The sequence below is a fragment of the Myodes glareolus genome, chromosome 26 (assembly GCF_982192425.1).
Source record: "Myodes glareolus chromosome 26, mMyoGla1.1, whole genome shotgun sequence".
NCBI lineage: Eukaryota > Metazoa > Chordata > Mammalia > Rodentia > Cricetidae > Myodes > Myodes glareolus.
The window spans coordinates 29,827,454-30,115,811 of NC_142051.1; the positions used below are offsets into that span (position 1 = coordinate 29,827,454).

At 38.0% G+C, this 288,358-nt stretch overlaps 4 protein-coding genes across 11 annotated transcripts; 2 read left to right on the forward strand and 2 right to left on the reverse strand.

Annotated features, from left to right (window-relative positions):
* Positions 1-63,420: 63,420 nt before the first annotated feature.
* On the reverse strand, positions 63,421-88,587 carry Zc3h11d (zinc finger CCCH-type containing 11D). 4 transcript variants are annotated; one of them, XM_048418858.3, is made up of 13 exons: positions 87,328-88,587; positions 84,740-84,859; positions 84,304-84,424; positions 77,734-77,898; positions 76,708-76,785; positions 76,513-76,626; positions 74,061-74,171; positions 71,608-71,712; positions 70,338-70,457; positions 68,842-68,946; positions 68,400-68,603; positions 66,564-66,656; positions 63,421-63,735 (listed from the first exon to the last, which is right to left on the reverse strand). In XM_048418858.3, exons 2-13 carry the CDS (start codon positions 84,749-84,751, stop codon positions 63,710-63,712), a joined length of 1,254 nt encoding a protein of 417 aa, XP_048274815.2. In that variant the 5' UTR covers positions 84,752-84,859; positions 87,328-88,587; the 3' UTR covers positions 63,421-63,709. The 4 variants fall into 4 exon arrangements, with proteins under 4 accessions (XP_048274815.2, XP_085539547.2, XP_048274813.2 ...); XM_085683421.2 differs by lacking the exon at positions 87,328-88,587 and adding an exon at positions 86,865-86,928 and having other exon boundaries at positions 68,400-68,600; XM_048418856.2 differs by lacking the exon at positions 87,328-88,587 and adding an exon at positions 86,865-86,928.
* A 1,437-nt stretch (positions 88,588-90,024) lies between these two features.
* Rlig1 (RNA 5'-phosphate and 3'-OH ligase 1) lies at positions 90,025-103,281 on the forward strand. Its single transcript, XM_048418861.3, has 7 exons — positions 90,025-90,231; positions 94,351-94,468; positions 96,473-96,568; positions 97,375-97,491; positions 98,237-98,434; positions 100,081-100,250; positions 101,801-103,281. The coding sequence occupies exons 1-7, from the start codon at positions 90,142-90,144 to the stop codon at positions 101,987-101,989; spliced, it is 978 nt and encodes a 325-aa protein (XP_048274818.3). The 5' UTR covers positions 90,025-90,141; the 3' UTR covers positions 101,990-103,281.
* On the reverse strand, positions 100,272-181,771 carry Cep290 (centrosomal protein 290). Of its 4 annotated transcripts, none has more exons than XM_087902067.1 (55): positions 181,604-181,771; positions 180,951-181,080; positions 180,720-180,797; positions 179,769-179,838; positions 178,467-178,513; positions 175,871-176,014; positions 172,737-172,790; positions 171,538-171,690; positions 170,636-170,818; positions 169,633-169,722; positions 167,474-167,596; positions 166,306-166,429; positions 164,090-164,262; positions 162,009-162,171; positions 160,064-160,164; positions 159,906-159,993; positions 155,695-155,807; positions 154,787-155,527; positions 154,496-154,588; positions 154,145-154,229; positions 153,337-153,479; positions 152,603-152,767; positions 151,376-151,525; positions 149,842-149,957; positions 148,346-148,448; positions 148,034-148,264; positions 144,785-144,958; positions 140,678-140,789; positions 138,722-138,927; positions 137,692-137,843; positions 135,782-135,893; positions 134,393-134,848; positions 133,035-133,199; positions 131,988-132,095; positions 131,651-131,785; positions 130,273-130,539; positions 129,568-129,675; positions 128,753-128,952; positions 126,654-126,867; positions 125,522-125,659; positions 123,449-123,670; positions 122,919-123,041; positions 120,192-120,337; positions 119,723-119,878; positions 117,874-117,997; positions 115,663-115,797; positions 114,281-114,358; positions 112,318-112,482; positions 111,539-111,661; positions 109,906-110,078; positions 108,546-108,687; positions 107,440-107,513; positions 106,620-106,714; positions 103,487-103,566; positions 100,272-102,705 (listed from the first exon to the last, which is right to left on the reverse strand). In XM_087902067.1, the coding sequence occupies exons 2-55, from the start codon at positions 181,050-181,052 to the stop codon at positions 102,478-102,480; spliced, it is 8,244 nt and encodes a 2,747-aa protein (XP_087758193.1). In that variant the 5' UTR covers positions 181,053-181,080; positions 181,604-181,771; the 3' UTR covers positions 100,272-102,477. The 4 variants fall into 4 exon arrangements, with proteins under 4 accessions (XP_087758193.1, XP_087758194.1, XP_087758192.1 ...); XM_087902066.1 differs by having other exon boundaries at positions 102,460-102,705; positions 114,272-114,358; XM_087902068.1 differs by lacking the exon at positions 114,281-114,358.
* A 248-nt stretch (positions 181,772-182,019) lies between these two features.
* Positions 182,020-225,398, forward strand: Tmtc3 (transmembrane O-mannosyltransferase targeting cadherins 3). Of its 2 annotated transcripts, none has more exons than XM_048418273.3 (14): positions 182,020-182,197; positions 190,130-190,351; positions 191,418-191,636; positions 193,006-193,105; positions 196,735-196,850; positions 197,249-197,421; positions 201,647-201,899; positions 207,166-207,314; positions 209,066-209,186; positions 211,647-211,758; positions 216,534-216,637; positions 217,882-218,051; positions 219,248-219,474; positions 221,387-225,398. In XM_048418273.3, the coding sequence occupies exons 2-14, from the start codon at positions 190,148-190,150 to the stop codon at positions 222,199-222,201; spliced, it is 2,763 nt and encodes a 920-aa protein (XP_048274230.3). In that variant the 5' UTR covers positions 182,020-182,197; positions 190,130-190,147; the 3' UTR covers positions 222,202-225,398. The 2 variants fall into 2 exon arrangements, with proteins under 2 accessions (XP_048274230.3, XP_048274229.3); XM_048418272.3 differs by having other exon boundaries at positions 182,021-182,322.
* Positions 225,399-288,358: the final 62,960 nt, after the last annotated feature.

A 288,358-nucleotide genomic window follows, 5' to 3' on the forward strand; every position in this document is an offset into this window, starting at 1 on the left:
AGAATGTTCAAAATGAAAATTTTTCCCACATAACAGTAATTTTTAAATTATTTGAATTATTAAATTATTTTAAAGTTATTTGAAAAGAGGCTGACAGGATAGTTCAGCTGGTAGAGGCACTTGAATGGAGGCTGGACAACTTGTGTTTGATCCCCAGATGTCACAGGGTAGCAGGAGATAGATGCGAACACTAAACTATCAATCAAAGGAAATTTAGCTTTTTGAAAAGTAGGGATCTTTATCTCAGTTCTATACAGATAAAATTATAATCTTAGTATCCCTACAGAATTCTACAAGAAATAAAAGTGACTTTGTAAATATATGCAAATATTATATGCTGGTTTTATATTAAACACTGAATAAATTATGGAAGATAATTGTCAGTGATACTACCTTCAGCAACATAAAACCAGACCTCACTAATAGAATTTAGAGAAATAAGTAGGAGGAAAATGGTGTAACTACCTTATTGTACGTAGGTGGGTAAAACACGGTCCAAAATCAAAGAGCAAGGAGTATGCCCTTTAATGAGGTACTAAATACAAGACATAGCTAGTTGGAAAATAAAAATAATAATCATCACAATCAGGTGAACAAAGACTAAACATACTATAGGTACTATAGGTAGAAGGATATAGGGTAAATTTCCATAATTGCTAGAGTAAAATTGATAAGTTGTTTGTAAAATATTGCAAACATAGTGTTGATATTGACAAAGGCAGATATCAGAAGAGCCAAATATAAATTATTCTGATAGTTTGCCTTTGAGAAATGGAGCTAGAGAGAAAGGAAGGGACCGATTATTTTCCTACCAATTCCATTATATAATGCACTCATGTGAATGTACATACCATTTCCTTATTTTTTAAAGAATGCTAACAAAATTAATAAGTGGAAGCTGATTGTGTAAAAAACATGACAATATAAAGCTTATCTGAGGAAAAGTGAAAGATTGAAGGAACACTCACTTTTGTAACAGATCATTATGGAGTATAAATCACAAAGTAGTGAAGTTGAACAATTAATTTGTAAGCTGCTAAAATCAAATGGTGCTCAATAATTTTGAGAAAATTAGAGATTACCAGTCCACATCTGGCTAATATTTATGGCATTCACAAGTCATAAGTCTGAGGCAATACAGCAAGTCCGGTGTGAAAGATTCCAGTATTCTGTCAGATATTTTTTCACTGGGTTCTTTCTCCAGCTCTGATCATGTGCTTCTTAAATTATTTCACTTTGGCTTTCTACAAACAGAAATTCAATCTCTTTGGAGACTACGAATTGGAGGTCAGGCAGCAATCAGATCAATTTACTTCCAACTTTGAAGTACAAAAAAGAATTTTCTGGAAATTTAGAGGTAAAGTAATTTCTTCTGCTGGATCTTATGATGTTCAATTGTCTTATGAACTTTAGAAGAGTCTATGATCTTATTGTCTCCCTCCTAAAAATTTCTCTCTGACTTTACATTTAAGTGAAAGAACTTATATCCCCAAATTCTGCCAAGCTATGAATCTATTCAGTTGTTCTACAGAAAAAAAAATCAAAGTCTTTGAAAAAAATCACAGTAATTTTATTGAAATGAGGTAGAAAGAGGAAATGAATATAAAGAGAGAGGAGAGAAAAATTGTATTATCTCTAACTAGTCCAAAGACATGATTTGATATTAAACCAATGCACCACTAATTGCAAAATGGCATTCAAGAGTGGATCCTGGAACATGAACCAAAGTTTGGGGGGAAGGGGTGACTATTGAAGTAAGAATCTGAGTTAATAAAAGTGTACCAATGTCAACTTCTTAATTTTGAAAATTGCACCATGCCTATAGGAAATGCTAACATCAGGGGAAGTGATGTGAAGAGTAAATGGAAGTTGAGGTGTCTCTTCCAATACCTGAGGTGCAAGGAGTAGAGCTGTAACTAAGTACTGACATGATTCCCTAAAGAGAATGGTTAATACACTGGCAAGGGGCTAACCTACCAAATCAACAGAAAGAAACAAGCAAAGCTTCTCGGTTTACCCAAGCTGTACTCCTATCTCCTTACCGTGTACAAATGGAACCAAGAAAAACAAATTATCTTATGTAGAAATGTTCATTTCTCACCACCATGCATCTACACAAATTGTTCTGTACTATAACTTTGATATGGATAACATAACAGGCATTTGGAAATATTCAATTCACTTTGTGACAAATAAGAAAATAAAATAACTTCTTTTGCATGTTTTTTTTCCATTTGATTCTTTTTTCTTAGCTATTTGAGATAAGGTCTCACTCTGTAGCCAAGGCTATCCTGGAACTTGAGGTGCCTCAGCCTCCAAAGTGTGGTGATTACAGGTATCAGCTACCAAACCTAGCTAAATTAAATAAATTTTTTGTTAACTATTGCCTTTGTGTTTGTGGTATGTCAAAAAAAAAACTGTTGTATATTGCAATTACTAAGGGTGACCTTCCTAAATGGAGTTGGCTGGTTCCGACTCATATGGTCATACTATTTTTTATTTATTACAATACTGAATTATTGTGAGTCTCTATCTACATTGGGTTGTCAGGGATCACAATCAGCCTTGCCGCAGGTGTAAATTTCTCTATAGTTCTTCAATTGCTTCCTGCCTGCACAGTTGGTAGCAAGAACAGCCTCTTTGGCTCCGATGTTAAATGTCCCCAAAAACACATTTGCTAAAGATAGGATATAGAACCTTTAAGAAATGGAATCCAGCTGTCTGTCTTCAGAAAGCTGGACAGTATTCCCTTGAAGGAGGTTGTTGGTTCTCAGCCCCTACCTACATGTGCTTTCTGGCCACTAGAAGAATCTCTTCCACAATCTGCTCTCCCACATTCCACCGTTCACCTCCCCAGAAACCTGAAAGCAATATTCCTGCTCCATCATGGAATGCACAGGGGCCTGTTTAAATTCAAATGTACGACAGAACATTCTTTCTTTGTAAGATGGTTTCCAATCTTCCATATTTGGTTAGAATGATGTCAAACTAACACAGAGTGTACATGACTTTAAAATAAAATCTCCCTGTAAAAATAAAGGAATAAAGAGTTTTTAATTATGAAAAGATTTAGTTTTGTACTATACTAATATTTTATTAATTTAGCCTGGATATTAACACATCTCTGAAAAATATGTATTCTTGCCATTCCCAAAATTAATATATCTGTCACTTGATTACTTTTGCTAGAAAACCAACTTTGGATTCTAGAGAATAATTTTTTCTTATTTTTAGACATTCACATGATTAAACATGCAATATTTAATTTAATATATCCCTCTACAAAAAATATAAATATGTAGTTTTGCAATCTTTCTAACAGTTTAATTATTCAGATCTTTTTAAACAATAGAATGTATTTCAGTGAGAGGAAGATTATTAAATATTTTAAAGGAGTCATTCATTTGGAAGAGAGACTTTCATCTTATAATTAATTTTCCAGTTACCAAAATGTTAAATTAATAAAATGCTCATATCTTTGACATGTAATTAATCATGTAACTGATTTCACAAAGCTTGGCATTTAATTCATTTATTTTTGCATGATTTACTTTCTGATTGTATCATAAATTTGTGATTATGTATGAGAAATTAAAACCATACATTTCTCACTTAAGAGTGAGGATCTCTCCTGAATTATGGGGTTTTCTTGTAGCAAATCTTTTGTTATAGCATTTATAGCCACTTTTTGTTTCGCCTTATTTCTTTCTTAGAAGTGATGCTTCAAGTTATCTGAATGAACGTGCTGCTGTTATTGGATACGTCCAACCTTTGAAACAAAAATATAGCCAGCACACAAAGGTTTTAACACATTTTTATAAACATATCTTTTTCTGACTAAAATGATATCTTTTTCACATTCAAGTTCTTCATCTCATAAAACACTTTGAGGCTGTCACTTAAATGTCACTGTTTTTGCTATCAGTTTAGTTCCTATTGAATAACTAATTTGGTCTTTGTCCATGTCTCTACCCACTAAAAACAATACTGTACAATCAATTTCTAGTCTTTCATAAGTATGCTACCGTAGAATACCCATACCCTCAGTCCCTAGGTAGTATACTGGTATGCAGTACAGTTCAAAATGTAGAAACCACTCCAGAGGGCTTCACACTCCAGAAATCTGAAAGTGTGTAATATGCGCCCTACAGGCATATACTGATTTCAATGGAGAAAAAAAAAATGAGTGAGTCTAGATTGCCTAAGGAGTTAAATGACTTCAGCACTGATAAAAGGCAATCTGCATAATCAAATGCAGGTTGCTTCCCCAAATAAGATTGTGCTCCTTCTTTCAAATAAGAAGCTGAAATATAAATACCAAATGCAGAATATTTCTGAGGTATCTTGGAGAGCACAAGGAAGATAATTTTGTAAGCATGACCCTGTATTAATTTGCTAGGGTTGCCCTAAAAACAATGACAAGCTGTAAGCCATTAAAAAGCAGAAGTTTATTGTCATAGTTCTAGAAGTTAGAATTCTAAAATTAATATATCTTCAGTCCAGATTACCTCAAAGGCCATTGGGAAGATTAGTTCTTTGCATTGCCTCCATTTCTGGTTGTTGTCAGCTACATGGGGTTTCATTCATCCAATTTTCTTCCATCTGTCTTATGACCTTCTCCCTTCAAAGGGTATTTAGCTATCTATATCTCCGTGTCACTATTAAAAGACTATTAACTGTGATACTGGACTTCATACTAACCCAGTAACAACCCATCCCAATATCTATTGACAATTTTATTTGAAAACACCCTATTTCCAAACAATAGCATACTGACAGAGTTAAGACTTAAATATATCTCCTTAGATGCTTCAAAGGAAAGCAGTATCATGGAACAGTTTCTTACATAAATTATAACTTTAAAAAATGGAAATCAACCTAACTATGAGAGTCATCCTCTTGGGAAGATTCTCTAATCATTCTGTTCACTATCAAAGGAAGAACTGCAAATAGTTGTTGAGCTACAGACCTCCACACTGCCCTGCAGCCAGGAGCCACCATTTAGAAGATTTTCACCACAAGTAACTCCTGAATGGCAGCAGACAAAGCCTGTGTCTCAATTTATTTTGTAGATGGGAGGGGACTAATATAAGACAATTATCCAAGCCAGTGATAAGATAGCAATGACTGTACTAGAGACTGAAAGACACTACAGTGACTTGTCCAAAAGGACAGTGTTATTCAATTCCATTCTACTGATGTGCTGTAGAAATACAGACCTAGTGTTACTAAGCAACCTGGGCAACTTTTTTTTTAAGAGAAGAATGTGCTCTGATTTTGATGAACAATGCCCAATTATTTCAATAATAAAAATGTAAATTTTTAAACTTCGGGACTGCTCCAGGTGTTCAGGCCTTAGTCATCTCTCATTTGGGCCCAAATGATTCAAGTGCATCTCCCCCGCATTATGTGAAACAACTTCTAATGCTAAGAATTCTGACCTTCAAAGAGGAGAATTGGGAAAGCTGTAGCCCAAATGATAGCATAAACTATGCACCTTCTGCGTAAGTATACACTAGTGGTTCTCTTTAAATTTCACTGTGAAAATGGAAGTAATCAGAAGAGAATTCCTCTAGTGTTTACCACAAAACCACCATCTGTCCCTATTTCCCTGTTTCTCCCTCCTTCCAGACTATTGCCGTGGATGAATGATTCATGTTCCTCTCTAAGGCCAACCCTTCCACCTGTGCTATGAATCAGATCTTTCTTTTATTACTTATTACTCAAAACCTCTGCCATGGCAGCAGAGAATTCTCTCTCTCTCTCTCTCTCTCTCTCTCTCTCTCTCTCTCTCTCTCTCCCTCTGCAAAAATTCCTTAAAGGTACTATTCTTGTTAGTCTTCTTGTCCTTTCCCTCCATTTTACTTGAAAGAGGATTGTATTTCCAAAGCTCACTGAAAATGCAGATTTTTTAAAGCCAGAAAAGACCTCAACTATTTCAAGTTGACGAATTGCTTGGCTTCATTTTCTTCAATATCCATCCTTATCCAGGTAACTTGACTATGAAGGACCGTTGTCATAGTTACAGTCCTATCAATCTACTTCCAATGATGAAGTCTGGTGAAATGGCAGAGACTGCAAAGCATGGGATGGAATGCAGAAGGAAAGGCATGATTCAGCAATAATGTGAACCACTGACCAAAGCACTCCTACACCAGGCCCTGAACACACAGTGAGGAAAAGTAAGCTTTGGTGTAAAGAGATGGCATGTGCCCAGAAGCATATTGGGAACTAATCTGCACATTAGGAACCGCTCTAAATAAACTAGGACAATCCAAGAGACAAAAGATCAAAAGGCCATGAAAGGAAAGGGTTAGAAGAGGATGGCCAGAGCAAAAGAATGATAGACTCACTATGATGGCAGAGAAAACGACACCTAGGTCTGGAGCACGAAAGCTGGATAGGTAGACAATAGTAGAAAAAATGGCAGAGCAGAATATACAGCTATGACTCTACCATAGAACTTCAACTAAGGGCTCTGAGGGACAGCAGAGAACTCTTCATATCAGCAAAAATAACACACACACACACACACACACACACACACGCACACACACACACACACACACACACGCACACAAACCTCCCTACACAATAGACAACATCAAAATGCAAAAGAAACCATGGGTACCATCTGTCCAAGCAATTCCAGGTTGATATGAATATATGCCCCAGAAAATCTCAGCATACGACTTATTAACCTTGTCATATGTGTGAGGTGTCCCCAGACTTCATATCAAAACACATTGTGGTCAGAGGATTGATCATACGCCTACCATAAACAAACACAAAACAGCAATATTATGATAATATTTACGCAAAATCCATAAAATGTTGTATCTACAAATAATTAACAGAAGAAAGTGGGGGGAAGCATAGTAGGTGGAAGAAGACAGAACATAAGTGCCCATTTCTAGACTCTGTCTTCCACTTCTCAGGGATATCATATGAAGTTGCACCTCAATAATATTAAGTAATAACTAAATGCCTACAGAGGTTTCCAGCAAGCCCTTTTAAAGATTTAAATATCCTTCAAGATTTTACAGGATATTTACATCTGAAAACCACCAATGCTCATGAGACGTGACCTGTCGTGACATGAGCACCCAATAATGCTGCTGTCCTGCCTTGAGAAGCACATTTCCCTTTTGTCTCCATCATGAACTCACCCAACAGATGCTATTCAACACGAAGGACTGTGACTTTTGAGCCTGCTCCCAGACACTGCGTGTACATCCATCGTCAATACTTGCCATCTGACAGTTGTTGCAGAGAACTTGCCTCTACGGAGGATAGAGCAAGACGGAAAAACAAGCAAATTTGATTAAGGCCTCTGCCTTGCAGAAGAGAAAATCCACTGAAAGATCCTTGGGGAACATTGATTTGCATGCTAAAGGAAGAGGAAAAGAGAAAAAAGGAAATAAGGGGAAAGAAATGTTAAACCTAAAAACACACGTGGGACTTTGTTCGCACATTAAAAAAAAAAACAAACAAACAAAAAGCAAACAAACAAAAACTTGTTTATCATCAGAAAACCAACATTAAGTTTAAATGTTACCAGCAATGTGAATCCTTGGTCTTATAAACCAAGAGTCCATCTTTCTCCTCATAATGAGTTACATTCTAAACATTATTGGTTATTTTAAAGTTAAAATATGTTTTTGATACCTAATTGCACATGTGTTTAAAACATTAAAAAATTCTTAATAGCAAGCAAGTAAATTTCACTCTTCCATCTCTGGAACTGAATACGGATTTGGTGAAGTATCTACTCTAGGCAAAACAACCTAAGAAATCAATTAATAATAGTCAAGTAATGAGGTATCTTTGGGGCTAGGACACCACAGTGCACACTGTATGGTAGAATAAAGGGAATGAACAAAACAATTATCTTTCCCAGTCTCTAATTTTTACTCTACATTCTAGTACAGTTCTAAAAACAACAGAACCTTCCAAAGGTATCAGCCATTTCACTGATACCAAAACGTTAAAATGTTCATAATATTTTACTTCAGAAGTAGCAGGTTCTCTGGTACATTCATTATGTCAGTTCTAAAACCTGTATGTATCTGTCCCATATAATGCTTTCATGGAACAAGAAAGTATTCCTTTCTGAGTGTGCTCGAAGAATACTCAGAAGCTAATGTTTTACTACTGATAGGAAAGTGCCTACATCAATGTTCTGAAAACAAACAAGATCTTAATAATAACACAAATTGTGCAAGAGAATGATGACAAGTGATGGCTAAGACAGTGAATTGTATAAATGTTGTTCCTCCCGAGAAGCCCTCGAAAGGCTCCTGTACCATGTTGTATGCATGTGGCTATTAGAATATCTTCTAGAAAGCTCTCTGGACATTTTTCTCACTAAAAGAGGACTTTATAAAAGCTTTGGAGGAACTATGGAAAGGATTTTTCAGCTTGGTTTTTCTTTACCAAGCTTAGCATATGACTCTTCATAACTGCATCAGCAAAACTAAGTGGTGGTTGTAGGAATTAAGGAAACCATCTGCAGACCTTTAATACATGAATAAGACTAGACGACTCCTCAGTGTGTTTGGATAAACTGTGATGAGAGTCAAAAGTTGGCTATAATTTTCATCCAAAAACCAAAGACAATGACAGAATCATTGGGAATCTTCACAGCAATGACCTGTTTCCCAGAGTTAAAGTCTTCTTGGCTGCAGAAGTTTATTTCTCGTTTTTTTTTTCCCCCACTAACCACAGTAGCAAGATCAATCAACCTTTTTGAAATTCAAAAGTAGCAGAATAGATAATTAAACATGTTAGAGGCTGTGGACCCCCAGACCCTGAATTACTTGTAAACAACGTGTTATGCTTGCAGCTGCTCTGAGCAGGAGACCCTCGGGAGTTGCTGATGGCAGGGGAGTGGTTTCTGGTGAGCTTGCCTGGGGTGTGGCTTTCTTATATCAGCTGCGCTGGAATACAATAAAGGGGGTATTCTTGGTTTAAGAATGACCCATGTCCCCACGTCTCTCTGTCTCTCTGCCTTTGTGTGTTTAAATCTCCAGGCCCTTACCCAAGTCTTGCAAACAGTCCCGTAGGGCAGGCAGTACACTACAGGTATAGTACCTTAGTATATGTACTACAGGTACTTCAGGACGGTGAGCGATCACCCACTGGGGTGGTGAGACTGGGTTGAAGATGGGTGTATAGTGTGTATGCATTTCAGTTCCAAGGCTCTTGCCTGAAAACAGCTCCAGGTGGTGAGGAGGGCCCTGTAGAGATCAGAAACTAGAGACTCTCTCTCTGAGGGACACCCTCCCGGAAAGCTGGCCAGCAGGACAGTGAATTGAAGCCTCAAAAAGAATGGAAGAAAAAGAGTAAGTTTTGAAAGAGGCAGAGTATAGACCGTCAGATTAAAAGGAGCAGAGAAATAATAAGCCATGAAATTGTGGAATATGCACAGAGCAAAAGAGTAAGGTTTTAAAGAGACAGAGTATAAAGTATAGACAGATTAAAAGGAGTAAAAAAATAATAAGTCACGTAAAGACGGAAAGTGCACAGAGAATTTGGATTATGTACATTGTGTTTCCTTTTGGTTTTTCGACGGGAGAGAGACATTTGATTCTGGGAACTGCTAAGTTCCGGTGCAGGCGGCAAGCTTGGGCCCTTTCCACGATTCTCATGCACGAGCCTACAAGTCTGCTTTCCAGAGTCCGCTGTGAGTGGAGAGGCTGGAGCAGAGCTTCCTTTGCGAGAATGGCAGCTGACTGCAATGAGTGCTCGCATGAGCAGTGCATCACCCTGGCTCAGTCAGTACCCTGCCCAGTGGAGCCGCTCTGGCCAAGAGAGACTTCAGATCACCACAACTGTAGTGGCTGCTCCAGGGGTTGCCTTCAGCCAGATGGCTGATGTGACTATCTTGTTGCCAGAGCCAGCACTGACTATCATTCATGTAGACCATAGAATGGGCATGTTCACTGGGGCATTTTCCACCTTATTGCTACCATATTTGTGCTTTGCCCATGCCAGTCCAGAACCTTAGGTCTAATTATATAGAAAAAGGGGAGCTGTTGAGGGCTGTGGACCTCCAGACCCTGACTTTCAACTTGTTTACCTATGCTTGCAGCTGCTCTGAGCACGAGTCTCTCAGAAGTTCCTGATGTCAGGGGAGTGGTTTCTGGTGGGTTTGGTTGAGGCATGGCTATCAATCAAGGATCCCTATATAAGCTGAACGGGACATTCTTGGTTCAAGAATGACCCATGTCTTTGTCTCTGTTTCTGTGTGTATGTGTTTAAATCTCCAGCCTCTTTCCCAGCTCGCGAACTATCCCATACTGCAGTGCTACATAAATAGAATGGATAAACTAGAGCCCAGGGTTATTTCATAGCCCCCCAAAAGTCACACTTTGGCTATTGCTGCTGAAGTTTTTTGTTGGGATATACGTATGTGCTGATGACACTCTCAGAACTTTTTTGCCTTGGCTCCTTCCTGGCATGTTCTAGAAGTGGGGGAAAAAAACCAATAAAATGAACTCCAAATCTTATTCTAGGTTGGTAAATAAGCAACTATTGCAAATACAGATACAGCTATTAGAAACTATTAATCGTCTCCATGAATCTGTCAAAGTAAATGTGAATACTTCTGTAAGATGTTGAAAGAATTTCTGCATTCATGGTCTCCTGTACTTCTTTCTTACCGCTCAGTTCTAGAAATCCTAGCGGCTACCTCACAACCCTGTTACGCTTTAATTAGCTGACTTAGCTTAGACTCTTCATGAAAATGATGAGCACTGTTGTATTTTTCTATTAGATGGGCAAACTTCAGTTAAAGAGATGACCAACATGCACAAACTTTAACTGGAGAGGAAACAATAGGGAAGTAGGAAGAAGCAACTTAGTAGAGGAAGAAGAAAGGAAGAATCAAGGGTCACAAAACAAAGGAATTCAAAGTGAAGAATAAATATATCACACATTGATATCAATGAAAGGGAAAGAAACAGGTTCAGAAATCTTTAGGGAATCAACTTTAGCTAAAACTTACCTGAAAAATGCAACAGAACTTAGAGGACTCCTACATTCGAGCTAATAGCAAAGAGAGTATTCAATGACTATTGAGTAGAAGCAGATGGTGTAGCATAGAAGTGGGTAAGAGGAGAGCTTCATTAATTTATGATAAGGTTCCTCATGAAGAGGTAGCTTTTTCGTGAGAACTGACTAATGCAGCTGTAAAAAGAGCCTAACTCAGAAAAAGTTGACATAAATTAGTTCTTAAAAGATTAGCACAGTTACAATTCACAGCTTGTTCAGAGGCCTCTGTAAGAAATTTATTGTCTAACTTAAGAGTTCCATGATAAAAAAACAAACAAATGCAGCAACGAAAACCCAGTGATTGAGGGTTTACATAAATGTAACAGTTTGATCCAAAAGATTAACCAAATGTATGCCCTGGCAATGCTGAAGCATGCATGGGCAGCCAGTATATGACAGTTTTGTTGAACTTGTCCATATTGGGTTTCATGATTTAAACTGATGAGGACGACTGACCAGGTCTCTTCCTCAAGAGAGCACCAGATCTCATTACAGATGATTGAGAGCCACCATGTAGTTGCTGGGAACTGAACTCAGGACCTTTGAAAGACCGGGCAGTGCTCTTATCCACTGAGCCATAAAGTAAAGGGCACAAGTTACTAGTCAGTAATGGTCCCTCACATATCTTACTACTTCTAATTAATCAGATTTAAATCACCCACTTTCATTATATAATAAAAAGTTTACAGTTCTTTATTAGAAGTGTTTAAAAAATTGTCATGTAATTTTAAAATCAATTGGCACCAAGAATTTATTGATTGATTGATTGATTTGGAAAGAAGAGTTCTGTCTTACAGTTACTTAGGGATGGGGAATGCATGACACCACACAGGGAAGGTGTGTGATTTTTGACTATATCCTCAATCATAGTCTATTGAGAAAGGCTAAAATAGGAAATCATGGTGGGCAGGAACCAAGAGACAGGAGCTGATACAAAAGCCATGAGGACTGTTTACTGACTCATGGTTTGCTCAGCCTGCTTCCTTATAGGACTCTAAATCATCATTCCCTTTTTAAGTCACAATATGTAGTAGTAGATGTTTTTTTTCACATAATGTGGGAAAGACATACTTGAATCATTTGGGCCCAAATGACTGAACACCTGGAATAATCCCACATTTTAAACATGTACGTTTTTATTCTTCATCAAAATCAAGGCACCCACTTCCCTTAAATTATAGTAAGTTTCCTAGGAACACTAAGTCTGTTTTTCTACAGGACATCAGTAGGATGGAACTGAATAACACTGTACCTTGAGTCAAGTCACTGTGATATTTTTCAGAGTCGTGAACGCTAAGCAACATCAGCATCATAATTGTGTGCTAGTGTGGACGAAGAGACAAAAGGAAGAATTATGGAAGTCATCTGTGGGAAGACACAAAATCTACTTCTAAGCAATGGACAAGACACCAAAACTAGCATCATATATCCTAGCAACAGTGGTCATTAATGTGGCTTGATTTACATGTCTGTCTACTTGTAGGCAAATTGCAGCATGTAGTATTCGGTCATTTGTAGTAATATTTTTTTTACTATTGAAAGTTAAGTGGACAATGAATCTAGCCAGGTAAAGGGCAGGAGATGATCTATGGGGGTATTTTTAAGATGTCAAGTATAAGCAAAGTGGCCAGTCAACGGTAGAAGAGACACATGGAACCATAGTGAGTCATGTTCAGGAGGTACATAGACTCACTAAGAAGATTTAAGCAACAAACTGATGTGATCATATTTGTGTTAGAGAAGGAGTTGTAACTAGAAGGAATAAAATGAATTTGGGCAGAGAGGTGAGTTAGAATATAAGACAGCTATTCAGACTTACTGATGGACACCTATTACTTTAACTTGCTTCCGCTGTATGTGACACTATCGCCACAATTCTAGAGGATTTAAATACCACACACACATTTTGTTCCTGTTGATGACTTAGTCACTTAGCCAAGGCACTCTTGACTCCCCCAAAACTATCAAATTACTTAGCAAATTAACGATTTCTAGGTCAGCTGTGCAAATTTTAATGCAATAAATATCACTATATAGTTCCTATATGCTTAGAAATAGAGGAGAGAAGAAAATTCTACCCTTGAGAATACCGAGTGGGAAGACATTATTTTTTAAATTACCAAAAAGAGATAATCAAAGAATGACCTCATTTCCCAGCAGCAATAACAGCATGACTTAGTCACAGTCCTGGCACATGAGACACACTAGAGCCCCGGAACTTCACGTGCAAGTTGTTAAAAGCAAGCCCATCATTTCAGCGTGTCACAGCTACTTGACATTTCGGGAAACAGATCACCAATTAGTTTAAACAATCTAGCCAAAACCTGACAAAGTTCTTCCACATTATCTCCACCTTGCCACATTGGTGTGTGTCCCAAGTTTCTACTTTTCCCAGGTATTTCCCAAGTGTGTTATTAATCAGGGAGATCAAAAAGTCTCTACAAGTCATTCACGGACTGCGTCTCAGCTCTTGCAGTATCCTGGGAGTTAATATGAATAAATTGGGAATCAGTCATTATTTTTTACAGTGCTCAAAGTTCAAATTCTCAAGTGTTGAACCAACAATAGATTGTAACATTTTCCTCGATGGTCACTCGAGTCAAGTATCATTTTTAAATGGTTTGCCAGGTGATGGCTAATGTATAATAATACAAATGGTTATTTCGTTGTCATAATTATTTCTTGAGGACGGAAATTTGAATTTTAAATGTATACTTGATCCCAAATGTGTTACATCAGGCATGCAAACCAAATTGGCCCACATGAACACCACCCAGCAGGTGAGTTCAATCTGGAGACAGAATGCTGCCTACCAGTGTGTTGGCACTACACACAACAGCTGCCAAACAGCTTCCTGCTCTCTTTCCTTATTAGAGCTGTTATTTTCTCCAGCTTGCTGCTCCTTCAGGCAAGACACATGGGCCAGAAAAACAAGTACTGCTTTTAGTCAACAGTACACACTTGGCTACAAAAAAAATAATGGAGGCACTTAACAATATATAACAATGGCTTCTATCACTAATTATAGTGTTAATAAGCATAATAATAGAACTACGAAGACATATATATAAAAATAGCTATTTTCTAGAACATTGTGGGTAAGTTGGGGTTTGGGACAATTATCTGTTACCTTTGTTTTTCTCATCTTCATTTTACAAAGGAAACTAGGGCTCAGAAATATTCCAATGCTTTATCCAAAGTTTCCCACTTATAATGTTCAGAAGTAGAAGATATTTTCTTTGAAGTGGTTAAAGGTACGTTGGTGGTCAATTTCATCCTCAAGATATTTTTAAAATGTCAAAATAACAATTTGAATAAACTGCTTGAAACAAAGAAGAAAGCCTTTGAAGAGACTTTTTGTTTCAGACTCAGTTGCTAACATCTTTTTATATTGTCATAGACAGATGGCAAGGAAAATTGCACTCATAACGTAGCTTCGACACCTCATCATGGAACACTAGAGAAATGGATGGTGTGCTTTGTAGCTAACTGGTCTACCTAGCCTTTTATCTTCCCACAGTGCATTAATTCTGTTAAATATTTGAGATGAATTCTGTTTCTCAACGTTTAGAATAATTTTGATCTATTTACTTTATAACTGTCTATTTAATATTTATATATATAAATATTTTACGTATATTTACAATCTTGCATTGTTGCCTCCTCCATGTCACCTAAATGAAGAACACTTGACAATGAAATTGGTGATTGGCGGGCCCTTTGTCTCCTGAGTCCTGGGAAGACCAGCTAGCCCTGTTGCCCTGCTGAGCAGTTCTTCCCAGAGAGGTGAGTGGGTGCTAGCCTGGGCAGCCTGCCTGCCTGTCTGGGAAGGGAGCACAGCCCTCCCCCCCCTCAGCTTCTGCGGCAGGGTCTTCGGTGTTCCAAGGGACCCCTCCCCTCCCCCCACTGCTGCGGGCCCTTTGTCTCCTGAGTCCTGGGAAGACCAGCTAGCCCTGTTGCCCTGCTGAGCAGTTCTTCCCAGAGAGGTGAGTGGGTGCTCACCACTGCCCAGGAAGAGAGCACAGCCCCCCCCCCAGCATCTGCAGCAGGGTCTTTGGTGTTCCAAGGGACCCCTCCCCTCCCCCCACTGCTGCGGGCCCTTTGTCTCCTGAGTCCTGGGAAGACCAGCTAGCCCTGTTGCCCTGCTGAGCAGTTCTTCCCAGAGAGGGCTGAGGAGCTCTATCCAGAGAGTGCTGTGAAGTCCTACCCAGAGAGTGCTGAGGAGTTCTATCCAGAAAGTGCTGAGGAGTTTCATCCAGAGTGGAAGAGATGGGCAGGCGCCAATGCAAGAATTCCTCCAACAACCTGAAAGGCAACATGACACCGCCAGAATCCAGGGAGCTCGAAACTAGAAGAATTGAACACCCTACGCCAGAAGAAATAGAAGAAATTGACTCTAAGCGCTTCTTTATGAAAATAATAGAGGAAATTAAACAGGAGGTGAAAATCTGCCGTAAAGAAATGGAAGATAAATATACCAAAAAGTTTGAAGAAATGAGTAAATCCGTAAATGAAATTCTGGGAAACCAAGAAAAAACAATCAAACAGGTAATAGAAACAGTTCAAGATTTGAAAACTGAAATGGAGTCAATGAAGAAATCACAAACCGAGGGCCGGCTGGCTATGGAAAATCTGGGTAAACGAACAGAGACTTCAGAAACAAGCTTAACCAATAGAATACAAGAGATAGAAGAAAGAATCTCAGACTCTGAGGACACCATAGAGAAATTAAACACTCTGTCCAAAGAAAACAGCAAATCCAACAAATTCTCATCACAAAACATTCAGGAACTGTGGGACACAATAAAAAACCAAATCTAAGGATAATAGGAGTAGAAGAAGGAGAAGAATTGCATTTCAAGGGTCCAGAAAATATACTCAACAAAATTATAGAAGAAAACTTTCCCATCCTAAAGAACGATATTCCTATGAAGGTTCAAGAAGCATACAGAACACCGAATAGACTGGATCAGAAAAAAACATCCCCTCGTCATATAGTAATCAAAACACAAAGCATTCAGACTAAAGAAAGGATATTGAAAGCTGCAAAGGAAAAAGGTCAAGTAACTTATAAAGGTAAACCTATCAGACTTACACCAGACTTCTCTATGGAAACCATGAAAGCCAGAAGGTCCTGGACAGAGGTACTGCAGAAACTAAGAGACAATGGATGCAAACCCAGACTACTTTACCCAGCCAAGCTATTGTTCACTATCAACGGAGAAAACAAAATATTCCAGGATAAAAACAAATTTAAACAATACGTAGCTACTAATCCAGCCTTACAGAGAATACTAGAAGGAAAATCACAACCCAAGGAATCCAACATTCCCAACACTGCCTACATTAACTCAGACATTTAGCGACCCTCCACAAGCACAACTCAAAGAAGGAAAACACATACACGCTACTACCCAAAAAAATGACCGGAGTCATCGATCACTGGTCATTAATATCACTTAATATCAATGGTCTCAACTCACCTATAAAGAGGCACAGACTTAGAGATTGGATACGAAAACAGGATCCAACATTCTGCTGTCTACAAGAAACACACCTCAACCACAAAGACAGACACCTACTCAGAGTAAAGGGTTGGGAAAAGGTTTTCCAAGCAAATGGACCTAAGAAACAAGCGGGTGTGGCCATTCTAATATCTAACAAAATCGACTTCAAACTAAAATCAATCAGAAGAGATGGAGATGGACATTTCATACTCATAACAGGAACAATTCATCAGGAAGAAGTCTCAATCTTGAATATCTATGCCCCTAATATAAAGGCACCCACATATGTAAAAGAAACTCTTCTAGAACTCAAGGCAGTCATCAAACCACACACACTAATAGTAGGAGACTTCAACACTCCTCTCTCACCAATGGACAGGTCAATCAGACAGAAATCTAACAGAGAAATAAGAGATTTACTGGAGGTACTGAATCAAATGGACTTAACAGACATCTATAGCACACTCCACCCAAATAGGAAAGAGTATACCTTCTTCTCTGCAGCTCATGGAACCTTCTCGAAAATTGACCACATACTTGGTAACAAAGCAAACTTCCACAGATACAAAAAAATATTAGTGACCACCTGTGTCTTGTCAGATCACCATGGATTAAAATTAGAATTCAACAACAATGGTACCCCCATGAAGCCAACAAACTCATGGAAGTTGAACAGTCAACTACTAAATCACCCCTGGGTCAAGGAAGAAATAAAGAAAGAAATTAAAGTCTTCCTTGAATATAATGAAAACAAAGACACAACGTATTCAAACCTATGGGACACAATGAAAGCAGTGCTAAGAGGAAAGTTCATAGCACTAAGTGCCCACCTAAAGAAAACAGAGAAAGCACACATTGGAGACTTAACAACACACTTGAAAGCTCTAGAAAAAAAAGAAGCTGATTTACCCAGGAGGAGTAGAAGACTGGAAATAATCAAACTGAGGGCTGAAATCAACAAAATAGAAACACAGAAAACAATTCAAAGAATCAATGAAGCAAAAAGCTGGTTCTTGGAGAAAATTAACAAGATTGACAAACCCCTATCCAAACTAATCAAACGGCAGAGAGAGAACTTGCAAATTAATAGGATCAGAAATGAAAAGGGGGACATAACCACAGACACAGAGGAAATACAGAGAATCATTAGATCTTACTACGAAAGTTTATATGCCACAAAGTTGGAAAATGTAAAAGAAATGGACATTTTTTTAGATAAGTACCATATACCAAAGTTGAACCAAGACCAGGTGAACAATCTAAATAGACCTGTTAGTCGTGAAGAACTAGAAGCTGTTATCAAAAATCTCCCTACCAAAAAAAGCCCAGGCCCAGATGGTTTCAATGCAGAATTCTACCAGAACTTCCAGGAAGAGCTAATACCTATACTCCTTAATGTATTCCACAATATAGAAAAAGAAAAGTCACTGCCAAACTCCTTTTATGAAGCTACAGTCACCCTAATACCAAAACCACACAAAGACACAACCAAGAAAGAGAATTACAGGCCAATCTCACTCATGAACATCGATGCGAAAATTCTCAATAAAATACTGGCAAACCGAATCCAAGAACACATTAGAAAAATCATCCATTATGATCAAGTAGGCTTCATCCCAGAGATGCAGGGATGGTTCAACATACGCAAATCTATCAATGTAATCCATCATATAAATAAACGGAAAGAAAAAAATCATATGATCATTTCATTGGATGCTGAAAAAGCGTTTGACAAAATTCAACACCCTTTTATGATAAAGGTGTTGGAGAGACTGGGGATACAAGGATCATACCTAAATATAATAAAAGCAATATACAGCAAGCCGACAGCTAACATCAAATTGAATGGAGAGAAACTCAAAGCCTTTCCACTAAAATCAGGAACACGACAAGGCTGTCCACTCTCTCCATACCTCTTCAATATAGTGCTTGAAGTTCTAGCAATAGCAATAAGACAACATAAGGGGATCAAGGGGATTCGAATTGGAAAGGATGAAGTAAAACTTTCGTTATTTGCAGACGATATGATAGTGTACATAAGTGACCCCAAAAACTCTACCAAAGAACTCCTACAGCTGATAAACACCTTTAGTAACGTGGCAGGATACAAGATCAACTCCAAAAAATCAGTGGCACTCCTATACACAAAGGATAAAGAAACGGAGAGGGAAATCAGAGAAACATCACCTTTCACGATAGCCACAAACACCATAAAATATCTTGGGGTTACTCTAACCAAGGATGTGAAAGACCTATTTGACAAGAACTTTAAGCCTTTGAAAAGAGAAATTGAGGAGGATACCAGAAAATGGAAAGCCCTCCCCTGCTCTTGGATTGGGAGAATCAACATAGTAAAAATGGCAATTCTACCAAAAGCAATCTACAGATTCAATGCAATCCCCATCAAAATCCCATCAAACTTCTTCACAGACCTTGAGAGAACAATAATTAAGTTTATATGGAAAAACAAAAAACCCAGGATAGCCAAAACAATCTTATACAATAAAGGAACTTCTGGAGGCATTACTATCCCTGACTTCAAACTCTATTACAGAGCTACAGTATTGAAAACAGCTTGGTATTGGCATAAGAACAGAGAAGTCGACCTATGGAATCGAATAGAAGACCCAGATACTAACCCTCAAACCTACGAACACCTAATTTTTGACAAGGGAGCTAAAGGTATACAATGGAAGAAGGAAAGCGTCTTTAACAAATGGTGCTGGCATAACTGGATGTCAACCTGTAGAAGAATGAAAATAGATCCATATCTATCACCTTGCACAAAACTCAAGTCCAAATGGATTAAAGACATCAACATCAATCTGTCCACTTTGAACCTGATAGAAGAGAAAGTGGGAAGTAGTCTACAAGATATAGGCACAGGAGGCCACTTCCTAAGTAGGACCCCAGCAGCACAGACAATAAGAGAAACAATGAATAAATGGGACCTGCTGAAACTGAGAAGGTTCTGTAAAGCAAAGGACACTGTCAGTAAGACAAAAAGGCTGCCTTCTGACTGGGAGAAGATCTTCACCAACCCCTCATCAGACAAAGGTCTGATCTCCAGAATATACAAAGAACTCAAGAAACTAGACACTAAAACTCTAATTAACCCAATTAAAAAATGGGGTACTGATCTGAACAGAGAATTCACAACAGATGAACTTCGAATGGCCAGAAGACACTTAAGGTCATGCTCAACCTCCTTAGCGATCAGGGAAATGCAAATCAAAACCACTTTGAGATACCATCTTACACCTGTCAGAATAGCTAAAGTTAAAAACACCAATGATAACCTATGCTGGAGGGGATGTGGAATGAGGGGAACACTCATCCATTGTTGGTGGGAATGCAAACTTGTGCAGCCACTTTGGAAATCAGTGTGGAGGTTTCTCAGGAAACTGGGAGTCAACCTCCCTCAGGACCCAGCAATTCCTCTCTTGGGAATATACCCTAGAGATGCCCAAACATACTACAAAAGCGTTTGTTCAACTATGTTCATAGCAGCACTATTTGTAATAGCCAGAACCTGGAAACAGCCTAGGTGCCCCTCAATAGAAGAATGGTTAAAAAAGGTGTGGAACATATACACATTAGAGTTTTACTCAGCGGTAAAAAATAATGACATCTTGAATTTTGCATGCAAATGGATGGACATAGAAAACGCTTTACTGAGTGAGGTAAGCCAGACCCAAAAAGAGGAACACGGTATGTATTCACTCATAAGTGGATTCTAACCATAATTAAAGGTCTTTGAGCCTATTATTCGTGATCCTAGAGAAGCTAAATAAGAAGACGAACCTGATGAAGATTATTTACCTATCCGCCAGGAGGTAGGAAATAGTCAAGAGTCCCAGGTAACCTTGGGTGCATGGGGGGGGGTGGGAGGGTTGATGGAAGGGGAGAGGGTTAGAGAGAAGGGAGTAGGGGAGGAATGGAGAAAGCTCGGTTGACCGGGATGGGGGGAAGGGAGGAAGGATGAATGTGGGATCAGGGAAGAATATATTTCAACTAAGGGAGTCATATTAGAGTTTACAGGAAACTTGATTATATATGGGATCCCAGGTCCAAGGAGAGATCCCCAGATTGTTCTCTGGACAGAGGAGGGGGTGCCTGAACCGGCCTTGGCCCGTGACCATACTGATGAATATTTTGCTTATCACCATAGATCCCTCATCTGGCGTTGGATGACGATACAGATGGAGGCCCGCGTTGGAGCACCGAACTGAGCCCCCCAAGATCCAAACGAGGAGCAAAAGGAGGAAGAAAATGACGAAGGACTGCGAGGGATACTATCACCCACTGATACAAGGGGTCGGATCTAATGAGAGTTTACCAAGGCCACATGGACCGTGACTGAACGAGCATGTGATCCAACCAGATTCTCTGAATGTGGCCGGATTTTCTGAATGTGGCTGGCCTGCAGTCTTTCCGAGAAGCCATTGACAATGACACTGGGACTGGTTTCCTCTGCATATACTGGATTTTTGGGATCCAGTCTGTTTGGATGCTCACCTTCCTGGAGTGAGGGGGGAGGAACTTGGACTTCCCACAGGGCAGGAGACCCTGACTTCCCTAGGGGACAAAGAGGGAGGAGGAGAGGGAGGGGGGGAGTGGGAGGGCGTTGGGAGGAGGGGCGTAAATGGAAACTTTTTATAATTTAATAAAATTACAAAAAAAAAAAAAAAAAGAAAAGAAATTGGTGATTCCTGTTGCAATAGCTCCCCTCCCCCTTCTCTCCTCTTCCTTATCTTGAATTCTGGACACATAATCATGCCATTACAAATATTGCCTGTGGGAAATGAGAAAAGCAAGCCATTTGTGTGCTACACCAACTGACGCTCCAGATGACAGCCAACTGCATAACATTTAGGCCGGTACAATAAACAGAAACCACATTGAGGCTTTCATGCCTGGAGAAGAACTGCAAGCATATGTTCACTATTCCTTTCTTAATCAAAGGTGCTTAGCTTATTTTATGTATTTTTATGTAACACCTTCTACCCAGAGGATTGCAGCACTCTGAAGCACAAGATAAACAGAGAATGAGAAATGGGCACGTTGCTGTGTAAAACTATTGCAAGTTTAATTTTTTTATATTCATTATTTAGTCTAAAGCACACTTAAGTAACCTGCAATAATACAGACTATTCCTGAAGACGTGGTCGACCACATGTCTATAGAGCCCTGCTATATAGGGCTCTCCTTTAGTCACTCTTGGTTAGACAAAGACAAGCTCTTAGTTAGACAAAAGATCCAGAGAACACTTGGAAAGTATTTCACATTTCTTTGTAGTTATAATTTCAATACCATCCCTGAAACTTAACAGAACTTTGTGGGGGAAATGATTATGCTTTATGCTGCTTATTAAGTGATTGCTCCTTTTCTCCAAACCAGTCGGACTCAACTCTGATTTTTTATGAGGCTTTGAAGACCAATAGACATAAACTGGCCATGTTACAATTTTGATAATATGGAAGACTAAAAGCTAGGGGGTTAAACTGGTGTGAGCACAAAGGAGCATCTAGCTCTTGCCTGTCCCTCTCTGGCTTTTCATGAGTTTCTCAACTATTGGGAGCATCATGTCAATCAACTGGCTTCTTCATCCCAGCATAGGCAGCTTCTTCCCATTTGACAAGAAGAGACTGAGAAGTTAGAGAGACCAAAGAAAGCGGACTCAAGTCTTCCTATGTACTGCTTCCGAGATGGCTGTTTGTCTTACTCTCTTGATCAGTCCATAACGCTCTCAGTTCCCAAAGAAGTAAGTTAACTGTGTCCTTGTCTCAGTTTTGCTAGCGCTCTCAGATTTAACTTCATTGAGAATAACACCATCTGTCCCCTAAAGGCTTCCATGTGTTATGGAATTGGTCTCCTCATCTTCCAGCCTCTGTCACAGAGTTGCAAGATGTGCATTTAAAAGGAGAGGTCTCTTAGGCATGTGTGTGTGTGTGTGTGTGTAAAATTTTAAGGCATATATTATAAGTAATTTAATATATATATGCCTTACATATATAATAAGTATAATTAGAAATATGTATACAAATTGTAAGTAATATTATACATATATATACATGTATAACAAATATAAATTGCAAATAATTATATATGCATATATAAATATATAAAATATGTATATATTACTTATATATACATACATTATTAAATAATACATTATTTGAATTTATATAAAATATAAATACGTATATTGCAAATAATTATATGTACATACATATAATGGTGGTATGCTCTTGAAGGGAATACAGGGACTCCAGCATCTTCTACTTTGTCTTTGCTTCCCAGCCACCATGAGGTGAGCAGCTTTCTCAACTGTGTTCTTACCATAATGTTCACACCGGTTAAAACCCAAGACACAGACTTTCCCGGAAAGTCGACTTCACAGTGAAATTTCCAAAGCTATGAGCCCAAACAAACCTTCTCTAAGTTGATTATCCCAGGTGTTTGTTATGAGGAGACAGCTAACACTCTTCTTCAGAACTATGGCTGCAGCCCCAACTCTGAGCTCTGTGCTGCCATCTTTGAGGAAAAAACTATCTTCAGAGAGGTACAACATGATGGATATTATCTTCAGCAGGTTCATGAGGAACGTGAATAACAAACCACAAGATTCCAAGACTTACAAAGAGCTTTTCAGTTTCTGTGAACTACAGTCTGAGACCAGACTAGAGCAAAGGAGAGGTACAAGTCATGGCTGTAAAGCTGGAGAAATCCTTTTTCATATAATCTTAATTTTATCATTTCAGACCCCATCATTAGAGCCTATTCCATTCCTGCCTCACCACTCAACTAGTTTTAACATCTTTGATTTTTCTGTAGAGCTAACATGTCTTCAAAGACTAATATCATAAGCTTGTCCAGAGTGGGATGCTTCTGGTTTAGACAGAACTCAAAATGTTTGAATTGAGGACAGAGGAATTGTTGGACTTTTGCGTGTTACAGCCAACAGATTGCAGAACAGTCTCCTCCTGCAGTGTGCAAAAATAAGATTATCCAAAAGGAAAAGAATGGTGATTAAATAACAACCTTAATTCAAGGTGTCAGCCAGGGAAAAAATGTAAGTAAGAATGGGAACGGTAAATCAAACTTCTATAGAGGGAAAGGGGAAAAAGATCTAAACAAACAAAAACCTTAAGAAACTTGGGAGAGTTATAAGGAGATTACGGCAGCATGGCCTTCTAAAACAGCGTTCTCCAGAGCTTGCTGATCACCATCATTAATATCCTAGGCTAGGAGCAGATGCTGGGAAGCCCTGGGAAGCCAGCAAAGGGCGAGGGGAACTGAAGGGTTGAGTAATACAATAAAAGTTCAGAAGTGCTAGACTCATGAGGCTGTTTATTCTGCAGCAATTTCATCACATAGCAAGCTGATCGCTTTTCTAATGCCTTAAATCAAGTGGCGGGTGGGTACCCACAGCCTCAGAATAAGAAATAGTTAGCAGTCACCAACCTACAGACTTGAAACATTGCAGACTCGGGGGTGGAAGATTTCTCAGGGTGATTTCTTTCCCAGTGTTTGCTCTGTCTACTTTTATAACCAAAAAACTGACAGAAGTCAGAATTCTGGGTTCTATTGTGTCCTGTTGTGGATTTCACTGCCTTCCTTCTGGCAGAAAAAAATCAAGCCAGCTTTTATATTCTTAGTGTGCATTTAAGTCAAAACAAATGGAAGGACTTTGGTAGCATTTACATTCTTTAAACTCTTATTTATCATTTTATTTTTATGAATAGAAGAATAAAATAGAGATTCAAGGTAAAAACTAACAAAGATTTTGGTCCCCTTATTTCTCTTGATGAATAGTAAATTTTAAGTGTTGTTGGCATTGCTGCAGGAGAAGTTTCCAGAAGAAAGTGCCCTGAACTCCAGATTTACACAGTCATAAAAATTTCAGTATGAGAAAGAAGTAGAAAGGTCACCTCAACAAAGAGACAGAAAATATCCTCCTATAAAGAAGCAGGTAGCAAATACTGTTGGCTTTAAGAGCCATCATCTGAGTCTCACTGTTAGCTCCACCTGGGAAGTTTGAAAGAGCTGTATGTGATATGGAAATATAACTGTTTTCCAAAGCATTTTTACTTATAACTGTAGGCAACAGAATAGATTAGAAACATGGGCTACAATTTGGGGCAAAGTTTGATTCATTCTCTCCAGTCACGGTGGTAAAAATAAATGTAAAAAAGCACTCATAAGCTGGGCACTAAAAGAGTTTGTTATTATTATGATAAAAAATATAGAGGCTCCTTAAAAATTTCAAAGGAAGAAAAACGCTAAAAGATCCTTTCTTCCAACAACCTGTTAAACACCCAAAGTACATGAAACCAGTATGCCAAAGTGATGTGTTCCATGTGATTGTCAGCAGTACTCACAATAACCAAGATATGGAAGTAAGTGTCCAGTGATGGATGTATGGAAAAGAAATGTGACACAAGGGAGTACTACTCACCCAATAAAAGTGATAAAATCCTGTCATCTGTGATAATGCAATGATATTGGAAGATCCTTGCTCTGAAATAGAAAATTTCAAACATGTTTATTACAGCATTACTACTGTGGGACAATGGTCTTGTACCCTGTAAAGATTTGTCACTTGTATTGGTTTAATAAAATGCTGATTGGCCAGTAGCCAGGCAGGAAGTATAGGTGAGATGGCCAGAACATGAGAATTCTGGGAAGAGAAATGGCTCAGTCTGCAGGCACAAGCTAGATGCAGAGGAAACAAGATGAGAATGCCTCACTGATAAAGGTACCAACCCACATAGCTAACACAGACAAGAATTATGGGCTAATGTGTAAGATGTAAGAGTTAGTTAATAAAAAGCCTGAGATAATAGGCCAACCAGTTTATAATTAATGCAGGTCTCTGTGTATTTCTTTGGGACTGAACAGATGTGGGACCAGGCAGGACAGAAACCTCTGTCATGAAGCCACCAAAGGAGATAGATGCCCGGGAACCTTACCAGTAAATCATGAGACTCGTGGTAAAATACAAAATAATAAAATAGGTTAATTTAAGATGTAAGAGTAGGTTAATAAGAAGCCTGAGCTAATAGGCCAACCAGTGTTTTAGTTAATATAACTTTTGTGTGATTGTTTCTGGTCTGGGCAGTCAGGAAACAAACAAGCAGTCTCTGACTACATATTACAGAGTAATGAAATAAATATCCAATGTTATGGCAAATATTTCAAAGTGTGGTAGATTTTCTTGTATCTGCTGTATTTATTTATAACTCTGGTAACATGAGACTTGTTACAAGAATCCCCCTAACATAGTGTTAAGACATAGATTACCACCCATGTGAGATTTTTCTGCCTTACCTCACCTCATGTTCACTACCTCTCTGAAGAGCCATAGGACTTTATAAAGCAGAATTGTTGGGAGCTGTGAACCCCCAGATCCTGAATTTCTTGTAAACAATGTTTTATGATTGCAACTGCTCTGAGCATGAGATTCTCAGGAGTTCCTGATGGCAGGGAGTGATTTCTGGTGGGTTTGGCTGGGGAGTGGCTATTACTTAAGGATCCCTGTATAAGCTGCCCCTGGATACAATAAAGGGGACATTCCTGTTTCAAGGATGACCAGTGTCTCTGTCTGTGCGTCTTTGTGTGTTTAAATCTCTAGGTCCTTGCCCGGCTCGCGAATGGTTCTGTAATGCAGGCGCCGCAATACAGGAGTAGTACCGCACTGTTGTGTAGTACAGGCTGACGGCACACAGAATAGCATGGAATCAGATGTCCTTTCATCCATAGTCTGGGAGATGACATAGTATCTTTTTGTCTATAGCTGCCATTATTGAGGTTTTGTCTCTCCATTACACTGTGTACAATGTTTGGTTCCAGCCTGGCTGGCTCATGCTTTTACCAGTCTGTCAGTATCTTCCTGAGCTGCCATACTCAGCTGACAACATCTCTTTCTACAGTTTAAGTTGCTCCATGCGTGAACCTTACATATGGTTCTAAAGCTTATTAATGCTAAGTGTTTGAGGCTTTCATACAATTATTTACTTCTTCAGAACTCCATCCTGGGAGGAGAATCAATATTCTAACAAAAGATTGGGTCTACTAGTGATAATGAACTTTGGGTTCAGGTAGTGCAGATTTGGTGGTTAGCCCTTTTATCTTGGAAAAGGTGTGACCTTGGAAAGACAGTTCTCTCTGTTTCTATTTTGTTGCATGCGCTAAATGCATCTGTAACAGTTTCTAACTTATTGGAAGTTACATTGGGATTAAATGAATTAGTGAATATAAGCATCTTAAAATAATGACTCGCAAATACTAAGCTGTATTACACTGATAGCCATTTATTTTGAAATGACAGGTCTTCCTGCCTGTCAGTGTCCTGGAAAAACCTCAGCATTATTATTCTGGTATACATAATAATAATACATAATTGGCCAGAGCCAGTTAAAGATTTTGAAACTAGGATGACACATGAATTATTAAAAGAAAAAACTAAATACAAAACTGAATATAATATTTTTAATTTCAGATACATATTTACATGCGTGGGGCACATACTGGAAGAAAAGATAGAATTGTGTTAACAGGCATCTCTGAAGTGAGAATGCGGTCCTTTTAATTTTGTCTTATACATAATCTTTAAATTTTAAATAAGCAAGGGTAACTTTAAATAATAGCTTTATGAAATCAGTTGGCGTGTAGCTTATTTAAAATAAGTAAGTTTATTTTAGTTTAAATGAGAATTCAAATGAGGAAAACAATTAGACTTGCATACTAAATATCAGAATTCAATTTATTTGATCAAAATATCTGTAATATCTTATTTGATAATATTCTCAAATACTCAAAGATTCATTTATACTCAAGACATCAGAGACAAACTAAACAAAATTTCTTTCTAAAAGAGCATCATAAGACCACTGGTTGGTTTGTACCTGTTAGTGAGAGAAAACCCATGAATGTAGACTGAGAGAGCTGAAAAGATTCCACTATCACAAAAGCTCATTGCATGTTATGATCCTGACACTGGATTAGGTATTAATAAAATAAGGGACATAAGACACATAATTATTCTAAAAACATTGTTTGAAAATATGAAGATTGTTTCAAGTGTATTTGTGTCTTGTTCCTTGTGCAATATCATCCTGATTATTGCCATTCTTGCTCTCCATGATTTTTTTAATTGACTGGAATGTTATGTTGCTAGGTAACTCCTTCAGATTCAGAGAGCACATGAACTCTTAAAGCCACCAGAAAACCATCCCTTGTTAGTCAGCTGGCTCCACAGGGAACGTGCCCTAATCATGCAGTCACAAGCCTTACTTCTTGGCTTTACAGGAACTGAAACCATATCCTGATTGATAGACTTCAATTAATAAGAACAGTCAGCATTAACTGGAACTACTGAAACCAGAAAGCAAAGCTAGTACTTTTAGGAATTTTCCCAGATCTATAGACTATGACAAACAAGCTCTCTGTTTTTGTTTTGGCAGGTGCTGTGGTCTACATCCTGAGCTTTTAGGTTAGAAGTCTTAGTCATGAAGGCTAAGGTCTGGAGGCCTATTATGACTGAACACATCTCTCTGTCTGTCTGTCTGTCTGTCTGTCTCTCTCTCTCTCTCTCTATCTATCTATCTATCTATCTATCTCTGTATGTGTATCTCTGTCTCTCTCTTACACACACACACAAACACACACACTATTATCTGTTAAAGTTGATAGGAAGATCATGAGACCTTGGCAGTATTCCATCAGTTCCCTCCTCAGGTTCAGGCTCTTAGGGTCTCCCTTATATTAAGCAATGAGGTGGTCAGTATGAAAAGGCATACACAGGGGTGTATTCACAAGAAACATAATGATGTTATTTACTAAGGTGTACACACCTTAAGTAGAATGACGTTATTGATTCCTGTTATAGTTTTCTAAACTCTTCAAAGAGCTTGTCTTTCTTGGGGCTTCTCAAGATCATTTTCCCCCAAGTCAGTTCTTGAGAACCTGACAGTGAGCTGTGCAGCTGAGAACTATGGGACAGATAACCAGCAGTTTCCTGTTTGTGTGACTAATTACCACGCTACCTTTCTTCAAACTCATACAACCAAAAATAAAAAAGCCAATGAATCTCAGAACAAGGTAGTTTAAGGGAGGCCAGAGGATCACACTTCACCGACTCCGGAAACAAATAAAGTTAGAGGACATAATTTATGTCACAGAAACACAAAGCCTAGGAGGGTCTTGATACGATCCAGTAGCCCCATTCATTTGCCTCTCTCACTTGCTTTGTGAACTCAGTCGTTTTAATTTGTCTCTAAACTACACACCCAAGCTCAAAATGGAGGATTTAATAAATACATCTTTATTGGAAAACATTTTTCTTTTAACTTTATCTCAAAGAATCTTTGTCAATATCTGAAGCATTAATCCTAATATTCCTTTTCAATAAGAATTCAAGAATCAGATATCAAGGTAAGAACCTGAAGTGTCAGAGAAGCAGAGAAGCCCCAAATCCTCTCCTTCCTGCTTCATTACTTCCTCCAAAAGGTGCAAGATCTCCGTCCCACCATATTATTTCCTCTCCTATCTGTCTACAGTCCTCCAAAACCGCTGTGGTTAATTTTGATCCGCTAGTGGCTAACTCTGCTCTCTGACTCCAAGCCAGCTTAATTTGTCAGAACATAATCAAATAACACACAAAAAAAATCAATAAAATACTATGCATCTCCAATGGAGTTGCCAAATTATACTGGAGAAGTTAAAGACATGGACAGGAAAGATGGACTGGAGGCTCATTCAAAGTGCTGGTTGCAAACACATGAACATCTGAGTTCAATCCCCAGCCAGAAGTAATGACACGGGTTTGCAGTCCCGGCCATCGAGGTGGAAACAGGAGATCCCTGGATCTTGTTGACAGCAGAGCCTAGCCAAATCTGTGAGCCCCAGGTCACAGCGAGAGACCTGGTCTCAAAGCAAACACAGAGAAAAGTAAAAATGGAATGACACCTGAGATTGACCCTGGCCTTGACACATGAATAAGTGTGCATACACCTCCTAACACAATATCTGCGTGGTTGGGCAGGGAATATATTCACTATCTTTATAAGCAAAGAGAAGAATAGCAAAGGATCTGAAACCCCAGGTAGTTTAAACCCAGTACCAGTGAAAAACTAAACAAAGGTTCTTCATAGATTCACAGAAGAGATTTTATCTCTGTAATATCCAGTACTTCATAAGTGTCTCTAACATCCCTAAACACAGATAGTCTACGACGATTGAGACCCAAGGTCTGAGAGGTATAGAGGCCTGAGGGATAGCAATCAAGTATGCTTGCTATGGATTGAAAATGCAAATGCATAATTTTAACCCCCATCAGTGTATGAGAAATCAGCATGCCACCCTTAAATGCCTCCTTTGCTCTGGACCAGTGAAGCATATCTGACTTTAGAGAAAGGGCTTTGAGAAATGTGCTGGAGATCCCTAACTCCTCTCTGTTTTGTCTGATTGTTCTGATAACCTCATTCTTGTGACCACATAGCAAACATATATATGAGGTGAGACCTCTGACTCCCATGAACCTACTCTTGTAATACATTCTTATATGTGAATGTGAGAATATTTCAGAATTAATATATTTTACACAAATTGTAGCAATACAAGGAGAGACACATGGATCTCCCTGGGAATGGGGCATTGCAGTAGCATAACGCTCTGGTGCACTGTAAAGATTTATTCACTCATATTGGTTTAATAAGCCTCTGATTGGCCAGTAGCCAGGCAGGACGTATTGGCAGGGCAACAAGACTAAGAGAATTCTGGGAAGAGAAAAGGCAGAGACGCAGTCATCAGCCAGTTGCAGAGAAAGCAAGATGAAAATGCCTTACTAGGAAAGCGTTTAGCCACGTGGCTAAATATAGATAAGAATTATAGGTTAGTTTAAGTTGTAAGAGCTAGTTAGTAATAAACCTGAGCTAACAGTTTATAATTAATATATGCTTCTGTATATTTCTTTGGGATTGAACAGCTGTGGGATCAGCCAGGACAGAAATTTAAGTCTAGAGGAAATAGAATAGATTTCTGAGTTAGAATGGGGCAGATGTGAATGGAAATACGAAGGATTAGGTGAAGGAGACCTGAAGAAACAGAGTTCTGAAAGAGATGACTGAAATTGGGGAGCAGTTCAGGAGCAAGGTAGAAACATAATACAATGGAAGTTCCCAGGAATCCTCAAAGGTGAGCCTATGAAAGAGGCCTAGTAATGAAAGATACAGAGTCTGAATTTGACATTTTATGCAACCAGACCAGTGTCTAACACAATTGTCACCAGAGAGGCTTCATTCAGCAACTGATGGAAGCATATGCAGGGACCCAAAGTCAAACATTAGGCGAAGCTCAGGAAATCCTGCAGAAGAGAGCAAGGAAGAATAATAGGAGTCATAGGGGTCAAGACACCACAAGAAAACAGCCCACAATCAACTAACCAGGGCCCAGAAGGGCTCACAGAGACTGAACTGACAATCAGGGAAACTGTGTGATTCTGACTTTCCGATCTCCATCCTCTGTGACTATGTTATGGTTGCATAGCTTGAGGTTCCTATACAAATAATGGGAGCACGGGCTATCTCTGACTCTGTTGCCTGCTTTTGGGACCCTTTTCCTCCTACTGGGTTGCCTTAATATGAATGAAGGTGCCTAGTTATATGACAACTTGATATGCCATGTTTGATTGATATCCCTAGAAAACCCACCCTTTCCTGAAGAGAAAGGAGGAGGAATGTGTGTGTGAGAGAGAAGGGATGTAGGCTGGGGGAGGTCAAGTGGAGGAGAGGAGTGGGGGAAATTGAGGTCCAAGATAAAATATATGAGTTTAAAAAGAAGAAATTACAGCAATGATAATCAAATTCTCTCATCTTTTCCTTCTGAAGAATACTCTGGATTGACAAATGTCTTGACAGTGTTTCATAATCATAACTGGGTCCTACTTACATGAGGCAGTGTCCTAATTAGTATAGTGGAGCTATAACAACAGGGAAAAAAACTCAAAATTTAGTGGTTGATGAATGAGAAATATATTTCTTTTTCTTGCAAGAATCCCCAAAAGTTGTCTGTTGGAATAAGATTGGGGAGCAAGTCCTACATAATTAATTAAGGACTCAGACTTACAAAGGCCTTGCCATGATCCAGGCACGTGCCTTCCATTTCATCTGGAGACTGAGATCCTGTAAGGCCATAAAAGAAAGAGAACCTGAAGGAGCAGCTTAGCATACTTTATGTGCCAGTCCTAGAAGAACATCCATCACTCTGGTGATAGCCTAGAGCTTGATCACATGGCCTCACCTAACTGCAAAGGAAGCTATTAAATGTAGTTTAGCTTTATGCTGGGGAAAAGGAGAGAATGGATTTCCAAGGGCAGCTAAAAGTCTTTGCCACAGGCCCTAAAGATGGATTGAACATTTTTCTAAAGTTATAAAACGAATAATGAAACCATTAGAGAGGTCAGGCAAGGGGCTTCGACGAGTTTCTTTTACTTCTGTACAAGATAGTATTTAAGGCACAGCCAAAAGCTCCCTTCACTGATACAGCTCTCTGCTGACTTAGCCTTCATTTGTTTAAGAGGCTGCTGGGGGTAAACACTCTGTAATCTCCACCTGTCTTTGGCAAAAAGATATACAGCAATGGTTATAGTCTACCCATTTTACATGGCAGCTGCTCACAGACTGGAAGTGTATTCTTTGTCCTCCTAATGTCCAGCTTAGTCTTTTGTAAATTGTCAAGTGGTGGTGGTAAGATCTAAGAAAAACATCTTTTTAATTCTCAGGACACTTACGGGCAATGAATTTTGTTGTTGTTGTTTCTGTTCTCTACAGGAAAAGACAGAAACCACCAAGTAGCAGACATAAATTCCAAATAGAGAAAGATGAGAAACTTAAAGAGAACATTTCTCATTACTATTTTCTCTCTGTGTCATAACATGTAAAAATTATTCCTTCAGTGGGAACAGGAGAACAGCAACCGCGACTCTCCTCTTTTCATTCCTGCTGCCGTGACAAATGTCCTGACAAAGAGGAGTAGTCTGGAAGAGAAAGAGTTTATTTGGCTTATAACTTCATTTCCATCACCGAGGAGAAGTCAAAGCAGGAACTCAAGCGGCTAGTCGCATCCCATCTACAGTTAAGAGTGGTGAAGAATGAATACGTACGTGCTGCGTGCGTCTCTTTTTGCTTCATGTAGCTTCCTCTTGCCCTCCCTAGTTCAGGGCAGAGCCCATGAACTGGTGCTGCACACAGGGGGTCAGCGCCTGGTGCTGCACACAGTGGGTCAGCTCTTCTACATCAGTTAACAACCAGGGAGATCCCCATGGACACACACAAGGGTAACTTGATGTAAATACTTCCTGAGCTGATGCTCTATTCCCAGGTTAATCCAAGTTGTAGCAAGTTGACGTTTAATTCTAATTAGCTCAGGGGACAAAGAGATGGCTCAGCGGTTCCGAGCACTTACTGTTCTTAAAGACCTTGGTTTGGTTGGCACCACCGTGTTTGATGGTTGACAGCCACGTGTAGCCCCTATTTTAAGAAATCTGATCCCTTCTTCTGGCCTCCATAGCCACTGCACCTGCGCACAAACCCTCACACAGACACACTGAGATGTATAAGTTTAAAGAAAGGGATCTTAAAATTTAATCAGTGCTCTTGACCATTTTTTTTAACGTTGAAAGTGGGTACAAAGAAAGGAATTATGAAAAGATAAAGTCTCAGAGCTTCTCCACGTTTGCGGAAATTTCCCACGGACGTTTTCATGTAACCTTTTCCTCCAAATTGAAGCCTCAAGACTCAGGACGTGAATGAAACTTAAATGCCGTAAGCCCCCGAGGCTCGAAGGGGTCTCAGAGCCTCTCCCAAAGAGATAAAGGCAGTGTTATCAGTTCAGTTTCTGTGGCCTGTGACAAAAATCCCACGATCCAGAACTAGTTACAGAAGAAAGACTATGTTGGGCTTGCAGTTCCAGAGGCTAAGCTGGGAGGCACAGCAGCAAACATGGCGACAGGAGCAGGAAGGTGAGAGCTCACATCTTGAACCTTCAGTGTGAAGCAGAGAGAAAGCAGCAACTGGAAGCTGTGCAAGGCTTTTAATCTCAGCGTCTACGCCTCTAGTGATGTGCTTCTTCAAGCAAGGCTGCACCATCTAAACCTCCCAAGCATCACCAGCAGTGATGCCTGTTACTATGGTGCTGGGGTCAGGGGACCATTTCTCATTTAAACTACTACAAGCAGTAAACAACTTTTGGGGAACAGAGACACTCCAACAGGTTGAATGTAGGGGAATCTCCAAGGGTACACCCATGATGCATTTTGGAGATGTGCCTATGTTTGGGTCATCAATGTTCCTTTTTCGTTGTTTGGTTTGGTTTGGTTTTTTGACAGAAGTTTTCTCTGTGGCTTTGGAGCCTGTCCTGGAATAACTCTTGTAGATCACGCTGACCTCGAACTCACAGAGATCGGCCTGCCTCTGCCTCCCGAGTACTGGGATTAAAGGCATGCGGCACCACCGCCAGCAAAGATCTTTCTGTAAGTAGCCACTCATTATGATTCTGTAAGTAATCCCAACAAACTCACTGATTTATTAAATCAGACTTAGGTGAACTCATTTCTTTTGTCTACTGTTAGTGTCCTATGTGAGATGAATAGATATCTGTTGATGTCTCTCCAGCAAAACTCACACTAACAGGCCTCTTGAGATACCCTGGGTCACATTCTGAACTATATGCTATAGCTCCCTTTATACTCTAATTTGTTAACAATAATCATGGTTATGTAACCTGTGGCTTTCACATGCCTCCAGAACTTGCAATGAGCAGAGACCAATTTGTTTTGACCTACTATTTTATTCCCAGTTCACAGAACTTGATTGTGTAAATGAAGGCCTAATAACATTTAGTAAGAAAATAGAAAGGAAAAAGAAATAATGAAATGTATATATTTTAATTGCACTAGTAATGGGACACGCCAGTGACTAGACACTGCACCTATAACCTCTCCTGACTACAGGGTGCCTGATAATAATGTCCTGATTTTCCTTTGAGACTCAACTCTGTGGATCTCCACATAGCAAGGGGAGTACAGGTGATTGTCAATGTCATTGCAATTGTTTTTTAATAAGTTTAGGAAAATTAAAAATAAGAGAGTTAAAACTTTATTACAAGCTGGTGTAACTCAGGCACTGGTGTGAGAGGTTCATGTAGAGATGGAAAGGTTAGAAGGGAGGAAAGGGAAGGGGAAATGGTGTAATTATATTATCAACTTCAAATACAAATAAAATAAAAGCACATTTACAGCCTTCTCTGTTCCGCTAAGAAAACGGGGCAGTGAGTTTTATGCACGATGAACCCATGTTGTGAACACCGTTTGTAAACACTGTTGTCAGAAAGTGTGTATTGGATTAATCTATTTACAGCCAACTGTTGTACAGAGAATGACATGGAACTGGATCATGCACAATAATCTCTCAGTCTCTCTGAGCCTCTTTCTTCCACAGACACCCTGTGTGCGTGCGTGTGTGCATGTGTGTGTGCATGTGTGTGCTTCTCTCTATTTGACTCTTTTTGACACACGCAAACACACACACAACACACACACACTTCTTCATTGACTTATCGTATCACAACACAATATGGACAGCTCCATTGAACAACATCCTTCAACTCAAAATTAAAAGTTTGCAGGCTCCTGGAAATTAATTTTATATTTTAATTTATTTTTATAAATAAAAACATTTTAATTTTTATAAATAATTTATATTTTCTAATAACAAAACATACTCCCAGTTGTGCCCAATTTTGCTCCCCTTTAATTCCTACTGTAGAATATAGATATTCCTTTTCCTGACATTTTCACACTTTTGTTATTTCCGTTTTCTTATTCTCTCTTCCTGTCCCTATTTCTTTTCTCATTTTGCTTTTTTCATCTTCCTCTGTCCCCTGATGGAAGGAAGGATCTCACCCCATCTCAAGCATTCATGACTTGCTGGTCTTTCCAGCAACGGCTGATTTTTGTAAGGCTAGGGGCGACAATGTCACCTTTTTTTGAAGAGGACCATACACCAAAGCCGCAGCCTCGCCTCGGAGAGGAATGCCAAATGTGAACTGGGACAACATAGGCTGCCCTCTTCTCTCACAAAATGCAAGTCGTTGCCGCTAGCATGAGCTCAGCCAAAGCATCAAGAGGAAACTATGCCTTGGTGCGTCCCCTCTCTACCCATCTTTCTGTTTTCATTTTCAAATAGTATAGAAGCCCCCAAGCTACGTTAGAACTCCTTCGAATCCTTATGAAAACAAACTATTTTTCTTTCTATAAAGTCTCTTCCATGATAAGGTTATGCTTTGTTTATTTTCAAATCTGAATACTCCTACTGCTACCATCGGTACGGTAGGAAAAAAAAAAATGTGTCCAAACAAAATGTCTTATTGGGAAGGCAGGCTAGATGTATGCTCCTTTTCTGTGGCAGTGCTGACCTCTAGCGTTCGGAACATGGATGTTTTCTTCAACTTCTGACAAATTAAAACCTGGGACTCTCCAAAGAATGGTGATGTTGATTTAGGAACAGCATTGCAACAGGAATGCATGCGTCGTGGTAAGCCATTGCTGCACTCAGAGGCAATGGGGAAAGTTTATAAGCAAAAATAAGAATCACACCAAATGTTCTGAAACAACAGTCCGTATCATGATGATTAAAGGCGTGGAAAAGCAGTCTCAGGTTGAGCAGATGGCTATGGGACAAATGTTCTTGTTCGCAGGCAGGTTGTGGCATAGAGACAGCATTGTGGAGTCCTCTGTGTAAATATATGAGTCTGAAAGAGTTCTTGTGGCTATTCCTGTCAGGAGGCCGTGTGTAAGAACACTTTCTACCTTTGTAATCTTTGTAACTGTTGGTCCCGCTGTAAGCAGTTCGGTTTGGATTCTGGTAGCTTTTAGCATTCATGTTTTCAATCCTACTGTTTTCAAGCTCTCCTTGTGGGTTTGTCTCTGTTGTTACTAGGATCTGCTTTTATAAGGTCTGTGTTCCAAAATGAATGATTATGCATTAAATAGTAAATAGCATAGTAAATGTTGGTAATTTTGTAAGAAGTGAATACATTTTTTGTATTCTTATAAGATATATTCACAAGAATTTCCAATTGTCATGAGACATTTTTTTTGCTCTGTCTCTGCCTCTCTCTCTCTCTCTCTGTCCCCTCCCTCTCTTCTTGCTCCTTTCCTCATCCCCTCACCTCCCAAACATCCTCCCTGCCCGTGTGTGTGTGTGTGTGTGTGTGTGTGTGAGAGAGAGAGAGAGAGAGAGAGAGAGAGAGAGAGAGAGCTCATGCATCAACTTCACATTTTTCCTTGGACACTATTCACCTTGTTTCTTGAGACAGGACCTTCTGTCTCCCCTGGAACTCACGGACTAGGCTACGCTAGCTGGCCAGTAAGCCTTAAGCATTCCCTTATCTCCAACCCACTGGGATTACAAGCATGTGCTACCACACCAAGGATTTTGTTGTTGTTGCTGTTGTTGTTGTTTTGCTTTGTTTTTGGCTTGTAACATTTCCGTGGGTTCAAACTCTGGCCCTACCTTTGCAAGGCAAGCACTGTACCTTCTAAACTGTCTCCTCCTCCCTACTTGGATCTACTTAAAACTGAAAACAACTGCAAACCAACTCTTCCCACAGTCTCAACTCCTCCCTTTGTTCAAACTAAAACCCTTTTAATTAACCTTCATGCCTTTCTTCTTCACTAATTCCATGAGAAAATCTCAAACTCGACTATTAAGTGCTGTGGATTATGCTCATTGTTAATTTTTAAAAAAAAAAAAAAAAACTGATTGGCCAAAAGTAGAGCAAGAAGAGATTGGGTCAGACGTCCTGAGGCAGAGAGAATGATGGGAAGAAGGACAGAGTCAGGAGAGTCAAGGGGAGACGCCAGCCAGCCCCAAAGCAAGCAGGACACGTAGAAAATGAGGTTACAAACCATGAGCCATGTGGTAAAACACAACTAGAAATATGGGTTAATTTAAATGTAAGAGTTAGCTATTGTCGGAGCATTTGTAGTTAATATAAGCCCCTGTGTGTTTGTTTGAGATCAGGTGGTCGGGACAGGAAAACTGCCTACAATTAAGCACACAAGAATTCATCAATTTCTCACTCATACCACCTTCCTGATCTTCATACCTGGTCTCTGGGTCATGGTGTTAAGTTTTATATGGTCTCCTGAAGTCACAGCTCCCTCCCACCTAGAATCCTTTAGCCTCAGTAATCACCATAGTCCCTCAGAAGCTGAAAGTGGATTGCGGCATTCCTTCTGTCAAACCTTTCCAATGCTTCCCCTCCTCTCTCAGAGAAAAGCTAACTTCTCGAACTGGCCCCCACATCCCCTGCTTATTTAATTCTATGTCACACCCCACTCACTTAGTGTGATCTCTGAGTGACTTCTCAAGCAAACATAATACCCCAGAAGGCCTTGAAATTCCCATGAGCACATCTAAACATTAAGCAGATTTGATCTAACTTTTGGCATCAAACCTCCATTTACTTAGAGCGTTTCCTTTGGAAAGCTTTTGATCAGAACAGCCAAAGAACTAGTTGGTGTCCATGATTATGCTGCTACCACAGGCCCTGTTGATATCATTGATCAATACTGCTGATGGAAACAATGTTGAGGTCAGTGGTCTGTGCCAGCACCAGGGATTGTGTTGACGTCCACGATTCCTGCTGCCGTGGGAGGCCATATGGAAGTCCATGACACATGTTGCCGTTGGCTGTTATAGGCAAGGAAGCATTTTTTGCAGTGATATAGATGACTTCAGACTCAAAATTGAGAATGAGAGATGTTGCAAGCTTCTCACACACACACACACCCCAAAAATAGTAAAAAGAACAAGGAAATAGTTCAGACAGGAAGCCATTTAAGAGAGTCCATAAAAATAGTGATAAAAATGCTAAATTATAGCTCTTGATTATTTGGAGTGGGGGTGGGAAGGAGAACTCAGTTTTCTTAAGGGGCTGGACACTGAGAGTTTGATCATGCTCTAATGAGTATATGAGCAAAACAAATTAGATTTTGTGTAGTTTGGGGATCACAAGGATGTACCTGGGAGGAATGGGAAGCAAGTGTAATTAAGGTACATTGTACAAAATTTCCACCTCAACAAAATATTTTGGTGGGGAAAAGAAAGAAAGCTTGTCTGAAAGGAAGCCGAGGAAGAATAGATCTGGGAAACAGGGGCGTCTTGGGGAGGATTGGGAGGAGTGGAGGAGGAAGCTGCAGTTGGGACGTGACGTATGGGAGTAGAATAAATGCTTCTCTGACCCCTTTCAATGTAAAAGCTACAGCACACTTCTCTGGGCTTCTCAAAGAGGGAACGCCTGACCTTCTCTTCCCTGTTGTAGCGCTGAGGTGGGGTGGATACACAATTCACACAATTCCCAGGAGCAGGGATCCAGTCCAGCAATCCCTTACCCTAGCTCTTCACATCTCCAGTCCTTTGTGAAGTCTAATTCAGCCTCTGCGTCATGTTACATATAGAGCATCACCCTCTCCTCTAACTTTGTCTACAGCCATTTTTCTTTGATAATGCATGTGTACTTGCTCTTTCCGTCTGTGTGTTTGAAGTTTTCTCTTTCTCCTTGGGTTTAACCCTGGATGTGCCTAAATACACTAGGAAGTGAATAAGTCAAAAAGCAAGCTTGCTTCCTTGGCAAGACTTTGTTCCAAGTTTCACTCTGCCAGTGAGTTTCCCCATCTAACAAAAACAGCAAACTGCCCCACCTACCCTATGGTTTCATCTTTCCCCACTAAACTGACCACTTTCTGAACTTACTATATATTCTTATCAGCCTGCTCCCTTGACCAAATCCCGCACCCGTTTTTTTGCTGTTGTCATTGTTGAGTGGCTTTTTGTTTTGTTTTATTTTGCTTTTGTAAAAAATTTTAACTTTTACATAAATATTTTTATATGAGCACACTGTATTTCTTATAATGTCTGCCAGTCTTTCTCTCAACTCTAATTCCCCTCATATCCCCTTAACAATTCCTCTACATTTCATGACTTCTTCTTCTATAATTATTATAATTATTTCTTACTGAGAGCAGTTAGTGTTGACCATTATGTATATGTGACTGATCATTTAGGATAAGGAAATCTATCAGGGATATGTCCCTGGAATAAAATGATTCTTCATCCCTTAGCAACTGTTGACTAAGTATAGTGTCTCTAGGGCTGGAGCCTTGGACGTGTCTTCCCCATCCTCATTGGCATATTGACCCATACGGTCTTGTAAAGGTTACCAAGTCATGGGGAGTTCATGAATGCAAAATCCCTGTCATGTCTGAAGGATACTACATTATAGTGGTCATCCTCAATTTCTGGCTCTAATAATCTTTCCATTTCCTCTTCCTTGATGTTCCCTGAGCTTTAGGTGTATTGGCGGCTTTATAGATGTCCAAAATGGGACTGGGAATCTTACAATCAATCGGATCTTCGCATTTGCATTTTGTCTAGTTATGAAAACTGCATTTATCTACAGATAGATGTAAGGATACCTGTCTAAGACATAGTGGGAGCCCATAATGACTTAGGAAAATGGTAGTTTTAGGATTTCTTCCATGGTCCATGACCTTTCTAGCCACAGGTTCTTTGCGAGGTTTACAGTACCAGACATAGTTTCCTGCTATTGACTCAACCTCAAGACCAATTAGCCAGTTAATGTCTATCCCCAAATATAAGTGGCACTACTGCACCATTGGGGATATCTTTTCATTGTTGGGGGTCATAGGCTTAATGCTCAGTAAGACTATTGATTATATCCTTGAAAGCTTGCATAACACCTTCAGGTACAATGAGAACTAGTTCTCAGGGAGAAGGCTTCCAGGTGAGTCCCGATTTGGTGACTACTAATCCCATGACCAAAGCATATGGTATCTTCAGCAGTAGGATCTTACCTTAACGTTCTGGGATGAAGAGACAACTGAAGAAAATGGCATTGTTTTGAAAGACATTTATTCCCCTGATTAACAACTCACAGAGAGGTGTTAATTCAGTGAAAGTCTTGTCAATTTTGTTTAATGTTTTCAAAAAATCATCTCTTAGATTCATTGAGTCTTTGTGCTATTTTTCTTCGTGTTTAATATCTGCCCTGGTTTTTATTAGTATTTTGTACCTACTGAATTTGGCTTGGTTTGTTCTTGTTTTTCCAAACTCCTGAGGTACAGCATGAAAATGTTTATTTGCTTTTTGTGATTTTTTTTAACATTAACATGTAGAGCTATAAGTTTCTCTTTCAGGATTGCTTTTCATCTGTCCCAGAGGATTTGGTGTGTTGTGTAATCTCCATGAATATTTCCTTCTTAATTTCTTCTTCGACTCGTTTATCATTCAGTACTATGCTATTTAGCGCCATGGGTTTGTGTAATTTCTAGAGATTCTTTACTTATTCATTTTTAGCTTCATTTCATTATGGTCTGGTAGAAGAGTTTTTTTTTTATTTTTTACATTTCTGGAGATTTGTTTTGGTTCCCAGTCTGTGACTGTCATTGAGAAAATTACATGGGTTACAAAATAGAATGGTGTTTAGATGGAATATCAGTAGATGTCATTAAATTTGTTTGATTATAGAGTCATTTAATTCTGAATTTTCTTATTTGTTTTGTCTGAATCACCTGTACATTGGGAAACATCCGAAGTACTGTTTCCACTGTTCTTTCTGGAACTGGTTTAGAGGGCATTAGATTTTTTAGGCTATTAATATCGTGAAAAGTTTACTTTCTCCTGCAATTATGACAAATTATTTTGATAGATAGTGTAGTCTTTTGTTTCTTAGAATTTGAAGCACATTGCCCCAAACTTGCTGGCTTTCAAAGTTTCCTTTAAAAACACAGATATTATTCTGATGAGTTTTCTTTTCTATAAGATTAGTGTTTTATCTCTTACAGTTTTCGATACCCTTTCTTTGTTCTGTATGTTTAGCTTTTATTCTGGTACCATCTTCAGACTCACCAAGAAAGCATGTGAATGAGTGGGACTCCTAGCCAGGCCTGGGCATGAGTGTGGCAAGGGTCTGAGGCAGCATCAATTGAGAGAACAAACGCATGGTTGTGACTGTTGGCTGGGTATTGGCTTAGTATAGATGTGGGACAATGATTTGTAGGAGACTCATTAGCAATGCACTCTAGAAACCAGAATAGGTAATTGGGTTTTATAAAGGATTTTGTCTGGGATTTAGAAATAAAGTGAAAGGAAAACAATCAGCCACATGTAGGAGCCTGCACCTCTAACCCCAGCACTTGGGAGCCAGAGACAAGAAGATCCTTGGCAAGTTCAAGGGCAGCCTAGTCTATGCTGAGAATTTCAGTTTACCAAGAGCTTCTTAGAATGTGAGCCCTTCCTTCCAAAGAAGTAAATAAAAATAAAGGCAATACTGATTATTCAGCTGAATCCCATAAATGACCAAATACTTACGTTGATCACCATCTATTGTTTCCCATGCATTTCTGATTCCGTCACTCTGCTGAAGAATTTCCTAAATGACATTTTAGAGGAATGACTAAGTAAAACATAGTTGCTATCATAAACTGTACTCTTCAAATAGAAAAGAAATGATTTCTAGTTAGAAATCAGAAAGTGAGGTGATTTAGCGTAACAATAGAAGTGAATGAAGAATTAACAAGGCTGATTTTCTCTCGAGAACTGGCCACTGGCTAGTTTGGGAGAAGGAACAATTTGAGGAGCAAATATTTTCTGTGCACTGTTTCAAAGATTCCTGCCTTGACCAGATTTTATTATGTTTCTTGGATGGTCTTCTGAGCTGGACCTGATCTTCAGCTTTAACTTTGTAATTCATCTTGCCATGATCAGAGTCAAGCCGAGCTTCTGTCCTCTCCTGAGAAGCCTTGACACAGTGGCCTAAATCCCTGGCTGAGACAACACGAGAGAGACAGAATTTATTTTGTTCACTATTTCAGAGATTTCTTTCCATTGGGAGATGCAAAGGCATGGGATAGCAGAACGCTTCATCTCATTACAACCAGAATACAGAGTGGAAAAAGGAAGGGCTAAAATAAAACAATGCCCTTCGGAGACGTACTCTTGAGTGACCCACATGACCCGCATGCCCCCTTCCACAGTTTCGTCACCTCCTAACTGTCTATTCATGATCGAGTCCATCTACAAAGAGTGTTTTCAATCTGATTGTCTCCGATAAAGTCCTCACTGGAATACCGAGAGGGACTCTTTCGAATCTTCAAGGACTTTCCCAACCCAGTCGTTGAAACCCATACACTGTACTATGGAACAACACAATATGGTTGCTGTGGAAACCTCTTCAGCTAATAGTCTTTAAGATACTGGCCCACTCTGGCCGTGGCCACATATATTATATGAACAGTTGTAAAAACATGAACAGCCTCTTGGCTGCTAGATTCGGTTCCTGTTCCCTGCTCGTGCAGAGGACTGTTGATCTGTGAGTCTACCCCTAAATAAAAAACCCTTTATTATACTCCATGAACTAGTGTGGGACTACTATATTGTTATTGTCTACGTCTGGCGCCCCACGTGGATCCCAACTCCACGTCTTCCAGGACCAGCCCAGAAGGTCTCTCACTAACAAGAATATTGAGTAAAAGAGTAACTACTTGTGAGCTATTATTTATAGACAATTTACATTGATATAGATTCTTTGATATAGATACAAATTCAAATTCTATTTATCATATTAAATATGCTCCTATTTCTGTTTACAATATTTGTATACTGATGCAAAGTTATTGTGTCATATTGAATGCATGCATGTTTTTACCTCTGCTTAAGACACTTTGTATATTGATACAAATTGATACAATTAGGATATATTTATCTTATTGCACTATACATTTCTACCTCTAATCACGATACTTATACATTTTTACATTTTGAGGTCATTGTCCTCATTTGCTGCACATTGTTTAAAGATTGTATAGTCAAGTCTCTTACAAACCCTAAAATGGCTCCCTTAATTAAGATATTTACTTCCTTGCTCCCATATCCACCCTTCCTCCATCCCACCCATCCCATTCCCCCAAGCTCTCCCGAATCCTCCCCTTCTCCCTTCTCTCTACGTATCATTCCTTACACCCACCCCCCACACCCCCATGCACCCAAGTTTTGCCTGGCAATCTTGTCTACTTCCAATATCCAGGAGGATAGCTATATGATTTTCTTTGAGTTCACCTTCTTATTTAGCTTCTCTAGGATCAAGAATTATAGGTTCAATGTCTTTTAATTATGGTTAGAATCCACTTATGAGTGAATACATACCATATTCCTCTTTTTGGGTCTGGCTTACCTCACTCAGTAAAGCGTTTTCTATTTCTATCCATTTGCATGCAAAATTCAAGATGTCATTGTTTTTGACTGCTGAGTAAAACTCTAATGTGTATATGTTCTACACCTGTTTTAACCATTCTTCTATTGAGGAGCACCTAGGTTGTTTCCAGGTTCTGGTTATTACAAATAGTGCTGCTATGAACATAGTTGAACAAATGCTTTTGTAGTATGATAGGGCATCTCTTGGGTATATTGCCAAGAGTGAAATTGCTGGGTCCTGAGGTAGGTTGACTCCCAGTTTCCTGAGAAGCCACCATACTGATTTCAAAAGTGGCTACACAAGTTTGCATTCCCACCAACAATGGATGAGTGTTCCCCTTACTCCACAACCTCTCCAGCATAGACTCTCATTGGTGTTTTTGATTTTAGCTATTCTGACAGGTGTAATATGGTATCTCAAAGTTGTTTTGATTTGCATTTTCTTGATCGCTAAGGAGGTTGGGCATGACCTTAAGTGTCTTTTGGCCATTCAAACTTCTTCTGTTGATAATTCTCTGCATGGACTGACTTTGTGGGAGCCTGGTTTGTTTGGATGCTCACCTTTATAGACCTGGATGGAGCGGGGAGGACCTTGGACTTCCCACGGGGCAAAAGATTGTATAATATTCTAATATGAATCCTTAGTTTTTAAGCTATATAGGTATTAGAAATTATAGGTCAGTAATCATCCATGTTTGTCATAGACAGACTAATCAGGTTCTTTAGCTACATAAAGATTGTATTCTGCATAGATAGGTAATTTTCAACCTCTTCAAAGAACTGTAGGATATGTCATTTAAACAACTTAGGGCTCTGTTTATGTGAGACATAATTACTACTGGCAACACCAATCTATTCCAAGAGAATATTGAGTACCAAACACAGTCCATTTAGAGCTTGTTTTCTTCGTGGCAAAGCTGGTCTTTGGACAAAGAACTGCCCATGTCTCGACCACTAACAAAATGTGCGGTGTGCAGACTAGACAAGCAGAATACAAAAGAAAAAGAAGGAAAGAAAGAAAAAGACTGCCATACCTTGCCAAGACATAGTAAGATGTTTTTTAAATTTTTTCCTGCCCTAAAAATGGTCGGTCAGTTACTTGAGGTTTTAGCCAAAGTTGGTTGCTCCAATGTTACAAATGAGACTTTGGGTGATTTCCCAGGTAGCCAGTTGTCTCTGTCGTTTATTGCGCATTTTGAAAGTTGCTTGATTGCACTTCTTGTTTACTTTTCCTGTTATTACTTTTCCTGTTATTATTTCCTTTCTCAGGTCTACAATGGGGTTAAAGACTAGATACTCATAGTTACTTCCTTCTCATGATTTAGCCAAACCATTTCTAAGATAAGACTTAGACTCCTTAGGATAGAATGATGATTAAAATATATATGTTTCTTGCTTAATATTACTTTTGCTGGTTGTAATTCTAATTTTTATACTTGATATTTGTTCTTATAGTATATAGTTTTGTATTAGGCTTAGAACTCTCTTACTAAGACAAAAGGGAGAGGTGCTGTGAGAACTAGTTCAGCCAATAGCCTTCAAGATACTGGCATACTCAGAGTGTGGCCACACGTACTATATAAACAGATGTAAAAACATGTGCAGTGAGTTACCTTTAAATAAAAAACTTTATTATACTCCATTCTGAGCTATTGTCTACACATGGTCAATAATCTACTATTTAGCTTCTAAAATGTTGAAATTTTATTCTTCCTTTCCTTCTGTTTCTTTAAAATTGCTTATAATGAAACTCTGAATCTGTTGAATGGTGGCTATGTGGCTGGTATAATCTCAACAGTTTTGCATGGGTAATCATGTTTACTCCTAGCAACTCTGTTAGGTCATAGTGTTAACATGGCCATTCCTTATCAAAATTCATATCAGCGCTTAGTGGTCGCAATGTAATAAGTTGCAAATATCATATCAAATGACTTCATAAATTACCACATACAGTTATACATTATCAAAAACCAACAATCAGTAACATATAAAAGATATAATTATGTGATTTTCTATGACAAGAAAACAAAATTTGGATTTATCTAAAAAGGAAAACATTACCAATGTTTGTCTACTAATAGCCATTGAGTAAATTTCTGAGAAGTTAAAATTAATGCTGGCTTATGACCCTTTTCTTTACAATTGCCAATAAACATAGTCATATCTTGAGAGCAACTCTGTAACTCTTTGCAGATAGCCTACTATCAAGAGCAGAGCATCTTATACTTTGAAAAACTATCTTAATTTCTAATCTTGTACATGCACATTGTAAATTATTTAAGTGACAGTATGAACTTTCTAGAACTGACACCATTCTGAAATGACAAAATTATAATCAGAAGACAGGTTGTAGATTAAGATCTAAGAATCTCAAATAAAAAAAGTCTAAAGATTTAAAGCAGATTTAAATCAGTTAGCACTGATTCGTTGCTAACTTCAACAGTTAGTGAAGGCCTTAGAACTGTGGTTAGCTCCTAAAATGGAGAGGTAAACTGGAACATAATTAAAGGTCATTATAAGAGTGAGATTTGGGAATAATATGCATCACTTAAGTTCTTCCCATTGCATAACACTCTAGATATTTACTATTACTGTTGACACTGGCAATCTTTGAGGGTCCACACTTAATAAGCAATATTTAAATCAAATACAACTGTTACTACAGGTAGAAATTGTTAGTGTTAGAATTATTGAATGTATTATAATTTAATAATAAGGTGTAGAAGCATGAAGGCTTGTTAATTTTATATATATATATATATATATATATATATATATATATTCTTCTCAAGAACCTCTAAACTTTAGTAATTTTCTAATGAGCTGTAATATACTAATTGTGGTTGAGTTTCCTGTCTATTTACTCTTTTAGTGTCTTGGGGCTTGAATGTACAGCATCACACATGCTGGACAACATCCACACCACTGAACTGTATCTCCAATCTTTGATTTTCCATTTGACTCAACAAGAATCAATAAGAACTAAAAATCAAAAAGGCCTTTTCCTTTAGAAAGCTGTTATTACAGTGTAAAAAAAATTGGTGATAAATAAATAAAAACATCAATAAAGTGCTGGAGAGAGGCCTCTAACATGTTGAACAAAAACTGGTTCATAATAGCCACTCCAAATGAATTATTTTTGTTTTTTTTAACCCATGCTCCAGCATTAAAGTTGTATGATTAAAACCCAGAAAAAAATAAGCAGAATATGCTAGAGCAGGCTCTTGCCAGCACATACATACACAAAAATCAGTGATGTGCATTTCTTCCTGACTTTGGGATCAGTGACTCTACTTTAATTGTTTTAAGTCAGTCATGTTGGGAGCACCTCCACTCCAGGAGTCAGCAGTGCTACACTCAAGGACTGTGTTTGCTGCAAATAAGTGAAGCATTTACCAGGAAACTACTGTGGTCTGGCAAATAACAAAATCTGAATCTTAAGCTATTATGGAAGGAATAAATAAATAATATAAACATTAGCATATTCTATATCTGCATGGTGCATTAATATAGCATATCAATATATTTTACAAAGCTAAGTTTATAATTGCATAGGGTTAGTTTGAAGATAATTCCAAAATGTACTATTATTTAAATAGAATTAGCTACTTCCAGTAGTGAGGAAAAATAACCCAGACCACCTACCAATAAATATTTTTGACTTAATTTAAAATAGACATCTTGGATAAAACCATTTTGTTCCTATTAAGAATTAATCAGTGTGGTGTTAAGACATTTTATATCCTTTAAATATATTAGCCAAGTATGCAACAGAGAGAGAAAAAGAATTTTTCTGGGTGTCAAGAGGAAGCAAATTTGAAATCATTTCCCCATGGAAAATCACATGAAAACCATTTACTTGGCTATATGCAGAGTTACAGTGCCCAGGGCTAGAATCCTCTAGGGCTGCATGCCTACAGAGTATAAATTATTAAATCAGAATTTTAAAAAGAAAAATGAAAATGCATTTGGAATTCTGCAGCACGTGTTTTATTGTTTAATGTCTAGAAGTACACCCCATCGAATTATTTTTCTCTTAGTATGCTTTAGAAATGTTTTTACTATAGTACTAGGGATAGATTTGTTTCTGGATAAAAACGCAAGAAAGCAAAACACACATTTGCAGTTAGCAGAGGATCTCACAGACAACAAGGAAAACAGTGTGAGACTTAACCATCTGTGGCCTAAAACCTTGAGGCTACTTCTAATCCATGCTCCAGCATGAATGCCCAGTTCTTACATTTAATTGCTGTTTAGTATCATGCAAATTAAATGCCAGGATAAATCTGAAAACTCACAGTCACACTAATCTACTATTAATCAGTGAGTGGTGACAATTGATCAGATATTTTTCATTAAAGGGTACTGTGTCAAAAACCACCAGGCACAACACTAAGAAAAAAAAAAAGGAAATAAGAGAGTTCATTTTGGAACTGGGAAGACAAATTTAGGTTACCCCAGATTCCACATTCCAATGTGGAAGCAATTTCATGAAGTTTTGCTTCACTTTTTTTTTAAATAGTAATACAATTAAGAAAGTAATAGATCAAGGCTCTTTTCAAATACATTTAGTGGAAACATTAATTGGTTACAGCAAAGCAGAGAAATCTCAGAGGCCTCCGATGCGCTCTGATGAATCTTATTTTGGCGGGTGAAACTGGGTTCTGTTAACGTCAACTTATTTAATTATAAATGCTCGTCCTTAGCTTAGGCTTGTCCTGCTAGCACTTTTAACTTGTTAGCCTGTTTCTAGTCATCTCTGTTTTGCCTTGGGGCTTTCTGCCTTTCTCTCATTCTCTATGTTCTACTTTTCTGCTTTCTCTGTGTCTGGCTGGCCTCTGCTGTCTCCCTGCCATCTCCCTTTCTCCCCCCCCCCCCACCCCAACTTCCTTCCTTGAGCCTAAATTCCTCCTCCTCCTTACTCTCCCTGCCTGGAAGTCCTGCCTGTACCTCCTGCCTAGTTATCGGCCATTTAGTTTTCTATTAGACCAATCAGGTGCCGTAGGCAGGAAAGGCTAACAAGTGTAGCACATCTTTACATAGTTAAACTAATATCCCACAACAGACAGATGTTAGGTCTGACAATGAAGCAGCAAGCAATGGTTATTTCCAGGGTGAAAGCTTGTCCAAGTAACTTGTCATTGCACTTGGGAGTTACCACCTCCCAAACTCCTCATATCACAGAAGTTCTGACCAAGCCAATCAGGCATCAGAGACACAACTTCCTTTCAAGAACTGGTATTCAATCCTTCTTCTCTCTCTCTTCAAAAGGAGGGTCAAGGTCATCACAAGGGAACGCACAGAAACAACTAACCAGGGCTCACAGGAGCTCACAGACTCTGAGCAACAGAGAGCCTGAATGGTACCTATGTCGGTCCTCTACATATGACAGTTGTATAACTTGATCTACTTGTGGAACTCGTAGTGGTGGAAACAGGGCCTGTCTCTAAGGCTTTTTCTAGCTTCCAGGAACCTATTCCTCATACTGGGTTGCCTTGCCCAGCCTTAATATAAAAGGAAGAGATTAGTCCTGCCTGGTGATATGCTGTGCTTTGCTGACACCCATGGGAGGCCTGCCCTCTCTGAACAAAAACAGGGGAGGAATGGATTTTTAGAGAGGAGAGAATGGGAGGAGAGAAGAGAGGGGAAAACTGTGGTTGGGATGTAAAATAAATGAACAAATTTAGGAATAAATAAATAATAAATAAAGAGCTGGCGTTCACATTTCCCGATGTCAACCATGTATCACCTTTTGTTCAGAGGGGGTGGGGTAGATATATTATTAAATATTACAATGCCCCACAGAACGAGGAAGGAGGAAACACAGGGTCTGATGTAGATGGGGCCAAGTAGTGGGCAGCACAGCTATCTCAGAAGAAAAAAACAGCTGACAAAGCCATTAAGAAAGAAAATCCGTCATGATCCAGATTTGACCTTTTAAAAATTTTATCCTCTGAATCTCACTAACATAAAATTTACATGTGAAAACAGTAGGACTATTATACTTAAAATTAAAATATTCAAGGACATCTGCAGCATGGAGAAATACACCAGGTAAAGGGCTTTGCATTTTCAGCAGCCAAAATGAACATTAAAAATTTAGATTTACTTTATGTTTCCTCCTGTATTTTGTATTCCATAAACTAATTTACTTATATTTGTGGTATTTAAACAAATTTATTATTTTTTTTCTTTTTTTTAAGTAAGTTTTATTAAATTATAAAAGTTTCCATTTCCGCCCCTCTTCCCAACACCCTCCCACCCCCCCACTCCCTCTCCTCCTCCCTCTTCATCCCTTAGGGCAGTAAGGGTTTCCTGCCCTGTGGGAAGTTCAAGTTCCTCCCCCCACCTCCAGGTCCAGGAAGGTGAGTGTCCAAACAGACTGGATCCCCAAAATCCAGAATATGTAGAGGAAACAGGTCCCAGTGTCATAGTCAATGGCTTTTCAGAAAGACTCCGGGCCAGTCACATTCAGAGAATCCGGTCAAATTCCGAGAATCTGGTTATATCACTTCCTCGTTCAGTCCCAGTCCAACTGGCCTTGGTAAACGCTCATTAGATCCGTTCCATTGTATCAGTGGGTGATAGCATCCCTCGCAGTACTGATTTCGTTTTTCATGTTCTTCCTCCTTCTGTTCCTCATTTGGACCTCGGGGGGCTCAGTCCGGTGCTCCAATGTGGGTTTCCGACTTTATCGCCGTCCTTCGCCAGATGAAGGATCTATGGTGACAAGCAAAATATACATCAGTATGGTTATGGGCCACGGCCGATTCAGGCACCCTCTCCTCTGTCCAGAGAACAATCTGGGGGATCTCTCCTTGGACCTGGGATCCCATATATAATCAAGTCTCCTGTAAACCCTAAAATGACTCCCTTAGTTGAAAAATATTCTTCCCTGATCCCATATTCATCCTCCCTCCCTCCCCCCCATCCCAGGCCAACGAGCTTTCCCCATTCCTCCCCTACTCCCTTCTCTCTAACCCTCTCCCCTTCCATCAACCCTCCCACGCCCCCATGCACCCGAGGTTACCTGGGACTCTTGTCTATTTCCTACCTCCTGGTGGATAGGTAAATAATCTTCATCAGGTTCATCTTCTTATTTAGCTTCTCTAGGATCACGAATAATAGGCTCAAAGACCTTTAATTATGGTTAGAATCCACTAATGAGTGAATACATACCGTGTTCCTCTTTTTGGGTCTGGCTCACCTCACTCAGTAAAGCGTTTTCTATTTCCATCCATTTGCATGCAAAATTCAAGATGTCATTATTTTTTACCGCTGAGTAAAACTCTAATGTGTATATGTTCCACACCTTTTTTAACCATTCTTCTATTGAGGGGCACCTAGGCTGTTTCCAGGTTCTGGCTATTACAAATAGTGCTGCTATGAACATAGTAGAACAAATGCTTTTGTAGTATGTTAGGGAATCTTTAGGGTATATTCCCAAGAGTGGAATTGCTGGGTCCTGAGGGAGGTTGACTCCCAGTTTCCTGAGAAACCGCCACACTGATTTCCACAGTGGCTGCACGAGTTTGCATTCCCACCAACAATGGATGAGTGTTCCCCTCACCCCACATCCTCTCCAGCATAGGTTATCGTTGGTGTTTTTGACTTTAGCTATTCTGACAGGTGTAAGTTGGTATCTCAAAGTGGTTTTGATTTGCATTTCCCTGATCGCTAAGGAGGTTGAGCATGACCTTAAGTGTCTTCTGGCCATTCGAAGTTCATCTGTTGTGAATTCTCTGTTAAGTTCAGTACCCCATTTTTTAATTGGGTTAATTAGAGATTTAGTGCCTAGTTTCTTGAGTTCTTTGTATATTTTGGAGATCAGTCCTTTGTCTGATGAGGGGTTGGTGAAGATCTTCTCCCAGTCAGAAGGCAGCCTTTTTGTCCTACTGACAGTGTCCTTTGCTTTACAGAAGCTTCTCAGTTTCAGTAGATCCCATTTATTCATTGTTTCTCTTATTGTCTGTGCTGCTGGGGTCCTACTTAGGAAGAGGGCTCCTGTGCCTATATCTTGTAGACTACTTCCCACTTTCTCTTCTATCAGGTTCAAAGTGGACGGATTAATGTTGATGTCTTTAATCCATTTGGACTTGATTTTTGTGCATGGTGATAGATATGGATCTACTTTCATTTTTTTACAGGTTGACATCCAGTTATGCCAGCACCATTTGTTAAAGATGCTTTCCTTCTTCCATTGTATACCTTTAGCTCCCTTGTCAAAAATTAGGTGCTCATAGGTTTGTGGGTTAATATCCGGGTCTTCTATTCGATTCCAAAGGTCGATTTCTCTGTTCTTATGCCAATACCAAGCTGTTTTCAATACTGTAGCTCTATAATAGAGTTTGAAGTCAGGGATGGTAATGCCTCCTGAAGTTCCTTTATTGTATAAGATTGTTTTGGCTATCCTGGGTTTTTTGTTTTTCCATATAAACTTGATTATTGTTCTCTCAAGGTCTGTGAAGAAGTTTGATGGGATTTTGATGGGGATTGCATTGAATCTATAGATTGCTTTTGGTAGAATTGCCATTTTTACTATGTTGATTCTCCCAATCCAAGAGCAGGGAAGGTCTTTCCATTTTCTGGTATCCTCCTCAATTTCTTTCTTCAAGGACTTAAAGTTTTTGTCAAATAGGTCTTTCACTTCCTTGGTTAGAGTAACCCCAAGATATTTTATGCTATTTGTGGCTATCATGAAAGGTGATGTTTCTCTGATTTCCCTCTCTGCTTCTTTATCCTTTGTGTATAGGAAGGCCACTGATTTTTTGGAGTTGATCCTGTATCCTGCCACGTCACTAAAGGTGTTTATCAGCTGCAGGAGTTCCTTGGTAGAGTTCCTGGGGTCACCTATGTAAACCATCATATCATCAGCAAATAACGAAAGTTTGACTTCATCCTTTCCAATACGAATCCCCTTGATCTCCTTATGTTGTCTTATTGCTATTGCTAGAACTTCAAGCACTATATTGAAGAGGTATGGAGAGAGTGGACAGCCTTGTCGCGTTCCTGATTTTAGTGGAAAGGCTTTGAGTTTCTCTCCATTCAGTTTGATGTTAGCTGTCGGCTTGCTGTATATTGCTTTTATTATATTTAGGTATGATCCTTGTATCCCCAGTCTCTCCAACACCTTTATCATAAATGGGTGTTGAATTTTGTCAAATGCTTTTTCAGCATCTAGTGAGATGATCATATGGTTTTTTTCTTTCAGTTTATTTATATGATGGATTACATTGATAGATTTGCGAATGTTGAACCAGCCCTGCATCTCTGGAATGAAGCCGACTTGATCATAATGGATAATTTTTCTAATGTGCTCTTGGATACGGTTTGCCAGTATTTTATTGAGAATTTTTGCGTCAATGTTCATGAGTGAGATTGGCCTGTAATTCTCTTTCTTGGTTGTGTCTTTGTGTGGTTTTGGTATTAGGGTAACTGTAGCTTCATAAAAGGAGTTAGGCAGTGACTCTTCTGTTTCTATATTGTGGAATACGTTAAGGAGTATAGGTATTAGCTCTTCCTGGAAGTTCTGGTAGAATTCTGCATTGAAACCATCTGGTCCTGGGCTTTTTTTGGTAGGGAGATTTTTGATAACTGCTTCTAATTCTTCGCGACTAACAGGTCTATTTAGATTGTTCACCTGTTCTTGGTTCAACTTTGGTATATGGTACTTATCTAAAAAAATGTCCATTTCTTTTACATTTTCCAACTTTGTGGCATATAAACTTTCGTAGTAAGATCTAATGATTCTCTGAATTTCCTCTGTGTCTGTGGTTATGTCCCCCTTTTCATTTCTGATCCTATTAATTTGCACGTTCTCTCTCTGCCGTTTGATTAGTTTGGATAGGGGTTTGTCAATCTTGTTGATTTTCTCCAAGAACCAGCTTTTTGATTCATTGATTCTTTGGATTGTTTTCTCTGTTTCTATTTTGTTGATTTCAGCCCTCAGTTTGATTATTTCCAGTCTTCTACTCCTCCTGGGTGAATCAGCTTCTTTTTTTTCTAGAGCTTTCAAGTGTGCTGTTAGGTCTCCAATGTGTGCTTTCTCCGTTTTCTTTATTTGGGCACCTATTGCTATGAACTTTCCTCTTAGCACTACTTTCATAGTGTCCCATAGGTTTGAGTATGTTGTGTCTTTGTTTTCATTAAATTCAAGGAAGTCTTTAATTTCTTTCTTAATTTCGTCCTTGACCCAGGGGTGATTTAGTAGTTGACTGTTCAACTTCCATGAGTTTGTTGACTTCCTGGGGGAAGCATTGTTGTTGAATTCTAATTTTAATCCATGGTGATCTGACAAGACACAGGTGGTTACTAATATTTTTTTGTATCTGTGGAAGTTTGCTTTGTTACCGAGTATGTGGTCAATCTTCGAGAAGGTTCCATGAACTGCAGAGAAGAAGGTATATTCTTTCCTATTTGGGTGGAGTGTTCTATAGATGTCTGTTAAGTCCATTTGATTCAATACCTCCAATAAATCTCTTAATTCTCTGTTTGGTTTCTGTCTGATTGACCTGTCCATTGGTGAGAGAGGAGTGTTGAAGTCTCCTACTATTAGCGTGTGTGGTTTGATGACTGCCTTGAGTTCTAGAAGAGTTTCTTTTACATAAGTGGGTGCCTTTATATTAGGGGCATAGATATTCAGGATTGAGACTTCTTCCTGATGAGTTGTTCCTGTTATGAGTATGAAATGTCCATCTCCATCTCTTCTGATTGATTTTAGTTTGAAGTTGATTTTGTTAGATATTAGGATGGCCACACCCGCTTGTTTCTTAGGTCCATTTGCTTGGAAAACCTTTTCCCAACCCTTTACTCTGAGTAGGTGTCTGTCTTTGTGGTTGAGGTGTGTTTCTTGTAAACAGCAGAATGTTGGATCCTGTTTTCGTATCCAATCTCTAAGTCTGTGCCTCTTTATAGGTGAATTGAGTCCATTGATATTAAGAGATATTAATGACCAGTGGTTGTTGACTCGAGTCATTTTTTTTGGGGGGGGTAGTAGAGTGTATGTGTTTTCCTTCTTTGAGTTGTGCTAGTGAAGGGTCGCTAGATGTCTGAGTTATTGTAGTCAGTGTTGGCAATGTTGGATTCCTTGGGATGTAATTTTCCTTCTAATATTCTCTGTAAGGCTGGATTAGTAGTTACGTATTGTTTAAATTTGTTTTTATCCTGGAATATTTTGTTTTCTCCGTTGATAGTGAATGAAAGCTTGGCTGGGTATATTAATCTGGGCTTGCATCCATGGTCCCTTAATTTCTGCAGTACCTCTATCCAGGACCTTCTGGTTTTCATGGTTTCTATAGAGAAGTCTGGTGTAAGTCTGATAGGTTTACCTTTATACGTTACTTGACCTTTTTCCTTTGCAGCTCTTAATATCCTTTCTTTAATCTGAATGCTTTGTGTTTTGATTATTATATGGCGAGGGGATGTTTTTTTCTGATCCAGTCTATTCGGTGTTCTGTATGCTTCTTGCACCTTCATAGGAATATCACTCTTTAGGATGGGAAAGTTTTCTTCTATAATTTTGTTGAATATATTTTCTGGACCTTTGGTCTGCAATTCTTCTCCTTCTTCTACTCCTATTATTCTTAGATTTGGTTTTTTTATTATGTCCCATATTTCCTGAATGTTTTGTGATGAGAATTTGTTGGATTTGCTGTTTTCTTTGGTCAGGGCATTTATTTTCTCTATGGTGTCTTCATAATCTGAGATTCGTTCTTCTATCTCTTGTATTCTATTGGTTATGCTTGTTCCTGAAGTCTCTGTTTGTTTACCTAGATTTTCCATATCCAGCCGGTCCTCGGTTTGTGTTTTCTTCACTGCCTCCATTTCAGTTTTCAATTCTTGAACTGATTCCATTACCTGTTTGATTGTTTTTTCTTGGTTTCCCAGGGTATCATTTACGAATTTACTTATTTCTTCAAACTTTTTGTTATATTTGTCTTCTATTTCTTTACTCATTTCTTCCATCTTTTTGTTATATTTTTCTTCTATTTCTTTAAGTGAGTTATTCATACCCTGTTTAAGAGACTCTATTGCTTTTATAATGACACTGTTTTCCACTTCTTCCGGTATAGGGTGTTCAAGTCCTTCTGTCATAAGATCGCTGGGATCTGGTGTTTTCGTGTTGTTTTTCAGATTGTTGGAGGAATTCTTGCCTTGGCGCCTGCCCATCTCTTCCTTCAGATGCTCTCCAATGGCTCTTCCCTCCGCTGGGTCTTTTGCTACTGGATTAATGCCCCTTGCTATCCAGGAATCACTTTGCCTGCAGCCTTAGGTTGCTGCAGGCAGACTATTAGAACAAAGGGATTTCCGTCCCTTTGCACTCACCGCCTGTACGTCCCGCGGTGCCCACCCCGGCTGAGATGGAGGAATTTAAGCCCCGAGAAAAGGAGAGGGGAGGGTATGGGTTCCAGGCAGAAAGCTGGGATGGCGTTGCAGGAGAGAGGGATTAGCTGGGAAAGCTGCCCCTTTGGAGTAGTCAGGGAGATAAGGGTGGCGGGGGTATTGTGTGTTCCCTAACCGGCCTTGTGTGGCGGTCAGGAACAATACACTTACCCCTCCACAGGATCAGAGCCCCTCGCTGGTCAGAGGTGCCCCTGCCTGCAGTCTTGGCTTGCTGCAGGCCGGCTTTGGAACAAAGGGACTCCAGTCCCTTTGCACTCACCGCCTAACCTGGCCCGCGGTGCCCACCCCGGCTGAGATGGAGGAATTTAAGCCCCGAAAAAAGGAGAGGGGAGGGTATGGGTTCCAGGCAGAAAGCTGGGATGGCGTTGCAGGAGAGAGGGATTAGCTGGGAAAGCTGCCCCTTTGGAGTAGTCAGGGAGATAAGGGTGGCGGGAGTATTGTGTGTTCCCTAACCGGCCTTGTGTGGCAGTCAGGAACAATACACTTACCCCTCCACAGGATCAGAGCCCCTCGCTGGTCAGAGGTGCCCCTGCCTGCAGTCTTGGCTTGCCAAATTTATTATTTTTAAACATCAATTTTTTGGGGTTTTTTTTTGGTTCAGTTCCGTCTCAGGTGAGGTGGCTCTAACCATAACTCCAGGAAGTGAGTGGGGGAAGATCCATCAGATATTTTTCATTAAAGGTTACCACTTACCAAAGAACACCAGGTACAACTCATGATATTTCACCTATTATTTCTAATGTGCAGCACATTCCTAACAGAAAATTATTATTGATAGTAAGAAAGTTAAAGTTTAGAATGATAAAATATTACCTCTAAGCTCAAACAGTTAGCAAATAGGAAACCCAGGAGCCTCAAGTAAGTCTTCCGGGCTGCAAGCTGTATGATATAATTGACATTATTGGCAATTACCTAAACAGCCTACTAAGCTCCCATAACTTGCTGTAAATTCATGCTTTCACTAGGGAGAAGAACATAGGTATAATTTCTGAAAAGAACTCAGTTATCTGAACAGAGAATTCACAACAGAAGAAGTTCGAATGGCCAAAAGACACTTAAGGTCATGCTCAACCTCCTTAGCGATCAGGGAAATGCAAATCAAAACAACTTTGAGATACCATCTTACACCTGTCAGAATAGCTAAAATCAAAAACACCAATGATAGCCTATGCTGGAGAGGATGTGGAGTGAGGGGAACACTCATCCATTGTTGGTGGGAATGCAAACTTGTGCAGCCACTGTGAAAATCTCTGTGGCAGTTTCTCAGGAAACTGGGAGTCAAGCTACCTCAGGACCCAGCAATTCCACTCTTGGGAATATACCCAAGAGATGCCCTATCATACTACAAAAGCATTTGTTCAACTATGTTCATAGCAGCACTATTTATAATAACCAGAACCTGGAAACAAACTAGGTGCCCCTCAATAGAAGAATGGTTAAAGAAGGTGTGGAACATACACACATTAGAGTTTTACTCAGCAGTAAAAAATAATGACATCTTGAATTTTGCATGCAAATGGATGGAAATAGAAAACGCTTTACTGAGTGAGGTAAGCCAGACCCAAAAAGAGGAATATGGTATGTATTCACTCATAAGTGGATTCTAGCCATAGTTAAATGTTTTTGAGCCTATAATTCTTGATCCTAGAGAAGCTAAATAAGAAGGTGAACCTGAAGAAAATCATATAGTTATCCTCCTGGATATTGGAAGTAGTCAAGATTGCAAGGCAAACATGGGTGCACAGGCGGGGGGGAGGGGGTGGAAATAAGGGGAGATGGTTAGAGAGAAGGGAGAGGGGGAGGATTGGGGATGGCGTGGGGGAATGAGATGGGGGAGGAAGGATGGATATGGGAGCAGGCAAGTATATATCTCAACTAAGGGAGCCATTTTAGGGTTTGCAAGAGACTTGATTCTGGAGGGGTTCCCAGGCCCAAGGAGAGGTCCCCAGATTGTTCCCTGGGCAGCAGAGGAGAGGGTGCCTGAACTGGCCTTGGCCCATAACCATACTGATGAATATTTTGCATATCACCATAGAACCTTCATCTGGTGATGGATGGAAATAGAGACAGAGACACATATTGGAACACTGGACTTAACTCCCTAGATCCAAATGAGAAGCAGAAGGAGGGAAAACGTGAGCAAGATAGGCAGGACCAGAGGGAACCTTCATCCGACGATGGATGGCGATAGGGATGGAGACTCACATTGGAGCACTGGACTGAGTCCCCCAAGGTCCAAATGAGGAGCAGAAGGAGGGAGAACATGAAAAAGGAAATCAGAACCGCGAGGGGTGCGTTCACCCACTGATACAAGGGGACTGATCGAATGAGAGCTCACCAAGGCCAGTTGGACTGGGACTGAACTAGCATGTGATCAAACCAGATTCTCTGAATGTGGCTGACATGGGGGCTGACTGAGAAGCCATTTACAAGGGCACTGGGTCTTGTTTCGTCTGCATGTACTGGCTGTTTGGGATCCTGGTCTGTTTGGATGCTCACCTTCCTAGACCTGGAGGGAGGGGGGAGGAACTTGGACTTCCCACAGGGCAGGAAACCCTGACTGCTCTTTGGACTGGAGAGGGAGGAGGAGAGGGAGTGGGGGGGGAGAGGAAGTGGGGGTTATGGAAGAGTATGGGGAGAAGGGGAGGAAGTGGAAATTTTTATAAACAAACTAATTAATTAATTAATTAATTAATTAAAAAACTCAGTTATCTGCACACACATACATACACACATACATGCACAATCACACACACGTACACATACATGTGTACATGCACACACACTGTGGAGAAAAAGCCACTCAAAGCAGATGGAACTGGAACACAGAGTTCTCCCGGCCTTCCTGGCATGGTCTGTTTTAATCGCCTCACAGATAGTACCAATTCTCTGTTTGCCTTTGTGGCGGGAGCAAACTAAATGCTATTTCTTTTATTTATTTTTTTTGCCTGGGCAATAGAAACACCAACTTGTGACCAAATAATTAGAAATCCAAAGAAACTGCACACCTGGAACTCGTATTTTCAGGTCAAATCATAGCTGGTGGCAAAAAAAAAATTATTTTCAGTGGGAAGGTTGTGTGTACTGAGCCTTTCTTGATGATAGCATCAATATACCCAAAAACTAGAACTGAAAACAAGTCAGCTGGGTCCCTTGAGTGAACACAAGAGAATTTAGGGGGAAAACAAACCCTGAAACAGGTTTTACTTTCCTTTTACTCAAATATTGGCAAGCATAACTGCAAACTTAAGTTCATCAAAATTTTGTTCAGGGGTCCATTTACAAACTTGTTCTGACTCAGATACACCTCCAACAAAGAACATTTATAAATTTCAGTTTTACTTGTTACATAAGTACTTGATTCATCTGAAAACCCATTTTTTTGTTGCGGTTTTTTTTTGTTGTTGTTGATGTTTAAGGATCCATTGTCTTCATTCCCCCACAATGAAGCAGCAAATTTTTCCATATTTAATTAACAATCGCTCCTTTCTGCTTTATTCACGATGCTTCCCCTGCTTTGTAACACCTTATACAGGCATGAAAGTTCATGTAAGGTGTTTTATATATTGTTCTTTAATGTCGTCTCAAATACTATAGCAGTGCCTACTCTATCCAGTAACAAATGAAAATTTAACTTTACTTTGAAGATCACTTTTGCACTTCAGAGCAAACCTGTATCTTAATCTAGCTTCTTTGTTATTAATTAACATATTCTGGACACTCAAGGATTTCATATGTACTGTAGAATAAGTTTTAAATTTAAATTTCTTGAGGGGAGAAAAAAGAAGATTTTGATGGGTATAATATTGAACAATTCAGTTGATAGACAATTAGCATCTTTGATAGACATAGTTTACAACTGCATATATTAAAGAACTAGAGTGTGATATTTCAATCAATGCAATGTTCACTAGTCTAATCACGAATGACTTGACAGTTCTATCCCTCAAGCATTTGGTCCCCTGAGTAAGAATTTAAGTCACAAGGCCTGGAGGCAAGAACCTTTACCTGATGAATTAACTAGCAAGCTTCCAGTTATTTCTTTACAATATTTCTTTACAAAGCAGCTTGTACTCTCATAACCTATGTAATTGTGAACCCTATCTGTCATCTTATGCTGCAGAGTACTAGAACCTATTCCTTCTATTTGAATTTTGGTGCCTTTGATCCAAAATTTCTTCACCCCTGCTCTCCCATTGCCAACTACTAACAGTTGCCATCCAAAATTGAGATCAGTGTCCCCACATGAAAGATAAAATGTGGTATCTGTGTTCTGTGTCTGGCTTATTTCATGTCACACAATGTTCTATAGATACATTTGTGATGCCACAAATGACAGTAATTAATCTTTTTTAGTAGCAGAATGCACTGTTTTGTAATCATTTACTTTTGCTCCTTAAATAGTTGTTGATTTTAAAAAAGTTATCAGTTTTCACCAGTGTTGCTTATTTTAAACATGTGTGCTAGTTTATAAAAATGCTATACCCATAAAGTCTTGCCAACATGATCACCCAAACATAACGTGAGGAGGATTGCACTAATGGACACATCAAACTGGATGGGGAAAATCCCATAAAGTCAGTCCTACACATAAAAACTACCAGCAACTGAGGAAAGCTAGGAGCAGAGGGGTGGTCTTCCTCAGGACATACTACACCAATTGATTATCTAGCACCAGATGGTCAACACTGAAAACATATATATATAACACTATATGGACTGAACAGTTTATATTTTGGAATATATGTGTGTATATGAATACATATGCGGTGTGCCATAACAATGAATAAAGAAGCCATGAATTTGAAGAAGAGTGTGTATGTGGGAGTGTTTGGGAGGGAAAAAGAAGAAAAATAGCATTATCAAATTAAGTTCTGAAAAATAAAAAACAGACAAACAAAAAATGGCAATTGGATTTTTATATCACTCTACTATGCAAAATTTATTAATCTCACATGATAAACCTGATAATTTTTAAATATTTTGGCATTTCTAGATAGAAAATAATATCACCTAAGAACAATGAAAACTTCCTCTTAATTTCAATTGTTAATGGGATTTTGTTCTCATCTTTCTCTATCCATTAAGAATACTATCAAGACAGCTGAGGCCATAACAGAGAACTCCTTTTTTATCTCCAAGTGGAGAACTCCTTATCGCTGACAATGAAGATATTTGTTGTAGAATTTTAGAGACTTATCATTAATTTAAGAGATTCCTTTTTTTCTGGGTTTATTGAGAGTTAGCTGCATTTCACTAATTTGCTAAGTAGAACTATTAATATCCATTACCAAACATAATAACAATTTTATTGTTTCATCTTTGACGTACGAGTTATTTAGAATGTTGGAGCCCACAATTTTGAATCCATTCCATCTTGACTAAAGGTCTAAGAGTTCAGGTTTATTCTTGCTCCTCAAATATGAACAACAAGATGTTTGATCAAAGGTGTGACTACTGGATGCCTTACTCTTCAAATGTCTGTCAACTTCGGGTGTGGTTACCAGGTGTTTTGAGATCTAAGGAGGTAATTATGCTAGGTTTGCTCTTTGTATCATGGGAGTCTTGTGCCCTCCCCTTTTATTTAGGGTATGTAAGGACTGACAGTAATAAGCTCAGAACTATTTTGATTTTTGCAAAAGTATTCACTGTAAATCCTCCTGACACTTTCTCTTGTCTATTTCCTTCCCCAATCTACACTCCCCTTCTCTAGAATGCATGGGTAAGACCCAACATTAGAAAATCATATTCTAATATTCATATATCAATAAGACCATATTTGGCCATTAGTTATTACTTATAACAAAATGAGTTTGCTATTTAAATGAGCATATGATGTCCTCTCATCAAGTTCCAACTAGGCAGCTTTACGGTTGAGCTGTTTTCATACACACTTCTCAAATCTGCCTCATCAACACATATATCTGCATCATCTTCATTTTTTATGCTCTGCTCGTTAGAACAAAAGAAATACACCCACTGTTATTGAAGTCAGCGCACTAGAGCAGAACTGGAATTTATCACTTTGCAAATGGGAGCTGTGTGATGTAAAATGTTTCAAGTAAAATACTTTCAAAAATAATGCTCTTGCCTACAACTATTAAGAGGCAACTCTTCATCAGAAAACTTGTGAAAATCTAAGATATCCTAGTATGGAAGTATAAATGCTAGAGTACTTTATTTTTTTTTAAAAAAAAAAAGCCTTATGTTGAGTTAATACTTATTCTTTAAGTTTTAAAACTAAACCTTCATGGTTTTGCTTTGGTCATATGGAAAATGGGTAATTGTGAGTAAAATTTCAAATATTGATTTAAAAGTTTATTATTAAAAATCTACAATCCTAGAATGGAAAGATAATAAAGGAGTTTCCAGATGAGGCCTCACTTGGTTTTGTTTTTGAGATTAGGTCTCACTGTGCGGCCCTGACACTTTGTAGACAAGATTGACCTTGAACTTAGAGACCAGCCTGCCTCTGCCTACTGGGTGTCTGATTGAAGGCTTGAACCACCACTTGCTTGGCATCTCCCTTGTGTCTGAATTTCTGGAGTCACTGAGGCCTTGGAACTTCTGAGAAATAAATTAGTTCACTATTCTTTTTAAAGGAACCTCCTTCGCTCCATTATGGTCATATAATTTTTGTCTTTGTGACAGGAAAATGTTCACTCTTCGGGTTTGAGTGTGGCACCTCTTAGCAGAGAAGTCTTGTAATTGCCAATTAAAAGACACTCTTTAGCAACTTCCCTGCATGATAGACCAACTTTCTCTCCTCCTTCTCCTCCTCCTCCTCCTCCTCCTCCTCCTCCTCCTCCTCCTTCTTCTTCTCTCTCTCTCTCTCTCTCTCTCTCTCTCTCTCTCTCTCTCTCTCTCTCTCTCTGATACATGAATGGATATTTAGATTAAAATTCCTCTGAAGTGTTTCTCGCCAACTGCCAACTAGGACATTGTTGAATTAATTCGTGTTTGCCTTATGAGTTACTCTTGAGAGCCCTGCTTCAAACCTAAGAAAAGGTCTGAATTGTTTGCCATGGAAACCATCACAAACAGCAGAGATCGAAACAGAGTTTACCCTTCGCTCTGTACAATCTAGCTTGCTTACGATTAAAGAATGATTTTAATGGTCAAACTTTGAAATTTTATTAAATGTTTGTGGCAATGTATTGAATGAATCCCAGACATACATACATAAACAGGCAGCTGTTTGCAATTTGCATTTTATCAGTTTTGAACAAGCACAATGTTCTTCCTGCATCTTATTTTCAGAATTTGCATTTTATCATCGTTGACTACCACTATATCCTATGGAGTACTTGAATATCTCATTCTTTGAATTTTCGTTTTTGCTTGTAAATCAGGTGATGGCTGGCACTTTTCTCTTTTCTCATTTTTCTCTTCTTTCAACCTCCAAGTTTACTTGCTCCCATTTCTTCTTGGCTCTAGTAACAAAATACACAAAATATTTCATTTCCTTTACATGTTTTGTTTCATGAATTCGTATTTCTGTTGTTAACTACCATGAAAGCGAAAGGGAAAATCAAAACCAAGCTTAGTGTTTTATTAAGTTTTCAAAATGTCATTCAGGCTTCCTAGATTTCTTTTTTGATGCTTTTCGAACATTGCATTTTAGATGGAGGGTTGGTGAGAGATTGACTTAATACTACATATAAATCTGCATTTAAAAGAGACACCAAGAATGAATGAAATGAACAGTTTATGATATGAAGACAGACACTTCCATGTTTGCCCTATCAGAATGAACATGTGGCCACAGGGAAGACTGGCACTGAGAGTGTCTCCAATGCCCCTAATCCTCCTATGCGACCAGCTCTTTCCTCTCTCCTCCCACTACACCCATACCATCCTGCAACATTTTCCCAAAAGACTTCTCGGGTCCATTTACATTTCCTCGGTCTTGGCTGCAGGAGCCTCAGAGGAACAGGCAAGTGGCAGCTCGTGCCTTCTGTTCCTTCCCTTCAGCATCCATCTGTCCACTGGGAAATGTCACAATGGCTGTTCTGCGCCCTAGCAAGAATATGTGTGGGAAGAAACACAAGCTAATCTTTCTCTTTTTCATTCGGGGGATGACAACAGCTACTGGAAAGACTGAATTTGGGGGTAACCAATTTCTCAATCAAAAACATGGAAGAGAACAAACTTGCGGCTTATAAAATACTACTCATTTTATGAAGCCTTTTACAGTATGTAAAATATTAGTCCTCATTTTTCCTGAAGTAATAGACCTTTGTACACAAATTCAGTTGAATTCACTTTGCCTTCACAATTCAGTCACATTTAAAGGGTTTTCTTGGGGTTTTGCTCCTCTACCCAGACTCTGTGCTGCTGGTCCTAATTCCTGGGATGGGTCAAGAAAAAAATGGGCAGCCATGTGGCTGCCAAAGCGAGAATACAAACTTTCAACAGACCGATGTAGCTGGTTCTTCAGCCACTTAATCTGCCTGGGGTTTCACGAACCTGGACGCTCACCCAAATCACCTGGCAGTGTTGGTAAGATGGCATCCGACCACAGCAGGTAGGAGGTAGCGACTCCACATTTCTAATGCGCTCTCGAGCATGGCACTGCGGCTGTCCCTCAGATCATACTTTGAGGAGCAAGGGTTTGCTCCCTGGATGCTGGGCCGGTATCTGCTTATGACTTGCTCAGAGGCCATCTGTTGAGGTCACAGCTAAGTGCCACTCTGACCCCAGCAGAACTCAACAAGAAGCAGATATTTTCCCAAAGTTCATCCCTTCACTTATAGCCAGACTACTTCATGCATTCACTCCGTGATCTTTCTCTCTCACACACAATGGCCGTCTTCCAGCGACGCCCCCCAGGGCTGTGAGATGCCCACCTATGTAACCTCGACAGAATTCTCAAGAACCTGTCTTCAGCCTTTCATGTGAGACAAGGCCTGCCTGTCCCCTATCCCCAGGACCCTGAGTCATTCTTTGTAGAGCTTTTATCCCTGCTCTTCACCTGAGGACAATAGAGCCCTGCACGGATGTGTAGATTCTATGCTACACATAGGTGGTACATACTTACATCCTGAAGTACTTTGACATGCCCCAAATATTTCCACTGCTGCTACCTAACTGTTTCATATGGGGAAGGGAGCCACTGGGTTGCAAAATCAACCATTTTCACAGGATTAGGGCAAAGAACACTCCTCAACATTCCAAATGCATTCCTCTCAGATGGAAAACATAGCAAGAAAAGCTGGAACTTAGAAATGCCAAATTCCTTCAAGGAGTTTCATTGTGTCTTCACTTTTGTTTTCTCTCTCCTCTCTTCCCTCTCAAATTATGTTTGATCACATGTAACAATTGAGCCAAAGTTAAGAGAAAATATAGTCAGTTAAACAATAATGTATCTACCTTCTCTTGCAGCATAATTTGGTTTGCAAAATGAGGGGAAGTTGAATTAAGTTCTGTCTCCAGTATATAATTGTACCGCTTCTGGGTGCTGACACACAGTTGAAGTCAAATGAGGTTTTTACAAGTCTCGTATGAGACACTTATTTTGGAGAAAACAAATTATCTAGTCTTCATATGGACCTTCTGGAAGATCCTGGTATAAAAACTTATGGAATCAGAATATCTTTAAATTACTAGGATATTTATTTGGATACAAGTTCCCTATCTGAATTATGTGTTCTGAAAGATTCAGTTATCTGAAAAATAATTCATATTCATTGCAACTCATTTCTAAGCAAAGAAAGACATCAACCTGCCCAGCAAAAGATTCATTTGTGGTCAGGACTCGTAGGAATATCTAACCAGAGATTTCCAATCTTCCTGTTCCCTCAGTGAGCACAGCGTATAACAAGGGGGAGAATACAGTCACTTGATGCCTCCTTGGAGATTTATGGACTGCTAGCCCAGACCAGCTTACATCTCTCTATGTAAGTACATCAAGAGAGTATATCTTACTTATACTAAATATGATTTTATACACTTTCACTCTATTATAACAAAGACTAGCTTAACATATGTAATTATTGCAATTGCTGTATTTGATCAACAGGAAAAAACAGCATCAAAATGTTTTCTGATAACACAAACAGGTAAAACTGAACACCATGAAACAAAATAATATTGACTTGTCACTGTACCAGGGGACTACTAATTCCCCAGATATTCTCTATAATTAAGTGATCTTGATTTTTTTTCATTTTAAGTGCTTTTAAATCTGTTTCTTGACTTAAGAATTTGTCATTTATTTCCACGACTACCCGACACATTGAAGTCACCAGTGAGTAATTACCTGGATATATCTTTTCCGTTTTTGAATATGTTTTTGTAAAAGGAATTCTTCTTCGCCAGGCTGAACCATTATATGTTGTTGACATATGTTTATCTGAGAAAACAAAAAAAGGAGACTGCTAGCAAATATTGCTGAATTCAGCAACTATATGCCGAGAGCATGGCAAAGCTATAAAAATCTCAGCAGTAAGAATTACCCTCCACGCGTTTTCTCTACCATTTGAAAGCTAAGGCAACAGGAATACCAGTGAGTTTATTAAATTCATTTACGTGACCAGCGAATAATCTCTTAATCTACTGTTCATTTCCTCAAATGAAGCTCTATCCTATGAGACTAATCTAGAAGAACAGTATCTACATATAGCATTTCACGATCTTTCGTCTGTGATTTAACACACTGTCTTACTCACATTTGGAGAGGTCATGAGTTTGAGAGAGAGCAAAGAGGAGCTTGCAGGAGGGGGTTTGGAGGGAGGAGAGGAGGGGAGAGATGATATAATTATATTATACAATCTCAAAAAATAAAAGAAAATTAAAGATTCAAACAATACATAACTGACTTTGTAAATATCTTTTAAACTTTATTTTAAAGACAACAAGGCACATGTGCTTCCAGGAATTGCCCTCTGTGAAAACAGTGGCCACTGAAATCACGAGCTGAGGGCCCCAGGAAACCAAAGCAGGTACACACACACACACACACACACACACACACACACACACACACACACAGAAGAAAGAGAGAGAAACAGAGAGAGAGAGAGAGAGAGAGAGACTAAGTCATCTATAAGGACTTGCTTTTCTCTGCTCCCTTGTTATCATCACATTTCTATAGTTCTCAGTGTGTGGTTCATATCAAGAATTTTCTTTTTATGTCATTTTGTGTGTTTATACTTGCATGAATGAGACACAACAGTGTCCAGTGTAGTGGCTAACACATTCAGTTCGTACAAATCTAGACTTTGGCAATACACGGCGCTAGTATACATTGAAGTTCTCATAGCCACAACAGTATTATGGCAAAAATAATAAATAGTATAATAATTGGCAATAACATTAAAACAAGTTCCTTCTGAGTGCATACTTCTTTGCTTATACAAATCCATACACCATTACAGTCTAACACAGTGACAATGAAATATCTACTTCAGTTGTTAAAGACAGATAGTCTTTGCCTACGCTTCCAAAAGTTCTTGACAATTGGAACTCACCAACTACATTATGAATACAAAGCTCCAACGTGAATTACAGAGAGCTGAATGACATTTTGTTAAGTCAAGAGAACTGAAACCCAACTTCCAAAGAGCAAAATTCATCTAAAGCCGGAAGAAAAAGAAATTCTCCCTTGTGGCTGTGTACTACCTGACATACACCATGCCTTTGCCTATTGCAAGATGAAATGATTTAGAAGGGCATGGTGGGAGAGAGGTTGTCAGAAATATTGCAGTTAACCCTCAAACTAACCCTTTCAAGAAAGTAATCATGATGTCCTCAGGAAAAGACAGGGTGGGAATCTGACAGACATAATTGAACCGTGCACTTAGTGGAACAAGAAAATGTCAACCACGTAAAAATAATCCTCCCGCGTGAAATGAAACTACCCAGGGTAAACAAAGAGCTGTGCAGGGAGGCAAGTCTCTAAGGAGATGCACTGCCAGTTCATCAGCATCCAAGCATGAGTATTGTTCCATGTCCTTTAAATCATGCGCCTGACTCCTCCTGGATGCGGTCCTCTGGTTAGTGTTGAGGACAGCAGTGAGGGGGAGGAGCAAAGATCAGCCATCCACACTAAGGCCAAGTGCAGTCAGGAGTGAACCACATCAGTAAAGACCCTCACCTGGGCAGAGGTTGAGTTTGGGTTCCTTGTTGACATCGGCTTTGTTGTAGGACCCAGTTGTGGGCCTGCTTCGGGGAGGGGCGTTCAGTGTGACAGTTCTTACTGAATCTCTTTGGACATGCATGTAGGAGGCGTTCTCAGCATTTCGGTTTTTATTCTGATGGTGGTAACTCATCTTATGTTTGGGATTTGGGGTGTGTACTGCTGTAAACCAAAAGAGTAGAGATGAGGGATGAGACAAGCCAGCTACACCTTCATAAAATATACTGCATATAAAGCATGGGGCAGCAAAATAGAAAAAAATCTAAGCTAAATCATGCCACGCAGAGAACTGGGGTAACTTTTAAATCATGGCCATGATTTTTCCTTAGCGTAGGAAATATTTGATATTTAATCTCTGTGAGAATTATAATTAGAAATACCAAACACTTGGATATTCTACCTCTCCGCATTCCAGAGCCAGGGAAGTTCTTTGGTTCATCATAAATCCATTTTCTTTTCTTCACACCTTTAAAATGAGGCTTCCTCACTGGCTGGACATCATTCGCTTGGAGAAGATACAAATTTTTTTACAGTTTTTCAGAGATGCTTTTATCTGAAAATTACTGAGGTGATAATTACATATCTGTGCATTCTCACATCAAGTAAAAGAATGCCGCTCTAAGACTAGCTATTGGAACAAAGAGTGACTGGTTTTTAAGTGTCAAAAAAAATCCCTCTTGGAAATACATTAATGAGAAAAAAAAAACCTTTGATAAGTTGCTTTCCTTTTAAAGTGTTTTATTGTTCTCCAAAGGAATGCGTGGGCTCCTTAAAATAACAGAAAAGTGCACTCCAATCACAATAACAAACCCCAGCATAACGCTATCTTAAGGTCATAATTGTTATCCTCAAAATAAATCTTGTTGTACTTTTTAAGCCCAAAACTACTATTTCTTAGTGAGTTTGGTTAATACATAAAACACGTTTACTAAATTAAAGCGCCTTATCCTTTTTAAAGTGTAACAAGGTTGAATACTCAGATAGTTTGGCACAGCAAGGCCGACTATGAGAAAGTATAAGCTTCCAGTCTTTTTCGTCTCCCATGCTATGTGAATATACTCATAGCAAAGTTTCTACATGCATTCTCAGTTTTTCAAGACTTTCCAATGGGATTCTTAAACCAGTTTTGTAGAGGCATTCTGCTGTTCGCACATGACTACAAGGGAAAACAATACCAGTGTTCGGATTACAGTAGCTTTCCATTAGTAGGACAATAAATCCGTGTTTGCCTTAGCCTTAAAGTTTCGCTTAAATTTTAAGCCCTAACATTTAAGCCCTAGACATTAAACGATAAAACATGTCTCCTCACCACACATCACTCCCAAACTCCCACATCTCAGATATAACATCCAAAGTTATAACGGGTACCAGTAACAAGAGTTTCCTAAGGGAAGTTATTGCGGTTCTCCTTCAGTGCCTGGGAACCAAGAATATTAACAGCAGTTCAGCAAACAAAACCAGAAACGGGGGAAGGAGAGAATGAACAAGGCAGATTCCATCAAAGCAGTGGCTCAAAGCACCAATGCCCAGGAAAACCAAATAATAAAAAAAAAAAAATGAACCATAACAATTGTGATTGCAAAGCTGCCGTTATGTTCCACAATGGGAGAAAGCCAACATGCTGGACTAATGACTTTTTGCATGGGCAGCTTACTATTACGTTAATATGTACCTCAACCTGGTGGATATAATTTGTTAAGGCCTATATCATAATCTGTACTCTGAATTTAAGAGGGAAATATTGTTTATTTACTACTTCAAATGGCAGACTTTTCAAACCACGCTTTTTCCTTTTCTTTCTTTTTTCCTTGTCAAATTCTCTTGCATATAAGAAAAACATATCCCTACAAAGACAACCAAATGCAAGGTCTAAAAGTGATGTGACCACGGCCTTACTTGAAGAGGGACTCTCTCTGCACTTCACGTTGATATTCTCTGTAGCATTTAGCACATGCGTTGTAGGGACTAGGCGAGTGGTTAGGGTATGCTTTGGGTGTAGGCTGTCCTTGCTTTCTTCTAAAGCAAATAAAGAAAAAAAATGTCAAAGTTAGTAAGAGAAACGCTTCCAATGGGCATACCTACTATGTATGTATGTCACTTTCGAGAATGCATGGTTAAAATTGTCTAATTGCCACACCGTACCTCAAGTACGGGTGAAAGTTTAAAAATGCTAAAACTATAGCTATCATTTTCATGCACAAGTGAGATTTCAGTGTTTTAACATCTCCTTGAAGATTTTAAGTACATTGTATTTTCTATAGGGAATGAGTCCATTTAAGTTCTCAAGACACTTTTAATGGGATCACATTCATTTGCTCTGTGCTTGGCAGAGGGACTATTCAATAAAACATCCACAATGTTTAGAATGAGCTTGTTCTAAATCTGCGCTGTTTCACATAACAGCCACTACCCACACGTATGTATTTACTACTTGGCGTTGGGGCTAGTGCAGTTGAAAAACTGAATTTAGAACTTTATTCATGACAATTAAATTTAGGCACTCACACATAGCTAGTCGCCTCCAAATTAATATAGCTGAGGTATTTTCCCCTAAGCATTTCTTTGATGAAATTGAGAAAATGTTAGCTCTGAATAGGAGACAGATTTACATGTCATTTTCCACTAAATAACTTGACACAAACGTCTTTTCCTCCGCATCTGTCTACAGGAGCACACCCAGCTGCAGACAGATAGAGTATCACTAAGCTTTAGAGTAAACATTGTATCTCTGGAGTAGCCACAGGTTGTTTGTTATTAGCAATTACTGTATAAAGGGTATGGCATCACCAGAATGAATCTGATGATGCTCATGATCAATGTTTCTCCAGAAACTCAGTCATTCTGTTTTAAGTTGCTAAAACAAAAAACTTGAGAGGTCTTTGTACTGCCATTTAAGGAATTTGATCACTTTATGACTGAAAGACTTGACCTTGGAATGTCCTTGTCCAACAGACTAACTTTCCAGACCAAGAAACAGGCTATAAAACTTAAAACAATTAAGTACACAGCCAATGCAGAGCCTTGGGGCTTTGGTGTCCTATTCAGTACTTTCTGATGTACCTTTTCATGATGTATGGAAACATGTGGTTTCCATAACAACTATGATGCTCATTTTATTTATCTGCCCAAAGTACAGAGGGTCAAATTTTAACACAAGACTCATTACCTTTGACATTTGAACATTTGGAGGTGGTTTCTTTCACTTCAGCTAATGCTTCACTTTCATCCACGCCAAGAAATATGATCCTCTGTGGAGCATAGCAGTCACCCCCTAGAATCAAACTTTACAGTCAGGGGCAGCAATAGTAACAAGAGGCACATGACGCCCTTTCAATATGATAATTATCTTCAAAATATCTCTGGTGTCCGCTTTTGTTCAAACATGTCTCCGATGATGCTGTCCCCATATCTCCACATATTCTATCAGAGATGCTTAGTTTAGTGCATGTGTATTAGCTATATTATTTGAATGGCCAGTGTGTAAGCTGACATACAGATAATTTCAAGAAAATTCACATATTCAACCAAATTAACTTCCCTCTAACATAGGGATCTTTAGAGATATTCATAGTAAATATAACTTATCTTTTCTTCATTTGAAATATGAAAACCTTTTTTTTCCTTAAAGGTCTTTCTTCTATGTTTTTCAAGATAAATATACATGTAAGTTTTAAATACTACAAATAAACTTGATAGTACCTTCACCATAAAATGTATTATATTAAGCAAAAATGTTTTAAATTATCATTTTTATGTGTATGTGTGATGTGTTTATGCATACATGTGCAGGTACAGGCATTTGTGTATGTGCATGTATATATCTATGTATTTGTATGTGTGTGTGCATGTTTGCATGTGTCTGTATGTGTGTGCCTGTGAGTGTGTGTGCATGTGTGCATGCCTATGCTACAGTAAAGAGCAAAGGACAATTTCTGGTGTTGCTCTTTGCCTCCCAGAAAATTTGATGTAGTATTTCTTGTTTGCTATTACAGTTGCCAGGCTAGCTAACCTGCCAATTTCCAAGGATTCGCCTCTCTACAGCCCCCATACAGCTGTGGAAGCACTTAGATTTCAGACACATGATGATACCATGTATGATATGTAGTATGACTTGTAGGTTGTGCTGATCATAACTCATCCATACCTGCCAGACAATTTACCTACTGAACCATCTCTTGAGCCCCTTAATAACCTCCTCTGAAAATAATATTCAGATGAGGCCATAGCTCAGTGGAGGAGCTATTGCCTAGCATGGACAAGGCTCTAGGTAAATCTCATTCCCCAGTGTAACAAAAATAAAATGAACATTAAAAACTAGTTACGAAATAATCTGTGAAAACGTCACACAACAAGACATCCCCAGGGTGCGAAATAGTGACTCTTACATCTTGGAGTGATGAATCCTCTAATTGGACTTAAGTCCTGCCCATAAGAGGGAATTCATGCCTGGTGCTGAAATCCTAGCCAACTACCTATGACTGTTGAGCTCATGGAACCTACTCATTACACTTTTCCAAAACATTGCAGCTCCTGACTGAATCCTAAGACATCATTAGACCCAGATAAGTATAGCTTTTACCTCTCATCAAAGAAGCTTCTTTTTACAGCAAACAGTGACCATTGTGGAAAGGCACACTGGTCAAGATGCTGAGAACAACTTACGGTGGAAGACCCAGCCCCAGATACATCTCTAGCATAACTTTTGTACCTAAGGTTCAGACAACATCATAGAAGTATGTAACGAGTAAGAGGACCAGGAAATTTGCTAGCAATCTTTCTATATGTGATAGCAAAACTGCACTCAGGAAACACCAACAACAAAGTTGCCTAAACAAGGCCTGCACAATGACAATACCAGTGGGCGTATCAACACAGATGGAGACACTCTTACAAGACTCCACCTAGATGAAGAACTTCAGGCAAATAATGACTACTAATTAGACAAATACTAAGAGAGGGAGGAAGATTCAGGCCTCTCCAGAAAGCAGGCCTGTGATGGGTTATCTAATTCCAAGGGTTCAATCCTAAAGACATGTCTATATGAGCAACAGGAAGAAGACTCTGCAGGTTGTATTGATGCATCCATACCTGCATGCATATGTGTGTGTGTGTGTGTGTGTGTGTGAGAGAGAGAGAGAGAGGGGGGGGGGAGAGCTACTGCAAACATCAACAATGTGGATATGTCTCATACAATTCAACTTAAATATTAAACTAAAATACTCAACCTGAAGGAGTCCAAACTGCACATTTCCACTTAAACAAAAATGTAAAACTAAACTGTGGGGGCAGAGGTCAGAGTATGGGTATCAATGAGAGATGACGATTACCCTTGCTAGCCCCTTAGTGACTTATAAGAAAAAGCTGACATAAGTGGTATTGAAATACAACAGAACAATTTGACAAAAGAGGACATCAAGGTAGCCAATAGGTTCATGACACGATGACTCCATAGTCGTATAGGCATGCGGATTTTTTCCCGAGCTATATACCTCAGAGTAGCATGCTTCACTAAATTCATTAATGTGATGAAATTAAAAATAATGCTTCACATGTTTAAGCTGAATAGGACTCACTAACTACAGCTGTAAAATGTACCTCTTTCAGGGACATCTAGCTCACCTCCATTTTCAAACGCAGCAATGTCAGTCCTTGGTTTCCTATCCAATGATGTTTTTGCCTCACCCGACCTTTCAAAGAGGCTGAACTTTGTTGGAACTGTAAGACCATCCCCTAGAGAGGGAAGAAACAAAAAGTCACTCCAGCAGTCTTCACACTGTAAATCAGACTGTGACAGCTTTCGTGGTGAGAGTTAAGCAGCCGGAACATTAACATAAACATGATTGCCATCATGAGCTGGTGAACAATATATAAGTGCACTTATTTCAAGCTAATTTTGTAAATGATGAAAAACAGAAGTTCATCCTCCTATTTTGATTGGCAACTAAATGGCAAGGGGAGGTTTAAGCAATCTTACACTTATTGTGTGAGCATAATACATTTTGTTCATTTGGTGTTTTATTGTAATGAATTTGAAATGGTTCTCTTGATTCTATCTCTTCATAACTAATTTAGCAAACAGTGTTAGAGTCATTATTACTGGTACTTGATAATTAAATTATTCTCTTAATTTTCATTGTACATATTCAAAAAATCTACTTTGAAAACAAGCTGTTGACATCAGAATGAAAAGAGACGCAGCAGTCTAAAGCAGCGTGAGCTTCTAGATGGGTTAGGACACAAAGAAATAATCAATTCATTTTGTGGGTATCAGTAACATAGTTGATGAAATTCATGGAGGGAACCCATAAACAATAACACTCTTTTGTTGTGGCATTTCATTTGTATTTTAATAAATAAAACTTGCCTGAAGATCAGAGACTAAAACAACCCCACTGGTCAGCCTTACAGCCAGGCAGTGGGAATGCACACCTTTAATCCCAGTAACCACACTAGTTGCCATAGAAACCAGGTGGTGCATGTCTTTAGTCCCAGCCCTAGGGAGGAATATAAAATGGGAGGAGACAGCTCTCAGACACAGTCTCATTCTGAGATTCTTGGAGGCAGGATCGCCATTTCAGACTGAGGTAGAGGTAAGAGCCAGTGGCTGACTGCTTTGTTTTTCAGATCTTCAGGTTGAACCCCAATTTCTCTCCCCGAACTTTTATTAATCGTGCTTCACTGTTTCACAGGAAATTTCCTAATCTTAATATTTGTGCGATAGTTATGTAAAAGCAAAGAATGTGATATCTGTGCTTGCAGCAGTTCAGAATATCGTTAACAGTAGTGTTCATATTTATTCTAATAGTAAAACTCCAGAAGTAATAAAATTTTGATTCCTTTGGAGTCAAACAACCCTTTCACGGGGGTCACTTAATACCATGAGAAAACACAAGTATTTACAAAGCAATTCATATTAGCAGCAAAATTATGATTATAATAATGCAGCAACAAAACTTTTATGGTTGGGGGTCACCACAGTGTGATGAACTATATTAAAGGGTTGGAGCATTAGGAAGATTGAGAACCACTGATCTAAGTAAACAGGGTTATCAGGAATTAACGTTTTGGAAGAAATACAAGCAATATTTATATGTATCCAAATGTACACATCATTTGTTTTATACTCTTCCATTTTTAATTTTTGACTTGTAGCTTTGTCTTTCGTTTTTGTTTGTTTGTTTTAAGGTTTCTCGCATCTGTTTAGTACAGGGTCCAGGATGCTCCGCCTTCTGATGGTCTTTTGCTGCCACCATCTGTCAGCCATTTAAACAACTTGCCGCATAGAGGCAGGAGATACAGATGCTCATCCTCAGCCTCCTCATCCCTTGTCATTGTTCTCCCTACTCTCTGCTAGCTCCTCTCTCATGTGCCCCCCTTCCTGCCCTCGAGAGGATCAGGGAGCAATTAAATTCTCTTCTATTGCTACAATATGTGCACAAGCTCGCTTGAAACCAGGAAACCCTATTTAAACTTTTAACACTTATGGACTTTTCTTCAGGTTCCTGCTTTTCTATACACAATACGATGCTCTCTGTCTTGCCTTCAAGGACAAGGTGCTGACCAGAAGCAAACTCGGACCTGCTTAAAGAAAATGCATCATGAAAGAGTGAGTGTCGGACTTGTCCATCAAAACCGCCTTAAGACTGTTTGATACACAAAAGACACTCATTCAACAGACAGACCGGCATTCTGCCACTGATATCAGTTTGCCACCCCACTTTTGTCCATCCTGGTCTGGGTTATCCCTTCCGTTAAAAATAAAACAGTAAGTAATATTTCACAGAAAGGCATACTGCAGACACAGAAAGGCAAATTATTTACAGAACTGCTGTGTGGAGTGTGAGCATTCCTTGTGTCTGCGGAGTGCATTCATCGAAACATCATAACATTAGCAGCATCCTTTCATAGGACATTTGGGTCATCCAGTAAGAAGTTTCCCTCTCACTCTCAAACCAGATGTATTATTTATTATGTAACCCTGTTCTTGTGTACACTGCACCAAATAATTCAAGGTCTACTCACTAAATATCTCTTATTATTTCACTTTGAATGTTATCGTCTCGTTTCTTACCTTCTTGCAACTCACTGCCAGTTTCCAAAGGCTTTTCTAACTCTTTTTCCACTGTAGGAGCTGTGCTTTTTGATGACGAAATGTCTGGAGGAGCATGGAATCGATAGTATTCACCTAAACTCCCGTGAGAAGAGAATGGTTAGGATGTGGGGCAAAACGAAGCATGGGAAATTCCACAAATGTTTGATTTCTTACCAGATTTATAACACATCTCCTTTATTGCTCTTTTCTCTTCAATTTCTTCGGGGGTCTTTGTCCATAAACTAGAAGCATCTATAGGATATAGTTTTTTTAAATTAAATTGTCCCAAATCTAAATAATCTGAAAATTTATAAATCAGAAAGAAAAATCCCAAGTACTATTTTCATGGGCGGACTGCTCTTCATCAAATGTTTGAACTTAAAAAAAAAAGTGCAAACTCGTATTTCAAAATGCTTTTGTGTTTAGTATTTGAAAGAATCATCTAAGAGAAATTATATATTTTATGCTCTGTGTGCTAAAATGAGAAGCAGAAAACACAGACTTGCTGAGAAGCTGGGGGCTAGAACCTGTGGGCACAGACGAGGAAGAAACTATACCTAGCAAAAAGAACAGTGAAGAATTTTGTGCATCCCTAAGCACGGAAACTATAGCGGTTGATACCCACAGAAAGATGCATTCCAGGGCAGAGACAAAGTAAATTTGGGGTTTTTTTTTGGGGGGGGGGAGGTGATTGTTTATCTGAAGTTTATCTAAAAGGCTCAATTGTGCTGTGATGATGTGAGAGGAAAGTAAAGGACCACAGTGCAGAACACATGGGTCCTAATTCTGCACATACTTCTCTACCGATATCAGGCATGATGCAGATTGCAGTACTTTATAAATTACAAGCTACTATCTGGATGCTTAAAACTCAAAAGAGTAAACATGAAGGGAAGTAGATGTATGTACACCAGCAGCCCAGCAGTTGTCTCCTATGAGACTGTCTGTGAGCCCATGCACTTAAACATGGCATCCGGCTCCCAGCCATCATACGGCAAAAACTCTCGGTCCACAGAAACACAAGCACACGTAGACATATTATAAATTAGAAACCAAAACTCGTTTCTTTGATGATATTTGTATTTTCTCAACAAAATCTGGTTTATATGTTGCATTTTAAGCCTCTCATAGTTGAGGAGTATGTAGAAAATACTGTGGGTTTTGACATGTGTACTGCAATCCAAGAAAAGGGGTACTAACCATTTTGTTCCTCTTCTTCCTCTTCCTCCTCTTCTTCTTCGAAGTTAGTTTTTAAAACTAATGGATTATGAATGGGTCGTGATACATTCTCCATGGGTTTCAGAGGTTCCTGACTCTGGCTTGGGGGTGGACTTCCTTCCTGACTTTCCTTCTGTAAGGTGGTATCTACAGAGAAAGCACAATACTTTAGTCTGTTCGATCAGTATTGATAACAAATTCAGTGACAAATCATTTTTTCTGATGTGTTCTTTTATTTCTGAACCTCACATGCCTCTTTCAGCATTGTGACCTTGGCCAACATCTTCTAAAATGGCCTCCGTCCATAGTTCTCCATGCTTTCCGAGCCTTTTCTAGAATTGTCTTTAATATTTCATGCACAGAAAAGCAGGCTTTTTCTAATCATTGACTTACAACAGCCTCTTCCTAATACACAGTTTAAAATGGTTGATTTGTACAGTGGTAATGATATTGGTAATAATTTTGAGTGTAGTGCAGTTGATACAGTGTAAAAAAAAAAAAAACCCACAGCACAGACACCACGACTGTATCCTGCAGATGAAATAACCGTGCCACAGTGAGTTGCCTAAGGTTACATTGGCAAGTGTGTTTGAGACAGGATGAGATTCTAACCCAGTTAAAACTGTAGTCAGTGATCTTTAACTCTGGTAATTCGACTTCCAACGTCTACGTCTAGTGCTTCTGGAGCAAGAATAGCTTATGGAGAGACAGTTCCGAGCCAAGACCTGGTGAGGGAAAGCCTGCATCTGAGATCAGCTGTGTAATCTCTTTGATTACTTAATCCCCAAGTTTCCAGTCTTCTCTTCAATCAAACCGATTGGGTTTCTATCCCTAAAGCCAGGGGCGGGATGCAGTGGGCTCAGCTCAGCACTGGATGACTGAGTGTCCAATTTCAAGGATTATCAGTATGTGCTATCATGTCCAGCTTAACCGGCGGTTTGATATAAACCCCACAGCCCCATGAAGAGAACCACGAAGAACTCTTAACTGATAATCTCACTGAGAGTGTAGATGTGATCTACAATGTCAAACCAACTAATGGAAAATTGTTTGGGGAAGCACCTCACCCTGGAAGAGGACGGCTGGCGACTTGGATAACATTCCGTGGCTCCATCTCACATACTACACACGTGGCACATCTCACATACTACTATACTGGTGGGTCTCAACTCAGCAAGGGAAATCCCAAACAAACCATTGCGCTGGTTGCCTTTTTAAATACCCAAGTTTTATCTTATCTTGACCAGAGTGACAGCGGTACATATAGATTACATAACACTTTGTGTTAACTGATCCTTTATTAGCTTTGTCTTTTCATAATTTATACTATTTCCACCTTGGGTTTATAAGTAATTATAAGTTCTTAATGAAACACAGGAAGGTAGATGTTTTTCCTTATGTGTCCTACATGACAACTCAATGGTCTAAGGTTAAAAAGAAATTTAGTTCTAATTGATATAGCATTTGGTAGATAGACATTACTACAAATAATATAAATAACTGCCATGGATCAACTTATACCTTCTATAGTATTCAATATTTCCAAAGTAAATAGGTAATATATTAGCTCAAGACATATTTCTTTTAAAGCCCTTGATAGTTGGTATGTTTGGAACACAGTTTATCCCGCAAAGTTTGATGTATTAGAATCTCGGGCCCCAATGTAGAGGCGTGTGGTGGGGATCTTTGAAGGGGTGAGGCCTATGGGAGAGAATAAGGTCATGAGACTGTTATTCTCGTAAACACACTAATGCTCTCTCTCGGTTAAAGGTAAGGTCTTCTGAGATTTGTGGAGTTCCCATGAGTGAGCTGTTTTAACATGAGGCTGGCATCTCCCCTGGTGTTCTTTGTACCCATACAACATTTTTTTTTTTACTTCTCTGCTATATTGTGAAGTAGCCGGGAGACTCTCACAGGACATCGGTACTGTGTTGTTTAAACCTTCCATCTACTAGAATCATAAGCCAAATAAACCTCTTTTCATAGATACACACACACACACATATATATATATATATGAATATATATATGCAAATATATGAATATATATATATATATATATATACACACACACACTCAGTCTCTGGTACCTTGTAACACGAATATAAACAGACAAAAACAAGCATTCACCTACTTCCAAGAAACTGAATTCTCATTCTAGAGTACAGAACTGTGTCTGAGCAGAGAAAAACTTAACATGACTGAGTTTTCAGCTCAACATGATTAACTAATATCCAAGATTTCCCAGGGCAGAATTGTGAAGTGTAGGACATTGGTAAGTGAACAAACCCAAGATTCTTGGTCTCATAGAGCTTTTATTCTACAAGGACTCATTAGACAATAAACAGTGCACAGAGCAACCAAATTATCCTGCATCTGAGAAGTTAATGGGGCGTGGAAAGCAGGAACTAGAAGAGAGCAAGGAAAATTGGAAGAGTATATGAAGGAGGTGGAACCACCGGCTACATTTCAAACATGGCGCTAGGTACCGAGCTCATTAAAGGCAATATCTGAGCAAACCTTTGATGAAACAAAGTAGCTGGCCACAGAGACACTGAGGAAAAGTCACATCATGCAAAGCCCTGAAAACGGGAATATGCGAACATGCTCCCGGAAAGGCAAGTAGAGAAACATACAGATGGGGCTGAATGCCAAGTATCAGAGTTCGGGGAGTTAGCAGAGGACTTGATCAAATCACTTTCGGAATTCAAGCTCTCGTTAGGACTCTGGCCTCTCTGAATTAGATGAAAAGACACTAGAGGATTTGGAGTAGAGGACTAAGATCTGCTTGATCATAAGACTGTAGGTGCTGTACTTTGAATAGACATAAAGAGAGAAAGCCAGGGGAAACCAGGAGCAGCTGTACCAATAAAAGCTATGAGGCAATAATAGAGGCCTGAGCCGTGCAGAGATGGCACAGATGATGATGAACCCTGACTCTGATGTATCTGGATGGGAGAATTGTGTTTCTGAATGGATTAAATGTGGAATGTGGCAGAAATTTGGACGAAGATTCAGGGGATCTAAGCAACTGCGAGGCTGGGCTTACAGTAAGGATGAGTCAGAAACAGCAAAGGATAGAGCAGGCTTTGAGAGAGCAGAGATAAAATCACGGTGTCAGTCTTAAATACATTAAGCGTGACATGTTCATTAGTCATGTAAGTCAAGAGAAAGATGAATTCAGACATCGGATGCTGTTAGGTGTGGGGGGGATCTCGATTTGGGGTGGTATATAAACAGAGCCATTGCAACCACAAAGTTGAGGCTGGAGAGAAGGCTCAGTGGTCAAGGCCGTGTCCTGCATAACCATGAAGACTGGGGTTCAGATCCTAGATCTTTGTGACAGGCTTCAGTCCTGCGATGACTTACAACTCTAGTTATATAATATCTCACATCCTCTTCTGGGCTCTATTTGTGCATAGGTAGGTGCACTTGAACACACACACACACACACACACACATATATATATATTATATATTCACAAAGACATGGGTTGGGCACAAATAAACAAAATAAACCTAAAAGAATTACTAGTGGGGAAAATGTAAGGGTACAAAAGTGGTGAGAGGTGACAAAATAGTAAAGAGGTGAGTATGATCAAGATGCATTATGTACAAGCATGAAAATACTAGCAAACCCATTGTTATATATAATTAACGTGTGATAATAAACATTAAAAATAAAAATAAGACTGGATGGCATTACAAGAGAGGAGGCAGGGAAAAAAGGAGTTCAACAACTTTCCTGGACACTACTCATGAAGTATAATTGGCAAGGGCAAGTCAAATGGGGCACAGAATGAAGACAGTATTGAGGTCTCCAAACATAATGTGTCCACACCTTCTAATAGCTCAGGTTACACAAGGGCTCAGATTTGACTAGTGTATTTAATAATCTTCATACAGCAGGTAGAAGGGCCAAAAAAAACCTGATTTTGAAAAGAGAGGAAGAAAGGGAGGGAGGAAGGGAGAGGGAAAATACTTACAGCGAGAATAAATAAAATACGTTTAGTGCCACTGAGTGGGAAACAACAATATGGCATAACTACTAGGGAGAATGAATTGAGGAAAAATGCTAATTAGTTAGTAAAGAGATAAATACATATTTGTATAATCAAAGAAAAGGCTCCGTAAGATTAAAAACAGTTGTGTGGAAGTCACAGGATGAACTGTTGAGTTAATTTAGTTCATTTAGTCACCAAGTGGGAAGATAGATTAGGTGGAGAATGAATGATAGTTCGTTTTGGGACGTGTGAAGAGGAGACTAGTCCAGATGGTAGTTAGGTGGGGAGATGAAAATTTGTAGAAATTCCCTACTCATCCCTTCAGTTCATCAGTAAGATACTAAGGTCACCATCTGCGATGTGGAGATGTTGGAAGATGAATGAGAAGGAAAACAATTTAAGATTATAGTCTAGAAGAGATCTACCTGCGGGTAACATGGTAGAAGCATGGTCGAAGTCGGTAGTATACACTCATTTGCGGCCTGTGATCAATTATTTAAACTCCATCATTATGGCCATGTGTTTTCTTTATCCACGAGCAGCTTAATGGATGCAGGCACAAAGAATGTGGGGAGTCATGTACCAACATTATGGCTGTAAGAAGAGGTTACTGCAGTGAGTGAATGGTAACAGACTGGGAAGTGTGTGCAAAACATTGGTTGCCAGGGAGACTCATGAGAAGATACCACAGGGCTAAGTGATGGAGGAAATAAAAGCAGAAAGGTTAGGGTAATGATAGGACACATTTTCATACTGAAATTATCAAGGATTAATAAAGTGGTACTAATATAGTAACAATGATCTACAAGTTGCATGTTGTTGAAAACAAGGCTAAAGGAGGTAGATGAACATAGCAAAAGACAATGATACAACACTAAGGAACAAAATAATATCAATAATTAGCTGCAGATTCATGTTGGACAGTGTTAGAGAGAAGTGTCAGAAACAGTCTGAAATTGGCAGCAAGGACCAAGAAAACCCATCATCTCACACTAGAGCTGGTGGTACCTGAGATTTGCAAGAGAGAGAATTGGGATTGAGAGTGATCAGTCATCAGTGAAGAACACCATAGGAGGACCAGAGTCCTCAAGGGAAACTTCTTACATAAAAGTCTGAAAGATGAGAGGAAAATTCAGAGAAGACAGAATTGTGTTGGCAAAGAAAAACTGGAGAAGAATGGGTGAAAAGGACAGAAAGGCAGGAGAGGGCCATTGCAGATTCTCTTACATTGATTGACCATAAACAAATATAAAAGCCTGAATGCAATTAGCTCCACACAAAATATAAAACATGCAAGTACACACAATGAACCGACGCTGGGAAGATAGTGTAGTGAGTGCAGGGGTCTCTATCCTGTCTTCCAAAGAGCCAAGGAGATTTAAGAAAATTGGGCATTATTTGTCTATACATCCCTTTAGTATCTTATCATGATGAGCTAGAATGTTTAGGGGAAAGGGTTAGATCCCAGTCAGTGCATGAGTAGATTTGACCCTACTGAAAGGAGGCTTCTTCAGAGTGTCAGGGTAAACCATAAAAACTTTCAGGAAAGCCTGAGATTTCCAGAAAGGCCAGTTCTATTTACAACATACAAGAGCAACCCACCCAACAACATGACAGCAATTAGCACAGGGCTTATTTTAACAGTGGGGAAGACAATGATTGTCATTTACACAGGCATCCTATCCAGCCTGCTTTGAGAGGAGGTCTTTGTTTCCTGTTGGTCTTCCAAGAGCTAGCGAAATCCCTGGGATTAAACTACCAGATAAAAATAATGTCATGGGAATGTTTTTCATTTGATCAAAAAGAAAAACCATACTGTTGTAAACTAAGAAAGCCAGGTTAATCCATTACAGCACTTCGGTACTTTCATCCCCTTAAATTACTGCTTAGATTTCATCTCTTCACACCCCATCCATGTGTCTAAGCAACCGATTTACTGCACATTATTTTTGGTCCAGACATTGCAAAGCAAAGGCAAAAAATTATGTTACCCATCCTCCAGATGCTTACAATCTAGTGAGAAAGAGAAACAATAATAAAAGTATTACATATGTGATGTGCTTTATGGAGTCAAAAGTTTCCCAAAGTATGCAATAAAAGGCCTAAAGTCTTAGCTATTCACTTACTGAGGTTATGTGAAACTAATCTTTTAATTCTCAAAGGGCTAATATCATATTCTGCTCATATATAAGACCATTCCACTAGAGACGTACGGTGACCATTGCAGAATAAGATTGCTACAGCATCGGAGAAATCTTGAAATCACCAATTTCTCCAACAAGGTTCCCTTAAATATGAGGTCCTGTGTGTTCTGTGAAGAATCTGTGTCAAGTCTCACATAAAGGGAGCATTTTAATATCACTGCAGACAACTGCTGTGACAGAACAGACCTGCAACCAAGAGTATGCCTTTGCTCTCTCTCTGCACCTATAAGAGATTCTTGACCTTCTCACCTCATTTTTTGTATACAACTGCGCCCCCCTAGGCTTCTTTCTACTCCAAGACCAGACTATAATGCCACGTAACCAGTTATTACAGATATACTCACTGCTACTTGGTGGCAAAAATAATCCATTGATATTTCGGGGTTTGCTGTGGTAAAAGATACAACTGATCTTCACACAACCAAGAGGTTGGGTTTCCCAGAAGCATGAAATGCTGCAGTTTTGCTATGAAAAGGAAGTGAGGGGAATACAATGTTTAGGCACTCACAGTAAATGCAGACTGCTAGCACACAATGCAATGCGACAAGAAAAGTTCTAATTGCTGGCTTAGAATCACCCCTGTTTCCTACATTTCGCCACCTCTCAGCTTTTCCGTTTAAAAGATAAAGTGGTCTTTTATTTTTCTACAAGTTTATTTTGAGCAAAGTGATAAACACTTAAGACTTTCTAGGAGGAAGAACTACTTCTATTTTGTTATAAAAGTTAAATTCAGTGATATGGAAGGAAAATTCTTGAAGTGAAAATGATCAGTCATTTTACCTGCATTTCCATGTGTCTAAATCTGCAAAGTGGATCTAAACATTTTCTCTCTCTCCATAATGAGCACACAGTGTCACTGCCAAGGGCTTCTTCACAGTGTCGGAATCGGCACTGGGAACCCTGAGAAGTAAACAATGCAGAAGACACAATATATTAATTCTAGTGTTTAATAACAAAATGCTAAACCAATTAAAAACAAGGAGTCTATATAAAATTGGAATCATGAAAACATACTACCAAATGCAGGCTTGTAATGACTAAGTTGTAGCAACTCTGCCTCTTTTCAGTGAGAAAGTAATAAGAAAATGTCATGATCAAACACCACAGGTTAACTCGCCGCAAGTTACTCTAAAAATGCTATGCTTTGCACCCAGTGAGCGTTCACTAAGAGCAAAGATGTGAGACTAGAGACTCCCTTGACTGCAATACAAAAAGAGGGGGGCTTTACTTCTCTTTCTGAAAAAAACTTGGCGAGTATCTACAAAGCAGCAGGATTCTGCATGTGAAGACCCACTCTACCAACCATTAAGACTATGGAGATGCTGCAGACTGTGTTGATATCGAGAAAATAAGTGGAATCTCAACCGTGAGACACTGTGAAATCGGAAGTAATTTCCACATCACACATCACATATATGTTTCGTGTTCTTGATCTACAAAGACAAACAATTGACTAAGGTGTTTTCCATATCGACCAAAGTAGATGTGGATTATGTCAACTGGCTACTATTGCTTTATTTTTGAATTCTACATTCTTTTATGCATGTACTCACAGTTGGAAAAACTGTAGGCCACTGTCTCCGACAGGGGAACAGCGAGCGATAACAACATTCCATTGCATTCTTTTCTCTCTGACATAGACTCTTTGTCTTCTTTCTATTTCTCTACTCACTTTCCTTTCCCATCAAAGATGGAGTTTGTACTCTCAGAGCACGGATGATAGTGGGCAGTGAGTTTGCGGTCAGCAAACTGGTATTTAACCCCATAGCTTCACTACTTTTCAATAGCCACCGTATTAACAGTTAACTCAGTTTCTCTGTTTTTACTCTTTAAAAAAAAAATTCTGTCTAGTCATTTCCTTACAAGATAATATTCATCAGTCTCGTGGGGATAAACAGAGAAAGAGACAAAACTCAGGAAGTTCGCCTTCCAAGAACTCTTTGAAAGGTAACGTGACAAAAGTGGGCTGAATTCTTGTGACCAAAGAGTTGGACTCCAGGTTGCTAGTAGAGCTGAAAGATGTTTGACCAGACAGAACATCTATCTTTTTTTAGGATCATCTGGTACGTGAGCAGTCATTGAGTTTCTACATTTATTCATTTTTTAATATCCATTAATCCCAATTCAGTTTCCACTTAACATTATAACTGTGGTTGATTTGTTTATGTATGCTACATTCGACTTCTTTTGACATGGTGTTTAAATACTTGTTACTCAGACTTCCGACAGGAGAAGTGCAATAACTTTTAATGAATTTCAAAGAAAAAATATACTACACCACTAATAGCAATCTGAATTCAACTATTTAATAATGTATGACTGAAGTCATATTCACCAAAATAAAATTCTATATTTTAAATATCATTATATAGTGTACAGAATTAAGAATCTGATATTTAAAGAAATAATATATGCAAATGTCATATAAAAACTGTCATGAAATTAACTATATATATATAATGAATAGTTTTAAATACATAATAATTTGAAATTAACTCAGACTTTCTCACATAAATTCAGGATATCAGAAATATATAGGCTTTTACTTCAGAGTTAAGGTATCTTTTATTGCTGCTTCTTCCTTCAGTCTACTAAAAAGCTTAAGCATGGGTACTGTAAGTTGTACAATATTTACCTTTATGCATGTGGAATTAACAAAGAAATAGCAGTCATTCCCAACTTCTGCCATTTTCAATCTCTTGCGGCTAATCCAATGACTGTGTGTTTTTTATAAGTATGGACAAATTGCAAGGACGCAAATATAAGAACTATCAGAGTGTAAGGGGGAAAATTGTTCTTTTCCACAGTCTTTCAGGCTATCAGTAGTATTCCTTGACAACTGACCTCCTGTTGACAGTATATTACACAATAGATAATGCTTAAAGAAATTTAAATTAGAAGATACCTTCTCTAGCTTTGCAGAAATGTTGACAGTGGTTACTAGTAATCACACAAACTCAAACTTCCAGAATTTTCCTCATTGTTACACAATCCATTGTTTGCTCACCATAAATGACCTCATCTGCAACTGTAGGCTTCTTCACCTAAGGGAATACTTTCCTTGTCCAATATATATCAAATATACTAAAAGATTATCTGTAAGTTTAAGACTGTCTTTTATCTTTCAGTGTTATGGTTAGAGGAGAGACACAAATTCATATTTTCAAAGTTAAAATTGGTAAGTATTTCATGAGGAAAGTTATTTCTATATGTGGTTTGAAAATGAAACTAACGTAAATATGCTATCTACAATCCAAAAAATAGGTACAATTATTTAAATATGTGCCTGTTGCTATATACACTGACTTAGAGAAAATCACAGCCAGATTGTAACAGTAATAAATGTACAATAAAATAAACAAGAGTACCTATTCATCCAGGGACTTTATTCCATTTTCATGCATCATAAAAGGAAAATTAGCTTCTTCTGATAGCAAAGGGTTCCAGCGTGCTTGAAACCTTGGAAAATTTGTTGAAAATAATATGAAGCCCTCTGATTCCCAGAGGGAAACATTTCAATGAGCGGTTGTTAAAGTATCCATCTGATCATCTTTCCTATAAGAATCAGAACCTAGCAGAAATAAAGAATATTCATCATAGGTCACTTCGAAGTTGGCTGGTGATGACTGAGCACACTGGATCGAAGTATGTTTTTAAAATACTGCAGTCTTTTCATTGAAATCGTAGATGATCAAGATAAACATTGGTCTCCACTTTTAGTAAAACAGGGTAAATTGCCGTGAACTTTTTTAGTCCAAAGATCTAGAGTAATAATCTAGAGCTAAACTCTAGGTTCATTTGCTTGTAACTGTAAAATAAAAGGAATGAGGCAGTGTTAGAGGTAAAAGAGCAGACAAAAGTTTGGCAAAAACCCTTGAAATTATTGATAAATCCATAAAGATAAGCCTTGCCTTTTGGTTTGACCTTCTAACTCTGGCAGTAAGGTGCCCATCTTTACAGGCAAGTCAGAAAAACACCCCCAAGAAGTATTTTCCAGTGTGCGTCTGCTCCAGATGAATTCATGACCGAGTGTGGAGAGTCACTCGATGGCTTTCAAATACTGTTATCAAACACTATTATTGCCGAATTAAGTGATTTCACATGGAAAGGACTGAAAAATGCTTGCCTCTCAACAGCTGATGAGTAGTCCACATTCTACTAGACATTAAAATCAGCTCAAAATCACAAAGAGATTTGAAGAAATAAAAGATTCTTTCATTGTGTAAAACTTTAATTGGGCACGTTCTGTTAGTCCTTGGGATACCCAGAGTCCTCCCCTTTCCTCTCTTAGTTCTTTCCTTTCCTATCACTAATTTTATTTTTCACTTTCGCCTCATTTCCATCCTGTTGTGTATTTCATCTTAGTCTTTTATAGAAAGTTATGATTCTACTCGATTTTTTTTTCTCTCCCTGTAATGAAAAGTGCTAGGAAATTTGTCTTCAAAAACAGACCGAGAAATCCTGGATTGTGCAAGCCAAGATAGACTCTGACGGAGTTTCTTCTTGATATGTGTTAGGTTGCTAACACATTAGAGAAGAAAAATCTTCCAATTATCCTGAGTACCACTTTAAAGTTGGTGGCCAGCGGCCCTAGACCAGCTCTGTGTCTGAACTGGGGGAAGCTGATGGCTGCCATCCTTCCCAGTAGGAAGCTGATCCTGGGATGATCTCCTGGTGTCAATCCTGTTTCTGCCAGAAGCCTTGCTTCAAGCATTGAAGGAACCAAAATATTGCTGCCGGTGATTCCAGAGAGGAGAGGCTTAAAGCAAGTGGAATGTTTCTGGAAGATGATCTTTTCTAAGAAATGGCAGAATGTTGGATCTAGAATATTCTGTGGCAGTTTGGGAAGTGACAGTTGAGAGTTGGGAAGGTCATTTGATTTTCTGAGACCCAAGAGACAAGCTGTTGCTTAGGATTCCTCTAAAGGTTTAAACAGTTACCAACTCTTGAAGTTAAGAGGCCAAGGAGTTTCTGGCTTCAACAGCACAGAGCCAGATCCATGTGGGTATAGTCTTTTCCCACCCCAACCACTCAGTTTCTTTTGTTTTGTATAAAATTGTGTGTGTTTGCCTATGAGAAAAATTATGTGCCAGAAGAGAAAGATTGCAAAATAGTCAACCTCATTCTTACTCACACCCTCCATTGTGAGTTCAGCAATCACAAAACTATAACCATGTTTTTAGAGATATTTTATTCTTCTGAGAGTCCCCTGATATACTTTCAAGGCAGACGAGGTTATTTAATTTCCCCAAGTAAATGAAATGCTGGGCAGTTGGATACATGCTGATAAAGCAATTATAGAAATACAAATTGAGATGAAAAAATTATAGAAATAAAACTTGCTTTTCCAATTACCTAAGATGGCAAGGTTAAAAATCTCCTTATGGTCTCAGGCTTCAGTGAGATAGGTCTACTTTTTATTTTTATACAAGCATTATTATTTATCATCCAATGCCGCTTTGGATAGCAAGTCAAGCTAAGCAAGTTATTTTCAGCTCGGTAGTTGAATACAATTCAAGCTCTCTGCTGGAGTCCGAGAGAAACCTTGACCATACCGTTTGTTGATATTTCGACGATTTGGGATTTGTCTAAATTTTACTCATTGGAAAGGACATCAAGAACCAAATTAGACACTGTATGGTGATAAATGAAACAGAAGCTTTAAAAAAAAATCCAGTTCTGTTAATTGTAGAGTTTCACTAATGTTATTCCTGGAAAATTAGGGTTTTTGTCTACACGTTAGGAAATGTCCAATAGTTCTTTCTAAACTTCTCTGGGTTTATAATCCCTTTAAATTCTTAAAGAAAAAGCAGACAAGTCATTTTCAGGAGAAACGCGTCAAGCTGCATTTTAAACTGGATATTAAGTTCCGAAAACATCATCGTTACTAAGTTGTGGCCAAGTACACAACACCGGGTAACGGATCGTGTTTCTTTTCTCTTTTTATTTGGGAATCACGCACGAGTAGGCGCGAGCTCGGTAGCCTCACCGCCGCACTACAACTCCCAGAATGCTCCGCGAATAGGCGGTCGCTTCCGGGCATGCGTCCCCGCCCCTCGTCCGGGTGGTTCTTCGGCGGCGCTGCGGGATCACCCTGGCAGGACCGGGTACTGTTCTCTGGCTGCCTGTTGCAGGGCTTCCTCCGGCCAGGATCCAGCGTCCTGGAGACACGGAGTGGCGCCATGAGCCGCCTTGGCTCGGTGCAGCGGAAGATGCCGTGCGTGTTTGTGACGGAGGTGAAAGCCGAGCCCTCGGCCAAGCGGGAGCATCAGGTACCCGGCGGCTTGGGCTGCTGGGCGGCTTCTCCAACGCTGCGCGGCGGCCCGGGAGCCCTGCAGGTTTTACAAGGGAGGTTTGGGTGAAGTACACCTTGAGCTCCAGCTTCGTGGACCTTCTTCGTTGTGAGGAGTGTGGGAGAGTCTCTTTTTTATTTTGCCCTCCCAGATCAAGTGATTCAAACTGGCAGGTTTGAAAACCTACATCGCAATTAATGTCTTTCTTCCCACGCCAGCACCGTTGAGGGGAAAACCCGAGTAGCGAGTGAGATATCAGGGTCGTCTACCTTGGAACGACTGTAGATCAACAGGCTGATGAGAAAGCATTATTTACCTGTTGTGTCCTAGAAACCCATGACAGTGTTGACAGCTACCCTGACTAGGTCGCTAAAGTCAGTCCGTGTGTCATTTCTTGCTTAATTCTAACTCCGAGTGCCCGTCCTAAGGTTTTCTAGTCATCTTCTGTGTTTTACACAGAGTGAGCCTTGCGTGAAGGTTAGTGAATTAATATATAGATAGTTTATATCAGCGTGATTTTTTGATGTGTAGCAAAATTCTTAACCTCTCAACTCAGACACAATCAGCGTGTGCATATGAAATCAATTCCATTCTTTTTTACCATTGCCACTCTACGACTGGCCTTCTGGCCTTTTTGTTGTTCTTGTGGCTTGTTTGTTTGTTTATTTTAGTTAGCATAAAAAGTTAGAGCTTTCCTTTTGACTTTTTCTTTCTTTCTTTTTCTTTTCTTTTCTTTTTTTTTTTTTTATTGTTTTTGAGATAAAGTTTCTCTGTATCTTTGGAACCTGTCCTCCTGTCCTGAAACTAACTCTTGTTGACCAGGCTGGTCTCGAACTCACAGCATGCGCGACCACCGCCCGACTCCTTTTAGCATTTTCATCCATAGTTCGTGTTGTCCCCTCTCCACATCAACAGGCTGCATATCTCCCCCAAGTCTCCAGTTTGCACACACCATTACCCTTTTCATTGTTGTACTCTGTTATTCCCCCTTATCTAGAGCTTAATTTTTTTCTCCCTCGGGCCCCTTTCTTGTCTTTTAGATTAAACAGCGGTTAACAAGATGCCCTGTTATCTTTTAGCCCCTGCTGGTAGGAACTGACACATGTATTAACATTTGTCAAATTCTAATTCAAAGGACTCTGAGAGTCTTTGTGCCAGTTTTCCATCGACATTGATGTTTTCTTACCTTTTCCTTTTAACATCTGATCTTTCCATATTCCTTTCTACTGCCTCGTTATCACAGTTAAAATGTCATAATGTTGTTTACGGTACTACTTAATAAGTTGTACTTGCCACCAGAATGAGTCCCACTATATTTTCCAGTAAAGCTCTAAGATTAGTATTCATTATCTGTATTGCTGGCTACTTAGAACAAAAATCCAAGAACTGGATTAATAAATAAATAATAATAAATAATAAATAATATATTTATTTAATATATTATTTATTTATTTATATATATTTATATATTTATAAATAAAATATATTTATTTATTATAAATATATAATATTTATAATAAATAATAAATAATTTATAATAATAAATCCAAGAACTGCAAAACACTCATCCTTGATGATTTATTTTAATCATGATTCTCAGCATTTAATATTGTGGGTAGGGCATAATTTTAAAAGTACTTTATACTAGAGAAAAAAAAAACCCTCTCATCTCTTTATAGTTTAAACTGTCTGGTTACAGCATAGTGTCCAAGTAATTGTCCAAAGTCTCTTATTAATTAGCCCAGTCTGTTTTAAAATCTCAATGTGGATTTCTTGCTTTTGTAACATCTTTCATCTTGTAAACAGATTAAGCACACTCCTGGGCATTAATGCTTTTCCCAGGCTAACCACTCTGGTTTTCAGTAGATCTTAATAAAACTTGATTAAATTAGTCATCCCTTGATTAGCTGTATTCAGAAATTGCACACCACCCAATCAATCCACATTGCCTGTTTATGTACACAAATGTTTCTTGCTTTTGCCATAGTTTGGTCACAGGTGGAGGAGTAAATAGCAAATAGTAGTAGAGAAATGATCCCTGTAAAGGAACATTTTAGAGTCTTTAACAACTCCAAGGGTGTAGTCACCCTCTTTGCAATTTTATAAATTCAAAAATGTGCACACACACACAAGTACAAGCATGTGCATGCACACACACACTCTCTCTCTCTCACACACACACACACACACACACACCTACCTGCTGTCGCTAGCATTTTGCCACAGTGGTTTAGAATGATATCTCCTCGTCCCATTGTCACACACTGATGACAAATCGATACTGAAGTAGTATATCACAAACTTGGAAGGTGGCCGCTACACAGGCCCGAGGAGCTCAGTTCCGGTCCCAGCACCCATGTGTCTGTAATCTCAGAGTTGTAGAGGGGACACAGTAGAGCCCTAGAGTTTACCTACCAGAACCACTAAGCTCTTAAGTCCAGTAAGAGACTCTGTCTCCAAAGATAAGGTGGTAACTTCTGGCTTCCACATGCACTCATATGGGCATGTATTCACACATACATGTTCACACACACACACACACACACACCACACACATACATATGCCTCACACAATTCAATGAAATGAGTATAGTATTCTAGTACCTAATTTTGTCGGACCACCATTTCCCTTTGCTTTGTGCAGTGTTTCTTATTATTACCTTATTATATAAAGTGAATGTTCTGATTTAGACTATAAAACCGTAGCATAAAATTTTCTCAGAAATAACAATTATAGCTAAAACCTTGTCGGGATCTCAGAAGTAGTCTCTTCTTCCATCCCCGACGCTTTATTTTCTTCCTGCCAGTAGCAAAGTCATAAATGGAACTTGGAAACACCTAATTGCTGATAAATATGAAAAGGACAGGAAGGGAATCCCTGGCAAAGCAAGCAGCCTCGGAGGGAAACAGCAGGCAAGTTATTACTGGTGGTTTTTAACAGTGAAACCTGGGCGGGGTAGAACTAGAACACAAAATCGGCCTCAGACGTTGAAGAGGCATTGTGCCAGGGGCAGCAATGGGCGTTTCAGTCCCAGGAGGCCTGGTCATCTTTGACCACTTAGGGTAGACTTATCGTAGTAGTTGCTGGAAGTTTCACCAGGAGGCAACGGCAGTGAATCTTGGTCTGGCCTGCATACTAGGAAAATGCATTTCATAAAGAAGCTTCACAAACATAGTTGGATGGGTAGCCAGAGATGTTTAGATGGGCATCTAAAGTAAGCATGTGGATTTCAGCTTTGGAAGTCAGTTCTTTTAAAAACTCAAACTAGGAGCCATCTTCATCGTCTGTTTTTCTGAAGATGTGAGCCAAGACAGAGGACATCACTAGACTCTCCCCACAACTAAGAACCAAGTGCCATTTGAAAAAGTCAGTTTTGTAAAGATCTCATGGAAGAGTAGACTTAGTCTTGGAGGATTGTCATTGGTGAATCCATGTGTTGATCCACCAGGCACACTCTGGAATGAAGTAAGCATGTTTTACCTGCACTTTGTTCCAAACGCAGTGACTGTCTTGCATTCTTCAGACACAGGACGCCCAGACTGTGGGCCTTTCCTCCGCACGTCAAATCTGCTCAGATGCTGCCCCCTTAGAGGACTTCCTTGTGCCTTCCCATTGTGTTTTTCTCTCTAGTACTCATCTGTGTAATAATGTGACACATTTTATTTCTGTCATAGCCCTCTAACGTCTGAGTTTCACTAAAGGTGGGTACTTCTCTGTGTTTCCAGTGTCAGGTACAATGCTTGTTGTGGTCAGTGCACAGTCATAGGACACAGCTCCTGGTTCCATTGTGGAGGACAAGCCTGTAGATCACAGTCCGCATGGACAATCAATTTGAATGTGATCACACACAGAGAGGGAGAGATGTTTTGATGGGACAAGAGGGGAATCTCGGGACTAGAGGCTAAAGAAAAAGGATCATGAGTTCAAGGCCAGCCTGGGCTGCAGAGTGAGACCTAGGAGACAATTGTTTGGAACTAAGGGAATTAGGCACTGTTGTGGGAGTAACTTCATGTAAGTAAGGTTCATGTGAGCCTGTGTGTGAAGTCAGAGGCTGTATATCTTATACCAGTTTTTTTTTTTTCTCTCTTTCTTTTAAGCCATTTAAAGTTTTGGCAACTGAAACTCTAAGTGAAAAGGCATTAGAGGCAGATGTGTACAATGCAATTGCCACAGAAAAGGTGGATGGGACATGTTGCTATGTTACTAACTACAAAGGTAAAATACAACTACCGTGTTTACTAAACGTATTATCTTTTTCATTGTATAAATTCTGTCAGAGACAGACGCCTGAACTTCACCGGGTAAGCCACAACCTCGTGGCAATACACAGATTAGTAGAGATGGGTTAATTTAAGATGTGAGTTAGCCAGAAGTACACTCAAGCTATTGGCCAAACAGTATTGCATTTAATATGGTTTCTATGTGATTATTTCGGGGCTGAGCAGTCAGGAACAAACAAGCGGCTTCATACAACAGCCTCTTAGTTTCTTCTACTTTCTGACTATTGGTAACTCATATAATTGTCTCTTTGTGGCTGGTTTAGTATTTTACCAGATTGGATTGTGTCAGATGGCACACAGTTTTAAAATTGTTTAATATGTACATAGGACATTTTGTTCATCGGTTTAGTCACTGATAGGCATTTGGGTTGCTCCTACCTTCATGCCACCATTGATAATGCAATTAATAATGCATTATCTCTCCTAAAGTACCGCTCCAGTTTGGGGGATGGTTATGAACCTATATAAATGTGGGATTACTGGATCATATGTTAATTCTAATTTAGAAAATTTGAATACCCATCATATATTTTCTACAATGGTCACACAGAAGTTCTAGCTTCCAGATGTTACACTTTTTCCATTTCCCTACTAGGAATGTTATTACTATTATTATTTTTGGTGATAGCTATCCTAATGGATGCTATATATGTGGAATGCATTTTATATGTTTATTTACCAATAAAAAGAACCAAAAGTCTACTCAACCAGAAACAATATATCTTTAATCTTGTTCTTTATATTATGTATATGAGTAGCTAGTAATAGTATTATAGTGTGTTTACCAATTTTATAACCACTGTGCTGTGGGAGATGTTTTACTCTTTTGGCTTTTCTGGAAGGCCCTCCACCCAGCTTCCAAGTAAATTACACATGGAGGCTTATTCTTACTTATGAATGCCCGACCTTAGCTTTGCTTGTTTCTTGCCAACTTTTCTTTAATTATACCGAGTACCTTTTGCCTCTGGGCTTTTATCTTTTTCTATTTCTGTATATCTTTCTTTCCTTCTTATTCTGACTAGGTGGCAGGTCCCTGATGTCCTCTTCTCCTTGTTCTCTTGCTGTTCCTCCTTCATTCTCAGGTCTCCTGCTCTTTATACTCTGTGTCACCTAATCCTGCCTATCCTGAAAATAATATTCCCCACTGCCTCTGATTTATATATGAGTAAGACTTATCAGGCTCATATATTAAAAAACTTCAGTGTGTATCATGTGTGATGTGCATGATGGGAGCAATTAGAGAGCTAGAGATTTTATGCTGAAGGATGCTCACAGGACCAAAGATGACAAACAGATAAACACATAATAAAATAAGGATTTCAGAAGTCTGTTACAGAGCAACAGGTATGGAGATACCAGAGAAAAATCTGTATTTTATTGTGCTTTGTAGCGACAGCAGGACACTTTTTCTCAGGTTAGGAGCTACTGATGTGTATTAGGAACTCAGGGTGGAGTCTTAGTTGGAGAGTTTCCTGCTGTGGCTTGTCATGTAGGCATCTTCCCGCTGAGAAAGCAGTGGCAACAGTAAGCTAAGTCAGTGCCCTGAGACTGCTCACACCCAGGAGTAAGCAACCCTCACCCTCGCTGTGTCTAGTGACCAGATAGGTCGGCTTTATTCCATGTCTGCCAGAATTAACCCCACATGGCATTGTCATGTTCAGGGAGCTGGGAACACAGCCACCTGGTTCTGCTCTCATCTGGAGAATCTAGGAAGAGGCCATGGAGCATTCTGATAAAAAGACCATGCATTTTTCTCACATTTAACAAAGAACATCCTCACATGCTGGGATGAAAACTCAGTGCTGAGCATCATGTGTTTCCTTGTTCTTTTAGGATGTTTTCTTACAGAGCAGACTACTGTTTATTGATTTTTTTTTCCCTCTCTGAAATGTCTTGCAAGATGAATTTTGTTTCCTCTCGACTTTCCCTGTGTTTTTAGGTCAGCCATACCTCTGGGCTCGATTAGACAGAAAACCTAACAAGCAAGCTGAGAAAAGATTTAAAAAATTTCTACATTCAAAAGAAAACTCAAAAGGTTAGTGGGTTTTTCTTCAAACTTTTCAGATTTAGAGAGTTGAAATTTGTGAAATTATTGCTATGGTTCTTCTATGTATATATATCTTGGGGGAAATAATTATATATATATTTACATATGTTTACACACACACACACATATATAACATTCATTTTTAGGGTTAAATCAGTGGCACAGTGCCCAGACATGCACACACATGCATACATAGGTATGTACACACATAAATACTGAAAACTATTTTCCCAACCTTTCTGTAACTTCTTTATAGTATCAGTCTATACTGTTTAAACATATGGTGTTGTAATAAGATATATTTTTATTTGGTTAGCAAGACAAAAATAATTAGGTATTAAAGGATAATATTATTGCATTGATGACTATATTATACATATACTCATATATATGTAACATATATACACATATATAAAGTACAGCATAGGGCGTACATATTTAAACTCTTAAGTCTCACTCAGGAGGTAGAGGCAGGTGGGTCTCACAGAGTTCGAGGTCAACCTGGTCTACAGAGTGAATTCCAGGACAGCCAAGGCACACAGAGAAACCCTATCTCGAAACACACCCAAAAAAAAAAAATTAAACACTCATAAATCCTTGCAGATTGTCGGCTACCTTAGACTGTACTGTGCAGAAGTGTTAGTGTACTGAAAGTTGAGAATGTTAGTCCCCTAATTTGGAATGTCGTCACGTGGCAGTGATTAGAGTCCCTTTCACACCTGTCAGCGCTGTAGTGTTTCCCATCTCCACTTCGCGCCTGTCCTCTGTCTGATGCCTTCACTGACTCTTTGCAGCGCATCAGTGGAACACAGAGGAAGACTTCAGGCCTGTCCCAGAGTGCTGGGTACCAGCAAAGGAAGTAGAGCGGCAGAATGGGAAGCCAGTACCTGATGAGAACGGACACATTCCCGGTATCAAGAATCATTTTGTGTTTAGTGTAAGCAACAGGCCAAAAGGGTCTCATCGGAAAATTGTCTTAAGCTAGGTTTTCATTTTATTTTATAGTGCGAAATTTCTGAATCGAGTCTTAAGAGTTTATAAAGACATAGCAAGGAATGATCTTTTGAGTTTGCATCTTTCTCAAGGATGAGAATATTTTGCAAGACGTTTGGTCAGAGTGGCTTATTTCTTTCATATGCAGCAAGTTTTCCACATTGAGGGAGCTTAGTCTAGCAATAAAAGTAAAAACAGCAACAGCAAATAGGGAATTGATAAATTGCTCAGCCAGATCAGAACAACGATATAAATATAGAGCTCCACTGACACCTTAGGATGATTCAGAGAACTTGCTTTATTAAGTGAAAAAAAAAAATGACAGTATCAGGCAGGAGGGAGGAGAGTAGGCCGTTAGAAAAGATACTAAAATAAAATTTAAAAGAAGAGAGTTTTAATGCTGAGTGTAGTGCTCAGTTGCTCCTGAACCAAGATGATTTTTCTGAAGAATGTGTTTAGTTCATGGTAATACCCCAACAGTAAGCAAATGAACCCTTATGATTACAAGGAAAACAGTAAAACTGTTAACTTTCCCACTGATTTTCAGTGTCTGTGTGATAGGGAATCTAGAAAATAAGGAAGATTTATAACCATGAAACAAACAAATGCCTGTGTCTTTTAACAGAATCAATGTGATAGCACTGACTTCTCTTTAAATACCAGGCTGGGTACCAGTGGAAAAGAACAGCAAGCAGTATTGCTGGCATTCTTCCGTGGTGAATTATGAGTTGGGAATTGCCCTGGTCCTACGGCACAATCCCGATGAGCCTGGACTTTTGGAAATTAGTGCCGTGCCCCTGTCAGAGCTTTTAGAGCAAACCCTGGAACTGATAGGAACGAATATCAATGGAAACCCATATGGTGAGTGGGGATGTTTTCCAAGGAGAACTTCCTGTGGTCAACCCGAGAAACAAATGCATTCCCATCCAGTTCCTAGGAGCACATCCTCTTAGGTTAAAGAGAAATCTTATCATCATCCAAATCTTCTATTCAAGAGAAAATGTATGTATGGCTAATCATTGTGATTTATTAATGCGACAGGTTGCCTTTATCCAATTATCCTTCCCCATGAAAAGTAATTACTGAGACGTAGCTTTTCATTGCTTTATAAGTGTAGGGGAGTTAGTTGGGTGAAATGAGCTGTTCCATTAGGTTATCACTTTATCATTAGTAAACACAGGGAAGAGTAAGAATTGGCAACAGATACTGTTTAAAGAATGAACCATAATGAATTGAGTAAATCAGTGGCATGCTGAGTACAGAATTGAAAGGAGAATCATAAAATAGAATAAAGACTCTAAAGCTGTAATAACTCTAGAAAGATCAAAAGCAGATTGGAGGTGTAGGGAGGGCACCCAGTCTATGAAGTTCAGATCCCCAACACCCATGTGAAAAGCTGGGCAGCAGTGGTACATGCCAGACCAAGAGCAAGAGAGGCACAGATGAGAGCCTAATTGAGCTTTAGGAGACACGCCCTTTTTCAAAATATAAGCTGGAAAGCAACTGAACAAGTACTCAGTGTTGACCTCCTGTCTCCACAATGCAGTCGCACAAACATGCACACAACTGTATTCCACAGAAACATGTATTCAAGCATACACGTTGTGGGTGTTTGACCCTTTTGGTTTTTGGAAGGGGCCCGCCACCCAGTTCCCAGATAAATCACACAGAGACTTATTCTTAGTTATGCTGTCCCTTAGCTTGGCTTGTTTCTTGCGCTTTTCTTTAATTATCCTGACTACCTTTTGACTCTAGGCTTTCGTCTTTCTCAATTTCTGTCTACCTTCCTTTACTTCTTTCTCCATGGCTGCTGAGTGGCTGGCCCCTGATGGCCTCCTCTCCTTGTTCCCTTGTTGCTCCTCCTTCTCCCCAGATTTTTCCTTCTATTTATTCTCTCTGCCTGCCAGCCCCACCTATCCTTGTTTATCTCTTTATTAGGACCATCAGGTGTTTTTGACAGGCACAGTAACAGTTTCAGAATTAAACAAATGCAGTGTAAACAAAAGTTACACATCTGAAAATAATATTCCCCAACATATACACCCAAATTTAAGTCGGTTGATTGATGGGTATTAAGACGATGTTAGGTAAACACAGCAGAATGTAGCTAATGATATAGCACATGCTAGCAAATGCTTGATAGCCAATGTTTGAAGCTTTGTTAACTGTATCTTTTGAAATGGGCTATCAGCAGTACTTACAGGAATGGTTAAGACTACATTCCATTGAAATCACTTCAATAGGTGTCTGTCTGGACTTGGTCTGCAGGTCAGGGTGCCAGCTCCCAGTGTAGAGAGTACACGAAAGTAGAACAGTTTTTGGAATAATGTTACACTTGAGTGAGAATAGGACGTAATGCACTTTGGATTATTCTCTACAGAAAATCAAACCAAATAACCGTTTTGTTAACATAGCTCCTAAATGTTTAAACATTTATACATGTGGGGAGGTACCTTTTTCTGAAAGAATGTGACAGAGAATGACTAATGGAAAATTTCACCATTTAGGGCTAGGAAGCAAGAAATATCCGTTGCACTTCCTCATACCACATGGAGCCTTCCAAGTAGAAAACCTGCCGACACTGAAACACAATGACTTGCTGTCCTGGTTTGAGGACTGCAGCGAGGGTAAAGTCGAAGGGATTGTGTGGCACTGCGGGGATGGCTGTTTAATTAAGGTAAGGACAAAGACATGATGCTCAGACTCTCTGGACAGACTTTATTCATTCTGGCATGCAGTTAGTATAATTCCCTATAGTTCTTATGGGCTAAAACAGAACTGAGTTGATGGGAAGGGCAGACAGCACTGTATACAGTGGTGGTGTTTGGCCGGGCACTGGCTATCCGGGATGTGCTTTGGAGTTAGAGTGATAATGCGTTCCCCTCCTGGGGCTTCCTGGGGCCCACTGTGTTCTCTGAGATGTTCGGAGCCTACTTTCACTCAGCATTTCCTGTACTAACTTAGTAGGGAGTTCAGTAAAAACGTGCAAAGTAGTAGCTTACACAGCAGGAACTGTCTTGTGCTTTGTGCCCTTTTCCCTGGACTTGTCTGTTTCTCCCTGGTACATGAAATTCATAACATTCAAAGCTGAATCTCTTCTTAGGACTCCTGGCTCCACATATTCACTGAAATTAGAAACCTGAATTCATTATTTTTAAGCCTTCCTCCCCCATTACTTCATGCGTCCAGTTGTTCAGTTCTTGAGAAGTCTAATCTACTGAATCTCTTTACACTCAGCTAGGTGCTCATTGTAATTTAGGCCAGGAGTCCTGCTTTAGTTACTACTACATTGCCCTCCCTAAAGCATTCATCGTTCACGTCTACCCCATTGTGCTCATTCTTCACAAATGAACATTATTTCTTCTACATAATGCTGCTAGGTATGTTGAGCCTTCCCATGGTATGGCCCCTTCTTAACTCCCCTAACTGCTTTTCATTACCATCTATGAAAACATAATTGTCTGTCTGTCGTGTGACTGTGCTGTAGTCCCGGGGAGATAGGAACACTCAGTCACTTGCCACAGATAACGTGCTGAAGACAGACCAAAGAAAGGATTCCTTAGTGGACCTTAGTGAGCCCCCGGCTTTGTTGGGATTACAGGAATCTGGGAAGGAGCTGCTTACAAGGAGCACGGAGGACCCAGAAGCAGGAGGATCGATAAGGATCAATCACTATCAATCACTCAAGCCCTCCCCAGCCAGAGTGATGACTCACAAAAGCAGCATCCTGGGAACTCCCCGCACATCCTGGGTAGCTGGCTGTCCTGTGGTAGTGCTACTGCAAACTTACGGAGCGTCTTAAAGAGCCTCCCTCCAGAGGGGACATTTTAATGTGGCGGAAACAGCTACACAATAATGTCCTAACCAGCTACCACTTACTCCTTTTGGGAGCGCTAGATTCTGGCTCACATTTTTCTTTTCTTTTTTCTGTATTCACCAACAGAATTATTATATCCATTAAATTTTGAAGGAGCCCTTGATTATGTTCCTGGCATTTTCAGGTACTGGCAGAGTTAACAAAACAATGTTCTGCCTCCAGGAAAATTCATATTCTAAAGGGGAAGACAGACAGCACTATGTCAAAAGAACAGCTATGACAGTTAAAATAGGAGTAATATACGGTAGACCTTACATTGTACCTGTAGCAGGCACCCAAAGTAAGTATTTACAGGTATATTAAGATTCTATTTACAGACTAAAGCTAATGCCACTTTTTCCTCCTTACAGGTCCACCGCCATCATCTTGGTTTATGCTGGCCTCTTCCAGATACTTACATGAACTCCAAACCAGTTACTATTAACATGAACCTAAACAAATATGGCTATGCTTTTGATAAAGAGTGTTTGTTTAGTCAGTTTTCAAAAATAGATAAACAGAAATTTGATAGGCTCAAAGATATAATATTTGATGTATAAAATGTAAATATAGTTGGGATTATTGCAGTTTTCTAATATTGAAGAGTCTGATATGTTTACATAAGATAAAATAACTCAAGGTTCTATTTAATTTTGCTAGCTATTTGGCAAAATGTTATAACTTATAAACATTTATGTATCTGTGTTTATCAAAAATCAAAGGATTTGAATATCTTAAGACAAACTATAAACTAATTACATCTGAGACCTCAGTTTTAATGGTAAAATTGTTAGAAGCTCATCTTTATGCTTTTAGAAAATTTAAGACATTATAAAAATAGGAAAATCATAGCTCACTGTACATTGGATAGCAATAAATAATTCATATCTTCAAAAATATACTTTTCTACCAAGTTAAAACTAAACATGACTTTAAGCAAAAATACAGTATTTTGAGAGGTGAGTTTTGTAGTTCAGAGACTGCTTGGTTTCCAGCTGAAATTTTTTAACTTACAAAATAATTTCAAATCTACAGTTAAATGTGGTCTTTAATAAACAGGGAAATTATTAGGACTTTCTCTATCTTCCGTCTGTTCAGAAGCAGCAACAGGGCTAGGTAATTCAAATCCAAACTGCTCAGAAAGCTTTTTTAACTTCTCTTCTAATAAAATATTCTTCTTCACTTCTTCCTTATAGTTGTACTTCAGGTCTTCAATTTCTTCAAAGAACGAAGGATCAAAATTTTCCAGTTCTTTTTTCAGCTTTATAATTTCCTCCTATAAGTCACATAGAGCAATATGTTTTTCATTTGAAATTTATAAGATTTGATTACAAACATAAAAACACAAATAATATAAACAGTAAAATATAAAGAAAAATATGGTGCAATGGACCCTTGCTAACAAAAGTCTGCAGCGACATGGAGTCTTTCTTTGAACTGCATCAGATATTCCCAGGCAAGCAAAGGGACTCTGCTCTTCATTACATGGAAGTTAATGTCTTAAGAGTTTTCAGTTCAGTATTTTCTTTAACTTTCTGGTTCTTTAACTTTTATATGATCATGGCACTGCTGATTTGTAAAAGTTAAGCAATGAATGTGAAGGGCCCATGCGCACCAACCGCTGTTTACACTGCCCAGGGATGAGCCAGGGCTCACTTCCAGGCTCCCAGGCTTCTGGGTCTTAAGGCAGAGCACAAAAAGGTTGTAAGGAAAAGATCTCTGAGCATAATTTCAAAAGGTACTCAGAAATACTGTTCTCAACATGACCCACAAATTAAGAAAAAATTCTAAAAATCTGTTAAGAGGTAATTTGTTATGGTTTCAAAATAAATTTATTCTCTATTTCTTTCTATTTGTCTGATCTTTTGTTGCTGCTAGCTGTTGTTTAACACAAAGTTGTCACGAGTAAATTATATCCTTAGTACTACTAAGGTAAGTGTGAAATCAATCATGAATTTTTAGGTACAGACTTCAAGACGGTGATCATAAAAATTGTTTCCCAAAGCTGTTTTCACAGAACCCTGGCCATACTGAAGTTAGATATACATAAGAATTACCATCAGATGTTGCTTGTCTAGGTCTGACTTTCCGAGCTGTGTCTCCAGGTCGCTTATCTTTTCCTTTAGTTGATCAGAATCTGCCAAAACAGGAAAATTAGACCCACATTTTTGTTTACTGTGAATGAGTTAAAGATAGAGGATTTGTTTCAGAATAAGCAGGAAGTTTATGAAGCCTACAGTCTGGGATCATCTGGTCCTATATGGCAGGAGCCCTTCTCAGGTATACGTCTATGTTATCACTAGTAGGTAAGGTCATGCACAGCAAGCAAACAGAGGGGTGGCTGCTAGGTATTGGAAAAGTGGGTTATTCCTCTATATGAGAGACATTTCTATTTTTTTAAAAGAGAAATTCCTATTTTTGAGAGAAAAATCCTACAACCAGTAAAATTTGCTAGGTATAAAATATACAGGCAAAGGACTAAAACGGTAAGCCAGCCATTTGTGTTCTCCCTCTACCCCAAGTAGCTTTGGCTCTTTCCATGTCGGTTTTACACTATGTGCAAAACGTCCAAGACAATGTGTGTGGCCCAGAAGAAGGAGCACAGTTCTGATGGCTCGGTAAGAGATCAGCTGTTGACACACAGCACAAAGGTTAAGACACACAGTGTCATGTGGCTCTATACAATCACGGAAGGTGAAGGGTTTTGTTGTAAAGTTTGAGGAAATAATGAAAACAAGTTTTCATGACAAAGACAAAGTGTTTTGCAGTGCTTGACGTGGTTCCTATAGCTCAGAGACAAAGGGCAAACAAAGTTTCAAATCATTAAAAAAAATTTTCTCTTGTAAGTCAAATTCCCCTTTCAATTTTCATGTCACATGGATCCTACATATAAAGAAAAGATGTAATATTTGTCTTCTGAGACTGGTGGCCTATTTTACTGAACAAGGTAATCTGTAGTACCATTTTCTTAAAAATGTTTTTACGGATTAATAAAACTCCCATATATATGCACCACATTTTATCAGTGTATCTGTTGATGGACACATGGGCTGATCCTCTAACTAGCTCCCACGTGGAGTGCCCCAGTAAACATGGATATGCACATGTCTGTTATAGTTCATCCACAGTCAGCTCCTATATATTATGTACAGACTGGTGGTCGAACAGTGAAGCAAGAAAATATATAGAACATCTTCCAGAGGTTTTGTAAATGTCTTCATCTTTAAATGCTGATTCAGGAAAATCCAAACAGGTTCATTTTGAAGCAGGTACTCTCTGAAATGTGACCGGTACCTTTCCTCCCTTCTCTTACAACATAAGCAATGTAAGGGCTTGGGCTTAGACAAAGTAGAGAGCTTGCCTAATGCCAACAGAATTGACAGGTCTTTGTCCTGTGTGTGTTGCGAGCACACGAAGCTGTCCCCTAGCAGTCACACATCTGCTCCAGATGGATGAATGGTGTTTTTAGTTAGCGAAGCACAGTAGCCCAGTGGTAAAGACCCTGGCATGGCAAGGAATTCTACACTTTCATAGAATTAATGTTTAACCTTCCCATGCCACTTCCTAATTGTTGTGGTCTTGAGGATAGATTATACATCATTATCAAATGTAAAATGAAGACAACAGTATTGATCCTATGGCATCATAAGAATAAAGTAAAAATTTTGTAAAGTCCTTAGCACAGTGCGTCCCACAAATCACACTGCACATTAATGCAAAGTAGCATTAGGACTCATTAGTATCTCTGTGAAATAGTTTAAAATTATTCAGATATATCATGTAGGGCAGAACATGACACTTCCATCAAACTATCTGATAGTGGCATGATTATGTTAGGAGATGCAGTTTAGTTATACCAGAAGCTTTGGAACTATACCAGAATCCATCCTGGGGTAAACTGATCACTATCCATTCAACAACATACCACAGAATTAGTAAAACTATGAATGATGTACAGATCTTAAAAGATCTCTGTAGTAAGATAAAAGCAGTAAGAGAAGCTAGACATATAGCATGAATCCAGAAAAAAACCTCAATAGACATATAATGTCTATACTCTAACTGTTAAGGTAAAAACTCAATAGACATACAAGGTCTATACTCTATGTTAAGCTTTATCCTGTGAACTTGGTACAATTAGCAAATCTCAGATCGCAGAATGCAAGTGCATGGAAACACCTCAAACTGTCACCTTAGATGCTGCAAAGAACTCATCCTGATGGATAACATTTTCTTTAGTTTCAAAAGAAAATGTTTAGAAGTTTCAAGTCACATTTCTGAGGTTGTCCCACTGAAAATGTCAGAGTGAAGATCCAAACTCCCATCAGGCTATAGTGGTACTGAGTGCTTTATCCTAGATAACCTCTGTGGGAAAACTGAAATAATGCCAGGCACTACCTTGTTGATCCTGAATGGGAATATGGGGGCTATTATGTTTGTCACTGTGCCTGTTTGCAAAAGCATTGTGAGCTGATTTGGGGAATTATAAACATATTGTGATAAACAGTTACATTTGCAAATACAGATCAGCAAGTAATGGGTCAACTGTATTATGTATGTGTACACACACATACATGTTTGTTTTGTGTGTAACTGTAATATACGGGAATGAATGCTAATTCTAGGATAAGGACTGAAAGGAATAAAAGGAACATTTCTATTTGCAATAGAAAAAAATAGTGCTGTAGTTTTAAAATTAAGATAATTAGTAACATTCAGAAGAAAAAGTCCATAGGAATTCAAGAATCTATGATTCGAAAGTGGAAACACAGACTGGAGAGAAGGCTTAGAGGTTAGGAGCTCTGGCTGCTCTTTCAGAGGTCATGAGTTCATTTCCCAGCAACTACATAGTGGCTCACAACCATCTAATGAGATCTGGTGCCCTCTTCTGGTCTGCAGAAATAACAGATGCAGGCAGAACACTGTATACATAATAATTTTTTTTAAAGGAAGGTGGAAGCAAAGGACAGCATTAATTGCTTGATAATATACTATGATTAAGCTTGTAACCCATAGATGGATCACAAGAAGAAAGATTTAGCCCACTTAGTATAAAATTTGAAGTGTCACAGCCTGAGAGAGAACAGCTCTACATACTCTCATCAGGGATTTGATGCTATAGAAACACACAAAAGGCAAGCCCTGAATCAAAACCTTGAGATAGCCAACAAGTTTTATGAAATACATTACCAGGTGTGCTGCTTCCAGCTCCAGTTCGGTCCTTGTTAGCTTCTATCTGATTGATTAATTCTGCCTTTTCTTTTTCCAGCTGACTACTGGTTAATCTAGAGTACAATGATAGCATGTTAGAAAAACAAACAACGGGTGTCATTCTGTAAACTACATAGGCATTTCCTACACAGTGGTATACGGTACTCAAATAGCATTTCATCAAGATCCCAGCTGATTCTGGTGGTGCATGCTGGGAGGATGCCAATAAGAGATGGCAGCAGGGCCACCAAGGAAAATTTTCCTCTCCAGGCTTCATTGCTTCATTCCCAAACAACACAAAATCTAAGTTTTTCCTAGCCTTAGTCCTGATGTTATTTTCAAGAGTTCTTTTCTTACAATGAGAAGCAGCTGCAGAAAGTCCTAGAAGCATAGAATTCCTTGTTTCTCTTTCATTGGGATGTGGTTCTGCAATGCTGAAGTTTAATTCTATGCTGCTAGAAAAATTTGTTACAATCTGGAAATATGAGTATTGAATAGTGAATATATTAGAAGAATGAAATAATAATCAACTTTGAAAAACCATAATCTTTAGGTATAGCAAATCTGGCTGTGTAAAATAATTTTTCTAAAAATAAACAGGTGGATAGGATGTGAAGCTGATAGCCTGATTTCAGTTCTTGGAAGAAGCAACTCTTAGAAGCTGCCCTTTCACAGGTGGCATGCACGTACCGCACCCCCACCCAGAATGTACATGTGTACACATGCACACGCAGAGAGAAAAAAAGATATTAAAAATATTTAATATTTAAGTACTCAAATAAACATAATATGTATGTACCTAAGGCGCTGGAGTTCCTGCATAAGCCCTTCATCTGTCTCCACACCTTCGGGAACATTTTTGAGCATCTCAATCTTTGAGCAAAATGAAAAGTTAGAAGATAAAAGTTTAGCATGGAAATAAGATTTTTTTTTTTAAAAAAAACAACTTTTAATTAAGTATAAGATTTTGGGTCTTTGGAAGCATGAATTCCCAGTGCTGTGTTCTAGTCTATGCATCCAAGTCATCAAGACTTGAGCAGCGTACTACTGAGGCCCAGGCAGCGAGGACAGCACTAGAATAGCTGGGATCTCATACAGAGGTGTTTGACTTTCCTGGGGAAGGGAAAGGAGTGATGCTGTCATGAGATGAGATGGGATGGGGCACGGCAGCATGGGGAGAAAGCGCTCTCCAGGAGAAGAATCTAGGGAAGACAGGGTGACAGACTGTGCTGGTCTAGTCCCTGAAGGGCCTCCATTTAACACAGACAGAAGCTCAGGAGCCAGTTCTAAGAATACAGGGAACAGTGATGAGTGTTCTAGACAGCAGGCAGGTATAAAGAGCTGAAGCAGAAATGAGCTTCAGTTACTCAAAGGTTCGAAAGGGTTAATGCTGGGAACCGGGTTGTAGAAGATGCAGTGTCAGGCCATCCACATACATGTATCTCTATCCGTACACAGGCTGAAAAGAACTGCTACAAAGTTTCATTCATGGTGAAGGGGATAAAACTCCTACAGTTTGCTCCATGCCCTACAGGACTATTTGACAACTATGTGGAGAACAGACCAGTAGTACAGGAAAGGGGAGAGGATGCAAGTAGAAGCCCAGTCCGGAAACTGCTCAGTCAGGCCTAAGATAATGGCTTCCATGCAGAGCACTAGCCAGATCTGGGGTGCATTTATGAAAATTACCCCTGCATTATTAATCATGAAGAAGTGGCGAGTAAGAGAATGAAGGCAGTGATGATCTCGTCTGAGCTTGCATAAGTGGATGGGTTAAGGACCGCCCACTGGAGGAGCCTCCTAGGGCAAACATTATTCAGGAGCTCTTTGTTTTCACCTTCAGGCAGTTCAGGGATTGTCTTGCCATATATTACATTGTTTTATCATTGAGAGGTGATTACATGCCTGTTGTTCAAGATCTTCCGTGTATTTCTTAGCTTTCTGTTCTCTCTCTGTTGCTTCTCGTACAAGCTGTTTAAGGTCAATTATACTTTGATTCTTTTTGGCAATATCACTTTCGAACTCTTTCATCTTGGTCTCATACATTCTAAAAATATAAAGAAAAATTATTATGGGCATTAATATGTAATTTCTCTCACTAATTTAAAAGTCAACTTAAATCATGGTAAAATATGCAAGACTACATAATACTATTTCTTCTAGTCAAACCTTTGGCTACATATTTAGGAGCAAAAGGTGATGTTAATGAATAAGCACCCTAATTAATATACATGCTAATTAAAATAGAAAATTAATGTGATCTCAAAGAGCCTAAGATCTGAAGTGGAGATTGACTTTGGCAACTGTGAAACTTTTAGGTTGACATCCTATTTCAGGCATAAGAAAACATCTAATTCATCAGACTGCAAAATGTTCCCCCACTTCCAGTACCTTCCCCTCCCCCTGTTCAGGTAGAAAGAGCCCATGGGGCTCCACAGAAGGAACAAGCTGTTCAGAGGCAGGGGTGAGAGAAACACTGCGTGCTCTGGAATGAGGCAATGCAGATTTATAACAATAAGAAAATGGCAAATGGACTAAAAAAATCCAGGCTCAAAAGATATCTTCAAAATTTTGTTGATCCAAATAGTTTAACAGGCATAGACTTACAGGAAGATGATGCTTACTGTATTCAAACCTTTCCAGAGGAAAGAAACATGTCTTCTAGATAAATTAACAAAGGGTGGTATTGATTTAGAGAACGTATCTGACAAGTTGGCTTTCACAGCCACAATAGTTAAGCTCTAAGCATAAACCCAATATCTTTATAGAAAGTGTTCACAGGAAAGGAGAAAGTGAAGGCCAATAAGATACTAACATGCTGCTATATTCATCTATTGGACTCTCTGTAGAGACAGTTGACCAGTATACAACTAAAGGCAATGCAGCTCATCCCAGATCCAGAACACGCAACTGTTTAGGACATATCTGCGGTAGAAATATATGAACAAAACTAGAGGCTGACGCTGCAGGAGCCCATCACCCAGCAGAAGCTGGGCAGCATCAGCCTAGCCCGTGACTGACACCAGCCTCATGATGCACACCGAGCTCCAGAAAGTTAGCTCAGCTTCAGCTCTGCTTACCTCTGCAGCCTGCCAATAAAACCAGCTAAGGAAGAAACAGAGTTTGGGTCATTTTAAGTCAGAAAGAAAGGACACTGATAAACACCAAACTGTTCATCAGGAAATAATTGGGTCATCTTTCAAGTCAATGACGCTAGAGTTATTAACTCTTTAAACTTGGAACAAGTGTGAAGCTCTGATCCCACCTCGTAACCACAATGGATTTCCAGCTCTTGCTGTCGGCGCCTTCCAGCTGCGGCCCTCTCTTTTCTGCAAACTGTAATCTCTTGGCCGTCTCTTCGAGCTGAACTGCCATCTTGTCATTGACCAGCTCTAGGCTGTGCTTAGCTATCCGCAGTTTCTCGGAAGCTTCCATTTCCTATCAGTAAAGGCTTGTTGGTATATCATGGGAAAACATAATGCTGTTCACACAGACACCAGGCATAGAAAATTATCACTATATGCTAGAAAATATAAAACAAGCTGGAGCTATATTGTTTTAAAACTGCAAAAATGTTTTCCTCTACAATAGCAATCTATTCATAATAATTAGTACAAAAGATAAAATAAATGAAGGCAGAGAAACATATTTACAAGTATTTATTATCTTAGGTATCTAGTGGAAACTTTAAATTCTTCATTTGTTTCTCAGAGAAATGTTCAGAATAATGAGATAGTTAACCTTGTTATACCTTAAAATGAAGCATGATTCTTAAAAGCTCAGAGAAAGAAATTGGGGTTCCACCTGAAGGTCCAAAAAGCAAAGCACCCAGCCACTGGTTCTTACCTCTACCTCAGTTCGAAATGGAGATCCTGCTTCCAGGAACCTCAGAATGAGACTGAACCTGAGAGCTGTCTCCTCGTGTTTTATAATCCTCTCTAGGGCTGGGAATAAAGGCGTGCACCACTGGGATTAAAGGCATGCACTGCCTGGTTTCTATGGCAACTAGTGTGGCTACTGAGATTAATGGTGCATGTTACCAATGCTTGGTCTGTAAGGCTGACCAGTGGGGCCGTTTTACTCTCTGATCTTCATGCAAGCTTTATTTATTAAAATAACAAATGAAATGCTACTACATTAAAGGATGCTTATTTTGACTCTGTCAGGAGTCCTGGCCATTAACACACGTAGTATATAAGTGGCAGATTATATCCAGTAGTAAAGATTAAGATTCAATATAGCACAGCTCTGGCTTCACAGTACAGTTACTGCTTTAAAAGTCTTTAAATTTATGATCCCAATTCATTCACTAGTTAATGTAAGTTAAAAATGATACGTATTTGTCAGGAGTAAGGGACATTTTACCATTTAAATAGAAAGGAATCTTAATAACGAAATGGTTTTGTTCTTTGCTCTATAAGTTGTTCATTGCTCTAAGTCATATGCATAAATATTAACTCATTGAAACTGTTCAACAGCCCTGTGACATCAGTAGTGTGTGTATGTATGTTTCTTTTTTAAGTTGGGTTCCCTATGTAGCCCAGGCTGGTCTCTTTCTTACACTGCCTGGATACTGGGATGGCAGGCTTTCAACTCCATGCTTAGCTAAGACATAGGTATATTTACTACTCCCAGTTTCATATACGAGGAACCGGAGGAACAGACAGACATTATCCATCCTGGAACGATGCCCACTAAGTAGAAACAGAACCAGAGTGAGCAGCTCCTTCATGATGCCACCTTAGTTCTAAATTTGCACATAAATGTACCCACTGCTGAACATGTAACTCTTAAGATCCACTGTAAACAGACACTGGCATCAAGGAATCTATCCATTTTAATTTTGCCAAGGTATGTCACTTAATGAAAATAAAGGTAACCTGTCATAAACGTCTTACTTTCTTAAGTTCTTTCCGAAGCCGTTCATTTTCGGCAACAATTTTCTCGGTGCCTTTGTTCTTGGATTCATATTGTAAACTCAACTGGTGTCCAAAGTGAGCTTTAAGCTTTTCTAACTCAGTCTGGTAATTAATAAAGCAACGTATAGAAAAATCAAAAAAAAGATTATTCACACATGTTGGAATCATACAACATTAAATGGGCTTTGCAAGCTTATTTATGGATTTATTCACATTATATGTAACAAATAAGAGAGAATTTGGGAGGAAGTAAGGTAGGGCAGAAAGGGAGGTGATGGGGGAGGTGAGGAAAAGGGGCTTCGCAATTATATTTTAATTCGCTTAAATATAAAAAGTAAAGATTATTATTTAACTCATAAAACTTAATTCATGGCAGGTAGTTTTAGATACCTTACTAGTTATGACTACAGTTGAAGACTTTCCCCAAATGACTTATCTATAGCCAAAGTTCCTATCTAACCTTGGCTGTACATTAAAATTATGTTAAGATTTCCAGGAAATACAAGAGACTCCACAGAATCCCTCCTTTACAAATCAAACTTAAATTAGACACACATAATTTATCACCAGAAAGAACGACTGGTTCAGAAACAGTAACGACAAAGAAACAGGGCCACGCTGCAGCTACCTTTAGATTTCTGACTGTCAAATGCAACCACATCCACTAGGGACATTTGGTGCAGTGAGCATATTCAATATTTTCTCTAAAAAATGTAAATAAAAATAGTAAAACATTCACATAATCAAATAAAAATTACCTTTAATTTTTCATTTTCTTCTTCAAGATTAGTCATTTTTTCACTAGTCATTATTCCTGATGCTTTTTTCAATTGTTCGTTTTCTCTTTGGACTTTTTCAACTACTTTCTTCATTAACCCAATAGTTTTTTCTAGCTCTGGAATTGTCTTTCCACTTCTTCCAGACTACAAGGGAATAAACACACTTTTAAAATTTCATATCTTAGAGACTATGATGTACTAATGCCAAAAGAGGTCTATTACTGTGTTGTGGAATATTAGTTAAAGATGTGCTGCATTCTTTTATACTGTAGAATATTTGTTTAGCAATGCAAAGGTGTGCTGTATTCTTTTAGGTTGCATTTGTTTAACTCTATGAAGTTATGGTACTTTGCCTATCTAAAACACCTGATTAGTCTAATAAAAAGCTGAATGGCTACTAGCAAGGAAGGAGAGAGAATAGGTGGGGCTGGTAGTCAGAGAAAATAAGAGAAGAATGAGAAGAGGATCGAGAAAAGGAGGAGCGGAGAATTAAAGGGGTCAGCCACCCAGCAACACAGCCTGCCACACAGTAAGAAGGAAAGAAAAGACAGAAACAGAAGAATGTAAAAGCTCAGAGACAAAAAGCAGACAGGATAATTTAAGTTAAGAAAAGCTGCTAGGAACAAGCCAAGTAATTCCGGGCATTTATAAGTAATAATAAGACTCTGTGTGTTTGTTTGAGAGCTGGGTGGCAGACCTCAAAGGAGCAAAGAGAAAAAAATAACCAAAAACATTACTGTACTTATCATTAATAACTGTCGTTATCTGTACAGTGGTTCTCAACCTACGGTTCATGACCCTTTGGAGGTTGAACTTTCACCAGGGTCACCTATGATCATCAGCAAACACAGATATTCACGTTACGATTCAGAACAGTTGCAAAATTACAGTTATGAAGTGGCAACGAAAGTAATTTTCTGGTTGGGGGTCCCCACGACACGAGGACCTGTGTGAAAGGGTCGCGGCGTTAGGAAGGCTGAGGACCACTGCTCTAGCCCATAGGACGCTTCTTTGCACAGAGTAAAATGACAAAAGAGAAACAATGTGTCTAAACAGCTCAGGAGTAGCACTATGAAGGCAATTTTCTCTAATAGCTGTGGCTTAGAAATTTGGTTTCTGTTAATAGTGAGGATATCAACAAAGATAATTCACTAGTTATTTAGTTAATTTTCAACAGCCGAGTAAATGAAGGTGCTTAACTCCGGGCAGGGCAGGGCAGGGCAGGGCTGCTGCAATGACGGAACTCACAACAGCTGTGGGAAGAGGGTCCTAACCCTAGGAGTCGTAAACATGATGAGCTCCGGGAAAGGAGAGTCAGTTTCTCATTACAGGGCTGGCTCAGGGCCGGTTGACCATGCTTTACTGGATGACCATACACCCAGAAGTATGTGAATAGCATAAACTGGAGTCTATGCATTAATAACTTAGAAAAAAAGTAAGGTTGGAGGGTTAGCGTTAGGAAAGGGGTGGACTGTGGAAAAAGTATAGGGGAGGAGTTGGAAGTGGGTATGATCAAAATAAATGGTACCAAATTTTCAGAGAATTAATAAAAAACTACTAAAATTTTAGTTAGCATTCATAATATACAATGAAAAAATCCTAAGACAAATATTTATATAAAACTTTAATATACACTTAGATATGTGAAATATTCTTTTATTCTTATACTCCTTAAGAGATAAAATTATATGCATATTTATTGTGCATAAATGATTACATATTTTCACTTTGAAACAAATGTTTACTGTCAATATTTGTTCTGAGTACTTTCTATTAATACTTAGTATTTTCACAGAATGCATCATGTATGTCATAGTACTAACTACCTGAGTAAACTTTTGTTTCATGAGAGCTTCAGTTTATACCACTCTACCACCCAAAATCAAAAGGAGCTGAAAGCTTTGGCACCAGCTTCTTAAGAACACAAACTCACCCCTCTGACCTGACCAAGTTTCCGCTCCACTTCCATTTTTCCTTTCTTAAGAAATTCACACATTTCCTTCAAATCTCTTACTTGATTCTAAAAATAAGAGACAGTACAGAAATCTGTCATGATGATACAACAGTCTTGAAACAGAGGAAGAAAGCATAATCTGAGTTACAAGTCTCAACTATAGAACCAAACTCAACAGCTGTGTCTCAAAAGAAATTTTGATCAGACATGTGCTGGCTTGTTTTTGTTGGCTTGACACAAGCTAGAATAACCTGAGAGGACGGAAGCTCAGTTGAGAAAAGGCCTCCATACAGGCTCTAGGTCTGCGGTGTTTTCTTAATTAAAGACTGATGTGGAAGACCCAGCTCACTATGGGTGGTGTCAACCATGGCAGCTGGTCCTGAGTTTTACAAGAAAGCAGGCCGAGAAAGCCCTGAGGAGGAAACAGGTAAGCAGCTTTCCTCCTTGGACTCAGCTCCTGCCTTCAGGTTCCTGCCCTGGTTTTCCCTGATGGACTAAAATGAAATAAACCCTTTCTTCCCCAGTTGCTTTGAGGAAGTTTACAACAGCAATAGAAACCCCAACTAAGACAACACATTAAATAAATTAAAGACTACTAAGCATGCGGCCATTGGCCAACTCTGAGTTGCCGTCCCACAATGCACATGCACAGACAATTACACAGAAAAAGAACTGAGGTAATTGCACTGATGTTTCAGAGTAGAAATCAGAATGAGAAGCATGAAGCTTAATTGCATCACCACCAGTGGAAATGACAGAATGATAATGTTCATGATTAGAAAATAAGACTGAAACACTTAGCCAAGAAAAAAGCTATAGGTAAGATACAGAAAGTCAAAGATAAGAATTTTAGAAGTAATACTTCTAAAGAAACAATTACATTTCAAGTATTGCAATTACTAATGAAACATAAAAAATATCTTCTTACCTTGGAACACATGAACTTGACACTTCTCTCTACTGTCTGGAATTATTATCAGTACAACCCTCTTTGTGTGGAGTTCTTAGCGTCAGCATGACCCCTCACTCACCAGCCTTCTACGCCAGCTCTCATTACCCTAGTCGCTTTCTACTATCACGCTCCCTGTTTTCCCCCAGCACTTCCCATCAGCTGGGATGACACACTACTCTGCTTGCTTGTTAACTGGCATCTTCCTCATTAGAAGATGTTTTATTAACACTTGAATTTACATTTTTAATATCTAGCCCCTAAAAATATAAAGTGGGGACTCAATGCTTCTTAAATGAGGAAATGTATGTAATATAACATAACAAAGATGAAGAAACCTTATGAGTATGCATTTCAGAAAGTAGTGTACGTAAATTTCAGTGTGTGCTGAAGTTAGGTATTTTTATAAAATTAAATTTACCTTTAGTCTTGGCAAATCTTTATTTGCTTGTTCAAGTTGAAATTTCAGCTCAATATTTTCAGATGACAACTTCAAGTTTTCTTTCAGCAGCTCTTGTTCTTTCTGAGAACGGTCATCTGACTCTACTTCTGAAGTCTGGAAAATGAAATTTAGAATATGTTCAACATTTAAGAAAAGTTGCAAAGACATACTCTGTAACATTGTCAAAGGTGAATTTTTAAAAAGGAATATGGGAGGAAAATGGAAAACATCACATAAAACCAAAACCAAGAAAGATAGATTAAAAGCCTCCAAAGAAGGTAATTTTTAAAAATTAAAAGAAAAAGCAAAGTCAGATATGGCTTAAAAAAATCTATAAATACAGTGATTTCACAGATTTTCTCATAATGTTTAAACTATCCTATATTGGTTTTGTTAGTTCAAAATAAAGGTTATCCAATTGTGAGGGATGAAACTGTTCCTCCTCATCTCAGCATGTGATCTTGTTTGCCTTACAGAAATAACCAAGTTAAGAGGTATTGCAGGGGGGACACTTGTTTGTCCCGGCTGCCCAGAAACTGTATTAATTAAAACACTGCTTGCCCATTAGCTCTAATTTCTTATTGGCTAAAACTTACATCTTAATTTAACCCATTACTATTAATCTGTAATTCTGATAAGACATGTAACAGAACATTGGCAGGAAGGTAGTATTGGTTAATTTTTTTTGTTACAGGATGTATATACATAAAGCAATGGCAAGAAGATCCAATCTATCTATTATGATGGGTATAAGCCATACTAAGTAACAGATCCCACCTATCACATGGCCCAAGTGTGTATGGAAGCTCCTCTACTATTAGTCTACTACAAAACAAATCCTGTCCTTTACAAAGCTGACAACTTTGGCATCTTGGATGGTTTTAAGGTCTCCATTAAACATGGAAATCTTTAATTCTCTATTTCTAAGCTATTTTCTTTTCCTGAAGTTTGTCTACCTCTGGAAGATAGCTGGTCTGATTAGTGATAACAGTACCAACGACTGCTTTATAACAACTTACTAATGTATTAATGAATTTAATTTATGACTTCTAGAAAAGAGTATATCAGTCGATTTTACACGAAGATATATTAATATATTTCTTATCAGCCCATGAATGTAATTACTATATAATACATTTGAAACTTTTCCTCTTATTTTCTGAAAATAGAGTTAAAAACAATTATGTAAATTGTCCAAATTTCTGGAAAATTGTTTATTGATAGGTGTTTTTCCTTTTATAAAATCCTTCATTCTTTGTTAAATTGTCACTCTGTATATGGCTTTTACTGAGGAAGCTCAGCTAAGAAAGAAGTGAAGGACTACAGTGTGCTCAGAGCAGGGCATTTCTCAGGACTGACACATTGGTTTCCTATCTGGCCTATAAAGCATCCTCAGCACACTAGTGCCCTGCATCCACATGGTGGCAGCATCATGGTCCTCCTCAGCAGGTCCACCTGGACCACCGTTATGTGACTGACATTTTTGACTATATGTCCCTTCATTTTCTTATCCTTACCAGCCCTATTCATGTTCTCAGTTTGATGTTTTGGATTTTCATTTCCACAAAATTATTAATTTTCTTACCTTTAGGAACTGATATATTTTCATAATTCAAGTTAAAAAAAATCTGTGAAGCTGACCTAATTTTGCTTGATTTACTATTTGGTATTGTTTCCATACTTAATTCAATGGGATCAACAACATTTATGAAATACCACAAAATATTTGTAGATAGCCAATGAGGTAACTCATCAGTGACATTTATTTCTTCTCAGTTTTGGTTCTGAGTATGGTTATACGGCATTTTGTCTGTTCTTATCTTAGCTTTGCTTGTATTTTTTTGTATCTGTGAACACTAATACTAATGGTGGGAACCAGACGGATCACACTGGAGAGGGAACGGGCATGCAGCACACTTGCTAACCATCACTAACCAAACATGGCGCGCATCAGCGTCTCTAGCGAGAGCTGAAGGCTTGGACAAAGCACAAGCATTTAAGATTAACCACTGCTCCATCAGTTAGGGCTAAAGCAATGATTCGGCATTAGTTAGTAGAAGTGAATGTGTTGTGTCTGCATTAATGAGGAGGATCTAATGTTTTTATTCAGATGATGAATGTAATTGCCCTTTTACGCCTTATTTAACACTGGGAAAGTGGAGGGGGCGGGGAGGGAAGGTGTATACTCACCAAAGACTGAGGGTATGCATCCTTGGAAAGCTGTTTTTCTAAAGTACGAAGTTTTTCTTGAAGGTATTTATTTTGTAAATGTAAGTCTTCCACAACAGAATCTCGTGGAAGAGCTTGGTGGGTCCTGTGAACAACAATCAAACGATTATGGAAACTCACTTTTTCTCAAATTTATTATATTAAGATACAGAAAAGAAATATATATATGTGTGTATAAATACTATAACTTAAAATTTTCAAATTTCCAAAGCTCACAAGAAATAAATTAGGATCATAATTTATATTAAAAAATAATCCAACAATCTAAAATGGCTGAAAGACACTTAAGGAAATGTTCAACACCCTTAGTCATCATAGAAATGCAAATCAAAACAACTCTGAGATTTCATCTTACACCTGTAAGAATGGTCAAGATCAAAAACACTGATGACAACTTATGCTGGAGAGGTTGTGGGGAAAAGGGAACACTCCTGCATTGCTGGTGGGAATGCAAGCTGGTACAACACCTTTGGATGTCAGTGTGGCGATTTCTCAGAAAATAGGGAAACAACCTTCCTCAAGACCCAGTAATACCACTTTTGGGTATATATTCAAAGGATGCTCAATTGTACCACAAAGACATGTGCTCAACTATGTTCAAAGCAGCATTGTTTGTCATAGCCAGAACCTGGAAACAACTTAAATGCCCTTCGACCAAAGAATGGATAAGGAAAATGTGGTATGTTTACAAATGGAGTACTACACAGCAGAAAAAAATAACGACAGCTTGAATTTTGCAGGAAAATCGATGAAGCTAGAAAACATTATATTGAGTGAGGTAACCCAGACACAGAAAGACAAGTATCACATGTACTCACTCATTGGTGGTTTTTAAACATAAAGCAAAGAAAGCCAGTTTACAAACCACAACCCCAGAGAACTTAGGTAACAATGCGGACACTGAGAGACTTACATAGATCTAATCTACATGGGAAGTAGAAAGTAGAAAAAGACAAGATCTCCTGAGTAAATTGGGAGCATGGGGACCTTGGGGGAGGGGAAGGGGAGAGGCAGGGAGGTGAGCAGAAAAATATAGAGCTCAATAAATATCAATAAAAAAATAACTCAACAGAGACTTCTTTATCCATCAGCTAAAGTATAGCCCGACAGAAATACATGAACATTTGAAAGTGCATTTGTTTACATGGAATTATGCAGAGTAGCCAAAATACCCATGACCCATGATCTTAAAAAGATTACATAATAATTGCATACCATGTATTTTGTTCTCAAAAAGCTCAAGACCGAACAAAGTTCCAAAGTTTCAGTATATGTTGTCCTATCAAGTCCAAACTTAACTGGTTGGCTACAAGACCCACTTTACTCTGGCACAAACAAATCTATGAAACCTTGTTGTCCAGGATGTTTTCCCCACTTAACAAATAAATGCAAACTTAATGTGAAGACAATAAATTTCACTCTTGTCTCTATATTTTTACTAAGATTTTGTCTAGGCCATATCCTTCCTCTCTTTAATATATGGATTTAATAAATAAAACTCAGATGTTCAAACTTCTTAAATTTGGACACAAAATTCCCTTGCTTCTCTTTTCTGCCTGCCTCGTGCCTGCTTAGGTACATGTGTTTAGCAGCCAAAGAATAGAATATAAGGATTTAACTAAAGTCTAGTTCTATACAAATAACAATGTTGAGAGACACCGGAAGTATCACAAAAATAGCATGGGAAGCTCCAGAGGGGAATGGTAAAAAGCTGCCTATGTGTACTGGAAGCAATATATTTCTATTTCCACGTGTACGAGCCAGCAACTCCGCGACAGCACAGGCTCCCTAACTCCACGCAATGGATTACCTCATGTGTAGCAGGTCATTCTCTAAGTCCACATTTCTCTTTTTTAACTCTTCCAGCTCTTTCTCCGACTCCAAGGCTCGCACTCCTAAAACCTGATCAACAGTCATGCCTGTTGTTTTCAGTTTCTTCTGCAATGTAAGTTTCTCTTTATCAGCTCTGTAGAGTTGAGTAAGGAACAATAAAAATGGATCTTTTACAATTTCTATTTGGTTTATTAAATCGCAGTTCAGTCATCATCGATTTCATATGCACTAAGGGTACCATTCTGTACTTGGTATGAACTTATATAACAATCATAGATAATTCATTCATAGTTAAAATACATCATACCACATTTTTTAAAGATAATAAAATGTGAATCATAAATAACCTAAACTAGCAAACTTGCCATTTATCAAATAAAATAAACTACATGATTTCAGGATAAAAATTTATGCAGTATTAACTTTATAATAAAATTTAAACTCACTTGGCAAAAAGCTCCTTCAAAGTAGTCAGCTGCTTCGTTAGACTGTGGACTTCCCCTTCTTTCTCTTTTAATTTGCTGCGCATCCCCTCTACTTTGATTTGCCATTTTTTACCTTCTTCCCACCTAATTAATTCTTCTCTAGCACTCTGGAAATAGTAACGAATGGGTTATAAAACTGTTGGTATTACTTTTAGTCTCATTTTAAATACTAATCCACATTTTAACTATGCTTTCAAGTTAATATATAAATAGTTCATTCTGTTTTATAAATTCTAGAACCATTAGGTATGGCAAACTATTAGGAAAAAAAAGGCCTTCAATTTAAGTAGGCTTTGTGCATTACTTGACAGGTAAGTCTCAGGGAAGATCTGAACTAATTCCCATAACCTTAAGAAGTTAAATGAAAATTCACATATATGGTTTACTTAAGGAAGCTTCTAACAAATAATTCTATGTGAATGACCACTTCAATCTTGTAATAGCACCGTAATTTCCTAATACTGTAGCTCACTCTGGTCTAATGTACATTACTTATCATCCAACATGTATTTACTTAGTGCTGCCCACGTGCCTGCTGTATTCTAGATGTGAGGAGCAAAAGATGTATAAACCAGATATAAAGGCCAAGGTTTGCAAATCTTACAGTTCTTATTTGTTGAACAAACTTGAGTGGTGGCAATATACACAATAAAAGTTATAAATATACTGAGTAAGTTAAGTGGTGATAACTGCTATTAAAAAATAGAAAAAGGCAGGCTGTAGGGTCTTCTAGGAGTAAGCTCTCTGGTAACAGGGATGGTACTGGTAAGGTTGCTAGTACTAAAATAAAAAGTACACAAGAAAGCTATGTGAAACACAACAGTCCCATGTTCTGAACAAGTCCTCCCAGGAGCCTACATAGTTAGAACAGTTCTCACAATTGTATAGACCAAGAATTTAATTCCACTTTACCATATGAACACCAAAACTTTTTTTTTTATTAATTTATAAAAGTTTCCACTTCCACCCCTCCTCCCCATACCCTCCCATTCCCCCCACTTCCTCTCCTCCTCTATCTCCCCAGCCCTAAGAGCAGTCAGTGTTTCCTGCCCTGTGGGAAGTTCAAGTTCCTCCCCCCTCCCTCCAGGTCTAGGAAGGTGAGCATCCAAACTGAAGGGAGCCATTTTAGGGTTTACAAGAGACTTGATTCTAGAAGGGTTCCCAGGTCCAAGGAGAGATCCCCAGATTGTTCCCTGGACAGCAGAGGAGAGGGTGCCTGAACTGGCCTTGGCCCATAACCATACTGATGAATATCTTGCATATCACCATAGAACCTTCATCTGGTGATGGATGGAGATAGAGACAGAGACACACACTGGAACACTGGACTTAACTCCCTAGGTCCAAATGAGAAGGAGAAGGAGGGAGAACGTGAGCAAGGAAGGCAGGAGCAGAGGGAACCTTCACCTGATGATGAATGGAGATTGAGACAGAGACCCACATTGGAGCACTGGACTGAGCCACCAAAACTTTTTATAATGTTTTCCTTATACTTTGAATTTAGTAAGAATATAATTGCCTTTCAAAATAAAGCTTAGTCATTATTTTGCTAAAAATACTACCAATAATTGCTTACCATACTGGAAATCAAATTATGAGCAGCAATACAATTTAGATCATTTAAATTGTAATTGGAACACATTTTTACAAAATATACATCAGAGTCTATCAGAGCTCTGAACTCACAATAATGCTACATAAGGTACAAATACACGGCTACCTTATTTCTCTAATATACATGTTGATATACGAATAATGTATTATCATGCTCACTCTATTTTTATAAATTATTTTTTACACTTTTACCAATTTCATTTAGTACATTTATAACATTATTGAAATTATAGAGCTTATATTGACTTTAAATTTCATTTAGACTAATATGGGAAATATTATAAAATATAATGTTTATTCTAAATGGGATGTCATGTCTAAAAAATATATTTAAGCGACGTGAACAAAAAAGCAAGAAAGAACTGAAACTAAAACTTGGAACAGAAAATTGAAACAAAGGAGAACTAGAAAGAATTAGAACTTAGAAGAAAATTAGAAAACAAAAAGTAGAATAATAAAGCGCATGACCAGAATAGCACATGTATGAATTTCTCCCATACCCCTCAGATAGAGGAACCTTAAGTTCAGTTTCACTATGCTGTGGGGTTTTCTACAAATCCTGGGAGTAGCCTTGAGAGCTGGTCTTTCAGCCTCCTAATACCCTTCAATATGCTTTCTCCAAATTAGTTTCTAACCTTATTTATTCAAGACAGCTTGTAAGTATCCTTTTGAAATTCCAAAAGATTTACTGATATTTATTTTTTAATGTATTCAGAGAGTAATCTGACTTCCAGAAATATAAATAATCTCTGGGAGAATGAATTCTGCAGCATGTAAGGGAACCCTTCACTAGGACTGAGCAATGAGATGAGCAGATGGGGAGAATGGTAAACTCCTAAGATACAGGATGTGAAGAGACACAGACAGTGTTCCAACATCAGGAAACGACATGGAGGTGCACTGCAGGTGTGTCCTCAAGGGCAGTGCAACTCTTCTAAAGGTCAGAAAGCTGTCTTAGACATCTCAGCTTTATTCAGTACCATAAACAGTGTGTCTCAAACTATTAGAGTAAATTCTGTTTATCAGTAAATGCTTCATTTAGGTTATAACTATTAATGAGTGCATTCCGCATACCTTTTCCTTCACTGGTTTTATGTCGACGTCATCCATCTTTCTCTCCAGTTGGCTTTCAAGTTTTTTAACTTTTTTTTGAAGTTCATCAATTAAACTTTGCTTATTATCTAGCAGAGGTTTGCTCTGAAAACATTAAGATATAACTTTACACGACAAATATCAAAGGACACATTAAACATTCTAATTATAGAAATTTTGTGAGGCTAATATTAATCATGTTCTCTAACATGAAAGCTACCACTGTGCATGGCCCACCACAGACAAAGAATACAAGAGGTCACTCAAAGAACGAATCAAAGAGCTGGGTGGTAATAGCACACACCTTTAAACCCAGAACTTGGGAAGCAGAGGCCAGTGGATCTCCAAGTTTGAAGCCGGCCTTGTCTACAGAGTGAGTTCCAGGACAGTCAGGGCTACACAGAGAAACCCTATCTCAAAAACAAAAACAAAAACAAAACCACCACAACAAAAGTTTTTAAAATGAGTAAGAATCATGCCTTATACATCACCTGAATTAAATACAGTATTACCTGTAGCCCACTGGACAGTCTTTTAATCTGTCTTCTCAATTCGTCATTTTCTTGATCAATTCCATCTTTCTCTCTAAGGATTTTATTATAAGCTTTTTGCTTCTTTTGCAGTTCATTATTTAAATCATTTAAGTCGTCAGCTAGAGAATTTTCTTTGTTTTTACTTGTTTTAAGAGCTTCTTTTAATTTTACAAGATTTTCATTTAAATCTTCAATTTGTGACTAATAAGAGATAAAATCATTATTCACAAATCTTCCTCAAGTATTAAAGATAAAGCAATAAAAACATGGTTATACTACTATATGCACTAGAAGAACAATTCCACTATAGATTTTTTTAAACACAGCACACAAAGGAAAACTAGAAACTGCAGATGTTTCCCTCATCTGTGCCAAATGGAACAAGTTCACTAAGAGAACAAAAGGAAACAATTCAAAACAAATAATTTTCAACCAACAGTTAAAGCAAAACTTTATTGAAAAATATTTCATTATAGGTAAAACAATAAAAAAAACAGTACTTTCCAACATACGCAACAATGCTTTACAGATTCTAAACCATACAATTTGTATAACCTAAATCTCTGACTTCAACACTTTGTGAACTACTCTGTAAGGACAAGACACGGGAGTCGGCCTGAGACTGCAGCTATGACTGTGAACACAGGAGTTCTGAGCTGTTCGGAAAGAAGACAGTGGCCGAAACATGTTATTATTTGTTCTGGAATGGCTTATTCAACTAAGTGTATAAGCAGGTTGCTTTTTCTTGGTTTTTGTTTTTTTGAGACAAAGTTTCTCTGTGTAGCCCTGGCTGTCCAGAACTTTCTCTGTACACGTGGTTGACCTTGAACTGACAGAGATCCACCTGCCTATGTGGGCCACCACCAACCAGTATGTGTTTTATTGGATAAATGATTAAGGTCAAATAGTATTATTAGCAATATTAATTAATGTTATTATAATGAATTTAAAAGAAAATTATATCTTGGAAAAAGTTTTGAAAAATGGATATGAAAAAAGATGAAAAACTCAGGAGCAGTCTTTCATATGAATACTAAAACTATATCAGTAAAGGAAGTAACTATAACTTCCTTTTTATACATTTATTTAGTTAGCAGATTTTTTTATGATCACTCTTTTGAAAAGTACAATAGGCTATTTTTAAAAATTAATGAAAATCTACTTTCCAAAGTGTTTAATGAAAATAAAAGTGATATATGAAAAATCAGAAGTAAATAAAACTAAAAAAATGAAAGCAATTAGATTTTTAATTTTATCTCAATATATATGAAATTTTCTGTAAAGAATCTTTTTGAGGAAAAGGCAAATTGACAGTTATTATGAATATAAGAGTAATTAGGAAAAAAAGTTTAAATCACTAAGCTTACTGGCCAGATAAGAAAATAATAAAGTAAGTTGTTTAAAATTAATTTACTAGCTGGGTGGTGGCGGCACATGCCTTTAATCCCAAAACTTGAGAGGCAGAGGCAGAGGCAGGCAGATCTCTGTGAGCCTGGTCTATTAGAGCTAGTTCCAGGACAGGCTCTTAAGCTACAGGAAAACCCTCTCTCAAAGAAAGAAAAATTAATTTACTTGAAGAAAAGACTTCAAAGCCAACAGCTCTATAGCTAAAATGATGCCATATTTGTGGAGGAACGGCAGTTATGAAAGAAGCTAGGTATGTTTGGTGTATCTGTCGATCTCTTGGTCTTCTCAATTTTGTTGTGATCCTAAAATTATCCCAACAAAACAGCCTTAAAAGAATTCTGAGGGCTGGAAGTTAGGTCAGTGGTGGAGTGTTTGTTCATACTGGACCTTAATCCCAGTAATAGTTGAGATGTAAAATTTTCTAAATAAAATGTCTCTTAAATGAGTTCTGTTTCTTCTATTAGTAAGCATAACTCATAGTGTCCATCTTTTTCAAAATCCTCCAGATGATAGTCAATACCTGAATAACACAAGGACATAATGCTTAAAACTGTGTGTGTATGTGTCTAATTATCTAACAGTTCAAAAAACATCCTCGGAACTGAGCACATATCCGGCCATACTAATCCGTGCGCTGGTACTCACCTTTAGCTCTCTAGTGTGTCGATCAACAACCTGCTGAACATTGAGATTTGCCTCTTTCTGAGAAGTTACAGCAATAACACGTTCTTCAGCTGCAGCTGTCATTTCGGCCCGGAGTTCCAACAGGGCTCGACTAAGTGCCTAAAAATTACAATATACAAACATTTTTACTGGAAGATTAACAATGTACATGAGCAAAATAAAATGCAAAATAGGCAGTATTACTTTCTACTACTTTTCTATTAAATGCACCTATGATCTCATCAGCACCACAGTGGCTGAGGCAGAGAGTACAGTGGGCCTGAGAACAGCGTACACCTAGGGAGTTCTAGGCCAGCCTGGTTACAGACAGAGACCTGTCTCAACAAACAAATGAAAGAGTAACAAAATAAATTTGATTAAATATAACTCACAAACTCCGGAACTTTTTCAACTGAATTTCCTTTGTAATTTTTTTCAGTTCTTCAGAAATAGTTCAAAACACTGACAATTATTTTCAGAAGCAAGCATTATGCCAAGCAATTCATATTATAAAAGAAAAAATATTTTGTTTGAAAATTTCCAAGTTTATATATTAGCAATAAATTCTTCACTTAGAAAAAAATCACATTATGCATCCATTCATGTGAAATTACTGAATTTAGGCAGCTGAGTGATGTTATAAGACATTGTTTAAAATATTTGCCCATAAAATTTATGAACTAAGGTGGGGAAAATGTAGTATCTTCTAACCCACTTATCAAGTATGAGATAAATAAAAACAAAACAAAACAGCCAAACTACTACTCCATATTAAATCTACTGAGCAACTCTTCCCACAAAGTCACTGTGGCCAACTTCTTAAATTCTTCTTCCTTCATACCACCCCAACCCTCTAAATTGTTCAAAATTGTTCCAGCAACATGAAAACCCAATGGGAAATGAGAAAGTAATTCAGCAAATCACCAAGCATAAAAAGATACATTGGACTTTATCTGCATTTTAACATAGCACTACCAGTGCAGGGCTATGCGAAAGAACCGTCTTTGAAGGCATGAGACAAAGCTCACCCGGTCGCTGTAACAGCTATGTTAGCTTCCTTTACTAGCTCAGGTCTCCTCTAGGCCTTTCTCCTGAGAGGACATCTGCCACTTACCTTTTGTTGCTTCTCCTTCAAGGCCAGTTGGCTCTTTAGCCTGTCCACTAGATTCCTCATTGTGGTTGTGGGAGCTCTTGAGTTTGCTTCTTTCTGAGCCTGGAGTTCAGACTTCAAACTGTGAGCCTCCTTCTGTGCCTGGACAAGAGCACGCCTTAAGTCCTCCGCTTCTGCCTGCGCCTTCTTCACCTCCCCTGCATGGTTCTCCTGGAGCCTGAGAGAAACAAGCCTGTGTGTTTACCAGACTGGGTATTGCAAGTGATATTTTAATTGAAAAAAAAACAAAACAACTTTACAAAGGTATAAAGCCATGACTACTAGTAGTTTATATGGTAAAAGACGACACATGCAAGTTATTTCAGAAAGTGTATCATTTTTTGGCATTTAGGAATGAGATGTAAAGGCTTCAGTACTTTTCAGCACGGTGGTTATGTCTATGATCTCGGCACTGAGGCAGATGCAAGACAATCACAGTGGAGCTGAGGACAGCTCACATTTCTAGGCCTCTCTGCGCTAGTGAGACGTCTCAACAAAGAAATGAAACAGGATTATAAAAAATGTAATTTTATAACCTAGTACATGGCTTAGATTAAATACAAAACCATAAATTCTCCTATATATACAATAGAATGAGAAAACCTAGGACAAAAGCAATATAATATACTATTTTTAAGAAAATAATAAAAAAATCTCAAGTGGCAACTACTTACTTATTCACAAACGTGGTAACTTTGGGAGGTATTGAAAGGGCAAAACAAACTCCATTTGAGAAAGAACTCCATTTTAGATAGGACCTAACTATGGGGGTGAGTGCAGCCCAGCAAGGTGATAATCATTCCCAAGAAACTGTGCCTGCCGTGGTCAAAGTGACCCACCAGGGTGTCCAAACATCTGTTTGGTTCGAACATCTTTGTAGGTACCTGATTAACTAGTTTTGACTGTGTTGAAATTCCCCTATACCCCAAACAATGGATTCAAAAGTTGGATACTTTTTACCCAATCCCAAAACACCAAGGCTTGGGCCACCCTGCTTGCAGTTTTTCCCTTTAAAAACCCCTTACCCTAAGAGTTTGGGGTCATTTTCCCCCACCCCCTATGGCGGTGTGTTGGATTATGGTCCAAGTTAGCTAACTTGTAATCAATAAACCCCAGTGTGTTTGCATTGGATACCAGCTCTGTGGGGTTCCCGTGACACGGGCATCACTGTGTCTTGGGTCCAAGAGTAAACAGCCTAAGTTCTAACAGGCCATCAGAAAGGAAACAGAATCCTAAGTGGCTCAACATTCTCACTTTCATCAGAGATGAGTTCAGGCCCAGAGAGATGGTCTATGATCAGGAACTGAACAACCTTATACCAATTTTATGTTTAAAGGTCTATTTTTTTAAAAAAATGGCTGGCTAATGATTACAATCTGTTTTTAAACTTTTTAATTTTTTGGTTTTTCGAGACAGGTTTCTCTGTGTATCCCTGGCTAATTATCCTGGAGCTAACTCTGTAGACCAGGCTGGCCTTGAAGTCACAGAGGTCTGCTTGCTTATGTCTCCAGAGTGCTGGGATTAAAGATGTGCACCACTACAGCCCAATTAAATTACAATATTTAATATGTAGGATGCTGTGAACATTCTGACACTATAGCTTTTGATATCTCTATTTAACGAACACTTATTGAGCCTCTGTTTTATCACATACTGCTGGGTGTTTAAACAAAAGCAATTTATATGTGAGCTTCTAATTGTCAAGCCACGCTTGTAGATAGTACCATAGGGACTTCATTCATCTCAGCACTCTGAAGGAGCCCAAGGAAACATTTTCATTTACACAGGATGAAGCGGGCAGTGGAAATGTTAAAAATAAGACTCTAGAGAAGAAAATAAATTGGCTTCTGAGTAAGACTGACTACAACCTGGGATTGTCTCATGTCCACTCATCGCATTACCGAGCCTTCCTAGCCTCATTCCTGTAAAGCAATGAGCTGCAGAGTCCTGTGGACAAAAGGACACATACCAGGGTCTCACGACAATGCCCACACAGGCTTCAACACAGTCTTAATGCCATTTGCTCATTACTTGCTCATTTTTAAAAGATTTCTAAGATTTACCGTAATTTGATGTTTTCAAATTCTCTGACTTTTAACTCAGTAATTTCTTTCTGTCTTTCCAAATCTTTTGATACTTTCTTTAGTTTGGTAAGAAGTGAGGCCAGAGAGTCATCTTGTTCTGCTACTGTCTGCTCCATCTCGGCCAGACGGATGAAATGCTTGTTGGTAGGTACTGAACCAGGAGACTGGTTTAGTAAATCCTATGAGATATGAAAGGATTAGTAATGAGTAAGTGTGATCTGAGACTATGGACGATTTATCCATACATTTCTTTATGAAGAATGCAGTCTACTATCTGAGAGGAAAAGAAGGATCAGGGAAGACAGGATATAGTCTGTACTCTTTGTGTGCCCTGCGTTTTAGCCAGCACGTAGGTGCAGGGGAGGGCTATGACGATGAGTTAATGAGGTGAGGCTTGAGGAGCTTGAAGCTGTGGGGTAAGAGAATCGGGGCCACTGTCCGCACAAAGAACAGATTGATTGATGGGGTCAAGTAGGAGGTTAATTCAAAAGTTGGAAAATAAATACAAATTAATTTATGGATGGAATTTGGAAAAAAAGAGTAGACTCATAACATAGGAGACTTTCAGTCCATGGCAAGGGACAGAAATATGATTTTATAAGCACTGAAAATTGCTGAGGGTTGGATTTGGGTTAAAAAACTGATCATGTTTTCATGCTCAGAGATGCTTTTCATAATATTATTTTGTCAACACAATGGTAGGTGTATTCTCCTGTGAGATATGAAGAGGTAAATTTTAAATTACGTGATCTCACATCTCAATAAAGAATAGAACAAAGTTCTCAGAACCTTACCTGGGCTGTCTGCTTGAATTTATTGAGTGAATTCTCAGCCTGTAGTTCTAATTTATGATGAAGGACATGAAGGTCTTCCTCGTGCTTCTTAACAATTTCTCTTTGCTCCTGTTTCACAGGAAGTTAAGCTGTACTGTAAATTATGACTGAAATACATTCATGTTCTCAGTTAATTTTTAATCTTCCAAACCCTCAGAACAGAAAAGATATGCATATGTATATTCATGCATATGTACATTAGGCCATTATACATCTGTTAGGATGCGTTCATGCTGACCACCCAAGTCTTACAATTTATTTTTAACGTTAAAAATAATATGCATCCGTCACCCTTAATTTGTTTCTCGGAACATTTTAAATTACTAGATCTCTCCTACTGTTCCAGAGAATTAGATCTCCACAGACCACCCCTGTGGAGTATTGTTAACCTTACTGTTTCAGTTTTCACTCATAAATCCACCTGACATTTTCTAAACCACCCATGTCTCCATAGCAGATACTCTCGTTTACCTCAGTCCACAAGAGGAAGAAGAGACACGTACACAAACTGCCAGTTTTACTGACAGATCTGTAATCCAATCATGTGAAAGCAAAAAGTCCTAAATAGAATCATCTGAAAGCAAAAATGAACTACCACATTAAGAGAAATAATTTGTGGTGTTTGATTGAAATACACGATCAGAAAAACAGCAGCATAACAAATACCTCTCTGGCTTTTTCCAGAAGATGCTGGTATTTCTTCAGGACTTCTTCCTTCTGATTCAACCTTGCCTGCATGTTAGCAATGGTTTGTTGGGCGATTTTCATTGTGTGCTGAGACTTTGGTTCCAGCTCTTTTCTGTCAAGCTGAGCTATAAGTTTCTCTCGATCAGCTGTGGCAGGCAATCGGAGCCTCAGTTCATTGATTACTTTGTCTCTTGACAGAATATTTTGCTCTGCCAACCGTAAAGCAGATTCTTTTTCTTGCAGCTTCTATAGTAAAGTCACAATAAATTATTACATTTAGCTTGCCCTTTGAAATGCTTCAAATGAATTTTAGCCACATACAGGCGAGCAAGTAGTCTTGCTTCATGTTTCACGTACGGGTAACAGTCGTTTGACAATACAATTCTATTTAGTACATTTCTTTGCAACAGTTCATTTATTTACATATTTATTTAATTTACTTAAGATCCTCACTTGTTAAAAACTTGCTTAGAGTGAATATAACATGTAATTAATTGACTTTATTTATACCTTGCAGTTTAGACCTAGAAATGGGTGCTGCTAGAACTAGGAAGAAAATCCAATCAAACCTCTCCTTGACACCAGGGACTAACAGAGTATTAGAAAGCTAATGCAGAGCAGTTACTCGAGGGTAAGACTGGGATTTCAAAGAACAGGTAAACGAATCACAACTTTGCACTGGGAAGTTTACCTCACCAAAATAGAAAAGAAGTTTTAATATTCAGTAATATTACCACAAATACTTTAAAACTAGTAATTTAATAGCATTTCATATAACCCAAAAATTTTAAACTTTCCTGAATTGATTAAATAGGCAGAATTTTACACAAGAAATTCTTATTAAATGCATTATTAATATGTTTAGATGTAAACTAATATTTAAATAGTCAGCTTGTGTTATTTTATAAATAATTTAAAGAGCTGATTTAACCATCTATTAATCAAATTCTGTACCTAGATTAAAGAACTTCTTTTGCTTCAACTTTACATACTCACAAAGGATCTACAACATATACTACAAAATAAATGATAAAATAAATAACAATGAAATAAGCAGTAAGGGAAGGTAATATATTGTTCAGAAAGCTACAATTAAATGCCTTTTATTACCCTTGATGCTCACTTTAACATTCAGTGTTTCCAAAAGTAGAAAGCAGTAAACAAATGAGTAGTAAATTCATATTAAACACCTGAACTATTTGTTATCAAAAGCTATTAGAAATAGTAAATAAGAATAGAAAAAGTGGAATTAGCAAGAAATCTACCATTTTATACTTAACATTAGTAAATAATATTTACAAAATTCCATAAACATACCCAATAATATACCAATCAAAATACAAATTCTTCAAATTACCTCTTCTAGTGACTTGCAAGTTGCTTGTGTTTTAAAAATTGTTCGAATATTCTCCTTAATTTTTCTTAGAGCTATTTCAAGTTGGTTTGGAAGGGGCAAGCTGGGGTCTGGCATTGATCCTGTAGCCTCTTCAAACTATTGAGAAATAATATGTTTTAAAAACAGCAGTATAGTACTAAGGAAACAATATTATATCTTATAATGTATGAAAAAGTCATGAACTAAATTTAACTTGTCTTTAAACAAAGAAACTCAGGACAATTACCATAAGGCATACACCCTACCGTTAAAAGTCTATCTAAATCAGAGAAGCACCAAACACAGTCATTTTTGATACCTTTTGTGCTGCACTGAGTATTTCATTTTGCTGACGGTCAAAAATGTCTAGCTGGCGTTCCAGCTCAACTTCTCTTTGATCCCAAGCCATTTGTCTTTCTTCGTGAAACTGAAAGAGACATTTATTTGTGTTAGGCGCATACACAGTGACACTGAGCATTAACAAGCACATGTGCATCTCCTTACTTAACCTCAGCTTTGCCGTCACTACTTGTGCTCTTGTAATATGGGAAAAGACACAAACTTAGGAGGTCAAGCAACTTCCTAAGATCACAGGGGCAGGCAGGTGTAAAGTCAGAATTTCAATCTAGTCATGAGTCCCTCCGTCCGTCCGTCCGTCCGTCCGTCCGTCCGTCCGTCCGTCCATCCATCCATCCATCCATCCATCACAATTACGTCTAATGACACATATTTTCAAAGTACTATTGCAAGCATAGCAATAAACACAACTTAGTCCCTGTCACCAAGGAACTTACATCCCAGGAAGTAAGGAACAAATAATAACAAGCAAACACGTAAGACACGAGAGGATGGCAAACACTGTTTAGAGAATGAAAGCAAGCCCTGCCATATGGCCAATTTCCTAGTCACACCAAGGAGCCTTTGCAGTGAGGGACAGTCTTAGGACAGTGAAAGTATGAACACAAGTAGCTAGGACACAGAGAAGAAAGACCTAAGCACAAGGAACACAATGCCTGTGGCGAGGGGGTGTTTTATAAGTGAAGTCTAGCTCTTCAGCATCTACTTTTTCTACCCCAGGCTGGGTTCTAAATCAACAATGACAACGTGCAGAAACCTGACTGAAGGAGTCAAATAATGAACATCAAAAGAAACATGAACTGACCAACTAAGTTTGCTGACATACTGTCTTTAAGCTTAAGACTTCTGTTACAACTAAATCAATTCTTATGTTTGGAGTTTAAGAAGCAAGAAGTAGGTTATTTTGTTACTCAATATAAGGGGAACCATATTTTATCACAACAATACAGTTAAAATGTAATGATCTGACGTCTAAAGCCTTAAAAAGAACAGAAATAGAGAACAAAACCTTGCTCTGCTGAACAATGTCTTCCTCGAGACTGCTGATGGTCTGCTCATATTCAGAGATGATATTATTCAAGTATTTGATTTCTTCTTTGCCCTTGACTAGTTCTCTGTTTAGTTTAAGTTCTTGAAGGCGAAGCTCTTCTATCTTGACATGCCAACTGATTACCTAAATTATATATGAATATAAATGCTAAGTAACTGGTCATGATATTACTTGAAATTAATAACAAGCTGTACCAAGATGAAGGAAGTTAGTCCATAGGCAAGGCATATGGCAAAGTTAGTGAGAATTTCCAAAGATTATTCTAAAGTAAGTACAACATTAAAATAAAATATTCTTCAAGTTATTTTCAAATGAATAAATAGAAATTGCAACATTTGCGTTCAGTTTCATTCACGGCACTGTAGTCAGTACTGACTCACTGGAAGCACTGTTCAGATTAGAGAGCCTACCCCTGCCTACAGCGACAGCCGCTGGTGCCTCCTGCTCCTGTGACAGCTTCACACCCGTGCTCACAGGAGCGCTGCTGGGCAAGCTCAGTCGGTAACAAAGTGAAAACAAAAACATAAAGATAGGACAAGGATTTGATGGGAAGAAGGTCGGGGCCGGGAGAATGATGGAAGAGGAGGATACAATAGACAGATAGGTGTGACCAGAATCTATTATATAAACATATAAAATTATCAAAGAACAAATTTTGAGAAATCTGTCCAATAAATGAAAATTTAAAAAATTCTAAGTATTTCTAGCACAGGGAACAGGATTTAACCACAAGATAATTATTTATCATTTAATTCTTCCCAAATGATGATAAAAATTAACCTTTAAGAAATAAATGTGGAGGCCTGGAGACATGGCACAGGGATTAAGAGCACTGGATACTGAGATCAATTCCCAGCAACCACAGGGTGGCTTACAACCATCTATACTGAGATCTGGTGCCTTCTGACCTCCAGGTATACAAACAGGCAGAACACTATACATAATAAGTAGATAAATTAAAAAAATAAAATAAATGTGAAACTATAAAAACTGCAAGTATTCACAAGGAATATCTACAAGTAAAAACACAGAAAACAAATAATTCAAATAGGAAATATTTGTGCACAGTAGAAATCAACTGATAACTATTAAATCATTTAAATTATTACACTTAAAATTTCTTAGAGCTTTTTTAGAATATTTAAAGTATTCTTGCTAAAGATCCTTGCTTAGGAAAGTTCAAATTCTAAATTTATAAAATCTAACTAATTACAACTCGTATTTTAAATGCACATTGGACATTTCTCACACAGATACAGATTACAAGCAATGTTACTACATAACATTGGAATACTGAATTTCAGTTCAAGTTTTACCTTTTGGGCTCCCCTGGCATCCTTTAAAGTGCTTATCAATTCTTCCAAGCCTTTTAATTTTAATTCCATCTCCAGTGTTTTGTTTTCCATATTTCTGTGTTCTTGTTGAGAACTTTTCATTTCTTGCATTATCTTCAGTTTGTCATTTTGCAGCTGAATCATCGTTTTGGAGAACTTTTCCTGCTGGGCCAGGGGTAAGGCACCACTGAACTGTCTTCGCAGAGACTGAATAGTTTGGCGCAGGTGTTTTGCTCTGTTTCTGCCTTCCAGGCGAGCGTAGTAGAGGGTCTGCTCTTTCTCATCCAGTTTCTGCTCTAGGCGCAAATTGTAGGCCTCCATCTTCTGGAGTTTAGATGTAACCGACTCCAACTTACCAAGGGCAGTGGCCTCACTAATCTGAAGAGCGACAACATGTTGGTGCAGTTTGGCAATTAGCGCCTTTTCATCAGATTGTGCCTAACAAAAAATACATATTTATAGTAAATGTCAGGGGTTTTGTCAATAAATAAACCATGGGTTCAGTAACGGTTTACTAATAAAAATTTAAAACTATTGCACGTGAGTTTTTTTTTAACAATTTTACTTTAACACAATAGTTAAAAACTATATATATTCAGAATGAAACATACTTAAAATTCTAATTGAATGATAGTTGTTTGTAGTACTGTTTTCCTTTTAGTTCACAGACAACAGCACAACTCTGATAGATATATGTAGACACACAGACAGACACACAGACAGACACACACACACACACATATGAGGGGGTGTATTGGGGTTTTTTTTTTTTGAGACAGGGTTTCTCTGTAGCTTTGGAGCCTGTCCTGGAACTAGCTCTTGTAGACCAGGCTGACCTTGAACTCACAGAGATCCGCCTGCCTCTGTCTCCCCAGTGCTGGGAATAAAGGTGTGGGCCACCACCATCCGGCTATATATATATATATATATACACATATTTTACTCCTCTAAAAACTATAGAACATGGGATTATATAAAAAGCTGATACGTACAAGAGAAAATACAGTCAGTAAAGGCTCTTAATTATTTCTCCTTAGTATGTTAACTGTGACTGGCACCTGTCAAATAAATCTATAGGTATTTGAAATAAAATACATTTTCTAGTTTTCTAATGGTGGTGCATATATATATGGATATATATATATCCATATATATATGAGAGAGAGAAAGAGAAAGAGAGAGAGAGAGAGAGAGAGAGAGAGAGAGAGAGAGAGAGAAAGGAAGAAAGGAAGAAAGAAAGGTTTCTAAAGTCCTAACTAACAGGAACAGGTTTCTATTTCTGCAACTAGTTCTGCTGAGCACTCCACGCTCCATCAGAGTCTGAGGTGAATTAGCAGGCAGACTAAACAGGGGAGGCAGTACAATATGCACCTGGTAGTCCAGAAGCTGCATTCTGAGGGATTCCACTTCCTTTTCCCTGGACTGTTGCTGCGTATTCAAAAACTCAACTTGTCTTTTGGCAATATCAGAAATCTCTCTCAGTCTAGAAAGTGACAACATATTTAAGGTACAGTTCAGCAAACACCAAAAGTCCTAATTTTGAGACATCGTTCTAGAAATGCAATTAGTCTATGCCATTTCTTCTTTGCACCAAGTCCAAAGAGATCAAGGGTCTCTTGAACTATTTCGTGAAACCTAATTCCATAACAGACCAAAAAGTGTCTATGAAAGCATCCCCTACTCTGGGAAGTCCAACACCTGTGGTACAGAACAATACACACATTTTGAAAGATAACGCCATCTGTTAAGTGAAACTGAGACAATGACTTATGTCACTTTCCAAATGCAGGTGGTCAGAAAACACTTGCCCCCACTGCCCCTACACATTTTTCCTAAGATACTTTTTATTATATTTAGGAAATGGTAGGTCAACCCAAACAGGCTAACCTGTTGCAAAAGCACAGTTAAGAATCAATGTAAAATTCATTTTAACTTTTACATGTTATATGCTTCATACACAGAATTTTATATTTGACAGTTATGTTATATGGAAAGTATGACTAGTTTGATTTATCAATTAGCTGAAAAAAAGAAACAAATTATACATTTACACATATTTGCCTTATAATTTCTGTACCAAAACCAAATGAAAATGTCTTTTTTTGAGGTTGATTAATTTGAGCTAAGTGAGACGGATATATACATTGGGTTTCATCATACTGATTAGAAGGTCTCTATAACTGGTGGCTAATAAAATATAATGAAATGAATGCATCTTACAAGGTAAGGTTTATGAGAAGAGACAAAGTCAATCATAATAGGAAGAATTAAAAATGACCGATTTTCCCAAAAGGACTCTCAATGTTCTGAAGGAATGGCTATGATTTTGTAAGCAAATCACACACACACACACAATTCTAAAAGTTCTTTGTGTTTGACACATAAACTCAGTGCTCCCCATGTTTACTACCCATGGAAGGAGCCCCTGATTAGAGAGTGCATAACATATATTCAGTACTCTAAGTACTGCCAATGAGAAAAACTTTCACCTAAGTGTTAGTAGGCAAGAGTCCATGAATTGATGTCTAACGTCTTGCACAATGCCTACCACACAGCTAGTTTCTAAGAAATGTTAATTAAATCAAAATACAAATTAATTATATGTTGTAGCATGATTAAGGTCAGAAAAGCAAAACAGCCAGTCACTGGCTCTTAACGCAACCTCAGTCAGAAATCCTGCCTCCAGGGATCTCAGAATGAGACTGTGTGTGAGAGCTGTCTCCTCCTGTCTTATATTCCTCTCTAGGGCTGGGATTAAAGGTGTGCACCACTACCACCCAGTTTCTATGGCAAACTAGTGTGGTTATTGAAATTAAAGGTGTGTGCCACCACTGCCTGGTCTGTAAGGCTGACCAGTGGGGCTGTTTTACATTCTGAACTTCAGGCAAGCTTTATCTATTAAAATACAAATGAAATATCACTACAGTATGTTTACATCAACCTTATAAAAAGGTAAAATTCCTTTCTTTTTAAAGTTAGTAAAATAAATACTAAGTGACCCCGGCTCTTCACTACTTCTCCTGAAAAACAGGAGACATGAGTAAGAAGTGGACCATACATGGTTTCTGTTCTGCTTTGGTGCCTTCTACAGCTGCATCCCTACATTTCAGGTGGTGGTGGGGAAAACTTTGAGAGGTCATTTCCTCTTCAGTGCTATGTCACAGGATCTTAATCTTCTTAAAAACAAAGTGAGTATGGATATTGTCCCATCTGTCTATCATTGATCTTCCTAAAGGCAGATCACTAGACACATGAAATGATTGAACTGTGTGTGCACTTACTTAGACACTTCAACTTTGAGCTCCACCTCCTTCTTCTCTAACTCGAGAATGCGCTGTCTATCAGCATCGCTCACGGCCTTGCTCACACTATCAGCTAGTTCGTCTCTCAGCATCTGCTCCACCTTCTGGGCATCCAGGTTGATTTTGGTAAGCTGTGGAGAAGTGACAATAAAATATCCTCAGGACTCTTTTATCTTATGAATTCTGCTTTACCTTGCACTGGAACTGGAACCCAGAGCCCGTGTGAACTAAGCATGCCAATGAACACAGCCCCAGCCTAGACACACAACATCTAGACTTCTGAGTACTGTAGTTTCTTTACTTTCCCTTAGGTCAAAAACAGGTACAAAGGGGTAAGAACAGACTAAAGAAAGAATCAAGAACACATTATAAAAAAGATGTAGTAATAGTCCAAATCCATCAAAAATTACTTATTTTAGGCAATCACTAAAAATCTTTAAACTATAAACAAAATACTTACAAAGGGTTAAAATTTTATAAATTTTAAAAATAATTATATTAATTTGTAATGATATTTATGGCTTAAAATAAAAATAATACTTATGTTTTGGAAAGTATATCAACCTAAGAGAACATCTGTAAGGTGCTGTTTAATCATAAGTTGTTGAATATTTGCAGACTGCATTTAGACCAATTAAAAATCTTCAACAACCTCGTATTAAAATTTTTGAAGAATTTTTTTTAAACTATTTTTCCTCTTACTATAGTCTTGATTCCAAACTCGTTCTGGAATATAAAAGACAATGAGTAAATTTTAAACAAAGAGATGGGTTTGGAAGACAATTTGCTTTTTAAAGAAACAACACCCTTCTGTTCATTAAAACCAATACCATGACATTGGCAAGAAAGAATCTGGGTATAGAAATAAGTGGTTTAATCTAAAGCAATTCAGATTTTAAAATAATTGTCTGTACATCCTTTACATGAAATGCAAATGCTGCACACATTGCAGTCTTAGAGTACAAAGTTCTCAGAATTCCAGTCTCCATACGATAAAAGTTGTACAAACCTCAGTGAATTTGGTTTCCAATTCAAAATTCCGTTCTTCCATGTGCTTTACTGAGGTCCTCAGGTGTTCATACATTTTCTGACAGTGTTCAGCTCTCTGCCTTTCATTTAATTCCTTCATCTCCAACACAGTGATTTTTTTTGAAATAGAAACAATGTCACTATTCGTCATTGATTTTCTTGCCTTATCCATGTTTGATTCATTTCCTGTATGTTATAATACACCACACAGAAGATAATTCAGAAGAGGTTTTTAAAAAGTGGTATTGTCTATGGCAGAAATGAACTTTTGAATTAAGACATACTGCATTCTTCCCTTTATTTACTTATTTATTCCTAACTGTCTGATGCCTACCCACCTTTTCTTTCTAGACTAAATCTCTCCATTAATCAATAAAATGACAATAAAAACTATGTTGTGAGATAATCTTTTTGTGCACTGTGAATATTTTTCTCTGCTAAAGTACCTTCTTATTGGTTTATTAAAGAGCTGACAGCCAATATCTAGGCAGGAGAGACAGGCAGGACATCCAGGGTAAGAGGGGAACTCTGGGAGGAATCTGATGCACAAGAGATTCGCCATCCAGACACGGAGGAAGCTGGATGCAAGGTACTGAGGAGAGGTAACAAGCCACATAGCGGAATGTAGATTAATAGAGACAGGATCATTTAAGTTTTAAGAACTAGTTAGGAACAAGCCTAAGCTAAGGCCGAGCTTTCATACTTAATAAGAGGTCTCTGTGTCATTATTTGGGAATTGATGGCCCAAGGAAAGTCCAACTCTAAGTATAAGGCTACTGAGACACCAACGTGAAGGTCAGTGGGGAGCTGGCAGAGGTTAGAGGGTTGTGAATAGTTGGAAATGAACCACTTGCTATGAGAAGAATGCTAACTGCACTGGGGCAATACAGGACAGCAGCGTCACTTGGGACATGTAAGTGCAATGACATGATTTTTACCGCTATCACACACCATGCTCAAGAGTAAAATCTGAAGTTATATGATTAAAAAATTTTACATGTATAATTTCAAATCATGAGCACTATGTTGGTCCCTGTATACACATAATATCAAATACTATCATATTGAAATTTTATATAGAATAATAAGGCAAGTCAGTTGGGCAGTGGTGGTGCAGGCCTTTAATCCCAGCACTCCCGAGGCAGAGGCAGGTGGATCTCTGTGAGTTCAAGGTCAGCCTGGTCTACAAGAGCTAGTTCCTGGATAGGCACCAAAGCTACAGAGAAACCTTGTCTCGAAAAGCCAACTAACCAACCAACCAAACAAACAAAAAAGGAATAGCATTAAAAAAATAAAAAAATAATATGGTAAGTCAGATATAAATGAAGGTAATCTTTGTATCATTCTAAATAATAGCAAAATAAAAGAGTTAACACTTTAATCATAAGCACTCAAATAACAGGATATTGCAAGAATTTTTAAAAAATAAATGATTAAAATACAGAAATATTTTAAATTTGTATTAAATTGATATATAACAAATAATGTTTATTATTTAAAGTACATAAAACACACATAAAATATAACAATATATTTCTGCAAATATAGAAAATAAAAATTCTCAATTTTTCTTTGATATATTGTGGTGAATTTTTCATTTAAAGGTATCAAATAATATACAACACATAAAACATTGCACTCAAAAACACATACTTCAAAATTATCACTAGGTTTTAATTGCTAAAATAATTTAAAAATGGCTAGTGTTTAATCAAAAATTTATAATATACGATTTTACTAGAAAAAAAAATCTCACGTGAGACCTCTACACCAAGCACCCAGGATATTATTTATAATCGGTATACTAAACTGTAGGATACACTTCATCTTTTCAAATCAAACTACATGCTCATATTTTACTATAGAAAAGGAAGTTTCAGTAAAAACAATCACTGTTACACACTGATCACTTGGTATTCCCTGTGTTAAGACTCACCTAATTTAATTTCTTGTTCCCAGGCTTGTTCAATGGTGTGCAGCTTCTCCTTTGTAATCTCTAGCTCTTTACTTATTGTATCCATTTGTTCTTTTAAAGATGCATTTTCACACTGAATACGAAACAGACGTCACAGATGACTACAATGCAAGGGGAATGGGTACCACAAACACCTCACAGCTTCAACCTTATGCATTATCTCTTAACACTCACAATTTTTAATTGAAAATTTTAAGATTTATTTTTAAAAGATGTAGATAAAAATCATACAGAAATTAACCATATTCAAAAATAATTTTAGTAAATTAAAAAAATATAATTTCTCACACATCTCACATATAAATAATAATCAGACTCTCGCATATAACACACCTGGCTCTAAACGTCCACGTATTAGCCTTTGCCACTAAAGACACTTATTCATTTTAACCAGTAAGAAATCCAGAGGGGCTTTGAACTTTCACAAACTACTGCTTATTTGCCTCATTCACACAAGCACTCACACGCACATCCCTAACACATCATCTGTGACAGGTGCTAGATTTTAGCAGGAAAAAGAAAAGCACAAATCCCACATCTCACAGGCTTCTCCATTTATGGTCTGTGTGTATGTGAGTGTGGTAGAATCTCCTTTGCTAGCTTTTCTTGTTGCTGTGATAAAACAGCCTATCACAAAAACAATGTAGGGTGAGCTTATTTAGGGATATAATCCCATGTTTCCATCTACCATTAAGGGAACTCAAGACAGGAACTTCAAACAGTCCTATCACATCCGGTCAAGAACACATGTAAGTTCATGTATGACTGCTTGCTTGTATTCAGCTTGACTTCTCCACTCTTACACAGAGCAGAAACCCCCTCCAAGGTAGTGGCTGCACCACAGTGAGTTATGTATTACCATATTAATAAAGTTAGTTAAAACAATCCCCCCCCCATAAACAAGCCCAGAGGCCAACCCAACATTGATAATCCTTCATTGAGACTCACATTCCCTAAATTCTAAAATCTGTAGTACAAGGCTCCTAATTTTGCTTACTGTTGCTTAGGTCTTCAAACACCCAATCTTTTCCTAATTCAGCACCATTTTCCTTCTCTGAGCCTTTAAACTCTTGTCTTGCTTTAAAGCAGTGGTTCCCAGCTCCCTAATGCCGCGACCCTCATGCTGTGGTGACCACTGACCACATTTTCACTGCTACTCCATAGCTGTAGTTTGCTGCTCTGATGAGTGTAGACATCTGTGTTTTCCAATAGTCTTAGGTCACCCCTGTGAAAGGGTTGTTTGATCTCAGTAGCAAACCAGAGGCTGAGAACCACTGCCTTAAAGCAAGAACAATCATAAGGTAAACAGAGAGAGGATTTGACTTTTTGCCAATCCAGTGATTCCTAAGCATGGGAGTGAGTAACATGGTAACAGTATACGCAGCTATCATTTTAGAGGCGGCAAGGAGGGTTTACGACTGGAGATGGCAATGTGAATAATGGCTGCAACAAACAAGGTGAAGAAGAAAACCAAAACAGTGCCATCAGATAGAAGGGCATAAAAGATGTGATGATAATGTTAAAATTATAAATGAATTACAGAAAGAACAGGAGACAAAGGGAACAACTAAGGATTCTTGCTCACTCACTCTCAGGTTCATTTGCCTGTTTCCTTGAGACAGGATCTGAATTTAGTCTAGGCTGATGCTGGCCTCAGGGTCCAAGTGTTTCTAACTCCCAAGTCCTGGGCAGCTGTGGACACCTGACCACGAGAGCTGGGATCTGCACTCAGGTCCTCAGCGGGCAGCAGGCTCTGTTACTGGGCTTTCCCATATCTCATAGACATACACCAATTTTGAGGGGCGATTACGAAGTGTTCTTTGGGGAAACAGAAGAATTAAACTAAAAGTCACTGAAGGCAAACAATATGCCTCAACAAGTACAAGTTCATACTGTGCAAGCCCGACAACCTGTGTTCCATCCCCAGAACCTACCATGAACTGACTCCTGAATATTATCTGACTTAAACACACATGTAAGCACACACATACAGAGATACACACACACATACACACAAATAATAATAACAATAGCAAATAAAACTTAAAAAGCTATTTATTGAAGACTAGAGATGGAGCTGAGACGTTCAGTTCTTGCCTGAGTTTTGAGTTTTAGCAATACAAAATAAAGGAAAAAACAGCTCACTGGTAGCTAACTGCAGATTTCTTGAGAGCTTTGCTAATACCGGAGACACAGAACAAGGACATGGAAAATAGGAAAAGGAAATTATTACTACATCTAAATAGAATTACCTTTAAACAGTAACATAATTATCTCTGGTCTTCAGCAAAAGCAGTAAAAAGTTAATGGACTAGGATTATTTCTAGATAGTATTAATATATAATGACTCAAGCTATTTTGCGTAAGTCATCAGAAAAATAATGTTTCATTTACTCAGTGTGTTCCCCTACATAAGTATGACATTCTGAGCTCCCCAAATTATTTCCTATTCCATGCTTGTGGGAGAATCTTAAAGAAGATTAAGTCTAAAGACATACACCTCTACTTCTATGAGAAGTCTGTAGAAGCCTGGGCCTTTATTTCTCCAGAGATTATCTGATAGAAATGGGAAATGGAGAGAGCGGGGCTGGAAAGAGCACGGACTGTAAGTGTCAGTAACTCCAGCTAGAGGATCCAATAACCTCTTCTCGTCTCTGCAGGCACAGCAAGTATGTGATCCACATACACACATACATTCAAGCAAAAGAATGTCATATACATGTAAACATATCACACACATACACACATACACACACACACACACACACACACACTCACTCCACCGAGGAAATAAAGATTAAGAAGCAGAATAATGAAAGGTCAGGACTATATATACAAATAGTCTAATGAAACTAGTGACCTTCCACCTTCCATAGTTTCTGTATGTAATGTGTGTGAGTATAGGCACACATGTGACGAAACATTTGTGTAGAGATCTAAGAACAACTTTTGGAAGTCTGTTCTTGCCATTCACTCTGATACAGGCAGGGCATTTTCTCATTGTTTCTGCCTCTGTGCTGTTAATATTTCAGACTAGCTAGCCACAAACTTCCAGGCAAGGTCATTTCCCTCTCTCGGTCTCCCCTTGGCTGTAGGAATGAATGATGCTATTATGGGTCCATACTGGTTTTTTTTTTTTATGATGTAATCTAATAGTTGTCAACTTGACAGAATCTATAATCAGCAGGGGGATGGCCCCTGTGGGGGATTACCTTGATTATATCAACTAATGGAGGAAAACGCATCTTGACTGTGGACAGGATTCCTTCCCTTAGTGGGAGAGACAACGACACAAAACGGAGAGAGCAAGCTAAGGAGCAGGAAGCATGCATGCACCGTGCCTTGATGGAGGACACAATGTGACGAATTGCTCCACACTACGTGTTCCTGCTATGTGGATTTCCCTACCATACCAGACTCTACCATGAACTGGGAGTCAGAGAAATTCTTCTTTTTAAAGTTGCTTTTGCTAGGTGATTCATCACACAAAAGAAACTAAAACATACATGTTCCACAGATCCAAATCACCCGCCAGGAAGAGCTTTTACACTCAGAGCCATCTCCTTTATCCCCACCCCAAATTTCAGTATTTCTAAAACATGAGAGAATGGAGATTTGGAACGTTTATCCAATATCTATGAATTGCCATGAATAATGTATTCACAGTCAAATAAATTCATCATAAGAAACCAAATTTGAGAACTCTGAGATCAAGGCAAAAAAAAAGAGAAGAATAGATATTTAATAGCATGTCTCCCTTTAATTACATGTGTGCCAAGAAAGAAGTTTGACCCAGCTAAGTCATACAAGACACGTAAGAGGATGACCTAGATAAAGTCACCTTTAAGTTATCAACAATTATAAATACATAGTATGTTACATATAGATATATGTACTGATATCCAGGACAAACCACAACTAGATTATACCTATGATCATATCTCCACCACAGTTACATAAAAAGAAACCAACTTTAATCACTAGAAATCAGTAAAAGTCTTATAGCCCCAGGATACCCTCAAAGTAAAGTGGCTAGAACAACAGGGTTCAAAGATCACACACACTCACCTCCAGGTGTTCTAAGTTACTTGTTCTCTGAACAAGCATGTTATCTTTCTGCAGTATGTCCCTGTACTTAGTAGTTAGTTCATTGTATTGCTTATTGGCAAGTTCAAGTTCAGACAAAGAGACACTATTATCTACAACTTTCTGGAGAGCTGCAATTTTGAAGGTAGCCATTTCCTGAAAAAAAGGATACACTCAGTTAAATTTGCATACTTTTCTGGTAAAGCATTAGTCATTTTTAAGGAAGATATTTCAATGAAAAGCAAAATGGATTTTAAAATCATTTGAAAAATATATTTCTCATGCTATTCTTTCACATAGGAAATAATATTTGGAAAGTTTTAATTAGCAATTTAAATGAATCCTTTTACAAGCTGTCATAGTAAATTGAAATATAATTAATTTGAGAAAATAAAATAAACTGCAATCACTCAGAAATCACCTTTGGAAGCCTGCCTACTCTAAATTTTAGAAGATTAAAGTCAACCAAACATTTGACATTTTAAGTGGCGAAATTAGTATAAACTAAGAAAACCTTTTTGCTTTCTTGAAGTCATACAAACTTGTTTTTGGTTTCCATTACTGAGTAATGAAAATGTCTAAATAGTAGCAATAAGAATTTGTTACTCATTTCTTGCTTGCTATAATCTAATACGGAACATTCTTCCTCCAGAAACACGTGGTAGGAGCGCATTCTCCAGCAGGGTGCTGCTAGGGAGCGGAAAGGACTAAAGTGTGGGGTTCGGTGGGAAGTCACCTGGAGTGTGCTTTCACAAGGATTATGGGGCCTATGATGTACTTGTAGCACCACAGGTCAAAGGTAAAGACTATATTTTCAAACCTCCCAATTTCTGAACCAAAACAAACTTTTCCTATTTCTAAGTTTACTAGGTATTTGCTCGGCCCTAAGAAGAGGAGCCACATAATGTTCTACCATTCTAATGAAAAGTCATTAATTGGAGACACTAAAGTGGTTTATTAAAACAAACAAGGCACTGGGACTTTCAGTTCTTCCCAGTGATCTGCTCTATGATAAGCCAAAGGCATATAAAAGAGTACAGTAACAGGATGGAGGCGAGCGGGGCAGTAGATAACCAGACTGACGAAGAGGAGACGAAGATGCTGTAGCTATAATGCATTCCTGGGTATAGTGAGCTTCTGGTCTAACTGCAACAGCATCTTTCATGGAAATAAACAGATACTATTCTACCATATTCTAGGGGTTTGGTTTCATTTTGTGAAGCAGGCTGAATAAAAAGCAAGGAAATACGTTTTGTTTCCTTGAAAACATCCCCCTTTCTTATTTCCTATTATAAAAAATGAAACACAAAAAACATAAAGCAAAAACGATGTTTGAAGAAAGAGGGAGGATGGCAGAAAACTCCAGCTCATATTTTAAGCACGATCTATATTGGTAAAACCCAAGAGTCCAATTTTCTTAAAGCCACAAAAATAAAAACAAGACCATTCCTAAGTCTCAAATTTTCCTTAATTCATGTCCAAATAGAAACAGCTCTGAGGTGAAGGCACAGACAGGTGTGGATGGGTGACCACTCCCAGGTTCTGTTCCTGTCGCAGACATACTACCTGGAGAGTATTCTGTTACCTGGATAGCAGGGCAGGGGCAGCAGCAAGACATTTCTCACTAAACCTTTCAAAACACAGTTTATATATTCTAATTCACTTTGAAAAATCCTAATATTGAAAGCAAAAAGAAAATAAAAAGATGACGGAATTTTTCAAGTTACTAGAATATGTTATTTTTGCCAGCAATGCACAATAGGACAGATTCCAAGGAAAATTACAACTGCAAAGAAATTTTAGCATATAGTAAGAAGTGTTACAGATGCTATTATTTTTAATATGTGATGATATCTGATAAAATAATTAATATTTTAGTTTTCTATGCAAAACATGAAGAAAATAACATTACAAAGTTAAATGAGTTTAGAGAATAAAATATAGTGGTATAATTACCTAACAATGTTAAGTTTGGATTGGAAATAACAACATGCACTCATATTCTAAAGTTATACACTATATTCCCTATATCATCCAAGGAAAGAGACAAGTAGCAATGACATCATCATATAATCAGTTCTGGCATGTAAATAGTTAACCCTCTAAAAAGAAACAGGATTCCTTAAAGAAGTGGATTACTTTGCATCCAAGCAGAAGTAGTGTGTAAGTTAGGTCCAGAAAATTTCTTTATGCCAGAAAACAAATCAAGTTTGGTTCAAAAACTAATGGATCCATGCTTTAAAAAAACAAAACAAAACAAAACAAAAAACAAAATTAAGAGACGATTGTAAAAAGCTTTCTAGTAAACAAAGTTTAGAATTATCAACTGAGAGAAATGTGGCTAATGCTTATAAGTCTGTGAATCTATCATGACAACCAAAGATGAAGACTCTCACGAGAAAACGACAAATCCACCCAGAAACAGAGCACACACATCCTGCCCTTCTGTAACCGGTGGTGAAAAGGAAATACCGAGTTCTCATTCTGTCTTCACAGTGGGAAATACTTTCAAAAGAATGTGACAGCAGTAATAATATGAGAAAACCATGAACACCCATATCAGGCAACCATGACTGTGAGAATTATTAGGAAAAATAGCAAAGGATCCTTAATTTATAACACGCTAAAATCTTACCAGTTAACCACTTAAAAATATAGATATCAATCAAAAATGACGTAATTCTCCACAAAACACCACCCAGACAGATAAGCTATCTATGGAGTGACATAGCACAGATAATTGTTTAAGACGTTCTCTTGCTAAAACTGTTCAAATTGAATCAAATAAAGGCCTCAGAGCTAAACCTGGTAAAATCAAAAAAAGTAGATTTATTAAATATTCTCTAAAGAGAAGAGCAAAACACAGCGAAACAGGTCACTGTCTTCAGGGTCAGGACACACAACTGTCAAATTCAATACATGCACTATTCATGATCAAAGCCTAGACCTAAAGGAGACTGAATATAGTCAGCACTGTGGGAAAGTTAGGGAAATACTGTCAATATTTCAGTAAAATAATATCATTACAATAACGCAAACAAAACTTTCTATGGTAGAGATATATGGTAAAAACATTTATGGCTGCAATTTGAGTAGTCTACAAAAACTGGATAAAGTAATTTTAGCAAATGTCAGTAAACACGAACCACTGTTGACGGGTGTGCATGAGTCTCACTGTTTGCAGACCTGAAAAATTCCTAAGCTGCCCCCCCCAAAAATTTTCAGAAATACCTTAAATCTTTGCAAACTTCCAATTTTTTCAGTAACTTCAGCTTCCATTGATACTAAGTCATTCTTGTGCTTCCCGTTTTCTTTCCTAAGCTGCCGCTCCATTTCCACCAGGGTTGTATACTGCCTTATGAGGGACTTCTCATTCACTTGCAAAACGGTGATTTTCCTACTGTTTTCCGAAAGCATTTTCTTCATCTCATTTGAATCCATCTGAAGGGCACTGAGCAGATTCTGCAGAGAAGCACACTGGCGTTACTAAGTGAACCAGCTCTCCTCGGGTGCTGGCAGAGGAGCATCCGGAGTCAGGCTTACATTGTACTCCTTCACTCTCACAGCATCCTGCTGGACTTGGTCCTCAAGTTTTCTCTTCTCCTCTTTGCTTGTCTCAGACTCTGTTTTCCAAGTCTCCTTTTCACTATAATATCATGCGATAACAATTAAAAAGATAATAAATAGAATAAATATAATTTTTTTAACTGCAAAAGGGATAAATTTAGATTATGGAAGCTTTAAATATTCTCAGAACAAAAGACATACTACCAAACATTCAAATTACAAGAAGTTACATTTTCACTCAATGTTTTTAATAAATTAAAAGTAGTATCAATTTTATCAAGTTATTTCCATCTTTATTTGCCCTATCTCTTTAATATATTTGCAACATAATACCTCAATCCTCATCTAGACTTGAAATATAAAAATCAAGTCTATAATATTTTGTCAATAGAAATTAAATAGAAAAAAAAACCAAGGTTTAAAAATTCATTTGAAAAGGGTTCTTTGAAACTTCACTTTAGTCACTTCATGAGGTGGACAGAGGGTCTCACCCCTATCCAAAAGCCATTTGCATTTGATACCCAATGGTAAAGAGAAAATCAGTTTTCTCCAAATCCAGTGATTTCTAATATTTGCATTCTAAATATTTTGTGCATGCAGCATAAACAAATACAGATTTACTTTTCAATTAAAACAAATCCAAATGAATCAGTCTTACAAGTATATAAATCACTTTTGCTAACTGAAAAGACATACAACTGTTAATTTATGCTTGGCATGAGCGAATTTTAGTGGCATAATTACCTTTGCCAGTAAATGGTTTTGATTTAAACACGTGACTTAATTTTGATTAGATATGTGTCAAAATATGGAAAAACATGTTACTCTTTTTCAATCAACATGACTCTCTGGTCTATGAAAGTCTAGAAATATTTTATAACAATAGTAGCTAACAAAAATCCATATAAATTGATCCATCCTCTAACTACCTCTGGGTTTCCTGTCAATTAGATGCTACCATAAGTGTTCAGAATCACCTTTGGCTATGAAGCCTACTTCCTACTAAGATATGATGGTCGTGATGAGGTGAGAGGTAAGGGAGGCACACTAGTCCCTAAGAACACGGTTGTGTAAGGGTGACAGGATGAGTACTGCTAACCACAGTGACTATCTATAGTGTATAGTTGTGCTATGCAATAGCTTGAACATTTTATGGAATTATCCACTTAATTGCATGACAACCCGTTTCGGGTTAAAAAAAAAAAGTGCTATCATAGATTTTTAGAAGCAACTAAGAAACACACAGTAAAGAAAAAGCAATCTTCTCTGTGTCTCACATCTACCCAGTGCTAGAGTCTGGTTCATCTCTGCCAATCCCAGCCATGAAGAGGGTTGAGATCACTGATCTACTTCAGAAGGACGCTTAAACACATTTTTGACAACAGTTATGTGGAAGGGATCAGTACTTTTCTTTGTGACTAAAGAACAGTACCATATCCAACTAAATTTATAAAGTTTCAAAACATACATACCTTAGATATTCTTTATATAATAAACTTTGTTGATGACGAATTACTGCAAATTTTCTGTTATAATCTTCAAGAGAATCTTCTAAATGTTTTAACTTCTTTTCTTTATTGTCTAGATCCTAAAAATTAGTTTAAATAGCATTACACTATATTTTCAATTCAAAGGTACAGATTCACATTTCAAAAACATTATTAAAACTCTATATTTCCAACATTTTAATATAAGATACAAAGAATGAGGTAATAAAAAGTCCTATAAAACAAGCAAAATTATTCTTTTCAAATATGGTAGCTGCAGTAAGCCCACATCTATCAGATACAGTATTCACCTTGAGCATAAATGTTTATCAAACAGAACAATCAAACACTCAACTCCTATTATTTAGCTACATAGTCTTTTGTCAGCAGACATTTTTGTGCCTTGACTAAAATTAGCCTTTTTATTTCTTTTTAAATATGGGGAAACTGTGAGTTAATTAAAGCATTCATTTGCATGCATGTGAGTGCAGGATACAGTCTGGAGGCCGGAGGATAACTTAGGGAGTCTGTTCTGTCCTTCCAACATGTGGTGCAGCGACTGAAGACAAACAGTGGCTGTCAGGGCCGGCACCAGGGCCTGTACCAAGGGAGTCACCTTGCTAGGCCCCCACTTTTTTTTAATTAAAAAAAAATCTTAGATCAAGTATATCATGTTGCCATTATTTGTTGACAATGTCCCTTTAATGTACAAATATAAATCATCAATAATGCCATGAATTTAAAAGTAGTGATATAAGATGAATTTTAAAGAAATGTTTCCATATGTTAAGTTACCCTTACATGACTTCTGTATCATACAAATTCAAATAAAGAGTAATGTTATATATAAATACAAAACCAGCATTTGATGATTATAACTCAAGTATCACACCAATGGATAATCTAGCAGTGAGAGGCAATGCTGCTTAAAATCAGAAATGTATTTTTGTTTTGAATAGATTTTTTAAGTACGATTATAGCTTATATGATGCTATCAATATTACTCTTCAAATGAAATTCTGAGACACCTCATCAGGCTATTTTTAAATCCATTATACAGATGGCAAAGAGAAAGCAAGTACAGGGCAAATAATGGAATAGAGCACCCTTTCTAATTTGCGGTGGACCAACATTTACACAGGAAAGAAACAGTGAGAGTCAGGTTTACTTGCGAGCTTTTCTGTGATTAGCACAAAAAGAGACAATCTACTAAAGGCATTGAGAAGCTATTTCCTTCTCTTGCTTTTCTAACCAGCAATAAACACAACACGATGCTACTTTATAGCATTTGCTTATAATTCTCATGTCTTTATACATTTCAAATGACTAACACAGATCAACAAGAAACATGAACATTTACATGTAGGTAAACAGAATAAACTTCCCTTATATTAGTTCAGCTGACTCACAATCTACTAATAGCATGCCTGTTTACTCTGAGAACTCACAGGACTTCATAGACTAAATTAAGAAACATACTATCGAATATGTCTGTCATTACTACAGAGATTACCAGTACCTGCAAAAGATGTATTAAGTATTCATTCTGGGAATTGATGATATGGGCACTCGATGGCGCTATCCCATCAGGCAGGTCTACACCTCTGTAAACTACATTGGCTCCTGCAGACTGGCGGAGAAGATCAGTCTCTTTCTCAAGATGATCAATCTGGAAACAACCCAGGAATGATAATCATGCTAGGAAAGTTACAAGGCAGGAAGTTATTCTTCAGCTTTCTCCACTGAATATCTTTTTAAATGGTCAGGAACAATTTGACAAGAATTAATAAAAACTTTAATTTTTACTTCGAAATCCCTAATACAAGATTTAGAGCTCTTATGTTCTCTTATAAAGTACAAGGATCTTACTTTTCCACATAGCCTCATAAGGATCTTTATGAGAGACATCAGGGTGTTCAGCATGAATAGGGCTCAAGGACATATGTGGAAGAGGGGCAGAACGATGCTAGGGACCAGAGGTTGTGGATGACTCCAAGGAAATAGCATTTCCAGTCCCAGCAGGGCAGATGCCCATATGGAGACTGTGCTGACAGCACACACACATCTGCACAAGATCAAGCCTGGCAAACAACAGCACAGAGGAAACGATGTGCTCACCAAGTCCCAGCCCTAGCTAAGCAGACATTTGTAAAACTGCGCAGAGAGGAAGAAATCCATTTCTTCAGTAGGTCAACACTGAGTATATCCACCATACTCCAGGGCAGGTACCATGCTCAGGAGTAGGTAGCTGGCTACCACAAATCAAAGTCTGAGGCTTTTGTTTGTTTCTTTTTAGTTGTTGCTTTAAGAGGGAGAAAGAACATGAATTACGGTTGTTAGAGAGGCTCTGAACCGATCAAGCATGGATGGGATATGGTCAAAATACACTATAAGAAATTATCAAAGAATAAATAAATAAATAAAAACATTTTCAAATTTCAAAAAAAAAGGTGGTTTTAGGGTTGAAAGAACTCAAAGGACATTTTCCTTTCAAAAAAAAGACTTAAAAAAAAGTTTCCTAGCCAGAGTAGTGGTGGCACATACCTTTAATGCCAGCACTCAGGAAGCAGAGGCAGATGGATCTCTGTGAGTTCAAGGTCAGCTTGGTCTACAAAGCAAGTTTTAGGACAGCCAGGGCTGTTAAACAAAGAAACTCTGTCTCGGATAAACAAAACAAAACAAAAGTTTCCTATTAAAACAGACAGTCATGGCTTTAATATTTTCTTGTATTTAATAAAACTCTCACCTTTAAGTTTGCTTTTACCAGTTGCTGAGAATAATTTATAGCCTCTTTCCGAGATTCCCTGAGTTCTTGCCTTAATTCTTCATTCCTTCCTGTAAGTTGATCAACTTGGGCTTTCAAATGCAAACTGGCATCAAAGATTCCTTCTGCATTCTTTGATTCTATAGCCTAGTATATTTATATTACATATTACAAATGAAATGGAAAACAGTAAAATCATAGACAAGAAAAATGTCTTTCAATAATTTAATCAATTTCCTATGTTCACTGACTATAAGAACGTTATTTAAACTTATAAATAAAGTAATATTTATAAAATTTAAATTTAGTTTATGTTACTATACATAGTGATTACTTCATTAAAATAAATAAAATTGAGTAAATATTAATCGATTAGTAAAGCAGAAAATAGCCAGACAGTAATAAGATGATCAGCGTTCATATAAGAGTCAGTTTCTTGCTAGCTGGGCCAGTAACCTGGGTTCCTCACATCTTCACTTCCTCCCTTCAGCATCCAGAAAGCAGAAGAGTTAGTTCTGCAGTCTGGGGTGCACTGGGATGAGCTGCTCTGGTCCCTGCTGCTGACACTGTCCTGCCATACAGGCCGTACCTGAAATGTATAATTCATCCTATTTCTTAAGTCGCTTTTTATCTGAGTATTTTATCAGAGCATCAGAAACAGAAACCCCTAAAGAAGGGCTGGCTGCAGGCAGACACTATCATCACACGTAACTTACATTAACCAGTCTTTCCAGACTGGGGATGATTAGAGATGTTTCACCTCCCTTCACATCAGGGTCCTTCTGCATGTCCTTAACAGCCTGCAAAATTTCCTTCATGCCTTCTTCAAGTTGCTTATTTTCTTCAACTAATTCTTTTACTGTAATTATATTTTTTACATTGAATAAATATATTGTTTTAACAATTTACATTTTCTATGTACACGACAGATATTTCAGATTAAAAAATTGGAGAACAAAAATGTAAATAAAAAGTCCAACTATAAATGGAACAAGAACAGTTGAGTTAAAAACCACGCCTATTTTAGTCATATGCATATACACATATGCACACAGGCACACACGCACAGGCACACACATATGTCATAGCTCTGTTATATTAAGATCCTTAAATTTTTATAACTTCATTTTCACTTAAGCATATAAAATATGTGATGTATTTTTATAAAAAACAGAACTTTAACATTCTAAAACAATAAAAATGCCTATGTAAACCACAAAGATATGTAACAGGGACTGAGCTAAAATTATAAAGACAATTAAAGATTAAAAAATAACTAATGAGCCGGGCAGTGGGAGCAAAAGTCTTTAATCCCAGCACTCAGGAAGCAGAGGCAGGTGAGTTCAAGGTCAGTTTTATCTGCAAGAGCTAGTTCCAGGACAGGCTTTAGAGCCTCTGTAGCTTTAGAGCTACAGAGAAACCTTGCCTCGAAAAATCGAAAAGTAAATAAATAAACAGATAAATATATAATAATGTACTGTAGAGAAATTAGGTATAGAAAAGGAAGCGATAATAGTGACTTACATTTATTCTGAAATTTGGCAATTACTGTCCTACTTCTTTCTAAGTCTCTTTCCTTTTCAATTAGTTCTCTTGAAAGAAATTCATTCTGAACAAAGAGAATAAAAATGTTTCATAAAATATCACAGTAATAAATAGGTATCAGGTTAAAACAATGTTTTATAAATTCAAGTTGAGCACACCAGAAAAGAGGTTACAGAGACAGAGGAATTATAGAATGCAGTCCCGAGGACAAAACCAGAGATGCTACCACCTCTTCCTCCCACTCTGTCCGTGGCTGCAGGAGGCTGGGGACACACAGCAGTCTCTGTCCTAGCACCAATCGTTGCCCTGCATGGTCTGTCTTTACACTACCTGTTCTGCCTGGCTTCTCTGATGGTCAAGTTCTATTTCTGCATTTCTACTCTGCTCTTCTTGGATTGATAAATCCTGTGCTATAGTTGCATTCTAAAGAAACATTTAATATATTAGGCAAGTCAACAAGTTCAAAGCAAATATACTGCAATTTTTTAGTTTTTTTAAGTACAGCTCTGTTATTAAAAATGAGTTTTAATGTGTAAATTAAAGGAACTATTATTAGAACTGTTTCTAGAACTCTGGTAAGAAAATAAGAGGGTTGCATGAATATATCTGAAGAGAGCTCACCTGCACTCTAAGGAATACCAGCTCCTTCTGGAGCTGTTCTATAAGATTTTCAAGGGGATCTGGCTGAGGTGATCGGGGCTGTGCGGTAACAGGCACAGGATCTGCACTTCTCAACTTCCCAGTCTGTGAGGGTGATTCACTCTGTCTTTTACCGTCTTTTAAACTGAGCTCAGCACACTTTACTTCATAAAGGACCTGTTCATCTTCTGATGTTACTTTTTCCATACCATGGTCATACGATTGTTGACAAAATACTACGGACTTTTGCCCATGTGATAATTTCTGCATTAATTCTGAAGCTCTTGGTGATGCTTGAAATGACGAACTGCTTTTCTCTAAGAATATGGTTTCCTCTAGAGCTTGCTGGCTTCCTGACCCTTTCTTCATACACTCCTCGGAAAGAGAGCATAGGTAATCACTTATCTCTTTACTGCTCTCTTTACTAAGCGCGCTGACTAACGATTCTAGATTTCTCAAAGACTGCAGACATGGTGCTTTAAAAATCTCCCTTATTGTAATAGCTTCTGGAGCTGTAGTATCATCTTTCATTTGCAAAAATGAGGAACCTCTAGTTAAAGAGACCATAGGATGCACTCCACTTTCTACGCTACGATGAATTCCAGGCAGCATTCTCGATAATGACTGTACGATCATATTCTCCTCTGTCTCATTCTGATCTGATCGCAGAATACTGAAAGATGGTCTCCTAGGCAGCAGCTCTACTGTAGCTGAACTCTTAATCTGTATTTAAAGTAAACAATGTCTTGTTAATCCATCTTGAGACACCAAGTTATTTAAGCAAGTTGTTTAACAGCTAAAAAGAGCAAAAGTGCTAAATGAGATAAAGCGAAGGAAACCTGTACTGCTAGCATTTCCCTTATTCTTTTTGTCAGAGCAATAATGCTTACCTTTGATTGTGCTTCATTCATGCTTTTGAGACTCATAAAATTTAGTTGTCTTTCTCCTATTTTATCTTCCTGAGAAAACTTTTCAGTTAGGTTTGAATCTTCCATGGTTAATCCTACAATATGAATTAACAAATAAGAAACCAAAACAAAAATCCCTCTTTTTTAATCCAATGCAAGAACAAAGTTTTAATTCAAACAAAACGTCCAATGTTTCTAAAATCCTAGATCAACATGTAGCCAATAAAACTCTCTGATATTGTTTACTTTTAATAAGCTATCAATAAAATGAGATTGACTTGAATTGTACCTTCCTTATCATTTTTATGCTAATTTTAAAGTATCCAATAATGAGTTGTAGAAATATTTAAACATACAAAGAAATCAATTAAAAGCCATGCATTTATTTCAATATTTCTATTTGACTTTATTTTTCGCGATGCTGGGAAGTGACTTTGTGCAGGCTGTGTGCATGCCAGGCAAGTGTGCTAATAGAGGGCTGAGGTCTCAGTCCTCCAATGCAGTTCTTACAAAGATATTTACAATTTTATTTGTCTTTATATTATTACTTTATGTGCGTGGGTGTCTGTGTATCACAGGTGTGATTGATGTCTGCAGAAGATAGAAGGAGTTAAATTCCTATAATGATATTTTATTTAGGTTTCAATAAATAGAACTTGCCTAAAGATCAGAAGGGCAAAGCTAAGCCACTAGAGTCAGGCAGTGGTGTTATACACCTTTAATTCCAAGATTTGGGAGACAGAGGCAGATGGATCTCTGTTAGTTCAAGGCCACCCTGGACTACACAAGATCAATACAGAAACAAATCCAGGTGGTGGTGTCTCACACCTTTAATTTCAGTTCTAGAGAGACTTACACCTTTAGTCACGGCACTAAAGAAAATATAAAACGGGAGGAGAGAGAGGCTCTAGCTGCTTAGTCAGCTTAGTCTGTGGTTGCCCAGCCTTGGTCGGTAGAGGTAAGACTCCTCCAGTGGCTCGGCTGTTTTGCTTTTCTGGTTTTCAGGCTGAACCCCAATTTCTTTCTCTGGGTGTTAACTGACAAAACTCAAGTCCAAATGGTTTAAAGACCTCAATATAAATCTGACCACACTGAACCTGACAGAAGAGAAAATGGGAAGTAGTCTGCAACACATTGGCACAGGAGACCACTTCCTACGTAGAACCTCAGTAGCACAGACAATAAGAGCAACAGTGAATAAATGGGACCTCCTGAAACTGAGAAGCTTCTGTAAAGCAAAGGACATTATCATTAAGACAAAAATGCAACCTACTGAATGGAAGAAGATCTTCACCAACCCTGCATCAGCCAAAGGTCTGATCTCCAAAATATATAAAGAACTTAAGAAATTAGATATTAAAACTCTAATTAACCCAATAAAAAATGGGGGTACTGAACTGAACAGAGAATTCTCAACAGAAGAAGTTCAAATGGACAGAAGACACTTAAGATCATGTTCAACCTCCTTAGCAATCAGGGAAATGCAAATCAAAACAACTCTGAGATACCATCTTACACCTGTCAGAATAGCTAAAATCAAAAACACCAATGATAGCCTATGCTGGAGAGGATGTGGAATAAGGGGAACACTCATCCATTGTTGGTGGGAATGCAAACTTGCGCAGTCACTTTGGAAATCAGTGTGGTGGTTTCTCAGGAAACTGGGAGTCAACCTACCTCAGGACCCATCAATTCCACTCTTGACAATATACCCAAGAGATGCCCTAACATACTACAAAAGCATTTGTTCAACTATGTTCATAGCAGCACTATTTGTAATAGCCAGAACCTGGAAACAACCTAGGTGCCCCTCAATAGAAGAATGGACAAAGAAGGTGTGGCATATATACACATTACAGTTCTACTCAGCGAATAAAAACAATGACATCTTGAATTTTGCACGCAAATGGATGGAAATAGAAAACACTTTACTGAGTAAGATAACCCAGACCCAAAATGATGAATATGGTATGTACTCACTCATAAGTGAATTTTAGCCATAAATAAAGGACATTGAGCCTATAATTCATGATCCTAGAGAAGCTAAATAAGAAGGTGACCCCAAAGAAAAACATATATTTATCCTCCTGGATATTGGAAGTAGACAAGATCGCCGGGCAAAAGTTGTGAGCATGGGGGTGGGGTCAGGGGAAGGGAAAATGGGGAGAGAGAAGGGAGAAGGGGAAGACTAGGGAGAACTTGGGGGAATGAGATGGTTGAGATGGAGGAAGGGTGGATATGGGAGCAGGGAAGAAGATATCTTAACTAAGGGAGCCATTTTAGGGTTGGCAAGAGACTTGGCTGTACAGGGGTTCCCAGGTGTCCAAAGAGATGTCCACAGCTAGATCCTTGGGCAGCAGAGGAGAGGGTGCCTGAACTGGCCTTCTCCCATAGCCACACTGATAAATATCTTGCATATCACCATAGAACCTTCATCCAGCGATGGATGGAGATAGAGACAGAGACCCACATTGGAGCACTGGACTGAGCTCCCAAGGTCCAGGTGAAGAGCAGAAGGAGGGAGAACATGAGCAAGGAAGTCAGGACCGCGAGGAGTGCATACACCCACTAAGACAATGGAACTGATCTAATAGGAGCTCACCAAGGCCAGCTGGACTGGGACTGAACAAGCATGTGATCAGAGCGGACTCTCTGAATGTGGCTGACAATGAGGGCTGACTGAGAAGCCAGGGACAATGGCACTGGGTTTCGATTCTACTGCATGGACTGACTCTGTGGGATCCTAGTCTGCTTGGATGCTCACCTTCCTAGATCTGGATGGAGAGGGGAGGGCCTTGGACTTCCCACAGGGCAGGGCACCCTGACTTCTCTTAGGACTGGAGAGGGAGTGGGAGGGGGAGGGAAATGGGAGGAGGGGAGGAGGTAGAAATTTTTAATAAATAAATAAATAAAGGAGAACCATCTCTTTGCAGCAGATGGACACCATTACTGAAAGCCATAACTAGTTAAAATACAGAGAATAATGACTGTGGGGAGCCCATCCCCAACTGAGATCAACTGTAACATAACCCTTGCACCTGAGGCTCATGGGACATTGCAGGACTGTAATATGGTAAGAGTCAGAGGACCAGGGAGTCTGCCGAAAGACTGAGTCATCTGTGAATGACAGGGAAATCGCAACAAGACATCTGCTTAAACAAGACCAGTTAACCAGTTAACACCAGTTAACATCTTACCACGACCATGAGAAATCGCACAGGGCTACCACTACATGAAAAGCTATAGGAAATCACAGACTGCTGAGAGGAGGAATTAATTTTCCCTTAGATAAGGATCCTACCCAGTTTACCAGTGCCAAGAGGTCAGCCCTAAAAACCAACATCGGAGAACACAAGGTGGATTCAGTAGGCTGCATTTACAATTTATTTGCATGCGTGTGCACATACGCACTCCCACACACATACACACACAGTAGGGGGAAGAACATGGGAGGATTATGGGAGGAGTTGGGAGGAGAAAATAATAAAATAATATTTTAATTTTACAAAAGTGTGTAATGCTTCTCCAAAGGACCTGAATTTAGTTCACAGTACCCACACCAAGCAACTCACAACTGCCTACAACTCCACCTCCAGGGAACCCAGAGCCTTCCTCTGGCTTCCATAGGCACTCCATGTGTATGGAGCAGACAAATACATACAAAAGTAAAATTAAAACTAAAAAAAATGTAAAGAAACACTTTATACATGGTCCTCAAAAATGAATTTCAATGGACTTTAAAAAGACTACATTGCCTTTCTAAAAGTAAGGTAAACAAACAAATGTAAGTTCAGTGAAAATATTGAAGTAAATAATAAAAATAACCTTCCAATGTACAGTTTTCACAACCAAGTGTCATTCTAGGGTGACATACAGTGACACAAAAATTACTGTTTTAGCTTAGCCACAACACAGTGGAGCTATCTAAAAATCAACAGACTGTACATTGAATTTGTCAAAAGTGTATAATTCCTAAACTTGGTTATTGTTTTGTTTAGCTGTTTCAAGCTAGGATCACACCAATTAATACCTAGCTATCGTTTTTTTCTGGATACCATTTTCTCTATTACTTGGTCCAGATTACGGACAACAGAGCACAACAGAGCAAAATCAACTGTCGCATCCAGAACATCCCGGTTCCAGGGAGTCCTCCCCGCCCGAAACTCTCACAAGTACAGAATGACTGAGAATACCTGAAGCTGCATTTCTTTTTCCTCTTTCTTGAGCCATCTGGCGAATTTTCCTTTTCAAATCAAGTCGTTCTTCCTCGAGACTTTCAATCTGCAAAGTATGCATTATTAGTAGTTTCCCTTAATCCAGACAAGAAAACCGTCAATTGAGCGTCACTTGCCTCTTTCAAAAGTATCTGGTTTTCAGCTCTGTACTGCTGCTGTTTTAAGCGTTTACTGTTTCTAAATTCAGTCAAATCAATCATTGTGTTTGGTTCAAGGCCTGAAATAGAAGGTAATATAATTACAAACTTAAAAACTGGCAAGCAAGTGACAAAATCTTCATAGAACATCAGGGTAACTAGGATTACACACCAGCAGGTATCATTTGAAATCTGGAGATTTCTTATGCAAGAATTTTCCAGACAGTTAAACTACAAAGCACGCTAAAAGCTAACTAATTACGAAAACCCTGACAAACACATATGGGATGTTACAAAGGTGCCATGATTCATTAGAGAACCCCGTCAGGAGATAAACTTGGTTCCATTCCCACTTTCAACTTGTAACTTAGATAGAGATAACATTATTTATTTGTTTATTTATTATTTTTATCTGCTCAGAGTATAGTAAGATTATGCTAACATAATGCTTAGAGCAGTGCTGGGCAGGTAGCAATCTTAATTAATATGGTTATTATTGGTCTAGTTCTTTCGGCTAACCTGTCTCCTAATTTGCCTTCATTACTGAGGCGAAAATCAGGATCAAGACAGTGTAAAATAACTGTAAACCACACTTTGATAATAAAAGCTAAACCCCTGGCCAGGCAATGGTGGCCCATGCCATTAATCCCAGCTCTCAAGTGGCAGAAGCAGGTAGATCTTTGAGTTTCGGGCCAGACTGGTCCATAGAACTATAGATAGAGTTCCAGGACAACCAGAGCCATTGGTTACACAGAGAAACCCTGTCTTAGGGAAAAAATAATTATAAAAAAAAAAAAAGCTAAACTCCTAAAGGCAGAAACCAAGGCTTTTGTTGCAGCTTTCTAGATAGGTCAGAAGTTACCATTCACACTTCTAGGCTCCTAGCTGTAAACTGACTGGTCAAGTTAATCAGAAATCTTCAAAGGCTAATATAGTCCTAAATTCTAGTTAGATTATTTATTCAAAAATAAATAATCCATATAAAGTATTCCTTTTCTTTTTTTTAATTTCATTTTATTTTGTTTTGTTTTTTTGAGACAGAATTTCTCTGTTTAGCCTTGAATGTCCTGAAACTCAGAGGTCCACCTGAGTGGACCTGCCTCTGCTTCCCAAGTGCGAGGATTAAAGGTGTGAGCCATCACTGGCTTTATTTTTCTTATACACAAAAATTTTATAGATTTTCAGTTTAACTCTAAGAAATCACTAATTGATATTTAGCAAGTATAATGAAATCTTATTTAAATTATACTATTCATTTTAAAGAAGCACCCTACATTGTGCACCTTAGTTATAACTTACAATATAAACCAGCAATATTAATGATTCACCACTTATTCTAAAATATATAAATTCCAAAGTTATATTTGGAAATTATATCTTAGACTAAATGGAACTCTTAAAATACCCAAGTAAAACATATGCAGTTTAAATTGTATTTCTATGTCTTTAGAAGGTTTGCAAATTACTTTTAAATGGCCTCTTCTGAAACAAAATCAGTTTGTAAACTAACAGTTCATATAGATGTTTCCTATTTGTAGAAATAATAAAATGCACTTTCACCTTTCAATAAGCAGTTATTAGTGAAGACACACCAGGCCAATGAAAGCCATGTTCCTTATCAACCATCCCAACGCAGTGATGCCCCTCGCCCACTTCACCCAGGGTGTCTGGACTTTCAAGTGTTTCTACAGAAGTATTTATTTGGGGAAAAGTTCCCTTCACCTACTGAGAAGTAAACAAACAAACCTACAGTAATACCAGAGGCAACGCACAAGGGAAGAAGGAAGAACACGTGTGGAGTGAGAAGACTTTGATTGGGTGAACAGGGCCACTGATCCTACAAAAGTATAAAAAGACCAAAAGTAACAAAGAAGACTTGAAAAGCAGGGTATAGGAAAAAGAAATGTCTCATAAATGAGCTTACCAGCCTGTTCCCTAAGGGCTTCGTTTTCATCAAGGACATCATTGATCTTCATTTCAAGTTTATTGATTTCCTTGGTCAATACTTCAATCTCTCCATCTCTTATTTTAATTTGGGCTTTACAATTCTTTATTTCAATAACAGCATCCTCTAAGCCATATACACCCTGAAAAATACCACACCTAACTTAAATATAACATAATTTATTTGAACAAATAGATGTATGAATTTACTTTTTTATGAAGTTGAAGGGTAAACCTACCCACACTTGTATTTTATATGGCAGATATTTTATAACTGATACATAAAAGTGATTCATAAAAATATTTATGTATCAGTTATAAAATATATTAATGAAGTATTTTACCAAGCATCTATAAACCAAATCTAGTAATGAGGGCAGAATAAGAACATCTGACACTTCGGCAATGTGACTCAGAATATTACATATGAAACACTGAGTACACAGACACACACATGAAGGTATGGACATAAAAACATAAAGATAAAATAAGGCATACCAATCAGAGTACATAACTGTTTGAACAGTCCAAGTTTATTCAGTTGACATAGTAGTCTCTACAGCCATCCCTATCACAAGCTCATCAGGTCAGACACCGCCACACCTCCATGATGGCGCAAAGGACACAGAGAGCAGGAGTTAATCCTGCTACCTCACCAGAGCTGCAGATCTGAACAGAACACTTCCATCGAGGTTTTGAAGGAAGGTAAATATAGGAGGGTGAGGGAGGACAAAATAACAATACAGGGGTCTGAAAAGCCATAAAAACATACTATCAACTACATATCTAAAAACAAAAACAGACAAACTCTATAACAAACATAATTCTGTGTATAAACATACATATATGGTTCAAATGAGCTTTTCTTAGCTGTGCTGACGATGTTCCCTCCAAGAGTCAAACCACCTGACAGAAACTCCAGTACCAGACATTAGACGCCTTCTTCTGAGCTGTTGGTCAAGGTTGTCTAAGAGACTCTCAAAGCGTACAGCCTGTTCCTGTTGCCCTCGACTGTCCCCCAGAGGTAGAAGGCCAGTCCCAGTCACTGGGGACACCACGCATTTCAGAAATAGGGCCACAGACCCCTGGCTGGAGCTGATTCTTAAGCCCCTTCCCTAATAACTGGTTTCATGGTACCAGGCACCATGCAAGCTTGCAATGCTGGGAGTAACTAGCAGACCTGATCTCCTGCGGCTTATAAGCCACCAGCACCAGCATGGCACAGTAACCCTAAGGGAAGCTGCTGGGGCGAGTGAAGCCAGGGTTACTGCAGGAGAAACCACAGCACCACTTTACTAGACAACAGTCGAAACATCTGTTCTATACCTATAATAAGTGCACTCCTCTTTCTCTATGCAGAAGGAGACCATTACTGAAAACCACAGCCAATCAAAGTGCATAGTTGTGGAGGTCAGTCAGGCTGGGGGCCCATTGCAGAAGAGGGGGCACTATCTTAAGAGTGCAATAATCAGGGAGATTGCATAGCCTAGTAAATGTCAGAAGCTATGCCATAAAGTCTCATCAACACACCTGCCTACATAAGACAAGAGCTACGCCCAGGTAGATGAAGAAAACCCATGAGGCCTCAACCCTACACAAAGAACCACAGGCTATTACTGAATGCTGAGTAGGAAAAATTGTCTTCTCCAGTAAAAAGCACAACTGGTTATCCAACACCAAAGAAACACATAACAGTAATACATGCTGATAAAATTATATTTAGGAAGATATACATATATACATGTAATAACAATTAATGAAAAAGGAAGCAGTGAGAATAAGAAGGGGTATGGGGGGGGTTGGAGGGAGGAGAGAGGATGGAAAAATACCATAATTAGAATCTCAAACATTAAAGGAAAAAATAATAAAAATAAACTTTTTACAAAAGACAAAAAAGGTTTGGAAACAAGCCTATGCTATAAAACAAATGTCCAAGAGTTTGAATAGTTTAAAAGCGACAGAGCTATAGAATGCTTTTTGTATGCAACACAATACCAGTCACAGAGCAGAGCCCGAGTCAGGGAGATTTCAAGCTCTTTGGCAGACGGTGAAAATACTTACAGATTCATAATCTTTTAATTTCTTCAAAGCTTCAGCCAAGTCTTTATCCTTCTCCCTGGCATCAGCCTCAGCCAGTTCAGCTATTCTCTCAGCTTCTTTAGCTTTCTCTTCTAGACTTTGTACTTTTGAGTGAATTTTCATATAATGAGTCTGTTGATTAAAGTTTGAAGTACCTAACCATGTGAAAAAAGAAATCATTAGTGAGCTGAATTGAGGAATTAATATTCCTTTCTATTATCAGTTGTTCCCAAACAGGGGCAGAAGAGGTATGGCACAAAAATTCTTATGTGTTGGAATTTATATTTGTGAAACCAAGGACCAGGAACTGTTTTATTTCATTAATAAAACCAACTAAAAAGTAGAAGTGAGTACAATTACTCTGACTAGAAGGATGTGGATTATAAAATGGTTGTAAGAGACATATTACTAAGACAGAGGATGTTTAATGGTTATAATAATCAACATTTTTTTGACCACCATTAACAGGAGAATAGATTTTTCAGCTGGAAAAATGGCCAAACTCAAGATCCAGAACTCCTCTTTCTCCTCCTCTTCACCAATGGAATCTTTCCACCGGTCTACAAAACTTAAAAACTTTTCTAAGTTTCTTTTCCCCTCCTCAGCCTACTACTTTCTTTTCTTTCTTTCTCCCCCCCCCCAAAAAAAAACCCAAACAACAACAACTAAAAAGATTTCCCCCATTTTTTCTCTCCTTTTCTGTTTGCTTTGTATTCAAGCATGGACATTACTAAGGTTGATGATCATCTCAGTGTTTATCTTGAACTACCGCAGAAATGAACAGTTTGTTTTTCCTAGACGACATTTTATGTGACTGCCAGGACTCAGCATCTAACGGTGCCCCACCTCTCTGCACATTACTTCTTAGTCTTCTTTGGTGATTTCATTTCACCTCATCAGCCTTCAGAATGGAAGTATTCCCGGAGATTCCTTTTGAGATTTTTACATGAGCTATAAGCCTTCCCCTGATGACCTAGACAAGTCTCATAACTCCAAATGGAATTGTGGAAATTCCATAAAGTATGCCAAACTTTAGTCTTTAGCCTACATTGTGCTTAAGAACTTTAGAACCATATACACGTATCTGCTTAACATCTTTAGCTGGAGTCTAATAAACATCTCAAATTGAACATGTTCAAAACACTAGCTCATCATCTCCAAACCTGCCTTTCTCACCATCCTGTCCAAGATACAGATCAAAAGTCCTAATGAGTGTCCCCCAAATCCTCCCCGTAACTAACCCAAATTCGCTCACCTTCAAAACACAGCTAAAACTGACTTTGTTAAAACCTCTGTTAGCATAACGCCCAGCCTATGAGGTTATTCCCACAGTGTGGAAACAGTTCTCCCTGCTTCCTACCTTACAACCGCTACCGTCTACACAGACACAGTCTAGGTGAGACTACATCATTCCCATCTCTTTTACTGAAAATAAAAATCAAAGTCTTCTGTATAAACTAAAGACTTTTAATAGCAGGCCTTTAGCATCCTCTTTGATCTTTTTTCTGCTACTTTTCATTGTTCTGTCTTGTTCAGCTACCAGCTTTTATCTGCTGACTCCTAAACAGGTAGTGGTTTTGAACACACTCCCGCTGGTTCAACCATACACCCTGCTTACTCCTTCCCTGCCTCTAAGATGTCGTTCCATCCTGTCCAGTGAGAATCTCACTTCACTGTAAAATACAACCTGTATTTCACACCTACTTTTTTATCTTCAGCAATTACAAGTATGCCCATGAATTCACTGTGACTCCATTTGAACTACTAAGCCTCAGTATAGTACAATATGTACTTTTATAGATATACTAGTGTTTCTCTCAAGGGCTCCCATTCAGAGGATCTGATGTGACAGACAACATAGCATAATAGTCAAAGAATAGAATGAGAGATTTTTGTAGAATTATTTCAGACACAAAATAATTTCTGAAAATGACTGACTACATGTACATATATCACCATTTTAACTTTCTGTACAATCTATCTAATACTAATGTCTAAGTAATTTTCAGCATTATAAAGATGACAGAAAAGCATGCATTACCTACAAGTTTAAACAATAGGAATCTGATATAATTAATATTTTACAAATTAAATATTTATAATTTAAAAAATAGTTTAGTAGCATATCAATTTTACTTTGATAGATTTTGAAACACAAAGATATATGAAAGTCATATACTTATAAAATATTAAATTACCTTTGTCTTTCTTGATCTCATTTTTCAAATCTTCAATAATAAAAGTATTTTTTTCCATTTCTTTCGTGTACTGTTCTACCTGTTCAGTAAGCAACTTAATTTGATTGTCTCGTTCCTGGATACCCTATAAAATATTTTAAAGTATCAAGTAAGCTTTCTTGCTATGAACATAGTTTTTTCAACTAATACGAGAATATATTTTCTTGTGGCCAAACTATGGTTCTTTTAAACATTTTTATTATATTAGTTAATTTATTTTGTGTGTGTCTGTGCTTGTAGGCAGGAGTGTGGAGGTCAGGTTGACAACTTATAAGGGTCAGTTCTCTTTTTCATGACACAGGTTCCAGGCATGACACCAAGAGTCTTTACCCACTGTGCCACCTCAGCAGGTGGCACCAGACCCAGCAAACTATGTTTCTTAAGTATTCCTCTAACTGTACCGCACAGCGTGTAGCTCACTGTTATGCTAATATATAAAGATGGAAAATGTATTCCAGAACTCCCTAATATTTGTGACTTTTATAACTTCTTACACATGTTTCCTCCATCCATGACTCTTATCTTCACCACCGTAATGTTAGTTTTCTCTGTGACTTTCATGGTTTAGCTTTTATGCCTTTTGCACTTTATGTAGAAACAACATCCTCATCATTGTTCTCATTCAAACACATCTCAAATTCTATTTTGTCCTTAGTACTTTAGCTGGAGAAAACACACATAAGGGAAAGGCAGGACTTTTATTTATCTTTTGATTTTTGTTGTTTTTCTGAATGAGCTTGTTTTCCTAAAAACAAAACCTTTACGTAGCCAATTAACAATATAACCACATTTAGTTTACTTTATTTAGCACAGGCATAAGATACATGATAATAAACGCTAATAAAAAGGTAGTAAGATTTTAAAATCTATAGATTTTTTAATAGATTATTAGTAATTCCTGACTGACAATACATTATAATATAAAAAAGCAAAATAATACTAATCTAAATATAAGTCTCACTCTAAACTTAATTCTGGTCTCACCTTCCCCCATCTGGGAGTGCATGAGAAACTTCACAGTTTGTTACACACTGGGTAATGGAAGCCACCAATTAGGCACAGTGAAACACAGACAGGCCAGCTCAGACATTCACACGATATGCTGATATTGCAAATGTTGAGGTTTTACCTGTTTCAGAGCCATAATGTTACTTTTATCAGCATCAAGTTGGGCATTTTTAAGTTTCTCTCTCAGATTATGTAACATTTGCTGATATTCAATGATTTCATCATCTTTAGAAGACAAAATTAACTATAATCAAAACAAGATATGTTATTTTAAAAAAGAAAATTAACAAACCATTTTTCATTTATAGAAAATAATAAATATCTTTAATATATTTAAAGCAATACAAAAAATAAAATGCTTTTAAATTGTTTTTTAGTGTGTGGTATACAAGGTATTTGTCTGTATGAGTGTGATCAGGGGTTGACAGGGGTATCATTCTCTTGAGCTTGGGTCTTTTACTGATGTTAGATCCTACAGGTTAACTAGACTGACTGGCCAAGGGATCTACACTTCGGGCCTCATAATGCCACAGCAACTACTGTATCGACTTTGTCATCTCCCCAACCCAGGAAGTAAAATTCATTTAATAAAAGAATGTCAGTAACTACAACTACTATAATACAGTTTGAAATTTACAATTCAACCCTTAAAGAAAATTCTCTGACCTCGATTCTCAAACTTATACAACTACAAAATGTTTTATATAAGAGGTCTATTAAGTAAACATTAAAATGTCACAGAAAGTACAATGTACCATTAATGAATGGAAGAGTATGTTATATTCTTAGCTACAGAAAACAAAAAGTCATAAGGATGGTAATAAGAATTATAAAAATTGTCCATAGAAGTCTAAAAGTAAAAACCAAAATGAGAACTGGTTTTTAGATATTTAGACATGCAACAATTTAAAGTGTATGTAGGAAAAATGAATGTAGCTAGAAAACAGCTCAATCAAATGAATAAAAGGGAGGAAAATACTCAAATCCTACACAAGTCTTTACGTAATAAAAATAGAACAATAGTGGGAAAGATAAAATTTTCAAGAAATATTATTTGAATAAAAGTTATTCAGCTACATCCATTACACTTTTAAAAAACATACCTGTTTCAAAGATTTAAATAAAATATAAAACCAGAAGATAGGAGAAACTAGGATTAAGATGAGAAAAATTCTTCTTTCTTTTTCAAAGTGTATTAGCCAATATAAATATTCAACCACTTATCTAGTTATCTGAAGATAATGTCTCACTACTCAAAAGTCCAGGCTGGTCTTCAAGACCCTCAGCCTTCTGAATAATAAGATTAGGCATATGCCCTCTGACCCAGCAATATTAGGAGTATCTAAGTATAATGGAAAGTCAAAAAGAATTAAAATATAATAAATTTAATTATTCAATATAAAAAGAAGCACTTCACATCAAAAATTATAAAAGTCAAAGAAAGGTACAGTTACAATTTAAATTACAATCACACTTGCAGCAACTGATTTTCCCAAAAAATATGTATATATGCATGAATAACTTCTCATTAAAACACTGCTTTCAAAAGAAAACCTATAAGTCTCCTAAACATCACATTAGGGAAGTAATTCACTATATGGACAAAAATCAAATGATTAAATGTGATTCAAACATCTGTTTCTTTCCAAAGTGGAAATTATATCCTGCAGCTGAAAACTCTAGCCTGTCGCTTGCTCCTATAAGGACATGGAGGGCAGCCGTGCTCATTTATTCACAGGTTGTCAGCTCACGGTCACTGCTGGTTCCACACTGAAACAGCAGCGGAGAGGTTACAACAGGCCTGGGTAGCTCAGGCACTTAAGTCCTAGTGTTTCACAGGTTAACTAAGCCTTACGTGATTCACTCAGCTTCATCCCCATTGCAACTACATTTGTTTAAAATACAGATTATCTGAGCTTCCCGGATAATAAACAATTCCTAATTACCCATATGGTTTATGTGAGCATGGTCGGAAATGGAGACAATAGAAGTGTGACAGCTTTTACAAGAAGAATGACAAATTCAGTCATCTCCCATCACTCACAAACAGCAGCCATCACAATCCTAGCTTCCTGACGGGGATACAGTTCTGGAACAGGTCTGAGTGAAAAGTAGGAATCAGGTACACAACGGGGACTCTGCAAAGGCTTTCCAAATGATTTTGACAAATCTTTTCCTAATCCCATTCCTGATTAAGTCCTGGTGTAAGTCCTTAAAAATCAAAATTGAAGTTAAATAAAAACAGAAAACAAGAAAAAGTCGGATCAACTGAGAAAGCACCTTCCATTCTTCCACTTTTGCATTGACAGCCATCATGACTGGATCATCTTCTTCATCTTTTGCTTTCAGAAGATCTGTGAGCTCTCGCACCTAAGAGTGGCAATCAGTCCATGAAATGGTGCAAATCAGTGCATCTAATAATTATTATATATGCATACTTATTAATGTACGAACACATGCTTGCAGATGCCTTATATTTCATATGCTATTTATTACTGGCATAGTCCTATAGTTAAAGGTGCTACTTAAAGGCTGTATAATACTAAATGAAAATGTAAAATCTGAAATGCTCCCAAACTGGATACTCTTTATATACCACAAGTGGAAAATTACACATATTTCATGGGTTCTGTTTTAGTCAAAAGACTAAAGATGTATGAGCACTATATTCATGAACATGAATTCAGGGACATATTAAGAATACATAAATTTAGAATTTAAACCTTAACCTTGTCCCTAAGATAGCTCATGTACTTAAGTAATCTATATATCTTCCAAAATCTAAAGATTAAAAAAACTTCATTAGGAAACCGTCTGATCCCAAGTATTTCAGATAAGCTACACTCAACAAATTGTGGTGTACTGACTAGTAGAGAATCATATCTGTAAACATTATTTAAATTTTAAATAAGTTTATCCTTTATAAATAAAAAACAATAAATTGATATTGAATATATTTTCACTGTTTTTAAGACATAAAATTAAATGTCATTGCCACTGGAGGCTACGTTTTTAACAGAAAAATCTTCATATCATACACTTATTTATAGCACTGCTGTCTACACTCACTCAGGCATCATGGACATTCCTTAAATGTCGAGACTCCCAGGCACATATGAGACAACCCTTGTGGACAAGTATTATCAGGATGATAACATGTTACTATATTAAGAAAAGCAACAAAGCCCACGTGTTAGAAGACTAAAGTATTTCTAGTGTCAAATCATCAGCAATGACTTCACATGGAGCTATGCGAGAGTCTTGGCGTCAACAGGACTCTTACTTGAAGTCGGAAGTGTGCATTCTCCTTCTTTATCTGGTCCATGGCAGTGTCTGTCTGGTGCACAAGAGCCTTCATTCTGTTATACTCATCGGTCATCTTCTCCATTTCCTGGACAGACTCTTCTAGATTTTTTCTCATTTCTTGGTTCTGAACTTCAATTTTCTCATTAGCTTCCGTTAATGTCTAAAAATGTTAAATAAGCTATTACTTTAAAATAGTTTTACAAGAAATTGAAATTTATATTAGGTTAAAATTAAATAGAGCCATGGGGCCCTCCAAAGAAAAAAATGATTCTTCACAGACCATTAGGATTAATGTGGCATTAGCCCATTATGTCAAATTAAATGTCAAGAAAATTGTACATAGGATCTCAATTATTCTTGGAGCCCAAGACAGACATATATAGGGAGTAAATAAATATACAAACTCAGAGACACAATTTACTTTGTGCTTTAAAAGTACTTAGAGTGGCCAGAGATGTGTCAGTGGGTAAAGTACTACAGTATAAACATGCGAGACAGCTTGAGTCACTAGAATGCACATAAAGCCAGATACAATACTATTTCTTTTCATTCGCAGTGCTCCTACTGTGAGATGGGAATCCATGAATTTGCTGAGCTAGCTGGCCTCGAATACAGAGTAGTGAACAAAGACATCCTACCGCAAACAGGGCAGAAGCTGACAGCAAACAGCAGAGGTTCTGCTCTGAGCTCCACACACAGGCAGGCACCTGCTCACACACACAAATGTACAGACAGCCCTGCACACACACAAACTAAACACTGAAAATACAATGGTAAACATATAATCAAAACTTACCAAGAGGGAGAGATATTAGATTCAAACTACCCTGATAATCAAGTTTGTAAAACCGTTGCTCTGAACTGACCTAGCCATTTTACCTGAATTTCATCCAAATATTGAACAAGTTCATAGTTCTTTTTAGACAGCTGTGACCGGTAGTCGCTGTCTTCTCCTCTCCTTGACAGAAGTGACTCTTTCTGTGAATCTATTTGTTTCTGGTAGTCAATAATGTCCTGACGAAGCTGTTCATTCTGAGGTTAGAGCAAACACAGTAGTCGCCCATTAAAAATAATATCCAGAGTCAAAAGGAAACAAGACAATAATAGGACAAAAATCTATCTTTAAACTAATGCTCCCAGAACACATCTCTAAGTCCCCAAGATTCCACTACCCTTTACAGCCTCACCTTCTTCTTTAGACGTTTGTTCTTCAATAAAGGACAGGAAAAGGATAATCAGAAATGAGAAAGGCAACACATAATTAAAACTAATATTTACATTTTAAAGAAAATAAGAATAAAGAACTTTTTTAGGACAGCTGAATATATTATTTAAAATAGCCAAAGAAATTAAAAGACTAAAGATGAACCAAAAGAAAGAACATTTGGACTAGGTTAAAATAAAATTTTAGATAAAACAATTAAAAGTAGAGACCATGGCAGTTGGGGGTTGGAGGAGGAAGAGGGATGGGGAAAATGATGTGATCATATTTTAACTAAAATATTTTTTGGCTTCAAGTCAGAAAATTATTATTTAGCACATACACAGAAAATAATACAACTTATAGCTGGGCGGTGGTGACACACGTCTTTAATCACAGCACTCAGGAGGCAAAGGCAGACAGATCTCTGAGTTCTAGGCCAGCCTGGTTCACAAGAGCTAATTCCATAACAAGCACCAAAGCTATACAGAGAAATCCTCTCAAATAACCAAAAAATAAAAAATAAAAAAATAATACAACTTATAAGATTTCATGAGAAATAAAATTCTGAAGGCGCTAGACAAAGAGTCGTAAAGAAAGGAATCTACTCAAAGGCCGAGTCAGCCGATCAGGAGCTGTGGCTGTGTAACAGAAAACTAGACGGACCCACACAGATACAGAAAGGAATAAACTACCTAAGGGCCTCATATTTTGGTTGACTTTGTAATTCCCCAATACAAAAATCATCAGAAAATCAGCTAGTATGAATATTATTGGTTAAACAGAGGACATGCTAGCTAAAATACAAACTTAAGTGAACATTTTGAACAGGTAATTCTTTGTTGAACCACCACATATACTGAAATTTTCTACTAACCTCTCTTCTTAATTTGCTGTTTTCATTTTCTGCCTCCTCGTTTCGAAGAGCCAACTAAAATAATAAAATAAAAATAAGATAAAACTGAAACGTAATTCACAGCTTATTTCCATATTAATTATCATTATTTAATAATTTATATTAAATTATTGTGGATAAATTATTAAATTATTTATATTAAAATATTTATAATTAATTATCATTGATATTATTATATTTATTATTATACATATTATTATTATTACTACTTGTTAGTTTAAATTCTAAATCCTTTACAATAAAGCAGAGAACACTGAACTACTAAAGACTTCATATAGGACACTAGGGCACAAATAAGACAGAATTTTTAAACCAAGAATTTAAAAAAGTACAAAAAACAGTTCAATTTTAAATAATAATAATAACAAAAATAAAAAACTGTATATACCAAAAGCAAACTAAAGGCTAAAAATTACAAACATCTAAAAGTTATACTGCCCAATCTTTTAAATGTTTAATATCATTCTGTCTTTCCTTATGTCAAAAAAAAATGCTCTTTGCTCTTTATAAACTCTGAAATACCTAGAAAATAGCAGTACAGAAGAAAAGCTAATTGAAGCAATCTAAAATCATGTTGGCCTGGGTTTATATCCTTTGAGTATCAATTCCTACTTAAGTATGAAAAAGTCATTTACTATCTCTTAAATTCATTTCATCTTCTTTGTTGACATGAGAAATATTATGTATATAGTCCTTAACATGATATTCAATGAACAGAAAAGCAGAAAATGTCAAATATTCTTTTCTTCATCTAAAACAGTTTATTTGTGACAGTATGTTTTTTCTTCTGGACAAAGAAAAAATATAACCAATAAGATGGCTTTTTATTAACTAGTCTCCTTAAAACACCCTTTTGATGGCCTTTTACTTCTCTGTTTTCTGCCTTACTCAAGCAAAAAAATCCAATCACAATAGCATGCAACAAACTTAGAAGGTTCAATAAGGAGGCATAAGGTGGTTCTTTAGACACGAGGGTGCAGCAGGTAGAAAATAAAATACATCATTGGGTTAGCAGAGGAACTCTAATTAAAGATTAGATAAGACTATTGAATCAATACCATGTTTCTTGAGCATTATATCATAATTCTATTTTGGTTGTATAAGAGAATACTCACTTTTGGAGACCTATTTCAGTTTAAAGTAGTATGTCTAAAATTAAGTCTCAAATGACTCAACAAAAGAAAAATAAATGAGATGAAGAATTATGTGTACAAAGATATGACAGAAATATGAACTGAGAATAATATAAATATTTATTATTTTCTAACAAATATTTATGAAAATGTACTTTCCAAAATAAAATATTTAAAGAAAGCTCGAGTAACATGCAAGGCACAATGCAAATTTTATTGATGGTGAGTAAAATGATGATGATAATCTAGTATTAATTGTCTAATAATATTCTGAAGTAGTTAAGAATTTAATACTCAAGTATGCAATGCTACTCTATTGTTTCTTTTTGCTTTTCAAACACAACACTCTTGATGGCTTTCTTTGAGAGTACTGACTTCATTATTTTATTAAACATTTGTCAGAGATACATCTTACAATCTTTGTTCTGACTTCATTAACTTCTGTGCTAAAAACCAATACATTCTCATGATTTGTCCGGTGTCTACTGTGAATATGAGATTCAAATATTTCTTCTTTGAGTATGTACACAAGAACCTCAAATTCAACTGTATATAACTGAAGTAATAATCTCAGACCAACATCCCACTTTGTTCCAAACAGCACCAATTTATTTTTTCATTCCCATACCAAAAACCAGGCAGACTGTCCATTCCTGCCCCTCATCAGTCCTTCACCACATTCGATTACATCTCTTCCTCTCAAGTACACCTATGTCTTTCAATCCCATGTTAGTCCCTTAAGAAGGCCTCCATTAGTAACTGTTGGAATTAATACAAATGCCTTCTTCAATTCACTCTCCACAGGGTAAGCTTTACAAGCATTGATCAGACCTATCCTACATTCAAACATTCTTTTCTAACTTGTCAGAAGGGTTTCTTAGGAAATGCTTTTCCCAGATGTTCACAAAAATTAAAGCTGGGAACGTAGACAAGGAGAGTGGTTAATGGCACATTCTTAAGTGGGCTTGTCGTATTCAAATCCTCTCTTATCATTCCCTCACTAGCTGCTACTTTGTATCCAGTCACTTCTTCATTTGTTCTGTATCAGAAAAGATTGCTACCTCATATACGAAAGTATCAAATAAGGGATGATGAATTAATGCATACAAAGAACCTGACAGATGACAGAGACCCCATTTTATCTACATTACAGTCAAATGAATACATGTAGTACTTGACAATTTCTTACTTCTCATCATAGGAAATGATGTACCTTCTAGCCAAAGTGTGCTCTTTGACATTACATATATTTTAATTTCTGTGGCTACACTCACCTCTATTTCCAGATTCAGTTTATACATTATATGCTGAACACCCAAACTGGTTTAAATAGCCCTCTAAAGCGAATCTCAACAGTCTTATATCCTGATACACCCACAAAATATCAAATTATCCTATGCTATTCTTAATATAAATTGTGAGTATCTGTTAGCACTAGAAACTTTGTACTATGCAGCAAAGCTTTGGTTATGTTGAAATAATCATAGGCTAAAGGTGAAAGGAATTTATACCTTAGCAACTAAGAAAGGATAGGGGCTAAGCATTCATGGTTTCCAATTTCACCTCATCAAAATTCATTAGTTCATATAAAACGCACCAAAATAAATTGACAGTAAGAAAAATCACTTGCTTATTTATGAACATGAAATACATTCCTTTATCCTCATGTCTAAGACCAAAGTTAATTTTATGTTGTTGTAATGTCCTCAGAAAAACATGCCACAAAATTGAAGGATTACTTTCCAAATTATATCATTAGAAGTAGGTAATTCCATTATATTTTAAAGATGAGCTGACACAATGAATACTGCTACAAAATTTAGCTAGGTGCACATTATTCCTCAACTGTAGCATAAAATCAAGACTTGATATCAAAGGAGATTATGAAAAAAAACCACGATTGGCCATAAAGAATTATCTTAGCAATTAAAATTCACTGAGATTGAGATAAAGGTGTCTTACTTGTTCATTAACTTTTTTCTCTTTATCCAGCTCTTTTTCCATATCCTCTAATTCTCTATCTTTCTGTTCCAATTGCTTTTCAAGTTGGCGAATCTCATCACGTAAAAACCGAGTATCACGTCCACCTGCAGAATGCTGGGCCATCTGAAAGTCATAAGCCAAGGATTAATTCTTCAAAATATAAGCAATTCCTTTTTACTTCAAGGTTCAAATGAGTCGACAAATAAGAACTCAACTTTAGATTTTCATCATGCTTCAATATCAGATATGTAAAATCACAGACATGTACACACCATTTAAAAAGAACTTAAAGTTGGGTGGGTAGAGAGGTGGAAATGATCTAGAAGGCCTTGAGGGAGGGGAAGAATATGATCAAAATATATTCAAATTTAAAATAGTTTTTTATAATAAACAACAAACAAATCTGAAGTTATCTAGGCTTTAAATTATAAGTCAAAAATCCAGGCGCTTTCCCGAACCACCAAAAGAACCATGTAAAATTGGCTGCAGGCTCTGTCTGTTACAGTCACCAAGACACAAGTACAGACGAAATTGCAAAGGCTTAGAGACTAAGGGCTGGGAACTATGAAGACTGCTCCGGAGTCTCAGAAACCACCTTGGTGCCTTGAGTTGCCCTTTCTCGGATACCAAGAATTACTTAGAACAGACAGCACTTGGGAGCATAGCAGAAATCTCTCTGGGGCCCATGTTTGTCTAGTTCAGAAGCCAACTGTACAGCTGGACTGTAGCAAGTGCAAAGATTTGAATTTTCAGGTTTAACAAATAGAAACGTAAAGCACCATGACTGGTTAGTAACGCTCTATAACAAGGCCGAGACAGCATCACCTTAAAACTTACTTCCTGTTCCTGTCAGCCTCACTGTGGCCCGAAACATTGGTCACTTGGACTGCCTCACACTGAACACTGCCCACACGTCTCTGCTATGTCCCTCCTAATCAAATGTTTCTCAGTCATCTCTACTCAAGGAAGCTTTGCACTGTGTTCTCTAAAAGCATCTTCCAAAATACACATTGCACCCTGGGCTTTTGTTTTTAACTATATCCTTCTTTATTTTCTTACAAAGCTGGAATTATGCTCTTTTAGGATACTGTTTCCCTTGGAACTTCCTCAACAGGGAGTTGTTCACTCTTCCAGGATCAAGAAAAGGTCCCTATTCTAGGTTTCCTCCATCCTGCCACCTCCAAGCTACCAACCATGTCATTCTTCTGCCACCCTCTATATCTTCACTTGATTTGATTGTACAGGATACCTGGTTATCCCACTCTGACACACTAGAGCAAGTCACCAATTTCCTCCTCGTGCTTTACAGTCTCGGGAGCTAGGCTATGGTAGCTCAGTCTTCTGTCAGAAATCAGCCTGAGCAGCCTGGTGGTGGTGGCGCACACCTTTAATCCCAGCACTGGGGAGGCAGAGGCAGGTGGATCTTCGTGAGTTCAAAGCCACTCTGGTGTACAAGAACTAAAACGCACAGAGAAACCCTGTCCAAAACAAAAACAAAAAAAAAAAAACAAAAAACAAAAAGAAAAAGAAAAAAGAGTAAGAAAGAAACAAAGAAGGAAAGTAGTCAACCTGAGCCACTTCCACAATCCCATACTTTCACACAAATTATTAATAACTTTAAATAACTAGTTAAGGATAACTTGTTTCTTGATTTACTGCATCCTGCCAGTCATATGCCCATAATGTATCCTTGGAAAAGGACATTTTCCTCAGTGGTTCTCTCCAACTTTCCCTTCAACAAACTCAATGGACCCCAAAGACTCCTGACTTTCCCTTTTCCTGTCTCCAACCTTCCCCTGCCCCAAATCCAATTCTGACATCCTACCTATTTAGCTAATATTTCATTATCAAAACGTCAGCCACTTCCCAACCAAGCTCCTCAGTTGCCACATTCTTCTATTCCTTATCTGCTGACTGGGTAAGAACTATACAGAGCCAGCTCAACTTCATAAATCACTTATTACAGAAATGCTTACTGAAAGTGCTTGACATTTTTCCAGGAGCTTCAAATACAGCAGGAAATATGAAATAACCCATCCAAATACAGAGCTGAGTCAAAAGGTCGAGGACTAGAGCTGCAATCTGACTGCAGATCCCTTAGTCTTCAGTCCTGGCTCCACCGCACTACAAAGGTTACCTGACATTCCTAAACTCTGAGCATACTGTCCTCCATTCCTCGACTTACAGATAATCTCCTTTCCAATCTCTCAACTTCTAAGCACTAAGGTCACAGGCAAGAAAAGTTCTGTACACATCCCCGCCCTAATCCTTTGTACCACATCCCTTCCTGCCTTTTCAGAATCTCAGTGTATGGAGTTCCCACACCCCTCCACCTCAATTACTACCAAGCTTTCTATATATTTTTGGGGACTAAAGCTCAGGTGGTAACTGTTTTTGTTTTATTCAGTGCTTAATTCTTAAAAATCAAACCACAAAAACATACGCTGTATAATGAACAACTCTCAACTACAAAATTTTCCTTTTATTTTTCAGCTCAGTAATAGAAACATCTAAAAATAACAGAAGATGATGCAATTAATAACAATTACACTCAAAGCAATACAAAAGGCCATACCTCCAGTTCATTTTCCAGTTTCATTACTTTTGTCTTTAATTGATTTTCTATTAAAAGAAAAATACAAATGTTTTAATTGATTAAATTTACTGCAATCAGATTTTAAATGAATGTCTGGAAAATAATGCAATTATCAAATCCATGGAACAGGCATTCTAGAAATGTCTTGGCTTGAGTAAGTGAAGTCTTGCGTGAATGGGTAAAGCCATGTCAGGAATTCCCAAGCCTGAGAACTATGGCAGATGGGAGAACCTTCTCTCCATCTGAGTGTGGATGTTGGGTGTGTAGAAAATGTCCCACCACAGCTTTCTTCCTATCCTGTTTATGGTTCTCCTACAGAGAATACTGGTAATGATATTTCATTTATAATTTAATAAATAAAGCTTGCCTGAATTTCGGAGTAAAACAGCTGTACTGATCAAACTTACAGACCAGGCAGTGGTGATCTTTAATCCCTTTAATCCCAGTAGCCACACTACACACTAGTTTGCCATAGAAACAGGCAATAGTGGTGCACGCCTTTAATCACAGCACTAGAGAGGAATATAAGACAGGAAGAGACAGCTTTCAGACAGTTTTATCCTGAGATTTCTGGAGGCAGGATCATCATTTCTAACTGAGGTACAGGGAAAAGCCAGTGGCTGGCTGTTTTGCTTTTCCGATCTTCAGGATGAACCCCAATTTCTGTCTCTGGGTTTTTATTAATCATGCTACAACTACTCCTACCAAGATTAGCTCAATCGGGGGCTGGAGAGATGGCTCAGAGGTTAAGAGCATTGCCTGCTCTTCCAAAGGTCCTGAGTTCAATTCCCAGCAACCACATGGTGGCTCACAACCATCTGTAATGGGGTCTGGTACCCTCTTCTGGCCTGCAGGCATACACGCAGACAGAATATTGTATACACAATAAATAAATAAATATTTTAAAAAAAAGATTAGCTCAATCTGCCTCCTTGTTCAATTGTATACCAGAAACCCTGACCCCTAGTTTATCTATAGGCAATCACCCGACTTCATGTTCAGCTGTACACAAGAACCCCGCCTCTCTTCAAGTGTATACAATAAAGACACTGAGCTTCTGGGGCGCTGCAGACTCCATCAGAGAGTCTCGTTCACCCGAAGCCAACTTTTCTGTGTGTCTTTATGTTGTCTTTTCTTCATCCTTTGCCACAGCAGTCCCTGAAACGGTGCAAGGATGCAGCATCTTTCAATATGAGTTGAAAATGCATTTTGTAGAATATGATAAATTTTGTACTGACAAATAATGGAATCACAACAGTTTTCTTTTTTCAAGACATTTACCAAATTTTGCTTGTTCTTCTCCAGCCTTTTCGACTTCTTCCAAAGCTAGCTCGACTTCTTGAGCTTTCATCTAAATACAAAATTGAGAGAGAAAAATCTGTATTATTTACACTGTAATATAAACCGGGAAAATGCAAATGTTGTTTCATTTGCTAGCTTGGTCTTTGGTGTGTACAAGGACCAGCACACAGACCATTAGTAAAGATTTGCTAGATACTTAACCTGTAAAGTAAATTCTAGAATGGCAAGATTGTGAGTCACTTCTGATTTTTCCCATAAATTTTATATCCACTATTTTAAATGTTTTGTTATCTTCTTCCCATTCCAACTGTTACTTTTCTGGTGTATAATTTTATTTATTAATTCTGCATTACAACTGGAGCTTCTCAGCTCCAATCCCCTTCAATCTGTACTATACAACACATCTAATTTTGCTTTCTTAAATAAATTTCTGTATTTGTCAATTAAGACTCAAAAACTTTTATTCAATCCTAGACTGCTAATAACAGAAAATACAGCCTCAAACCCCGGGACAAGATATCCCAAACTACCAACACAATAGCTGTTTATCTACAGCTTGCTACACGCATTTACCCTAACTTAAAGAGTAAGTATGTATTCTTTCTCAGTATTTATTTATGAAAATCTAGAATCCTCTTACCATTTCACCATTGGCTTCTAGAGGAGACATTGTGCATTTGTACTTGAACCTCTGACTATATCTATGTTATTTTTAAAAAGTACTTTTTCCCCTACACACTCTTTATATGTTTTTAGAATAGGAACTAGATTTGCTATACATAGTACAACCCAGTCTTTAAATATACACTTGAAGAACTTATTTTTGAGGGATGACAAGGGCATTCCAAATATTTCCATAAAGATGAATTTACATAGGAATTGATTCCTACATTTCCTCTACAGTTAGTTAAATATCTCCTCCATACAAACCTTCATTAATGACTGAGTAATTCTAAATAGATGTATCACATTTTCTTGTTCTTCATCTTTTAGTTCGTTTACTTCCACCTAAGGAAACAAACAAACAAACAAACAAAAAGATGGACTATTTCATACCCTGCCCATAAATACAAGCACTCTTCCCATTGTAGCGTTCAGTTATTTCAAAAAACAATTTCAATTAATCACGTTTTGTCTATGTACAAACTATTTGTTAAACACCTTGGATAAGGAAATCAATAAATTATCTGCCAGCTCTTCTTGGCGTGGTAGGTCATCTGGGTCAACCTTGATTAACTCTTTCCAGTTTATGTTGGGTGGCATCTTGAATTCTTTCGCCGCCTTTCAGCTCCTACAAGAAAACAGGTGGATTTTAGCATCTTCAAGAAAAATGGCATTGCAGTGCTTGCTTACGTTCTCATTCTACCTCTGGGTGTTGATAAAGAGCTACGGCTCCAGGACCACAGAGAGCAGAAGCATGGGCAAACACCCACGATGAGAATAAGTCCACCAGACACAGCCTATCCAATAATGTACACGCTAAAATTATTAGCTTCCTTGCTAAAACGAAGTCCTAACTCCCAAGTCCTCTTCCCAGTCCTCTACCAGCAACGACGAAACCAACTCCCATGATGTTTGAAGTTTGAAAACGTCCCCCGATTCTGAGAAGGGACGAGAGGATTTCTGTTTAAGCGTACAAAGGAAGACTGAACTGGAAGATGGGTGCGAGGAACCAAGCTGAATCAAGAAGGCCAAGGCTCTGCAGAGGAGAGGGCAGGGCAGAAGGACGGGGTCGGTAGACTGCATACTGTCCCTCGGGATTAGTCCCTGTGACAGACACTAAGCTGCTCCGGGCTCACGAGGAATTCACCCACCTACACCCAGCCTTGCAACCTGCGGCAGTCGCTCATCTACACAGACCGCCACCGCGGGTTCGGACGCCGCCCGGGCGCCTCTTCCAAAGAGGTGTCCTCGCGCACTCCCGCTCCCGCCAAACACTTCTTCCCGAACGAGCCCAAGCGGCGGCCGCTGCTAGGCGACACCACTCCCCGCCCAGCCAAAGACCGGAACTAGGCCCCGGATACTGGGGGCGACTACATTTCACGACGGTGGGAAAAGCTTTACGGTTACACTTCCCCGCCGAGACCTTTATTCTAGATGAGGGCAAAGTGAGGAGAAAAGGACTCCATGTCCCAGAGTGCAGTTCGGCCCTTGCCGCCGTGCACTCTGGGACTAGAAGTCCCGGAGAGCGAGCAGCCAGTTCCCGGCGTGCAACGCGGGCAGCTTGCGGCCGCCTCAGAGAGGCTGGGGAAGGAGCGGGAGGCGGGAGGCGCCGCGGCAGCGGAGGTGCGGCTACCCCAAGATCGCGGGCGTGGCGGACTATGACAGTGCTTTCCGCCGAGTCCCTCTCCGGCCCGCTGTCCCGGAGGCTTCCCTGAACCATCCCTTCCCCGCGGACCCGCCCTCAGGTGAGGTCGGGGTCAGCGGCCGGGAGGAGATCCAGGGAGCACTGGAGCTTTGGGGACGCTCCAGCTTGGGGCTGCAGGGCCGGCGGGGTCTGGCCGTGGTGGCGAGGACTCCTCCCGCTGCTCAGGTATGTGTTGGGGGCTCCCGGTGAGTGGCTTCGGTGAGAGGGAAGTGGGAACAGAAAAGTTTCTGCTTCCCTGGGATCTACCTTGGGCTTTGGGGAAGTGAAGCTGGGGCTCCCCAAGTTCATGGTCTGGGGTGAGCAGAGCATCCAGAGGGGGCCGGCTCTAGGCTCGCCCGCCCGCTGCAGCCGCTTGAGAACTGTAGTGCTTATTAGGTTGTGAAGTGTGCAGCGAAGGCCGGAGAAAGGGAGCTCTACAGGAGGGAAACGAGGACCACCCCAAGTTCAGGCATTCTGCTGTCATTTGCCGGGTACCAAGAGGGGGGCTCTTAGGTGAAAGCGCCTTCTCGGGTGTTTACCGACTCCCTCGGGCAACTTCTGCCCATTCCATAGCTATTATGCACCAGCCTTAACTTAGGAAGCTGTAGGCTTCTATTTGAAACAGCGTGTTTCATTTACACACACACACACACACACACACACACACACACACGAGAGAGAGAGAGAGAGAGAGAGAGAGAGAGAGAGAGTAATTAAAAGAAAAATCCCTAAAAAGCTAAAATTTACTTTTGAAAAAAATTTCTGTACAAACCGTTTGGTTAATAAAAACAAGAAATAGCTTAGAAAAGAATGGTATTTGAAACAAATATTAAAAGAAACCCATAAGATTTTGTCGGGCTGATTACCATGTTTGCTTTTTTCCTAATACTGTTCAATTTCTGCATTATTCTTGATAGAGGTACAGCAAAACGCGTGCCTACATCTAAGAAGTTGCCGCTTGGTGAGGTTAAACATGGTTTTTTCATTAATGCTTTGGTCACATCACTAAGACATTCTAGAAACTAGTATTGGGGGGCTGGAGAGATGGCTCAGAGGTTAAGAGCATTGCCTGCTCTTCCAAAGGTCCTGAGTTCAATTTCCAGCAACCATACGGTGGCTCACAACCATCTGTAATGGGGGCTGGTGCCCTCTTCTTGCCAGAAGACATACACACAGACAGAATATTGTATATATAATAAATAAAAATAAAAAAAATAAAAATAAAAACAAACCAAACCCCCCCCAAAAAAGAAACTAGTATTGGTGAAATAGTTGCACTTCATTTTTACAGTTTTAAACTTCAATACCAAGTTTTAATTGTGTTTTGCAAATTTTAATATTATAGCTTTGTTTACTCAAGAATATGAATTATTTTTCATGTTCATTTTGTCAAAAATACTGAGATGAAAACAGTATTTTTGCTGGGCGGTGGTGGCTCACACCTTTAATCCCAGCACTTGGGAGACAGAGACAGGAGGATCTCTGTGAGTTCGAAGCCAGCCTGGTCTATGGAGCAAGTTCCAGGACATGCTCCAAAACTATGGTGAAACCCTGTCTCAAAAACCAAACAAAACAAAAACAGAAAACAGTATTTATTGAGCACAAGTTCACTGGTGTAATATAGTAAGAATTTGTTTTTAATCACAAAACCTTGATATTTTTCTTTTGATTTTTATTACATACTTTATTATTTACTTCTTTACTAATTTCTCTTTTTCTAGTTTATATTTGTAATAGCTTCAAGGGTGGATAGTCTTGATAAATTTTATTCTCTTCAGAAGAAGTAGTTAACTAATAACTGACGAAGCTAAGGTTGTAGATCTCAGTGACAATCATAACTGAAGTGTAAGCTTTCTTAAATTCCATTGTCTAATTAGTCCTAACAGAATTTTGAACAATACTTGACCTAAGAGTACAAGAAACAAGAGCAGGAAACATGATTTTGTGAGCCAGGTCTTCATATATTATGAACAGGACATTGAAGTTCCAATTCTGCAGCTTGATGTATAATTTTAAAAGGGCGAAGATAGTTTCTCATCAGAATTTCTGTATTTCTCAAATTTTTCCGAGAACGAGTTTTATGTGAGAGTTTTGTAAATGGCCTGGTCGCAGGCGCGCATGCCTGGACCTGTCTGTGTTCTTTCTAACCTGGGCTTGTATGACCAGTTTTATCTAACCAAAATCAGTCTGTGAGAAAGCCTTGCTTTCTGTAATTGTTACCTGTGTGCTCTGTCCCAGTGGACTTCAGTTCACTACCTGTCTGCTGTTCACCTACCACTCTAGTTTCTAAAACAGTGCATTAACTAATGCCTATTATGATAAAGATGTTTTTCACGATTTTTTTTCTTCCAGGAGGAACTTTGTGTTCCGGTAAAGGAATGCGTGTATAACAAGCAGATACTTGTCTCTCTTTAGCACAAGGCAGCTAGAAGGATAAGTATGGTTCAGTGTGAAGACAGACTTTGCATACAGAAGCTTTGCATGTGTAGACTTCGGGGTGGTAATAAATTGAGGACTATAGAGAAAGTCTGCATGATGTTGTTGGCTTCCCAAGAAACAGAACTGGAAGGAATTAGCTTTGTCCTATAGCTGTATTTCTTCCCAGGTATATCATTAGATTATTACCCCAAGAAGAACTTAATGTGATTTAGTTGAAGGACTTGAACTTATATCTATAATATAGCTGATAAGTGACCTTCGATTGCATTGGATTTTATGTATGTATGTATGCGTGTGTGTATATGTATGTATGTATGTATGTATATATATGTGCTGATATCTATTTTTTGTAAGCAAACAAGTTGGCATCCCATTTGCTTCTGCTGCTTGTATGTATGTATATATATGTATATATATACATATATATATATATACACATACACTAATATCCCCAGTGGATCTTGTCTAGTTGAACAAAGCCATGACCGCACTCAGGCCCTCTACTAGGACCAATTCTCCCCTCCATGTTACATGCCTTTGGGAAGTCTTTAAAGCCTGTATCCTAACCCCTTTGTAATTGCCCTGCATCTGTTCCCGATCTCACTTTACTTGATGACATTTTTTTTTTTTTAGTAGCAGCAAAAATAGACACAATGGTACATAGCTGTAATCCCAGCCAGGAAACTGAAGCAGAAGGCTCCTGAGATAAATAGACTGGCTTACATAATGAGATTGTTTAACACACGCACACACGCATGCATGCACACAAACAAAACATAGTATATGGTAACAAAGCACTCTACTACTGAACTACATTCCCTGCCCTTATATGGGGTTTTGGTCTTCAGAGAACCCTCAAACACCCGTAAGAGTCTGAACATAGTAGTCAAGTAAGCAACTTTTTGTTCTCCTTGTCTCTTTATTCTACCTTAAAATTATTGATAGCAAAGTGTGTGTGTGTGTGTGTGTGTGTGTGTGTGTGTGCGAGAGAGAGAGAGAGAGAAGAATATTAAGTACCATACCAAGTCTACATGAAGGAGTTCAGATCATAGGGAGAGAGCAGTTCTCAAAGTTAATCAAATTCAGAGTTTTGATGACTACATTAGAACTAAACATTATATTACTAAATGGAACTTCTGTAACTTAAAAGAACCATAATTTTTAAATCATGCCTTACTATAGATGCCATGAATCTAACTTTATTAAACTAACACTTTATATTCTTTATTCTTTAATCTTTAGAACCTAATAATCTTTACTTTATGATGAAAGGTCCTTTGGAAATGACAGCTCCAAAAGACTGAACTCTAATTGGCTACATTTAAACGTTAGGGATAGTCTTCCTGGGAGCCTTCCCTGTTCTTAGTCATTCCTTCACACTTTGCCTGAACAAATCTGTTTCCTCTCCTTTAGAAGACATGAATGTGGGAAATGGATTTTTAGGGAGGAAGCAGGAAGAAGGGAGATAGAAACAGTGGAGGTCAGAGTAATATTGTATACATGATTTTAGGAGACTACAAAATTAATAAAAAGCACCCATAAAAAGAAAAACCGTGGTTAAATAGTTTTAATTCAGTACTGCATTTATAATTCGAATGTATTCAACTTTAATAAGTACTTAAATGAGATGCCTAATTTAAGCCAAACATTGGCAGTCTAATTATATGTCATTAAATGATGGGAATGTATTCATAAATGTGTGTCATTAAACCAGAGTCGTTGTGTGATCATTCTGGGGTGTACTAACACAAGCTCTACATCTCACTAGGCAATTTAATCCCAAAAGTACCATTCACATGTATTTTGTTAATCATAGTGCCATGGATTGCATGGCAACTTCACTAACTTTCATAAAGCTAATAAATTAAACTCAAAACTGGCAACTCTCATGTTGTTATAATTCATAGATAAATTAGTGAACTTAATATTTTATATTGCATATTTGTACAGATAGTCTTATAATTTTGAAATGAGCATGTCAATTTCCAGTATGCCACATTATCTTCAATTAATATGTTTGTATTATTAAAACCTTTAACCAAAGATTATATTTTCATCACAAGTAAATTGGTCTTAGCAGAGCTGGGACCCAAGGCTTTATAATGAGAAACGTTTCCAACTTTTTATAACTTTTTTAAAAAAATCTACCTTATAATGGATACCCGAGTTGCTTTCCTGATTTACAGGTGTGTGTGCGTGTGCATGCGCACACACACAATTTAGTAACACAATAGTTCTTCACTGCACAGTTGAACTGCACTGGGTAGTATATCTTCTTGGGATCTAACATGCTATGGTTGTCATTCTGCATATTTCCTTTGTTACTGCTTTACACTGCTTAGTAGATGATATGAAGTGTCGTCCCACAACCCCCTGTGACGAATACTTGTGTAGTATTCAGAGGAGCGGCTTTTCGGAAGTAATTGGATCCTGACTTCTGTAGTACAAGCAGTCTGTTCATAACTGAGTGGGCTCTTGAGGAGTAGGAGGAGTTGGTGGGTGGAGTCCGACAGAGGATGCAGGTCTCCATGCATTGCAAGGATTTGACTTGCCCCACCCTCCATCCCTATCTGATCTTTCCTGCCTTCAGCTCAGCAGCTTACTTCCCTCAGGCTTCCCTTCCACACTGCTCTCTCATCCACAAGGCCATAGCAGTTATTCAAGTGTCCGTTCACTGAACCTCTGAAACCATTAGCTAAAATGAATCCTTCTGCCCTTGAATTGTTCTCTTAGATATTTGATGGCCACAGCCCGGTTCTGTTCTCCACTTCCCCTGCCCATTGTTACTCGTGCGCACTATTTAGTGTTGTCCCAGTTGGCTGAAAGTGAGAAACATCCTAAAACTTTTCGTGACTTTAAAACTTTCCTATTCTGCTTTTCTGTATAAGGAATTTGTGTTTCTGAATGAAAAATCTTTACTTTGGAAATTCTTTTCTTATAGAAATTTGAAGCTCTGCTCCTTTCTGTGTTTTGTGGAGTGTTTATTCTAAATTGTACTATTGATGAAAAAAATTTTGATTACTGGTTTAGGATATGAAATGTGTTTTATTTTTGCAAGCCTTTAGGATCCTCTCTGTTTCCAGTGGCGTAAAAATTGTAGTGAACTATCTGCCCCCTTTGAGAAGAGAGCTGGAGGGTCTCTGACTAAATTATGTTGACAAACTCATTCCACCCTCATTTACAATATGACTTCTCTCGTGACTGTGTGGCCTGTGTAGGAGACCCTGTGTTTTCATGCTCTAGACATCCCCGGCCTTTGTCTGGGATGGAGAAAAGACCAGACCTAAACCAATTCATCTGCTCCTTCTTCTAGAACCTTTAGAGTCAGTTTTGTGATTGCTGTTGGAGGGATGCTGGGAGCCAAACGCTCCATTGCTTGACCTACTGCTCCTCTCACTTTTCCAGCGATGGCCTCTGTAGTCCTTTATCGTTATGTATGTGTATGTATATCCTTCCCATAGCGACAGCACCTCATATTCTGCTTTCCAGTTTGGCAAGAGCTGAAGAAAATGCTAGTTGAATCCAGTCTTTGAATTAGAAACACCATCAGCTTTGGGGAGTGTGAACTGACAGGACCCCATGATGCCATACCCTTCAGAGATGGGCAGTCACTTCTGGAGTCATGATGAAGCTTTAAATAACTTTTCTTTTACATGAAAATACATCCTTGAAGGTGCATCTGTGTGCTTTCTGCTTTATTGGTTGGAACTTTGTTTTCTTAGGTGCAATGCAGTTCCTGATTGTAATATGGAGGTCACTTGTTTCCCGGCCACCCGCCTAGCTTAGACCCAAAATATTCACTGTATTATTTAAGAAACTGTATTATTTAAATCGCTGCTTGGCCCAATAACTCTAGCTTCTTATTGGCTAACTCTTACATATTAATTTAACCCATCTCCATTAATCTGTGCATCACCATGAGGTCGTGGCCCACCAGCAAAGTTTCAGCACGTCTGTCTCCTGCAGTGGCTTCATTGCTTCTCCCGACTCTCTCCCAGCGTTCAGCTTAGTTTTCTCTGCCTAGCTCTGTTCCCCTATAGCTCTGCTATAGGCCCAAAGCAGTTCCTTTATTTATCAATGGTAATCACAGCATCCAGAAGGAAATCACACATCACATGATTACAGAAGTACTTTCATGCTTTAACAAACTATACATCTCATATGTAGTTTAAATATATGCTGTAAGTTTTACATCCAATTTTAAATCTTTGCCCATGTTAGCCATTTTATTGCTAACGGGAATTTTTATTTTATTTCTTATTCTCTTGCTGATACAGGCAGAACTCCTGCAGATAATGTCAGATCTCAAACCTTCTTACTCTGTGAGCAGCACATTGGTACCTATTGCTACTACTGCAAAGTGCTCCAAATCTCAGTTAAATTTATTGCTTACTAATTTGAAGATCCAAAGTACAAAATGATCCTAACTAGATAAAAGCCAAAGTGTCAGCAGTAAAAAACAAAGCACCCATAAGGAATCGAGATTTTTTTTTCCTTTTCCAAAATAGCAGGGGCTGCTGTCATTTATTGACTTGTGGTCCTTGGCAGAAATCCTGTCCTTCAGGCGTTTTTTCACGCCTGGGAATTGTTGCTGTTGTATTGGCACTACCTATTGGGGCTACCTAGGTGATTCCTTTGGTAAGACCTTCATACCATAGCGTCGCTTACTGCCTATATACCCTGTTCACAGATTTGGAGTTTGGACAGTAACAGTTCTTAGGAACCTAGTACTCTGTATTTTACAAGTGATAATATAATATCAGCGATCTAGTGACACTACCCAGAGCATATAATGACCAGCTTGATTTGATTTTGTTTAAAATAATTTTTTCACTTTGGTATGTAGTGGATTTTTTTTCTGTATTTTCCTGTTATTAGAGCCCTTTCTATTTTGTACCATTCCCGTAACTCATAAGTGGTGACTCTTAGCATTGTTTTTCCTCAGCTAAGGGTTACCATCTCTAACACTTAAATTCTAAGCTAAAAGTCTTCAGTGCAATAAGCGAAAGAAAAATAATTTACATCCAGGTCATAAACTCAAGGGCCAACTACCATAAATAAGACAATAAGAAATATTAGGGTTAGGTAATTGCTGGTATACACTCAGAATGAAAGGACCCAAGAAATACTTCTACAAGGCTTAGACAAAGCTTAACAAAGCTACAAAAGCTCTGATTTAGATTAATTTTTAAATACATAAATTTTGAAATAAAAGCTCCATTAGTTTTGGAAAGTTCGTGCTTGGTGTGTAGGCTTCCCACAAGATGCACTGTGTGTCTGCTGCCCAGTGAGCCAGCCGGCGACAGCTGATGGAACTTCAGTGTCTGGTTAACTAGAGGCAGAGGTCTAAAGCTTAGGTGGTGTAAAAGAATTTTGCCTTAGAAATACGGAGTTAGGCAGTAAATTCTTCCTTAAAAACGAATGGTATTGAAGCTGCTCTTTCTCTGGAAGCATTAATGTGCAATCTTTATTCTCAATATTATTTAACACTAAAATTGTAATTACTTGGGGGAAGATATTGTTTGTTTCACTTTTATCTTGCATGTTTTTCCAGGTTTGCTTATAGGGAAAGATGCTTGAAGGAAAGATGGCTGATATTAACTTCAAAGAAGTGACTTTAATCGTCAGTGTGGTTGCCGCCTGCTACTGGAACAGTCTGTTCTGTGGGTTTGTTTTTGACGATGTTTCAGCAATACTGGACAATAAAGATCTGCATCCATCTACACCTCTAAAGACTTTATTTCAGAATGATTTCTGGGGAACTCCTATGTCTGAGGTAAATAATCACTTTTAAGTTTTTAACAAAAAAATTAAACAAATTACAAGTGTAGTTCACTTACCTCTAAAAAACAAATATAGTTTAATACTCATCACTTAAGTTAATATAGTTAGATAGATTAAGCAATTACGTGATTGCTAAGTAACCAGTATACCAATGATATCCAACACAGGCCTCGCTTTCTTTGAGGAGTCTTGCAGATTCACTACAGGGAATGCTAATATAAAGAGCTTTAAGAAAATCAGTTTCCAAATTTTTTTCAGATGTTTGAAAGAAAGATTTTCCCCTAAACCCAATGCAGCTGTGAAGGTGACTATGTCCTACAAGTCCTTATCTCGGAAACAGGGTTTGTTCCACTAGCAATGGACCATGACTCAGTTTCCTAGAAATATTTCCATATGGACGAGTATGTGTGCCGGGAGAGCAGCGGGTGTGACTGCAGCTCTGTCCCTGGCTGTCTCTCTTGTCCTGTGAGTCAGGCAGCAGAAATGACTGATTAACTTAACCATTAGAACGTGGTAAATTCAATATAAATAGGTCAGTTTTTAAAGATAAGTACATATTACCTATTTCTCTGCAGTAAAAAAAGTGTTTACTTAAAATCATTTTGAAAGTCAGTATTAATTTATTTAGGATTAATCCCTTTTCATCATTGGATCGTATAGACGGGATTCTAATTTTAGTTCTGTCATTCATTAGCAGTGTGAAATAAACTGCCGCTTTTTGATGCTGAAACATTTATTTCCCTGATCTATAAAAATAACTGATACCTTGGGGATAAATAATGAATGTGTTTATCTACAGTGCTTGTCAAGTCACTTTTGGGTAAACTGTTTTGAAACTTAATATGTGATACTCCACAGTCGATTTCTCAGTCATCATTTATGACTTGTGCCCATTCCTCCAATCGAGAACCTTTTCATGCGTCAATCATCTAGTGATAAGCATAAATTCTTGTTTGTGTAACTCTTTGATCATTGTCTTAACAATTAAAGCAATGGCTGCCTTTTGTATTCTGTAGTTCCAAGGTATTTCAATAACCAGTGCTGGTTTTTCCTTTTAGGAGAGAAGTCACAAGTCATACCGGCCCTTAACAGTGCTGACGTTTCGCTTAAATTATCTGCTCAGTGAACTGAAACCAATGTCGTATCATCTCCTAAACACGGTTTTTCATGCTGTCGTCAGTGTGATATTTCTTAAAGTCTGCAAACTTTTTCTGGACAAGAGGAGCAGCGTGATTGCTGCTCTGCTCTTTGCTGTGCATCCAATCCATACAGAAGCAGTAAGTCAAACTGTCAAATGGTCAATGATATCTCAGGCATTTAACTATTCCCAATTTAGTTCGATCTTACTCTCTCCTGTGCACAAAGTCCCTATTACTGATTATATAAAAGTTTTCCATTTAAAGTAGCTTTGGAGGTAATGTTCGTCCAAGAATGTATGTATAGGTAAAGTGATTGCATCACAAGCGTGCGTACTTGAGTTTGTATCATCAACACCCATGGGAAAAGCCCAGAGTGGTAGCAGATTCTTAGACTCTCACAGTGTGGAGGTAGAGTCAAGGGGATCCGGGGGCTTGATCTACCTGATCCCTGGGTTTCGGGCTTATTGAGAGAACCTTTCTCCAGATTGTAACACAGAGGGCTGGAAAGATGGTTCACTGCGTAAGAGCCATTGCTGCTTTGCAGAAGGCGCAGGTTTGGTTTTTAGCAGCCACGTGGTAGCTTAAACCTTCAGGAATTGCAGTTCTAGAAGATATAGCACCCTCCTCTGGCCTCTTCAATCACTAGGCAGACACAGTGCACTTAACATGTGAGCACTTGTACGTATAGGATAAGATAGATCTGTAAAGAGGTGAAACTAGAGAGCATATATCATCAGCAATTATATATATACACGTATATAATCTCTTAAGGTTATTAATGAAAAATGTAAATGAGCATACTTCTTCCTATGACAATATATCCAAAATAATTTTTCTTGCCTATGTTGATGCCTCCCAGGGAAGAACTAAGAATACTCTATTTAGTTGCTTTTCTTCTTAAGCAAAAATGTTTTTGGGTTTTGGTATGATTCTCTCTCTCTCTCTCTCTCTCTCTCTCTCTCTCTCTCTCTCTCTCTCCCTTGCTATTAAGGAACCATGTGGGTATTCAGCTGAGTTTTTCCGTTCATGTATAGAAGAGATAAATGCTTTAAGTTGTACATTGAATTTCACTTTTTAAAAAAGCAAGATTTGATTTTGTGGATTTTTTTAATTAAAAGGACTTTTGAAATTTCTTTAGTTTGCAAATTAGCAATTTTTTAGCTTCATATTAAAATATACTAGTTTTAGGAAAATAATGCAGGGAAACTTAGATTTTTAAAGAATTCATCTATATATTGTGTTGTAATTACATAAGATGTTATAATTACGTGAAAGGTACACATAACTAATATACAATAACTAATATTTTGCCAAGTTAAAATAATGACTTTGTTTTACAAGAATCTCTGGTAGATTTTCATTCCTGAATGATACCTAAATTTACCACGTGAGGGCGCTCACATGTTAACAAAATAAAGTAAAGTAGAACTCTACCCTTGAAAAACTGAGGTTTTAGGTTTGACGCTGTTATTGTACATAATAATGAGTGCTGTCCGTCCTCTCCCAGGTGACGGGCGTTGTGGGGAGAGCGGAGCTGCTGTCGTCTGTCTTTTTTCTGGCTGCATTTCTGTCGTACACTAAATCAAAAGGACCAGATAATTCCATAGGTAAATATCGGCCTAACTTTTTTATTGTAGTTATGAAACTTAATTAAATAAGTTTAGTTATGCATCCCAAGTGCTTCATAATTAAGCACTTGGGGTTTTGCCTTCATTGTTCTGCTTTAGTGTGTATTAAAAAAATGACGTAACATTGTCAATATTAAAAAAATTATATGTAATTTATATTTTGTCATTAACCGGCAGGTTCCTCTCTATGATCAAATAGCCCTAAAATGTCGGATTCAGAGTCAGTCTGAATTTCATCTGTTTTTTTTTCCTATAAAAAATGCAGGTACCAATTCTTCGGTTGCGTGCAGACATGTGTGTGCATGTTCGTGTGTGTGTGCTGGAGCACAGGCACACACTTATGACTAACAGAGGACAGCCTCTGATATTGTTCCTCAGTCTCCACGTTGAGACTCGTTCACTACTGTGGGCAAGGTCACAAGCTTCTGGGAATTTTCTTGTCTCCTTTTTGCTGTTGTAGCAAAGGGATCACATACATGGAACTGTGCCTGGCTTTACATGGGTTCCAAGGGTTTGAACTGAGGTCCACTTGCTTGCACAGTGAGTGCATTAGCTACTCAGCTATTGCCCCAACCCTTTACTTGTCTTTGATAAATAATAGCTAATGACCCATGATAGTTCGATGCCTGCTAGAATTTAACTTTTATTATGTGTTATCATAGTTAAATATATCTCTATATATTTAGTTATGTTAAACTCCCAAATTTTTCCCTGTTTTTTTTTTTTGGTGGTGGTGGTAGCATTCCAATGCAGAATACCAAGATACTATGAATATGAATATTTTGTGTCTCTGATGGAGCTTAATGGGTCCTGGAGATGTAACTTAGATGGTAGAAGTGCTTGCCTACCATTTATAAATCCCTGAGTTCAGTTCCCTGCATTCCATAAAATTACACATAGTGGCATAGACCTATAATCCCAGCACTTGGGAGGTGGAAGCAAGATGAGAAGTTCAAGGTCATCCTCAGCTATGATGGTGTAGTGAGTTGGAGGCCAGCATGGCTATATGAGACCCTGTCTCAATAAAAAGAAATTAGCTTGTAAAATCAAAATACATATTTACAGAGTACAATATGATATAGCAATACATGTATATGTAGTGTAAACCTATATTTCTTCTTAAGTATGACTTTCTTGTGAAAAAGTTTACAAAGTTTCTTATCGGTTTTTTCAATTCAATTATTTTTCATGATTTTTTTATTATTGTTGCTATTACTTTTTACATCCCGACCACAGTTTCTCCTCCCTCCTCTCCTCCCAGCCCTCCCCAGTGTCCCCTGTGCCCCCTCCCAATCTACTCCTCCTCTGGTTCTATTCAGAAAAGGGCAGACCTCCCATGAATATTAACCAAACACGACATATCTTTGTCATGACTTTTGTGGTAAGATAAGGAACCTCCTCTTGTATTAAGGCTGGACAAGGCAACCCAGTAGGAGGAATAGGGTCCCCCAAAACAGCAAAAGACTCAGAAGACAACTCCTGTTCCCACTGTTATGAGTCCCATAAGAAGATGAAGGCCCACAACTGTAACATATATGCAGATGGCCTAGGTCAGTCCTGTGCAGGTTTCTTGTAGTCAGTTCAGTCTCTGTGAGCACCCATACGCCTAGCTAGTTGATCCTGTGGGTTTTCTTGTGGTGCCCTGGACCTCTCTGGCTCCCAGAATTCCCCCTCCCTCTTCCTCGGGATTCCTCAAGAGTCACCTAATGTTTGGCTGTGGGTCTCTTCATCTGTTTCCATTCATTGCTGGAGGCAGCCTCTCTGATGACAGTTAGGCTAAGGCACCAGTCTATATGTATAGAAGAATGACGTCAGGCATCATTACATTGACATTTCCTTTCTTCAGTCTTGTTTGGTTCTATCCTAGGTCTCTGGGCTGTCCAGCCTGTGAGTCCTGGCTCTCCAGGCAGTGTCACTGTGTGTTTCCTTTCATGGCATGGGTCTTAGGCTGGACCAGTCATGGGTTGGACACTCCCACAATTTCTGCACCATCTTTACCCAAGCACATCTTGTAGGCAGGACAGATTTTTAGGTCGAAGGTTACATGGCTGGGTTGGTGGCCCAGACACTTCACCGGAAGTCTTACCTGGTGACAGGGGTTGCCCAGTATAGGCTGCGTATCTGCTGTTGCTAGGAATTTTAGCTAGGGTTACCCTTGTGGGTTCGAGGTGTTCCCATTGCATCCCTTCATGTCTGCCATCAGCCCTTACAACCTCCCACCCAAAAAGAAAAAAACTTAAAAGAAAAATCTTGTTGTGGAAGCTGTAGTGTGACACAGTATACCCGTTAATCCATGTATCTACATGCAAGTGTTCATTGCAGAGTCAGGGTCTCTGATTTCTGCTACACTATCACATGACTTGGATATCCTGTGGTTGCCCTGTGTCATGGAGATCCTGCAGCTTTGGATCTGCAGGACCCGCCCCTTTACCTGCTTCAGCAGATCACGGGTGGGGTGGATGTTAGGGTGGGCCAGCTCAGTCCTGGTTCTGGGCCTGGGTGGTTGTAGGGTTTGTCAGCCCACTGGCTCTCCTCGATCCTCACTACCATGGTGAGCTCTCCTGCACTGCTCTGGGTAGCTTCCCACCTCAGCCCAGAGCCACAAGGCAGTTATGGTGAGAAATACATGATGGCGTATAGAAGAAGAGACAGGTGGTTTGTGTTCTGTGGAGAAAGGCAGGTCTGAAGAGGTAAAGGTGATGAGAGCAGGCTGAGGTGGGTGGCTCGCTCGCTCTCCAGGGCCATGGTGTTGTCCAGGCCTGGTCTGCTGCCAAAACCCATGTCTGGCTGGCTCTGTGGCCCTGCTGCAGCTGCAGTCTGTGTTGATGTCCGTGGCTCCTGTTATCACCGAAGACCAAGAGCATAGGGCTGCAGGTGGTTGTCCTGGTCCCTCACTGGCTGCAGTACTGGGAAAACAGGGCCTGCCCCTCACCAGGTGCAGCACTCAGGAAAATGGCCCAGCACCTCACCTGAGCAGAGTACGGCTGAGCAAGATGGCCCTGAGAGTATGGGAGTGCAGAGTTGGTCCCACCCCCCATCTGCCATGTGGTGGCGTGGGTGAGAGAAAGATGCTCCCCTTGCCACCTGTTCCAGATGGGAGAGCTGGCCCCCAGGTCACGAGAGTGGGAGAGCTCAGTCACAGTGGCACCTGTCTCCTCGCTGCCTGGGCCAGCTCACCCTGTTACTAATTTTTAAGGAACTTGTATACCATTTTCTTTACACTCCTAGCACCAAAACTGAAAGTGTTCCGTTCCTTATCGTCCATTTCCTATCGCCGCTAGGATCTGTATAATTCCAGATAGTTTGTCTTCATTTCTGGTTGATTGTTCACTAATTACCATGATCAGTACTGTTAGTTTATTCAAATTTATCTTTATTTTAAAAGTTGGTATTACTCTAGATGTTTTTTATCTCCACAAAACTCTTTAGGTTAAATTATGTGTCTTGATATTTTGCTTGAACAATATAGTGTAAAAGGTACGCAGTCTAAATATATTATAAAGTATTGGTCAATAAGAAAAAAATGGGAAAGTTTTAAGAATAATTTAAACTTTTGTGACATTGTAAAACTTTTGTATAGATTCATTTTTTTCTATTTTTCATTGCAGTGTGGACCCCGATTGCACTGACAGTGCTTTTAGTGGCTGTTGCAACACTGTGTAAAGAACAAGGAATAACAGTCGTTGGTATTTGCTGTGTGTATGAAGTATTTGTGGCCCAAGGGGTAAGGAAAAGTGGAGTTTTTTACTTTCTTTTTTGTCCTAGCTAAATGATTTTAATAACCTGATTCTCTAAGTTTATCATTACATACAAAACATTCTACTTAACTATAATAATAGCAAAATTTATAAGAAATAACTATATTTTACACTCTTACACACCAAAAAATTATTACATTATTATGACACCGTCATGGTTTAAGGACTAGAATCTCCTACAATCTGTGGAAGACCCCGGTCTGTACCACAGCGTTTTACCAGGGTTAGCCTGACTGGTCTCAGTCCTTACGGCCCCCGGTCTGTACCACAGCGTTTTGCAGTTCTTCTCACTTTGGCTCTGACTGCGTAGGTTTAAACTTAGTGCGTTACTGGTGTCTGTCACTGAAACTGGTTTTCTTTTCAGTATACTTTGCCATTATTGTGTACAGTTGCCGGGCAGTTCCTCCGTGGAAAGGGCAGCATTCCCGTGTCTATGCTGCAGACACTCGTAAAACTCATTGTCCTGATGGTCAGTACATTATTGCTTGTCGTGATCAGAGTCCAAGTTATTCAGTCCCAGCTCCCTGTGTTTACCAGGTATGAAATTCTTCACTTTAGCTTTTTTCCGTTGTTTTTTGACATAAGATTTTAGGTCATCATTAATGTTCTAGAATGTCTTTAGTTTCTATTTAATTTTTCAACAGCTTTACTGAGATATCAATATACTCATAAAATTACATATACCGCTTAAAATAAACATCATTTCTGGTCTATATGGTTACAGTTGTGCATGAAAACTTCACAGCAAAGATCATAATAGTGTTGTATTTATATTGTGAGTGATTTTTGTCTGCTTTACCAAGTAATGTGGAGAAAAAGTGTTCAGGTCTCTGACTAGACTTATAAATTTGTCTGTTTCTCCATACAATTCTGATAATTTTTAATTCATGTGTTTTTAAAGCTCTGAAGCATTTAAAATGGTTGTGATATCTTGATGAACTAATTCTTTTATCACTATGAAATGGGCTGTGTTAATCCCTAGTAATCATCTACTCAGATGTTAACTGTTTTCTGTTAATGTACGCTGTCCAGCAATCTTTTTGTTGTGATGCAATATATATTTTTCTAGCACTTTACTATTACCTGTCTCTCTGCCTTAATGAAGAAGGTTTCTTACAGAATATATGTAAATTAATCTTTCTTGCCTTTTAAATCTTTTGATGGGGTGTTTTATCCATTTGCTTTTAATATAGTTGTTGTTATAAGTAATATAATCTACAGTGTTAGGATTTTCTCTTTGTCTCATCTCTATGTCTGTCTTCCAAAGATACTTACATACAGCTTCCTTGGTTAGACGTTTTGCTTGGAATGTTTAACTTTGGAAGAATGTAAGATAAGTCCTTTATATTAAATTGTGGTGTTATTTACAGTGCTTCTTATTGCATTGCTATATCAACATTTTCCTGCTATGCCATTATTACTTTTCCATGGAGGATTTTATTTGACACGTTGCTATCAGCAACAAATTCATTCCTTCAACATTTATTTCTAGAACTCTGTTTCTTTCACTTGTGCTTCTGAAAAGACTTGTACTCCGTAGAGAATGTTATCTCAGCTATGCCCATGAGCTGCTCCAGAGTTGACTTTACTGTCCTCTGGTATGCATTGCTTTTATAGTTTGAAATGTTTAAGAAATAATGAATTTTCATTTCTACACTCAGACATGCCTTTCTTATGTCTCCCATAGTTTCACATGTGCTTTTGTGTTTTGTGACCTCTAATTGTATGTTTTAGTGTGCATGATTCTTTTGGTCTGTTTGTATTGTGCAAATTTTCTTGTCATTATGAGTTGTATTTATTAGTCATATACCTGGTAATTTTTAAATGGAAGCAAAGCATTAAGAATACATTGATATATTCCCATGAATGCTCTTGGAGTTTATTATGGGGTATATTTCAGTTCTTTAAAGTTGTGTTATCTTTTATTTGTTTGTTTGTTTATTAGTTTTTTAAGACAGTTTCTCTTCCTAACTTGGTGCCTGTTAAGGAACTAGCTCTTGTAGACCAGACTGGCTTCAAAAGATTGTGTTACCTTTTAATTTTTGCTTTTAAATTTTATTTGTGAAACCTTAGGATAGGAATTACTTTGCTTCACAAGAGCTTTCTGGTTACTCTACCTTGGAACTAAACTATGAAAATTTCTAGCCAACCACTAAGTAACTATTCTCCAGACATTTTTAAAAATAAGATTTTATCTCTGATTTTATTTTAAGACATTCTTTTTTGACTATTAGCTTTGCTGTAACAGCTGTAACAACTGCAAACTATATAACCTAGAATCAACATGCCTAGCTTCTGGTAGTTGCTGGCTGTCGCTGGTGTTCCCTGACTTGTAGCTTTCTCATACAAGTTTTATATAGCATTTTTATGTAGCCTTGCCTGTGTACCTGTTTTCTTTCACCTTGTAAAGGGCACTAAGTAATTGGACCTAGTGCCTACTCTAGTGTGACAATCTTAAGAAGTTAGAATCTGCATTCCATGGTTGCCTGCTGTAACATTAACTTTTTCCCACTTAATTATAGTTAAAATTTAAAATGAAATTCATGCTAGTTCCCCATAATTTTAAGTAACTGGTATTACCTGAAGTAATTGAGGAGGGGGAAAAAACCAACCACATAGTGACGTTTTGTACATAGTACATTACAAGTTCTGGCTGGAAAAAAAAATATATTCTTATTCATATTCAAAATGCATTATAAGCATGGATTATAAAAAAGTTTCAGATTATTCTAAGACAAACATTTGTAGTACTTTCCTGTAATTAGCTATTCACAGCATTTGTTGTTGTCGTTGTTGCTGTTTTCAAGAAATAATTTCAGCTTATCTTTTACCTGAGTCTGTCCTTGCTCAACTAGATTCATGTAGTGATTGGAAACTAGTTGAATTATATTTTTCTTACTTTTAGTTTTAATAATTTTGTTCTTTTTACCAGTCATTCTGAAAAATTATTTGTACTTGTGCTATATGAGTGTCTTTATTTGGTTCATATTGAGTATAAATATATTTTTCAAAGTAAAAGCTTTTAAAGATGTGCTTATAAATTGGGTTTTATTATATGACCCTGAGAAATTGATTTTATGGTTTGGTTTGTTTAAACATTAATTCTTTAAATCAAATAATCTGTTCAGTTTTTAATATGAGTAGTGTTTTCTCACGGAGGAGAAAGCGTCAAGCTCAGCTCTGCTCATTGACTACAGCTCACGCTCTGACTCTCAAGAGTGTTATTTTTCTGTATAACCAACTGCGGAAGTCCTAAGTGACACTGCTCAGGCAGTATTGATGCTCTTCTCAACCATTTCACAGTTCTCAAAATAAATCTACTCAAATAGGATAGAGGTTGATACTTAATTTGTTTTAAAACAACTAACCGGTTTCTTAAGGAATCCATGTCAATATAGTCATTTAAATTTAGTACTTTGGATTTAAAACCAAAATGTAAACATATTCTTTGTAATTTACTTATTTTTTAATTTTACTTAATTTGCAAAAATTAGACAGTAATTAAATTCATAGTCAATATCTCATGATTTGGAGAAAACTAAATATGGACATGTTAGTACTTTGTGTTAGAATTGTGACTTTTGGTTTTGTTTCAAAGCAGGAAGAAAGCCCTAAGTGATGCAGATTTGTTTGCAGTAAAAAGACAAGGACAAATTTTCCCTAGGAATTATAATTGTTATTAGTATTTAGCCCTAAACTTTGATTTATACAGGATAACACTGCTATATATGCTAGAAGCTTCCATACAACAGATAAATCTGAATCTCATACAACTTTTTTATGGCCTTTAATTTGAAGGTCATGATTTAATGAAAGTACTTTTACAGGCTGTCAAAATGTTATATTCATGTCTGGATCATTCTAGTAATTACTGAAAGGGGCTCACCTGGTTTCTCATCAAGTGGTTCACATTAAATACCATTTCTGCCACCTAGACATTTAACTTAGGCAGTTTGATTGAGATTTTGAGTTAGATAGTAAGATTCTGAGGTGCCTATAACATGTTTTTTTCATAAAAAAAGATTTATTTTTACTGTATTTATGCATCTACCACATATGTACAGAAATAAGCAGAGGCCAAAAGAAATGTTAGATACCCTGGAGTTGGAGTCTTAGGCAGTTGTAAGCTGCCAGCATGGGCATTGGGAACTGAACTTAGGTCTCTACAAGAGCATTCCTAACTGCAGAGCCCCAATGTATTTATTCTCTTATTTAAGAGTATTGCACATAAAGTAATTGTGCATTCTTCTTATATATTTAATAAGTAAAATTTGTGTTTAAAAAGTGGGGTTTGGGACTGCTGAGCTTGCTCAGTGGGTAAAGGCACCTGCCATCAAAATTTAGAGCCATAGTTCCGTTCTCAGGGCCCACATGATGGAAAGAGAGAACCGAGTCATGGGTTGTCCTCTGAGGTCCCCATGTGAGGTAGTGCCATGCAAATGCCCTCATTCAGATTCCTTCTCTTTCTCCCTTTCTCTCTCCACTAATTAAATAATATAAAATCAAAGCCAGCAACATTTAAAATTGGAGCTACTCTTTGCTACTATGTATTTAGTATATGCATATGTAATCACCATCCTTGAAAAACTAAGACTGGAGAATCCTGAGTTCAAGATTAGCGGGAGTTGTATAGGCAATAACCGTGTCTCAAGAAAACAACAGCTGGGATGTAGCTCAGTATAGAATGCTGGCCTATTATTCAGCCAGTCTTCAGCACTGGGGGAAAACATTTTTAATACCTTTTTTGTTGTTGTTTATGCAGGTTTGATAACCCAGCTGCTGTAAGCCCAACCCCTACACGACAGCTAACTTTTAACTACCTCCTTCCTGTGAATGCTTGGCTTCTGTTGAATCCTTCAGAGCTCTGCTGTGATTGGACCATGGGGACAATACCACTTATAGAGTCATTTCTAGATATTAGAAATCTTGCCACTTTTGCTTTCTTTTGCTTTCTGGGGGCTTTGGGAATATTCAGTCTCCGATACCCTGGTGATTCTTCGAAGACTGTCCTAATGGTAAGAAATCTTAACTTCTCAAATAACGTTGCATTCAGTTGGTTACATGCGACATTATCTACAATTTAGCCAGTGTATGCTTCTAGAAGTATATTTCTTTGTAGATCATTCTCAACTTACAAACTTATGTTAGATTGTCCCTATATAAATTATTAATTAAATTAATAATTCAGTTAAGCTGCAGGTATATTTTAGTATTTCAGCATGCATAATTAGCTGTGTAAAACAGCTAATAATTTTTTTCTAATGTGATAGAAACAAATCACAGTCAAATGCCATTCATTTTCTTTTTCTACATTTCTTATTCACATTTTATAAATGATTATACTGTATACTTGTTTCCCTGGCCTTGCAAATGTCATGCAATGTGCAACTAAAAGTAATATAGATTTTAATAGATTTTAAGTTCTATTAGCAAGATTTTAATTACTCCCTAAGTGGGACAATGTCCAGAGATCTCTGATTATTTCAAAATAATTTTGTGTATGTATACATTTTAATAACTTCCTCCTTCAGCCTTGAGTGCAAGAATTATTTTTCACTGTTGAAGGTAACATTTTCTTCAGCATCTACTGTATGGTAGAAAGCAGTCTAATGTTTTGCAGGTACATCGTTTCTGGCTAGCACCACTAGATTAACATACGTGTTCGGTATAAATTTATGATTACAATCTGTTTACTTGGTACTGTGGTGAGAAGAGTTTTAATGTCCTTGTTTCCAGAGAGTTTGCAGTCTGAGAAACTTGTGACAAATGGCTAACATGCAGAAAAAGAATTCGAAAGAATGCAGAGGGTAGGAAAAAGATTCTTAAACATGCAAAGTTTATCTTGAAAACATCCTACTGGAGTTTTTGAACAGTGCTTTGAAGTTCAGAAGAAATGCCTAGGCCTCACTTAGACTTTCCCTTAGTCAGGAGGTATTAATGGAAACCAGAGGATAGCTAGGTGAGTACTGGGGGTGGGGGCCGAAACCTGGCAGAGGCCTTTCTCCAACAGGCTTTTCCCAGTTCTCCGTCAGATGCTGCTTAGTGTCAGTCAAGCCACATAGAGGGCACTCAGCCTTAACAGGTGCTGTGGAGTTCTTAATGCTGATTCTCTTCTAAAACCAGTTAAGCCGAGTAGTGTAAGAGGAGCTGAATTACCCTGGACAATCCTAGAAAACAATCTAGGTAGGAGACAGACTCAAAAAAAAAAAAAAGGTAAATTTGAAAGTGTTAGATTTGATGAAATATTACTGAAGTGGTTTTATTGGAACATGAGAAAATGAGAGTTCGTTCATATCAGATAGACCATTGCTTGATATTTAAAAAGCATTTCTTTTGTGCCGTGGGACTTTTTAGAAACAAAGCTATCCCTGATGGATTGGCTGTGTGATTTCAGAATTATTTGGTTGAAATATTAAGTGGCTTTCAGGCAAGTACTGGAAGCACAACTCTGCACGTTCCATCCCAGAGCTGTCTTCCGGGTGAGGGTGGAATAAGTGGGGGACGGATGACACAGAACACCGCCCTGCGCTTCCAGAGGCGGTGTTTGGATGGAGGTGTGCAGGCTCCATTATGTAGAAATTGGGAACTAATAGGTTTGTGACGATCAGCAGGACACCTAGCAAAATCTTGGTTTAAGTTGGAAGGGTAAACTGTTGGATTGCATGAAGGAAGGGAGGGAGCATTAGCGTGGTTGTTGGTAAGGTTAGTAAAGGCGACTGAAAGCTGTCTTCTTCTCATTTGTTTTGTTTTTTAGCCTTAACCCTTCGGTATTCCCTCCCATAAATTAGAAAAAGTGGTTCCCTGGTAAAAACATGGGTGAGAAGTTTGATAAAAGCAGTCAAGATTCAAAACCAAAGGGAACAGAATTGCACAAGTCAGAGAAACCTAGAAATCCTGAGCAGTCTGGAGTTGATCAGAAGCCGGTGACGCTCAGTTTATGATGATAGGAGTTTGTCAACCCAGTCTTCTTACTTTTTCTAGGAGTCCGTTGTTGCCTAAGTAAATTTGCACAAAATAGCTAGATAAATGGTAGGTTTTATTTACCTATGAACTTGTGCTAAAAGGACAGTTGAAAGATAGGAGAATCCAAGTTTGGCAAATAAAAAGAGATAGGCAGATAGATTTTTAAAATTAGAGCAATGAAATAAATGTACATTTACCTGAGTCATGTTATTTCATATATGTAAAAGAAGTATGTATGCCCTTGAACGTAACTTTTTGTGTATAATCTCTAAGCATGCTGATTTTCCTAAATGTTGAATTTTTTGAAGATATCTGAAGAAGCAAGGGAAGAAAGTAGTACCCAAGGACAGATTCCATATAGGTATCTATTAAGATATTAAATATATATCAACAACATAATCCATATAGGTATCTACTAAGATATTAAATATATATCAACAACATAAGGCAAACAGTTATCAGTCCCCATTTTGGTTTATAAGGAAATATTCTCAAGGTGGTTGAATAGTTGATATTACAAAAGAATTAAGTTTAGGATCATATTTAAACTCTTGGCTCTTGCCACTAACACCCCCCCTTTTTTTACTTTCATTTCTTTTTATATGAGTGTTTTGCATTTGCCTCCGTCTTTATCTGTTCACCTTGTGTGTTCCTGGTACTTGCAGAGACCAGAAGAGGATATCCCCTAACTGGAGTTAACAGACAGATTCAAGCTGGCACTGAGGAACTAGGAACAAAACTCAGTTCCTCTTGAAGAACAAGTGCTTTTAACTGCTAAACTATCTCTCCAGACTATAACATCCCTCTTAAAAGGACTTTCTATTAATTATTAGAAGAAGAAAGCTGTAGGCTAATCCACAGTTAATGAGATTGGCATACATTAACTAGTATGTCATTAATTAGAACTTATAAATAATTTATCATTAAAGTCATAGAGTCGGTAGACTTTAACTGAGTGGTCCTTTTCCTTGTTTATGTAATTTAGTCATTAATCTATGGTATATCTGAATGAATACTATTAAATCTTTCAAATAAAATTGCTGTGGACTGCCATATTTTTCAATGAGCTACAGATTTAGGACTAGCTGTGTCTAAATAGCTTTACCCTTGCTTGTTGTTTTATTATGCATCTCTAGGAAATGAGAATTTAAAAAATATCCTTAATGGTTCGTGCTTTGACTTTTATAAAAATACTTAAATTTGAGACACAGGAATTGATGTGATGCTTCTTCATTTGCATTTCATTAATGCAGCACAAGAACATACAGTCTTCCCCCAAGTCCTGTCGAAAATTTCATAGTTCTGAAACTGAATCGTTAAATTGCATATTCAACTAAGTCCTATAAAACAAAACAAAGGGACCTAGGGATGAGGCTGCAGGTGCAGGCAGGAAGATCAGAAGTTCAAGGTCATCCTTGGCAACACCTCAGTTTCAAGGGCAGTCTAAGTTACAAAAGTTAACTATCTCAAAAACAAAAGGAAAAACTAAAAAGAGAAGGGAAAAAAAATCAAGAAGCAGATGTCAGCATCTACAAGTTCTAAACTCTCAAATTTAGGTCCTCCCATGTTATGTGCTCGGTCATGGGGGGCTCTTCAGTCAAGAAGCCACACACGTCCTCCCATGTCTGAAGGACAGGAAATCTAGATATCCTTACATCTTCTCAGGATGTAGCGCTAACACTTTAGTGATTCTTTTAAAGAATAAAAAACTACTGATTTAAAGGGACAGCTTTATTTTTATATACATAGTATAAACCTCTTGTTAAACATACTTTAGGATTGCAATGTGGGGCTGGAGCGATGGCTCAGCGGTTAAAAGCACTGGCTGCTCTTCCAGAGGAAGCACCCATAGTATACTTCATAAGCATTGGTACCTCCATTCTCAGGACATCTCATATCCTCATCTCTCTTCTGTGGGCACAGCACACATAGACACACATACGGGCAAAACACCCATACATGTAAAAATAAAAAAACATTTAGAAAAATCTTTTATAAAAAATATTATACAAGCTGTATGACCAGAATATATACAGAAGTCTGGTGTCTAATCTAGACCATGCCTTACTTCAGTCTTTCAGACTTCCCAACCATGTGGTTTCTTGTAATGTTCTAGAAACCAACATTTTTTGTCTGTTACCTACCTTTGTAATTTGTTTTGCTGAAAACTCTATTGACATTTTCTCAAATTATTGTTGCCACACACACAAAAGTTAAAAGAAGAAAAGTTTTTTCTTCTTTTTATTTCACTCTTGCTATGTAACAGAAGTTTATGTCTCTCGATCAACGTCTCCCCAGACTTTTCTGCCTCACTCTGGTAAACACCGTTCTGGTCTAAGTTTCTGCACTCACTGTTTTGTATAAGTGTCAGTGTGTAGCATATTACATAATGCCCATCACTTCTTTCCGTGTTGCAAATGACAGGAGTTTCTCCTTCCTTTTAAGGCTAAAAAGGATTTTCTTGTGCATATATGCCCTACTTTATCTCTTCTCCATCTGCCCATCTCTAAGATGGTTCCAGTTGCTGACTATTCTGAATCATGGTGTGATAATGGAAGTGCAGATATGCTACAGTGTGGGGCTTTCCTTTCTGTTAGATACAAACTAGTGGGATCGCTGGATTGCATACTTCTGGTTTTTTTTTTAATATATATATTTTGAGGGAATTACTGTTCCATGTAATAACAATACTAATCCAGTTCCTACCATGAAGTATGCATTGGTTTCATTTCTCTACATTCTTCTCAACTTTCTGTTGCCTCTCTGACAATAGTTTCTACTTAGATGGAGTTCATTGAACTTTAAGTTTGCATCTCTCTGATTATTAGTAATAAAGAGCACTTTTCATATAACTTTGGTTGTTTGTGTGTCTTCTCTGCCCATTTTTTGATTGGATTTTTGCTATTTTCAAAATATTCTTTTAAAAAGTGATTTCTAATGTAATTAAGTGAACCTTTGTAGTAAACTTATAGTAAAAGTTGTATTTCTCAGAGAACAACTGAAATATTGCTAATTATGTTTTTCATATATCTAATGCTGTAAAAAAGTACAGGGTTTAATTTCAAATGAGGACTCACAAAGTCCATAGGCAATCTCACAAAGTTCTATAATTCAAAAACCTTGCCTCATACCTTGCTTATGTACACACTGTGTTAATTACTACCCATGTGTGACCTTTATGTTCATTAGTCATGATATTAGCATCTAAAATATTCTACAAACTCACTCAAAATAAATTATAAAAGCATTTATTGTTTGTCATGTATGTATTTATTTTTTTTTAATTTAATGTGCTTTGTATCTTCTTTTTCATTCTAGGCACTTTGTTTAATGGCATTACCATTTATTCCTGCCTCAAATCTTTTCTTTCCTGTTGGATTTGTTGTTGCTGAGCGAGTACTGTATGTTCCTAGCATGGGCTTCTGTATTTTAGTAGCTCACGGGTGGCAAAAAATTTCAAATAAAAGGTAAATTAAATCCTAGTTCATCTGATGAGTATTAAATTTAGAATGAAATACATTAAAATTTAATGTTATATTTTTAGTCCGTATGTAGTTCAGTTTTATAAGCTGTAGTTTTAGTCTTTTCATCTTGGTAGCTGTAACTGCAGTTAGAAAAGCTCTTCACCACCTGGTCACTCAGTGTTTTCTGTATAATTTATATTATAGTCCTAGATGACAAACTGGGTCAGACTCAAGTGAAGACACTAAGACTGCTATTGAAACTCAAGCACTTTGATATGCAGTGACTAAGATGTGGTCATCCTATTAGAGTCATATTGAGTTCTTAGTGTATATAAAATGTGTTTAGCAAGCATTCATAACTTTCTGTCAGCATCTTATAAAATAATATGGGTTCCCATGTTGCTTTAACAGTGAAGGAACAGTATGCTTAGAAACTGACATAATCATAGGGATTATGTTCATTTAGTATATCAGATATACCAAGCAAATTTTTAGTAGTCAAATAATAATAATATGATACTAAATTTTGATTTATAGCTGACTTTCTCTACACCACTCTTAACACCTCTTATATATTACCTCCTCTTATATCCAGTCAAGACTTTTATTTAAAAATTATTTCCATGGGTTTTATAAGCTTTTCCCTCCTAATTATCTCATGTAAGAGCTAGAACTTACATGAGATAATTAAGGGAAAAGCTTATAATTATATTCTTCCTACTATATCTACTCTGAATGTTACCATTTTTTCTACATTTTGCATCTAGTCTCTTTTGACAAACATGTACTCAGTAGACTGACTATCTTATTTGGTTTCACAGTTTTCATCTATGTCTACCAAATCTTTATTGTAATTTCTACCAGTGTATCCAGTCATTATTACCGCGAGTTTTTAGTACCTACTAAGTGCCAATGATTATTTGTGATAGACATTTAGAATTTATTCTCTCTAACACACCTATCCTCCTTGGCATATGTAAAAGGTGAAGCTCATACTAGTTATCTGAGCTGCCTGAGGTCGCACAGCTTGTAAACAGCAGTGCTGATTATAATTTACATTGTAATTCTTCCAGTGATAGTATCTGGTCCATATTGTCTTGTTCTGCATGAGTGAATCTGTCAAAATGCAAGATATTGAACCGTCCAAAGACAGACACTCAGAGTATTAACTAAGTTAGATAATAGAGATTGAAGTAATCAACCTGTTGTAAGTGAATTATTAGATGTCAACAATTAGCCAAAAGTTTTTGGATCTGTGTCTGTTTTGTAGGTTTTCCTCTGTTTTTTAATAGACAGTTCTGACCTAAAAGTATAAATAAAAATATTTAGAGAATAGAAGAGCAATATATTAGTAAAAATTTGCATTTGTACCAGATATGTGTAGACGTTTTAATGTAGCATTGTCTCTTAACAGTAAAGTATTAAACTCTTGCGTAGTCATTAAATATTGTTTAAAATATATGAGAAACTTGTGCAGGTTCTATACAAATGTTTGCCTCGGACTTTGCTGTCATGTGGGAACTTTGTAATAGATCTTCAAAACCCCAAGAATGAATAAAATGTAGTGAAGTCTCAATTGCAGGCCCATATTTGTAATATTTAATATGGGAGTGTTGTGCTCTCTAAATGTTGAAGTCATTAGAATGAATTCAAAATGATAATTTGGAAATATCTAATGTTTGTTGCCTCTTCTAAGATGTAAAATGCCTTTGTGATGAAGACAGTATTTTTTTCTATTTATATCTTTTGAACAGTGTATTGAAAAAGCTCTCTTGGATTTGTTTGTCTATGGTGATACTAACCCATGCCTTGAAAACACTCCATAGGAATTGGGACTGGGAATCTGAATATACATTGTTTATGTCAGCATTAAAGGTAAAGTATTATTATTCAGACGACAGGAATGTATGTCTTTGTGAAACCGATTTTTTACTATATTTTTAAGTAGACACTTAATTTTATTTTAGCCAAGAAACAATAAATTGTTCTTATATAGTACATACCATAACCAGCTCCCTAGGTGCTATTTAGTTATATGTCTAAAGAATATATAAATAGTTCTAGGAATGGTATACAAAATTCACGTGAAGGTCACATGATAAATTTTTAAATATAGAGCCAGGTGGGGTGGTGCATGTCTTTCATTCCAGCACTCAGAAGTCAGAGGCAAGTGGATCTCTGTGAGCTCAAGGCCAGCCTGGTCTACAGAGTGAGTGCCAGATCAGGCTCCAAAGCTACAGAGAAAATCAAAAACAAAAATCAAAAACAAAACAAAGTTAAAATATAAAACCATATCTTCTTAGTTTGTGGGCGCACAGTTTTTACTGTTCAATATCTTAATAGCAAGGTAATATAGGATATGACAGTTGATATGTGGTTTCTGTGTGGCCCAGTCCTGCAGCCATTCGGTCCCAAAGAAACACACAGAGTCCTACATTAATTATAAACTGGTTGGCCTAGCAGTTCAGGCTTCTTATTAATTCTTATATCTTACAGTAACCCATAATTCTTGTCTGTGTTAGCCATGTGGCTTAGTACCTTTATCAGTGAGGCATTCTCATCTTGCTTCCTCTTCGTCTGGGTGATGACTGCAGACAGAGCCTTTTCTCTTCTCAGAATTCTCCTGTTCTCATTGCCCCACCTATACTTCCTGCCTAGCTACTGGCCAATCAGTGTTTTATTAAAACAATACAGGGTGCCAGACCATTGTCCCACATCATCCTCCCCCTCTTTTTTTTTTTTTTCAAAACAAAGCTCTGAATTCATTACCCATAACAACTTGTAACCAACACTCTAAACAAAGAAAAACATCCATGAACCATTTTTTGGGAACACAGGTATAGTTTTTCCAGCTTACTTCCTGCTGATTGGGGGCACTGGTAATCTTATGAGGATCTAAAGAAAATTTTGAATTATGGTCAAGTCCTGACTGAAATATTCTGTGAGGCTTGATCATCTCAACCAATAGTCTTGAGGCTGTTCTGGATGTAGAACTCGGAGGAAACTTCAACAGAGGTCCTGTGAAATGTTGGATCATCTGGGCCATTCTCTCCTATCGGAGATTTTTCAGGGGGTTTTCCTTGATCAAACTTGATTTTTCTTAACCCAGAATGGATCTACCACCCCCTCAGTTCCTTTGGAAGCAAAAGCAAAGCCTCTTCTCTAAAGTAACATATCTTTTGACTTAAATTTTGAAGTCAAAACATTTTTCAAAATATATATATTGTATTAATTCAGCAGCATTTGTAATCAAATGTCTTTTAGCAGCTGTTGTTCCTTCCTCAGCCATCAAATAAATTCAAAGACAATATACAGTATCCAGATTCTCTGTACTTTCCATATTTCCTTAGCTTTATTTTAAACTTTATTTCTTTTATTTTTATTTTTAATTTTTTTTTTTTTTTTGAGACAGAGTTTCTCTGTGTATCTTTGTCTGTCCTGGAACTTACTCTGTAGACCAGGTAGTCCTTGAACTCACGGAGATCCTCCTGCCTCTACCTCCCAAGTGCTGGGATTAAAGGTGTGTACCATCACTGCCTGGCCTGTATGGCTGACTGTGTCTGACTAGTGTGGCTGCTTTGCCCTGTGATATTCGGGCAAGCTTTGTTTATTAAAGCACAGAAAACATACCACTATAATTGACCTATGAGATATCTTTATATAACATCTACCTAGGATTGGGTGATTCTTCTTGTACAATGCAGTTTTATTTTCCTCCTAGCTGTGTAGGTAATTGAAGCATCATTACCATACTATTAATCCATACATTTTTGTATATTAATGGTATCCATAATTATTATGAACTTTGCTTGCCTTTATTCTCAGAACATTTAATAAAGCCTACACTGCAGCCACTGCACTACTCCTTTGGCTCTGTATCATGCTCTACCCATGTGAACTCTAAACACACACATGGATCGCACAAGTTTCATCTCAGCATTTCTGTTTCCATAGTAAACTATGCAAATAGTTTTAAATATGTCCGGTCTAAAAAATGTCCATCCTAAAGTATATCCTTATATTCTAGTACCTTCTCTCCTAAACAAAATTCAAATACTACTGCGGTGTTTGTTTTCAAACAGGATTATGCTCTAGTCAGATAAAACTTGAAGAATACATAATACATAAACGAAGTCAAGCTGCTGTGGTTTTATAATATGTTAGAGGACAGGGAGGTCATATAGTTTTTTTGTCTCATTTCTAGGAGTATTTCCATAAAACATTCCTTTCCCAATAGTTAACTGAACAAATGTCTGTGAACTGGACTGTTTTGTATTTTTGGTAGTGGTGTTATTTTTCTGATTATAACTCATTCTGTTTTCACTTGTGTTTAAGGTGAATAAAAACAATGCCAAATTATGGAATAATGTGGGTCATGCGCTGGAAAATGAGAAAAACTTTGAGAGAGCCTTGAAATACTTCTTGCAGGCTACCCATGTTCAGCCAGGTAAACAGTGTTCGTTAATAAATTGTGGAGTAGCGTATTCTCTAAGGCTGTATTAAAATTGTAGTTGTTAGACGGCACTAATGCATACATTACATGCAGTGAGGGACGTGCGGTTGATTAAGCTGAGATCAAGGGAGTAGATGAAGAATTATGAAGACGGCATAGGAAGAGGAAATTAAAGGGTGCTGCAAATTAAAAGCTATGGTGCTAGGCAAAAAGAAGGTGACAGAATGAGAGCTTCATTTCATGGAGAGACCAGGCAGATTCCAGTGTATTCAGTGTAGTGGAGAAAAGAGCTGGTGCAGCTGAGTAAAGAGTGTGGGACAGCCTCAAATCGCCTTCTGTTTGCTTCTGTCTCCTCGGTGAAAAAGGAAAATCGCCAGTAGACCGGGAAGGAAAGGACTGTTTGAGATGTATGAACAGGAGAGAATGCAAAATGGTCATGTAGATGGTACCTCCCACACTACCGTGTGCATTTAAATCTAGACACCTTATTCTAGTGATATTCTGGTGCAGATTTATATAGAACCTGAAACTGTACATTTTTGTAAGCTCTCATAATTTATCCACGTGAAGCAGAGCTAGGCAGCTAGAAAAATATTAGTTGCCAAACAGCATTAACACCCTGCTTGAGATTAGTAATAACTGAAAATTAAATCTGTTGATGTAGTTAAATAGTTTTCTCCTCTTTCCAGCTAAGGTGATGATTTTGTAGGCATGAATTACTCTGTTACTAAGGTTTAGAATTCTTCTCAAGGTACTTTGCTAAGGAAGAAAGGCTAAGGGGTCGATGTTTATAATCTAAATTGATTCTAAAGGGATGGGAGAAAAGTGATAAGATCAAATATATCTGAAGAAATGTTGGTGTCTGAATAGCATATAACTGGAACAGCAGCAATTTTCAGAAGAGTGCTACTGACATTTCAATTATGCAGAATTATTTTACCAAATGTTATATCCAACTACCAGTACCACCAGATAGCATCTTCCATCCCATTCAAAGGTACACAGAATGGTCCTCATATGCTAACCATGAATGGGTCAGTGGTGGGCACTGCCTCATTTTTCCATGTTTTGTAAAACTGTGTCCTTTGAACACAGAAAGTCTTCCTTTTCTCTGCCCTTCTGTCTTCTACATAATGTAATCTGTTATGTACACTGCTTGTCTTTTATAACCTGCTTCCTATGGCCTCTTTTTCCAAACATCTTCCCTTCTAGCTAAGCAAAAACACTTAATTGTAGACCCCTTAATTTTCTTTCATATATTTCCTGCAAGATACATACACATACTTATTTCTTGTCTTATATTTACTAATTTCATTCTTAGTATGTTTGAAATACTGGTTTATTGAAGATAGGGAGCTTCCTTGTAGCAACATAAGCATCTCATTCATGTTTTACACTGGGATCATTTTACTGTCCTGTACACAAGCAAAATGCATTAAATGTAGTAATTCTAATTCAGTTCTTTTTGAAGTCTTAGATTTTTATTCCAGAATTTTTATCTTCTTAAAACCTTCTTGTGCACACGAGCTGTGGCAGTCACACAACACCCGGGAGAGTCAGTTCTCCCCTTCAGTCCTGTTCAGGGGAGAGAAGTCAGGGGGCCAGGCCTGCTCGGTGCCTTTACAAATGAGCCATCTTGCCAGCTCAAGTTATCACTTTTCTACCAAACACTTAAGGTTGAAGCCTCCTCACTTCTGTGTTGGAGTAGTGATTTCTGTTTCATTACTTTGTGACCACTAATTCAAGTGCATGTGTGAGATGTTTTGAGTGATGAGTCTTCTTATGTGAGTGCTGGACTGTATCACAGATGTTGCAGGTGTAAGCACTCAGCTCAGCCTTAAGTAACCCCCCCTTTGCTTTTCACGATTTCTATTGTAAGCTTACATCCTATATATATAGCTCAAATATGTCTTCACCATCAACATGTTCTAAAGTAGGTTTAATAAGCCATAGGCTAGGATGATAGATGATCAACATCATTATAGTTAATTTTGGGTAAACACATAGACTTGAAAACACTGAATATAACAACATTTATAATGTGTTTTTTATCTTCTTCGTAGGTGACTATGGTCATAGTCACTTGGCAGGTAGAATAATGTTATTTTATGACATTACTAGGTACTACCGAAAGTAACAGAATAACCAAGGCCAGCTAAAAGAGGCAATTGTTTGGTGGTTAAAAGCTTAGACTCTGAAACAAGTTATGGTACCATGGCCTATAATGTCAGCACTTAGGAGACAGGGCAACAGAAAGATCAAGAACTTGAGGCTTTGAAGGCTATAAGGCCAGGAGAGGCCTCAGCAGATTAAGGCACTTGTGATGTGTGTATGTGTGTGTGTGTGTGTGTGTGTGTGTGTGTGTGTATACATATATGTGTGTGTACGTATATATACATATATGTATATTTACAAATGCAGATAGACTGAGCTACGTTAAAAAAATGCTTAGAACCTGGTATCAAATAGACCTTATATAAAAATGAGTTCAATCACAAATTTTCTACATACTACATTTTGAAAAGTAATAAAGTCTCTTTTTGTATAGTATATGGTTAGATACTCATTTGAAAAACCTTAGGCCATTGTCTAGCCCTTGATAATATAGTAAGGAAATGTAAGCTATATAAACAAATACATTGTTTTCAATGCAACTAGGAAATGAGAAGATAATTTCCAAGTGTGGGGTACAGTGACTGTTCCTGCTCCCACTGATGGATGGAATGCTTGAATACAGGGAAACTTTTAGGTGACTTGATAATTGCTTTGAGCCTTTGGGTAGACGGTACTCATAAGAGTTTACAGCAGAAGAGGCTGCCCACCTCATGAGAACCAGGGAGCTAAGAGAGGAACAGGAAAGGACCTAAGTTCAAATATTCCCTTCATGGCATACCTACACTAACCTAATTTCTTTGACTAGTTATCTCTTAAATGTTCCACTACTTCTCAAGAGCACAAAGTCTGTTTACATGACCTTTGACTCACAGTCCAGAACCAGTTCACACCAGGTAGGAAAGCTAAAAGGAGAACAGGGTTCTGTGTGACTAATTTTTAGAGTCCTCAGTTGCTTTGATTAGCCAACTCAAAATATACCAAAGGTACATATTTATTGTAAAGTATAGAAGATATGTAAAAAATATATACAAATACATAGCAAAAATATTTGTGAGTATTCATGTGTTTTTAAATACTTAAAATTTATAGTTAAATATAAAACATAAAAATCATAGAAATTAGAATTAATAACTAGAGAATGATTCTTGAGGAATTAGAATTCCTTGCAAATATAAATCATTGAAGGTAATTTTGAGGAGTGCTGGCTGCCCAAACAAAAACAAAAAACAATTCTTTAGAAATATGTTTTCATGTTTTTATGTACTTGTACCCAGAAGACCATTGCCACCAAGATAATGAAAATATCCATCAGTCTCCCAAATCTCTCTATTCTTTTGTAATCCTTTCCAGCAAATAAAACAGAATTGCTTTCCATTGTTATATATTTCTTTGTTTTTTCTCAAATTGTATATGGACAAAATCATCCTCTATAGACCTATTTTTTTTTCATAATTTCTTGTTGTAATTATTTTGATACTGATCAATGTTCACAAATATTAAAAACTATTTTTGTTTGGCTGAGTAGCACTGCTTCATGTGGCTATTACCACTTTGTCCATCTATTTATATATTCACAGATTGTTGGATTATTTGCACTTCAGGACAGAAGCAAAATTGTTAGGAACATCCAGTTCTCAAAACTTGCTCCTCTGGCAGTTTTTATAGAGTACACTCAGTTGAAACATAATGAACATCACATAGCAAGATCTTAGGACTGTTGCTCTCCTCCTAGGGGAATGCCCAAGGCATATATGCTTGGCCCCTATGTGTCCTGGGAGTTGCACTCAGAAACCTACTGTTCCACAATTGCAAAATCATCGGTGTTGCAGGCAAGTAGCAATCATAATTGAAACCCTGTCTTGTCTGTTAGATATTGGTGTTGAGTAAAAGCTGTCCAATTGAAGATCTCCCTTCCCTTCATCTTTATCAAAACCTTTGAAATAATTATTAGGCTTATGTCTTTCTTAAACTATTGTGTAGTTAGTCCTTATCTTTCTTGAAGATGCATATTTATTCACCCCCTAAATAAATTTACTATTCATTTTATTTTCCATATCAGGAAATGAGATAGAAATTCTTGACATTCTGGTATTAGCATAAGATTGTAAATTTTCTTTAATTCTCATGTATCATCATTTTAAAAGGAACAGTCATAACATCTTTTATCAACCTACCAACCTAACATTCCACTCTGATCACATGCACAAAATTTTCTTTTAATTACAAGTTTTTCCATTTCTTAGCTGTAACTCTAACATGGTGCACCATGTCCTAATTATAGGAATTACCAAGATCATTTTCACTTACAGAGTTGGGATGTATTTTCTCCAAACTGTGAAATTAAGGAAATAAAAACGTTTGTGGTATGCTGTAGTAGAATGTAGTGAGGAAAGTTCCTTGTCTTTGTCTCTCTTCCTTCACCCTCAGAGATGCAGTCGGAGTTTCCCGAGTTTCCTGGGCTTTGTGTCCTTGCAGTGCTGAGTCGTCCTGTAGTGTTCCGTCAGCTGTCAGTTGGGAGCTCTACAGGTTGTTTCAGAACTTCAGAAAGAGCCGTCTGCTTGCCCATTCTCTTGCTTGTTGCTAACAATCTGCCTTCTCAATAGCTATAATGAAAACTGCCTAGTATATTTGTCAATAAATGTTTTTTGTTTTAGATGATATTGGTGCCCACATGAATGTAGGAAGAACTTACAAAAATTTGAACAGAACTAGAGAAGCAGAAGAATCGTATATGTTGGCTAAATCACTAATGCCTCAAGTAAGTTACCTTATTTATTTATTGTGTCATGTCCATAGGACTTAGAGTTACCTAAACAGAGAAAAATTTACTTAATTCATTGATATTAAACTATAGTATATCTCTCGGTCTTCTGTTCCTCACTAGTCATAATTTCTTGCTCCATTGATTTTTTTAAATGCTTTGTATAGGTCACATGTAAATGCTGAGTCCTAGAACATAATTATCTGATGCTGATTATAAACTGCCGTAGTTGACAAATGAAGAGAACTGCATTTGTGTACTTTAAACAGTGAGTCAGAATTGCACCTGTCGGAGAAATTAAAACAAGCAGTAAAACAGCAGCTACTCAGGCTGGAGAGGTGGCTCAGAGGTTAAGAGCACCGACTGCTGTTCCAGAGGTCCTGAGTTCAATTCCCAGCAACCACATGATGGCTCACATCTTTCTATAATGAGATCTGGTGCCTAGAACACTATATACGTAGTAAATAAAAAAAATTAAAAACAAAAAACAGCAGTTACTCCCGCCTCCGCTGCTTTATTGTGCTAACCAGTTGTTGCAGGTACAGGTGTAAGGTCATTGGATATATGGTACAAAAGATCCATATTTATATCGTGTATAATACTGAAATTTCAGTTAGAGCATTTTACCTTTTAACTTTACAAAACAAGTGAGGTTTTAGCATGACTCTGAACTAAAGCTAGCCGCCCTATTGTTGCAGCCAAGAAATAACTTTCTTGACAGCACTGGAGCTAACAGAGCTGGACGGAAATGGGTTTTATCTTGTGTTGGAGAGTACGAGACCCTGACCTGTTCAAGTTCTGGTTTGTCTGACTTAATACAAGAGAAGTGTGAGCCAAAAGCCAGGAAAACTCATAGCTGCCACGAATGAAAACAATATAAGCTTTCAGTGTCAAAAAATGTATTTATATTTTCAGGTACTTCTAAGTGCTTGCTTCCCTTTGGGTTTTTTTGTTGATGTTGTTGCTTTGTTTTGTTTTGTTTTTGATGGGCTCTCTGTGTAGACAAACTGGCCTCTAACTCCCAGAAATCCATTTGCCTCTCTAGGGCTGGGATTAAAGGCATGTGCAACCACGCCCTGCTTGCTTTTTATATTTTTATGATTTGTTTTGTTAGATTAGTATAACTATCAGCCCAACCTTAGGTTCTGTGTTATTTGAAGTGAGCCAGTAGGAAAACTTACTTGTTATTTTTATTTACAACTGTGCTATCAAACATACAAACATGTTTTTCTCTTAAACAGATTATCCCTGGTAAAAAATATGCAGCCAGAATTGCTCCAAATCACCTAAATGTCTATATCAATCTGGCCAACCTCATCCGAGCAAATGAATCCCGCCTGGAGGAAGCAGATCAGCTCTATCGACAGGCAATCAGCATGAGGCCGGACTTCAAGCAGGCTTACATTAGCAGGTATCATAGTTTACTTTAGAATCACCACTGTAAAATTGAAGTTATATCTGTCTACGTGTATGTTTCAACAAAATTACCAGTCAAACTTAAGTAATTTGAAATTGACAAAAGAATTATTTATACTACCTAAAGAAGTTCTAGATGTAGCTACTTATGAGATCCATTTGTGTCTTGTAAACACTGTTAGTCAGTCTCAGTCAGTCTCTCTGTCTCTGTCACCTTTACCACAAAGCAGTAAAGGAAAAAACTGATATCATGTTAATATTTTTGTATATTATCTTATAAATATTATCACTTTTATACTTAAGAGACATTTTGTGTTAAACTTTGTTTTATATACTAACCATGGAGATAATCCTAATTTATAGCATTGTTTCTCTGAGGAAAGTATATTCTGAATTTAACTTTTTGAAGTTAAAAGATTAAAATCAATTCCTAAACTGGAATTTTTTTTTCCATATCCAGCCCTCAGTTTATTCCATAAAGACTCTCAGTGATCTCTGCATAAAAATAACACCTTGATCTCGTGCCCAGAAGTTACTGTGTTCATCTTAATGAAAATAACCTCACAAATTTTAAGTAAAATGACTTTTTTAAGTTCTCAAACTCAAAATGGAACCATACTAGAAAGACTATAGATACCCTGGCCAAGTCTGGTGTGTTCCTAAAAACGGCCTGCAGGTGGCATAAGTACTCTCCAAATCAACCATTTGGAAACTTTTTTTTTAATAGTCATTTAGAAGTGTACTTAGAAGGAGACAAAGTTAATATACGAAGAGAGATTTCACATTTCTAAGACTTAGAGACCCAAAATTCCCAGTAACAGCCATATTTTTTCAGGTGTTCCAGTATCATCTGACTGACTAATCTGCCATTGCAGCTGCTATGTTGTTGTGCAATTAGTTGTCTCCCTTCTATGATTCATTTTTGAACACATTGCTGTCACCCTGCCTTGATTACTTCTCCACAGTTGTCATCCAAAGTCAGATATGCAGTTTTTAATATAGTATTAAAATATATAAGAGTTCAGATTTGAGACTAGTTTCACAAAGTCATTTTTAACAGAGACTTTTTAAGAATATAAGGTAAAAGAAAATAAAGCCATTGTGTGGGAAGGCTTAAATCTAGTCCAAAATGGTATTTATGAAGTGGTCTAGTAAGGCTGTAAGCAAACCTTGTCTGTTTACTTACCACAGGGGAGAGCTGCTTTTAAAAATGAATAAACCTCTCAAGGCAAAAGAGGCATACCTTAAAGCGCTAGAGCTGGACAGAAACAATGCAGACCTCTGGTACAACTTGGCAATTGTTTATATTGAACTTAAAGAACCAAATGAAGCTCTGAAGAACTTTAATCGGGCTTTGGAACTAAATCCCAAACATAAACTAGCATTATTCAATTCTGCTATTTTAATGCAGGAATCAGGTAAGTTTTCTGAAACTATGTCTAGAGTTAGTCAATCAGAATATAGCAAAAGCCATAGCAAACATCTTCAGAATGGCAAATCATAATAAAGTTGTGTACATCTGACAACTTACAGTGATATTGAAAATCCTTGACATAAAGTTTTTCCAAGTGACACAAACAGCGTATATGACAGTATTCCTTGCTCATTTTTCTAGAGGGTGCTAAAACTTCATATACTCTAGCAACTAGCACCTAACTCGTGCACAATATTATTTTATTTATATAAACATAATAAAACTTCTTGTATAGTAAGTATAAAGTCCAAATAGTGCAGCAGTTGTGAGGGGGGTTTGTAACCATATTCGAGGATCCCAGGGCATTATCATATATTTAATCTCATGTTAGTTTACTCTGACATACAAGAAAGTTCTTTGTGTATCTTTATGTTAGTTAGGGTTTCTGTTGCTATGAAGAGACATCGTGACCACAGCAACTTTTATAAAGGAAAACATTTAATTTGTGCAGCTTATAGTTTCAGAGGTTTAATTCATTATCATCATGACAGGAAACATGGTGACAGGCAGGCAGGCATGGTCCTAGAGAAGGAGCTGAGAGCTCTGTATCTTGACTCGCAGGCAACAGGAAGTGAACTGTGACACTGGGTGTAACCTAAGCATAGGAGACCTCAAAGCCCATTTCCTCCAACACAGTCACGGCTACCCTAACAAGGCCACACTTCCTAATAGTGCAACTCCCTTTAGGGGCCATTTTCTTTCAAACACAATCTTTATATATATTTAGTTTGTTTTTTGAATGTTATCATAATTTCTTGTATTTCCTATAATTTTGTAAACTAAGATCAATCACAATAGATCTGTCTTTGAACCATATTTTATCTGGGGATATTTTCTTCATAAGATAGCATAAATGATTTATAATAATAATTTTTATATATTATTTATATATTCTATGTATGTGTTGTATTTCTTTAAACTTTTGCAGAAGTGAAAGAAAAATAAAATTAGAACTTCTTGTAACTTAAATGGACTTTGATGTCCCAATCTTCTATTTGGTAAGCTAGAGAATTAGGGCAGAAGGACAGTCAGTACTCAGAATTGATATAGCTAATAGACAGTAATTCATCTAAGAGCTGATCCTATTGATTTATTTTCAGATTTTCTTTATTAATCATTCAATCAATTAAAACAATATAAGGAGGTCTTTATGTTTGATATTTAATAAGTACAAATTTGAAAACAAGTATTTTAGAATCTTAATAATTATGAAAATCGCTCATTATCCAACACAAGCTCTCATCTAAATGTATGAACATGAAGAACATTAAAAACTTATTTCAGTGTTTGTTTTTCAAAACCTCATAGTTTTATACTAAATAGTGTATTTTTACTAGGAAACGTTCTAAATTTTTTTAGCTAACATACCAGGAATTCTGACTGGAATGTTTATAGTTATTATAACACTTACTGAGCTTTTCCATATAGTTATATGTACATGCGTGTCCTATAATCTCATAGAAAATTCAGTAAATTAACCAAGAGAAATTAAAGAACTTGTTTGATGTATAAACTCAATATATTGGCAGACTTGTGCTTGAATACACATCTTTGGAAATCCTATGTCTTAAACTCATATCTATTCTTCCTCTCTAATGTTCTGTTAGATTCCAGACTAAGAGAATTTCTCCTCTTGGCTTCCAAAGTGCTGATTGACAAAGAAACAAACCTATCGTTTGAGTGTTTCAAGCTCATTGTCTTTCCTATAAAGAAAGATGTGTTGGATTTCTACTTTTTTATTTAGCTACAGAAATAAATTGCTTTGTTGTTGTATTTTGTAATAGTGTAATATAACAAAACACCTGAAAATGATTCATTCATTGATACTTATCTCTTCTAAATAAAATGACTTTCAGGCGAAGTTAAACTTAGACCTGAAGCTAGAAAACGGCTCCTAAGCTACATAAATGAAGAGCCACAAGATGCCAATGGCTATTTCAATTTGGGCATGCTTGCCATGGATGACAAAAAGGATTCTGAAGCTGAGATTTGGATGAAGAAAGCCATCAAATTACAACCTGACTTTCGAAGTGCTCTGTTTAACCTGGCTCTCCTGTATTCGCAGACTGCTAAGGAGCTAAAGGCATTGCCGATCTTAGAGGAGCTGCTTAGATATTACCCTGACCATACCAAGGGCCTCATTTTAAAAGGAGATATTCTGATGAATCAAAAGAAGGACATACCTGGAGCCAAAAAGTGTTTTGAGAAGATCCTGGAAATGGATCCAAGCAACGTGCAAGGAAAGCACAACCTGTGTGTCGTGTACTTTGAAGAGAAGGACTTACTAAAAGCTGAAAGGTGCCTGGTGGAAACATTGGCATTAGCACCTCATGAGGAATATATTCAACGCCATTTGAGTATAGTCAGGGATAAAATTTCCTCTTCTGGTATTATGGAGCAGCCAGTGTCCCCAGTAGATATGACTTCAGGTACAGAAGAAAAAGATGAAATCCTTTCTGAGAATGTAAAAGAAATCAAAAGTGAATCCAGTCCAGCACAACTCATAAAAACAAGTGATCATAAAAACTCAAAATCCAACAAGCAATCAACAAAAAGTGCAGACAAAGAGGCCCCCCATAAAACAACAAAAGACATCAAAGAAATTGAGAAGAAAAGAGTCGCTGCTTTGAAAAGGCTAGAAGAGATTGAACGCATTTTAAATGGAGACTAATACTGTTCTCTACCGTATAACAATGCTATCAAAGACTTTCATTCTGTATCATGCGTTTGCTAATACTGGGAACTGAAAAAGGTAAAGAATATATACTGTATAAGATCCTCCTTATAGGATCAAAACAAGATTTTCATTGAAGACCTATCTGCCCCAGGATATATATGTTTTATAAGATATGGCACAGATTTACTGACTATAGTAGAAATCTTAAATTCCAGGTGAAAAACTTGAAACTTTTATTATCGAAAGAAAAGAGTGTGGGAATTTTTTGAGGTGAGGGATGGGGGGTGGGCGTGGTCTGGCAGGTCCATCTACTAATCTGAATTGAAATAATATGGGATGTCAAAGATGAACCCTTGGAGATGAATCCAGTATATCCTGGATTTTGTGAATTCCCATTTTTGAGCTCTCCTATAATTTTTTCTTTACCTCTTGGATCCAGTGATGGATTGATATCCGTTGAAGACATTCCTTTTCCTTCAGTAATTTTTCTCGTAACCCAAGGGACATTGTACTACAGGTGCATACTGTTCATGTGTTCTTTAATTGAGGTTTAGAAGGAATGGTGGATAAAACATTTTAAAATAAATCATGCATCACTCATATAACAGATACATTATGACATATTAGCTTAGGAGTGCATTTACATAACTGCAGACTTGTCCTTAACCTCACTCTAAAATTAGGCAGGTAGTTTTAGCCGTATTCCTAGTGGTGCTCACTAACACTATATTTTCTGTTTCACACAGAGTATTTTAACATGAGCTACATAATCATGACTACTCATTGACTCTTGCTCCCCAAAGTGTTCTGTTTCTTGACATATCGTCATCCTGAAAAGTCCCAGTCATTCTAAGTCTAAGTTTTAGAGTAATTATAGTAATATCTTTCACCTTAGACTCTCTGGTCTTAAATCAGTTTTCTGTTTCTCAAGTCACACCTTGATCATTCTTAGGTATCTAAGCCACTACAGTCAATCTGTGTAACTGAACACAAAGTAATGTGACATTTATTTTTAAACACTAACTTCTTAATTATGTTGTGGAATATATTTTTATTATTATTTATTTTAACTACTGATCTTTCATAATTTCCCTTAGTTAACTTCAGTTAAAAGTTCCCTTGAGTTAACTAATCTCTAATTATGTATGACTTAGAAACTATGCTTCTGTAATGTTGCTAAGAAATCTTTTATAAATAGGTCACAAGAAACATGTTCTGCATTAAAGACCCATTCCTTTTAGTTTCCCAGAGGATCTGACATAGTTTTTTTTTTATTGTCTTTTTTTTTTAAGATAATTTAATGCCAGCACTGATGCCAGTGGGTGTTAATTCTTGACCCAGGAGATTTTGTTAAACATCAAAGCAATATTTCAATGCTTAGAGTATAGCCGTGTGACTTCAGATATGAAGTGGAGAATACCTCATATACTTTGACTTGAAGTTGTTGTGCTCTACATATCCCTAGGAAAAGGGTTTGCTTGTAAGCGCTACAGTTAGAATTCCAGGTGAGCAGCTGCAGCAAGTTAACGTAAAAGGAAATCTATGACAGCAGGCATAGTAAAAGTTAGGGCTGTCTTAGTAATCTCACACAGCTGGTTGAGTGGCAAAGATAAATGTTAGTATTATCTAATCATTTTATAGAAAAATCCTTTTATTACCATTCATAATAATGTCACAAAGAAAGTACTCTTACTTGAATTTTAATTTATTTAAATCAAATCCATCTTGAGTAGCAATTATTAATTATTACCAATCAATGATGCTCAACTTCATTTCATAGTAGAATCCTAGGGGAACTTTCCCACCCATCCCATAACAGTTAAAAATATAATTTCTAGGCAATTGAACCAGACTTCAGTTTTGCCAAACTTCTTCAGGTGATTCTGATTTGTACTTAGAGTGAAGGCTACTGGTCTAAATTAGTTCACAAAAGTCTCTCTATTTCTCCTGTGTTAACTTTGTAAATTAGTGTTGCAAACAACCCAATTAAATTTTATTTAAACTATTCAGACAAGGAAAAGTCATGGATACCACCCACCCTCAGCTGCCTCAGAGCTGTCTTTTAGAAGTGGGAATCTGAACATTGTTAAGCTCAATCTACTGTCCTGTGGGTTTAGCTCTGGACGTCTGAATCAGGAAAACAAGACTTACCACAGATTTGCGTTCTGAGGAAAGGATGGAGTTTTCGGTTTTGATGTTTTATAAATCTCCTGCGTAGAAGGTTCTAGCAAAGCTTTGACAATCTTCAAGGAGCCGTGTCGTGTCCCCCTTCACTCCTCAGAAAGTAGAGTCAAATTCTGAATTGCTCCTCTAGTTGTTTTTCTTTCCCTGTTAATTGAAATTGGGAATTTTCTAATGTTTCTAGTGAGTAGCCCCAACCTACCAACCCTTTCTCTTTGAGGCTGGGCTTTATATATTGAGCTGCCCAAATAGGTCTTGAACTCAAAGGCTCAAGCGATCCTGGCCCAACTACCTGTGTGACTGGGACCACAGGCATGCACATCCTTGCCCAACCCCAGTGAGTGACTTTCTGAAGTCGATGACTTAGAGAATAAAATAACTAAATATATCACTTTGTTTAACAGTTTTATGTTTACTGTTACGTAAGTATTTGGTATGTGAATTATGCAAGTCTAATAAAACCTAAAGCCTTTCTTTTACATCTGAGTTCTCAAAATCATGTTATAGAATGCTTCTTCAAAGATGCTTTAATGAAAACTATTAAGAATATATAGATTTCTATGTCAATTTATACTTCAAAAATCCATATATTTGTCATATTTATTTTTTTATATGCATGACCAAATGATATTTAAAATGAGCCCTCAAAATATCTGGTAACTATCAAAACTTATCACCCATTCATATTAAGGGTTCATTAAAAGTAGTTTAAAATTGTATGCATTTTATATTACTATGCTGTTTGTGTGTAGCACATTTCTAAATATTCATTATTAAATTGTTAATTTTTAAAACTTTCAACCTGATTGCCTTTTGATGTTAAAAATGAAATGCAAAGTTTTTATATAACAGGTCTGCCTGCAGAGCGAAATGAATGAATTGACATGTAATTTGTTAGAAGTTACCTTTGAAGATTATGCATTATAAATTAATTCCTGATAATGATACACTCTTAACTATTGGTGACAGAAGCCAAAATAAGAAAATAAAATGAAAACTCAAACTTGGAATTTTATGTAAAGTTTATGTCTACATCTGTCCAGGTTCAAATTCAAGTTCTCACCCTTACTGTAACATAAGGTAAGTTGTTTACCTTGTTTCCTCAGCCTCCTGGGTATGCAAACTGTTTCGTAAGGTTTTTTTTTTTTTTCAAAGAGTGTCATTACTTACACTGCACAGAAAAATTTTAAGTGGTTAAGAAACAGATTTAATTTTTAGATTAAACACATGTCTTAAGCTCTATTGGGAAAATGCAGTTTGACTTATGTACATGCCAGCATAAATATCAGTGATATCCTAAGAGCAAATAGTTAGATTTAATGCTAATGCTTATGCAGAGATCACATAAGGAAAATACATGCTGGGGTAAGTTTGAATGGAAACTAAGCTTGAAATTGCAATACTGTACTACCTTGCTCTTTAACTGCTATCAGGGATAATTCAAAAAAGTCTCATGACTATATAGAAACAAATTCTTTAAAACACACTCTATCCAAAATCTCTCTGTGTTTATAATGTAGCTATTTCCCATCAAAAGGTGTTTGTGTTCTATAAGGATTTGATGTCTTTCTATTTCTGCTTGAATAAAATAGATCTCAAAAAATCATACTTTATCTTTTCTTAAAGACTTAAAGTAATCAGAACTCAGTAACCTTTGCCTTTATGTCTTCCGTGCTTTTAGTTTGAGTTATGGAAAAAGTGACTAAACAAGACTAATTGTGAAAGAAGAGGTAGCTTTTGCTAGCAATCTCAAAAGTCAAAAGAGCCGATTCCCTTGTACATTACAGACTGCAAAGAACTATTTCAGTGACCAGGAGTTTCTTTAGTTATTTTCTAACGAATAAGAATTGTCTCAGAAAGTTTTCTGGCTACAAGAAGCCCAGCTCTGACCCTGGTGCAGATATTGATGGGATAGAGTCAAAGTTTCAGGTCTCCAATCCATGAATCCAGTTGTCTACTGGACCCCACTTCTATAGATAATCGCATACACACCCTCTTCCAAACCAATGGCTAGTGGGTAAATTGAAGAATGCTAAATACAAGAATAAGGAATCTATACAATGTTAATGTGAGGCAGAAAAAGAGAGCGCTAGCCACTTTTTTTGCCACCAGGACAAATGCCTGAGGAAGAACAAGAAAGAAAGGATTGATCTTAGGATTTCACAATTTTCAGCCCACCAAGGAAAGGTGGGAATGCCTGAGCAAAGCCATGGTGGCCAGGAAACAGTGGGAGAGGATGCTTAGACTTTATGGGCTCTTTCTTTTCATCAATCCAGTACGGTGCCATCCATATTCAAAAGACTCCATAATTATGTCCTTAATAAATCCTGTCTGGAAATCTGTATGCTCTACTAATCTAACTTCTCAATCCAGTAGGTAAGATTAGCAATCACGGGGTTAGTCCAAAGAAAGTCCAAAGGAATAAGAAAGTTTGCTGCTGGTTTATTCAAGACATTGACAAAGTTTAAGATGTTAATCTGCTGGGATAAGCATTAGGAATCATGTAAAAAGCAAGTATTGCAAAAGAAGGTATTAGAAGGAATAACTAGTAATGGAGAGAAGGGCAAATAAAAAAGATAACAGTATTGCAAAGATGTTAAGTAATAGCTAATGCAAAATTACAAAATAGATAAACCTAATTACTAGGTTTAATTTCTTCATTCTAACAATATTTACTCTTCAAGTAATTATTTGTCTAATTAAAAATATAAAGGCCCATTTTTGCCTATAAAATACATTTGAGGAAATAAAGAGTTAAAGTATCAACATAACAAAAATGGGAATGAAAAGCAAGCTACTGTAACAATTTTCATAACAATAAATTTCAAGGCAACAGTGAATGAGGGGAAAAGGAACCACGTATATTGGTTGAGTAACAAAAAGATATTCATGATGAATATATGTATGCCAACCTATAATATATATAACTTAAAGAAAACTGCTAAATTCCAAGCTGACAAATCCGTTGACCATTCATAACACATCATTAGAAATCAGTATCCAAAAAGTGGATCTGGTACAGAGGTAAAATATTTACAGATGAAAAAGAGGTACATATAAAGCTTTTTTAAAAATATATTGAAAACCTGTCAATGTAATGAAAATCATAAAGATGAGAATGCAGGTGGGAAAGGAGGCCTTCCTAGAAGAGCTAATTTGGGGTACATTTTTTCTTTGCAGCATTTTTGAGTTCTGTATAGAATATATATTTGACTCGTTCTGTGCAGAGGGAACCAGCATCTAGAGACAAAGTAATGAACTTTGTACGTTATTGATTAAACTAGATCAATTCTTCCCACTAGATACAGTCGGAGTTCTACACTGCCACAGGTTGTTGAGCTTGGCTGAAAAAAGTGGACTAAAATATTCTGTGCTTTAGCCTTACTTTGGTAACAAAGTCCTGAAGAGAGGAAGAGACCTGCCATCACGATTCCTAAGCCTTGTGTCATCTCTTCCACATACTTTTACCTGATTTCTGAGTTAGCTATCCACAGATGCAGGTGGAGGGTAGCATGACCAAGAGAATAAAAAAATCAACACAATTCGTTCCTACTGGAGTTAGAAAAAAAGATTAAGAGAAAACCCAGAATGTGGACTCTGAAAATGAATCAAATGTACATTCTAGAGCTAAAAAATTGGGTAGAAGCTAATGTTAATTTTAGACTGGACAGAGCAGAAGATAAAATTAGTAAACAGACATACTAACTACTTGCACGAACTGTACCAGCTGGCATTGTGGGCTGGGAAAAATGCAAAGATGGGGACAATAGAAAGAGAAAGGCAAGCCGGGCAGCGGTGGCACACACCTTTAAACCCAGCCCTTGCGAGGCAGAGACAGGTGAATCTGTAAGTTTGAGGCCAGCCAGGTCTGCGGAGTCAGTTCCAGGGCAAGTTCCAAAAAGCTACAGAGAAACCCTGTCTTGAAAATCTCAATAAATAAATAATCAACCAATTGATGTGGGAGGTGATGTATGCTGTGAATATGTTTCCTTGCCATTAATTAATAAAGAAATTGCTTTGGTCTGTGATAGAGCAGAGTAGAGCTAGGCAGGGAAAACTAAACTGAATGCTGGGAGAAAGAAGGCAGAGTCAAGAGAAGCCATGTAGCCCCACTGGAGACAGACCACTGAATGGAACTTTACCCTGTAAGCCACAGCCATGTGGTGATACACAGATTAATAGAAATGGGTGAACCAAAGAAATAAGAACTAGCTAGCCATATGCTTAAGTGACTGGCCAAGCAGTGATTTAAATAATAAAGCTTCTATCTGAGCAGCCGAAAACGAACAAGCAGGCTCCCCAATAAATAACCAATAAATAAATAGAATGAAAGAGACAGACAAATGAAGCAGGCTCCATTTAACTGAAGTTCCAGAATAGTCAAAAACAATATTTGAGGAGGTAATTGCCAAATGTTTTCCAAAACTTACATTAGCCTATTAATGCAAATGTTTAGTATATCATTGACCACAGTGTGTTTTTTATCAACATTTTTCCTTTATTTTACACACTGACCACAGTTTCCCCTCCCTTATCTCCTCTCATACCCTCCCCCAATTCCCATCTACACCCCCCCCATCCACCCACTCCTCTGTCTCTATTTAGAAAGGAGCAGGCCTCTCATGGGCTTGAACAGCTTGGCACATCATATTGAGGTAGGCCCAAGCTCCTCTTCCAGCATAAAGACTGGGCGGGGTAATCCAGCATGGGAAACAGGTTCCTAATCTCACTGCCAGGAGCCTTACAAACAGACCAAGCTACACAACTGTCAAACACATCTATGGTCATTGCTGTTCTAGTCATAAAAACCTTGGAAATAATAAGTTGGAAACAGCCTGGAGAGATGCCTATCAACAGATGAATGAAGAATGAAAACGTGGTGACGAGTGTTCATGGTCCTGGAAGGTACTTTGCACACTACTAGAGGAGAAAGAAAAAGCCAACCCAACTCTTAAACCCTCCAGTCTACAATGGTGATCTGTCTGTGTTATGTGTTGGCGCAATGATAGCACAAACATGGAAGAAACCAACCAATATCTGATTGGACTTAAGGCCCACTCCATGAGATGGAACCCATGCCTGACACACACATATGATGTATGCACACACACACACACACACACCTGCATCACATACTCAGAACTATAAGCATTGCAGAAAGATACGAGATGTATTAATAAATGCCTCACATGAGATCAATCACCTCCCACTACAACTAAATTTAAAAGCACTTATAATAAAATGTATCTTTATTCCCTGCTGGTAGGAATGAGAATTAATAATAAGTTCCTTTAAAACCCATTTGGTTATATGTAATAAAGTTAAATACATACCTGTCGACTGACGGACACATAGCTTATACCAAAGCCTCAAGGATCTAGGACCTGTAATACCCTTCACCTTGTACAACATTCCCACCATTTCTTCGCTTTAACCAACAGAGTAGAGTCATGGCCTGTGATAGCTATCATTGCTGAGATAAACCTGTGACTTCTGTCTTGTAGCACACCTCGCTCCTTGGGGGTTTCAATAAAGCAAGCTAACAATTATATTGAGGTGAATATAGAGGCAATCAAGTCATCGAGTCACCTGCAGAATCTATTCTATTTCCCAGTGTCAGATTTCTAGGACATGGGAAGACAATGCTCTTGAGAGTCCTAAGAATAGCATACTACTTTTTAATTCCTTGAATTCTCACAGTGATTTTCCATCATTGAAGGCACGTTAGACTGCCCATATTGGTGCATGTGTATTTCTGTATAACTCATAGAGAGTAAAAGCTCTAAAAGTCAATCAATAAACTATTTGCAATGGGCCACATCTGGTTCACAAAAATAAATTGAATTTAAGACTTTTTCTAAATCTATGATAGCTTAAATTTTATTAATATCTAATAATGATACCGAGAGTTGTTTGCTAATTTCATTGTAATTAGAAAACATTTAGATAATTACTGCTTATTGACAGCCATTTTTCTATGTAGCCTCAGTATGTTTCTTTCTTGATTCTCACATATAAAACAATGGAATTGTTTCCATTCTTGATATAGTTGAAATTTACAGAGGTTAAATAAAGGAACCAAGGATACAGCTAATGGCAAATTTAGAATTTAAAGGGAGGATGTATCCAACTATGAAGTCTGTTTATTCCACCATTCCACCATCGCTCCCTTTTATCATAATGGGTTCCAATTACATGATAATGTTATGTTGGGCAAAGGCTCTCATCATACTTATTTTATAGCGTAGAAATGGACATGAAAATGAAGAACATCTAAACACATACTTCAAGTTAAATAGTTATTCCCAAGTCATACTAGGGGATGTAAGTATTTTGACCTTTATGGATAAAAAGTAGCTTAAAAAACATTTTATAGTCATTTTTACATGAACATTTGGGAGGATAATACATGGAATTTCACATTATTTACACTATTCTTTTTTAAAGTTATCGTTTAATCAAGTAATATCAATGTGGAACCCTAGTGTAGAGCATATACACAAGAAAAAGTTTTCCACTCAAAAGAGCAATGCCCACAGCACACTCAGATAACAAAGCAAGAACACCTTAAGTGCTATTTTATTTAATCCTCAGGGTGTCCCATGAGTCCCTGATGTGGGACGTCCTTCCAGGTGGTACACAGAAAAGCTTCCGACTACAAGTCCCCACCTGTGTCAGAAATTTATTTCATTTTTCCAGGTGTAGGACATAAACCCCAGGGAGTCTGGCAAGCACCCAAATGCATATCAGTTCAATGAAGTACGCTGATAAAATTCTCAAGGCAGATACAATTTACTTGATGAATATAACTTATTTTTCTTTTTCAGTTAGTTCTATATTTCTTCAGTATGACGGTTTTAATGGGGTAAATAATATCTCTTTCAAAATTTCCACATCTAGGCAGGCCCTAAATTAGTGGGAATATTATCTTTATTGTTATTAATATTATTATATTATCAAGGGTCCTTACAGATGTGATTAAATATCTTGAGATGAGACGATTGTCTTTATAAGCTCAGTCTAATCACAAGAGGCTTTGTAACATGACTCGAGAGTCTCATCACGTGCCTAACATGGGCTGTCTCCTGTTGGCATGCTGCCTGGACATTGATGTGTTACTTCCCCTAGCTTCACCTGTTCCACGAGCCCACAGTCAATAACAGGGAGCGTTGAAGGAGATGATTAAATCGGCCGCGAAGGAAGCTTGCTTGGTTTCCCTTATTGTGTAGCTGCTGAGTGTGCGCAATCACAACACTCTTTGCTTCTGACTGTTCTCTCCAGACAGTGGCGGTAGTTCCAAAGGGCGTAAGATCCAAGCTGGGCTCACCCAGAGTACAGAGCTGATGGAGCTCAAATAAGGAGCCACTCTTAAAATGACTCTGATTTCCAAGTTGCTACACGCAGTAAACTCCGTTGTGGCAGGGATTCTACAAAGAACCTCTTGGGTAAAAGCAAGCCAAGCAGACAGGGTTAGGACACTGTCTGGGCCCTGGAGCAGCTAGGCCGTTAGGCCGTCCACCTGGTAGACGTGGAGTCCCAATCCACGTGGGAGCCAAATGTGGAATGAGGCTGAAAAGACATCCCACACTAGCTCAGAATTGAGAAATAGATGGTTATTTATTTAGGGCTAGACTCACAAATCAGAATCCTCTGTTTGAACGGAGATCAGAAAACGAATCCCACAACTGGAACAGAGAGACCGGAAGAGAGGCTGGACGCATGCTCTACATCGGTATATATAGTATAAGAGGCCACGCCCCAGTGGGCTGGTAGCCACTATCTGTAAGACTTCCTCCAGCACTCTGGTATTGCCCACAAGTTAAACTCTGATAGCAGTCGCTTGTAGCTGGACTACAAGAACATTTGCAAGGAGGCAGAATGAGGCATGACGCTGAGAGAGCTACTTCCCAGCCGACGGAGAAGGATGTTGTCTTTCTGTTGCCACAATCTGTATAAACCTTCCTAGATCTGTTGTTCCTGCCCACATGGAAGAATTCTGAGGTGTCCTAAATTTAGATACAGGACAGAGGTTGAGGATAATAAATAGATCACTTAGCTGACAGCTTCAGGCTGAAGCAGCAAATAAATAAAAATATACGGATACACATATTTCATTTATTTTGTTTTGTTCTGAAGCATGATCTCTATCTGGAGCCCTGAGGATGAGGCTGACCTCAAACTCACAGAGATCCATCAGTTTCTGCTCCCATGTGCTGGGATTATACATGCACTTTTATAAATAAATACGTGTGTGTGTGTGTGTGTGTGTGTGTGTGTGTGTGTGTGTGTTTTGCCTTAATGGGGAGGGGGCGCATCTATTTAAGAGACCAAAGCAACGAATCCGCCAAGTCTATCTTGGTGAACCAGTGAGTTTTGGGGAGTTACTTACAGGCCGATCTAAATATCCTATCACAGCAGAGGTGACAACTCCCCAAAACTGTCACCAGTAATTTACAGGCACGCACACAACTGAAGAGTGAATTCCACAGTAACTGCTTGCCTACTGTGACTCCTGTGAGGCAGTGGGGCCTGGTGGGGAACAGGAACCCGTGAAAGCTTATGACCCCGGTGATGGCTGGAATTCCCAGAGATCTCCAGAATGTACAGGTCCTGCCAAAGAATGTTTATAGACACGATTTCATGAGGTCTCATGGGTGAACATAGCAGTTCTGAGTCAAGGCAGCAATGATCACATCCAACCCAGAGAATGAGCTACAAAGTGAAACATACCATACCATCAGTCCAACAGCATTCATAATATTGGAAATAGAAAATGCTGCAAATTTACTACACTGCAAGTATGTTGCTGGGAGAAATGGGCAGATTTTTTTTCAAGTATATACATGCATACTATAACTCTTTAATCACATAATCACTGGGTATATAGATATATAATGTATATATCTACATTTATTATTCATGCAAGAGTATTTTGTACTAGACACCAAAGTTTCCCAGTGCTGATTTCAACCAACTCAATTACATATGATTTTCAGTTTTCATTTCACATCCCAATATTTTATTGTTTCAAATATGAATAAATATTCCTTCCTGGTGATCAAAAGAAGAATTAGAAAAAAACCACAATTCACAAAAGAGTAACATTATACTCTCTGCAACTCCAAATTGCAAATGCTCAACCTGAGAAAACTCTACGGTTTCATTTTTCCTTCTCTGTAAAACTTTGAAAGTCTTATCTTGGCCTCTAAAGTCAGTCCACATCTGATCTTAAGTACTGCATTGACATCATTTTCTCTACATTCCAGGAGATACTTGAAGGAAATTCCAAGCTTCTTTTTCTCTTCTGCTGAAAAATTTTTTCTGGAAAGCATCACCTCTTCCGTGAAGGGTTTCCATGGAGCTAAGAAAGCTGCTGCTCTTTGAGCTTTGCTCTCAGTTGTGCATCAGTTGCTTCTTGCCTCCTGCTTCCGCCAACCATGCATTGTGTTACTCCAGGAACGTGTTCATTAGAAGCAGCGCCCATGGTAGCCATACTTTCCCTGTACTGGCAGTCAGAGGACTTGGCTGTAGAAGAAGCTGAGGGGAAGGGGATAAAGAGATTTATAAAACATCAAGAGAGCCAGTATAAGAGTATGACGAGCTTAATTAGGTATTCTTTGCACATAGAGTTTACAAATTATAATTATTGATTAGATGAAAATCCACACTGACAAACTTAAAGATCTTTTAAGTTTAAACCTCATAAAAACTCAGGATAAGGAAAAATATAACAAAAATGAATGTATGAATTGATAGATTGATAAATAATAACAGGTAATGGATCACAGTGTGTCTTTTAATTTTATATTTGTGGAGTCATCATCATCTAAGATTCTGAAAGCCCAATAAAATAATTTCCTTCAAAACTTTTCTTCTGGAAAAATTTTAATGCATTGGAAATGGATATACAATTCATCTAAGTATGCTAATAAGGGTTGCTGCTGTTTGTTGGGGAACATTATTGTCAGGTGTGTGACTTTTGTTTACACTACATTTGTTTAACTCTGAAACTGTGCTACTGCACCTGTCTAAAACACCTGATGGTTCTAATAAAGAGCTGAACGGCCAACAGCAAGGCAGGAGCAAGGATACATGGGGCTGGCAGACAGAGAGGATAAATAGAAGGAGAAATCTGGGAGCAGAGAAGAGCAAGAGAAGAAGGGGAGGAGAACATCAGAGGCCAGTCACCCAGATACACAGCAAGCCAAGGAGAAAAGAAGCAAAGAAAGGCATACAGAAATACAGAGAGATAAAAGCCCAGAGGCAAAAGGAAGTTGAATTAATTTAAGAAAAGCTGGCAAGAAACAAGCCAAGCTAATGCCAGGCACTCAAACTAAAATTATGCCTCTGTGTGTGATTTATTTGGGAGGTGAGTGGTGGGTCCCCCAAAAAGCCAAAAGAGTAAAACATCACACAATAACTGTTAATTGTCAACCTCTCAGAATCTAGAGTCACCTGAGAGATGGGTCTCTGGATATGCCTGTTGGCATGTCCTCTGTGAGTGACACTATTCCTTGGTTGGGAGTCTGCAGGACTGCAGAAATGGAGAGAGAAGCAGCATGCATGCTTCCCGCGTCATTTCCTGATTTTAGATGTGATATAATCAGTAGCTTCAAGTTGCTGCTGTTTTAACTCCCCTACCTGGATAGACTGTGAGCTAAAATCAATCTGCCCATCCCCCAATTTCCCATGATTACTCAGACCAATTGGTGATAGGATAGGACTACTTGGAGCCCTGTGTTGGCAAACTCCTTTTAGGAAGAAAGACTGCGAACAGTTGGTAATGGGTAAGTGGTGTAGTAGGTCCTTCTGTCTATGTGTTGTTTCATTAATGAATAAAGAAACTGCCCTGGCCTGTTGATAGGGCAGAACTTAGGTAGGCGGGGAAGACGTAGCTGAATTCTGGGAGGAAGAAAGCAGAGTCACAGAGAAGCCATTGAGTCCCAGGAGACAGATGCTGGGAATTTTATCAGGTAAGCCACAGCCACGTGACAGTATAAGATTAATAGAAATGGGTTAAATTAGTATAAGAGTTAGCCAATAAGAAGTTAGAGCTAATGGGCCAAGCAGTGTTTTAATGAATACAATTTCTGTGTGGTTATTTAGGGGCTAAGCTAGCCAGGCAGCCAGGATGAACAAGCAGCCCCCTTCCCCCTACAGGGGAGTGATAAGAGAGTCAGTGAACACTCTCCCTGGGCATAATCTCTAAAACCCCTAATTAGATAAAGAGAATGTAAGAGGTTCAAGACCGTATAAGCTTGTTGTTTCTTTTGCTCTTTCATTCTTTGACCACTGTCTCTTTATGCAGGGTCTGTACTATTGGATAGCATATCAAAGGTGATGTTTTCTTCGTAGTCGAGTTCTTGTTGATAAATTAAAATACTTTTAGCCACTTCAACATAAATAGAAAGATTGTTGTATCAGTCTTCATTTTAGTGAACAGGCAAAAGGCAACTAATTTCTTTTTCTTTTTTCTCTAGTGCTTAGATAAGCTGTATGTCCTTGGATAATGCTTCAATTTGGCTAGAGTCATTTTCAAAATCAAAATTAGGGGGGCTATTTAGCTGGGTGTTAGCAAAAGCAAGATGTCACATGGGAGCTTGCTAAAAGGTCTTTTGTGGTATATTCAAACATATACCATATTATCAGCTGTGTCTTGACAGCTCATTTTCCTCTTTTATAAACACTCAAAAAGCAGCCCTGCTTTATTTAATTCCCAGAAAAGAAAAATTAGAAGTCTTCAACTGCTTAATATCAAAACCCAACGGACGCATAAGCAAATCAGGAGGAAGGTTACTGCGCTAATTGAGTTACATCATCCTGAACCTAAACGCTTGGTTTCCAATGAAACACAAGATTTTTAAAAGCCTTTGTAAAGGCATTTGATTCACTGTTATTTCTCCCTTTAATCTTTTCTCTGACTTCTTGATTTCTAACACCATTCAGGAACCCATAGGACTGAATTTCTGATTCCTCGCTTTTTTCTTCAGCCTGACATTTGAAAAGCATTTCCATTTCCTGTATGAGTGTATCCACTTTGTGTGAATGTGTCACTAAATGTCTGCCTTACTTTCCAAACTGTCCACTTATCTGTCTGTACTTCAGTCATGTTCAAAGCAAAGATAAAATTTTTATCTTCCATACCAAATCTTTCTTCCCAAAGAATAGAATGTTTCAAAAGAAACATATCCTAATTACCTCATTTTCTCTTATAACCATCTCTCATTTGGACTTTGAGAATTAGTCAATTTAACTGTTTAGTGTTGTATTGAACAAATAGTTGAAAGCCATCTAAAAGGTTTTTTTTCTCAAAGACTTCCTCAATGTGTTATTAATTGAAATAAAATCACAACCTGTTTCTTCGTCTCTTTCTTACTTCTGCCCCCTCTCAGCTACCCTCCCACTTATAAAGGCTTCTGTAATTCTTTACTGAAATTAACGGTGAGACGTTTAGCAAATATTGAAAAAACCAGACATTTAATGATTAATTGTTGAGCTGAATTCATGGTTAATATCTAAGTCAAGTCTAAGAACTAGTGAAGGATAAATCTGTTTTCTCACCATGTCTGCATCATAGAGATGGCCAGCTGAAGTATTTCTGGGAATACCTTCCAACAGTGTGTCTTGCCTGGTTAATCGCACTCCCATCTCCCATTCTGCTGCATCATTTTAAGGTAGCATCATCACATTGAACATGGTGATGCCAAGCCTATCTCTCTTAACTCACCTGCATCCTTTCGTTTCTGCAAAGTCCTTAAACTCCTAAGTGTACACTATTTTTTAAATTGTCTCAAAATTTCTAAAAGTTGACTTTGCACAGTAGACATATAAACATACTTTTATATTTTATTTCTTAATTCCAATTGAATATACCAAATAGTATCCCGTTATCATAGAAAATATTTAATTTACTCTCAGTTCTCTGAGTTTTGTTTTGACTATATAAGGTTCTCTTAATTTGTAATGGTTTTGGATTTAATTTAAATTTCAAAATTTATAGGAGTTTGATTTCCAGGATGCACACATTCCCAAAAGATTAAATTTTTATTCCTTGTTTTTACTGTCTCTCTCCATGATGTGACCTTCCAGATGTTGATGTATTTCCTTGAACATCTGTTAGTGAATCTAACAGTTGAGGTTTTGCATATAGCAAAGTCTTGGAACTGAATACATCTAATACATATCAAAGTATTATTTCAATGACATCTTAAAACCTGTTAAAAATATTTTACCATTAGGAATTTGGCGAGGACTCTGAGATCTGGACAAAAATAAAAATAATAGTTTTATTTGTCATGAAGGTTTGCATAAATTTTGAAAACCTTATGCTATTATTCTATTACATTTTAGTTTTAGTTTTTGCAGACTTGCTGCTGCCTGTTGTGCGATCCGTTTTGTGGGGGGCAAGGGTGAGAAGACGCAGAAGCAATGACATGTACTTCAAGAGATTCTAATGCAGAAGCTCTTTACTGTAAACAGGTCAGGGGTTTTTATGGGCTTAGGGAAATTAAGCTGCTGCAGGAATGTTTTTGGTTGGTCCTTTTGAAACTGGCGGACACTGCTGGTATGCTGTGATTGGCTAGGAGCACACATCATTAGTTACCATGCTTTTGGTCTGCTGACAATTGTCTTGGTCAATTTACTTACTCATTGTGAGTTTGCATGTGCTTGCTTATGCTTGCATTATTGCCCTGCCTCATTAAATATGAGTTAATTCTTTATAATTATGCAAGAACCACACTCAAAAGAAGCCAAGCAATTATATTCATAAGAACTCCTAAAATTCAATGGAAAGGTCTTGCAATATCAAAGACAAACAATCCAATTTTAAAACAGGCAAAGAAATGGAAGAGAACTATTTTCAAAGAATGCTTACAAATAGACAGCAGATTTATGAAAAGGTTTTCAACATCATTAATCAACAGAGATGATCAATAAAAACTAAATCACAATGCATCTCACATCTGTTACAATGGCCTTTTTAAAAAACGAAACAAAGAGCTGATGAAAAAGATCCCTTGTACATTGATGATGGGGATGTAAATTATTGCAAGGGAAATCAATATGGGGTTTTTTCAAAAATTACAAATAGAATTATCATACAATCCAGACACACTACTTTTGAGTATATATCCAAAGGAACTGAAATCATTATGTGCAAAGAAATGTCTACAGTGCAATGCTCACTGCAGCATTATTAATAACAACCTAAGGTCTGTCAACAAATAAATGGTTAGAGAATGCATGGTATGTATACATGAATGTTATATAGCCTTAAAATGAAGAAAATATTGCTATTGATAATAATACAAATAACCCTAGAGGACATTCTACTCACTAAAATATGACTGACTCCAAAAGATAAATTACCGTATGAACTCATGTTTGTGTGAAATGTTGAAGCAGGGAGTTAAATGGTGGTTTCCAGGGCTGAGCTAGGAGAAAAGGGGAGATGTTGGTGTTGGCTGAGATATAATACCTTTGTTATGAGTAAGTTTTAGAGACCCAAAGTATACATGGTGAGTGTAGTGAACAATACTTTGATATATAATTGAAACATGCTAAGAGCATACATCTGAACTGTTCTTACCATAAAAAGTAACTATATGAGGTAATGGATGTGTGGATTAGGTTGACTGTGGTAATTATTTCACAATGTATGCATACTTCATATCATCCCATTATAAGACCCAGATATTTATAATTTTCATTTGTCAATTAGTCTTCAATAAATCCAAGGAGAGTAAAATAGAGCTAAGAAAAAAAGAAAGAAAGAAAGGAAGGAAGGAAGGAAGGAAGGAAGGAAGGAAGAAAGAAAGAAAGAAAGAAAGAAAGAAAGAAAGAAAGAAAGAAAGAAAGATTTCTCTGTGACCCAAGAAAGGATTCAGACTCTGAGTAGCGGTGGCTCCCTAATACCATCACAGGAATAAGTACAGGTATAGTAAACTCTTGGAAGTTGTCAGCCAAAGTCTACAGCATGTCTTTGCCTTTGTGTGACATATTTTTTATTTTAAAAGAGTTTATGTATGAAAGTACTCTACTCATTTCTTTCCACTGAAATTTTCTTTTTTACAAAATTGTTTTTATTGAGCTATCTATTTTTCTCTGCTCCCCTTCCTTTCTGTCCCCTCCCCTTCTACCCTCTTCCATGATTCTCATGCTCCAAATTTCCTCAGGAGATCTTGTCTTTTTCTAATTCCCGTGTAGATTAGATCCATGTATGTCTCTCTTAGAATCTTCTTTGTTGTCTAGGTTCTCTGGGATTGTGAATTGTTGGCTAGTTTTCCTTTGCTTTATGTCTAAAAGCTACTTATGAGTGAGTACATATGATATTTGTCTTTCTGGGTCTGGGTTACCTCACTCAATATGATGATTTCCTTCATATCTGTTGTTATATCAGATTTTTTCAATTTGGTTAATTTCTGCCTTTTGGTTAGTTTGGATACAGGTTTGTCTACTTTGTTGATTTTCTCAAAGAATCAACTCGTTGTCTCATTTATTCTTTGTTTTCTTTGTTTTTTCAGCTTTGTTTTTCAATTTTTTTCAATTTGTTTTCAATCTTTTGTTGATTTCAGCTATCAATTTGATTTCCCTCTGTCTAGTCCTCCTGGGTGAGTTTGCTTCTTTTTCTTCTAGAGTTTTCAGGTGTTCTGTTAACTCACTAGTGTGAGATTTTTCCAACTTCTTTATGTAGGCATTCAGTGTTATGAACTTTCAATAGTCCTTGTTTGAAAATTTATTCTTACTACTTGATCCTATCCCTGTACTCAAATTACAAAAGAAAATGTGATAAAAATAAATGTATTTGTCACACTATGACAAAAAATTATCTATCACCTATCACCCTTTCATCTGTCTATGTGTATCATCAGTTATCATATATTTACTTATTTACATAAGCACACACACATTGATGTAGTCTTACACTGTAAAGACTTAACTGGTGTTAAGAACAGTTTGACAAGTCCTGAAAATGTTTTTCATCTTTCTTTTTGCTTCTGATTTAGAGCTTAAACATATTTTATTTGAACAAATGGCTAGTGTGTTCATTTTTCCAAGGTTTCTTTGCAGAGTTTGAGGTCCTCAGAGACTGAAACAGATAGCAAAACAAAATGCTGCACATTTTAGCCCTAGTCAAGGACTATTTGGTGGAAGCTAGCCTGGAATTCTTAAGATAGTGACACGCACATTGCTTCTTGGTCTGTTGACTAAGATAAAGTGTAACACATGCTGTATGTGTGTGTGGAAAGGGCTGTAGTCAATATTGAAACCACAGAAAGTAACAATTTATATTAACCCCATCCTTCTGTGACTCCATAAAGGTTGCCAAGGCTGTCAGGTGTGGTGATTCACACCTGAAACATTAGCACCCAGGAAGATGAGGAAGGAAAATTGGTGCAAGTTCAAGGCCAGTCAGACTACACAAAGAGATCAGGTCATATTGAGTCAAAAAATGAGACTTGTCTTAGAATAACAGCAAAGGCTAATGTGATTTAAATTTTTCTCTTTATTTTCCCCTGGCATACATCAAATCTTTAAACATTTACAGAAGAGCCTGCGGCTAAGTGAGTGCAGCAGCAGGAGAGATGCCTTTGAATATGGAAGAAAGATAAAATAAGTCAGAAGTGGGCTGCTCTCAGAAAGGATCCTCAGAATCTAATTTTTCCTTTCTGTCTCAGGCATTATTCCTCTTCTGCTGGGTCTTTTCAAACTGCCTTTATAGCATATACTAAATAGAATTATTCATGTTACATAGAAAGTATATATGCAAATATATGTGCTGGCTATAGCTATATATGCATCCTTTACAAAAACAACATGAAGTGTGGGTAATGGTACTTTAAGATGTAGAACTTTTCGGGAATACAAAATATTATAAATGGTAAGTTTTATTATTAATTATTATTATTGTCACATGATAAAATACCAAGAGTTCATGTGAAATGGGAGATTAAATATTTGAAAGAACAGCAATAAAAAATATTTACACCTAAGAAATATGAATTATAACTGTAGGATGGGTGTCTGTGGTTTATGCCTTTATTCCCAGCAGTCGGGAGGCAGAGACAGGTGGATCTCAGTGAGTTTGAGGTCAATCTGGTCTACAAAGTGAGTTTCAGAATAGCCAAGACTATTATACAAAGAAACCCTGTCTCAAAGCAGACACACAAAAAGAATTATAAATAAATTTTAAAGATATTTTATTTTAGTTGACCTAGTAACTATGTATATATAATACATGGAGAGCATAGTGTGTTGTGTGAACACATGTATATTATGTAACAAGATCAAAGTCACTAACATAGCTATAACCTATGACATTTATAATTTTTTGTATGGAAAACATTCAAAAATCCTCTCTGCTACCTATTTTGAAATAGTCAAATAACTTCTGTCAATCACATATAAAATATAAGAAGCAAATGCTGCATCCTTTATACATCCTTTAATCATGATCTATTCTCTATTGATACGTGATGAACCATTTAATTCATACATATATTTGAGACCATGTAGCATTTGTCTTTCTTTGCTAGATATATTCCATTTAACATTCTCCCATACACTCCATGTGGCTACCAATGATCAGATTTGATTGTTTCTTTTCATGGGTAGACAAGTAAACCTTGCAGTAATTGCCGTAAAATTCTGAGAAAGACATTCAGAGTGAAATATGATCAATTTATTCTCTGTTGTCATTTGACCGATTGCTTCCTGATACCTCCCTTAACACACTATTTTTTTTTTTTGGTTGGAGCTAGATTTTTATTCAGAATGATAATCTACAAGGATTTAATCCTCAAAGTCTTTGCACATGGAGTGATCAAATTATTTGATCATGTAAGTCCTTAAAAGTTAGTTTTTCTTTTATTATGGTAACCGGGACCTAAATATGCCCCTGCATCCTGTAACTCTTTTTTTTTTAAGTAAATTTTACTAAATTATAAAAGTTTCCATTTCCGCCCCTCTTCCCAACACCCTCCCACTCCCCCCACTCACTCTCCTCCTCCCTCTTAGTCCCTTAGGGCAGTCAGGGTTTCCTGCCCTGTGGGAAGTTCAAGTTCCCTCCCCCTCCCTCCAGGTCCAGGAAGGTGAGTGTCCAAACAGACTGGATCCCCAAAATCCAGTATATGCAGAGGAAACAGGTCCCAGTATCATAGTCAATGGCTTTTCAGAAAGACTTCGGGCCAGCCACAGTCAGAGAATCCGGCCAAATTCCGAGAATCTGGTTAGATCACTTCCTCGTTCAGTCCCAGTCCAACTGGCCTTGGTAAACTCTCATTAGATCCGTTCCCTTGTATCAGTAGGTGATAGCATCCCTCGCAGTACTGATTTCGTTTTTCATGTTCTTCCTCCTTCTGTTCCTCATTTGGACCTCGGGGGGCTCAGTCCGGTGCTCCAATGTGGGTCTCCGACTGTATCGCCGTCCTTCGCCAGATGAAGGATCCCTCCACAGGATCAGAGCCCCTCGCACCCCTTAACACACTATTATGCAATGATAATTCTACTCTTCATCTCTTGATAAAGTGCAGTAATATTTCTCACTTTACATTTTATACAATATTTTTATTTTATTTAATATTGTTAGGTTGACTTATGTAAACAAACCTCATTGCTTACACATATAGACTAATAGGATATCTTAATGTATGTGTGTTATGAGGAAGAGTGCTCAGGTATCCTGTTCTGTAAGTCTCAAACTTATCACTGAACCTGGAGCTAGTGTGGCAGTTATCAAGGCAAGGTGATCCTTCTTACCTCTATTTCCCTTAGTCCTGAGGTTATAGGAGCTAGTGTAGTCACATCCAGTCTCTCTCTCTCTCTCTCTCTCTCTCTCTCTCTCTCTCTCTCTCTCTCTGTGTGTGTGTGTGTGTGTGTGTGTGTGTGTGTGTGTGTGGTATGTCTGTGTCTGTGTCTCTGCGTGTGTCTATGTGTGTGGTGTGTGTATCTCTGTGTGTCTGTGTGTCTCTGTATGTATGTCTCTCTGTATGTGTCTGTATCTGTGTGTGTGTATGTGTGTGTGTGTGTGCATAGTATGTATGTGTCTGTGTCTCTATGCATGTAGTGTGTCTATGTGTGTAGTGTATGTATCTCTGTGTGTATCTCTGTGTGTCTCTGTATGTATGTCTCTCTGTATGTGTCTGTATCTGTGTGTGTGTATGTGTGTGTGTATGTGCATAGTATGTATGTGTCTGTGTCTCTATGCATGTAGTGTGTCTGTGTGTGTGGTGTATGTATCTCTGTGTGTATATCTGTGTGTCTGTGTGTCTCTGTATGTATGTCTCTCTGTATGTATCTGTGTGTGTGTATGTGTGTGTGTGTGTGCATAGTATGTATGTGTCTGTGTCTCTATGCATGTAGTGTGTCTGTGTGTGTGGTGTATGTATCTCTGTGTGTCTGTGTGTATGTCTCTCTGTATGTGTCTGTATCTGTGTGTGTGTGTGTGTGTGTGTGTGTGTGTGTGTGTTTACCGGGGACTCCCAGTCTCTTTGTTCCACCCCTACTTCCTGTCTGGCTTTCCTGCCTATACTGCCTGCCTGGCCAATCAGCGTTTTATTAAAATATGATTGACAGAATACAGACAATTCTCCCGCATCACTTAGTTCCTCAGATTTGTACATCAAACACTATTACCCACCAAATCATCCTACAGCCATATAGTGAAATTATTTTTAAGCTTAACAACGTCTCACATAGCAAATGGGTTTTTAGAAATCAAATGAACAGCCGGTTTAGGAATACTGCCTTTTTACATGCCTGGCAGGCTTAGTTCAGTCCTGGAATACAGATTAAAGTGAAGGTGGAGAACAGACTCATGGCGTTGTCCTCTGACTTCCAACCAGCACCACACCATGTTCACAAAGCCCTCCCACATAACCATAGAAAAGCACACATATATAAACATGCGTGCTAATTGTTGGAACACCATCCAAGAATGGAGTCATGTGAGAAGTCTGAGTGCCTGTGAGAAAACTCCAAGAAAACAAGAGTCTTGTGATCTCAGTCACTTCAGAACATGGAATGGTTGAAATGTGTTTTCATTGCTCCTACCAGGTGTAGTGGATAGGAGGTGAGTTTACTTCAGATTATTCATTACACCTGACTATTGTTATTTGTTGCTATGCCCCTATGAAAAAACTCATTTTTGCCATATGGTGTGGCTTGCCCAACACGTACAACTTGCCCTTGCAATTTTATACTTTCCTCATGTGATTCCCTTAACCCTCAGAGTATAAATTGATGCTCTGGATAAAAATGACTATTGCATGAGACGATAGTCTGTCTCATTTATCAGCTCCACTCTCCCATGTCCCACCACGAGCTGGAGCAACACACAAGTGTCTGCCAACATGCTGCCATGTCTCACCATGGTGGTAATAGACTGAACCTCTGAAAATGTAAGCACCCCAATTAAGTATTTTTCCTTTATAAGAGTTGCTGTGGTCATGGTGTCTCTTTACAGAAACCTTAACTAACAAATGACAGTTTATTTCTCGAGGAATTATCTTGTGTCCTGAGACCAATTACATAACAATAATAACCCAGACTATTACAATTAGAATATGATATAATCACCACTATTTCTTAATCTGAAGATGGAGTTAGAAAAATAGATACATTCAAATAAACTGTTTGTTTTGCAAAATAGTTCACTTCAAAGTTTAGATGATGTCTTGAGTAAGATTTGTTGTAATATTCTCTTTACTTTTGTATATTACTGCAAAGTTTTTCAAAATAAAGAGCTAACAAAATTGTCAGCAACTATTTTACCTTTACTAATTGGTTAGTTTGTTTGATTTCTACAGACACCAAATCTTTATTTCAGAGATAGTATAAGATAAATGCTTATTCAGATATCTATACAGAGAAGACTCAGTGGGTAAAAGTGCCTGCCACATGAACTGAGGATCCAAGTTGGAATCACCAGACATGATATAAATTTAGGCATAAATATGCATACCTGTAGTCCCAGTACTCCTGAAGCGAGATAAAAAGGAGGGATGGGAGAATCTCTGAAATCTAGGAGCAAGCTCTTCAGGTGCGTATAGTGTCAAACTAAGAAACTCTCAAATAAGATTAAAGATGAGATCCAACACCTCTGACCTCTATACCTATACTTACATACAAATCCACATGTGCATATTTAACACACACACACACACACATACACAGAGAGAGAGAGAGAGATAATGTAGTACAATAAAATCCATATGAATCAGGAATGGTGTACTCACTTATAATAAAAGTACCTAGGAGAATGAGTTGAGAAGGTCATTGCAAACTCAAGGCCAGCCTGAACTGGAGAGTAAACTGAAGACCAGCCTGGGCTGCTTAGCAAAACTATATATATTCAACAAAATAAATAAATAAGTTTAAAAATTTAAGAAAAATCACAAAGCAGAAATAATGTAGTATTTTCAATAAGTACACATCACCAACCATATTGCCGATAAATTATTCTTATGCAATGTTAAAAGACAGACATCAAATAGCAAATGATAATTTTAAAGGAATTATCTTTCACATTGGGTCAGAAAACTCCATAGCAATATTGAAAGCATGTTATGAACTCCCAATGGGCAAATTAAATTTTTTTTTCGAGCAAAATCATCCTTGCCAAAAGATAAAATTAAAAACTATTTCTAAAGCTACATGTGAAAAAAAAATGTCCTTTGTGATCATGTTCATCTTTATCACGAACATAATTTAGTGGAATTAAAATTATGAAGTTTATTGTTGGAGGATGGCTTTTAGAGAACTTTAAATCTGGGTCACTGATATTTATGGGCAATTCATCTAAAATATTTGGTTAGCACCCTTGCCATCTGCATGGAAATCAATGTTTTCTTAACCTTGATTACAATTATAATTATCTGGGTAGCTTTTTTAAAACATATCACAATCCTCTCAGAAATCTTGGGGAGGGGGGTCATAAATCCTATGTTGTTGTTTTTTGTTTGTTTTGTTTTGTTTTTGTAGTTCACATGGATATTCAGAAAAGACACATTTAGTTTGAGCAAATTGTTGCGGTTATGATAACAGCCTTAAAATGCTGAGAATGTCCTTTACCTCAGATATAATGCTATGTATTTAATATAGTTCATGCACATAAATCCCAACAATAAAAACAGCATTGGTTTACATTTTAAGAAACCCTCTTCTGTCATAGATAGTAGCAGTACCAAATTCCAATTCCAAACCCTTTTTCTTTCTGTTTCCCACAGTGTCCCTTCTGAGCGCATGCTTCCTATGCCTCATATAAAATGTCAGGTAGGGTGACACACTCTGGCACTCTCAGTACTGGGGAGAGAAGAGGAGGAGGGAGGATCCCTAGGGTTTGTTGGTCAGTCAGTTTAGCATATTCATTGACTCGGGTAAAAAAGATTCTGTCTCTTAAAACAAGGTGAGTGGCTCCTGAGGCATGACATTGGCTTCTGGGTTGTATACACACACACACACACACACACACACACACACACACCAAATAAAATAAAAGCAAAACCTGAATAAATGTTTAATCTCTGAAATGTGATGTATGGCAAAATTGGTGTTTTATTTTCATAACACGAGGTCTCTTTCTATTATCTAGCCTGTCCCTGAATTCACAGTCCTGAATAGCTGCAGTTATAGGAACATGATACCATTAATTCATATTCAATATCAACAAACCAGATTCACATTGATTACTTATTATAGTTTGAGAGTGATTTGTAAGTCAGGACAAACTTTCCAACTGTAATAATTTTCTTTCTCGGGACTATGATGGATATTTTAGATTCTTACATTTCCCTATGTGGTTTAAAATTAGCTTGTCATTTTCTATAAAGAATCTCTTCTGGGACTGAGGTTGGGACAGATCACATCTTTTGAAAATTTGTTGGTTTTTTTTTTAATGGTGTCCCACATTTTCTGTGTGTTCCTTTCCTTCCCTTCCCTTCCCTTCCTTTCCCTTCCCTTCCCTTCCCTTCCCTTCCCTTCCCTTCCCTTCCCTTCCCTTCCCTTCCCTTCCCTTCCCTTCCTTTTCTTTTCTTTTCTTGTTCCTGACTCATTTAGTCTCGATCCTCTATTTTACCTTTGAGACCAGATATCTGTCTTCTGATTGATTCAGTCTACTCGAAAGACTTTCCTTTGGGTTTTTCATTTTCACTTCATTTCAGTTGGAGTTGTGCTCAATGGTTCTCCCTCTTTATTGAATTCTATTTCCAAGTCCAGGATCACCTTTGGCATTTCCATCATCCTTACATTTTTGGGTTTTTTGGGGGCATTACTCAAGTATTATTCTAGTTAAGCTTTTTTTTTCCTCCTTGATTTTATTGAAATGTTTGTGTGTGTGTGTGTGTGTGTGTGTGTGTGTGTGTGTGTGTGTGTGTGTTCTTTAAAATCCTTGAATTATTTGAAGTGGTCTATGACTCTTTAAGTTCTGTGTCCTGTAGTTCATCTAGGTAATTCTCATTGGCAAGCATCTCTACTGGGCTGGTAGGTTTTAGGGAAAAGGTACTGGCTTGAACCTTCCATATTGTGGCTATCCTTGCAATGACATCTAGGTATGTGGACTTCCTTTGTTAAGGTTGAGTTTGTTATGGATAAAGCATGTTGGGAGAGAAGAGAAGATGTGGGGGCAGGCTTGTTCTAGAGGTTAGAGATTGCTTGGATGCAACGAAGACAAGTGGACAGAGTGTCTGGGCTGGTGTTTAGGACATGCTTTCGGTTTCAAGACAGGAGTGTAGGGGTAAATAGTTCTGAACTGAAAGGCTTCATATGATATAGGAGAGAGAGTCTTGTGGTATGTGGGATAGATGTGGAGGATACTTGCCCAAGCTTAGAGCTCCCTTGCATTGAAAATAGGGAAGGCCAGACTAGTGTGGTGCATTGGTTGTAGGGCCCAGGCTAAATCCTGTAGGCTGTGGCAAAGCAGGGGATGTAGAGTTCACAGGACTCACCAGGTGGTATCTCACCCTGAAGGAAGATGTGAGATGTCTGTGTATCTAGGCTGGGACACTGGCTTCTGGCAGATTACGTAAAAACAAGTATTGGATTGTGGAGGACATGTAGCAGGCTAGACACTGGAGGATAATGTAGGAAGTTTGGGTGTGGAGTAGGGTGGTGGAGGTGGGTCCTGTGGGAGTAAAAGAGCGTTCTGGACAACATTTATTCTCATAATTTTGTGAAAGTCTATTGAAAAAATTTACCAAAATGTTTCAAGTAACGTGTGTGTGTGTGAAATAATGTATATACCTAGATGTCATTGCAAGGATATCAACAACATATACATTCATATATTTATATACATATATATGTTCTTTTAAATATTTTGGAAAATTTATATATATAATATATATTGTACATTCATTTAAAAAGCATGTACTAAACTAATCCATTCCATCAAAAGCAAGAGAAATATAAATATAAAAGTTATTTGACAATAATACATAATTTTATTGTGTTGCATTTTAAAAGTCTATTTAAAAAACAGAACTAGAGATTTAACTAATTATAAAAATGATGACCATGATGGCTTAGTTGGTAGAGTTTCTGCCTCGCATTCAGGAAGCCCTAGGTTCAGTCCCCAGCACTGAATTAAACCAGGCATGCTGGCACTAGAGTGGGAGAGGCAGTAGGAACAGAAGTTACGTGTCATTTGGGGCTAGGTAGACCAGTATAGGATGCATTAGATGCTATCTCAAATTTAATAAAAGTGAAAGAAAGACAATGAAAGAAAAGTAACCCCCACACAGATCAATTGGCATAGCTAGCACAGTCTAGTTACCTAAGCAACTCAGTCTTCCTCTCTCTAGAAAATGTGTGACTTCATTGTTAATCTACTATCATCTTACATATCCACTGTACTAGTTCTGAATCAATGGTATTTGGTTTTTTGGAGGTTTCTTTCTGAAATATAAGTTATCGGACATGATTTGTTTTATCCAGGGGTAGTTTTCAGTTTTGTTAGGTATTAACTTTATCAGCACTCTACTTTTTTTTATTGTAACCAATGGACCAGATTGCAAAGATATTGGTTAATCTGTTATTACTCTCTACGATCTAATAGTGGTGAATACAAGAGACAACTGGATCTTGGGATTTATGGAACATTAAAGATGTGTATTGTATAAAGTTATACATGACAGGCAAAACACATGATTAATAAGATTTGGGAATAAATGGAGTAGTTTTGGAAGATAATAAAGAAATGGTTGCGTGCTTTCTAATATTTCTGGTTAGATAAATGAGTAAATAGGAAAAACACTGTCAGAGCTGTCAAACACACACACAAAAAACAGATAAACGTGGAAATCTATAGATACACAGGTTATGTATTGCTGCCTAAAAATAAATGAAGCTAATGGCTTAACACAACTATCAGCCACAAACATCTCCAGTGAAGAACCAGAGCCTAACAATAGATATTATTCTCTGTGTACCGCCCAGTGATCGGCACAATTACTCAGTTCTGCAGAAGCAGCCTAATCAAACAAAACCAAAAAGACAGTGGGCTGCACAGCTGCTTTTAATGGAGTTAAAACCAACTTTCCTGAGGTATAAAAATGGCCTCCTTCAGAGGAAGCAGCTGAAGCTCGATATTGTCCTTAGCACCTGCGCTACAGCCCTCAGCATGTCCTCCCCTTTTCCGATAGCTTTGACTGATTTTCTTGCCAGACATTTCCTCAGAGTATCAGTGTTAACTGTCAGAGCATCTTAACACTTCCTGATGAATGGGGCATGACATAATTTCTGTCACACATTGTTGGTCAAAATAAGTCAGTGTCAGCTCCGATTCAAGAGGCAGCGGAAATAGATTCCGTCCTTTGAAAGGAGATGAGAAGCAGTGTGGCCTATTTTTATTCTCCACCGGAAGGTTTGGGAAATTGGAACTTTCCTAGTCAGAAATCTGAAATTACAAATAACCTGTTTCTCCTTAAGTTGGTTCCTTTCAGATATTTTATTACAGGAACAGGAAGCTGAATAACACATACATATGTCCCAAGGGAAATGCAAATTAGAACAAGAGTAAGACCGCAGAAAGTGCCAGCTAGGATGCCCAAGTCTAAAATCTGACATCTGATGGGAGCTGAGAGTAACAAGAGCTCTTAGTTACCTGTTGGGGATACTACATGGCATTTAGCCTCTCTGAATGGCAGCCTGGTTGTTTTTTATAGAACTAAATGGTTACTAAATGATATTCTTTGTTATTTGCAAAGGCTATATAAAGCCAGCATGTGCATGGATGTTTTGTTCATAATTGCCAGTAATTAGAGGTCCTCAAGATGTCATTCATTAGCTAAGCAAGTAAACACATTATGGTATATCCACATAATGGGAAAAAAATATTCCTATTGAAAGAAGTTAGCCTTTAAAGTTTCACAAGTTTTATGTTTTAGTTGCATGGCATTCTAAATATGGCAAAAAGAGATAGTAAAGATATTGGTAGCTTCAAGGACTTGGGAAAAAATAGGAATGAATAGGTGGAGACCCAGAGGATGTTTACATATTGAAAACTACTCTGAGCAATAATGTAAAGATACATATACACCATTATACCTTTGCCCAGTCATGTGCATATACAGGACCATATCTTAGTGAAAATGATGGCCACAGGGAAGTAATGTTTCAATACAAGTTGCCTCTACAGCCACTTATAACTTATCACAAAATACTGTTAAATTAATTTCATTATTGTTATCATTATCATCGTTTTGTACTCAGAAAATACCCCTAACTACTTGTTTTTCTTCATTTTGGAGCTTCACGAGAAGGTTGCCATGGTTTTCCCATGTACCCATCACTTTGCCAAAATGATGATTTCCTTTGCCATAACGAAACTTTTAAGTTTCATGAAAACAAGCCTATTAATTGCTCGTAGTGCCTGTGCTATCAGTGTTGTGCTTGAAAAGTATTCTCCTGTACCAATAACTGTAAGACTATTCCCCACTTTCTTTTCTATCAGTTCCAGTGTGTCTAGCCTGTGTTGAGGTCTTTGACCCCTTGTGGAGTTGAGTTCTGTACAGGGAAATCAGTATGGCGCTGTTTGCAATCTTCTACATACAGCCATTCTATTTGACCAGTACTGTCTTTTTCCAGTGTGTATGTCTGAGTTCTTTATAAAAACTGTCAGGCATGCAAAAGTGTGTGGACATGCTTTGGGACTTGCTTCTCAGATCTTCTTGATTAAAATGTCTTTTTCCATCCATTTACCTTGAGGTGCTGTCTATCTTTGATATTAAGCTATGTGTCTTGGATGTAGAAGAAGGATAGTTCTGCTCTTTTAATCTATTCCGTTTATCTTTTGGGGGTCATTGAGAGCATGTTGGGAATTATCAATGAGCACTATTTTCCTGTTTCCATTATTTTGTTGTTGTGGTTTGGGCTTTCTTCCGCTTCTTTTTATTTGCTGATATAATATTATGTATTCCTTTTGTTTTCTTTGGTGTGCCTAGCTTCTTCAGGTTGAAGTTTACCTTCTCAAGACCTGTGTAAGGCTGGGTTTGTGGAGACATACTGCATAAATGTAGTTTTTATCATAGAATGTCTTTCTTTATCTATTGTGATTGAAAGTTTTGTTGGGTATAGTAGTCTGGGATGGCATCAGTGATCTCTTTGAATTTGTAGAATGTCTATCTAGGTCCCTCTAGCTTTTAGAGTCTTCATTAAAAATTCAGATGTTATTCTAATGGATCTGCCTTTAGCTATTATTTGGTCATTTCCCTTGAAGCTTTTAATATTCTTTCTTTGTTCTACAGTTTAGTGTTTTGATTATGTGTCATAGGAAATTTCTTCTCTGGTCCAGTCTATTTGGTGTTCTGTATGCTTCTTGTACCTTTCTAGGCACTTCCTTCTTTACATTAGGAATTTTTTCTTCTGTGATTTTGTTGAAAATATTTTCTGAGCCTTTGATTTGGATTTCTTTTCCCTCCTCTATTCCTGTTACTGATAGTCTTGTTCTTACCATAGTGACCCAGATTTTCTGGATGTTTTATACCTGGTGAGCTCAGGTAGTGAGTAAGGGCAACTACAGAGACATACTGAATAACTAATAATGGGAATTTATTGTATGTCAGTTGTAATCCAGTAAAGCTACTTCAAATCAAATTAATACGATTGTTGAAAAAAATTTCTGACCTACCTTATTTCAAAAGGGAAAACTCAGACTGAATTAAAAAGAAATTGTATTTGCTTTTTCTTTTATCTAAGAAGTCAGATACATGTCCTTATTTTTTTATTTTTAAGATTATAATTACATCATTTCTCCATTTTCTTTTCCTCCTCAAATCCTCTTATATATACCTCCTTGCTTTCTTTCAAATCCATGGCCCCTTCTTTTATCAATTGTTGTTACATGCATGAATATACATATTCTTAAATATAACTTGTTCAACTGAATAATATTACTTACACATATATTTTCAGGACTGCCTATTTGCTATTTGATAACTAACTGGTACGTTCTTTCCTAGGAAAGATTATTTCTCCTGCTCTTAGAATTTCTTAGTTGTCTGTAGTCTTTGTATAGGGCAGAGATTTTTGCCTTAAAGGATTATGTTACCTGCCGCTGTGTTAGGATTTTTCTAGAGTAGCAGTTCTTATAGAATGCAGCTCTCTACATACATAGAAAGGGAAGTTAATAGAATAACTTAAAGACTGTGGTTCAGCCATCTGACAATGACTGCCTTTGAATGAAAAGTCCAAGAATTTAGCAATTGTTTAATCCACAAGACTAGATTTCTCAGCTGGTTTTCAGTATATGCCAGAATCCTAAAGAAGTGGGATCTAATGCCAGTGAGGGAATAGACTTATTAGCTATCACAAAGAAAAGCAGGCCAAAAGAGAGAACTTCTTTCTCTCATATCCTTTATATAGATTGCCAGCACAAGATGTGGTCCAGATTAAAGGTGGGTCTTTCCACTTTAAATAACCTAATTAAGAAAAAATGCCTCACAAATGTGCTGAGTCATTTGGGTTTTAATTAATTCCATATGTAGTCAAGTGACAACCAAGAATAACCATGACACTAACAACGGATTAAGTTGCATGGACCCAAAATATATCAGAAGAAAATTAAATTTGGTGAACCTCAAGGAATAACACGAGCTATGTGATTATTTCAGGATTCATAGGCATTAGAATATTTTAGAGGTCTGAAGACATTATTTGTTTACTTACCGGTTGTCTTTAACTTCAATAAAGACACAATAACCAAAAAAATGATTTGCCAGGCAAGGCAGGAAAAAAAGTTTGTAAGATTGAAAAAATCCATGAAGTTGAATTATTTATGAGTGCAAAAAGTAGTATTTCAGAAAATGCTGGTCCGTAAAAATTTGTATGATTCCGAGCATGGGCACAAATATAAGTCAGAATGTTCCATAGACACATGTGTTGATCCTCGGAAGAGAACAAAGTATCGAAGGACTTCACAATACAAAATATTACTAACCACTTGAATATCCATGACAAAACCTGATGGAGAAATTCTGTTCTCTTTGATCTTCAGTTATTTATTTTCTTGAGATTCTCTTGTGAGCAGATGGCTGATCCTCGTGAGTTTTGCAATTGAGAGTGTAACTGGGAGTCTCAAAATTCAAAGTAGATTCTCACCAAATGTGTCATTCACGTTCTTCACTTGAAATCACAGTCTTGTTAAATAAAAGGAAACCACACTCATCTAATATGCTATGCTGCTCAATGGAGCAGACACAATCAATATTTTAACTGTTTCATTAGTATTTTTCTTATAACTATTCCCATGGTGATATCACTCAGTTAATTAATGGAAACCAGCTAATTTTGTTTATAATACTCAATTTATCTAACTGAGCAATTTCTACTTTAATCTTCATATTGTCTTTATATTAAATATAAGATATAACAAAAGGCAAGTATGTCAGCAGAATCTGTTAGGAAAGAAGCAGAAATTTGAATTATACTACAGGATTTTTTGTTTCCCCGATTGTTCTCTTTTCTATTTTATTTCTCAGCACTTAAAATGTAACATTTCTGATCTTATGTCTCTTTTATTATACTAGTCAATTAAATGATTATCAGTGAAACCAAATACTCAAAAACAGAACTACTCTAGAATTTTCCTGTCTCTTCAAGTCACTTCCCTCTAATCAATTATATTTGTAAATGTGTAGATATTGAGAACATATCTTTCTCCAGGGTGCTATTATTTGCATGTGTGTTTCCACCTCTGTCTTTTTAACCCCAAGGAGTCTATGCCTTCAAAATATATTGTAAAGCAGCTTAAAACCCAACTATAGCCATTCTACTTTTAAATATCCATACTCAGTATATACCTCTCAGTATTATGTAAATTACTTTTATCATTTATCATTTTCTCAAACCTACCTTTTAAAAACCTCATTGTTAATATCATTTTCCCTTTTAAGTCAACTTTCATGACAACTGGAGCCCTTTTCTATTCTGAGAGAGCTGTAGTGTTCTCTCTCTCTCTCTCTCCCCTTTTCTCTCCCCCTCACTTCCTATGTTCATCTATGAGCTCCCTTCCCTTCCAACTTGGGGTCAAAGGTTGTGGCCCTTTGACCCCAAGCTTCATAATCCCATTTATTAGAATACTAATGTGTGTGGGGGGGTGTTGGAATTCCTTATCTTTTTCAAAAACCAAAATGCTGAGAAAAAAAAATGTCAATTACATTATCTTAGAGGAAGAAAGTGTGAACTCTGAGCAAATGGCTTTGTTAAAATTATTCTTAAAGTATTGTTAACCAACATGGAATGGAAAAGATCTTGATATTCAAACTTTCTCCAAAAAACTTCAGATAATTCAATTAATATTAACAATTCTCATGTTTTGTGCAATAGATATATATATATATATATATATATGTTGATTTTCCGGCATCTCATTTGATCACGAACTATGCATGACATAGTTCACTGATCTGTCACTGGGTTTTGCTTTCTTGGGTCATATAAATGAGAACACACATGAATTTCATGGATCTTGTATAGTCATACTTCCTAAAGATATCACAATGATTGTGTATTTTTTTTAGGAGCACAAAAGTCCACTCTCACTTTGAAAGCTACCTTACAGGGACATAAGTAGCAGGTAAAATGTGCTTTGTCTGAGTATTTCAAAAGCAGCAGGAAACCCCAAGGGGTATTCTTATACTTAAGAAGCAGATGTGCAGTTAGCAATACAAGAAAACACAGTGTGTCACTTAGAATTCCTACCCAGAAGGAGATTAAATAGACTTGTTGTAAGTATTTGTGCAACTTGTCATGATTTTCTGCCACAAGCCCAAAGCAAAGGAAGCAAGCGGTCACATACTGAAATTTTCTAAACAATGAATCAAGAGAAATCTTTGAACCCTTCAAGTTGATTTTCTCAGGTATTTTTTCCTGCAGTGACTAAGAGCAGCCTAGCAATTTTAAAAATTAGCTTCTGTTGAAATTCTTTTTACCATATCCGTTTGTGTATTTCCCTGTGCATGCTTTTCTATCCAACTTTTTAAATGATTGTATTTATCTTTCCATCTCCCATCTCCCATACAATGGCATATAGCCCTCCCAGACTCTAGCAAAGGTTAAAACTTCCAGAGGAGTCCTCGTATTTTCAGAAGTATTTGACACCTAGTGTGTAGCATAGTCTGCCTATATAAATGGTTGCAATCTGAGTAACTCAGATCTGCCCAATTACTGAGAATTTGGGCACCTGGTTCAGAGTCTTCCTCTCAATAATGTTTTAACATGCATATAGAAGACACAGCCTACCTAGTAGTTTCATAATATTTTTTACTCAGAACTAGCAATCTATTCATATACTTTTGGTCAGGAGAAGAAAATATATTATCGCATCTTGGATTTTGTTTAGCATTTCCAAGTATTCTTACCTATAAAATGTTAGTCAACAACAATTTCCCCAGCTCAGCTGCCTTGCACGCTGGGCCTGGGCTGTAGGCGCATCCCGGCAGGAGGCAGTTCCTGTGTTTTAAAAGCCTGCCTGAGGACAGGTGGGCCCTGTGTCAGCTCAGCGACATTCCTGACCAGCAAGGGGCACCGACTTCTAGCAGACAGCCATCAGAGGGGTGAGTTTGCTTCTGGCCCGCGGTAGGAGCCGGGCGAGGAAGAGTTCAGGCTTTCCCTGACCTCCTAGACTCTCAGGGCACCCTGCAGTGGTGGCTCCACCCTGCTAAGCTCTCCCGCCTGCCATCCCAGCTTCCATCAAGGTATACCATCCTATATTTCTCCCTTCCCCCTGGGGCCATAAAATTTCCCCAGCTCAGCTGCCTTGTGCACTGGGCCTGGGCTGTAGGTGCAACCTGGAAGGAGGGAGTGCCTGTGTTTCAAGAGCCTGCCTGAGGAAAGGTAGGCCTTCTGTCAGTGAAGTCCCTGCCCAACAAGGGAACCTGACCCGATACCAGAAGATCCAATAGAGAGCATTTGAAGGAAGAGATGGGCAGACGCCAAGGCAAGACCTCCTCCAACAATCTGAAAAACAACACGAAAACACCAGATCCCAACAACCCTACAATAGAAGGACTTGAACATCTTAATCCAGAAGAAGTGGAAAAAAGTGCCATTATGAAAGCATTAGAGTCCCTTAAACAGGATATGAATAACTCCCTTAAAGAATTGAATAAGAAGTATAACAAAAATTTTGAAGAAATAAGTAAAGAAATGGATGAGAAGTATAGCAAAAAGTTTGAAGAAATGAGTAAATCCGTGAATGATACCCTGGGAAATCAAGAAAAAACAATCAAACAGGTAAAGGAAACAGTTCAAGAATTGAAAACTGAAATGGAGGCAATGAAGAAAACACAAACCGAGAACCGGCTGGATATGGAAAACCTAGGTAAACGAATGGAGGCTACAGAATCAAGCATAACCAAAAGAATACAAGAGATAGAAGAATGAATCTCAGATTCTGAAGATACCATAGAGAAAATAAAGGCTCTGATCAAAGAAAACAGCAAATCCAACAAATTCTCTTCACAAATCATTCAAGAAATCTGGGACACAATAAAAAAACCAAATCTAAGAATAATAGGGATTGAAGAAAAAGAAGAATTGCAGATCAAAGGCCCAGAAATATATCTGGCTCCTAGACTCCTTTCCTGTTCACGTGGAGGGGCTGTTGTCTGGGAGCTGGAAGCAGAGCCGGAAGCCAAAGAGGGAGTGGAGGACAGCTGCTGCTTTTTTTAAAGAGAGAGAGACCACGCCCCAATGGGCTGGTAACTCAGCAGCGATTGGCTGAAGGAGCGGAAGGAGCTCCTGCAGCAGCTGTTATCAAAAATCTCCCGACCAAAAAAAGCCCAGGGCCAGATGGTTTCAATGCAGAATTCTACCAGAACTTCCAGGAAGAGCTGATACCTATACTCCTTAAGGTATTTCACAATATAGAAACAGAAGAGTCATTGCCAAACTCTTTTTATGAAGCTACAGTTACCCAGATACCAAAACCACATAAAGACACAACCAAGAAAGAGAATTACAGACCAATCTCACTCATGAACATCGACGCAAAAATTCTCAACAAAATTCTGGCAAACCGAATCTAAGAACACATTAAAAAAATTATACATTATGATCAAGTAGGCTTCATCCCAGAGACGCAGAGATGGTTCAACATACGCAAATCTATCAATGTAATCCATCATATAAATAAGCTGAAAGAAAAAACCATACGATCATTTCATTACATGCTGAAAAAGCATTTGACAAAATTCAACATCCCTTTATGATAAAGGTGTTGAAGAGATTGGGGATACAAGGATCATACCTAAATATAAAAAAAGCTATTTACAACAAGTCAACAGCTAACATCAAACTGAATGGAGAGAAACTCAAAGCCATTCCATTGAAATCAGGACCACGACAAGGCTGTCCACTCTCCCCATACCTCTTCAATATAGTGCTTGAAGTTCTAGCAATAGCAATACGACAACATAAGGGGATTAAGGGGATTCGAATTGGAAAGGAGGAAGTTAAACTCTTGTTATTTGCAGACAATATGATAGTATACATGAGTGACCCCAAAAACTCTACCCAAAACTCCTACAGCTGATAAACACCTTTAGTAATGTAGCAGGATACAAGATCAACTCCAAAAAATCAGTTGCCCTCCTATACACAAAGGATAAAGAAACAGGGAGGGAAATCAGAGAAACTTCACCTTTCACGATAGCCACAAACAGCATAAAATATCTTGGGATAACCCTGACCAAGGAAGTGAAAGACCTATTTGACAAGAACTTTAAGTCTTTGAAGAAAGAAATTGAGGAGGATACCAGAAAATGGAAAGATCTCCCCTGCTCTTGGATTGGGAGGATCAACATAATAAAGATGGCAATTCTACCAAAAGCAATCTATAGATTCAATGCAATCCCCATCAAAATCCCATCAAACTTCTTCACAGACATTGAGAGAATAATAATCAATTTTATATGGATAAACAAAAAACCCAGGATAGTCAAAACAATCTTATATAATAAAGGAACTTCTGGAGGTATAACCATCCCTGACTTCAAACTCTATTACACAGCTACAGTACTGAAAACAGCTTGGTACTGGCATAAGAACAGAGAAGTCGACCTATGGAATCGAATACAAGACCCAGATATTAACCCACAAACCTATGAACACTTGATTTTCGACAAGGGAGCTAAAGGTGTGCAATGGAAGAAGGAAAGCATCTTTAACAAATGGTGCTGGCATAACTGGATGTCAGCCTGTAGAAGAATGAAAGTAGATCCATATCTATCACCATGCACAAAAATCAAGTCCAAATGGATTAAAGACCTCAACATTAATCTGACCACTTTGAACCAGATAGAGGAGGCAGTGGGAAGTAGTCTACAAGACATAGGCACAGGAGACCACTTCCTAGGTTGAACCCCAGTAGCACAGACAATAAGAGAATCAGTGAATAAATGGGACCTCCTGAAACTGAGAAGCTTCTGCAAAGCAAAGGACACCGTCAGTAAGACAAAAGAGCTACCCTCGGACTGGGAGAAGATCTTCACCAACCCCTCATCAGACAAAGGCCTGATCTCCAAAATATACAAAGAACTCAAGAAACTAGACACTAAAACTCTAATTAACCCAATTAAAAAATGGGGTGCTGATCTGAACAGAGAATTCTCAACAGAAGAACTTCGAATGGCCAAAAGACACTTAAGGTCATGCTCAACATCCTTAGCGATCAGGGAAATGCAAATCAAAACAACTATGAGATACCATTTTACACTGGTCAGATTAGCTAAACTCAAAAACACCAATGATAGCTTATGCTGGAGAGGATGTGGAGAGAGGGGAACTCTCATCCATTGTTGGTGGGAATGCAAACTTGTGCAGCCACTGTGGAAATCGGTGTGGCGGTTTCTCAGGAAACTGGGAGTCAACCTCCCTCAAGACCCAGCAATTCCACTCTTGGGAATATAGCCAAGAGATGCCCTATCATACCACAAAAGCATTTGTTCAACTATGTTCATAGCAGCACTATTTGTAATAGTCAGAACCTGGAAACACCCTAGGTGCCCCTCACTAGAAGAATGGTTAAAAAAGGTGTGGAACATATATACATTAGAGTTTTACTCAGCGGTAAAAAACAATGACATCTTGAATTTTGCATGCAAATGGATGGACATAGAAAATGCTTTACTGAGAGAGGTAACCCAGACTCAAAAAGAGGAGTATGGTATGTATTCACTCATATGTGGATTCTAGCCATAATTAAAGGTCTTTGAGCCTATTATTCGTGAATCTAGAGAAGCTAAATAAGAAGGTGAACCTGAAGAAAATCATGTAGTTATTCTCCTGGAGATTGGAAGTAGACAGGAGTGCCAGGCAACCTCGGGTACACGGTGGGGGTGGGGGATGGGGGGATGGGGTGATTGTTGGAAGGGGAGAGGGTTAGAGAGAAGGCAGTAGGGGAGGAATGGGGAAAGCTTGGGGGATTGGGATGGGTGGAGGGAGGAAGGATGGATATGGGATCAGGGAAGTATATTTCTCAACTAAGGGAGTCATTTTAGGGTTTACAAGAGACTTGATTATAAATGGGATCCCAGGTCCAAGGAGAGATCCCCAGATTGTTCTCTGGACAGAGGAGAGGGTGCCTGAACCGGCCTTGGCCCATAACCATACTGATGAATATTTTGCATATCTCCATAGAACCTTCATCTGGCGATGGATGGAGGTAGAGACAGAGACCCACATTGGAGCACTGGATTGAGCCCCCAAGGTCTAAATGAGGAACAGAAGGAAAGAGAACGTGAGCAAAGAAGGCAACACCAGAGGGAACCTTCACCCGTTGATGGATGGAGATTGAGACAGAGACCCACATTGGAGCCCTGGACTGAGCCCCCAAGGTCTAAATGAGGAGCAGAAGGAGGGAGAACATGAACAAAAAAGGTAGGACCGTGAGGAGCGCATTCACCCACTGATACAAGGAGACTGATCTAATGAAAGTTCACCAAGGCCAATTGGACTGGGACTGAACGAGCACGTGATCCAACCAGATTGTCTGAATGTGACCAGATTCTCTGAATGTGGCTGGCTTGGGATCTTTCTGAAAAGCCATTGACAATGACACTGGGACTTGTTTCCTCTGCATATACTGGATTTTTGGGATCCAGTCTGTTTGGATGCTCACCTTCCTAGACCTGGAAAGAGGGGGGAGGAACTTGAACTTCCCACAGGGCAGAAAACCCTCTCTGCTCTTAGGGATGGAGAGAGAGGAGGAAAGGGAGTGGGGGGAGTGGGAGGGTGTTGGGAGGAGGGGCGAAAATAAATTAATAAACTTTTATAAAAAAATAGAAAGACAATATCAGACATTGGAGGTAAACTAGATTAAATAGAAATATCAGTTGAAAAAATGTTCAAAATTTCCTAATTAAAAATATACAAAAACTCTGGAACCTTGTGAGAAGATCAAATCTAAGAACAGAATAAAAAGATTCCTTGCTCAAAAAAAAAAATGTTAGTCAACAGCCTGCATTCCACTGGAGACTCCTGTTACTCTGCTGTGCTTTCTCCTTTCTAATGAAGCTGTCTTTTTCTCTTACTACAGAACCGTCCTTTAGCCTGTTGAATTTGTTCTCTTGGAACTTCTCATCCACTTCTTTCCTATTTATTTTCTGTATCGAATGCAGATATGTGAAACATCATTAGAAGTTCTCTTCTCAATATACCATCAAATTCCTAGACCCTTCCATAAGCTGGTTACATTGTTAGACTTAGCTACCAGAACAGCCTAACAGTACTTAACAGCCACGGCAATTTACTTACCTACACAGTTATTGTAGAAGCAGTGCACGGCTGATCCACCATACTGTTCCACTGTGCTGAGTTCTTTCCTCCCATTTTTCTCAACTCCCCCTTTGGTGCGGGAGAATTGTCTGTATTCTGTCAATCATGTTTTAAATAAAACGCTGATTGACCAGGCAGGAGGTGTAGGCAGGAAAACCAGACAGGAAGTGGAAATGATGCAAGGAGAGCAGGAGAATTCTGGGGAGGAGGAAGTTGATTCCTCCCACTCCTGCCCAGACCACCGAAGCAGCAGGATGTAAGCTGCCCCATTGAAAGAGGTACTGAGCCACATGGCTAACATAGATCAGAAAAATGGGTTAATCAAGATGTGAGAGTTAGCTAATAAGTAGCCAGACCTAATGGGCCAATCAGCTTTATTATTTACAGAGATCTGTGTGTGATTTTTCTCTGGGACTAAACAGCTGGGGGGCTGGGCAGGACAGAAACACAAACAAACAGGCCTGGCCCTTTCATGTTACACCCCTTGTAGTAAATGCTGCATGATAAAATGAGAATTAACAGTCTTCTTGTATATATGAATATCAGATCCCTAATTTTCATCTTATTTTGAGTTATAACATATATATGCTATAAATAACTATAATGATAATAGGGTTTATTGGACACTTTCTGATAGCCACTGCATTGTCCAATTTTAAGATGTGACTTTATCTACAACATTATATTGAAAACAAGTATCAGAAATACCTTAGCTGTTCTTTATAAGATGATAACGATCTTCAACCATTCTCCCTTTGGTAACCACTGGTATCCATTCTCCCTTTGTAAAAGAGTTTGGTATATTAGTCAAAACTTTTCTTCAAGTCGTTCTCCCTAATTAATTCTGCTCCCTAATACCATGATCTTGTTTACATGGGCAGGTTCTCTCTCTCTCTCTCTCTCTCTCTCTCCTCGTGTGTGTGTGTATGTGTGATCTCTCTGTCTCTTTCTCTCTCTTTTTCTCTGTCTCTGTCTCTCTCTCCCCTCAGAGGTCATTCTATTCAACCTATCAATATGGCAGTGGATCTCTAATTCTTCAAAATCAAACCCGTCCATCCAACTGTTCTTTCCTTCCCTCTCTTCATTTCCCAGCTGCTTTCACCTCCCTACAATTTTCACTCATGCAGGTCACAGCTCTCTTGAACGTGTCTCCTTGAGTGTCTTCACTGCCTCATCAGTGTTTGGTCTCCACTCCTTATTTGGCAGACGATGCTCCTCTGCCCCGTCATCATCACTGCTTTCTTCTGAACACTGCCTTTCGCTGACTCTTTGCCATGTCCTTTTCCGTGTCTCAGTTCTTGAACTCCATTCCCACGGCCCTCTTCGCATTCATCACACTCCCCTGGGGAGAGCTCCTGCCTCGTGTGTCTTTTAACACTGCGTGCTGTGTCACATCTTTGTCATGAGTACTAGTCAGTCTTATTTAACCCAGTGCCTGTGAGAGCAACGGAGGAGATGAACACTCTATGCTCAAAATTAAACCATCTTACAAAATTCTGCTCTTCTTTCTGCCTCCTGCTCTTCTGTATACTCATCTAGCTACTGAAAGTCAGTACATCTGAGTTATCCTCGACTGTTCATTTTATCATGCCCCCAACCTCAGCCAGGGCTCTAATTTTCACCCCAATGCCATGATTCTGACTTGCTTCATCATAGCCATTTTCATTAACATAAATCTCTTCCCATTAGAATGGGCTTTTATTAATTTTAAATATTCTTTGATATAGCTGCAATCAATCCTACACTAGTATCTATTTTCTACAAAAAGTATGAATTTGCATTTTGGGGGTTTGTTGCTCCTAGGATAATGTTGTTTCACTTTTTTGCTAAAATAACAGCTTCACGCCATGTTTTGATCAAAGTCATCTCATCTAAGCATTGAAGAGCATGTGTTCAGTAAAAAGAGCAAATGTTTGGGTATCAAATAATACTTGTGCTACATTTCAATTTCATAACTGTTGGTCTGTAGGGACATAAGTCACGCAGCATTTCCTAATTTCAGTTTTTCCAAATGAGTCCACATCACTCCCTCACAGAACTGTTGTTCCAAATGAGGAACAAAAGCCAGTAAGCATGTGGTGTGCACCACTAATTCAATTCAATGTGAAGTGTTATTAGATTTTATTATTGTATGCTTGATGAGTTTTATAAACAACCTGAAGGTGCTCTAATAATCATCTTAAGAGTAGTGCTTTATGGGCTGTTTGTTTACTGGATTTTCTATCCTTTGGAAAAAAGAGGAGCTTTGATCTTGAGCAGGAACTTGAAAAATATTGTATCCAAACATGTTCATGTCCCTTTCTGCTGTTTTTCTCTGCAATACAGTAAACTATGAAAACATGCACGATTCTCTTTTATTCAGTAAATTAATTTTTACTTACACTTCTTATTATTGCTCATTTAGATTTTGCTTAAGTATTTTATCTTTAATTAGATCTATCATTTATATGTTCTATTCCTCAGGATCTAGGTTCTTCATCTTGGCCATATTAATTTTCTTAGCATGCTTTCCTTCAACAATTTGAAAGAGCTTTGGAAATTTCTATCACTGATTTAATCTTCTGCAATATCTTTTCTGTTCTTTAACTCTACTTCAAGTTTTCATCAAGAAATGCTTTGTTCTTTTTTTTCCTTTCGCTTTTACATTGCTTGTTTCATTTGCTCTTTATTTGTCTTTTTTTTTAAATTTAGCCTGTGAGGCAGTGGGTTTCAATATGGCCTTTTCAAATGTATGTGTCATTATACTTCATTTGCCCTTTTCCTTTTTAGTTTTTTATTGCTATGCTTTTAATACATTTTAAACACATAAACTTTCTTCTACTCCCCGTCAGTTTTCGGTTCCTGCTAAGATAGCTTATTAAAAATGTTTACTCCTTTCCTAACTCTGAGAATATATTGTCTTCTAGGTTCTTCTCAGTAATTCTCTTTTCTTCTCAGTTTTAAATGACACTTTTCCTTTGCTGTATTTCCTTCTTGTTGAGTCATTGTTGAATGAGATCAAATCTTTGTAGATTTTCGTTTTCTTTAATCAGACAAATTGTGCACAATGCCACTGACTCAATTATTTCATTATTATATAATGACTAAACAACCCTTCCAAATCTATAGCTAGAAAGTTTTACATAAAAAGCTTCTGAATCAATTCTCAGTTTCTTGTTTAACTATGGCCCAGCCAGGCTATGCCCCACATAAGCTGCTGGTCATCCCACAGACAATTTCTACTCTATTATTATATTATATTATATTATGTTATATGCTATATAAATTAATGCAATTCCTGTTACAGATTCTCACTAGGAATTCCTTCCAGCTTCCACCTCTTGCCGTAGTGTTTCACTTGCTGAAATTACTCTTTTGAGACAATAATGATTCGTTCCTAAATGCCTACTTGCATTTCTGGAATTTTTCCTTTTGATTATGGAAAGAAAAATACAAACATGGCCATCAGACAAAAAAAAAAAATGGAATGACACTGTCCTGGTTGTCCCGAGTGAAATGTATAAATGATCAGACAGGTGTTTAATATTCTATTAGGTACCAAGGTTAGGTATTTAGTCACTGAACCCAGAGTATGACAGGTACACAGAATAATGTTTGCTCATACAATGAGACGGTTCATTGTCCTCAGCACCTTTTTCTTTCTAATCACCTAAACTCACACAAAGACTTTTGTGAATGTCTGACTTTACCTGGTCTGTAGACCTTAATTTTTAATACCACTTAGCAACATTTTATCTCATTGTCTTCATGAATATTTTACTTGAAGTAAGCTAAAAGTCAATGGAGGTGACCAAAGAAATGTTTTTTAAATGAGAAGTCTAGATGAGATCATTTTTTGCTTTATTGCTGGCCTATTTCTTCTTCTTTTCCTCTACTTCCTCCTCCTCCACTACCACCTCTTCTTCTTCTCCTTCTCCTTCTCCTTCTCCTTCTCCTTCTCCTTCTCCTTCTCCTTCTCCTTCTCCTTCTCCTTCTCCTTCTCCTTCTCCTTCTCCTTCTTCTTCTTCTTCTTCTTCTTCTTCTCTTCCTCCTGCTCCTCCTCCTCCTTCTCTCCTCCTCTTCTTTCTCCTTTTCCCTCTCCTTTTTCCTTTTTTTCTTTTCTATTTTTTTTTTGAGAGAGTTTCTCTGTGTAACTCTGACTGTCCTGGAACTTACTAAGTAGACAAGGCTGGCCTCAAACTCACAGAGATTCGCCTGCCTCTGCCTCTGCCTCCCAAGTGCTGGGGTTAAAGATGTGCACCACCACACCTGGCTCATTAACCTATTTCATTAAAAGTCACAAAGACGTTGTTTTACCAATGGTTGGTTAAACCATTATTAAAATGTTTCCTTGAAAGTATGTTTTAACAGTTGCTGCATTTCCTGGGATTCTTTTGGTAATCTTATGACAAATGATTGCCAAAAGTTACATTATAGGAATATCAGACAATAAAAATAAAGCAGAAATTAGACAGCGTTCAATGTATGAAAGTTTCTGGATGTTTTTCATTTGGAAGAATTGTACTTTACTTTGAAAAAACTTGGGAAGATAAATAATGCAATCTGTGCACCTAACCTGAGCAGCACTTTCTGGTACCCTCATCTGTCTTGCCTTATTCAAGTCCTTAAAATAGACAGGGTCACTGAGTAAAACTCTAATGTGTATATGTTCCACACCTTTTCTAACCATTCTTCTATTGAGGGTCACCTAGGCTGTTTCCAGGTTCTGGCTATTACAAATAGTGCTGCTATGAACATAGTAGAACAAATGCTTTTGTAGTATGTTAGGGAATCTCTAGGGTATATTCCCAAGAGTGGAATTGCTGGGTCCTGAGGGAGGTTGACTCCCAGTTTCCTGAGAAACTGCCACACGGATTTCCACAGTGGCTGCACAAGTTTGCATTCCCACCGACAACGACATCTTGAATTTTGCATGCAAATGGATGGAACTAGAAAACGCTTTACTGAATGAGGTAAGCCAGACCCAAAAAGAGGAACACGGTATGTATTCACTCATAAGTGGATTCTAACCATAATTAAAGGTCTTTGAGCCTATTATTCGTGATCCTAGAGAAGCTAAATAAGAAGATGAACCTGATGAAGATTATTTACCTATCCGCCAGGAGGTAGGAAATAGTCAAGAGTCCCAGGTAACCTCGGGTGCATGGGGGGGTGGGAGGGTTGTTGGAAGGGGAGAGGGTTAGAGAGAAGGGAGTAGGGGAGGAATGGGGAAAGCTCGGTTGACCGGGATGGGGGGGGATGGAGGAAGGATGAATATGGGATCAGGGAAGAATATATTTCAACTAAGGGAGTCATTTTAGAGTTTACAGGAGACTTGATTATATATGGGATCCCAGGTCCAAGGAGAGATCCCCAGATTGTTCTCTGGACAGAGGAGAGGGTGCCTGAACCGGCCTTGGCCCATAACCATACTGATGAATATTTTGCTTATCACCATAGATCCTTCATCCAGCGATGGATGGCGATACAGACGGAGACCCACATTGAAGCACCGGACTGAGCCCCCCAAGGTCCAAATAAGGAGCAGAAGGACGAAGAAAATGAAAAAGGAAATAAGGACTGCGAGGGATGCTATCACCCACTGATACAAGGGGACGGATCTAATGAGAGTTCACCAAGGCCAGTTGGACTGGGACTGAACGAGGAAGTGATCCAACCAGATTCTCTGAATGTGGCCGGATTCTCTGAATGTGGCTGGCTTGGGATCTTTCAACAATGACACTGGGACTTGTTTCCTCTGCATATACTGGATTTTTGGGATCCAGTCTGTTTGGATGCTCACCTTCCTGGACCTGGATGGAGGGGGGAGGAACTTGAACTTCCCACAGGGTAGGAAACCCTGACTGCCCTTAGGGATGAAGAGGGAGGAGGAGAGGGAGTGGGGGGAGTGGGAGGGTGTTGGGAAGAGGGGCATAAATGGAAACTTTTATAATTTAATAAAATTACTTTCAAAAAAAAAAAAGACAGGGTCAGTGTTGAACCCCATTACTGCAGGTTAGGCAACAAGAAACTGAGAAATTTCACATGAATTGGTAGTGTCATGCTGTTTGTATGTAAGCTAAACTTTCAGCCTAAGATGTAGGTGTGTATTTAGCACTAGTTTTTCTAACGCAACAAGATGAATGCTTAATATATAAAAGCCACCCACACCCTCATATTCTGTGCACTTTTTAAAGGCAAGTTCTTAGGAAATATAGTTATGGATAATAAATTATCTACACTGAAAGCAGCATTTTCAGATGTTTCCTAATTTACCTTTGCTGAAAAACATGGTAAAGCAAATAATCACAATACTTTTGAAAAATCCTCCTGCTCTCTCGTAATGCACCACAAACTGTTTAGAAATTAAAATAGTTGAGTTGTCATTTCCTGCTTATTATATAATAATCCACTATTTGGAAATACTTGTTTTGATAGCTGGAATACATTATTAATAATTTTGGGAAAACAGAGGCTTCCGGGTAGAAGCAATTTAAAGGAAATTAAGTTTATAGGCCTATCTTTATTCTCTGAAAATTCGAAGGATCCCATCCCTTATTATAAAAACCACTAATGATAGCTGGGAGCAGAAGGATAGATCTCTGCTGGTCATAAAGCCTGAAAAGAATGGGGGGGGTCAAGTATAACTATTATAGAGGTAACACGTGAACTTAAGTTGTAGCCCTTGTGACAGAGAGGAGTCACAGTGAGTAGCAGACCCCAAAGACACTTGAGCAGACACAGGCTATTTGTGGACCAGATAGAATTTGTGGGAAAAACGTAAGCTAAGGAGAGGAATAATTCCAGGAATTATGTCTGAAAATGGAACAAGTGGGGGGGGTGAAGGAAGAAGAATGGGGTTCAGTGGAGAAATAAACAGAGGATAAGTATAAATAGACACAGATTTAAACCAGCTGGATAAATTAGACAGAGTCTTCTCCTCCCATCAAAAGGACTCAGAACTGGAAAAGTAAAGCATCCCTTGGAAATAAGTTCTGGATAGAGGGAGTTGTACCATCTCTTCCTCCCCTGCCCCACTGTTGCCAGGATACACATACAGACAGGCAAATTATTCAGGAATGCCCTCTTTCTTTCCTAATTTTAGGAGATGTATGAAAACAGTACAGGTCTAGCCTTTATCTTCCTGGTTCAAATAAGCTTCGTAAGGAAGTCAAGTTTAGAGCAGCATGCATGCTGATAGCCATCGCTCATTGGACACTCCCATTTGCGTATTTTGCCAGGAAAAGTAGTGAAAAGAATCTAATCTGTGAAGGCTTAACAGATGTGGAATAAAAGAGAAATGGATCTGGTATTTGGATGCTCTTTCCCCCAGTTGATATTGTTTAGGATGTTATGAAATGTTTAGGAAGTGGAGTCTTATTGGAAGAAGTACATCACTGGGGGAGGGATTTGAGAGTATAGAACTAAAGTATATTTCATTTGTATTTTAACAAATACAGCTTGCCTGAAGATCAGAACACAAAACAGCCACACTTGTCAGCCATACAGGCCTGGCAGTGGTGGCACAAACCTTTAATTTTAGCAACCATATTAGTTATCCATAAAGACTGAACAGTGGTGGTGTATGCCTTTATTCCTAGCACTAGAGAGGAATATAAGGTGGGATAAGACAGGAACTCACTCTCATTCAGTCTGAATTTTCCATAGAGGTGTAAGTTCTATAGTGGCTTGGTTATGTTGTTTTCCTGACCTTCAGGTTGAACCTCAATATCTGTCTCTGGAATTTTATTATTTGTGCAAAATCTGGTGCCCAACATTTGTGTACAAACTCATAAAAAAAGACTTTGGCTTGGCTTATCACCACCTGCATAAGCTGAAACTATACACAGTCAGAGTCACTGCCTACTGGCTAGGTTTTTTTTTCCTCTCCTGGTGGGCTCTCCTTGAATCCCCTTCTCCAGCTACTGTAAAATTAGGTAGCTGCTATCACCCACTGATACAAGGGGACGAATCTAATGAGAGTTTACCAAGGCCAGTTGGACTGCGACTGAACAAGGAAGTGATCCAACCAGATTCTCTGAATGTGGCCGGATTCTCTGAATGTGGCTGGCCCGGAGTCTTTCTGAAAAGCCATTGACAATGACACTGGGACTTGTTTCCTCTGCATATACTGGATTTTGGGGATCCAGTCTGTTTGGATACTCACCTTCCTGGACCTGGAGGGAGGGGGGAGGAACTTGAACTTCCCACAGGGCAGGAAACCCTGACTGCCCTTAGGGACGAAGAGGGAGGAGGAGAGGGAGTGGGGAGAGTGGGAGGGTGTTGGGAAGAGGGGCGTAAATAGAAACTTTTATAATTTAATAAAATTACTTTCAAAAAAAATTAGGTAGTTGCCTCGCTTTAATGTTTTATGCAGCAGCAATAAACCTCACATCTTTATCAACATCATTGGTGGATTTGGAAAGACAATTAGTTATTTTTAAAGGGAGGAATTAGAAAAGATAGTGTTTGCTCACATTTAAAAAATGGGAAAAAATCATTACAATGGAGGAATTTGTGTTTCTATATAATAACATGCTAGACAGTTTGAAAATAGAATGCTTAAATGAGAGGTCATCTAATTTAGATAGGATATATGCAGTGTAAATTGTAAACATCAGTTTTGTTCTTTTTGTCTTATTACTAAGAAGGTCGGCTAATCTCAGTGCTAAGATATAGAACTTAGAAAAACCCAATAAAACAGATCACAGAGATATTCGATCCAGGCAGAGGAATTTAATGGATAACCAATTTTATTATTGCATTATAAGAATAGAGAGGAACAGCCTAAGGTTTTCAAGTATCCAACCTTAATATATCCAGAAACCTTATAAGAATTGCCAAATGGCAGAGGCTCTATTACAGCTAACTGGATTTCAGTTACATTTCTTTTTCAATGTGTATTACTGATGATCTCAGTGATGAGCGTCTGTCAATGGTGTAGAGCTTGCCTGGGGGACTCAAAAGACCAGAGAAAACATTTTCCTCCCAGATAGTGCCAGGTATGTCCTAACAAATACTTGTCCTTTTTCTCCCCTTTTATTGAAAACATATTTTGTCTTACAATGTCTCCTAATTATTGCTTTCCCTCACTCAAATCCTCCAAAACCCTCCCTGCCTTCTTCCCTTCCAAATACACACTCTTTCAAACTTAGAAAATAAACTGATATCTTATCCTACTTTAACTTAGGTCCAACAGTACTATTTATTTATTTATATTTTTATTTATGTATGTGTGTGAAATATATTTCAAGGCAAACATCCAAATAGCACAGGTCAACATAAATTGTTCTTTCTTTACACATACACACACCCAACAACAACAATAACAGGCCTTCTGTGTACTAACTTTATCATACTTGCTTCAAATGACATTATATCTTGTAGATATTTCTACATAAATACTTTCTTGTTCTTGTCAGAATTTGCATTGTAAGGTAAACAATTGCTCATTGATAGATACCTGTACTGCAGTTATAATTGCATAATCATTTGCATTTGTAATTGTGTCTATGTTATTTCATAGAAGTGGGGACTTTTCACCATAGAGTGAATTCTTATTTTTTCGATGTGAGCTATGGCTGAACTAGTTTCCATAGAAGTTATACCCTTTGATAAGTCCAACCAGCATTGTAAGGAAATGTCCCTTCCTCTGAACAGTTGCCCACAAAGCACATGACAAATTTTTGGTTTTGTTTACTCTATGATACACAGGATCTCATACGTCACATTTTGAATTTGTGCCTGTTCTATTTCTGACCATATCTTTCCATGCACTTATTAGTCTTTTATTCGTTTTTCTTTTAATAATTTTATTACTGATTTCCCAGAAAACCTTACACATGAAAGAAATTGTCTATAAAAACTAGCATTTTTATACTTCTCAAGGAAAAGAAAATATTATGTACATCTTTGCCCTGTGGAGGGATAAAGGCAAAGGAATGACTTATAAACATCTACCCACTATTTCAGGACAGGGGACAAGAACTTCTGGTTATTTCTAACAAACTTATTTCGAGTTGGACTCTAGAGAGGACTAAACATTTTTCTGAGAAATCTCTATGAATCCATATTTATAGCATCTACTTGACTTCTTGAAGAAGAAAATATATTTTAAAAATACTGTTCTAGGGTCAGTGATGTGCTTGGGCACATTGAGGATATAATGAACGACTTACAATATGGTGACTCAGGAGCTGTTGGTGGCAGGGCTTTCTATCAGAATTCTTGGTACACAAAGATAAACATGCATCAGTGAATAGATTATTATAGTGTAGAACGTATTTTATAAGTGACAGTTCCTGATTATTTCCCAAGTGATTTATTGTAGAGACTATAACAAATAAATAGCATCACCAAGAACATGGCAGTGAGATCAGGATCTGACAATATCGCTAATTGGACCACTGCAGATGTTCAATTCAGGTTAAACATGACGGAATTCTATATTATTAGAAAGTAAAGTTATAAAAATAATATAAAACTTAAAAGGAAAACAGTCATATTAGCAAATGATCAGATTCTTCAATTATAAAGTGCTCAAAAAATATACAAAAAAAACCCCCACCAAACTGAGAAGACAGTTTAGTCATACTGAAAGATACAAGATTAGTATGTAAACTCTAAAAAATCTTCACATAACTTCAAAACATTAAAAGTAATAACAGTTAAGATAGTAGATAGAATAGAAGCATAAAATTTTGACCCACCGAACTGAACTCAAAAGACAGGCTCGCAGAAATCTGTATATGTGGTCATGCAAGAGCTAGAAACCCAATAATGAGGAAGAGATACACACTCTGAGGTCAATGAGGCAGTGACGTTTGGTTACTGGAAAAAAAAGGCATATATACATCACGCACAAAATTAGTTGAATATTGATCAAAGTCTGAAATAAGGTGGCAAACACTTCAAACATTCAATAAAGAAAATATTTAATGATTTAAGTTCAATGAAAGACTTGCTGAATAAGATTTTAAATATACAACTCCCAGAAGAAAAGATTAACAAGTGTAGGTACAGTAAGGTAACCGTGTACCTAGGGATTTACTTAGCTGAATAAGTTGTTTTCTGGAAAGGATAGAGTAGCGGGTCCATCAGTTTTAAGGCTCTGATCAGGTCTAATGTAGCGTAAAGCACATGGAATGCGAGAGCCTCAGATAGTTTTCCAAGGCTGGAAGAGAAGAGCATTTTGAAAGGCTGAAGGGAGAGGGAGCCTTCCCTCTGCTTCACTGTGTTGACATGCCACACTTCTCAACTATGCATGACAAATAATTTTAACAGAGAACTCAGAAGAAGGGATAAGTAGCAAGATCCAAAATCAACCAAAACATTACCAAAGATATTTAGATATTTAGAAATGTAGAAAAAGTATTATATAGACCTTCATATGTATAACTGAAGATTTTATTCATAAAGCATAACTGTTTTTTAGTGTCTAGTTGAATGGTGCTAAGTACTCCCAGCTGTCCAGCAAATCTCAAGCCTTTACATCTTGTAAGCTGAAACTCCACCCACTATATTACAACTTACCAATTTTTCCTCTTACTGGCCTTTGGAAACCGCCTCTCTACACTCTGTCTATAGAAACTTAACTACTTTAGCTGCTATATAGATGAAATAATAAAGTGCTCGTCTTAGTATTTGGCTTTTTACATATTTGTTTGCAAGCCTAAGGAGTGCAATCTTCTGAAACCACATTTTTAAAAAAAAAATAAAGAAAGGAAAACTGGAGATGGTGGTACATGACCCAAGTTCCAGGGAGGTAGAGAAAAGCAGGTTTCTAGGGTGACCTCAAGGTCAGTAGATGATCCTGTACTTAAAGAAAATAACAAATGAAGGAAGGGAAGAATTAAGGGAGAAAGGGAGAGAAGGAGGAAGGGAGGGAGGGAGAGAGGAAGGGAGAAAGGAAGAAAGAAAGAAGAAGAAAAAGAGAAGGGAGGGAGGGAGAAAGGAAGGAAGAAAGGAAAGAAGGAAGGAAGGAAGGAAGGAAGGAAGGAAGGAAGGAAGGAAGGAAGGAAGGAAGGAAGGAAGGGTGGTCAGTACGTGAGGAACAACATGAGATCTTCTGTCCTACACACACACACACACACACACACACACACACACACACACAGGCAGGGGAAGTTGAGTAAAAAGAAAGACATAACTATCAAACTACTTCAGATGTCAACTCCCAGAGCAAAACCAAAATTCTCTCTCTCTCTCTCTCTCTCTCTCTCTCTCTCTCTCTCTCACACACACACACACACACACACACACACAGTCAAAATGTCCCTCTCCCAATATTCTATTGTCTAGAAAAAATTAAATTCAAAATGTGTTTTAAAAACACTTGATAATGATAAAACTCCTCAATAGGACATAGTAATAGCAAATTTTGCTATTAAGCAGTGCTACAAAGAGGTCAGGGAAACAAGACGAAGCTTCACAGGCACCCAGCAAGGACAAATGAGTTGAAATCCCCATAGGTGTACAAAGCATCTTGGACCGATTTGCGTTTCTTGTTTTAAGCTTATCTATAGCAACTATACAGGAAGGGCATCAGCCCCACACACACATGACAGTTCATGAGTTGCATGGGTCCTTCTGTCTTCACCTGGCTTTTCCTATGGAAAGCTGTGCAGCACAGGCACATTGGGGAAATTGAATGGAGATATAGCTTCAGCCTGGACTTGGACCTTGATTTTAGGCTTAGTTTTGACTTTGTTAGACAGAGCATGAGTCCCTTGGAAATTTGGATAGTGTAAGCAAGTTGATGCAGTTGTAGCTACCTGGGGATCTTGGGTTTGGTTTCCCTGGGCGTTGGAGGCCCTGACAATCAAAGGATGTGAATTTGTTACTTTGGTATTGGTATATTTCATCTCCTTCCCACCCATCTGAAGGTGCCTCTTTGCAAACTATGTGTTCCTCAGGAAGTGAGGTACTACCCCACCCCCACTTGTATCATTGTGATCAGAATTTTATATCTTTATGATCAGGATTTCCTGATACTATTTTTATGGCATTTTCAGGGCTGAGAATATGTGTTGTCCTTTGACTCAGTTTTCTATGCAAAGTCACCCAGAGATCAGAAAAAAAAATTTGTATTAAATTTCAAAATAAAATCAAGGCTATACACCTAACTATATTTAACAGAAACAACCTAGAAACATTCCAAATAAAGGAATGAAGACATTTTGTTAGGTAAATAAGCAAAGGTAGCATTATCAATATCAAACCAATTACCTATATATTGAAATATAGGTCATTCAGTAGAACAAAAACAGATGATCAGTTTGCATGAATGGAACCAATTGTTTATACCAAAGACAAAATTTTGATCCAGCATGTGTTTTTCTGTCTGTCTGTCTGTCTCTCTCTCTCTCTCTGTGTGTGTGTGTGTGTGTGCATGCACGCACATGTGTGTGTGGTGTTTGTGTGTTTGCCTGAATGAGTTTATATTCACAACATGTATTCAGAAACCCACAGAGTTCAGAAAAAGCCCTTGGAGCCCCTTATGTTTCAGGCAGTTGTGGGCGTTCATATGATGAGAACTGAACTGAGAACTAAACCCTGTTCCTCTTTAAGAGCAGTGAGAATTTGTCACCTTTGACCCATCTCACCAGTCCATGTGGAGGAATTTATTTGCATGTTGCTTTCCTACTCAAATCTTAGAGCCACTTCAAAAATTCTTATTCTTCCCTACTACCTAGTCATGCAAATAATGAAAGGTTTTGTCAAACTATGTGGCCTATTTATTCAATAAGCAATTATTAAACATCTAGTTAGCAAAACGGTGGACATGCAAAAATAAAAGTGCCCATGATCCCTTCCCACCCACTTCAGCCTCACCACCTGTGAGACTGAGAAGACAGCATACATTTTGCTTCTTCAGCACTTTTAATTCATTCCTTTTCTTTCTCCTCTGGTAATGGCTAGGCAAATTGTTCTAGATTCTTGTAGGGGTTTTATTATTATATTTATGATTTTAATAATTTTAAATATTATTGTTTATATTTTCTAAATACTCTTGTTACACTTGCCAAACCACAGTAGAAGAGAACTTGATAGTATTTTCTCCTTTCTTGCTCACACAAGGCCTTACAGAAAGCATGAAATATATTTAACAAATACTTCCCTGCTTTTTATGAAGAAATAAAAGAAATGAACACCATTTAAAAGATTTCAATGCTAATCTGTCCTTTCCATTTCAGTTACTATGTTTTCCTATTTCAAAGATAATTCTCAAATGTAGTGGCAAAATAGGACAACAGACAAAACTGCAGCAAGTCTTACTTGGTCAAAACTCCCTTACATCATGGAGAAGAACTAAGTTGTGTATTCTTCAAGTCTCGCTCCTTCCTAACATTTTGAAATTGTTATCAAAGTGTGATATGGTGGTGAAAATAATTTGAGAAAATGGAACAAGGACTTTGTGGAGAGGATTGGGAGGTCAATATAAGAGGAAAGCAAAGGAGGGAGGAATAACTTAAGATGTTTAAAAAAGTCATAAAGGATCATTTTTATTTACCTAAAATTGTAACTAATACCAATAAATTTATGTGTATCCATATACATATACAGTTTAAATGAATTTGTGCTACTGGGACTGGCAATGCCCTACTCACCTAAAAGCTATAGACTATCTAATAAAAACACCCGGAACTAGCTGAGAGAACTCCCCTTTGAGTTGATGGCCAGGGAAATCCAAGAGACTCCCCAAACAATATAGACTATTGATGTTGCCCTGCATTCTTTCTCAGAGATTAAACATAAGTCCCTGTTGCTAAACCATGCATGTTGAACACAGAATTCAACGAACTGGAATTGCCTATGACCTGAAAACCTCATCCTGAGGACTTTCTTGGATAGGACCAGAAGATAATATGCAAGCTTTCAAGAGAGGGAAAAAACTAATAGTCCTACCTATCTTTGTGACAGCTATGATCCACAATAATGGCCAGCATTGCAAGATGTCCCAAGGGTGAAATAGTGGCACTCATTTCTTAGTGGTAACCAGCAGCCGTCTAGTTGGACTTAAGGCCTGCTCAAAATGAGGGGAATTATGCCTGATACTGTAACATGAGGGGCCGGCTTGTTGGGGTTTCCGTTCCTGCCCAGTACCACACAGCCGGCAACTCCCAAGGAAAATCACACACAGGACTCCGTAGGGTTATAAACTGATTGGCCCATTAGGTCAGGCTTCTTGTTAACTCTTATAACTTATATTAACCCATTATTTTCATCTATGTTAGCCATAATGGCTCTGTACCTTTCTCAGCTAGGCAAGTTACATGCTGCCTCTTCAGTGGTCTGCGCAGGAGTGGCGAGAGAGCTTCCTGTGTCCCAGAAAACTCCCAGTCTCTTTGCTCCACCCCTACTTCCTGTCTGGCTTTCCCACCTATACTGCCTGCCTGGCCAATCAGTGTTTTATTAAAATATGATTGACAGAATACAGACAATTCTCCCGCATCATGATACCATAGTTACCCAGCTTCCCAGTGCTAGTGAGGTCAGGGATCTTAGAGAGTCTTCTGCCACTACCTTATTAAATCAGCGTGAGTCCTGACTGCATTGTAGTTACTTCCCTTATACCCACAGATAGGTGTAGTTATCACCCATCATCAAAGAAACTTTACTTTACAACAAATGGAGACCATTGTAGAGAATGTTCATTTGTTAAAATGTAGAAAAACAACTGATCAAGGGGTTTCCAGCCCCAGCTGATATGTTTATCATACAGCTCCTGCCTCTAAGGCTTAGGGAACATCAAGGAAAGAGGTGAAAAAAAGCCCTAAGAGATAAGAAACCTGGATATCTGTTATGGAATTGTGTCTCCTGGAAATAACAAAGAAGATTCAGTCATGATACCTCAGCAATATGGCTTCCTAAATGAGACCTGAACATGTATAACATCAATACAAATGTTATTGTTGAATGTCCAAATCTCATTAGCCCCACCCCTAGACAATAAACTTCATCCAACTAAGAGTTTCTGAGACTGGAAGATAGACATTGACAAGGATGAGAACCCTAGTTGGTATACATACAAGTAACACTAAAGAGACTGAGAACATTATATTTATAAATTTATTCATATAAATTTACATATATAGATATCTATGCATTGAAGAAGAGACCATGAATTTGGGAGGAGACAAGGGACAGGAACTAGAAGGGACTCAAGGGAAGAAAAGCAAGAAGGAAATGCTATAATTAAATCTTAATATAGAATAATTCAAAATTTAAATGATCATAGGTAATCTCCCTTTAATTCAAATCAGAATATTTGCTATGCAGAGAAAGAAATAATTATGATACAGATAAACAAAATCATTGATATATTGGAATTCTGACTTTCATATTTTGTTTTTAAAATAGAAGGGCGTACTTTATTCAATCTTGGGCAGTATGCCTTTTCATGCCTTCTTTCTGGAGTTAAAATTGCATCCATCCCCATATTTTAAATCATAAAGAACTTATTTGTGTTCTTAATAAAAAGTATTTGCTAAATTGAAGGGATATACTTAATGCATTAAGAAAATTATAAATAGCAAAAATGCAAATATTTCAATTCATCATTAGAAAATTCTGTTGAGGCCTTCAGGAATTCAGAGGTTACATTATTATTTAAAATAGCTCAGATGACAGAAAAAAATTAAATCTTCATAACAACAACAACAACAAAAAGACCTACAGGTCAAACGTAGTATCACTGAGAACCTGTAACACATTAGCAAACACAGCTCACCTGCCTATCCCAAGAACAGTACAGGATTGTGGAGGAGAATTCATTTTAGGAATAAAGGATTTAATTTTAAGAATTCTATGAGCATCATTTCCTTAATAATAGTCAGAAGAAAAAAAACTACTCATTTTCCTTCAGGTCAAAAAGGCATTTGAGACATCTGCCAATAATTACTGTTTCTCTCTTTTTATATTTCTACTAGGATAATTGGCAAATCTTCAAGAGGGGTCTGAGGAAGACTCACTGTGGTGAGACAGGTGACATAAAGGTCTTAGCTACCAGTTCACTCCCAACACACATCCCTTAAATAGTGTCATGGATTCCTACTGTCTTAGTCAGTGTTCTACTCCTATGAGGAGACGCCACGACCACTGCACCTCTTATAAAGGGAAGCATCTAACTGGGGCTGGCTTACAGTTTTAGATGTTCAGTCCATTGGCATCATAGCAGGGAGAATGGTTGCATACAGACAGACACAGGACTGGAGACGTAGCTGAAAGTTCTACACCCGAATCCATAGACAGCAGTACAGAGTGACACTGGGCCTGGCTTGAACTTTTGAAACCCCAAAGCCCAACCCCAATGATACACTTCCTCCAATAAAGCCACACCTACTCCAAGAAGATCATATCTCCTAATTTGTTTCAAGTAGCACCTAATGAGCAAACATTCAAACATATGAGTTTATGGGAGCCATTCCTGTTCAAGCCACCACATCTACTATACTTATATCACCTATGAAAATGTGAGAGTATTGCCAGGTCCAAGGAGAGATCCCCAGATTGTTCCTTGGGCAGCAGAGGAGAGGGTGCCTGAACTGGCCTTGTCCCATAGCCACACTGATGAATATCTTGCACATCACCATAGAATCTTCATCTGGTGATGGATGGAGATAGAGACAGAGACCCACATTGGAGCACTGGACTTAGCTCCCAAGGTCCAAATGAGGAGCAGAAGGAGGGAGAACATGAGCAAGGAAGTCAGGATAATGAGGGGTGAGCATGTGATCAAAATGGACTCTGAATGTGGCTGGCAATGAAGGCTGACTGAGAAGCCAAGGACAATGGCACTGGGTTTTGATTCTACTGTATGGACTGACTTTGTGGGAGCCTGGTTTGTTTGGATGCTCACCTTTATAGACCTGGATGGAGGGGAGAGGACCTTGGACTTCCCATGGGGCAGGGAACCCTGACTGCTCTTAGGACTAGAGAGGGAGGGGGAGGTGGGGAGGGGGAAGGAAACGGGAAACAGGGAGGAGGTGGAAATTTTTAAGAAAGAAAGAAAGTAAGAAAGAAAGGAAGAAAGAAAGAAAGAAAGAAAGAAAGAAAGAAAGAAAGAAAGAGAAAGAAAATGTGAAAGTACCATGATGGCTTGATATCCCCCAATCAGTGCAGTCTTCATTGGAATCTTGCACAGTAAGAGTTACCTTTTCAGTACTGAATAGATTCAACTTCCTATAGTAGAAATGGGGCCTACTTACTCCTAGTGCCTCCAGCTATACGTGCTCTGCCACACTTCTGCAAGGCAATGCCAACGATACTCCTGATCTGTCATAGTCTTTCCATTTATGCTAAATATTCACACTTTGAATATATAAAGAGATTTTGTTATGATATAAATGAATACCATTGACCCAAAGATGGGAAATATTACTAGCTCAAGAAGCATTTGAAGAAATGTAAGTAATAGTCAGACATCATCTTTAAAACAAATGGAAAGCCCTGTTTTAATTAAAATTGTTAATGTCTTCTCCAGGATGTCTAGTCAATCTTTCAGTACTCCTTTTGGCTTTTGTTCTTTGTTTGGGCAGCCGTCCTAATATCCTCTCTTCTTCCAAAGTTGACTCATTCAGGCACCACCCCATGCCTCAATTACTTTCATACTTCCCTTTCAATGGGTGAGTTTTCATTTGTGGTTTCCAGCACGTTCAGCTGTGACACATTTAAGAAACTGAAATTCACATCTGTTTTCACACCCCCTGACGTTCTAACCATAAAAGTCGCAAAGCCTCCCTCTTCTCTTAAGAAATATTGCAGAATGCCGAAGATAGAGAGCATGCTTGGAAGAAGAAAAGAAAATTTCATGGTTTTCCGTCCCTTTTTTTTTATTGATTGCTTTTGCTCTTGAATAAGATTCCTTTTTATTTTACTTATGCCTGCGTCAGTGTGAATTCATCTGTGTGAATGAGCCCCGCGTATGTTGGTACCTGCAGAGTCTAGAAGAAGGCATTGGTTCCAATGGAGCAAGAGTTATAGGCCATTGTGAGCCAACTAATGCTAGTGCTGGGAACTGAACTCAAGACCTCTGGAGCAGTTATCACTCTCAATCCTTGAGTCATCTCTCCAGCCCTCCCTCTTGGACAATTTCACAGATGTATATGATGATGAATTCAGATTGTTGTATCTGTCACAAATTTATTATCTCCATCCCGTTCCTATTAATTCTCCTTCCTATCCCTTATAGTTCCTTTCTGAGATTAATGCTTTTGGGGTTGTTTTTATAATCCACTTAGTTTAACAAGGACCATTAGATTAGAACAATCCCCTGGAGTCTGGTGAGTACACGGCTGAAGGCAACGCTCTCTTCTCTCCCTGAACTAATCATCAGCAAGTATTTGGAAAGTAAAGGCCTAGAACCCCTTCACTTCCTCCTGTGTCAATGACTAAGATTGATAGGCCTGTCCTTACACAGACCCAGCACAGGCACTTGAGCTGCTGTGAATCTGTGGTAGTGAAGGTTTTCTCACCCAGAAGATGGCATTTCTGAGTTCTTCTCCTTTTCTTCTGACTTTTACATTTAATCTGTTCCTTCTTCAAAAACATGCTCTGAGCCTTAGAGGGTCTGATATAAATGTCTGATTTAGGGCTGAGTATTTATTTATAGATTTTCAGAAACAGGAGCCTCTGCATACACCATTGTTCCCTGAAAAGACAGGCTTCTTTGGCTAAGGCTTAAAATATCATTTGTCCCTTGGTATAAATATAACTACTGAGACAGCAGTTTGCCACTTTGTCAATTTAGTCAAATAAATGTTTTCAGTTCATCTTTAAGGCCTATGACCTACACCTACATGAGTTTTGATCAGGTTTACAACACCAGGCATGGATTCCTACTGATGAAGAAGACCTCAAATCTAATCCCAGAGCAACTGGTAACCCTCAAAACACCAGTGCCACTATTGCACAAAGGACCATGTCATTCCTAGCAGGCTGAGTCCATAGTTTGTAGGCTTCAAAGCTGGATCAAAGCCCTGACTTTAGTGGCTATAGCACTGTCATTAGAAATAAAATTGTAGTTTATCACTCAATTGATTACTGGACATTGTATGAAAACAGCACAGTTAATATCTCTCTGATCAAGGTAATTTACCTCAGATTAAAAAACTACTGATACTTTTAAGAGACACAAACAACCTTTAAAAACATTTTTTATTTCCAAACTGAGAAATTATTTTCTCACTTTATATTTATTTTCCTGCCATTGTTTTCTAATTTCAGGGTTCATTTGACTATAAAAGAGAAATAAGAGGATAGTTATTTTTGTATGGGACTGGTTATTCTAACTTACTTCTAGGGTCATTGAAAGGAAATCAGCTCTGGTAAATGATTCATTCCTTTTTATAGAACTTCTCAAAAGTAAAGTGTTGCATAATAATTCCATGAATTACATATATTCAAATTTCAAAAAGGTAAATAAGTGCATACCAATACACAGATAAAACTTCATGGCTTTAAACAGGAAGAGAGAAATGTGGAGTAGACAAAGGAAAGAAAGCAGGTGGAGAGGAAGAAAGGAAGGGAAAAAGAAAGATAAACAACAAAAGAATGAAGGATGGGAAGAAAATTTTCACTGCAAGTCTTAGTGCCTAACACAAAGACATCATCTCCTGGGAGGGAACAGAGACTCAGCTTCACGTGACACCACGGTGTGTGTTCTACATCAGTGGGGACAAGGTAAGTACCCAGTGACTAGATGTTGGTGGTTAGAAATTACTAGCATGAAAATATAGAAGATATGTGAAAACATTTTTGTTTTCTTTCAGAGAAATCTAGCTACGTAAGAACAACTGGTCTAAGATATGCCACGCCTCCCTCAAGAAGCTACACCAGCTATGCAAAAGAAGAGGGGTGTAGTGATTTGAATGAGAATGGCCCCTTTCTACTCAAATATTTGAATGCTTAGTATCCAACTGACTGATAGAACTGTTTAAGGATATTAGAGGGCATGGTTTTGTTGGTGGAGATGTTACTGGGGGCAGGATCTGAGGTCTCAAAAACCCATGTCTTTCCCAGTTAGCTTTCTCGTCCTCTTGTACCTTGATGATCAAGGTACAAGCTCTCAGCTACTGTTCTAACACCGTATCTGCATGCCACTTTGCCCACAGCAATGATGGTCTTAGACTCTAACCCTCTAGAACTTGAAGCCCCAAACACGTGGAGTTTTTTTATATGTTGCTTTGGTTTTACCACCTTCCCACAGCAATAAAATTGTAAGACAAGAGCCATACTTTTCCTGTGAGGTGAGTTCACATGACTTAGCATGAGCATCAGCCCATGGGTTCTCTGCCTAAGCACAGAAATCTACAAGTTAAGAGAAAAATCTAGCAAGCAAATAAACAAAAAAACCTGGGAAGTGGAAAGAGAAATCAAAGCAATATTATTCATGAGTTGGAGAATTCTGCTTTTCCCCATCACTAATGGTTTACATTTTTCCAGAAATAACAATTGTTTGTCATGCACTACTTTCAAAATTAAGTGCTCATAATTTATCATGTCAAAATTAAAGAATATAATAAGGATACACTGTTCAAATCTCCTCAAGAACTGACTGTGTAAATTAATGATAACTCAATGAAATGAAAATCAGGATATTGACCTTAGGAAGAGACTAAACATGTGTGAATAGTGAACATGTCTCATCAGCGAGAAGTTTTTCTTCATGTCTTTATTTCCCAAATTAATTATTCTTTATCTAAAGTCAAGTTCAGAGAAATGGAGTTAGTATATATCCACTGTGGAATAAATAGGTTGAATAAAGACATACAAATACGTGACGGGCATAGATGCTAGGAAAAATTAAGAATGGACTCCTCTTTTGTGAAGAGGAGAGAGGAATGAGAAGATACTTTCATTTTGCAAACATACATAAACGTTTAGCACAGTAAGAGCAGCATTCAGCCTTCTATTGGACATCTATATCACCCACTTGACGGCTCAGGGGATGTTGCAACAGAAGGCGCAGAAAGAAGGCCAGAGCTGTAAGGGGTGTAAGAGCATTGGAGAAGGCTGTCTTGTAAGTACAACATGGATGTTACAATTCTAACTCTCAGCAGCTATGACTATTTGCAGAAGATTATATCAGCACCAAGGGTCAAAAAGAAAAAAAAAATCAAAAAAACCCTCACCATTCTGTAAGATTGATAGATAGTTCATAGCCTTCTTTGGTGGCATAGGCATTGGAAAGGTGCTTGTGTTCCTGTAATTAACTCAAGTTGAACTCATTGAAACACCAAAAAGAAGGGGAAAGAAGCAATAGAAAAGAAAATCAAAAGGGAAATAGTTGGAAAGAAGAAAGGGAGCAGTAAGGGGTTAGACAAGATAAGACAGGTATTTGTTAGTCAATAAGGTCAATATTTATTATTAACAAGTACGAACATGTCTTTTAAAAACCCATCATGTATCCCTAATATCTGATTAAAAAAAACTTTCAAGCATCTTTAACAAAAATTAATGAAGATATGTAGCAACTCTTTACAAAGAAACTCATAGTCACTTGTGGGGTGGTGGCAACACCTTAAATCCTAGCATTCACATTCCAGAGGCAGAAGCAGGCGGATCTCTGAGACAGAGGTCAGCCTGATCTACAAAGTGAGTTCCAAGGACAGCCAAGGCTAAAAAGAAAAACATGTCACCCTGTATTGAAAAGTAAAAGCAAGCAAGCAAGCAAGCAAACAAACAAACGAAACAAGACAAGAGAAGCTGTTGTTGGTTGTTTTTTATTCTTTGGCTCGTTGCTCTTTTAGGGCTCACCACCCAGCTCCCAAATAAATCACACAGGAGGTTTTTTTCTTATAAATGCCTGCCATTAGCTTCGCTTGTTTCTAGCCAGCTTTTATCTTTTGTATCTGGGCTTTTACCTTTTTCTATTTCTGTATACCTTCTTTCTCTGTGTCTTACTGTGTAGCTTGGGGGCTGACTCCTGATGTCCTCCTCTCCCCTCTCCTTGTTCTATCTTGCTCCTTCTTCCTCCCCTTCCCCTTCTTCCTTCTCCTCCTCTTCCTCCTCCTCTTCTTCTTCCTCCTCCTCCTCCTCCTCCTCCTCCTCCTCCTCCTCCTCCTCCTCCTCTTCTTCTTCTTCTTCTTCTTCTTCTTCTTCTTCTTCTTCTTCCTTCTCCTCTATTTATTCTCCTTCTATTTATTATCTCTGCCTTCCAGCCCCACCAATCCTTTCTTATGCCTCGCTATTGGCTGTTCAGCTCTTTATCAGACCATCAGGTGTTTTAGACAGGCAACGTAACATAGCTTCACAGATTTAAACAATGTAACATAAAAAAATGCAACATGTCTTTGCACCATTAAAATAAATGTTCTACAGCATAAACAAAAGTAAAACATCCTAAAATGATAATATGCAGAAGAAAAAATAGAAGCTCATATTCACCGGATGTGGTGGTACAGATTCCTCATGTAAGAGGCTGAGGCAGGAGTATCACCAATTCAAGACTTACCTGGGATATTTTGTGAGTTCAATGCCACTCTAGACAGCTTGGGATTCTGTTTCAAAATAAAAGGTTCAAGAAAGGGCTGAAGAGATAGATTAGTAAGACAGCACTTGCCTAGGATGCACAAGGTCTTGAGTTGATGCTGGTACTGCCAAACAACAACAACAACAACAGCAAATGAAAAAGCACCTATTTGTCTAGTAGGGATCCAGAATATAAAGAACTAAAAATATTTGATAGCAAGACAGTCTTACATTTAGTAGAGGGATAAACAGGATTCTGAGAAAAACAAGTATTATCAAGACATGATTTTCAATAGAAAAAGCATGTGATACAGCAGGATAAAGGATTTGAAAATATTCCCTGAAGACATAATATAGGAATTTCTTGTGCTGACACTTGACCCTAGCGAGTGGTGGGAGAAACTGAGTAGACTATGGCTCATGGAAATGAGTCAGGTGGAACTGACAGATAAGACAGTGGAAACAAATTTGTCAACAACCTGGCCTGAGTGTGAAACACTATGTATTGCTTGGATGGCTAATATTGGTTGTCAACTTGACTACATCTAGAATCAACTAAAACTCAGGCAACTGGCATAGCTGTGAGAATTCTTTTCTTGATTGGTTCATTTGAAGGGAGAAGACCCCATCTTAAATTTGGAGCATTTGAGGTCAGAAGGCCCACCCTAAATCTACTTCAAAGGTTTATTAACTCTCCAGCCCTGTGTCATAAGTTAGTTCAAGGGGGATATTGGTCATCTGTCTCTTCCACGAAACATCACACTGGTCCACTCTATTGATGACACTCTGCTGATTGGACTAAGTGAGCAGACGGTAACAACCACTTTAGACTTGTTAATAACAAGGCTATCCATCAGAGGATTGGAAATAAATCCAATCACAATTCAAGGGCCTTATATCTTAGCAAATCTTTAGGAATCCAGTGGTGAGGGCCATGCAGAGATATTCCTTCTAAGACAAAGGAAAAGTTATTGCACTGGCTCCCCTCGTCACCAAGATAGAAGCACAAAACTTCGTGGGCCTGTCTCGAGACACCACATCCCTAACATGTGTATGTCATCTGGTTCATACATAAATGACTCAGGAAGCTACTAACTTTGTGTGGTTCCTGAAAGAGGAGAAGACTCTTTCTCAGGACCAGGCTGTTGTGTAGGCTTGCTCTACCCCTTGGACAATATAATCCAGCAGGCCTGATGGTACTTCGGGTGACAGTTGCAAATAGCGACATGATTCAGAACTTCTGGCAGGCTCCTATAGGTGAATCAGAAAGGAGACCCTTAGAATTTTGGAGCAAGGTTCTACCATCATCTGTCAATAATTATTCTCGTTATGAAAGACAGCCTTTGGCCTATTATTGAGCTTTAGTGGAAATTTAACATTGACAATGGACCACCAACCTATCACCTAACCTGATCCAACCATCATAAGCTGGATATTAGATGAGCCACCAAGTCAAAAAGTAGTAAGTGCACAGAAGCATTCCATTATCAGATGGAAGCGGAATGTACCTGATTGAGCCCAAACAGACCCTGGGGGCATAATTAAGTTACATGAAGAAGTTGCACAATACTTACCAGTTGCTTCTCCTGTTACAATTATTTCTGTTCCCAAGTACACACCCAAACCCTCTTGGGGTGTATTCTTTGATTGTTTGACTTGACCTGATTTAGTGATGGTTCTGCATATTATGAACATCCGCGTCATTATGACCCCTTTCCGGGGTAACACTGAAAAATACTGGTGAAGAAAAATCTTTGCAGTAGACAGAACTTTGGGCAGCACATTCTTCATGGAAGAAGAAATGGCCAGATGTGAAACTGTTCACTAATTCACAGACTGCAGCAAATTGATTGGCAGGATGGTCAGGGACTTAGAAAGAACATGATTGGAATATTGGTGAGAAAGACAGCTGGGGAGGAAGTACATACCATGTTAGGTATAATTATGACCTGGGTATTGTTTGAATTTGAAAAGAAAGCATGACATAAGGAGATGTGATTGTGTGTCAAGTTGATGAAGAATGGACTTGTGATGTCTTATCATGGTTGTCAACTTGACTACATCTGGAGTCAACCAAAAATCAGGCAGTTGGTCACACCTGTGAGGGATTTTTCTTGTTTGTAACATTAGAGATGGGAAGATCCACCCTAAATTGAGATCATTTAAAGCAGAGAAACCCTAAATCTGTATCATTTGAGATCAGAAGATTCACCCTGAAGCTTGGCCACATCTTCTGGTGGTAGCATGTATATAAGGACATGGAAAAAAAAAGTTTTTTGACTTTTGTTCCCTTTCCCTCGCTCTCACTGGCAAGCTCATCTGCCTTGTGGCTGAGGCATTTCTTCACTGTGATTAGAACCTACTCCTTGAGGACTCCAGCATCTTCTAAAGACTGCCTGGGGCATCCAGCCTCATGAACTGAACAACTATTAATTAGAGGGACCTTTCTGCCAAGAGACCGTCACCACTGGGCTAGCTGGACCACAGTCTGCAAAACAAATGAATTCTTTCTTCCCCAAGTCGCCTTTGGCCAGAAGTTTGATCACTTCACTGGCAGCCCCAACTACGACAGTTAGTTGTCTTAAGAACAAGTGACGTGATAATGTGACTGGATTTAAAGGGCCATTTGAAATAATTAAATACTTCTGGGTTTTTCCCCCCCTAGGGAGCTGAAGTTGCTAAATGAAGGAAGAACTATATTAGTTACTTTTCTATTTTCTGTGACAAAATACCGGAGAAATTCAATTAAGGAAGGGTTTATTTTGGCTCACAGTTTGAGAGTACAGTCCATTATGGCAGGGAAGACATGGCAACAGAAGGGTGAGATAGCTAGTCATATTGCCATATAACCAGGAAGCAGAGGGAATGCATGCTGGCACTTACCTTGCTTTCTCCCTTGCCCATGAAATGGAGCACTACCTAATTTTCCAAATGGCCTGAGTTTAATTCCCAGCAACCATATGGTGGCTCACAAACCATCTGTAATGACATCTGGTGCCCTCTTGAGGAAGAGACCTGGTCAGTTGTCCTCATCAACTTAGACCATGAAACCCAATATGGACAAGTTCAACAGAACCGCCATATATGGGCTGCCCATGCATGCTTCAGCATTGCCAGGGCATAAATTTCAATTTTAATAGTTATGATAGGTTATCTTACCTCAACGTAATCTATAAAAAAATAAGTATTCAGAGTCTTGTTTCCTAAGTGGTGCCATTTAGGTCCTCTCAATTTGACAATAATTATTAAC

Excerpts from the sequence above, each read along its gene's own strand:
- Zc3h11d (XM_048418858.3), bottom strand. Across the intron at positions 76,627-76,707 it reads GGAGATGTGTTATAAATCTG|GTGAATACTATCGATTCCAT; the intron begins GTAAGAAATCAA and ends ACGGGAGTTTAG. Across the intron at positions 74,172-76,512 it reads TGGCAGTGAGTTGCAAGAAG|GGGATGGTCTTACAGTTCCA; the intron begins GTAAGAAACGAG and ends TTCCCTCTCTAG.
- Rlig1 (XM_048418861.3), top strand. The coding sequence starts at position 90,142 with ATGAGCCGCCTTGGCTCGGTGCAGCGGAAGATGCCGTGCGTGTTTGTG. Across the intron at positions 97,492-98,236 it reads TGAGAACGGACACATTCCCG|GCTGGGTACCAGTGGAAAAG; the intron begins GTATCAAGAATC and ends TTTAAATACCAG. Across the intron at positions 98,435-100,080 it reads TATCAATGGAAACCCATATG|GGCTAGGAAGCAAGAAATAT; the intron begins GTGAGTGGGGAT and ends TTCACCATTTAG.
- Cep290 (XM_087902066.1), bottom strand. The coding sequence starts at position 181,052 with ATGCCACCCAACATAAACTGGAAAGAGTTAATCAAGGTTGACCCAGAT. Across the intron at positions 149,958-151,375 it reads ACTTAATACATCTTTTGCAG|GATCTAGACAATAAAGAAAA; the intron begins GTACTGGTAATC and ends ACTAATTTTTAG. Across the intron at positions 140,790-144,784 it reads GTAACTTAGAACACCTGGAG|TGTGAAAATGCATCTTTAAA; the intron begins GTGAGTGTGTGT and ends TTTCGTATTCAG.
- Tmtc3 (XM_048418273.3), top strand. The coding sequence starts at position 190,148 with ATGCTTGAAGGAAAGATGGCTGATATTAACTTCAAAGAAGTGACTTTA. Across the intron at positions 201,900-207,165 it reads CTTCGAAGACTGTCCTAATG|GCACTTTGTTTAATGGCATT; the intron begins GTAAGAAATCTT and ends TTTTCATTCTAG. Across the intron at positions 211,759-216,533 it reads GGCTACCCATGTTCAGCCAG|ATGATATTGGTGCCCACATG; the intron begins GTAAACAGTGTT and ends TTTTTGTTTTAG.